Genomic DNA, 288358 nt, shown 5'->3' on the forward strand with positions numbered 1-288358 from the left:
TCAAAACTGTTATATCACCAGATAAAATTGTTGGGGCCATTACCACACAAGTGACAGGCTTAGTCAAGAAAGCGTTGACATCAAGACAGATGGTACAGTGGCGGAACAGTCATCTGGCATGCATTATACGAGAGGGGTTGCCGTATCATCAGAAGAGATTGTATTTACCAAAAAAGAGTTACAAGACAAGGCGCTATTCTGGTGTCATCAGTCTCCTTTAGCAGGACACGCAGGGTTGAGAAAGGTGCAGACCATGTTGGAAAAATATTTTTGGTGGCCTTCTCTGAAACAAGATATGGAGAAATATGTGGAATTATGTGAGAATTGTGCAAGGAATAAAGCAGAGCATGTTAAAAAGAAAGGGTTGCTACAGCCTTTACCTACACCTGAGCAACCATGGACACACGTTTCTATGGATTTTATTACTGATCTGCCACCGGATAAGCAATATGACACCATATGGGTAGTGGTAGATTTTCTGTCAAAACAAGCTCACTTCATTCCTTGTGAAGGAATACCTGGGGCAGGCAAATTGGCTGAGTTATTTCTACAACATGTGGTACGGCTGCATGGATTGCCAAAAAATATTGTCTCCGATAGAGGTTCGCAATTTACCTCCAGATTTTGGCAGACTTTTTGTCGAATCTTGGGAATCAACTGTGCTCTTTCCACCAGTTATCACCCACAGACTGATGGGCAAACAGAGAGAGTGAATCAAACACTTGAACAATATTTATGGGGCCATTTCAGTGATGGTTGGAACTCTAAGGTGCACGCTTTATGGTTATCGGAATTTACTTACAACAATACCTATCACACTTCCTTGGGCATGTCACTTAACGAATGCCTATATGGTCATGAACAAAATATGATACCAGAAGAATTGCCGGAAAATAGGAAATATGCCAGTTTTACAGGAGCGCAAACAGTTGATTCTTGAGGCCAGACGGAAGGCACGAGAAAATCTGGAGAGAGCCAAGAGACAATACAAAAGACAGGTTGATAAGCATCGACATGAAGGTCCTCAATATAAAGTGGGAGACAGAGTTTGGTTATCTACTCGCAACTTGTCTTTAATAGGGTCAGAAAAATGTCTGCCTCGATTCATTGGGCCATATGAGATTTGCAAATGTATATCTGCAACTGCCATGAAATTGAGTTTGCCTGCATCTTTACATATCCACCCAGTGTTCCATGTCTCTTTACTTAAACCTGCAGCTCCAGGCATGACTACGAAACAACCCCCAGCAATCATGAAAGATGGTCAAGAAGAATACGAAGTGCAGAGGATTCTGGGTGTAAAAAAAAGGAATCAACAATTTTGGTACCTCATTCAGTGGAAAGGGTATGGACCAGAAGATTGTTCTTGGGAACCCGCAGCGGAGGTACATGCTCCACAATTGGTCAGACAATTTAATCGGCAACATCCTGATAGACCGAGCCCTTGGAAGGGCCCTGAGAGAGGAGGTAATGTCAGGAATATGGGATGGTGCAGGCGAAAGAGGTGTTTAAAGCTGAAAAGAGCTTAGTATTGGTACTTGGACTGGGAAAACTACATTTCCCAGCAGTCCTTTGTCATATCGTAGTCCTTGCCGTGTGCGTTGACCAGCTGTCTGTAATATCAAGGGCCAACAGCGCACAGCAGGTGTGGCTTATTGTTTCCACGAGGCAAAGCCATGCCGGAGGTTCGTGCGGTCCAACGCACGCTTACCGCAGGATTCAGGAATCTTGGCAGCACATGGAGAACTATGCGGTCCTAGAAAGTATGCGCGGCTAAGCACATTAAACAAGAAGACTTGCGCTACTTCATTAAAGCTCTGCTCTTCTCCCAGTGCGGACATTGCGAGCGGGGTCGCTCTCATTTCCATCAAGGCGTCATCGTTTCTCGTCTGGGGCGGCTTGCGAGTCTCCCAGACGCACAGATAAGTGCTCAATTATTTTGTTGCTTATCGTGAATTAACGTAGGGCAATGTTTGCAGGACTTCTTTGAGCATATCATATGGGTCGAACTCTTGATTAGACCAGGTCTGGGAATTACTGAATGTTTGACACTAAGGAGCCAATCAGCGGTCACGCTGTACAACATACAGTTTATCATTAGGGGCCTGCTACCTCATTATATATATATATATGTGTTGGAGTTCATTCTATGGTGATGTAGAAAATCACAACTTTTGTCTTACATGTTTTATGAGTGTTTATGTTGCTTTTGCTTGCCCAAAAGGGGCCATGTGTCATGTTCTTCATGTTGGGCAGTCGTAGCCCCTGAGTTTGTTTCATTCACGCTTGCTTATATGTATTCCATGTCCTAGTAATAACTACATGTGCCTGTATCAAGAGGCTATCAGAGAGAACAATTACACTCTCTAAGGTCCTTATTCAGCCTGTATTAAGGGGGCATATTGGTGATCTATGTGTGTGTTATGTTTCATGGTTTATCATATTAGACAGTGTAGGGTTTTTCCCTGTCACTTCCCCCATCCTATCCACTGTAGGTTTTTTCCTAACCCTCTATCCGGTTTTCCTTAATCTCCCCATCCCCGTTCACAACCTCTCCCTAACCCTCTTCCCCCCCATTGGCTGCCACGTGGTATCCTGTGTTTTGAATATCAGGTATCTGTGCCAACCACGGGTGGAGGGTCGACTTCATTTGGCTTCTGGAGTTCGGGGGAGAGTGTCGATACTTTCCTCCCCTATGGTGTTTTTGACAGTTGACTTTGCAAAAGGGGCAAAATTGTACGGGGTTGCTGATTTGCGATTTAGAGCATTGTCATTGTGATTGCTCAAATGCTGTTTTAGTTGCCTTCCGCAATATTCCGCACCCTCCAACAGTTCAGCATCAGATAGGTCCCCCGGCAGAATGTCATTTGGGTGAAAAGCTTGCTTTGTCATGAAAAGTGACAGAGCTGTAGAACAAGGACAACGGTCTCTTGTGGGAATTTTGTGGTATACTTGTGGTTTGTGCGCCGTTTATGTTGTAGCCTCTGCAGAGTTTGTGGCATGAGAGCGTCTTGTGGACCCAAAACATGCAAATTGCTTTCCCAATTTGAATGTCGCAAAGATTTTTTTTGTTAAAGATTCCAGCCCCCCATTAATCCGCAATGCAGAACTTTGCATGTTTGCGATGATGCAATCCCTCGAAGCAATGTGCCGATTGTCAGTAGGCAGTGAGTCTGTTACCAAAGCTGAATCTGTCATGGGAAAGTTTATTTGATTTACGGACAGTTGTTCGGTTGAGGCAGCAAAGGGGGGCTGTTCAATCTCACGAGGCACATATATCAGCTGGAGACAGAGGTACGATGACATATTTTTCGGAATGCTCTTTATGTACTTGCGCGATTATTGATTGAACAGCAGCCGGCCCGGGAAGAGTCGCTTGCAGAGACAAAGTAGCTTAGGCACTTATAGTAGTAACTGCAGCAGAGTCCATACTCCCCCTTCCCCCACTTCTTCAAACCCATTTCTCTATTGGGAAACAGGGAGTTCATCAAGCTGCACTGTACATGAATGTACTTGGTCGCTCGGCCTCCCGACAGTCGCAGCATGCACGTATGTTACATTTTGACTATCAGAGGATGTTAGAATTTTGCTGCGCTGCCCAGGAGGAGCAACCCCCACCTGGATCGATTATGGGGTAAGGGTCTCACTCCCCCTGCCATCCCATCTCCGCGCATTTAAATCCACTAGTGAGTCAAAAACTATCCCATCTGCAGTTAGTAACAACTTGCAATGTGACGCGCTAGCAGTTTTAGTCATTGTCTTGTCTCGTAAGTGGTCATACAACACCATAGCAGGCGAAGAACACATCTCAGCATTGGAGTTACTGGTTTACGGGCGACCTTACCCGACTGTTTTTCAGAGAGCTCCCAAGACTCCACCGGGTCGGGTGGGAACGATATCCGTCCTGATCTTCCTGCTGGGGTCATCGAGGCAGCAGCTCCTTTTTTCCGGCTCCTAGCACTTCTTAAAATCTGACTTTCGTCCATGAGGCCCCCAACCGCCAGCCCACCTGACAACATACACTCTACTTCACTTCGCTCTTCCAGATGGCTTTTAAGGCGAGCGTGAGCAGGAGGAGGAGTGTCCAAGGATAGGCAGCAAAGAAAGACTCAGCGACTCGTATAGCAGCAGAAAGCAAGCTCCTTGGTAAATAGGAAATAATTCCAAGCACACCAAACACTCTATTTCACTCCGCTATGCTTCGCTCTTCCAGATGGCTTGGAAGGTGAGCGTGAGCAGGAGGAGGCGTGTCCAAGGATAGGCAGCAAAGAAAGACTCAGCAAGTCGTTTAGCAGAAGGCAGAAAGTTGCTTGGCAAATAGAGAATAATTCCAGGCACACCAGACACTCTACTTCACTCCGTTGGTTGACAGAACTTTCTTTTGACACAGTAAAGAAGCCAAGAACTGAATTTGAAACTTTATTATGAACCCGGATTTCCTTGTTTCTTTTTGTTGAACAATGGAACTATGACTAACTTGAAGCCTGAGGAAGGGGAGCACTAGCAGGTTATCACGAGAGATTGTGAATATAGTAGAAGTATAATTGTAAACATTGCCATATATTTTCTTGTATATTTTATGATTAATTGCAAAGGCCAGATATCCCTAGTTAGTGTTTCCTTTAGTGTGTGATAGGCAGGAAAATCCTCGTCAGAGGAGGGATAGTGAGGCATTTGTTGAAACCTATAATTTAATAAAATGGCACAAATTGAGAAATTATACAAAAAGGTGTCTGCCTCACATTTCTGACCGCTCACACCACCGAGACCAGACGGGGGGTTCATCCCTGGGAGGTCCACCACACTACACATACAGTGCCTTTTCAACAAATTAATGCAGATAGACCCGGGAACCCAAGCAGTGGCGGCTGCTCTTGATATTCAGAAAGCATTTGACTCCATCTCCTGGCATTTAATGTATGCAGTATTGGGAAAATGTGGGTTCGGCACAGGGTTCCTTTCATATTTAAGCCTGTTATATTCAGCCCCAACAGCCAGGGTCAACACTAATGGGACATGATGCCCTAATTTTGCGATAGCCAGAGGAGCCCACCAAGGCTGCCCTCTATCGCCCCTAATATTTGCCATTGCTATTGAGCCGCTAGCAGACCTCATACGATATAAGCACAGACATCGGGGGCTTAGAATTACTGGCTAGCCTGAAATCATTTCCCTCTATGCTGATGCTGCGTTTCTGTATATCATAGACCCCCATGCCCATTTGGAACCCATCATGATGGGTATCTTAGTTTTTGGGGACATATCGGCCTCAAAGTTAATTGCAACAAGTCTGAACTCTTTCCCCTAACAGATGCCACCACTGCACCTTGTGACTTGCAGGTGTTCACATGGTCCCCCTCCACCATCCGTTTTTGGGAGTTGTAGTAACCCAACACTGTGCCGTGCTATATGACTGCAATCATGCTGAGTGTTCAGCATAGCTGGCCGTTGAGTTTAAGAGCTGGACCAACTACCTGTTAATATTGCTGGTAAAATAGCACTCATTAAAATGACAGTGCTCCCCAAAATCCTCTACCTCTTTCTTAATGTTCCACTGTGGCCGGACCAGCCTTTCAAGGCCTGGATGCAGAAATGTGTACATTTGTGTGGCACTCTGGTGTGGTCCGATTAAAGTGGGCCAAACTGTTGCAGCCTTATGAGAGAGGAGGCTTTGTGGCCCCCAATTTATATCTGTATTGGATAGCGGAGCAGGCACAGTTTGCAGCCTCCTGGTTCTCAGAGGGCCCTCTTCTCTCTCATACTCGACTAGAAAGGCGCTCTGCTGTTGATAGGGACCTAAGGTCAATGATTTTCCTCGCTCGATTTGCTGATGGTTATGAATTTGATCTGGCTAGCATAACTGTAATGGCCTGGTGTAAATTGTGGAAGGAGACAGGTGTATCCTCCCCATATCACAGAGATCTCCCCCTTTGGAACCGAGTATGATATAGATATGATATAGCATTTATTATGCGACTGTACACAAGTATTTCTAGGTTTTTAAACAAATTACACCTTGTCAATGTAATCACAAATGGTGGATGCCCAACTCGGGGTCCCTATACTCACCATGTACATATCCCTTTTTAGGTCGAAATACGTGTCGGCACCACTTGTTAGACCATAAATGGATGGCTTCAGGAGAATAAACTTTGGAAAAAAATGAAAACCAGACGTTTTGTGGACCTGCATTCTTCATGCACCTAAAACGAAAAGCAAAGGAGTAAACCTTAGTATACTAAACAGCACACGCGCCGAATTAGTGGAAACTAAAACAAATCTCACATGCAGGCATCAGTTTGCAACGAATGTGCCAACAACACGGGCTTCATACATTTTATTTATTTATTTATTTGGCATTTTTTTCAGCGCACAAAACCCTAAGGCATCTAGGCGCTAGTTAGAGTAAGTGCTTGTTACATTTCAGGCATATACAATAGGGTTACAGTGTAGTGGTGTAGGTGCACTAACATGTCTCCTCTTGTTACAGGGACTACATCATGGCATGCGGACACCATAGGACAGATGGGTACAAGTATACAGACAGGCAAAGCCACATCTCATGTTACGAGGGGCTACAGCGGTCATGGAGACATCATACAGCAAAATAGGTACATGTATGCAGACTGGCAGAATCATTGGGGGCCATGGACGCGGAAGGTAACTTTATCCCTGCCAATGACATACCTGTGATCGTACAGCACAAATCCTCACTGTGGCTACAATATGCAGGCCTGCGTAAGGCATGCAAAGAACAATGGGATGGTTCCCCTGTAGAGCCAGAGAGAGACACAATACTGGGGTACATTTTAACAGCAAATGAAAGTCTCGGCCTGGTGTCCTCTATATATAACTTGGTTCAGAACAGCTTGATAGTGCAGTGACCCAATGTTCGCTTTGAATGGGCAAGGGACCTGCAGATAGATGTTACTAATGGCCATTGGGCAGACATGTGAGTTCGGACGTGTAAAGTGTCATACAACTCAAGGTTCCAATTAATAAAATTGAAAGTACTGCACTGTTATCATTACACGCCAGACAGGCTATGCTGGTTTTCCGGGGAGGGAATGGGTGCATGCCCCAAGTGTAACAGCGTTAATGCCATATACTTCCACCTGATATCTGACTATCCATCACTTATACCATTTTGGAATGCTAATGTCGGAAATGACAGGAAAAAGCATCAGCCCCTCCCCAATGCATAGCTTAATCCATGTTTTTGAACCTACCTTGCGCTGCATGAGCAAATTTGTAATTCTGTGCTTTCTCCTTGCTAAACATATTTTACTACAATGGATGAGCGTGAGAATTCCCAACAAAGATCACTGGCTAAGCGACGCAGTGTGGGCCAATGAGATGGAGGAACAATGGGTGTGTATGCAACCCGCCAAATCACACCCGAGAGACATATGGAGCCCACTCAAACTATATCTTCAGCGTACAGCGCCCCCACAGGATACTCTGCCCAGTCCGCAGCAGATCTAGCCCTTAACCCCAACTGGTTTTGAGCCTGAACTGTTGATAGTCATGACTCGCCCCCTCCTGCTATTGTAAGGCACCCCCCCATATGTACTACATTGTATGCCTTACCTTGATTATCTTTCTTATCTGTTGTGAATCATGTCATGCTGTGTTATGTCGTACTAATGCCACGTGTGTTAATAAAGAATGTTTTTTTAAAATAAAACTAAAATGATGCAATGCAAGAATACTATGTTGGAAGAAATACCAACAACAGTACAGGGTGTAGAAGCAAGTGCACTAAAAAAACAAAGGTGGCCAAGGCAAAGCTCTGAAAAGGAAACGGTGAGAGGAAATTAAGTAAGATACAAAAATCTTAAAAAAAATAAACCAACAGTGTCCTATCTGTAGCTTTATGGGTGCCTTTGGCGGATGAAAGCAAGATGAGAAGGAAAACATAAAACATAATGGTGAAATAAGTCGAGATAGAGGAATAAAGTAGCAGCAGTTCAGAAGAAGAAAAAAGCCAGTGAAAATACTGAGTGTTAAAGTCAAGAAAGGAAAAGATAGATAACGAAAAGGCGCAAACCATATTGCAATGTCAAAATAGATAAGAAACCCACATGCACGATGGTAGACTCTGGGTCGGATCTTGTGCTAATATCCAAGGAAATCCACAAAGCCTTGGAAAGAAGGAGAAAACAAATTGAAAATGACACAGGTGAACCCAGTAGCATATGGCGGTAAAGAGATAAAGCTGATTGGATACAAAAAAAGCAAGTATTCAATTCTAAGACAGGAAAGTGAGGCAAGGTGTTCATTACAGAAAAGAGTGACTACCTCCCAGAGTGGCAACATTAAGCCGATCTGGACATAAAAGTAGATACCAATATAGAGGAGAAAATCATGGCAGTGATGGTGGCAAGACCATGCCAAAGTATTCACTCTTTCGAAAGGAACCTTGAAGGGGTATATATATAAAATTAAGATAAGAGAAGGAGCACTACCGGTCCAACAAAAAGTCAGACGGCTCCCTCCCTCCTGGATCATACAATATTCATATTTAAATTGTATGAATAAAGACAAGTGCAATACACCATGGTGAAACCTGTTCATTGAATGCAGTGGAACATATCACACCACAATAGTTTGCGATTGTGTTTTTTCATTTATCAGAACGAGACGCACCACCTTTGGATCATGAGTGCGTTTTTTTAATGTATATTCTAAAAGATGGTCAGGGATCAGGTAGAAAGGTTTACATCATCCTTAAATTTGCACATGAAGCTTTTTAAAGGCTCTCATCCACATGCATATCCACAGTGAATATAGGCTGTATAATCCAAGAGAGAGATAGGAGCTGACTGTGACGTCTTTCAATTTGGGAGAGATCCACAAGAGTGTGTTATCTGTTGTTTGATTCATATAGTATACAACCTAGTGTCAGGGTTGGTTTTCTCCCCGGCACACCATTACCAATTTTATACACTAGTTAAATTCTAATGAATAACAGGAGTGCACGGGGATAGTTTAGCTAGAGATTTTCTTTCAATTCTATGTCAAGACCGGAGGCTCGGGTTATGCTTCTCTTTCAATTTTACTACTCGAGCAACAATGAAAACCAATAATTTGAACAGTAAGAAAGATCAAACTACAACTTCCAGTTAAGATAGAGTCTTTGGTAGTCCCAATATAATTGGTCTCTGAACTGACCATGTGACAACCATAGCCAATCTACACAATCCATGTCCTTAAACGCACTGAACATCCTCCATCACTTCCTCTTTCTTTGCTGCTCGGCAGCGAGTTAAGTACACATGTATTACCTTATAATTGTATGAGCTAAACTGTGTTTATAGTTGTGAAAAGCTTAGCACAAATGCAGCATGTGTACTGGCGGAGCATATCCGCAATTGTATGAGCAGAATTTGTGGTGGCTGCGACAGGGCTAGTGCTCCGCTGACCGAAACAACTCGGGACAGCCACAGAGGGCGGCACGGTCATGGAAGAAGGAGCACTATGGGACCGCCTAGTTCCGGTGCATACTTCACTTTGGTGACCGCGTCGACACTGCAAGGAGAACGTAGGAGTTGGATACATCCCTGTTTCATAACGAATATTTATAGTGGGCGAACGCTCGCGCTACAAAGAGCTCTGAGACTCAACAGCATGATCGCAGATTGCGCATGATGAGAAAAGCACCCCTGCAGGCCAAAAGAGCCACTGCAGCTCTTTTCTTTTGACAGGCACAGTCCCAGGTAAAACCTGCTACTTATATATATAATTAAGCCTGGCTGACTTGGAACAAGTCTATATTGCAAATTTGATGGGATTAACCCACTAAACCTCCTGGCAATATATATATAATCCCCAGTGTCTGTGCGAACGATGAGCTCCTCCAGTGATGAGGGTAAGGCTAGTATTAGCCAAAAGAGGAGCCACACGGAAATGACTCAGGTCCTGCAGAAAGCTCTGGGAGCCTTGTTGGGACAGGGACCTAAGCAAATAGCTCTGATGGAGGATTAGCTTAAATTCTCACAGGGGCTAGAACAGCTCAAAGGGATTAAAGCACAGGGGAGAGTGAAAGGGGGCAGAAAAACAGCCATAGGGCAGATGAGGTCCATACCCCACCTCCCCCAGGCACGCCAACAAAAAAGAAGGGTAGAAATAGAAGAAAGATGAGAACCGGAGCAAGGCCTAGCAGGTGGCAAAATGGATCATCCAATACCTCGGACGAGGAGGATGACAGTTGGGAGAATGATTACCCTGAAGAGGAGGTTTTTACAATATCATCCTCAGATCAAGAAGGCAGTAAAGCGCCAAAGAAAAACGAATGTGGATAACGGGGACGGGGCAGGTTAGGACCCTGAAGCATTGTTGCATCCCTGGTCTTCCGAATGGGATCCACCAGAAAAGATAGCAGCCTATCTTAAAAAACGCCTGAGGGTACCACTAGCGAAAGAATTCAGAAGGTAATTGAGTGCCGAATGCCCAAGACCACACCGTCCTGAAGGAGCCACTGAGACTCTCAAGATAGACGAGAAAATGGTCACATTTATGGGGAAATATGTGAAGGATGTGAGGAAAGGTCTGGATAGGTCCTGACGCTCATGCCAGGACAAGATGTTGGATATAGTAGGGCTGCTCACTAAAATATTGTAGATGGGTTGAAGAGGCCAGAGAAAAGAGCGAACCAGTGGACCCGATGGTATTGATGGGGTGGGCCCAGAGGGCCATTTGTATGTTGGCTAACGCAAATTATGCTATTACCACACAAAGGAGGAGATCACTACTGAATAGTATAGAATAGAATAGACCCCAAATTGAGCAAGTTAGCCTCTTCAGGGACAGCGTCCGCAATGAAGTGGAATCTCTTCGGGGATTCGTTCATCAAAGAACTAACAAAATTCACTAATTCCTATGCAGCGCTGGATAAGGCTCAAGCATCACATGAGGGAGTGTTCGGGAGACACATTTTTGGGAACACGAGCAGAGGAAGGGGGTCACTCTTCCAGCCGCTTCCCATACCTACATTGATAGATCACAGTGGAGAGATCAAGAGGAACGGAGACAGACCCCTTTCTTCCCCTCCAGGGGTAGAGGAAGGTGCAGTGGCTGGCGACATGGTGATCGTCAACAGAATTCCACAGGGGAGGGCAAGCGACCTGTGCATAATTACCCTGGCAATAGGGGCGAGACTAGCAAAGCATATATAAAATTGCCACGTTATATCCAAAGATACCTGGGTTCTAGTGACACTTTAGGGTTTCCATTTAGATTTTTACACAATACCACACCAGATGAACCCCCCAAGGCGCTTATGTCTAAGCAGGGAAGACCTACAGTTGTTAGAGGAAGAGCTGAGGGGCTGGAATGCAAAAAAGCTATAAAACAGGCGATGGACTCCTGGGCAGGTTTCATAAACAACATGTTCCTAGTGAGGGGAAAGCACAAAGTAATACCAATCATAAATCTGAGGGGTTTGAACGAATTTGTGATACACAGACATTTCAAAATGGATGGGATCCACCTGCTAAGGGATACTGTAATTCAAGGCAACTGGTTTGCAAGGATAGATTTGAAAGACACATATCTGACAGTGCCAATAGCAACAGAACACTGGACATTTCTCTGATTTATCTGTGGGGAATCAACATGGGGAATTCCAATCTCTACCTTTCAGGCTGACATCCGCACCATGGTGTTTCACCAAGGTAATGAAACCAGTGGTGACCCATCTGAGGGGCCAAGGGATCTGACTCATAATCTACCTCGACGATATATGCATAATGTGCCAAGGCAAAGAGATGCTCCAAATACAAGTGCAGACAACAGTAGATCTACTGCAGAATCTAGGCTTCCTGATAAAAATTGAATTTCTGGGTTTTCGTAGTAGACTCCATACAGGGATCTCCCATCTTGCCAATTACCAAAGTAAATGACATCAAGAAACATATAAGACATACTTTATTATGGAAAGAGATGTCGCTGAGAGACATTGCGAGGCTGGTAGGACGATTAGCGTCAATGATCCAAGCTTTAATCCCAGGGCCGCTACATTACAGAACCCTACAAAGATTACAGAATTGACACCTCAACGGGGGCACATCTTACGAATCAAGTGTTACAATCTCCGAGGAGGTAAGGCAGGAGTGGAATGGTGGCTGCATCACATGGATTCCTGGAACGGGAGAGCTATATTTGTCTCGTCCCTGGACCTGGTCATCGAATCTGATGGCAGCAGATGGGACTGGGGGCCCGATGTGGGAACCTGTCAACAGGGGCAGGTGGTTGGAACAAGAGGCATCAGAGCACATCAACTGTCTGGAACTGCTAGCAGGCTCCTTCGCAGTGAGATGCTGGACTCAGGAGAGAGCACAATGTTGTGTTCTTCTCAAGATGGAACATGCTTCAGCAGTCAGATATATAAACAGGCTGGGAAGGATGAGGTCCAGGTTGTTGGCAGAAATGGCAAAGCAATTCTGGGAACTTTGCCTTCATAGGCGGGTTTCGGTGACAGAACAATACTTACCGGGCCATCAGGTCAAACTGGCCAACTGGAACTCCAGATATCTTAGAGAAGCCAGCGATTGGAAGCTGGTGGAAGAGGTATTCTGAGACTTGATGGCTCAGTGGGGCCCATGCCAAATCAATCTCTTTGCATCGAGATTGAACAGCCAACTACCATGGTTCTTCTTGTAGATAAATTGCAACCTATAGGCAATCTAGAGGCAAGCTCTAAATGTAAGCTGTCTTGAATTTAAATGATTCCTGTGGCTGCAACAGAATGGTGATTAACACACTGATGCTGCCCAATGCAATGAAGAATTGTAACAATTTGAATCACCTTGTGTTGCCCCAAATTAGATCAATTATTCAGGTTTACTTTATCAATGTTTTAATTTTGCAATCTTTCACATGCTATGACTGTTTTGAAATCACTTGATCTTATATAGTCCTTTTTCGGAAAGTCTCTCTGTAATGTTGCTTCACATTAGTCTTGGTTTTCTTGAAGGACCCACTTGATACTTATGATGATGTTACTTCACATCAAAAATTGATTACTGTACGTATGATGGCTCTGGTTATTGCTGCTTTGTATTTCTGTTAGTCCCACTTGAATTGCTGTTATTTTCTTAATGTTACTTCACATTCATTCCTATAAGGCAATTTTTTGTTTGAACTGCCAATTTGCAGTGATGTCTCTTAATTATCCGTTTCATTCACATTGATGCCAGTTTTGGCAATTGGTAATTGGTTTGATTCCTTTGTTTCCGTTGCAATATTGCTTCACATTGTGACCAGTTTTGGCAATTATTAGTTGCTTTGATTCCTTACTTATTCTCAATGTTTCTTCACTTTAGTTGTTTGTTGCTTTGATTTCTCTAATTTTGCTATCAATTTAAAGTGGTGCTTCTTCATAGTCCCTCGACACGTGCTTCCTCAATTGTATCATTGGTTCTTTCAGGAGGGTATGTCAGGCGTCTGAGTATTTTAAGCATGGAACCCTGTAAAATGAATGAAAAGAGAGACATAATCAATTGAACTGTCTGTGTTAACCACTATTGTGAATTGCTGTGCGGTGAGTTTTTTTTAACTTGTGTTTAGAGAACTCCTCAATTTAGATATATGGCTGAACATGAGGACTTGATGTGTTTACATTCATTGCAGATCGATTCGCTAATTGTTGTATTTTCGCGTGAATTTGCACCTGAACAATGCATACATAGTGCTGTATCAATCATCATTTAAAGCTATGGAATGACTTAATTGTAAGGAAAGCTTTTTACTTACAACAAATATTTGTCTTTACTCTTCAAGACAATTCTGAAGTGAATTTGAAATTCGGAAGATTTCTGTGTAGGCTACTGAGTTCGCGCCCCCAATCTTTACAAGTTCTGTTGTGTGTTCTATGGATAAGGACATAACAGTTTATTCGGTCCGTTAAGAAGTATTAAATTTAAGGGATACTATAATAGTTGAAAGTGCCTGTGACTTACTTGATTCTTAGATAGGTGGTGTTGTACTTCTAATGGTGATTCCGTCAGCATGATAACCACGTTGTTGGTTGTTAATTTTAAGAGTCAATATGGCGGTGTATTAATAGTGACGTGATGACGCGTTACGTGCATTTGCAATGTTATCCCGTCTTCGCGTCCTCCGCCATTTTGAGTCGGGACCAGCTATATTCTGCAGGCGCGGACATAATGTGTATTTGAATGCAGGTTGGAGTATGATTTTGTCTTTGAATTGAGGTCCAATTTTCAATGACTCGTTAACGTTGCAAACGCACGTAATGCTTCATCACGTCACTATTAATACACCGCCATCTTGACTCTTAAAATCAACAACAAACAATGCAGTTATCATGCTGAGGGAATCGCCATCAGAAGTACAACTATCTAAGCATCAAGTAAGTCACAGGCACTTTCAACTATTATAGTATCCATTAAATGTAATACTTTTTAACAACCGAATAAACTGTAATGTCCTTATCCATAGGCCATCTATCTATCTATTCCTCCAATAGTCTCTCCACATCCCTATAAATCCGTCCACCATCTTGTCATCCTCCTCTTTCTTTGCTGCTCGGGCAGCCAGTTAGGTACCAAATTGTTTATTTACAATAAGTAATGTGAGAATGTATTATTTTTTCTAATGCAGAGCGAGTGTAGGAAGACGCAATGCGAGCGCAGCGTAACAGGACTCAGGCGGAGCATATCCACCGTGTAGGGAAACATTTAATAATTTAGCCGGTCAACTCAGTGACAGGAGTTCAGACTGGAATTAGGGGGCAGTGTAGACACGGCACCAGATAGGAGGCGCGTCGGAAACTTGTATTTCCGCCGTATCCTGCTCCGGTGAGCCGTGTCTACTTCAAGTGCCCTCATTACAAGTGTATTGTCAGGTTTAGCCTGAGACAGCACCAGCACTCATTCACTCTTAAGCGACCTGGAAACCCTCATTCGAACGTTTCTCAACGTGCAGTACCTCGCTTCAGCCGTCAGCACCTTGGCACTCACGCTGCCTTGTTACCATGGCGACTGTGGCGTCCTCTCCCGCAACGCTATCGCGTCCCACAGAGGAGGAGTCAAGCGAGGTTGCGGCCACCCGCTATAACGCTTCCGGGTTGCCGTACTTGCTGCTTCTGATTTTGAATAAAAGCTAGTGTTTGCCCGGTATCTCTTGCTCTTGTTCCTTGACCCCCTTTTGTCCATTCCACCTCTTGCTTATAATTTTGCCTCCCTTGTTACCGACCACTGCCTGCACTCTTGACCTGTCTAATCTGCTGATTGCCAAACCTTTTCCACTGCCCGCACACTGCTGACTCCAGAACGTTTACTGACCTGCCTTGTCTTTGGATTACGAAACCTTTCAATGCCCACACGCTACTGACTCTGGAACGTTTACGGACCTGCCTTGACTTCGGATTGCCTAACCTCTTTACTGCACACACGCATTGCAACCCTACATATAAAATTGGTCTGCAACTTGGGAGAACCACCTGAGACCTAAAGGAACATTCTACTCTCTCTGGACCAGCTTGGCATTGCACCTTGTGCTCGGGTCTGACTACATGCCCATACTACCTAGAGTGAACTTGCACTACCCAAACTCCAAAGCGCCCGAACTAGAGACTGTTATAATCGGCGCTCAGGTCGATAGGCGTCCTCGTTTCGTCGGGGTAGCATTGGACTAGAGACTGCTGGTTTTCTGCCTAGGCTTCCTCGTGCCGTTGGGTTTGAGTGTTAGGCTTGGTGGTGCATGAGTTCCTCGGTAGTACTTTTCTTATGACCCACAGTGGTAAGTCATATCCAACTTAGTTCATTACATCTTGTTGAAATGTCACTATCTTGTATTCCTTATTGTACCTTGTTCTGATTCTTGGGAGGATCTTTGTTCTGATATAAGGTATTTCCTTTTCTGCAGTCAACGGTGTCCGAGCCCTTCAACAGCGGATGCAGTGATTTCATCTTTTGGCTAATTGATTCCTTAGTAGTTTAATTAGAAATGCAAAGGGATACATTGGTAGGAAGGACTCTACAACTACGCTTCTAGTTCTTCTACTGCATTATCAGCTCAGGACCCGGCATTTCCTGACATGTATATACTTCTGATGTTTGAGTAATTTCCCCATCCCCATCCACTCTATAGAGTGTTACCTCATCTTAACATGCCTGCAACGGTTCACTTGGTAGCAGAAAGGGGATGGTTAGATAAAACCCATCGATAAGTAGGTCTCTGGGGCAGTCGGAACATCGGACATCCTCTGCCATACAGCCAGAGGAATGCACGGTTTCCTGTGGTGAGACCAATGATGCAGAAAACCTGTACAATAGAGAGAGTACCTGCAGTATGCGGGAAACTAGCGCAATGCGTAGAACACTGGCACGCTTTATCGTCAGACATCTGGGTCATGAATATAGTTCAAGGGTTTCAAGACAGTTGACCATTTTATCTGAAGTGGGTTGAAATGAAAACGTCTTGATACAGAGAGCAGCGGACAAGGATCTGTTAGACACAGAAATAGAAGCCTTAATAAAGAAAGAAGCCACAACACATGTTTCGGAGCAATCAGACAGCTTCGAAGCAATATGTTTTTGGTCAAGGGAAAACACAATCTGAGACCAATTATAAATGTAAAAGAACTGAACAGCTTCATACTGTACAGACACTTCAAGATGGAGGGTATTCACCTCCTGAGGGACTTATTACAACCAGATGATTGGTTGGTAAGAATAGATCTCAGGGATGCTTACCTGACAGTTCCAATAGCTACAGAACAGAGGAAATATCTGAGATTCAGATGGAGAAGATAAATGTGGGAATTCACATGTCTACCATTTAGACTAGCATCTGCCCCATGGTGTTTCACAAAGTTGAAGAAACCTATACTGACGTACCTAAGAGAACAAGGGATACGTATGATTGTGTATTTATCTGACATCTGCATAATGTGTCAGGAAGGAGAGACGATCAAGCAACGGGTGAACATTATACTGGAGCTTCTAGATCATCTGGGGTTTCTGATCAACTGGGAGAAGGCATTTCTGACTCCAGATCAATCCATGAAGTTTTTGGGATTCTTTGTAAACACCCCACAGGGTACCCTAAGTCTACTGGTTCACAAAGTAAACAACATAAAGACAGAGATCAAAAGGGCTCTAACAAAGGAAAGGTTGTCAGTTCGGGAAATAGCTAGACTAGTGGGAGGATTAGCATCATCAATACAAGGGATCTTCCCAGGCTGAGTCCATTACAGAACCCTCCAGAGATTGAAGATACAACATCTCAGGAGGGGGATCTTGACTAACAGAGAATACCTCTATCTCAAGAGGTCAAGGAGGAAATACATTGGTGTCTGCAGCATATGGAGGCATGGAATGGTAGAGTAATATTTGGCTCATCCCCAGATCTAATAATAGAGTCAGATGCCAGCAGATGGGGCTGGGGAGCCAGGTGCGGAAATATGACGACCGGAGGGAGATGGTAGAAAAAGGAACTTTACATGCTTATTAACTGCCTGGAGCTTCTAGCAGGCTTGTTCGCAGTAAAATGCTGGACACAGGAGAAGGCACAATATTTCATTCTCCTCAAGATGGACAATGTGTCTGCGGTGAAATATATAAACAGATTAGGAGGAACGAGATCCAAGATGCTGGTGGATCTAGCGAAAGAGTTCTGGCACTTATGCCTACAGAGAAGGATTTCAGTAATGGCAGTGTACCTGCCGAGCAGTCTGAATGAAGTAATAGACTGGAACTCCAGGTTCCTAAGGGATGCCCACGATTGGAAGCTGGACGACACAGTATTTCAGACACTGTGGACAAGATGGGGACCTTTTCGGAGGAACCTATTTGCATTGAAACTGAACAGTCAGATTGCTCGATTTTTCAGCTGGAAACCAGACCTCGAAGCAGAGGCGACAGATGCTTTCCTGCAAATATCGGACCAGAAATAGAATACGTCTTCCCACGATTCTGAATGATAGCGAGAACCCTGGCACAGGCGAGGAGACAAAGAGTATCGTTAATATTAGTGGCTCCAGCATGCAGTGGACAAGCATGGTTCCCAGATCTGCTGGAAATGTCATATGACAAACCGATCGCACTACCGACATTCGGATCGGTCATTCACCACCTAACAGGGAACAATCATCCTCTAGTGGAGTCCGGCAACCACAACCTCATTGCACGGCCGATATCAGGGGAGCCTGGTGTAGAGGAGGAGCCAAAAGCATCCACCAGAGGTCCTGCCCCTAAATTGCCTATATGTTGTGAACCGGAAATAGTGACAAGCAAAACACCTGTAATGATGCCTATAACACAAACAGCCTTTGAATCAAAGTATCCATTGAGAAGACCGTTCTTTACATACCCACGAAGAATCCCTGAGGAGCATGTGAAGATGGATGAAAGAAGAGATTGTTGATGTCACATGAAGTGGCACACCTTAGAAGAGATGACAAAAGGAAAGAAGAATAGACTATATAGAATGTGATGACGAAGTAAGAACTGAGTAAACATTTGAAGATCACACGGGTGAAAAACATGGAAGAAAATTACAATTGTTGGGGAGAAGCTGGACCCCCACCAGGGCTGTGGGGGGCCAGCAGCTATGGGAGACCCCAACACCTCCCATTTGGCCCACCGGAATGCAACAGAGACCCAAGCAGGCAGCCACATGTTCCAAACTGTGTTTATTCCTGGGCAGCAAAAAAGAAAAAACAAACACGCAGAGCTTCGTGCACATCGAAAGTCCAGGCGCCGTCTCCCCCGGGGCTGGCTTGCAAGCCAGCTTTGTAACACACTGCAGGCTGACCTCACAGAATTGGACCATCTCCCAGAAATCTCATCCTGCCATTGGCTGCTAGGTAATAGGTTACCTATGTAGCCCTTATAGAGAGCCTGATAATTGGACATTAGAGTTTTGTGTCAGTGGGTTGGTTTAGCTGTGCCACCCACCATTACCTAATTCTAACTTGTTGCATTATGAATCTGTTCCCATCAGTTTTTAGCAGAAACATGTTTTTTCGCCCTTGGGCTCTGTGTTCATTGGCTAGGGCTGAGCCATTCTTGTTACAATTATGTTTCAAATGGTGTGCGAGTCTTTGCGATAATGTCTTTTGTTCCCAGAAAGAAAAGAAAAAAACACACTGGGCTTTGGTGCTTTGCCGTGGCTTAGTCGCATTCGTGGAGAATTAAAAAATGTTCGTCTGCAGAAAGCAATCTTATCTGACTGCGCGACCTTGGTTGCTCGTGGGTTTGCGAGGAGTATTGGTGAAGGCATCTGCAGCTAGTGTTCAGTGAGAGAAATGAACTTGACTGTAATTTTCCTAAAACATGGCTTTACACTGTGCAATTAGACCATGTTAATTCATATAGGCATTTGAAAGCCTTTAAACAGGGATTCTTGTGTTTGTAGATTCTGATATTGCTGCATTGATTCTAATGTAGCATGGAAGTTGCACTGTTGGTGAAGTGGGTGTCTTTCAGCATATTTGTCACCCATGGGTGTGCTGGGGCCTGGTTCAAATGATAAGTGTGCTCCTTGTTCTTCCTGCTGTTCTTCTGTATATGCGCCTGGGGTGAGGGGGCAGGGGTTTGATCTCGATTTTCCCTCTTCACAATCATTTTATAATTGTACAGACGCAGTAACGCAAGTAAACAAAGTAATCAAAAGGCTGGCTATACATAGTGAATAGATGCGGCGATGCACCAAGGTATATATATGCAGAGGAATCTGGAGGTTCTACATCATATTTGAGCAAACTGGACCCTGAGAATTGAAAGGCTTGAAAAGTGTGGTGCAGCAAGATAAACTCAGCTGAGAATAGAAGGAGCATGAAAAGGCCTACGTGGCCCAGTGTCAAGGGGTGAAGCAGCCAAGAAACTAGTCAATTATAATGGAATGATACAAAGTACGAGAAGGTGAGAAGCCAAGCTCCTGATAAGGTGCAGTGGAAGGACATTGGATGCCAATTTCTATTCGTTTAATATCATTAACTACAGCGAGGAAGCTCAAACGCGATCTCCAGTCACATGGTCAGATGAAAATAGACTTTTGGTCAGCTACACCGAGACCAGAAGATAGTCATACCCACACTCCCTTTTATTCCCAGGAGCAGTGCTACTTCACAAGGCTGAGTACAAAGACTATTCTCATGGCAGACAGCTTTAGTGATGATGGATGATGGCTTAATTGGGTGGGGAGGCATGGGCCAGCCTGAACCACTGGCACCTGGGGTACCAGCATGCATTCTACTAACAAGTGGAATATTCCAGAAGGGCACACGCGTACCAACCAATTATAAGGGGCCACGTACCAATGAGCCCTATAGTTTAGAGACCCAATAAGACGTCATGTATTTTATGACACTCACAATGACTTGCACTAGGGGTGGGCAGAGTTGTCCACCTGACAGTAGAGATCCAATCACAACACCAACCCTCATAGAAAATATACCTAGATGTTTCCCATTACCCAACCACAACCCTACATAGGTTTCCTAGTTTTCCAAGTAGGATAATGTCACTGATGACGAATATTTACTATATAATCATGTTTTTTTATGAAATGAGGTTTCCTGTGGAGAATGGCCGTTATAGTCAAACTTGCAAGTAAAGAAGATACAGGTGGGACGGGCACCTCTTTCATGAAATCCCTCTTGGTTTCCAGAGGCGCTGAGCGGATCGAAGGTGATGGTGGCCAGTTGAGAAGGGGGCGATTCCGAGAATACGGAGCCGAAAGGCGAATGGTGAATGGATTGAGGAAACTGCCAAAATTGTGGGAGCGGGTTTGTGGTACCACACACACACACACACACATATGAGCAAGAAACAGAGGGTTGGTGTATATATAAGACAAAGAGCGTCGAGGGGTAAAGGTGTGTTGGACGAGGAGCGTCCCATGAAAGCCCAGAGTCCTGAATTCAAGGAATTCTAGAAGGAGTCGTCTTAAAACCCAAGGGGGTAAAACTAGGCCGCACACAGATAGATTTGTGAGAGAAGACAATTCAAACTCCTATCTGAGTATTTGTAGGGGCTAAGAGAAGAGGAGTATATACCATGGTGTGCATGTAAAGAGTTGACTAGTTTGTTTGTCTTTATAAATTTGTATTTAAAGAGTGTCGAAGAGCGACTGAGATAGAGAATGTTACTGTCGTGATTCCTGCCCCTCATGTCCCCAGCCCTCCAAGATGTCAGGCTGGAGCCAGGCCACGATCACCTACATGGCCCTCAAGGGCCTCTCTATCCCTCTAAAGACCCACTTGGAGTCAGACTTGGCGCTTGTGGCACCAGACTAACTCACTCCCATAGGATAACATTGGGGATTGGACTTGTAGTGCATTGATGGGGACAAGATGGATGCCCCCACATATTTCGGTTCCCAGAACTGCATGTGCAGTCTAGTCTTTTAGGTGTGGTTCAGCCCAGAGACACCTGGGATACCCTGAGACTATTTAAGCCACGCCCAGGCTGAGAAACATGCTTTGTGTTTTCTGCACCTGCAGCGTGACACTCACCGTGTTCGGATAGGTCTCCAGTAGGCCTGCATCTTTCTTCTGCGCTCAGCTCCTGCAAGAACAAGAACACCATTAGGAACAGCCTTACCTTGCGGCGCTTCTGCCCATCATTCATTGCGCCTTCTGTTCTGCGGGCATCTTCGGCGGTGTCATTCCCATCCCGGCACGCCGCTTCCTAAGGAAAAGGGAAAAGAACAGAAAAAAGGCATTAGTAAGCATTCAGCAAATCTTCGCTTATTTTTAAAGACTGTACGAGCTTCAAACGCTTACCTGAATCCCAGCTGCTCTGGGGGAACTCTGTCTCTGAAACTTCTCATCCATCTGCAAGAGGGAAAAGACACTCCAGGTTAGCGTGGAAACATCTAGAGGCGCTGCATACCGCGCTTACTCACCACATTTCTTCTTCGTAACCGGCATCCACACTGAAAAAGAACTCAGTTCAATACAAATACGAAAGGGTCGCATCGCGCATCGCGCTCTCACTCACCTTCAGCGCTACTCATCTGAGCAGCAGGTCGCCATTCCCGGACCCCGGCCATCATCCAAGGAAGGAAAGGAACGAAGTTAGAGAACTGTTCAAAAGACTCATTATACTTACCTGTCGGACTCTTGCCAGTGAAGTAACTAGGCAGCAACGAGCCTGCATCAATCAACGCGCCCCTGCGCTGAAAGCAGGACGGACAGCACACTTTCTAAGAAAACAAGGTGAGCTGTGGATCAAAGGGAAGGGTTGGACCCCGGGCAAGAAGGGGTTCAAGCACACAGAGACAGTAGGGAGTTAAACTCTACCAATCCTGAGTTTCAGGCCCAGTCTCCAGTCGAGTAGACTCCAGGGAAGGGTTTGAGGTCGTAAGAGGTCAGAACAGGCTGAGTGACCTCCCTGTGGATACCAGGTGAGCGTTACAGTTACCTAGAGAAAAAGGTTCATTATCTATCTTAGGTCATTGTCAGTGCTGACCATATAGATTGGGATTATTGAGAAGCAGAGGCTTTGAGCGGCGACTGTTGGTGCACACTCATATTTATTATTTTTCTAAAACGTATTTTGTGTAAAAACACTGGTAAGTATAGACAGTCTATTGAGACTTGTCATAATGGGAGAGGTTACACCACTGATGCACATGTGCAAGACTCTACCGAAACATATGCCCAAGATAAAACAGTATAGTGCAGAATGGGTAAAGGGAACAGCAGACAAAATGTTCATGCCGTGGCCACAAGGGGGATCACTGGCAAAGGCAGTATTGCAACACATGACTACATATGCATCGTACACATGAAAGGAATTAGAGAAGAGGTTAGCTATTTTAGAGTTTTGGAAGATGTACCAGGAGGAGCGAGAGAATCTTCCCCCTGAGGAATGGATGCTTAACCAGAGCAGGGAGGAAGGTGTTTAGCCTTCTGCTTCACTTACTCTGCTGGAAGTAAATGGCAATAGTACAGAAGATGCCGGACTGTATCCGTTAAAGGAGCTAAAAGCAGCAACAGGGTATAGTAACCCGATATATGAACCACCTGCTTATGGTAGGGATGACAGTCAAGAAGAGACCAGAAGAAAGGAAGAGATCTTTAAGGTCTTGCAGGGCAAGGAAGAGAAAAACGAATGACCGAACGTATCTTTAGATATATAACGAGAGATAACAAAATGGAAAGGAGAAAAGGAGAAATCTAACGAGATTACGCTCGTAAAAAACGAATGGATGGATGAACAGGTATTATTAAAGCTTGATGTGAAAAGCCTTGAGGAGGTTAGGCAAAGGGAAGACCAAGACGAGCAAGATTAAAAAAAAAGACGGGGAACGAGAAAGAAGATTAAAAGAAGATGAGAACTAGAGAAAAATAGGCAAAGATGAGAGCAGATGTATCAAGACGAGCAGCTAAGAAAGGGCATAGGAACAAAGAAGGCATGACAACAGGCAAAGAGCACTCAAAGAACAAGACAGGTTAGAAAAGAAGAGAGAAGAGGGAGAAGAACAGAAATTACCAGACAAAAGGATGCAAAAACAAAGAGATGAGGAAGTATGTAGAGCAAACGAAAGAAGGGAAGAGAAAAGTAAAGAGGAGGAAAGGGTTAGATGGGAAGCAAATAAACTAAGGGAATTAGATGAAGAAATGGAGCGAAAAAAGAGACAGAGCGCTCGCGACATTGATCACATTCAAAAAGAGCTAATGGAACCAAGTGTAAAAATATCATGGAGTCACATGGAGAAGTTCTTCCCGTCACATGGAGCAACAACAGAACCACTTTGAATAAATCTAGTGGAGTTTCTCCTGCCACAAAAGCCAATGCCAGCACCATCTAGGGTAAACCTAGATGAGAATTTTGAGAAATGAAGTATCGGAGATAGGCTCGATAAAGCCTATCAAGAGATGAGGGCGAAAGGTGAATCGGGAGATACAGGAAAAGGCGATCGATCTATAATTGCCCAATTGCAAGACAAAGAAGGAAGCCCATTTAGTCTCAAGCATAGAGCCATATCGTTAGACAGGCTGATGTTAAACAGAGATGATAGGGATGAGAGCCACACTAGTTGGGGACTGGATATGTCAGACGAAGACAGGGAAACCTTCTGAGGAGAGGAGGGAGAGAATGCATGTGGTCCTGAAGGATGCACGCTGTTAGACAGGGAAGTAAGATGGTCTGATCTGGAACAACCTAAGGATAGGATGCCAGATCCCATAGCATATCCCAAAGGCCCTGAAGCATGATCACATAGCGAATAAGGAGAATCCCCACCATATGTGAGAAGGTTAAGGTCATTGCCAGGTAGAAGGCAATGTGGAACCATTGACCGTACTATGGATAGGCAGACAATGGGAGCCGAGGGTGGAATTGGGTTTACGCAGTTCCCCCTATTGGAGAAAGGAGGGGCCAGACCGCAGTATATCCCATGGCCCCACATGGACAAGGACAATTTAAGATGTAAACTCCCCAGCTTAATGGTCGGTGCGGGAAAATGGATTTATGAACTAGCAAAAATGACACGAGGAAATACTCTAGCCATAGGGGACATTAAGGGTCTCCTAGCAGCCATTCTTGGGGAAAGGGCTGATGACATTTGTACATGAGCAGGTTACTCAAGTGTCACGGCACAGAATACAGCTCATGATGGAGTGCCATTCAATAATTGTAGACCAGACGTATGGAGAGCTCTTAGGGTACAGTATCCTTACATGTCAGATATGGGTGCAATTATGGCATGTAAGATGCAAGAAGGCGAAGATCCACTTGCTTACATTCAAAGTATTCTGGAATGCTGGACTTTGGAAACTCGTGATCCTTGGGGGAATTCAGTGGCAGTATTTTACCACATTTTATGTCAGGGACTACCAGAGCAAGTACAGAGACAACTTAAGAAATTAGTGGGAATGGAGGCAAGGCCATGGGCGGGGATGGAGTTGACCATAGTGCACCACTGTCGACCATTGCAAGAAAAAAACATGTCATAGAAGGTGCAGTATTGACAAGCAGAGAAGGGTTGGGAATGTAACAACAAGTAGCAGGTTCATCACAGGCAAATAATCAATGCCAGATGGACCAAGGAGGAAGTGGGTTTGTGCCGAGAGGCCGAGCAATGGGCTTCAGAGGGAGAGGTAACTTCCAAAATAATCAGAGTGGCTTTCAGAACATGCAGAATGATAACCAGAATATGCAAGGGGGGCAAGTTAGAAGACTACCTCCTGTATGTTGGACGTGTGGCATGACAGGGCATGTAGCGTGCATGTGTGGAAACTAAGGGTATGTACAAAATCGCCAATTCTCAAGAGCGGTGACAGCTTATCTTCCAGCCTACAGCCCACAGGCAAGGAATGGGTTTGCCCAAGATCAGACAGTGTATCAAGCACACGTTTCACAAATGCAACAAGCGCCACAGGTACAGCAAGCACAACATCCACAACAAGCATCATTGAATCTAACGCAAGGACAGTCAGAGCACGCACCCATGCAGATACAACAGAATGCAAACACAGGACAGTTATTAACGCCTAGAATAGGGGCTGTTTCTGTCATGGGAGGGAGTCCTTTCACGGATACAGGGATGAGCATATATCCACAATAGGAAATCTCACAGGGCGACTTGATGTGTTCAGTACTATCGATAACACCAGACTCTCAAGGGGAACCAAGGGTTGATGTATCGATAGGAGGCAAATCTTTTTCTTTTTTAGTACACACAGGTGCAACTCATTCATGTATACGGGAGGGAATGTTTCTGTTATCGGTATATGCCATGAATGCTCCAGGCTCCTCTGGAGCTACTAGCAGAGTTCCTTTTACTGATGAATTACCAGTCTCAATAGGAGAATGTGACATGTCTGTTTCATTATTGTATTCACGGCAGACACCAGTTAATATTCTGAGATAAGATTTTATGACGAAGCTTAACATGACTATTTCTTCACTGATGATGACATAGTGTGTTCTACTCCAGGAATACACTATTTAAATGTGGGCAAATTTATCATGGCATTTACAGGGCACATGGCTCTGCGGGGAGTGCCAATAGAACCTGAAGTCTTTCTTTATGGGATACGCATTGTGTTAACATGGTTGCCTGGTTTATTGGAAAAGACTATGAAAATACCTGATGAGTTTCCATTCAGGCCACAGATACCTATGGACGAAGAGGAGGGCAAATGGTTCCTTTAGAACTAGTGGCAGCTATAGTACGGAGGAACTGCCCATGCTCGAAGGATGGGACAGGGGCAGGCCATGGAGAACAGTGATTGCTATTGGGGAAGGGTAGAGATTGAATGATGTCACAGATGAGGATTCGTTTAAAGACGATCCAGCAGACGATTAAGTAATATTTGAAATTAATATTACCTATTGGATTAAAATAGTGAAAAGAGAGGTCGCACAGTGAATGATGATAGTGCGACAGCGTCCAGAATATTTTGACGAGGACTTACAAAAAGTACCAGCCTCGTTATGATATGATATGATATGATAGTTTATTTATATAGCGCCTGTACACAATGTGTTTCAAAGCGCTTCAAGGCAGGGAGGGAACAAGGGAAAATACAATGACATTCTTACAGGCCATGAACAGTAAGGATGTGAAATTAACTATCGTACTCGGCCTGACGACATTTCAGATAGTGCAAGAGGTAAGACATAGATAAGGAAGGGAGTGGGAGAGTGGGAAGGAAATGGAAACAGACAGGTGACTACCATACTAGGCCTGACAACATTTCTGGTAGAGCCGGAGCCAGAGAAAAACAAAAGATGAGGGAGAGGGGTGCAGAAAGGGAGGGTAGGAATAAACAAGCAACTATCGTACTAGGCCTGACAACGTTTCAGACAGTGCTGGAGGGAGGGGGGGAACAGTAACCGATGGGGGAGGGACAGGCGAGGTTGCTATCATACTAGGTCCAGGGACAATTCTGATAGAGTAAGTGCGTAGGAGGAGGGGAGGAGATAGAAAAAGGGAGAGGGGAGGAGAGAATATAGAGTAAGCAGTCAAAAAGAGTGGAGAAGCAAGAGGGGAGAGCGGATGCAACTGCAAAAGTCAGTAGTAACACATAATGTTGCAAGCCAGGATACAAGATGAAGATGGGAACAGCATGATTCAGGGTCACCATGAGTACAAGATGCAAAGGAATTCCAGCATGAGAGTTGAGAAAGGGTAACGCGCTGTGAATCAATGAAGTCCATAAAAGTAAAATCCAGCATTGGCCACAAGATGGTGATGGTGAAACCAGAATGTAGCAGGACAGACTCATGTGTGTGGGAAGGGGTGGGCACAAGGGAACAACACGGGTGGACCAGAGAGGGTGGGGAGGACCTGTGGGGACAGAGGGTGTAAGCACATATCGGTGCATGCTTACCTGATGTCTTAGCAGGGGTTTGGGTCCTGGATCCTCCTGGTCCGAACAGGTCCAAACAGGAATTGCCCTTTTCTTTGACTGCCCTTCACTTTGGACGCCCAGGCGAGAGACACCCTTGATCTAAGAGTTAAGAGCGGAAGGAAGAGGCAGGGCTAAGAAGGCGGGTGGTGCTTAGGCCAGGTGACCTAGATCCATTTACACCTGCTCCCCAGAGGCTGGTGTGCTCCTTAAATAGGGTAAAGAGTGGCAAGCAGGAAGGCACCAGGTGGGCAGGGCTTGCTAAGTGGTGAAAAAGAACGGCAAGCAGGAAGGCACTAGGTGGGCGGGGCTTGCTAAGTGGTGAAAAAGAGCGGCAACCAGGAAGGCACCAGGTGGGCGGGGCTTAGGCCAGGTGACCTAGATCCACTTACACCTGCTCCCCAGCTGCAAAGGAAAAGAGGCTGCAGGGCTCCTTAAGTAGGAAAAAGAGCGGCAAGCAGGAAGGCACCAGGTGGGGGGGGTTTGCTAAGTGGTGAAAAAGAGCACCAACCAGGAAGGCACCAGGTGGGTGGGGCTTAGGCCAGGTGACCTAGATCCATTTACACCTGCTCCCCAGCTGCTTATGGACTACAGGCCCCTATGACGTAGGCCTATTGAAGGGGTGGGAGAAGTTATCATTAAGCTGAAGCCAGGAGCAATTTTACCTCGAGCAAGACAGTATACCATTTCTCGAGAGGCAGATGAGGGTATTTTCTAAACTATTTCTGTGCTAATGGACTAGGGTATTTTAGTGAAGTCAGAGTCACTGTGCAATTCCGCAGTGCAGTGTATCCTGTGAAAAAATTGAAGGGAGGGTCATGGCGTTTAATCCAGGACATGAGGCCATTTAACCAGATTGTAGAGGTAGAATTTCCCATAGTTCCAAATCTGGCAACGATACTATGTAGTATCCCTGTCCAGGCACGCTATTTCACGTTGGTTGACTTGAAAAATGTGTTTTTCTCAATCCCGTTGCATAAAGACTCTCAAGAACTGAAGTCATTTACATTCTGTCAGACAAAGCTGAAAAGCACTTGCTTACGTCAAGGGTACTGTGAGCCTCCATCATTCTTTTATAGGGTCCTACAGATGGACATAGGCAATATTGAGTTGAAAGGGAAAAGCGTTGTGGTGCAGTACGTAGATGACCTTTCGGTTTGTAGCACAACAAAAGACCAATGCAGGCAAGACTCCGTTCAGTTAATGATTATCCTAGCAGACAAGAGACATAAGGTGGCCAAAGAAAAGTGACAGTATTGCCAAGAAGAGCTGTTGTATATAGACCAGTTAATTTCTCATGAGGGGAAAAAGGTCCCACCTGAAAGGGCTGAGGCAATTTTGAAAACAGCAAAACTGCAAACAATAAAGGAAATGCAGCAATTTTTGGGGCTATGCAACTATGTTACAGCATGGGTATTTGATTATAGTTCATACATGAGACCACTTTTGCAGGCATTAAAAAAGGCACAAGTGAATAATGAGAGAATAGAATGGACTGAGGAAATGTAGGAAGGGTTTGACGAATTATAGCAAGCGATTTGTTCAGCCCCAGCTTTAGGAATTCCCAATTCTGAGGAGTTCTACCCGTTTTTACACACAAATGGGACAGTTAAGACAGCAGTACTTACACAGAAGACCATACTGGGGTATAAACCTCTGGCATATTATAGTGGAATTCTAGATCCAGTTATGAGAGGACACTTTCCTTGTGAACAATCGCTGGCTGCAGTCGCGTTTGCCATTGAAAAGTTTATGGCCATAGTGATGAGCAGTTCCATGACATGGTTTGTTGAGCATGCTTTGTTTGCCATTTTGGAAAAACCTAAGGGTACATTAACATCTCAGAGAGCCTCTGCATATGAAGTCATATCGAATCCTACGATTAAGATAGTCGGGTGTAGAATAGTGAACCCTGGCACATTTGTTGATGAACCCGTGGCAGACGGTGAGCATGTGCATGACTGCGCCAGTTATGAGGAGTAATATGAAGACATACTGCGTGCAAAAGAAAATGCGCTATCAGAAGAGGAGATTCTCTTTATTGATGGGTTGTTGAAAATCAATCAAATACATGGAGAAAGATGACTGGGTCAGCTGTGGTGAGGCATAGAGAGAATGGGGAATTTGAAATTGTGACAAGCATAAGGCTGCCATCTCACTTTTCGGCACAAACAGCAGAATTGGTGGCGCTTATTATGTTATTATCTTGCTTGAGAAATATGAAGCAGAGAAAGTGACAGTGTACAGTGACTCCGCCTATGTGACTTCAACCGTCCACGCAGGGTTAGCACGTTACTCAGAGTGGACGGCACTCTTGTGCAGCATGCAGCATTATTGGACAGGCTTATTAAAACACTACAGCTCCCAGCAGCCATTGCAATAGTCAAATGCTCAGCTCACACTAAAAGAGCTGATTTTATTTCATGCAGAAACAAAGCCGTGGACGAAGAAGCCAAGCGGGTTGCAACTTCTTCAGACATTTCAAGTTTTGATACTCCATACAAAAGAAAGGGAGAAATTATGGCTGTAAGAATCCAGGAAGGTTTTAATCATTTGCCAAAAACACAGTTGATGGAAATTCAAGGCAATGCTCCACAAGATGAGAAGGAGTTATGGGAAAGGAGGGGATGTTCCTTATCCCCCTGCGAAGCATTATGGCTGCAAGATAGCACTGGGAAGTCGCTAATGCCAGTAGCATTATTAAGGGTAAGGCATGAACAGCTGCACTACCCCGGGCATGTAACTAGGGTAAGCCTTGCAGCAGCTATTGTGGAGGATTGGTTTGCACCAAACCTGTTAGAACACGTTGCATTTTATGTAGTAAGTTCCATCGTTGTCAAACGTTTACTGCTGGGCACACATTGCGAACAATCAGGGGAGTGGTCCCTAAACCTAATGGTCCTTTTAAGCATTTACCTATCGATTCTGTTGATATGCTGCAGTTATGTAGTGGATACAGGTATATAATAGTGGTGGTGTGTCCCTTTTCGAGATGGATTGAAGCCGGTCCATGTACACACCCGGATGCCTAGTACAAAGGGTATTTCCTAGATGGGGGAGTATGTGAGGTGCTGAGATCCGACAATGGTCCACATTTTGTTAATGAATTCTTTGAACAGATTAGCTTGTTACGAAGCATAAAATACAAATTTTCTTCTGCTTATCACCTGCAAGCGAACGGGATATGTGAAAGGCTCAATGGTTTTCTCAAAGAGAGATTTGTTAAATTAAAATTGTCATTGAAAAAGGGATGGCTCTATTGTCTACCCTTGGTATTATATGCATTAAGGAATCAGCCCTGGTCGGACCACCACCTCACGCCCCATGAACTAGTAACAGGGAGGCGAATGAGAACGCCTCTGACACCTCCATCGAGGATTAGAAGTGATGCCCAGAAGATGGCAGAAATGTTAGGAAATGGGTTACTTGCTTATCTGACATAGAGATACTAGCGGTCATACGTCATTTCAGACCAACGCAGAGGCAAGGGGTGTCAGTCTCAGGACACAGATGAAGACCATTCAGCAACCGGATTACAGAAATTATTACCTGTACCAAAACTATTTGTGGGAGACCCAATCCTAATTCGCAACTTCACTGGGAAGTGGCATGAGCCCCTTTTCGCTGGTCCCTACATCATTGAGAACATTACCCCCTCAGCAGTAAAAGTCCAAGAAAGGCGTGCCTGGATACACCTTAATGACGTGAAGCCATATGCTGGCGAGAGATACACCCTCACTTGTTGATTCAGAAGCAAGTCAACACAAAGTAGTTCAGCACGTGCAGACTCGATCGATGATGAGGGAGAAGGACGCAGAAAGTGCTGAGTAAATAAATGCAAGTGTGCATTTGGACTATGGCTTACCGTGGACACTCCTTATAGATTGCTTGAGCCACAGGAATCTCTGAACTGAACTAAAAGGGACGTGTTAGAACATTGCAAAATATGCCAAATCTGGATTTCCTGTTCAGTGACGAAGAGGGAACAGTTCCCTGATTCCTTCTTTACTAAATTTCTCTTTGGACATACAAATGGTCCTGTCTGATGTCGACATTCACTGGCTCCCGCTTACTGTCTTTGTTTTTATTCTTCTGACATATCCTGCACTTGTGGGGAGAAGTACTAACATGTATGTGTTCTTGCACGATCCTATAAATGGTCCAAAGATAAGGAAACTGCTCTCAGCAATCATTGAGCAGATTTTGCAACTACTGGAGCACTTGTCGAATTTGACTGATTAAAAAGGTTTTTTCCTTCCTTACAAAATAGTACACAGGCATCATGTGGGATCCTGAAAATGATACAGTGGTGGGAAATGAGTGAACTCGGCGATGTGTAAGGAATCACTGTTGGTGGGGACTAATGTATTGGTGCCTGATATATATCTGCACAGCATCTATTATTGTTTTATTGTTTTTACTAATGCATGCTGCTTATCTTGCTGGTCCAAAGCAAGCACCAATCCCCTTGTTTCTTCCCACACCAGTGACACTTACAGACATATCTGTTGCATGAAGGCCAAGACAATGTGTGATTATCCCTACACCAATGACACCTACAAAGTCACCTATTTCACTGACAAGTGTCCCTATGATTCCCCATGTAGGAAGGATGTATACTGATGTATTTCATGAGTTGCTTATAAAAGCTCACTTGGCAAGAAAGAGACCTAAGAGAGGTACAAGAGAATGATATGATATGGCATTTATAACGCGCCTGTACACAAGCGAAGATGATTATGAATTAAATAATTATCTAGACAGTACAGCACATGTGGGGAACAACATGTGGTATCGGCACATGAAAGAAGTAGGAATGAGTACCTCTGAGGAGAGCTGCTATGTTTGTGCTCTCCTAACCTATGCATTGGGGAATTCTAAAATATTTGTAGCTATAGAAATAGACGTCCAGGCGTCACATTGCCTAATGCACCTTGCATGTTGCCATACTTAGAGGTCAATTCCAGGGTTGAACTGCATCCTTGGTATGGGTAACAGAATGGACATCACCAGAAGAAGATCATGTTCAAGATTTGAAAACGAGAGCAAGGCCACACACAAAGGATCATCTGATAAGATACGAACAGCCTGGAATGAAGGGAGCAGGAAACAGATGGGAGATAAATAAAAAGCTCAATTGCCAAGGCAAAACTGAAGAAGAGGTACGAAGATGCAAGGAGAGAGGCCAAATTCAGATAGGGGGAACAGTACTTTCACGAGATGGATGGTAAGATTGCATAGACGTATGCAGCGCAGTGGCAGTAACTGGACATCTCAAATCAGTTATAGAATGGATGGAGACAGGAGGTAAACCGCTTTGGCCGGAGCTTGCCAAACTACTGACATGGGTTGAAGATAAAGGAGGCCCAGTGCAGATAGTGCCCCTAGCCGGTGCAGTACTATGCTTCAGAAACAATAGCACAATAAAAGTTGGAGAGAATCAAAATTGTGATTGAATCTTTGATGTACCAGGAATGAAGGATGGGACAGTAGTAATAATGGACCACTATTGGGCTTGTGGATCCAGAGCTCATATGAAGCTACCCAGAGATTGGGGGGGACTGTGTTCCATGGTGATTATTCATATTCCAGCATTAGTGATCCCAAGAAGTTGAACATTGGAGAATTTCCAAAAGCTGATGCTCAGCTGAGGAAGAAGATGTCACTTGGATTTCTCAATTGAACAAAGAGGGAGAACTACTTCTCAGCCAAATCAATAGAAGCTTTCAATGCTATTCTGTATGAGCACAGGTTGTTCAGCAAGACTGCATCAGTATTCACAACTATCTTTATGCCAGGGATCCAGATGATGGCAAATACCCATTGGTTACAGATAACCAGTTGGGAGCTCCTGCAGACGATCAACACCACCATAAAGGGATTCAACGCGAGTAAAGAAGAGCTGAGAGCCATAAGATTGATGACTCTACAGAACAGATATGTCTTGAACATGATTACAGCTATGGATGTAGGTGTTTGTGCCAAAATTGGAGAATCAATTTGCACATTCATACCTTCTCACGATGACGAGAATGTGACCTTGATATAGCCATAACGTTGTTGATGAACTTGCATACCAAGATGGAAGATGAAGTAGAAGATACAGCAGATGATAGCTGGTTTGCAGCAATCTTCTCATGGGTACCACAGTGGATGGCGAATATCTTTAAGTTCTTAGGAGCATTATTACGATAATGTTTGGATTTTGTGTGATCAAAATAAAAATCATACAATGCAAGAAGACAGCAAAGAAGGCAATAGGAATGAAGATCCTAATCGATGTTGAATCTGGATTTGAACCCAAACAGCTGACTTATGAAGAAATCAGAAACTGTATAAAGGCCAGCATCCATGCACCTGAAGGAACCAAGTTCTTGTATCCGAGAAACCACAAGAAGTATGTGGGAAGGTGGATCTACTGCAGCCCAAGTGGACAATGTAGGCTTATGACCTGGAGTGTTGATGACCATGTAAAATCTGCAGGATCTTTGAAAGGTGGGATGAGGATATCCACTCCTAAGAAGCACTTCTTCAAGAGAGGATGTCTAGATTCTGTGACTGGTGAGAGAGTTGTAGATGAATCAACCAGAGGGGGTAGTGTAGAGAAGGAGCCAAAAGCCTCGACCAGAAGTCCCACCCCTAAATTGCCTATATGTTTGGAACCGGAAATGGAGACAAGCAAGACACCTGTAATAATGCATATAACACGAGCAGCCTTTGAAGCAAAGTATCCATTGAGAAGACCTTTCTTTATGTAACCATGAAGAACGGACAGCCTTTTGGGAAAGATCCCTGAAGTGCATGTGAAGATGGATGAAAGAAGAGACTGGTGATGTCACATGAAGAAAGTGACACACCTTAGAAGAGATGACAAAAGAGGAGATGAATAGACTATATAGACTCTGATGACAAAGTAAGAACTGAGTTAACGTTTGCAGATGATACGTGTGAAAAGCACAGATGAAATTGACAATCATTTTATAATTGTACAGATGCAGTAACGCAAGTAGACGAAGTAATCATAAGGCTGACTATATGTAATAAATAGATGCGGCGATGCGCCAAGGTATATATAGGCATAGGAATCTGGAAGTTCTCCATCGTATTCGAGCAAACTGGACCCTGAGAATAGAAGGGCTGGAAAAGTGTGGCGCAGCAAGATAAACTCAGCTGAGAATAAAAGGCGCATCAAGAGGCCTACTTGGCCAAGTGCCAAGGGGTGAAGCAGTCAAGAAACTAGTCAATTATAATGGAATGATACAATGTACGAGAAGGCGAGAAGCTGAGCTCCTGTTAAGGTGCGGCGGAAGGACATTGGGTGCCAAGTTCTATTAGTTTAATATCATTAAATACAGCGAGGAAGCTCAAACATGGTCTCCAGTCACATGGTCAGATGAAAATAGACTTTTGGACAGCTACACAGAGAGCAGATGATAAAGTCATACCCAAACTCACTTTTATTCCCAGGAGCAGTGCTACTTCACAAGGCCGAGTACGAAGACTTTTCTCATGGCAGACAGCTTGAGTGATGATGGATAATGGGCTAATTGGGTGGGGTGGCATGCTCAAGCCGGACCCACTGGCACCTGTGGTACCAGCATGCATGCTGCTAACGAGTGGAATATTCCAGAAGGGCACATGCATGCCATCTGACTATAAGGGGCCACATACCAAAGAGCCCTATAGTTTAGAGACCCAATAAGACGTTGGGTATTTTATGACGCTCAAAATGATGCTCACAATGACTTGCACTCGTGATGGGCAGAGTTGTCCACCTGGCAGTAGAGATCCAATCACAACACCAGCCCTCATAGAAAATATAACTAGATGTTTCCATTACCCAACCACAACCCTCCATACGTTTCTTAGATTGCCACGTAAAATGACGTCAGTGATGACGAATATATACTATATAATCAAGTTTTTATGAAATACGAACAACAGACCGTACTGTCGGATGTTGGATGATGTCCATTGTACTCCCTGTTTTAGATAATTGATATTAAAACAGACAAAACTTTTGCCAACTTCCTGAGTCACTTTAATTATTGATGGTTGAGTAATTTCTCCATCCCCATCCAGCCTGTAGAGTGTTACCTCGTCTTAAAGAGCCTGAAACGGTTCACTGGGCTAGGCCAGGACTATCAAACAAGGCTGAGAACATCATTGAGGAATAATGGGCACCAGGGACCAGAAAGGCATACAAGTCTGCATGGTATAAGTGGCATAGCTTGTGTATGGAGAGGAGTGCTAATTCATGTAGAACAGATGTAGTACATGTATCAATTTATTTTGCACAAATGGCAGCGCAAGGTCAAGGACCATCAATACTGCTAGATCTGCGATATCAGAGGGACACATACATTTACAAGGACGAAAAAATGGGGCACCCCCTTGGTATGCAGATTACTGAAAGCTATCAGACTGATGAGACCCCTCAGGGTTAAATATGACCAGTTATGGGATGTAGACAGAGTATTAAAATTGTTTAAAACATGGCCAGATAACGAGGATCTATCCAGAAAGGAATTATCAGCTAAGATGACAATGTTATTATGCTTAATGTCATGCAAACGGTATCTGACATAAGGGCCTTAGAAGTTGATAGGAAGACATTTACACCCACAGTAGTGACATTCTATATAACTAGACGAACAAAACAACGAACTTGAGCACTATAGATTATGCATCATTCACGGAGCAACCTAAATTATGTGCAGTACGGTGCATTCAGAGGTATATAAATTTAAAAAATGAGATACGGCCTGCAGGGGTAACACAGGTGCTAATTGCGCTGTTGCGCTGAGGAGACCTTTTGGGGCAGTAGCGCCAGCCACTTTAGCAAGATGGATGAGATGTGTAATGAGCTAAGCAGGCATTGACATTTCACACTACGGCGCAAACTCAGCGAGAGGAGCGATGGATATAATAAAGGCAGCACATGTGACAAATGGGTCCACATTCAAAAATGTCTATTTCAAGCCAGTCCAAAAGGTAACATCGTTGGTGGTAAGTAAGCTTTAAACAAGCATAATCTGAGCCTCGGGGTCTTCACATAGAATTCAGATTTTCAACGTATTTGTTTAAGAAAGTCATAATTCTATTAAAGACACAAAGGCGAAGGATTATCCCACACATTCTAAACGTGAAAATGTATAATATAAAGCCATGATTATGATGCAATTATGCTATACGTTTTGTCATGCAACACGATTACCAAGCCCAGGTGACCAGAAACCTAAAATGTTCTTTAATTGCAGGTTCCATGGGAGATAGCAAGCAGACAGGAACATGGGAATAAGGCCGACATTAAATAAAGTTCAGCGTTTACCGGTTGGGATGGAAAGTTTGGATGATCAGCGAAAGAAAGAGGAGGCTAACAAGAGGCTGGACAGATTTATAGGGATGTTGAGAGACTATTGGAGGAATAGATAACATGTTTATTTGATGACTAATAACAAGAGAACTACTAAAGAATCTGTTTTACATGGAACCTGTACTTTTTTCACTTTATTGTTCTAATAAGATTGTAATACTGCACGAGTTGAATAAAGATAAGAGATGCATAATCTCTCTCCCCTTGGTCCTGTTTTCCCTACATGACATCCATCAGGCCACCTGTGTGCACTGGGTGTGTGGTGTCTCTGCAGTAGTACAAACTTAAAGAGGTATATTCAGATCTTTGCACATATTTATACTAGTATCACACAGAATGTATTAGCGCGGTGGCAGCTTTCTAATCTATGTTCAGCTTTGTGCGCAGCTTCCTTCTAATGCATCAGCTTCTACTAACTTGTATTGGATACCAAGCGATTGTGCAGGTGGGATAATACTGCACTTCAGTGTCTTTGATGGAATCATGACTTTCCTTAACATTAGTATGGAAAATCTGTGTGTTAAAGTTAATGTTAAAGGTATTTATACTGTGTACCGTCACCAACGGAATTGGTCCCCAGGTGCTCTGACAAGACTGGACGATTTTTTTATGCTTGTTCAAACCTTACTACCATCGAGGCTGTTGGTTTGATCGGCTTGAAATAAAAAATGTAAACACTGATTCATTCAAATATTCTGCGGCTTTGAGGATATCCTACAGGCAAACTTCTAGTTGAAAGGCTTTGTAAGCCATCGTTCACCAGACGGAATGCACTCTGAACAGGCTTCATCTATTCCCACCTGTTGCATACAGCTCTTAAACATACCTCGATACTTATACGATTGAATTAATTTGTTTACCCGCCAAGCCTCCTATCCATCCATTCAACTGCCCAAAACAAAATTTCCTTTTTTACCCGCCCTGTGCAATTAAAGTGTGGAGAGGTGCTTAACCCATCTATTCATGGACGACACTGCTTTAAAGGGTTTCCTTATGGCAATTAACAACTGCTTCTCTGGTGGCCTAAGCCGCTCCATCGCAGCCTCGTAAGCTGCAAGGCATTGGGTTGGGCAATGCTTGGGCTGGCCCAGAAAAGTTGGGTAAGAAGAGGATAGATAGTACTGAACATAAAAAATAGCAGAATAATAAAGACACGTGCAATACAGTTTACTTGCCTAGAGGCCTCCCAGGCCTCATGCTTTTGGTTTCTGCCCATTGGATTGGCCCCCAGGGCCGCTTGCATCCCTCTCACCCCCTCAATCAGCCCGCTCTCTCCTTCCTTCTTGTCCTTATCCTCCCGCCTCCCTGCCCGTCCACCGTCCCCGATTGGTTGCCCACAGCAGCAGCAACCGAGTCCAACGACCGCAGTGCTGGTAGCCGCCACATTTGTAGCCTACTGATCCCGGTGAGTCTAATGGCGTAAAGGCCTCCTGATTTTGGTTTCTGCCCATTGGGTTGCCCCCAGGGCTGCCTGCATCCCTCTCACCCTCTCACTCAGCCTGCTCTCCCCTTTCTTGTTGTCCTTATCCTCCCGCCTCCCTGCCCAGCCACCATCCCCAATTGGTTGCCCACAGCAGCAGCAACGGAGTCCAACGACCCGCAGTGCAGTAGCCGTCGCATTTCTAACCTGCTGATCCAGTGAGTCTAATGGCCTAGAGGCCTCCCAGGGCTCCTGCTTTTGGTTTCTGCCCATTGGGTTGCCCCCAGGGCCGCTTGCAACCCTTTCCCTCCTCCCTCAGCCAGCTCTCCCCTTTCTTGTTGTCTTTATCCTCCCTCCTCCCTGCCCGCCCTCCGTCCCTGATTGGTCATCCATCTAGGTCTTACCTGACCTTCCTTGGCAGCCCTCTGCCAGGCAGCACCTGTGGCTAAGGGCCCCAAGGTAAAGGGCGGCTTCCGCAGAGGCGGCTTCAGATCATGTCTGCAGGTGTCAGCAGGGGAAGCCAGTGGCCAGCCGTCAACCAGCAGCTACTAGGACCAGTACAGTAGAAGTGACCTAGAAGCCTGTCCATCTTCAAACTTACCTGCACCAGTACAATACTGCGATTAATTCCATCACCTCCCTTCTGCCTCGGTATAGGATTCTCAAATCTAGCTGTGCCCTATTTTCAAACCTGCATTGTCTGGCATCCAATTCACATTGTTAGCTGTAGGCCTCTCTCCCACTATACAGGACTCTCAAGTCTAGCTGTGCCCTATTTTCAAACTTCATTGTCTGGTATTCAATGTGCATTGTTAGCTGTGGGCAGGGTCGGACTGGGACGAGAAATAGGCCCGGTCATCCAAAAGAAAGTGGCCCACCCATCACCTCAAAAAAGTGGCCCACCCCTTGCCCCACAACCCTTGAACTCTGATGACATCACCAGAAGTGATGTCATTTGACCCCACCCCTAAGTGACATCCTGGGAAGCGATGAAACACAACCTTTCATCCCTTGACAAAACAGGAAGTGGCAACAAATACCATTGTTCTGAAGTACACTAAATTACTGTGAATCCAAACAGACATCCAAGGCCAAATGATAATATGTTATTGTATAGCACTTATGCTTAAGCTCTTTTTTATAGAACAAATATGCATACAATATCACCCAACCTGCGTTGGTACTCATTTATCGACCTAAGAAGGATGAAAGACTTTTTGAAACGAAAAAGAAAAATTAGAAAAAATAAATATTGTTTTTTCAATTTTTTTTTCTTCCAAAATGGCCCAGGCATGGCCAGAAACTGTGCCCTATTTTCAAACGGTATTGTCTGGTATTCAATTTGCATTGTTAGCTGTAGGCCTCTCTCCCACTATACAGGACTCTCAAGTCTAGCTGTGCCCTATTTTCAAACTGCATTGTCTGGCATTCAATTCGCATTGCCGAAAGGCTCCAAGTAGAGTTATCAGCTTGGCCGCAATTGTGAAGAAATATAGACAAGAATAACAACTACCTTTGAGATACGTGACAGAAAATAACTGTGTTCAAGCCTCAGAAGAAGAGCAGTGGCTCGAAACACGTGTCAGGCTGCCCGAGTACATGACTACATGCATGCAACTCAGCATTAAAACTTGCCCTGGATATACGCGCAATGTGAATGTATTACTGTAATTGATCGTTAGACTGAGCACTAACCTTGGAGATTGGCACACATTGACCAATTCACATATAGAGAGCATCGCTGTGGAGTGGTACTGTGATTATTGGCTTGTACCTCGTGAGGTGACACAGTGATTATCAAATTGCGCTCATCAGGGCAATTTTGTAGTTATGAGCTATACCCTTCCTCACACCACATAGTTTGTTTACTGCAGTAAGCCTCTTCCTGGGAGACCCACATTACAGAGAGCCACTGGAATAGCCCAGCGATATAACCCTAGTAATCCTCCCCTACCTAACTCGAGACATTGACTGAACCACCGAGCGATATCAACTGACTAGACCACCCAACAGACTGAGCCCAAACTTGTACCGGACAATCCCCCAGTCCAACACCAGAAGACACCCGGACCAAAAGCAAAAGACAAACTCGGTGTCAACAAACAGGAATAAAAACCAACAAAATACGCTCAAACTCAAAATGCTGCGCAAACGAATTGGACCAAAGGAAAGAAAAAAGAGCAGAAAGAACAAACACAACTGAACACCACCAAAGACTCACAACCGCAGAACACACTCCCACAGACAGGAACGACAACAGAACTAGCGCCGAGAGAAGAGAGAAATCTTCCACTCGACAGCCACAAAATTTAGAAGAGGAAACTGATGAAAAGAAAAAACCAATACTGAACCGAGATGAACTTTTCGACAACTAAGACACAACTGTACCAACACCTCAAAAAGAGATCCACCTGGATGGAAATCATAACACCAGTCAGAAGACAATGGCGACATTAAAACACAAACCAAACTATACCTTTAAAATCCACTGCAATCTAATAAATGTAAGATCCATGTCAAAACACTCAACAGAGATATTTGACCTTCTCTGCGACAAGGGCATTGACATCCTATTCATCACAGAAACATGGCTGGGTGACAACTACAAAATCACACTCCAAAGCTGCCTCCCCACCAACTTCAAATGCGTTCAGGTAAACAAGAAAAATAAAAAAAGAGGAGGCCTTGCAATAGCATTCAAAGGACATCTAAAAGCAAAAACAGACGAACCTCTTAACATCATCAACTGCGAAACCATGGTCGTACACCTATCAGCGAATCTAAAAACAAACATCACATTCATTCTGGTTTACAGACCACCGACATACGATGCAACCTTTGTCGACAACTTCGTAGAAGCCATCACCAACATAGCCATCGAGCATGAACATCTAATAATCCTGGGGGACATCAACATTTGGTTCGAAGAAAAGCACGTCAACTCTAAAAACTCACTAATTGGGCAGCTAACAACCATGAAATTACAACAGTTGGTCAAAGGGGCAACACATTCAGTAGGACACACCTTGATGCAATCGTTGCCAAGGAAAAACGAATCACCGCGGCACCACCGGTACAAATACTGTGGAGCGACCATCTCATCATCCCATTTGTGATCACACTACCAACTCAAGTCCACATCCAGCCCCCCAAGCTCACAACCATCACAAAAAGAAACTGGAAAACTGTCAAAGCAATCTACCTAATGGAACAACTGGAGATGACCAAACCTTTAATTACAGAACAGAAGCTGGCAGACCTAGACGGGAAAGCAGAGCTACTCCACAAATGGATTGCTGATACAATTGGAAATATCGCCCCGGAAAAACCATTTACCCCCTAAAAAAAAGAGCAATGGCAAAATGGTTCACCCCACTACTAAGCACCATGAAAAAGAACAAGAATACGCTAGAATTGGAATGGAGGAAAGAATACAACCAAGAGAAGAAAACACTTTTCCAGTAACAAATCTGCGCATACAAGAAGGAAATTCAAAAGGTGAAGAGAAGGCATTATGATGACAGAATCACCAATGCCACCACAACACAAAAAGAAATGTTCAACATCATAAAAGAAATGAGAAACCCACCTGGTTGCGACAACACTCCAACCCCCTCAGAGAAACTTTGCAACGACTTGGCAGACCATTTCAAAAACAAAATCAACATCGGACAAATGATACAAAGTAGACCAACCAACCCTAACACTCAACCAACCGGATCTAACGAAGAGCCAAAGCACAAACTCCAAAACTTTCCTGAAATATCAGCTGAGGCAATCGCCAAGCTGGTAAAACACAGCAAGAAAGTGGGATCACCCATGGATCCCTGCTCCCCTGACATCTACAAATCAATCCTCGGACAAGGAACGCCATCAGAATACTACAGAAACCTCCTAAATCTTTCACTCACAACAGGAACTGTACCAGGATCCTTCAAATCAGCATATATCGGACCGCTTTTAAAAAACACAAGCAGCAACGTGGAAGACCTCTGCAACTACAGACCAATTTCAAACATTCCCTACCCGGCAAAACTCCTAGAAACTTACGTATACAAATGAACCCTAGAACATGTGGAAAAACACCACCTACACAAGTCGGTTTCAGACCCGCAAGAGGAACAGAATCAGCACTACTATCCATCTGGGATGACCTAAAACAAATGCAGACTCCAACACAATCTCAGCTCTGATTCTGCTTGACCTATCCACAGCCTTCGACACAATAAGCCATGACACCCTAACCAAAACATTGGAAGATATAGGTATAACTGACATGCCACTACTCTGGATTAAATAATTCCTAGCAGACAGAACAGAACGCGTATGGATAAAACCCTTCAAATCTACTCCACGAGTTAATGACTGTGTAGTACAACAGGGATCTTCACTATCACCACTATACTTCAACATCTACCAGACTCCAGTAATCAGAATCTTCAAAAAATACAAAATGACATGCTACAACTACGCAGACGACACTCAAATCATCTCCAAAATCGAAGATACTTAAGCCGATGACTCTACCCTAATTGAGTGTCTAAAAGAAGTCTTTAACTAGGTGAACGCCAACAACTTGAAAATCAACCCAGGAAAGACAGAAAACATGATTATAACAAAAAAACAAGAAAACAACACCTACATTCCCTGGCCAACGGAAATGGGAACTGCGCCCACACCATGTAAGGTAGTAAAAAATCTGGGAGTCCTGATGGACAACACCCTAACCTCAGAACCACAAGTAAACACAATAATCAAGAAATGCTTCTTCCTCCTTCACACAACAAGAAGAATCTTACCTTTCCTCTCCTTCACCCACAAAACACTCAAAATCGTCGCCCTTATCATGTCAAGAATCGACTACGCAAACAGCCTCTACCTCGGGATGGCAGAATGCCTCCTGAAGAAACTACAACGCATCCAAAAGGCAGCAGCCAGACTCCTCTTGAAACTATCCAGAAGAGACCATATCACTCCAGTAATAAAAAGACTACATTGGCTCCCAGTCAAACATTGCATCACCTTCAAAACAATGTGCATAACACACAGGGCAATCAGCGGACATGGAGCTGAATTCCTACAAAAGAAAATAACGATCTACAAGCCAACGAGACTCCTCAGATCAAGCAATGAAATCTGCCTGGTACCAAAACCTTACGTCAAGAAAAACTAGGGGCCTCCTCTTTCTCCCACCTGGCCGAAAAAACCTGGAACAACATCCCGAAAGAAATAAGAAACACCAAAGACCACCTACAATTCAGAAAACTACTAAAAACCTGGCTCTTCAACACCGCAGAATCAAATTGAAACAACTAAAACAATCAAACAGGAAACACAAAGAACAGGTTGGCAGTATTTAGGATGACACAGACAACACCCAGAACTGACTAAGGGAAACTCCTACAATAACAAGAGAGACAACGCTAGGTGGAATAGGACACAAGCGACAACCCCATGAGGACAGAAATTAGCATCCCTGCCCAAATCCATCCAACAACCTCACCCACTCCATGAACGCTACCAAGTGCCATACTGAGATGGAATTGCGAATGTTAGCAGTTGCCACATTTGGACGGAGTTGTGGACGTTGGCATCCGCCGAGCCCGGACAGAGTTGTGAATGATGGCAGGTGCCGAGCCTGGACATAGTTGCGAGTGTTGGCATGTGCCACGCTTAGATGGAATTGTGAACGGTAACCTGCTTGAACAACTGGATAGGATTGTGAATGTAGACCATTGCCCCATCTGGAGAGAGTAGCGGTTGTTGACCGATGCTGCGTATGGACTGCATTGGGAATGCTATCGAGGCCAGATTTGGATGGAATCGCGAACACTAGCTTGCCTCACACATAGACAGGTTTTGAAAGGTGGGCTGGGGGGCGAATTTAGACACAGTTGTGAATATTGGTGGGCGTCATATATGGATGGATTGTGAATATCGTACGGTGCCGGATCTAGATAGAAATGCAGAGATATTCACGCGCCACACCTAGAAAGAATGGAAATTTAGCACATCACTTCTAGACTGCGATGCCAATAAGCAACCCACTAACAATTTCGCCCCTCTTGTATACACCTCTCAAACTCTAACCAAACACAACCACAACCCTGTAGCATAACAAACCGCACAAACTTCACTACACTACAACAACAAAACAAACCACACATACACTCGCACAACAGCACACAACGGCTACCGACTAGAAAACACCCCAAGCCCAGCTCACTGTGTTAACCGGGCTGAGGCTGCCAATGGCACATCACTGCTCTCTTGCACTTTTTCCCGCTTATTTCCACTAACTCACCCCCCTCCCCTTTTCAGAGCCGCCAGCGCGCCAGGGGACCACTCCAGTGGTGATAGTGTGCGGTACAAATATCCTTTAACATTGTAGGAGCTGTTTATTGAATGCAGTGTGGAACTCAACACAAAAGTTTTGGGTTGTGTTGTTCATAGATCCGAATGAAACCACTCCCTTCTCAAAACTGGTATTTTCACTGTGGATTAGTTCCTAGGGATCAGGTAGCAAGGTTTACGTCACCCTTAAAACTTCACCTCGTGCTTTTTAAAAGCTAGCATCAGCTTAGGCAGCTATAGGCCGTGCAATATTAATTAGAAAACAATTCTATTATTTTTTATGTTCAAAACTATCTACCACCTTACTGTCAACATTGTTGTATAGTGTTTTTTTCTGATTAGTAAAAATTACGCGTTTAGCTTGAAGTAACCGTTTTAGGCTTGGCCCACATATAAACTAACAGGACACGTTATACGGCCGCTGGAATTATCACAGTTTGGTTCTTGTTCGTTTGTGGTCTCTTTTCAGTGTCTAGAGTTAAAGCTTTCGACCAATAATTTACATCCAACAAGAGCGAGTACACGGTCTTCGACTACCCGTCTGTGTGTGATTGGTAAGATCTCTGATGGAACTGCAAGCGGACCAATCAGCCGCGGCCACGGGGTGAGAGTTGTGCCAGACGAGGGAGCGTTGCATGGGATTGTCATCCAGATAAACCTTCCTCATCCGGGTTTGCGGTAGTAAGACAGCTGAAGATATTCGCACTGCAGTGCACCGGAGCAGGCGTGTTCACTCTTCTTCGATATGGCGGCATCGCGACTCTTACTAAGTAAGATTGTATGGGTGTGTGGGGATTTGATAACTCATTTAGTATCCCGGTTTAGGGTGTCCAGATTTAAAAAATGAAAATCTTGGACAGGTTACCGTCCAGTGCGGGCGGAAACTGCATTTCACACATGCAGGGAAAGGAGCTCTTACGTTTTCTGAAAGTGGGGTCCCCGTGCCTAATACGTAATAATTGACACGCTACTGCAGGAATCCTCACGTTATTAGATGAGAATTTGATACTTCAGATGTTAACAAAAACACTTATTCGCGTAGACCATGCCCACAAAACCCTAGTTTGTCGAACCATGAATGGTAGCGGATTAACAGTCTTTATTTGATTGGTTGCTTTTCATATGTACATAGCTCTCAAACATTTGTGTTGCAAAGGCGGGTGAAATCACCCGATTTTGTTTTTGGCGGGTGAGACGCCCATTGGAATGAATGGGCGTGCAGGAGGCTTGGCGGGTGAGTCAGCCCTTTACAAGGCGGGTGACACTCGCCAAAAGCGTGTGAGTTGAGAGCTATGCATTATGTACGCCATCTGGTCCAGGAGTATTCACCCCCTCCCCCGCCGTGTCCCCGCTGTTAGGTTTTTGTGAGGACCGGGGCACAACATTGTGAGGATACCTCTCCTTGCACTGGCCCAGTGGCTGAACCAATAGGAGACGCGAGGACTCTTCCTTTTATTGTATGGCTGGAGGAACCTGAATTTTGTTTTTCATGACTGCAAATGAAAGAAAACCATACAATGCTTCTCTACAGATGCACGACCGAGTTTTGTACTATGTGTATATATATGCACATCTTCATATTAAAAGGGGCTTTTTCTAAGTAACCGTAGGTTAGAATTTCATGTACATAAATAATCTGTACAAGATTATTTTACAAATTGTGAGTCTCCTATTTATTTGCAGTTTTCGGTTTCGTGACGAGAAGGATGTAGGGCAGTACCTCCACAGCCCCCGTTATTCAACCCCTTTCTATCTGTTGGCCATGTAGACTTGGGAGAGCCAGGGAACTCTGAGGTAGGGCCTTGTCTGTGGGTCTGGTCATGCTCTAGGAGCCCAACGCGGGCCAACCCAAAGCCACGGGGTGGCTGGGCTGGGTGGTGGGGGCAACAGCCCAGGGAGTCTTCTCTTTGAGTTGGGGATTGTTGGTGCTTAGGGAATGGGGGCAGTGCTTCTGTTTTGGGAAAGCGATAGGGCTCTAGGGAAAAGAGGATGGTGGTGCTTATGGGTGAAGGTCCCAGACAACTGTTACTAGTAGGATTTTTGGTCCTGTCCTTCTGTCCGTGGTAGGTTAGCAGCGTTAAATATATCAAGATGTGCCAAGTAAAATGTTAATAGTTTTAGATAAAATTGAAGTACATGTCTAGGTATGCAGGGTCATATTTGTGCGCATGGTGACCCATGTTAGCAGACTTGGGTAAATCGATGTCAATTTTGGCTAGTTGTTCGAAGGCTATTGTACGGTGTGAGGAATGGTAAATGTATGTTACGTTGCGTGTTGTAGCCTTTAAAAGAGGGTCACAATTGAGGAAAGTAAGTTTAGTGCACTCCCTTATTTGGGGAATGTGGCAAAGTAGAAATCGTGCTTTGAGATAAAATTACTAGTGAGAAGGACACAGTGAGATATGGTGCCAAGCTTAAGAATGGAAGTATGAACTAAAGTATAGGTTTATGGTACAAGAGAGAAGAGGAAGTGGAGATTGAGCTCTAGAAAAATATGAAGTCAGTCCGGACTATAAAAGCGGCAGCTAAAAGCGACTATAAAGAATAAGAAATGTTAGAACTCTCATTGTGTCCCGCTCCAGGAGGTGCCGCATATTGGTGTGGCCCCCACCGCCAAAGGTGTGGGGTGGCGGATGTTTGTTATGTGTGCAGTAGGGGAGGGTGTGTGACTTATGGGGGATATTCTATGTATGTATTCAGGTGCGAAAAGCGAATGAATACCTGGACAGCGTTTATATAATGGAGTGAAATTTCAGGTTGCAGGTACAGTTGGATAGAACATGGTACTTTGTATTGTAGAGGAGCAGTTTGCTTAGTTTATCACTGCTATCCGTGGTGGGAAGTTGTTTGCCTTGTGGTTGTATGAGGGATAAGGGGAAGTTGATGATCTACGTGACACACTTTGTTGCACTGGATGAAATGTAACACCACTTGGCAGAATGAGAGATTTATTTGGACGTGTGTGGTCTGGATTGACACATAGGGGGGAGCATCCTAGTCCAGAAGGTTGACAACCTGTGATTTCCCCACCTGTGCGACCTTTTTTCAGTAAAACCTATGGCAACGTCTGCTGGCTGTTTGTAGGAAGGGGATGTTATGTAGTATGAATGTTGTCCTGCTGGCCATCTTGGAATGCTGATGAAATGTTGGTGCATGGAGTGATTTGACAGTTCAGGCGGATGTTGATGGGTGATTGAATGTGCCAGTTCGGGGCCTGCGCTGGAGTGCAAGAGGATGACCGGTTGGTGGTCTTGTAATGTACATTCTTAAGAGTAACTGGAACAATGCTACAACTGTACGTATGTATAATGAAGCATACCTGGTCTTTGTAACTAAGTTGCTCACAGCTGGTCTATGTCTAAACTGCCATCTATTCCAACCAGGAAACACCGCCACTACGGTTTTGGTGCTGACTGGGGGAGGGGCAGAGAAGGGGATGGCGCTTGTGTTTTGGGGATGGTAGGGGCCTGGGGAAAAGTAGTGGGGTAGGGGACAGGGACACCTCTGCTGTTTTGGTGATGGCAGATGAAAGGGTTGCAGAGAAGTGGATGGCGGTGGCTGGGGGGTAGGGTGGCAGTGACAGCGTGGGTATTTTTTTGGAAGGGTGGGGGAGCGAGCGCTGTAGGGGCAAGGTAGGCACTTGAGTGACTTACCTTTTTTACAGTCATCGTAACGGGAAGAGCTCCTGCCTGTTCTAGCTAATCCAGTACCTGGGGCGCACAGGAAGTCAGGTGCCGGCATTATTTATTTTAAACTATTTTTCTGTTATGGGCGAGTAGGTGGGCTTGTTGCCGGCCAGTGTTATGAGCAGGCACTGACCAGAGAAGATTGTCAGGACAGAGTCCCAGTTTAAGCCTGGGCTGGCAAGACCCCCAACGGGCTCGCAAAACCCTGTGGCCATGAACCACAAAATAGCAAGACAGAGTGGACGAATGGGATGACACATGGAGTCTTGGCTCAAATATACATTTTTTATATTTAATCAATACCAATTTCACATAATTTATGTATGATATAAAACCATAAAAACAAATAATTCATTCCATCAATTTAACATTCGTATCTCAAACAATCGCACTTAATCCCACTCTCACTTTCAAACAATCAACAATAAAACCAATTTGGCATGTCAAGGCAGTGTAAGCTACTGCTCTCAATACAATCTTTTTAGTTTTTGAAGTGTGCATCTGGACTAACAAACACCAGTTTTTTTGACACCTGATATTGTGGACCGGGTCATTCTTGTATGCAAAAACTAAGAAAGATTGTATTGAGAGCAGTAGCTTACACTGCCTTGACATGCCAAATTGGTTTTATTGTTGATTGTTCGAAAGTGAGAGTATGGGATTAAGTGTCATTGTTAGAGATACGAATGTGAAATTGATGGAATGAATTATTTGTTTTTATGGTTTTATATCACACATAGGTTAATTATGTGAAATTGGTATTGGTTAAATATTAAACATTTATATTTGAGCGAAGACTCCACGTGTCATCCCATTCCACTGGTCCACTCTGTCTTGATATAATGTACTTTACCTGAAGGACCAGGTATTCAAATAGCAGGTTTACCCCTTTTCTTATAACGTGAACCACAAAAGCCATACCTATAGCAAAAGTTAGATAGAAATGCACTGTATGGCGATAAACGATGCTTCAAAATATTGTTTGCACAGGGCCATACTAATGCCCCGACACACGTGTCCCCTCCCAAACTAAAAAATGAAGGCACCCAAAAATCAGTTTGACAACCTCCCTCATCTCAAACACAACACACAGCTTGGTGCCCTCCCCTAGCAGCGATCAAAATAAGCATGGGATAAAGTCCCCCAACGCCCTCTATCAGTGCTGGAATCAGAATGATAAAGCAAGAGGATTTTCAAGGGCAATGTTAGACGTCCACAACATGCGTAGCTGTTTTGGGCCACTGTGGAGCAAAAAGCTACTGTCGGAGTAGTGGTTGAATCCTGAAAGTTCGTTTTGAAGTTCTAGAGTGTATACTGTACTAGAAATGCTTGGACAATTGGGCAGTTTGGATATGTCCAGGAATCATGTTTGCATTAGATCTGTTTACCTGATATTGGCACATAAGCAGGGCCGTATAAGTAACCAGGTGTTGTAAAATCCCACCCCCAATCTAACCAGTTGATGCACTGCAGGTGGTTTGTTGTAAACGAGCCAAAAGCGCCTTTATTACTTGCAAGATTCAGGCCAGTGATGGTGCCAGCCCCAATTTCTGTTTGGAGCTAAAATGACAATTTTTAAGAAGAATCTGCCTCAAATGTATATCTACTGCCTCATATCGGCAACAGCTTCATATGCAACTTGCCATGCACAGACCCATATGCCCTCTCTCAAATTCAGATGCAGAAATAAGATAACATGCCCAGGTACTACCATAACTAGTTTGGTGCTCTTTTTGCTAGGCTAATTTGTACATCTCCCTCAGAAAATTGCCATGCCAGTTCCAGGCAACCCTGCACACCCATTGATCCGATGAAACGCAAGCAGTGGCAGTGCAGTCCCCTCTTTCCTGGCAGAAATGGCCCTGCACATATCACAGCAGTGCAAGATTCACATCCAAAAAATGGGCACAACACCAGAATCGGCAGTGAAAGTTTTCTCGTTTCAGTACATGTAGCAGAAGTGCAAGCTTCACTTGTGTGTTTCGGTCTGGTTCTCACTCTCGGAAAAGGTACAGCAGGGGTAGACGCAATGCAAGCATACCTCATCGGTATAATACAGATTATAATGGTGCAAACTTCACTTCAACAGTCGTTAACAGTGCCAGTTGCCAACTAACCCAACGGGTGCACAGCACTTTCAACAGGAGGGCAGGTTTCCCTCCAGCATACCTTCAACAACGCAAGTAGCAGCAATGCAGACTTACTAGTTACAGAACAGTTATATCACCTGTAGCAACAGTGCAGGCTTCTCACACTAGATGCCTGGCACATGCTGCTACACTAAAAGTTCCCATCCGCGCGTGCATTTACGGAGTACTTTTGGAGAGTGCTGTTTAGCTGTGAGGACTGCAGAGTGCTTCTCCGTTCATCTGAACTGAGCGGAACTGACTCCTATTCAGGAAACTTCTGGTATGCTATATATGAGATTAGGGATAAGGACTCTTGACTAATTTGTTAAGATTACTGCTTGGAATGCTAAAATATTAATAATTTCTTGTAGATCGTGATTAGTCTCTGCATCTTTTACCCAGCAATCTACAAATACAGAGGCGCGCATTGGCAGAGTGCTTTCGTAGTGAGCTGTTTAGCTGTTCAGCTTCTGCTGCAGCCACACGTCCTTACACAGCATACCCTATTTATATTAAATCTCTATAAATCTTAAAATCACAAGTCGATGCCTCTAAACACAGAAAACTATTTAAACACAGAAAACTATTTAAAGAGGCACCATCTGGTCCTCTAAGAAAAACGAGATGTTACTGAAAGGAAAACTCCCAGCGCTCTAGTCTATTGGTGCAGAAATTTGCTTATTCTGGCCCACGTGCTCGACTGCTCTACCGTTGAATCTGGTCGCAGCACAAGGAGTTAAAGAGAACACCTGTTTCAATTAACTCTAAAACAGCGCTTAATAAACAGATACGCTGCCCTGCAACTGAAACGCTTACTCTGAAGATCGCGACGTTAATGCAAAATGGTGCTGTTTCTACTGTATTTGTATGTAGCGAAGGTACAATTGCACAAATCCCGGTTCTGGGAAGCTCCTGATTTTTACACCCTGAAATCACTGTGCTATATCTGCGATACTGATTGCTTTAAAGGACTGCCCGGCTGTACAAATAACAGATGACTGTTTACTGGAAACCAAACTTGGAATGATTCCAGTTAGTATAACTAATGCAGCGGAGCTTGAGTTGATAACTGACAATCTAAATAAGAGTATTAAAAAAAAAAAAAACATGCATGTGCAAATACATAATGAGGAATGATTATTGGCACCAGCTGTACACCCTTCAATGTGAAATGAGGAATGATTATTGGCACCAGCTGTACACCCTTCAATGTGAGAATTGAATGTAAATGAGAATTTAAATGAAAGAATGCCAGAATTTAATTTGAATTAAATAATCACCTGGAATACTCCGATGGCACCAAACAGAATAATCAGTTAATCCAAGAGGGGGGAAAAAAGAATGTATTAATGGGAAAGATATGTACAAATTCTTATATCCTGTAGTACCTGAAACTCAAATGATTGCATGTAACATACACAACTGACTTGTCTCATTCACCTATTCTGTACCCCAATTCGATGTCTCCTTTTGAATTCCGTGGCTGCTTCTCTATGTGAGACCGAGACCATCGTTTGGCCTAAACCAATTGCCCATTCCTACCTATGAGATGACTTGGGCAGCGATAACGGATTGTTTTGTCTGACTACATTACACGAGAACTTAGAAAAGAAACATGAACAACAATCCATCATACTAAGTGCGATACTATACAAATTGCGTATATATTGCTGCTGATGTTAATCATCAACATTTAAAGATGCAGGAAATTGGATATAATGAAACAAATCTTTGGCTGTACACATGCAGAAACCATGTATGACTCAAGCGACCCTTGGGGCTGGTCTGCCTTCTATTACGATTGAGATAGATGAGACAACTCCGTCTACTACTGAGTGTAAATTAATAGACACCTCCAACATTGTAACTGTCGACGATTCTCAACAATGTCTGATGTAATTGGAATTGGTCCAGCGATAAATGAACCATTTTCTAAAAGTTAAATAAAAAGTCTTTAAAAAAAGTAAAATGACAGAGGAAAAGGAAAAAAGAAAAAATCTGATACCACAAAAAGGTATTCCTAAATCAAAAACAAGCAAATTCATTGGTGGACTAAAACCCCAAATAGTAAATTAACACAATATGTGGGGGAAGAAAATAAATGAGACCTCATTAAAAGAGCCAATGAATAACGAATCAGAAAAGAGAGGCGCCGAGATTCCAAACATTGAAAACAACTCTTTACCATCTGAGTCCAATAGAGGAAATGATGAAGATGAGAACGAGTTGATGAATCTTTCAACATATTCTGTATCTTCATTACCTATAGCTAGTACGTCCCAGTCCACCAAACATTGGCTAATAACTTATGATATAACTAGAGCCTTAATACATAATTGTCATGATGCCTGCCCCGGGGACCCAGACCAAGTCCAGCAACACCGGAAGCAGGCATCAAGTTATTCCAAGCAAGCCCAACAACCCCTTCTAACTGTTGAAGAAAGAAGATCTTGTGCTGTACAAAATGGAAAATCTAATAAAGATACAATTATTCCTGACGTGGCAACTAAAAGAAATCGCCAAGCACATAAAAAAGAAATCAAACACAGAACTGTATTTTAAAGAGAACCGATCTTCTCATGTTAACTATGAGAGACAGGAATCATAGAGACCCATATCCAAATAGATCAACCATGCTTACCTTGTGTACAACAATTCCAAAATGAATAAATATAGAACAGTCTGTCATTGAATCCATATACATTGAAAAAATTTAGTAATATGGACACCGCTTTAATAGCATCACTGAAACCGACGATATGGGATGAAAGAGAGGAAATCCACCAACATGGCTTTACTATTAAAAATAAAAGCTGGTAGAGAGGAAACGACAAAGAAGATCGGAAAAGGAGGAACTAAAGAACAGCACCCTCTCTTAATCCCAGACAATTAGTTATCAACTGTGAACGTGGGAAGGGTCATTTAAAACACAGGCCTTTTATGAATCTAATCCTCAATCGCCACCGATTGACAAATGGTCTTGGTTAAAACAAGCTATTAAGGAATATAATCATGTGAGAAAATAATAATGCTTAAATGATGATCATCAGCAAACCATGCAAATGGCAGTTTGGAATACCAGAGGCTAACCCATCTTTTGCAATCTATTAATAACCATTCTTTGCATGAATATGATCTAATTTTTCTGCAGGAAACTTGGGATCACAAATGAACCAACATGGCTAAATTTCGAGGTATGCTGGATTCCGGCAATCAAAAAAACCAAAGGCTGTCCTATGGCTGGCCTGCTTGCTGCCCTGAAGATTGACGCTATATAGCGGCATGGAAAACGCCTCATCCTTGCATACAATTGGTAAAACTAGAATTTGGAAATCCTTTGAGTCCTCTGGCTCCATTCTGTGCCATTCTCAATGTTTATTGGAATTCTGCTTTAATTTCGATGAGGAATTGCCACATAATCGACATGCTTGATCTTTCCAAACGAACCAAATATGTAATTAATGCTCTTATTGGGTGATCTAAATTTAAAATGTATACCATGTAATGCTAACTCCAAAAGCATCCAGATGGTTGAAACGAATGCATGAAAGAAATCTACACTTACTAAATGGCGCAATCTTGGGGAACCGTAGTGAAGTGGTCTGGTTGTTGTAATGATCCACAGCTGAGATGGACCTTTAAACATGTAAAGGCCTTTCAGGTCAGAATGAAGCAGCAGAAACGTGAGTCGCAGCTGTACACTGCTCTGCAGAGAACGTGGCACAGGTCAAAGTTCCTGGAAGATGTAGAGGATGCGCAACAGGAAGTATTGTTTAGTCCAGCCGTCTCAAGGGAGAGAGAAGCTCTCTGTGTCCTGCATCTTCCCCCGGTATGAGGTTTTCACCAGATTGTGTGTGGAGCAGTGAAAGCGCCATTGACAGACCGTGCAAGCAGCGATAGGCTAATTGGAGCTGTCAAAATACTGGGAAGTCTCAAGTGAAGAAGCAGTGAGTCAGTAGGAGACGCAAGGAAAGACTGCTGAGCTAACCTGATATAGGTGACCCCGTGGTGCTCTGAAGTAGACTGATGTACATTTTGAATACCAAACATTTGAATTCAAGCAAACTGGGATCAACTCTCCTATTAAGAGACGTTGAATAGGAGAATATTGTAACCAACATAGCCAAAGCCAAAAAGAGGCAATAATCAAGCAAATGGGATACAACTTGCCTAAAGAGGGATATCCAACAAGGGGACATTATAACCTGCATTGCCAAAGAAAGCAGAGAGTGACACCAAGGCCATTTAAATGTAGCAGTCCCAGAACAAAATACCTTGTGGGAGAAAGTTGTGAACTACATTGCTAGCAGCCAATAGGTTGTGTAGAAGGACTTGCAGGCGAAGGGCCCTCCTTGTAGAAAGGATCAAGGGGGAGACCAGTGTAACTTGCATTGCTTATGGCAAACAGCATGGCCCTTTTGTACAATATGCATGTAGACGTTGTTGTGAAGCAATCATGTTGAAAGTCAAGAGACTAAATCAAGAAGCTTCAGTTGATTCAACTTTGGAGGGCGACGACTACTACTGTGTTTTGATGAACTGTTGTACGACCATGAAGAAGAAATGTAATGTGATTTTAAAAAAGTGATTGGTCTTCACAGCAAAGTACATTTGCATTGACATTTGATTTCACGTATGAAGGGTCTTTTTGGTTTGCCAAGCAGAAGGTTGTGGTAGCTTTAATAATTCTCCAAGTCAGAAATCCTGTTGTAACTCTATATCGACCTGGAGTGGAAGTTGGCTAGTAAAAAGAACATTCCTGAAATTGAACTTTGGTTTGAAACATCCTGAATTGATCCAGGGGAAGGGAATCCAAACCTGGTCACAAGGAATCCCATTTAAAACATTTGTGTTTCAGTTTGTGTGAATCTTAAATCGCCAGTTAATTCCTGTATGCTTTTATTGTGTGTTTTGGTATGCGGGACACATACTTTTGGACATTGGGTCATTTTCCTTTGGCCTTAGTTTATTAGGTAGGGAAATCCTTGTTGGGCTAGGGAAAGAGAGGATTTCAGCTCACCCTTTATTATTTAACAAAATGGCGTGGCAGTCTCATATTTCTGACCCTGTGTGTGTGTGTGTGAGAGAGAGGGGGCAAACTTATAGGGGGGGTCCCAATTTCTTTTTTACCCCCATAGACTGAATGGGGAAATACTTTGCGCACGGCTGGACAGATTTTCACCAGTTGCGGCAGGAGCGGGGGCTTTGGTCAGAAAGTGTGCTTTTGGGTGTTTGGTGGAAATACGACCAGTACTTTGGTTGCAAAGAACTGAAATACACGTCGCAAAAAAATGAGTGATATCTGGGTCCGCTCCGCAGACCCATTTCCCTGTTCGCTCCGCAGACAGAAGTGTCATTGGCTCGCGGTACAGCGTGCTGTCGGTGAAGTTTGGAGGCGGCCGGTGGTTTGCTGGAGCGAAGCGTGCTGTGCGGCAAACATTTTTGGGAAAGATGCCATGGTGTATTGAAGGACAGTGCAGCGGCAGAAGGGTCTGGAAAATGTACCACAAGCAAATAGTTGGCGGCAATAAGGAGGGGGAACGGGTGTGGGAGTAAGTGGTTCATGTGACCTATCTACATAAGTGAAAGAAGAGTGCCTGCAGTATTCGTGAGTATTGCACCAATTTGCAGGTACCTAGACAGGCACTTTGTTTGGTGATTGGAGGCAGCTGTCGTAACAGCCCTAAAGCTTCTGCCGCGACCTGTTTGCAGCGACCTCTTTTCGTGGTGAGTGGTGGCAGGTCAATTGCAGAAGAGGGAGTGAATTGCTCATGATATAGATTGGGTGGGAGTGCGGGTGGCTGTGCGCTGCGGATGGAATGCACTAGTTGGGCACATGGTGGCATGCACGGGTGAAAGAAGTTGCAGTGCGTCGTGGAAGGATTAGACTAATGGGTGCATGGCTGTAGGGCATGCACTGAAGAGCATAGGGCTTCAACATACCCACCGCAGGAACGCATGTTTGACCCTACATCCGTTATAGGGTGGTGCTTGCGTAGTGTGGTGTGTGCAGATTGGTTGCAGTAAGGCCAATGTTGGAAACAGAATGCGGGTAGGTTGGCAGTGACACTGTACTTGGCTACGCCCATAGTATGTGATTGAATTTGTAGATGCATAGCTCCATGGCGGTGCGCTGGTAGGGTAGGAGTGCTGGTGGCAGTGGTGTGTTTGTGGATTGGCGTAGTTGGTGACATTATGTTGCTGTGGGTGTGTTCAAGGCCTATGCTGTGTGCAGATTTGTTGAAGTAGGCTCAATGTTGTGGATAGTGACACAATACTTTGTGAATGGGTGTGGGTAGGGGTGAAGGAGGCTGTGGTGGGTTTGTGGATTCTGCTAATTGCGACCTGTTTTTGTGAATGGGTGTTTTATGGTGTGGGGGAATTGGGGTGAAGTGCTGCTACCTACGTATGTTACGTTTGTTCATTGTTCATAATGTTGGCTACCCACAAGGGCGTTATGTTAACTGTTGCAATTTGTTGCTGCATAGCTCCATGGTGGTGCCCTGTGGTTGGAGATGCTGCAGTGAAAGGTCATGCAGTGTGGGCACTGGGTGCAGTGTTTGCAAACTGTCGGTATGGTAGAGGGTATGGTTGAAGGGCAGCTTATGTGCTTGGATAGTGTGCTGTGTGCAAAAAACATTTTGTGGTTAAGTTGGCAGTGACACAATACTTTTCTGAGTGGAAGTGGGTAAGACAATAGTATGTGAAGGAAAAGGCGTAGGGGTGCCGGAGACAGTGTAATGTTATATACATTATAGTAACTGTTGTATGTAACACTGTGTGTATACATTGCGGTGTGGAGGTTGGTTAGGAGTGCTGGTGCCAGTGGTGCGTATGTGCATAGTGGTAGTTGCTGACATGCATGGTTGCATTACGGTGCGGGGAATGAGTGCAAGGAGCGCACCCACTGCAGCAATGCAGGTTTGACAGTGCCATCAGGCACAGGGTGGTGATCTTTGGGGAATGGATGTGGAGCACATTGTCGACGTGCTACAGCACCACAAGTGAGTTGCAAAGCGTGTCTTGTGTCTTCCATGGTTGTGGTGATAGTTGCAACATGCTACATATTTGGTGTTTGGCAGGAGATGGTGCAGTGAGAAGTTGTGTAGGGTGGCCACAGGGTGCAGTGTGTACGTAATGAGGGTATGGTTGAAGTGCAACTTATATGTGGTTGGTTACTCTGCTGTGTGCAGATTTATTGAAGTAGGCGCGATGTTGTGAAGCTGTTGTGCATATGTTGCCAGTGACACAATACTTTGAATGGCAGTGCATAGGTGTGGTGCAGGCTGTGGTATGTGGATTCTGCTTAGTGTGACGCGTTTTCGTGAATGGGTGTCTTATGGTGTGGGGGGAGTTGGGGTAGAGGTGCTGCTACGTAGGTTACGTTTGTGCATAATGTTAGGTGCCCACATGGTCACTTGCTTAAATGTATAGTGTTATGGTGGGTGTGGAAAGGGCTGCACTTTTGTGTGCATGGCCAAAGCTGTGCTGGGTGCGTCTTCGGATCTTTGTGAATGCACGATTGCAGCATTCTTTAGCAGAGGTTTCTGGTGGAGGGGCTTTGCAATCAAACGGAACGTGTACTGAGAGTATTTAACGGTAAATATGGAGCAATGTACAGAAATGACAGTGTACAATGCAGAGATTTTGTATGTGATTGCTGCCTGCATATTTGAAAACTTAACAACACCCAATGGGGGAGTGCTGCAACAATGACCGTGCAAGGGGAAGTATTGTGTGTGCTTACTGGGCCGTGGCCCTTAGTGTAGATGGGAAAGCGCACATGCCACTACGAGCAGGGTGGAAATGGGCAATTGGGTGTTTAGGGTGTGGTTCACAGGAAGGGGCGGTACCATTTCGTCCCAATACTGTCGTGAGGTTGATCGAGAGACGCACAGTGCTCATCGTCGGTGATACCTTTTGTGTGCTATCTACACAGGTGTTGTGCGCACAGAGGTGTTGCTGGTAATTTCAGGTTGGAAGGAGTGGACGCTTTTTGGGCCTGTCCGGGTGACTGCAGTTTCGGCGGTATGGTTCGCCTTTGCAGATATATGGCATCCGTCACGAACATAGAATTTGCATGGTGCACTATGTAAGTCTACATCTGGGTTGTATGTCGTGTGGAAGATTAATCCGTCATCTAAAGAGGTTGCTGAGCGCAGTGATGCAGATTTTTCCTACTGCCAAGGTAGTTTTCTCATGCATAACACCAAGAGGAGTATGGGTCCATGACGGTGTAGTTTGTCCCCAGCCAGAGGTCGGAAGGTGTTAGGGAGAATTCTCTCTTTAGGCTGAATTTCCTAACTTAGTGAGTCCCCCAGCAGCTTTGCTGGATTTCTGGAGTTTGATTTTATTTCTCCTGCCAAGAGTGAGACTCTTTTTCTCCCACTCTTGGACATGATTTATGGTGTTCCTTTGACTGTTAATGTGTTTTATGGGCTATGGGGTCCTTTACTCCATAGGGTCTCATGTGTTTTTACTATGTGTGTTACACAGCACCCCCCGTGCAGTGACAGAGGGGTGTCATAGTGACACCCCACCATAGACTCCATACTCTGGGACTGACTACTGTCTCCCAGGGCATGTAAAGTCACCATTGGCTTTACTAGTCCCAAATTATGAACAGAAACCAGTACAAACCATCATATTGTGGACGTACTGGTCGGGGCATTTCGATTGCCCCGGGGTCTGTTAGTCGAGTGGGCACGTCTCCGTCCCCCCTGATCGAGTTTTGGCTGGTGGCAGTGGAAACTACTTTTTATATTCGACCGCAAATATATTCCTGTGGCATTTTCCCATTGTTCGAGTCTACCAACTTTAATTATTTAATTCTCATAGCCTCGAACTTGCCGCCGGTTTATTTATTTAATAGTAATTCCCCGGTTGGTATTTTTTGCCAGGACTCGAATCTAAAATGGCGTTTGTGTTCTCTTCTGTGACTCCAACCCAAGTCGAGCCCTTTGTTCCACTTTTTGGCGGGCTTCTCCACAGAAGCCTCCAAAAGTGGCGCCACTGTGTCTGGGTACCACAGTGGGTGTGGGAGGGGGGTTTAGGCACTCTGGACTGTAACTCAAGTCACACTCTTGTGTGATTGGCCCAGCTCACCACTTAGCATGTTTGATTGACAGCTAGGCTGAGTGAATGGGGGTGTGCTGCATAAAGGCAGGGCTTTGGGGACTGGAACTTCAGAAGTCGCCACAGGACCTGAGAATCCGACGAGGGAGAAGCTGAGCCGACCTACCACGACGACACCACCGGTGGAGCTCTGCGGAACCGACTCGCCACTTCCCGACGACAGAGAAGATCTCCCGGCTGGAGAGGCTTCTTCCCCTGACTGGTGGGCACAACCAGTTTTACTTTCTTCTCTTCACACCCCAGACCGGATTGTGGTCGAATTGCCCGTGCCAAGGACCCCGGCAACCGGATAGCCACTTACCACTGGACCGCGAATCAAAGGACCGCTCCTTTTTCCTGAGAAACTCCGCGGCTGGTTTCTTCCCTGGCAGTGCAACGGACTCCTGTCTTCCTCCCCGACGAGATCCTCTTTTCCCCCGGACGAAGCACCAACTTGCATGCGCTGCCAGGAACAACTGCCCCTGCTGGAGGATTCTCACCACTTTAAGGTACCGTGTCCGCCAGACCTCCCTTTCTAAAGATTGCTACAAGGTAATAATAACCCCTTAACCTTCTGGACTGGTCGCCTTGACCTTCTAACTGGTCCCTTTCTTTGGTCCAACTCTTTTTGAACCTTTTCAAGACTTTTGTGCACTGCAACCGTGTGACCTTGGACACATTTTGTTTGATCCTCTTAAAGTGGATCCAGCCTACTGAACTCTAACTTCACGGTGTTACTTTGCCTTTCTCTCTTGTTGTGTTCGTGAAAAAGTGTTGGGATCTGTTTCAATTTATTCTCTGCTTTTCTCTCCCTTTGTAAAACGAATTATTAGAGTGCCATCTACGTTAAGCGCTCACCGCTGTCCGAAAATAAGTGGGGCTTTCCTTAAGATTTGTCTAATATTCTTCTAAGGGAGTGTATATCTTTTAGTGACCGTGTTTTTGAATTGCTTACTGTTAGTGCCTGTGTGTTTTTCTAGATGTGGTTTTAAATAATTTTTACACCACGCCCTGGTCAGTGTTTACTTGTTCTACTGTGTCCTTTTGACCTATTATGAATACTCTGTAACTCTTCTTGAGGGAAGTCTGACTGCTCAGCCACAGCTACCAAGTGAATCTGTGTGGTACAGACTGCTACCAAGTGGGTTTACTGCCAAACACCTTTAGTCTTAAATCGTTTGCAGTGGCCCCAGAGGGAACTGCACAGGTTTCTGCCTAACAGAAGGTGTGCTATAAACAAAATTATGCATGAATTTATGCAGACTGCTGGCATGTTCTCCACCTACTATGAGATCATGAAACTATGCAGTGGTTGCGTACAATGGCATTTTATTACGTGTAACCCAATGAGGTAGAGCTGCAGAGAAGATTGTGCAAAGGGAAGGAGGACTGCTCCATCTTGACAGGGGTGCATCCTTCGCGCTACTTTGGAAGGCGCACGTGCCACAATCTGCCCTTTAATGCCCAATTGACATGGCAGTGTGGGGATTAGCCCATCAGGTAGTGTGGGTGTGGTTAACGAGAAGGGGAGGTGAAACTGTACATTATGGTCTGCGTACTGAGGGTGGCTGACATGGCGAAACTCATTATGTTGACTGTAGGTGATCCCTTTGTCATAGATCTGCACAACTATGCCCTGGAAAGGCACTTTGACAGCAATTTTGGTTAGGAAGGAGTGGACACATTGTGGAACGCTGTGTATGAGTGAAATTTCGCCGATATGCATGCACTTTCCAAAGACCTCGCCACTTTTACAGCAGTAGATGTTATTGTTATCCACTACGGCGGCATGCATATGGGTTACCTGGCTTGCTTAGATTTGCTCAATCCATAGACTGAGGAGAGTGCTGTATGTCTCCCACTGCCAAGGTGCTTTTCTCATCCATAATACCACAGCGAGTATGGGCCACTGCTCATGTATGTTGTTCCGAGCCAGACGAAGGAAGGTGTCTCAACAGAAGCATGTATACTTTTTTGTCCGCTCGTGGAATGTTCTTCTGCAACAATGACCTCATTAGATGTGGAAATAGAGTTTTTCCAAGAAAATGGCATTTTGTTTTCACCCATTATTTTGCCCGTCTACAGGATTCGGTGAAGAGATTACTGCACTAATGTGAGCACAAGCAAACACAAAAGCGAATTAAAAAAAAAAGGTTTTCTGTAGAAGCATCATAAAAATAAAATGTTTTTAAAAACTTAAGAGCCGCCCCGTACCACAAACTCCCCCACCTACCCTGGTTGCAAGTTGTTATTCCCCCATGCCTGCACGCAGCACGAAAGCCACATCCAGGGATTTTGCGGGTGGCTGCCACGGAATTGGAACTGTGGGGATTGTCCAATCAGATGCTTAGGATGTGCAGCAAAAGGAAGAGGGAATCCGGCTTCACTCGGGTCCGGCCCTCGACGTACTTGGGATCCGCATGTGCCGCATTCAGCACTTCTCACCATGCTGGCCTATGCAAATGGGACTGTAGCGATTCTCAGGTGGTGCTCAGTGTGTATGTCACAGGAAAGCGCACCAATAGGGAGGAGTCCTCCAGCTTCTCCGGGGTGCGGCCCTCGTGGTATTTTGGGGTGGGGGGAAGCTATGAAGTGACTGATTTTGGTTTGTCTGTGTGACACTTTGGTGGCACGCAATCATGCCGACATTATTATTGTTCATTGTCGAGGGAAAATTGCACATGTTACACGCGTTTCAGTGTATTTTGCGATGAAGGCGGCACTTGCACAGGTCATGCATTTGTTTTTGATCTTTTGCATAACTTTCTATTGCATTATGCAGACACTGTTGTGGCTGCGTCATTTTTTATTTGGTATGAAAAAAGAAATCGCGGTACATTACGAATAATTTTATTTGTGCCTTTGTACAACATGTGCTATTGGCGTACTTCACACATGGGGGTGTGGGGGGGAATGACATTTCACAGCACGGTCTTACTATGCCTGCCATCCCGATTTCTGCACATCCCATCCAAATTGCCTTGGTGACCTTCTTGAGTGTTGTGCACTTACACTATTTAAAATGCTGTGCAACACGTAAAGAAACCACTTTCTACAGCGACTCCCTTTCCAAAGGATTGAACTACAGTGTTTTGCACAGTGCAACACCGCCCGCCCTGCATCCGTTCATTGGCAATTCCATTGTTGAAAGGTGGTGTTTTTTAAAAAAAAAGTATTATTTTTTCCATTTTTATTTATTATGGTCTGCTGACACACATCACAGAAGGAACGGCAGGAAAGGCCCGGTACAGAAGGGCCAGCACCTGCATGGATACCATAGGGGATGTGCAGAGAGAAGGAATTATTGGGTGGCGCTCACCTACAAAGGCACCAGTCATTGTTATGCTCCCGGCCGCACCCTTCCCACGCACTTCCAAGTACCTTCCCTCTGTAGAGTAGCGTGTTGCAGTACATGCGCAATACAATGCCCTTTGTCGGGTAAGGGTCTGTAGAACGGCATATGGGCTGCAAGGATGTCTTGGAGCTCTGCTGCACTACAGCAGTGCTCCTTTTGTTGCCCACAGCAGATGTGGCAAATGCTGCACATGAAATTACCCTACGTAACTGTTGAAAGGCCGGTAGACTGCCCAATAGTCCCTTGTGCTTTCATTTCAGTTGTCCTTACACGCCGTACAAACACTTCATGCTACCCCATTACTCTTATTCACAGAGATGCATACATTCTGGAATACATGAATGTTTATGTATACAACAACGTGAAACAGCTTAATTACGTGGAGGAGGAAGGCATTTATTCTGTGTGACCCATGCAGGTACAGTACTTTTCTAAGCCCCACTAACATTGTTTGCGCGCTGCATATAGCCATGTTTGCTTACTTGCTTTTACATGCACTAGTATGTGCGTGAGCAAGCTGCACCAACTTTGCCATTTTGCAGACTTGACTACAAACTGTCCCACCTGTAGTTACATGTGTCTGTTTCACGGGTCATGAAAAGGCAAGCAGCACATCAATCAAGTTAACGCAATGAATCCGTTGGGCTGGCGACGGGGGCGTTGTTACCAGCACACAGTGGATGACCTATGCATGGGTATAGGTGTGGAACGGATACACATGCGTTTCCACAGCTATTTGAAAATGCATTAGAAGATGCGGACACTAATGGAGTCCTACGGTTACTTGCAGTGTGCTTGCACATATGCTGACCAGGTGCAGTCTCCCTAGGAAACGTCCATATTACTCATCTGTAGTCATCTTGGCCAGTACTGTGAGGCACAGATTCACCATGCAATGTTAACACAAAAAGAGAAACTACTGAAACACTCACCAACATTTACCATGTACATCTGTAATTGCTAAGATACACCAACACAAATCGGAAAAGGAGGAGGTAGCGCAAATGGATACATATACCACACAATTTGGCCTTCCAACGCGTTTTTCATGAGGGCAGTCAAGGAATCGATAACCAACTGTTGTTAACTGGACATTATGGTTCCATTGCAGTACCAAACAGTTATCTTCTTTACAGAAAATACTATGCTAAAGCAACGTTCTGATTACAGTGCCCTACTAAAAACCTATGAAATTCACGAACAAAAAACATTGTTAAAGGTATGTTCTGGTTAAGTTGCACTACTAAAAAACCTATGAAATCCCATGGAAAAATGTTACAGGGAAGTTCTGGTTACAGGTAAAACCGAAAAACCCCAGAAATTCGCCAGTTATGGTAAGGTACGCAACCGTAACTCGCGCTACCACTGTGCACTGCAAGGACGTAGACCCATGACCTCAGGCTCAACTATGCAAGATGCAGTTGCTAAATCGCTCCCAGCTCCCCTCAATTTCGAACCCTGCACAATGGGAAACCTTTAAAGTCTATCGGCGGGGGCACTGTATATTGCTGGAATATGGGGTCCTCAGGACAATCGGGGGGCGATTGGCGGGTCTCAAGGCAGAATTGAAGGTACTACAGACTACAGTCGGGGGAGGAGATGTGGTGGTGGGGGTAAGGGAAAAAAAAAGTGCGTGTTTGGCTGCAACAAGGGCAGCGATTGATAATTTTAGGATCGAGGTAGAGAGATGGGTATGGTTTCTGGCAGCTCCGCACTTGGCGCATCAGTAAGAGGAGGAAGGTTGGCCTAGGAAGGAAGGTAGGCCTGGGCAGTATTTGGTTCGACTGGTGCGAGAGGAAAGGGGCCAAACGGATATACCAGTACTGAGAGGGTCAGGCGCACGCTGATGTCAGAGACTTTGTATGCAGAGCGAGGGCGGGATGATTACTGAGGATGCCCAGTTGGCTAGTGTAGATGAGTCCACGAACGAGTTGCTGGGGTCTCTCGGACTGTCGACGACCTACATGTGATTAAAGTGCTGCCGACTTCCAAAGCCCCATGTTCCGACGGGATTACCTCTGAGTTTCATAAGGAATTTGGATCAAATGTGGCCAGAGATCTCCTTCAGATGTGGCAGGGAGGCATTACAGGTTGACGGTACTATCCCAGATGCTGCGGGAAGGCATTATTACTTTGCAATTAAAGCCGGCAAAGATCCGCTGGAATGTGCCAATTGCAGTCAGAATTTCTCGATCAACCTGGACACAAAGATATTTTTCAAAATTCTTTTGGTTAGGCTGCTCTCGCACCTTTCCTCGGGAGTACATCTGGATCAGTCTGGGTTTATTCCTGGGCACTGTACGGCATTACATTTGCAGTATTGGCTCATATTGATCAGGCTGTTGGGGCCCTCGTCGATACTGTACTGAGGAGGATTGAGCTTCCTTCCCACTATATTGAGTGCATCAAGGTCATGGATTCAGGAGTGATGGCGTGGATTAGTCTCGTTAGTATGCGCTCAGTGTCGTTTGTACTGGGTCATGGGACACGGCAGGGGCACCTGTGTTTGTGTTTTTTTTTTTTTGTTTTTGCGATCGCTATGGAGCCAATTGTGGCATGTCTAAGGTTGCAGAATAGGCACAGAGCTCTGGTGCTGGGCGGAGTCAAGGAGCCGATTTATATGCAGATGTTCTGCTCCTGTATGTGAAGGACCATGAGACAGCTGTTGGTAGAGGTTGAAGCTTTTGGGGACATTTTGATGCTGCGGGTCAAGTGGTCCGGATCTTTTTTGTTCCTGTTGAATGAGACTATAAGGCGCCTGCTATGGTTAGAGGGGGTTCGGTTGGGAGCAGCTGCATGCTAATATCTGGGTGCGCATTTTTGCAGGAGTCGGAAGCAGCTTTTGAAAGACGATCATGTGGCATACCTGGATGTACTGCGGAGCAAGAGTAAGCGATGGGCTGCGCTTCCCATCTCTCTCATGGGTAAGGTGGCTATGATCCTCCCTAAACTGTTGCATTTGTTTCTTAACATTCCAGTTTGGCCTGCGTCTCAGTTTTATACAGAATTGCGGTCGTCATTGGTTAAGTTGGTTTGAAGGAAGGTGCTTACCAGCACTTGGGAACAAGGTGTGCTAAACATACCCAATATGGAGCATTATTACTTCGCAGCACACGTTCGTTCGGGTCATATTTGATAACCGGTTCGCCACCATTTCCTCATGTGCCTTTCTAGAGGCAGTCGTTCAAGCCTTATATCCAGTGTCTATGAAGGTCTCTGACAAATGTCCTTTTGGCCCGGTCTTGTGTACTGTTGATGCATGGCGAAGGCTGTGCTTGAAACTGCACCCATACACTGCAGAGTTGACAGTCTGGGATATTCAGTGTATCGCCCCAACATGTGATGGGGTCATAAAGAGAGTGGGTGGGATTGGGTATCAATAATATGTTCGATTTCTATGTCGAGGGACCTTTGGGACCTGGAAGCAGGTGGAGCCCAAGCTGGGGAGGAGATTTGGACTTGCTTTTCAGTATTTTAGGATTCTTAAGGCATTTAATGGATGGGTCACCGGGATTCCCAGCCGAGCCGCAGGCATGTGCGGTTTTAAAGTATCTAGTTAACTCGGCAAATGCAGGCTGGCTGGTCTCTAATATTTATTAATGTTGCAGAATTTGGCTCCTAGGAGGAGCATTAGCATGTAGGTTGCAAGGGATGGAGATATTGGGTTGGATCGGGAGGACTCTAAATCGCGATATGTATGTACATACAGCAAGAGTGGCGATTAATGCTAGATTTAAAATTCTCCACCGTGCTTACATGTCCAATGGTGCAGAAGAAATTCGACACTACCAAGGATGGTAGATGTTCTCCATGTAAGAGGGCTAATGCAGGATTTCTCTGCGTCCTGTGGGATTGCCCCACAGTTTTTTTTTTTTTTTTTTTTGGAGGCAAGTAGCAGAGATGACGGAGGGCACAGTATTTCATGAAGTATCTCTAGATATTATGTGCCGTTTGTTTGGCTCACTCCCGGGACTCCCCAAGGGTGGGAGGATGCTGTTGTCAATCCGTATGATCCTAGCTAAAATATGCATTTTGAGGATGTGGTCTAGCTTAGTCATGCCAACAGGTGGGGAGGTGGCTGCGTGACCTGGCATGGTGTGGGGGTGTGAACCATGACTATTGTACTCCACTGCCAGCAAAGTCTAAACCCGTGGACATAGTAGAGACTGGTTAGCTTCAAACCAACTGCTACCAGGGGATACTGCCCCACTGGGAAGCCTATTGGCCAGGTGGAATCGGGGCTCAGATAACTAATAAGGCCTGGCGTCCACTTCTCAGGCCCTCTTGGGGCCAGTCCTGGCGCCAGGCTCATCAGCAAGGAAAGACATCTGCTTGGGGAACTACTTTATTTAGGCTTTCAGCCAACATGGAGGCATCCACATAGCTTTGTTCCTAGAACCAAGCTATGCTGTCTAGTGTTTTGGGTGTGGTGTGGTGGCCTAGGTACTACTTTACAGTGGCTATTTAAACCACACCCGAACAAGACAACACGCTTTGCGTTACTTTGCTTCTAGCAACGTGACGCTCACCGTGTCCAGCTTTCTCACGAGCCTGGTGAATTCTGGACCTGCAGAAAAACCAAGAACATCGTTAGCAGCAGAATCTTACCTGCATTCATCATCTTTCACTGCTTGCAGCTCCTGGGCAGCTCTGTTGGTGGAGTTCACCGCCCGGATCGAAGGACCTGAGAAAAGTAGAAAGACATCATTAAAGGAGGTAGTTGAGACATTACAACCACAAAGCGCTTAAAGACTTACCTGGTTGGTTGCTTTTCGGCCGGCATAGCTCCGGAACTCATCTGCGCTGGGGACTCGCTGCGACCTACGAAAAGAGAAAAGCTCAGGTCAGTGAGGACAAGACATCTCTGCGCTACGCAAAGCGCCTCCTTACCGCATCCTAGCGCTATAGCGCGCCATCATCTCCCGGTGAGAACCAGCAGATCCAGTTCTCCACGCTGACACTCCGCGCTCCTAGGGAGATGGGACATTTAGAACAGAGAAAAGGCATGCAAGAATTACGACGCCATCAATCGCAATAAGACCTACCTGAAAGACGCTACAAGGGCAGCAGTCAGTGATGTAACTGGACCGCCCCCGCCCACAAGACAACGCGTCCCTGCCCAGAGAGCAGGACTGAGAGTCCACCGGTTCCGACAACCAGGTGAGAAGAAAACCTGGAGGGGTTGGAAACACAAGGGAGGTGGGAGAAAACTTACCTTGGTCGCCCAGTCCTAATATAGTCTTAATTTCCAGGCGGAATCCCATCGAGACCACACCATTGAATCATTGGGAAGGGCACCAACGACCAACTGGCTGGGTGGCGCCCCCGTGGATCCCAGGTAAGCGTAACAATACTTTTGGCTCCTAGGGCTAATTGGTGACTTCCAAACATGTAAATATGACATTAACTTGAGTATTTGAGAATGTTAATAAAGAAGAATTAGAACACATCTATTACAAATTTAAACGTAATGGTTGATAAAAAAATTGACAAAGTTAAAGGAGCATCTCTCATCTCTGGTATCTCCTGGTTACCCTATGGTAGCACCTGCCGACAAGGTGATGCCGACACCCAGGAGCTGGTGTTAGCTCCTGCTCATTGAATCTTTATTTTGAACCCTGTACTGTCCTCACTGAGGACAATGAACCCTCATTAATAGCAAAAAAGCTTTTCCCGGGTAAACCACATCCAACGACCCAGGCCCTTGAAATGCCAGTGTGGTCTACTCATTTCTGACAGCCTTATCAGGGAATGGTCAGACAGCGTACTCTGGAGCATCAAGCAGCTGCTAGTACTATTAACCCTATCCTGGTCTGCCAGAATATAATCGATCCGTGACCTTGTGTCATGGACCAAGGAATAAAAGGAGAAATCCTTTTTGGCAGGATGCACCGTCTTCCATAGATTAAGCAAGCCCAGGTCTTCTAACCTCCATATTTAGCCCTGGCTGCCAGTGACGAAGTCTGCATCCTGTGTTGACCTATCTAACTTTGCATGCACTATTGTATTAAAATCCCCTGTCATGATCAGCTGTGTATGCAAATATGCCAGGCACCTAAACCAGAGGGAATCATGGAATCTAGGATCATCTATGTTGGGCCATACTCCTTGATGACCGTGACCAAACGCTGCACCAGTGTCCCAGAAATGATCACAAAATGCCCTTCAGGATCACTTTGCGAGTGCAGGGGTTGGAACCCAAGAGACTTTTGGGATCCCACGAGAGTATGAGGAATAGGAAACATTGGCAAACACCTTGTTCTTCCCCACCAAGTGAGTCCCCTGAAGCATAAGGATCTTGGCTCCATGCAGCTCCCATAAACCAATACCATTAGCATTTTAGCGTGGTTATTAAGACTGCGCACATTCCAACAAAGGGGGATGCACAACTCCTGTCTCACCTAACCAGTTGCCAACTTTGCTGCCCCCAGGGACAATCCTCCATACATCATGACTCACAAACCACATCCAGCAAGCCCAAAAGGGCGCAGAGCAATTTGAACCCCACCGCCCGCCCACACCAGTTCTCCCAACAATCCCGACACCACCAACCTGGGCACCTACCCGGGAACGTCTGGATACAGCAACTGACCTGTTTTGTTACATAACCATCAACAAGAACAGTGTGTGCTCCAGTGGTATAAAAACTTCCCTGCCCCACCCCCACCCAAGAATTCCACCAACACATGAACAGATGGCATAGAGGCAGTACTGGCCACAGTGCAATACACCCCTGTCGCCTTTCCACCTAACTCCAGGATCTTTTAATGGGAAGGTTAGGAGAAATCCTAACCTCTTGCTTGAATATGGAAGCTCAACTAGCATTGTGGTTGTTCTTACACCATCCATCATAGGGTTGATTGTCCAAGTCTTCACAACACCACTGATGTGCCTCATCGGTGGCCTGGGATTCTGGAATTGCTCAAGATGTGCAGGTAGGCCATACACCTTTGGTTTCGGGTACTCAAGAACAAAGTAGACGGTGACAGCTCCTCGGTCTCCTACGAGTAGGAGATGAACAGAGAAAAGGTGGAGCAGGTCTTTTGCTTGTGTTGGATTACACAGATTGACACGTTCACTTCAGTTCAAGCAAGAAGTACAAGTCCTTCTGCTATAGTGAACGTGAAGTTGCCTCCTGTGCTATTTACTAGTGATTCCTTCTGAATTTAACCTCCTCCGTGCGTTCTGCTAGTGTGGGTGGGTTTTTGTGTGCATGGGGAGGGAGTTGAAACAGTTATCTTATTGCTCCTGACTGGTTTCAGAGGACCTGATAACGCTGCAGGGCCTTGCCTTCCATGGAATATGTAATGCAGGATGCGTCAACTAATGTGAGGACAGTCTACATGCCTGGTTAAGGAGTGCTTGAGGTATAATGATTACACCAAGAACATCTTCAGAAAGATTGCAATGTTCTCCATTAAAAACACTCAAACACCAAGTCCTGTTCATAGGGCATGTTTGCACATAGGTTTTGTGATGAGGGTGTTCTCCTGCTATGCCCCACTGGCACAGTTCTTGAATTACTCCTGTCATTTTCCAATTCCTGTCTCAATATTGACACAGTTAAGTGATTTGGCAGCTCTCCACAACTTTTGAGAGCAGCCCTGAGAAAGGCTCTTTTTTCCTAGGTGATACTGTGGTTGCTCAACGGCTTGACTTAACGCATTTCGGTTAACCCTTCATGGTTCCCCATCAGACTTGGTGCTGTCCTACATGATGGTGGCTCTGCTTGAGCCTTTTACTGCAGTGGGTGGTGGGTTTGTCGTAAGCATGCATTGGAGTTCAGTGGACATGCGGCTGAAGCCAAAATGTAAGTGTTGGACATCTCTTGCATCATCAGAAATGTGGTGATCTATTGAAACACTAATTCACAAGAAGTGGCAAGAGTGAACCGGATTTTTCCTGCTTCCCGAATTGTTTTAAAGGAGCAGAGGTAATGCATGCAAGTCGTTTTTTTTTTTTTTTTTTTTTTATGAACCAAACATCTTATTGAGCATTTTTCACAGTTTAAATCTCAACATAACGCATAGACGCATACATATCACTCTCGGGGTCAGTCATTGCTCCAAGCATCGAGTTGGTGGTAGATCTTTCTTTGGCTGGGGCCTCCCTCTGGAACAGCCTCCCTGCCTCCCTGAAACTTGAGGAGGACCATCTCCGGTTCCGGGAGTACCTCAAAACCTTGCTCTTTGCTTCTGCTTTCTCTCCTCATCTTCCCTGCTGAACTCCTGGCTGAAACTGTACTGGTTACCTGGCCACCCTCTGATCTCGGGCCCAGATTCCCTCCCCTGCCGGTTACACACCTGCACTGCCTCCCTAGCAACCGCCGCATTTTGGGACTGTTTTCTGTATCCATACAGTCCCCCACCTGCACTTGACACCTGATGTCTGCACTTACCCTTGGCACCAGCTGGCCCTATCTCCTATCATTTTATTTACTCTATTACCCCATGTACTGCACTGTTCCCCCCCCTCCACCCCCCTTTCTGCTCTTTCCTCTTCCCTTGCACTTGCATAATCTGAATGACACTTGGCCTAGTAGGATCGTTGTCTCAGTCTTCCTCTGTCCCCCCTCCCTTGCTGCATTGCACCTTGAAACACTTGTGTATAGGCGTGTTATGAGTGCCATAGCATATCAGCGCACTAGTAGGATCAAGTCATCTACCTGGTTAGAGGGGGCTGGTTAGTCAGGCCTGAAAATGTGTACGAATAATCGAGGAAAGCGGGCCGGGTTCTATGGAATTTGTGCAGGTTTTACAGTCTGGTGGCTGTGATCTTCTCGGCTACAATTGAGTCACAGCACTTTGCGCACCCCATTGGGAGGGCCGGGCCCTCCGGTTTCTTACATAGACATGCTATTGTTATTTTGGCCGCTGTCCTCCCCCAATTCCGATCCCTCCCCCTCTGCTTTTCCCCAGGAAGTTGAGCCCCTGCACATTACATGTTAGGAACCAGAGTTCCCTGCTCGGTTGAGTTGAGGCAGACCCCTGCTCCTGCGCTGCCCGCTGAGGTTGATGTGATGTTGTGTCAGTTCGCCTTTTAATCCCCCCCCCCTCTTACAACTATTGGTGTCGAGTCCAGCCCTCCACCAACGGGGTGTCTGACTGCGACCTGCCACCGACCCTTGTTGGGGGCCAACGGGCCCCTGACTTAACAGCTGGCCATAATTAAAGGCAGTGTATTGGTGCTTCAACTGCGTGGATGGGGGGGCTTTGCAGTGTAGGGCCCAGCACCGTCAGAGTGCTCGGTGTCTGGCATTCAATCCACTGTGGATTGTTAGATTCCTGGTGGCTAGGGGGTGCAGTTCAGTCCTTATCTGGTTTCCTGGGCTGCCCGGGGGGCGCTGCAGTGTCTGTGCCTTTGTTCCACTAGCACCCAGCTTGTTTAGGGGGGGGGCACTAGCGGGCACCCGTTGCGCTGCTCCATTTTCGACTTCCTCGCCCTCCTCCACTGGGTTCTATATGTATTTTTATTTTATTTTTTTCAGCCTCCGTTAGGTTATGGACTTGCCATTGCTTGCCTTCCCAGGTGCGATGTCGGAATCCCCAGCGGTATAGGATCTTCTGTTCCCTTAGCCAGTCGATCATGCATTTCAAGGCTTTCCTTTTCATTAAGGTACTGTTTGTCAAATACTAGTAAAGTAGGATGGTTGCGTCTCTGAACTGAATGTGCTAGAGTTCCTCGTCTCCTGCATGATTTTCTCTTTGCCCTGTGGCTGAGAAGGCTTGGACCTGGTGCGGTGTACTCTGTCGATCTCTAATGGAGCACTGCCTGGGAGCGTTAAGATGAAACGGAACAGGTCCTTTGTGAAGTCTGCTAGGTCTGCGTCCGGGACCGAGGTGGGGATAGCCCACAGGTGGATGTTGTTCCGTCTCAAGCGATTTTCAGCGTCTTCTTGCTTCGTCTCCAGTGCTTCACACCGAGCTTTGAGGGCTATTAGTTTGCGCGCCCCCTCGTCTTCGAAAGCCTGCTTGCGGAAGTTGTTCTCTAGCTCTGCTGTCCTGTTTTCTACCTCCTCGTTGTGTCTATCCAGGGTGGATATTTTCTATCACTTCACCTGTACCTTTCTGGTACTCCCTGGTCATAGCCGTCAACAGCTCCTGGAGGTCTGATTTTGTTATTGCTTGGGAGGAGTTGCGGGCACCATCCCTTTAGCTCTTCTCCATTTGCTCGCCTTTTTTATTTATTTTCGGGGTGCAGATGGACCAACAGTGTGGCGATATAGGTCTGCTTTGTGCCTTTTGAGTTTTTTGCCATGGTTTCAACCCGGACCCCTGCTGAACAGAGTTGCCCCCCGGGCTCTCCCTGGTTTCCACAGCGGGGTGCAGTGGTTGCAGAAATTCTGATGGCCCTGGTGTGCCTCCCAGACGGCGCTGCTCTGATCTGGTTGCTTGACCAGCTCCCCTGGCCTGTGCCGGCAAAGGTGAGGCTGATTGCTAGGCGCTGCAGCCATGCTGCCGCTTTGTGTGCCTATGGGTCAGCTGGGGCTTTCTCCAGGGAGGATAGGGTCTTATCGGTGGTTCAGGATTGTTCAAAACCTGCTTGATGACTCTGGAACTGGTGACCTTGGCATCTCCATGGGTTGGGTTAGAGCTGTTGTATGAGTGCGCAAGCCCCTTGCGTCTTTGATGATGGGCACTGAGCTGTGCGGCTCCCTTATTGTGCCGGATTTAGTTGCAGCGTGCACGGAGGATGGCAGCAGAGTCTGACCTGTCTCCTTTGTTGTTGTGGGTGGCATACCCCCTGAATGTGCTCCTGTTATGCCGCATTTTCCTGCGTCTGAGGGGGGCCGTGAGTAGAGGTGAGTGTTGGAGATAGCTTGCCGGTACCTCCTGTGTCTCTTCAGGGAAGGCTTGGCTAGACTGTCGTGATGCAGGGGGGTGTGGAGAGCCGATGCTGCACGGGCCCATGCTCTCTGGCCTCAGGTCCATCCCAGTTGCTGGTCGGTGCCTGTGCGGTGGATCCCTCCATTTATTCCTCCCCGTCCCAGAATGCTGGGGGCTCAACAGTTTGTGCCGTTCCACTTGCTGCCCCAACATGCGCCTCTGCGCACGCTTCACAGGGCAGGTCTCTGTGCTCTTCCCGTGGCCCGAGTTTGAGCTGGCCACCAGCTCGCTACAATGCCGGAGTGTGATTCCGGCCATCCTCGGTCCTGGCTCCCAAATGCAGGGGCATGCAGCGTGTGTTCCTCACCGTTATTGCCTGCTTCCTTCGGACAAGGGGGGGGGTCCCCTCCAACACGATGTTCCACTCTGGTTGGGATGCAGCTTTTTCGATCCCGGTGTCAGACCTAGCCTGCAGCGGGGGGCCAGAGAATCCATGGGGCGAGACCTACCTACCTACCTACCTACCTACCTTCACCTTGCTTATCGAGGCTATTGCATCGGTGTATTCGGTGTGCCCGCCATTTTGGATTTGGATGCGTTACTCTGGGGTTGCCTTCCTGCGCCTTGTCCTCGGAATTGAATATGGTTAACTAAGAACCCCATCTGGCATCTGGGGGTGCTCCATCCCTTCTTTGCTTTACATTCCTCGTTCTTGCTGCTTTTTGTATTGCTGGTGTGTATGTGGCTGGTGGCGAGTCAACGCCAGGAGCTCTTACGGAACCATGCAGCTAGCTGCGGCTCCAAGCCATGCCCCGCAAATTAGGGATTGCGGTGAAGCGGACACTAGGCCTGCTGCGATTATTTGTGTGGTGAACACACTTTGAGGTTAAGACGGATCACAATCTATCGAAGGAGTTATTGCAAAAAAACATCCAATGTATTCTCATATATCAGGAAGTGGTTTGCAAGATCATGTTGCCCTAGTGCATGTGCTACTTTAAAAATGAAATGGCCCTGCAGACATTTTGTTTTTATTTGAAAAACAAATGTCGATTTCAATCAATAATGACTTGCAATAACACATTTACAGATGACAGAAGCATTCCCACGAAGGGTGTCTGTACAATAGTATAAAGATGAGAACAAGCAGTGAGCTGGTTTATGAAGGCGTACAAAATTAGGACATCTACCAGGGACAAAACAAACAAAATGTATATAGTAAGTGTGACTTACAAAGTTAACCTTAACCTAAGAGGCGAGTACTAATTAAATATACTAAATTACATTATTAAGCTTCACTGGAGGAGGCAGTGGTGGGGGTCAGGGAAGATTGGGTAGAGTGCAGGGTGATGGGTAGAGTGCAGGGTGAGCACACTCAAGGAAGTTCAAGTCTAGCTTTGAAGAGATCCATTTGGGATGGCTTTGATTGATTGTTATGGGCAGTGGGTTCCAGTGAAGCGGGTTCAGTAGGGAGGTGGAGCGGAAGCAAGAGGAGGCACAGGGAGTGTGTAGGCAGAGGAGGGTTGATGAGTAAACTGAGATGCATTCAGACGGGTACTGAGGAGCAAGACTATCAATAGCTTTGTAGAGCAATAAAAGGAACCTGAAGAGTGGTTGTGCATGAAGAGCCAACCAGCATATTGTCGGTAGGTAGAGTTGGGGCGAGGGGGAATCTGGGTAGCTAGTGGAGGGTGCAGGTGGCAAATTTGATGACTTTGTCCACACAAAAGAAGGAATAGAGAAGAGGGCCAATGCGCAGCTGTAGTCCATTTTTCTGAGCACAAAAGTGGAGAAAGAATACTTCTGTTTAGTTCAGCTTGAGGCAACGGGAGATTTATCCAGTAACTAATTCAATTGAGACAGTTGAGTGAAGGAGGAAAATTTGAAATATTTTTTAGTCCTAAGCAAAAATAAATCTCATCGTAAAAGCCAAAGAATGAAAAGTCATCCTAGGGTAGACCTATAAAGAGTGAAGAGCAGAGGTTCAAGGATTGGTCCTTAGGGTACACCGACAGGGAGAGGGGGGGGGTTCAACGGTTTGCAAATTCCAAGAGATTTGAAGGATTGACTTTGCAGGCAGGAGGTGATCCAGGCAAGCGCAGATTTGGTGAAACCCATGGTTCTTGAGAGTGAGGAGAGGCCAAACATGCCAACTGTTGCAAAAGGGCCCAAAAGGAAAAGCGTAGAAATGAGCATGTTTGGGACCCTCATGAGTGCATTCTCTGGAGTGTTTACTAGGCAAGCCAGATGGGAGTGGATCCCGAAGGCCGTTAAAAATATACTGCCTTTATAAAGTAGTTAAACACAAGTGTTTCAATGCGCGACATGGCAAGGGCAAATGGAGGGAGAACAAGATCTTACTAGGCCTAGTGACATTGAGATTGCGCAAGTGCAGGGGGGCGGGAAGGGGAGGGAGGGATTTTGGATAAGTGCAGGACTAGGAATAAAAACACAAATCGTGCAGACAATGGGTGGTTGAATTTTAGAGTACCAGTGGTGAGCAAAGTCATTCGCTGAAAGGGAGGAGGTGATGGATATTGGCTTGGGAGGTGTAAGCAAAGATTGGAGTTTAGATGAAAGGGTGCAGGTGATTGCAAAGGGAGGACATTTTTTGAAGGATTTGTCAGCGTGCCAGAGGTTAGGGCAGCAAGGGAATCTTTGTAGGCTAGGAGTAGGGAAGGTGTCCATAATTTGTGCCTCGGTCATATAGTAGGACTGTTTGGCGGGCTGCTGTTGAAAGCAAGGGAGTATGAGAAGCTGGTTTCATAGGGTGTTTTTACCGAACATGAGAAGGATGTGACAATGCAGCAGGATTATCCAGGTGTCTGTGTTTGTGTTTTTTTTCTTTTTCTTTTCTCCAGAGAAGTGCTATTATTAAGGGTACCCTGAAAAGTATAGGATATGGGGGGTGCATAGCTGATCAGAGACTAGATTGATGCAGAAGGTGAAGGGGTTCAAAGAGATGTCATTTTGCCTCCCAGGAAGGGTAGGTCGGTAGCAGGATCCTTATCAGTTTGTCAGGGAGGGGAACAGTGGCAAAACCAAGCCATACAAACAATGTGATTTATGGGGCCCCAAAATGGAAGTTCAAATTGAGTCGAAGGGGGTGTCAGTTGTTTGAGGAAAGAATGACTTGTGCTGTTTCAATCAATGAATACATTAAAAAAAAGTCTTCCCTTGGGAGAGAATTGTTTGATATAGTGGGGCCTGTAATGAGTGGAGCTACAGGAGAATGTATTATTTTGGCCTTAATTGATCACATCACTTGTCTGCATGTGTTGAGGTGATCCTGGTCAGAAATTGGACCCACGGTGTGGGATTTTTTTTTTTTTACAAATTATTTTCGGTTATTGCAGTCAAGTACAAGTACAGATGGGGAGGAAAGACATCTGACGAGGGATTCAGAGGAATGACATTTGAGATGGGACATATCACTTCTAGGTGTTTGGATCTGAGCCCACCCTTTTCCTGCCCATATCCATCCTAATACCTATGACCATTCTCTTCGATTTCTGCCTCTCCCTGCCCAAAACCCCTCCACGTGGGAACTCTTTGAGCTCTGAGCTCACTTTAATGAAGGCATTCGATTCTCTGCTCAGGGCAGGCACTTCTATTAAAATTACTTCTAAAAGTAATTAATTGCTAAGAATTACTGACGAAAGCAATTATGAGAATCTGACCCCTCACAGTGCACCCTCATGAACCTTCTTTCCTGGCCAAGCTAGAAACTATCTTTGTGTAAACGCTGTTCCTCCAATCGCCTGCTTCTCCTGTCACTGTTTTGAATCATGGCCATATCCCCTTTGTTCCTCCCTCCTCTTTAGCTGGGCTTCCAGCAAACGTCCCCCCTTTTTCCCCATGCTAGTGATGAGGCCCGCAATCAGAAGAGAGAATATTTTGCTTTCTGCGTATAATGCTTATTCACCTTGTATTTTGCCATCTTAAGTACCAGCAGCACGTCTGCCCTGGGATCCTTCTCATATTGTTGCCTTAAACCCTTCACCTTTCTCCAGACCCACCAGCCTATCCTTAACCTCCCTCTTCTTTTGGGCTCCCTTCTGCAGAATTACCCCACCCCGTGGCCCCAGAAATACACCTCCCCGCCACCCATAAGGGGCCCGCCAACTCCACTGAGCCCTCCTGAGTGTCTAGAAGCCCTCTATCATGTCCATCTTCTTATCACCCGGGTTCTTCAGCATGCTGATATTCAGCCATCCCCTTCAGGAACATTGGCCCTTCAGCGTCATATCTAAGGATATTCGAACAGCGTCGTCTTATATTCACCCTCGGAAACACCTCCCCGTAAATCTGCTTGGATGCCACTCTCCTCCATCCTTAACTGCATGCCTTGAAAACACAATGTGAAGGTGTACTCCCTGGCTGTTGGATTTGCTTCAAGCTGTCTTTCCCCCTCCTCAACCGGTCTGTGTCTGTCCAATTTATCTAGAATGTGGTCTATAGTTTGATTCCAATCCCCCCCCCCCCAGAACTATGCTGCTGTTGCGTATCTCATCCAGTGTCCTAGAAAGGAATGAGAAGGCGGCCTGTTAATATGCCGTGGGAGCATATATAATTGGACCACTATAATGTTGCTAACCACCTGCATTCTGATCGCTATCAATCTACCCTTGCCGTCTGCCCAGCCGTGAGCAACGTCCAGACGAGGATGGCTAATAACTACATCTGCTTCGTCGATTTTGTTTTAGTTTAATATAGTTGTTGAGGCCATTGATATTCAATGATATTATGCGCAGGGCTTTAGTCGTCCTATATGGCGCCACTGCTCGTGTTATTTATAGGGGTCTTTCTTTCTTGCTAACCACAAATCCCTGCTTTGATTCCCTACCATCCTTTGCACCCTCCTTTGGTCATGCCCCGTGGTGAGGGCTCATGTTAATCTTGGACCACTGCCCGCTTGCCGAGCAACCATAACCAGTAAACCAAAAACATGATGGAGCGGCCATGATATCCCTACTTCCCTCCTCCCCTCCAATCTGTGATGATGGCATGGGCCTCTCCTTGAAATAGCATAAAACTCCTCATTCCTCCCCTTACCACTGTGTACCTCTGGCCGTGATACGCCCCCGCCCCCCCCTGCTCCCCTCCAGGCCAACCACCCTTTCCTCTCTCACCCCCAGACCCCCAAGTACATACTTTCGTGTGCACTTCTAGACTGCGTGGTTCGTCCTTTGAACAACCCATAATTTTTCTTTTCTACTCCCGAAGTCTGTACAAGGTTGCTATTTTATTGGTGATCTGGATTTCTCTCTTGGCCTCTCTCTCCTCCTGGTCAGTTTTGAGCTGTGGGCCTGTCAGCCAGTAACTTCCTCCCACACGCTGGAAACCTGTCTGTGGTCCTCCCTTCTTGCAGTTCCCTGCAGGCGTTTTTATATTGCTCCTCGTTTCTCTGCTGCGCTTGGGTTGAAATGTGTCATTGTCACTGGCATCTACTCCTGTATAAAGTGCTGCAGTTTTGCTGAATTACAGCGTCCTTTGACCCTTTGTAATCAACATTTTAGCAGGGTCTAACAGTCCATACCTTATGTCCAGCTATTTCAATTGCGGTCTGAGCAGCAGGAGTTTTTTTCCTAGTCTCCATGATCTCCTTGGAGTAATCCGCTGATAAGTAGATTTTGTGGCCTTGCCAGATCATGGGGTTTCCTTTCTTGGCCCGCATCAAGATCTGCTGCACATGGGTATTTCAGAAGGCAGGCAGTGAGGGGGTCGCGCGCTCTTGCATTACTCTTCTGGCCCTATGGGCTCTGTGGATCTCCAGGGGCCTGGTCTACTCCAGGCTTCAAGACTGATGGTATCCATTTCTCCAAGAACGCCACTGAGTCACCTTCCTCCACTTTTCCAGAAAGCCTAAGAAGAAAACATTGCACCACCTACTCGTGTCCTCCAATTTATTTTGAGCCGCCTTTACCTCCTCGAGCTTTGCCTAGAGCAAGAAAATCTTGTATGCCACTTTCTTCACTCTGCCCACTCTCTCCTCCACCTTGGTCATCCTGTTCCTTAGTCTATTCACATCCGTCTTCACTGCTAACACACGGTGTGCGGTCCATTGGTGGCCTCATTTAGTTTGCGAATTGTTGCAGAACCGGGTCTAGCTTGGATGACTCCATCTCTGCCTGTGTGGTAGCCATGCGGGACCATCCTCGTTCTCTCGCCTGCCTGTGGCATTCTGCTACACGTCAGTTACTTGCTGCCCCCAGAGGGCACACATCCCTGCTGTGGTAAACCCCTAGTTTGTCCCTCTCAGTCTCATGCTACCTCATAGTGCCTCCGCCTAGGGTTCTGGGCTCACCAGCCAATGGGGCTGGACTGCTCTTCTGCTGGTTCTTCCGTTTTCCTCAGCAGGTAAAGTCTGCTCCAAGAGGTCTTCCCTTTTCATCTGAAAACCACATATTGGTATGAACGTAGACAGATCATGAATAAAGTTGAGTACCTGCCACAAATAGCCCTCCCACTGCGAGATGCTAGGACTCTATGCAATGGGAGCGTAATGTTTAGTCAGAAGTTGAACTTTCTTCTAAAGTCAAGGAGGCTAACCAAGGTGATGGAGACCTTTTGAGACGTGTACCGTTTCTCCTCACCCCTGGTGGGATACTTGGTGACAGAAGCCCCTTTAAGGACCCAGGATTTTCCCAGGTATATGCTGCACACTTGAAACTACAACTTTTATCCTTTTAGACCTTGGTGGTGGTGGTAACTGCAAAGGAATGTACATTTCCCTTCTGATTCAGGCCACTCTGCATCTATAGAGCGCTTGATGTCGTTTATTGACCTTTATTTTCCACAACAGGCTGGCCCATTCCTGACCCACTCCTGTGTTTCTCACACCGTCTCCTATCAATTGTCTGGTCAGCAGGCTGAAGGCCTTGATCCGGAACAAACTCCAACCTGTACTGTTAAGCCTTGTGCAGAATTTTGTTACGGTTTTTGTTTCATTGTTCAGGTTCTAGCTTTAAAGCTGTGCTCTTTGGGGCGCCGGCACCTCTACCCCTAGGGGGCTTTTGCTGCCCCACGACAGGCTCCTCCACTATTCCAATTCCGGCTGCCACAGCTGGGGTCCGTGGGGCCAGTCGCCCTGGCTCCTGGGATAATGTTCACAACTGCTCTCCCCAACCGCTGCTACAGCTCTTTTTATCGGTGCCGGCGCCACGCTGAATCACCTGCAGTCCCGCTGCTCGTCTCGTTCTCTGCCTCACACCATCTGCCATTTTCTGTCAGCCTGCGCTCGGAGGTCGTTGCTGTAAGTTTGCTGTGATCCAGACTCCTCGGCCGGCATCACCTTGCTCTGCAGTTGTTCCTGGTCTCATTTTTCCACTCATGAGTTTTAGGGAAGTAAAACCAATAGTTACTTTTTAGATTTACAGTAATATAGGGGTAGTAGACCCTAGCGATTGTACCGTGACGCGCAGCAAGAAATCACTAAGTAAACCAACTGGACAATATACTTTTTGTGAATAGTGGAACACTCATTCTAGCAACAGTAAAACACCTATAACTCTAATTCAGGATAACTGGTATTCTAGCTTGGGGTGTAATATTAAATTACAGATGCAATAAACAAACAGTTCTATTCAAGATAAGTAAAACCTATAGACTTTTTACAGGAGCTATCAGAAACTTAAAGGCAGGTATAAACCTAAAACTCTTTTGTGTCTGTATACAACAGACCAGGGAAAGCAAAACAGTGTTACACTTTATGAATGACTCAGTTATTCTAGGTAGGTAAAGCCTAATGCAGACTTATTCTGGACAGGCTAACAAGTCGGGGGATGCAAGACCCAGTTGGGGGACACTCCTACATTTATCCTAACAGGAATAGTGAAGTGAAACCAACAGCATTTCTTTTGGGAAGAGGCACAACCAAATCACAGGTGAGGAAATATAACCTTACATCTACTTTCTGTTAGAATGGTGAAACAAGGAAAGATGTTGCTTACTTTTCAGAATGGCAGAACATTTCTAAGGTAATACCTTTTGTAACTGTTAACTCTCAGAAGTTGGTTGCCAACCAACATCTTTTGCAAGTAAGTAACTTTTAACACATATTCCCTTTTCTAGGCAAAAGACCCAATCCTTGGAAGTCTTTGCCTTATTCTTGGAGCATGAGTGTTCAGTGGCAGAAGGCGGGGGGGGTCCCTAGGGTCTAGTGTCCAACAGCCAGGCCCAGGATATGTTCGTAAGTAGCAAAAGTCGGAGTTCCTAAGGAACACTGTTAGAACAAGTAAGTACTTTACTTGAGAATTGGTTGAGGGTCCAGGGGCTTTAGAGAAGACACTCTAGGAGGATTCCAGCAGGGGCCTGGGTGCACTGGACGAGAGGACTCCCAATCACAGAAAACACCCCAAAACTACACAGTAATCACAAGAGACATAAGGTAAGTAAATAGCCAACCCAGCACAGTACCGCCGCACAGAGGATTTTGCAGCAGGACGACTTCAGGATCTGCAGCCAACAACCCGGTTGTTGCATGCCTTCATCAAGAAGACAGAAGACGGCACACTGGAAGGGCTTTTGCAGCAAGAATCACGAGGAAGGCTCTAGACGGGGTTTTCCAAGCGACTGGATGCAGCTTTGTGAATTCGGCACCCTTTTCAGGAGCACAAAAGACAGAATATCGCTGGTCGGATTCTTGTCGTTTGCAAGGTCCAGCACTCTGGCGATGGTACTTTTCAGACTAGAATCGTGCCTCTGGAGATCCAGCAGGATGCCCACGAAGTTTCGGCCAGAGCCAGATTCGTAAGACCATGCACTGCACCATGGCTCGAGGTCCCAGGGTATTTGGGTATTGCAACCCTGCAGCACAACGTGGGATGGCTCCAAAATGCAGGTCTCCCCAGGCTCTGAGTCAGGGGGTGCGGGGGGGGTTTCGGGTCAAAGTTTTCGGAGTCCCCAGGACAATTGGAGGAAGGGCTACAGCAGGTTCTGGTTACACAGCAGGCTCTGCAGTCACTGGGGGGGATCAAATCCTTCAGGATAGCCAGCCTTTCAGTTAGAACTGGAATGACACACTCAGACTGGAAGACAAAGTGCTGCAGAGTTTTGCACTCCTCTCGCTTCCTGCCTTCACAGCCACTCTGGAGCCTGGGCGGGGAGTCCGCAGGACTCTCGCTGAAGATAAATCTCACACAAAGGAATTTCCCTCCCTGGATGTCGGGGGGGGGGGGGGGGGGGCAAGAAAGGACCTTTTTCTCACTCTCTTGTATTTTGCCCTGATTTTGGATTTCGTTTCCTCTGTTATTGACAAACTCCATAGGCATTTACTTTTTGTATGGTGACACACAGCACCTTCAGTGCAGTGTCCCAGAGAAATACTTTAGATTTCTCATGAGGTTTGTGTGAACTGCCGTTCCCAAGAAAAGTAAATTAAAATTGACTTTACCTTTTTTCTCTTTGTAGGTCCAGCACACACCTTATGTGGAGTGCTGGGGGGGTCGCCTAGTAGCCCCTGATCCTACATTTGCATGTAACATTGTTTAGGTTACCCTCACTACTTTAAATGGCTGGTGGCAGTGGTTTAATTTTTCTACCTTTTGTGCTTTTGTACCGCAGGCTAAATCCTCAGCTGCAGTATAGCACCCATGGGTGACCATGCTAGGCAGAAACCTGTGTAGTTCCCTTGGGGACCACTGCAAAAGATTTAAGACTACAGGTGTTTGGCAGTAAACCCACTTGGTAGCAGTCTGTACCACACAGATTCACTTGGTAGCTGTGGCTGAGCAGTCAGACTTCCCTCAAGAAGAGTTAGGCAGTATATAGAGTATACACAATAGGTACAGAGATACAGTAGCACAAGCAAACACTGACCAGAGCTTTGGTGTAAAAGTATATAATTATTTAAAGACACACTTGTAAATTACACTAGCAACAAAGGTAAGTATCTTCAGCACACAGTCACTTATATATATATCCCTAATTACTTATTAGACAAGTCTTAATGAGAAACACCACTTATTTTCAGACAGAGGTGAGCGCTTAACATAAGATGGCACTCTAATAAGTTATTAAAAAAGGGAGGGAAAAAGGCAGAGTTATGGAAGCACACAAATTTCAATACTTTTAAAAGAACCACAGTAAGGCAGGATGGGCAGAGCTCTACTGGAGAGCATGGAAGTCAATTGCAAGGCCAAATCTTGGAGAGTGCAAGCAGAAGGGGTCCAGGTTCACACAGTAGGGTTATGCCCAAAGAGTCTTGTAGATAGTTTGCACACAAAGAATGAAATTAAAGTCAGGAAAAGTTAGCTAGGTTGTCCCAGGCCAGCCCAGGTTAGAAAGTCGAGGCTTTACTGTCACCCTGAATGATCTGTCGCAAGGGAAGCCAGGCGGGACACAGTACCTTAAGTGTGAAGAAAGCTCCAGCGGGGGCAGTTGTTCCTGGCAGCGGGTGCAAGTCGGTGTTTCGTCCAGAGGAAGAGGAGGTCTCGCCGTGGAGGAAAGATGAAGGTCGTTGCACTGCCAGGGAAGAAACCAGCCGTGGAGTTCTTTGGTTAAAAGGTACTACCCTACTCTTCGCGGTAGTGGTAAGCCGTGGTATTTCCGTTGCCGGGGTGCTTGGCACGGGCAAGGCGGCCACGAGATGCTCCAGGAAGGTGAAAAGAAGGCAAAACTGGTTATCCCCACCAGTCAAAGGAAGAAGACTCTCCGGACTGGAGATCTCCTCTGTCGTCGGGGGAAAAGTGTGAGACGGTTCAGCAGGGCTCCACCGGTGGTGGTGTTGCAGGTCGGCTCAGCTTCTCCCTCCTCGGATTCTTAGGTCATGTGGCGACTTCTGCAGTTCCAGTCCCCAAAGCCCTGCTTTTATGCAGCAAACCACCATTCATTCAGCCTAGCTGTCAAACATTGGGCCAATCACACAAGAGTGCGACTTGAGTTGCCAAGGCAACTCAGACCAGGATGCCTAAACCCCCTCCCACACCCCCTGTGGTACCCAGACAGAGTGGCACCACTTTTGGAGGCTTCTGTGGAGAAGCCCGCCAAAAAGTGGAACAAAGGGCTTGACTTGGATTGGAGTCACAGAAGAGAACACAAACGCCATTTTAGAATAGAGTTCTGGCAAAAAATACCAACCGGTGAACTAATATTAAATAAATAAACCGGCGGTTTGTTCGAGGCTATAGGAATTAAATAATTAAAGTTGGTAGCCTCGAACAATGGGAAAATCCCATAGAGATATATTTGCGGTCGAATATAACAAGTAGTATCCACTGCCACCAGCCAAAACTCGATCGGGGGGACGAAGACGTGCCCCCTCGAACAGACCCCGGGGCAATCGAATTGCCCCGACCAGTACGTTCACATTATGATGGTTTGTACTGGTTTCTGTTCATAATTTCGGACTAGTAAAGCCAATGGTGACTTTACATACCCTGGGAGACAATGGTCAACCCCAGGGTATGGCATCTATGTTTGGGGGTCGCTACGACACCCCTGGGTTATGGCACAGAGGGTGCTGTGTAACCCACATCAAAAACACATGAGAGCCTATGGAGTAAAAGAGCCCATAAAACACATGGAAAGACAAAGGAACACCTCAAATCATGTCTAACAGTGGGAGTAAAAGAGTCTCACTCTTAGCAGGAGAAAAAAATAAACCCCAAAAAATCCAGCAAAGCTGCTGGGGGACTCGCTAGGTTTGGGAAATTAGCCTTTACAGAGAATTCTCCTTAACAGACCATTTTTGTCAAAATGTCCCGGTCTTCTTTTTTTGCCATCTTCTGTTTGGGTCTGGTGCACATTATCAATATTAAACAGAGGTATCAGGGCGCAGGCAAAAGTAAGAGGTCATACAGCTTAGTACACAGGTTACATTAGTTACATTAGAAACTGGTATGAAATGAACATCAAGTCTAGGAACCATTAGCTGAATATACCTACAGAAACGACGGTAGCGACTGTACAGAGATAAATAATATATCGACAATCAACATACAGAGAAATGTACAGTTTATTTACAGGTATGGACCATTTTAGCAAGTTTACTTATCGTCATTCTCTAAGAGCAATGTGATCAGATTTTTGCCTAAATTTGGTGAAAGTTTGGTCCATTCTGAGTGTGGTTGGTAGCGAGTTCCACGGTTGGGCTGCTTTGACTGGGAAGCTAGTTCCCCCAATGGTGGATAGTTTAAAGCGAGGCAGTTGAAGGCAGTTGGAATTCGCTAGTCTTGTAGGTCTAGTCGAATTTTTTTTCTAGGAAATCTTTCTTTTGGATATCGTGGGGCTTTATTGATTTGACATTTGTGGGTAAGGGATGCTGCCAAGTCTGATTTTCTCTTGGGTGGATAGCCACTTGTGCATCCTTCTTGTTTCAGAGATAGGTTCTCTTTTGGAGATACTGAGTGCCGCTCTGAAGGCATTATTTTGGAGTGTCTGTATTTTGTTAAGAATACGCTTAGTCGTTACGACATACAGGGCATTGCAGTAATCTAGTTTGGATAGTATGAGGCCCCTAGCTAAAATCATGCAACTGTAGGATGAGAGGAATTGTTTGCCAGCTCTGATTAGTTTACATGTGTGAGCTGTAGAGGAGGCTAAGGTATTTACCTTTGTTGTGAATGTCAAGGTAGCGTCTAAGTAAAATCCTAAAGTTTTAACTTCTTTGGCATCGATAATGAAGGAGTATTCCTTGCCTAGTCTGGTGAGAAGAGATGCGGTTCCTAGGATAAGCAGTTCTGTTTTGTCATTGTTCAGGCAGAGGCCGTGAGTGGCCATCCATGCCTGAACGATGCTGTAAATTCTATTCACCAATGCTAAATCCTTGCTGTAGTCCCCTGTGAGTGGTAGGAGGATCGGAGTATCGTCTTCATAATTAGTGTAGGTGATACCCAGATGGTCAAAATCATCAAACAGGGGCTGGGTGAAGATATTATACAGAGTTGGGGAGACACACGAACCCTGGGGCACACCGCAGGCGATGGGGATAGGGTCTGCAGCAGCAGATGACGAGAAAACCCTTATGGTTCGGTCACTGAGGAATGATGGTATCCACGCTACTGCCTCACTAGAGAAATGGGCAGCATCCACTAAGTCAAACGTTGCTGACAAGTCGAGTAGGAGGAGGAGTGCAGGGTTTCTATTATCTCTTAGTTTGTCTATTTGGGCCTCGAGGTCATTAAGTGCTGTTTCAGTGCCATGTAATGGTTGGAAACCAGATTGACGGGAGCCTAATAGTTTATTGAGTTCTAAGAAGTTCTAAATTTGAATATATGCAACCTTATCGAAGATTTTCAGCAGGAATGGTACAGTGGTGATAGGCCTGTAGTTAGCCGGTATAGCAGGGTCAAGTGTACCCACGATTCCTTCAGGTTGCTAGGTATCGTGCCAGATGTGAAGGAGGTATTGAGGAGTTTGGTAATGAATGGTGCTAGATCCCTAGCGGCGTCCTTAATCAGTTGTGCTGGGCATTGGTCACCCTTACAATTAGAAGGTTTAAGGCCTAGTATAACTTTCTCAACCTCTGTAATGGAGACCTTGGAGAAGTGGAATTGGGTGATGGGTTCAATTTTGGGTGTTGCTGGTGTTGCTCTTTTGTTAGATGCGGTGGTAGAGTTTAGTGACGCTTTTCTTTAAAGCTATTTTGTTTTGGAGGTTCAAAACTTTGTTAGATGGCGCATGTTGGATATCCGAGCACCAAGTTTTGTCTGACACAATTGGCTTGGGGAATAATGGGGTTTTCTAATTCTTTTAAGGTAGTAAAGCGCTCCTTCATGTTGGAGTTTGATTGCGTGATTCTATTGTTTGGCCAGAAGGATGTCCTTGTATTGAGATGAAATATTGATTAGCTTTAGCTTATTTTCTGCAGTGGGATAAAGTTTCCAGGCAGTTTCACATTTTCTGTTGGCTAGTCTTAGGTTTTTTTAAATGAGGGGGTAAACCAGTTGTTGAGGTGGCTTTTCGGTTTGCGATTTGTAAGTTTTAGCGGGGCGATGATATCCAGAGATTTGATCATGATTTTTTTATAAACTTCGGCTCGGATCCATGTTGTCAGGTAGGGAGTTGAGAGTAGGCAAGATACAGGGGAGTAGATTGTCTGCTGTGCTATTTTTCTTATTTCTAGTGAATGTGGGAAGGGCATGTGGTGGCTGTAGATTAGGGTTTTTACTGGCTAGTATAAAGGATATCCGGTAGTGATCCGTCCAAATTTAGGGTGAGATGGAGGAGATAGAGATCTTACAGTTATAGTCTGCAATCCAGTCAAGAGCTCTCCCTTTGTGAGTAGGTGTGTTCACTCTTTGAGTAAAGCAGAGTTCTGTCAAAGTGTTGGCTGCTCTGCTGCTGTGGCATGTTGGTCATTAATGTCATCAAAGCCTAAGTTAAGATCTCCTAGCAGTAAAGTTTGGGAGGTCTCCTTTTTTTTTCTGAGAGAATCATGGAAAGGTCTTCAATGAAGGTATTGATAGTACCAGGAGGTCTATACATCAGGTTGATATTTAGAGTTTGAGATTTGGCTGTAGGTATTTTAATTGACATTGCTTCACATGATTTTAGATTATGTGAGGATGATACTCATGCCTAGATTTGTTTTGGCAATAATAGCTAGTCCACCACCTCGAGCTTCACCTCTGTCAACTCTAAGGATAGTGTAGTCGGTCGGGACAGCTAAGGTCCGAGCAGGGCCTGCTGCCTTGTGAAGCCAAGATTCTGTGACCGCTATGAAGTACTAGTCTTCAGTTAGAATGACTTTGGCTATTTCTGTGGCATGAGCGACTAAGGATCTTGCGTTAATTAGTGCTCCTTTAAGGTTTTGTGTGGGTTTACCTAGAGGTGGGGGGATGGTAATGTCCGGAGATGCTTGGCAGGTATGAGTCTTAATTCTTTTAGTGTAGGAGGTGAGATGAGGTTGTTTAGAGTATCTACTCTCCCCATAGTTGAAGACGAAGTGTGGAGTATCATTAACATAAATAGGCCACCTAGATAGACTAGGTTGGAAGGTCTTGGGTACATATTGTGTTATTACAGTGTACGGAAGAGCTAGGTAAACATCAGGAACCAATGAGGCACAAATACAATTGCCTAGATTGAAAAGATAGCAGATGAACAGAATCTATGTGCAGTAAATGTAAGGCGCAAGTACAGTTGCCTAGATTCAAGAGCTAGCAGGTGGACAGAATCTGTATGCAGTAAATGTAGGCACAAATGCAGTTACCTAGATTAAAAAGATAGCAGAGGATATAATCTATGGGCAGTAGGCCAAGTGGAAAGCACAAAATACAGTTGCTGGACAAAATCTAAAGGTGGTAGGGCCAATTAGGGGGCACACAAATACAGTTGCCTAAATGTAAAGTTGGTCAGTAGGCAGAATCTGTGTGCAATAAGCTATTGCCAGTAGACAAATTAGGCGCACATGTGAATAGAAGTCTAGCTTTATGGCTTAGGAAATACAGCATGGTCTGAATATAGTAGGCAAAGAAGGTAAGCATCATACACAATTAACAGCGAGATGAGGCAGGCATAGTGGCAATGTGGGCATGAAGAGGAACAGCATTAATTTACATGACGTGAGCATTAGTAATAGGTACTCGGAGACTTGAGCTGTGGAATGCTGCCCAAACATAGAGGCTGGTGTTAGGTGTGAGGTCTTTACTCTGAGTCGATGCAGAGTGGAGCCCTTTGTTTGTTTAGCATTTGGCGGGCTTTAGTCCTGAAACCGGCCTCTGGCTCCAGTGTGTCTGGAAAGGCAGGATTTGAGGGAGCTTCCCGGATCTCCCCTGTCCTTGGTCTCTAGGAATGCCTGAATGCAACCAGTCCTGACCCTGCTGTGATTGACAACCTAGCTGTGTATGAATGAGAGAAACCTGCTTAAAAGGCGAGTCTAGGGGCAGAGTTGACCACTGGAAGAAATGCCCGACGAAACCTTGAATGAAGCTTGCTGCATCCTCTTGGACCTTTTGAACTGCCCGGTGAAGCCCTGCTGCTGTGCTGAAACTGCTTTTTCTGATCGACAAGAGAAGCTCCGGAAGGGACGACTTCTTCCCTTGGGTTAGTGAGACCAACTAACGCAGAGGAAACTCCACTGGTCCATCTTCCGCGACTGGTTGTACTTCTCCGCTGTTGCAGGAACTGGGTGCCAGGATCTGAGAAATCTGTAGTCTAATGCAACGCCTGCAATCCAGCCAGAAGCTCCAGGAGTCACCTAAGGACCCTCCACAAGCAGGACGACCAGAGCTAGATTCCTCTCACCAGAGTGCAGGACTCGGAGTGAAGGAAGCGCAACCGGTATCCGAGATCCGCAGTGGTGCTGTTTACTGCTCGCTGAAATCGCAAATTGCTGCTTATCTGAAAAGAACCTGTAGCTGTCGACGACTTCCAAATTGCTGCCGCAGGAGTCCTCCAGACATCTTCCCTTTTGTCCCCACGACTGAGGCTCAAGAACCCAGGATCTGCATCGCTTCAACAGGACACAATCCAGCTGGACCACTCTTCACACAAGAGGTACTGTTTAGACTTGGGGCGCTTACCTCAGTGTCTTTAGCTGTGCTCTTCGCAGTTGAGACTTGCATTGGCTACTTTGGAGTCGATTCCAACTCTGCTTTTCACAAGTGATTTCTGCTAAACTCTCCAACTTTGTGGAAGACTTTTATTCACTAAGAAGTGCCTCAACTCCATAGACTGTGCTCCAATTGACTTTGGCTGTCCTGGCTCCCTGCAGACTCTTCTAATCCATTGACTTTGATATTTCTGTCCCTCATAAGTGGTAATTTGTTTTAGACAGTTTATTGCTGGAACTTCATTGGAAGAAAGTATACTCTCATGCCCTGAGAACCTTTAACACTTTTCCTTCCTGTAACCTTTCCTTTCTGCAACCTCAGAATCTGCAAAGTAGAACTAGTGATATATAAATGCCATTACTGTCCTTGTGAATGAAGTCACCTCCGGGTGTAGGAAGTGTGTAAAAAACATATCCAAAGAGTATCCACTAACTTGTGCTGATTCTGGAAAAGTATTTTAAAGTATATTTGATTGTTAATATCTTGCCCTTTTTAAATAACGACCATTTAAAAATTGATGTTGAATTATTATTTATACTGAAACCTTGAGTGTGTTACTAGGTTACTTGTATCTGCGAATTTCATTGCTACAGCTCACATTTGCCCCTCTTCAGATAGGTCTGACTGCTCAGTCACACTAACAACTTGTGTAGTACAGACCTATACCAAAAAAGTGGGCTACCTAAACCAAGCAGATAAGTGTTGTGTAGTCTCTAACTGTGTTACTACATCAATTTCTATTGAACAGATACATTTACAGGAATGCTTATTGTGGTGGTGCTTACACTGATGGATTTTTTTTTTTTATTAACATGGGTAAATGGCTGTTCCTTTCCCCTACCGTTCTCGTTTGGGTTTCACCCTTCAAAGCGAGGCAGCTAATTAGAAATGGCTTTGTACTTCTGTACCACTACATGTTGTCACAGAACTGTGTGAATGAAGAGGCAGTGTAGCTACTCGCCAAACATGCAGGGCTTCAGCATATATTGCACTGCATTTTATGCATCGTTCATTGAATTTTCTGGTGTATCTCAACTGCTAGACATTACAACGCATTTATCATTCTGTGATCTGATTGAATAAAACCAGTATGTTCTTTATTTTTAGAATAAATCTGTGTAGTTTCTTCTGATGCTTGTTAATCTGCTTAGCATCACATGCTGTGCATATGGTCCGACATCCAGTGGTAACCGCGGCGTATTGCATCTTGTCTTTCGGGGACCGAAAGGGGACGTCGGCATAGGCGTGTCTGAAACACTATCCCTATCGTGACATGTGTAGTACCCAAAATACCTCACGCGTCGAGGTCCCTCAGATTGTATAACTGGTCGCCCTATAGCGGAGCTCTTTATGAGACATTGTTTATCTTACCGAATTGTCGGTTTTATTCCCCGTTAAGTCACTTCGCCCATCAAGAACATCTTCGAAGAATCGTCTATGGCTGTGGGTTCCGGCGGCTAAGATCCGGCGTTCGGACTTGCACTTGGTCGGGCCTTCTGGCCGGCCTACACAGTAGCGAGAGTGGGTTTGGGGTTTGCCATACTGTTATGTCTTTCCTCTTTTCCACTTTATTTCCTTTTTGGTCTGGTCACCCTTCCCTTCTGCTATGGAAAAGGACTCCATTTAGATTCTGCCCTGTTTGTAGGGTCAGATATCCGTGGAAAGACGAGCACACGTCGTGTAATGCTTGTCTCCCCCTAGAGCACGACGAAAAGCGGTGTTTGGCGTGTAAACTCCTTAAACCCTTAAGGAGCGCCGGTTGAAGCGGTGGGCTGCGTACGGTATGTCACGCGTGCCGCCTCCCTCCCCTGCCGCGACACCAGCCGAAAGTGACAGGGGTACATCGGATGAACAAACGTCCAACGCGGACGTTATAGACCTTGAGGCAGACTATTCTAGGGCCGCCACGCCCGTCCCCGATCCTTCCAGGCTCGACTCCGGTCTTGCTACAGGGACCACACCCAGTGACGGGGGCGTACAATTGCATCGCACAAAGCACACAATCCAAGCTCCCTCCTCGAGGAAAGTCGAAGAAGGTGAAAGCGCCAACAGGTCCGCCGGAAACTTCGGCGGTGCCCACGGATCGGTCTGATCCGAAGCCTTCCCCACATCCGCAGCAGCGCATGTCGACTGGGCATAGCAAACATAACAAGGGCGCTACTCCCCAAATTACACACGCCAAAGTTTCCGTACAAGAAACTTCGACGGTTACCAAGGCCCGTACAGGCCCGAAAACTACTAGTAGGCCTCTACCCGAGAAGCCATCCGCTGGCCCTTCTGGAGCCGCGGAAGACATTTTCACTGCCGACACATCATCGGAAGCCTTGTCTCTCGAAGATTCGGTGACTATCCGTAAGAGCAGCAATAGGATTGCTATGGTGGTGGGCCTAGTTCCGGTTCCGCCCACAGTTATCGGCCAATCCGCCAAAAAGTTTTCCACGGATTTGGAAGACGATCCTGAAGACTCTTATGAAAACCAGGTACCCCTCTCAAGCACCCTGAGGAGATCCTCTCAACGCCTTAGGGCGGAGAACACGGTTCCTACTCAGCTAGGTCCATTTGGGTCATCCAAGTGGACCACGGAGCAATTCGAGGGGTGTATGGATCGGCTGGAGCAGTTTCTCAGGGTTTCTGATCAACCTCCGCCGAAAAAAGCTCGGGTAGACCCTAACCCTCAAACACAAGATGTCCAACACCTAGATGTCCAACACCAAGTTGACTATCAAGAAGATGTCCAAGAGTCCTCTTTTATTGTTATTGTTGTTTTGCATTTGTATAGCGCCTTATATACCATTGGTATGGTCTGAAGGCGCTGGTAGGTTGAACGCCCTTGGGAACCGAAGTTCGGGTCAGTGGAAAGATTAGAGAGAGTCCAAAGGTGCGTGTGCGCACCGGTATGTGTGCAGCTGGTGCGGAATTCATGTGGTAGTTGCTTCTTAGCGGTAGGTGTGGTGGTTGAGAGATCAGGGATATGTGTTCGGTCTGGCTGGAATTATCCAGACCGAGTGTGGCGGCGTTAGGCCTGAGGATATACGCCTGGCTGGGGGTGTGAGACCAGCCATGTTTACTTAGAGTGATGGGGGGGTGAGCGGCAGATGTTGATATGAGAACAGTTATACCGAATGGTGTCATAGTATCTCTGTGTTCTAGTTGAATGGTGGTGTAAGGAGAGAGTAAGCGTGGGGTGTGATATGCAGTATGCTCTTTCAAAGAATTCTTTGCATTCCAAAACAAAATAAGCACGTCACGCAATTCTGAGCGGTTCTCGACACTCACCCGCTCTCGACACTCACCCGCTCTCGACACTCATCCGCTCTTTTCTGGACAACTATGGGGAAGATCAAGGAGCAACGGACAACTGGGAGGACACCCAGCAGGACGATCACAACTCTGATATTGTTTGCCTCGACTCTCCCCCATCCATCCCGATTCGACAAGCTTCCCCGGTGGATGATCAAATGGCTTTCAACAGGTTGAAAAAAGCAGCGGAATTCTTTAAAATTGCCACGCTTGAAGCCTTGCCCGAACAAGATTTTGCGGAGGACCTTATTAATGAAAAGTCTCCGGCAAGCCAGTCTAGCCCTCTCTTGAGCTCTGTAAAGAGACGGCTGGCCCCTTCCTTACAACCGCACAGACTAGGGCTGTGAACCCAAGGGTTGAAACTTTTCCGACCCTCCCCCACTGACCCACTTTATATCAAAGGACACGCAATCCCACACTCGCAAGAGAGCAGGGGTTCCCCTCACCATGGGAGAGTCGCACCCGGACAAGGAGTCCAAAAGGTTGTATGCCTTACGCAAACGGGTTACGTCGGCGGCGGCCTATAGCGTCCGGATTGCCAATAACACGACGTTACTAGCAAGCTACGTCGGCACCCAATGGAACCTACTCCAGGAAGGCCTTCAAGAGGTTCCGGAACCAACCAGAGTCAAGCTTCTCTCCATTGTCTCGGAGGGCAAACTTGCCAATCGGAATCTGGTAAAGAATACCCTGGACACCGCAGAGACAGCAGGCAGGTCTCTCGCACAGGGTACTCTCCTAAAGAGGCACGCGTGGCTGCGCACGTCAGGCTTCAGGCCTGACACCCAGGCATCCATTATCAACAAACCCATCGAAGAGGCCAACCTCTTTGGGAAGGCGGTAGACTATGCGTTGGAGACAGCCAAGAAGGAGCACAAGACTATTAAGTCGCTGCACCAAATTTCCCAGAAACCCTCTTCACAGAGGGGCAGTAATTCTCGCCGGTCCTTTCGAGGACAAGCCCGCGCCGCTCAAAACAATTTCGGCACGGGCAACTTCAACTCACCGGCTGCAAGCCCCACTTACTACCCCCAGAGGGGTCAGAAGCGCAGAAAGAATAGAGGCAGAGGCTCCAATTCCAGAGGAGCGTCAACTTCAGGTCAGAAATGACCACCAAGTCTAGGTCCCCTCCCATGTCTCCCCGGTCGGGGGGCGATTTAACATCTTTCCTCAAGGCATGGGAGGGGATAACTTCAGACCAGTGGGTCCTTAAGACAGTCGCCCACGGTTACCGCGTGGATTTCGCCTGACCTCCACAGTTCAGACCGCCGAAACATCAACGCCTTTCACCGGAACATCTGCAGATCCTGATCCAAGAGGTGGAAGCGCTGCTGGTAAAGGACGCCATAGAAGCTGCCCCGATTCTTCAGGTAAACAAGGTTATCTATTGTACTCAAAAAGGATTTCACCATGCGTCCTGTTCTAGACCTGCGCCCAGCGAACAAGTTCATAAAGCCCCAGAAGTTTCTCATGGTAACACTGCAAGAGGTGATCCCATTGCTAAAACAGGGGGACTTCATGACAACATTGGATATGAAAGATGCATACTTTCATATTTCAATGCTGCCAGCGCACAGAAAATTCCTAAGGTTCGTGATTCAGGACAAACACTACCAGTTCAAGGTACTCCCCTTCAGCATAGCCTCGGTGCCAAGGGTGTTTACCAAGGTCGTGGCAGCGGCACACCTGCGCAGACTTTCAGTTCCAGTTTACCCTTACCTCGACGATTGGCTCATCACGGGGGACTCGTTCGACGTTTGTTTTTCGAACACCCAAAAAAACAGTAGACCTACTGTTCAGCCTGGGATTTTCTATCAACGAAAAGAAATCCAGCTTAGTCCCCAGCCAAGTAAAACAGTTCCTGAGGGCTCTAATTCGTACGGAAGACGGTCTAGCCTTCCCTTCCAGCGAGAGGGTTCAGAAGATGCTCTCCCAGGTTCCTCAGTATGTAGCCAGTCGAGAGGTGACGGTACGCAAAGCTATGCGTTTGCTAGGAATGATGGCGTCATGCATATACTTGGTTTCCCCACGCGGGGATGCGCATGCGTCCCATGCAAGAGTGGCTCAACAGCCAGTGGTGTCAGGCCAGCGGACAATGGGAAGATCTGTTAGTTGTCTCGCCAGCCCTCGTTCTCTCTCTGCAGTGGTGGTCGAGGGAGAACCTCTTGAAGGGGAAAACCTTCACCACCCCTGCAGTGGAAGCCACTCTCACGACAGACGCATCTCTCACGCCCCCCCCCCGCCACCCCGCCAATCCCCCCCCCCCCCCCCCCCCCCCCCCCCACCACCTCACCTGCTTCAACAGACAGCGCACGGAGTGTGGTCCCCTCAGGTAGCTTCCAACCATATAAATCTACTGGAGCTACTAGCAGTGTTCAAAGCATTGAAAGCCTTTCAGGAGCAACTGCAAGGGAAGACAGTGCTGGTCCTAACTGACAGCACAACAGAAATGTATTACCTGAACAAACAGGGGGGCACTCGCTCTCCAGGGCTATCCAAGCCGACTGCACGAAGACATTGTACCCAACGTCTTCCCAGAATGGGGGTTTCCAGAGATCGACCTGTTCGCTACTCAGGAGAACGCCCAATGCCAAGATTACGCCTCCAGGTACCCCAAGAACCGATCCAAGGGGAACGGTCTCTGGATAACTTGGTCGGGGAAATTTGTCTACGCTTTTCCCCTGACTCCCCTTCTGAGCAAGATAGTACACACGATGCACCAGGAACCAGTCACCATGATTCTGGTGGCTCCCATGTATGCCCGCCAACCTTGGTTTGCGCACCTGATGGAAATGTCCCTCTCCCCACCAGTCAAGCTGCCCTGCCCGTACACATCAGGGAGACTCTGCACCCATGCCCACAAACTCTGAACTTAGCAGCCTGGCTCCTGAGGTCATACAGTTTGGACATCTGCAACTCCCTCAAAGATGCATGCACATACTGAGGGAGGTAGGAAAGCCTAACGCACGTTATTGCTATGCCAGCAAATGGAAACGTTTTGTCATCTGGTGCAGATCCAAAGGCGTCAATCCCACCGATTGCTCGCTGTCACACATTGTGTTATATCTAACCCATCTGTCACAGCAGAAGGTGTTGTGGTGGAAAATACCTGTGATTAAAGCCTTTATGGAAGGGGTTAAAAGAATTTATCCCCCATCATTCACCCAGCCCCTGGTTGGGATCTAAATGTGGTTTTAACTAGGCTCATGGGACCGCCTTTTGAGCCTATGCATAAAGCTAGTCAGAAAGACCTGACTTACAAGACAGCCTTTCTAGTAGCTATCTCTTCTATCAGAAGAGTTAGCGAACTACAGGCCCTCTCTGTTTTGGACCCCTTTGTTACAGTCCACAAAGATAAGGTAGTTCTGCGCACACATCCCAGATTTGCGCTGAAATTTATTTCGAAGTTCCATGTGAACCAGTCAATCAAACTACCCATGTTCTTCCAGAGACCTACTAACATGGCCGAAAGAAGCCTTCACACACTAGATGTGCGCAGGGCAGTCATGTTCTACATACCACTGAGGAAAACTAAACAATTATTTGTTTCAGTGGCAGCTGGTAGAGAAGGGGACCCTGTCTCTAAATCAGCAATATCAATGTGGATTGTGAAATGCATCACACTATGTTGCACTCTTGCAAAGAGAAAACTGCCCTTCAAGCCTAGAGCACATTCTACTTGAGGCACTGGGGCATCCATAGCATTCATTGCAAATGTTCCCCTAGAGTCCATTTGCAAAGCGGCAACCTGGAGTTCTGTACACACCTTTACAAAACACTATTGCCTAGACACTCATTCTAGGTCTGATACTCGGGTGGGACAAGCAGTACTAAGACCTCTTTTTTTTTTCTACTGTTCCTTCTCACAACCCACCTCCAACTCCGGGTACTGCTCGCTAGTCTATGCAAAGCATGTGATTCTAAGCAGATTAACAAGCATCAAAGACATGCATTACTTACAATCATCAGAAATGCTTTTACGGTATCTGCTTGGATTCACATGCGCCTTCCCTGCCTCCCCGCTCGGGGTGGAAGGAACATAGACTTCTTACTACTTTCTCTCTTCATGTACTCACTCACTATAGCCTTGGGCTCCCTCATGGCAGAAAAAATACAATCGGAGGGACCTCGGCGCGTGAGGGATTTTGGGTACTACACACATCACGATAGGGATAGTGTTTCAGACACGCCTATGCCGACGTCCCCTTTCGGTCCCCGAAAGACAAGATGCAATACTCTGCGATTACCACTGGATGTCGGACCATATGCACAGCATGTGAATCTAAGCAGATACAATCATCAGAAATGCTTTTACGGTAAGTAATGCATGTCATATTTTAATTTTATTTATTTTTTTGTTGGAAGAAACCTACCACTAAAGGATTTGAATAGGCTGTGAACATTGTAGCTCCTGTTTGCATTGTTGAAGAGCTTGGTTTGCACCAGCATCGAAAGAGCTACATTTTGTTCACAGGACACTGGTGCCATACAAACCTATACCTATGGGAAATTAACTTGCTGTGTTTGGGAGTATGCATTAAAGAGCATTAGGACATATTCATAAGTCGTACTTGAGGGACAAACGTTTGTATCTAATGAGGATGTTATGTGCTAGATCCTCTTAACTCTGAAGTAGCTCCTGCTTGGTGTGTGGTGGGTGACACCAGCAGCTGCTCATCAAATTTTAACTTTGAACCCTACATTAACAGTCGGCATAGGGTCAAACATGCCTGAACTTTGTCTTCAGTGCTGAACCACCCCTGCAGAGTCTCATCTGAAAGGCTAGGTCCGAGGATTTTAAATGGTTGATGTAGTTGACAGATCATTTATGTGGAATTGCGTTTTCTTGTGGGGGCGGGATATAGTGCAAACTAGCATACAGTGGAAGGAGAAGGGAGAATAGGAAATATCCTATAATTTTAGTAGATTGAAGCCTGCTATATAGGGAAACTGGATTGCAGATTCCTTTAGTTGCTTATTGTGCCTTGAGGCGTTGGCCTTGAGATCGAGGGGAACACTTTGTGTACTGTTCAGTACGGCCATGTTCTTAACCAAGAACACCGAGTTGATGCCTTTGATTTTGCCTACACATTAATGCAATGCCAAAACCCTGTTTTCAATAACATGTTGTCAATGTCCATTTTTTTTCTTCTTTTTCTCCAGGTATCGTATGTAGTACTTTGGTCTTTTCTGTGTACGGTCTATATTCTGCAAGTGATGATGTTGTAGAATTGACACCAACAAATTTCCACAAGGAAGTAATTCAGAGTGACAGTTTATGGCTTGTGGAATTCTACGCCCCGTGGTAAGTATTAGTTCTGGGCAATGAGAATAAACTGCAAAGCTATGAATTTGAGCTACCTAGCCTCTCCTCACCCTCCATACTCTGTTGGTCGATATGCCTGGTGTAGGTTAGTGGCTGGGTGGGCAGGTCATGGTAGCCCATATAGGTAAGAAACCAGCATGTTTATTAATTTCTGGTTTTCCTTCCCATCCTGCCGCATTTGAACGGGCTGTAGTGCATTTGGGCAATGAGAGAGCGTAGATGGGAAGATCTTTGCCAAAAGCTTTGCTTTTGAATTACTTGTGCAATCTCAATAATTGCGGCCGATTTCTGTTCGTAACCCTATGAAATATTATGTAGTTTGCTTGTAATGATTGCTCTAACAAATTTTGTGCCTATACCTTTTTAAATAAAGCAACAGTTAAAACGTTTCTGCCGAATATAAACATTTTAAAAATGTTAAAGAAAAATTCACATATTTGGATTGCTAGAATTGCGCCTAGTCCTGCAGGAAAATATAAATTCAATAACTTGTTAACCATGAGTTACCTCAAGATTACTACTCTCATTAGAGTTGAATGCACTTATTGTGAAAATGATCATACTTGTTCTCCTATGTCAGGCCAGGCCGAGGAGAAAAGACTGCAAGACTAGGCATGGGTTTAGAAATGTCAAGATGTACATTTCTCTTGTAATGTTCTAGAAAGATCAAGCAAAGACACTCGCTTTCTTTGGATTTGGCCTACGACATTGTTGGAGATGGGTTTTGTTTTCGTTTGTTTTTTATTCTAGGCAATTACATGGAAGTGTTCGTTTCAAAATATTAATTGTCAGTATTTTTAACATTTTAAAGGTGCGGACATTGTCAACGATTAACATCAGACTGGAAAAAGGCTGCCTCTGCATTAAAAGTAAGTTCTATCAATAGTGAATCGGGGGTGGGGTAGTGGTGGTTTGTGTGTATTTTTTTTGTTTTTTGGTGTGGCAGTTCTGCAGCTTACATTGGTGAGGGATCAATCCTTTCTGAGGAGAAATAAATGGTGTACTGTGGTCACGTGAAGTACTGGTATTCATGCCAGGGGGCAGTGACCTTTATGCCTGGCTACTAGCTTGCTATGTGATATATCACCCTGTATGATGCATTTGACTTAGAATAACATCTAGCACCCACATATGGGATTGGGATAACCTCCAACAAGTGGGTACTGAGTGCAGATAAAGGAAGGTTACTCCGTAGAGTTATTAGCCAAGCCGTTTGCCCTTCCACCATGAAACAGGAAGATATCTGAGGAACATCTGGCACTTTTCAATGAAGGAATAGAAGCATTCATTCTAAAGGGAGCATTAGAACAAGTACCACTGATACCGGCAATCAAGGGAATGTACTGTTTTTATGCTTTCTTTCGGGCGCTGCACATCTGAACCTCAAGGCCATCCCAGTTTATCCTCATCTGGACACTGTGCTGATAACTGGGGAAAGTGTGAAAGAGTGTCTTATGACCTGCACAGGAGACAGTCCACCTGCTCTACAATGAAGGCATTTTTCTGGTTGCGTGAGAAATCCAGCCTTGTTCCAAATTTAAACAAAAAATGTTTGTGGGAGAGGCAGTGGCTTACTCATCTCTAGAAAGTGCAAGTGTTGCAAGCCCAAATCCCATGTTACTCAGCGGGTCATCAGATAAAGGTAGTGAAACCCCTTGACATGATGGCATCATGCATCTTTTATCATCTTGCCTGCTCTTCTCAAAACGTGACTGGTACAACAGTGGCTGGCAGAACAATCTCCTCAGTAAGGAGGCAAGTGGGACAATCTAGTGATTAGTCTTGCAAGAAGTAGTAAAAAGCCTGTAGTGGTGGCTGGAAAAAGAAATGTTTAAATGCTCTTTTGTAATGCCACCAGTACAAATAACGGTTACATCAGTTGCATCACTGCGTGGGAGGCACATTGCCAACACCTCACTGCTCATGGAAAGTGGACAAGCCAACCAGTCAAACGGCACGTGAATTGATTGGAGCTGCTAGCAATTGAAATGGTGCTTTGCTCTTGCCAAAATCTATATTTTCACTCTCTCGCTCAGGATGCTGGAAAAAGAACACAATTGGGAACTCAACACCAGCACGCTCCAGGATTTTGCAACATAGGGCTACTACTTGTTGGTGTATCAGTTTGGAGCAGCAGAAAACCGTGCCTAAATTCTGCATCCAGGTACCCGGAACGAAATTCTGCATCCAGGTACCCAGAACAGGGGCCCTAAGAAATGCATTATGGATGTGCTGGTCAGGGATTGTTAGGCAAAGTTTGTATGCAGTACCCTTTGGGATCACTACACACAACTAGGACTACAGGTGTAAGCAAAAAAACCTTTGGTATAAGTCTGTACTACACAGTTTTTGGTAGCGGAGCTGAGCAGCCAGGCTTGTCTCAAGAGGGAATGTGAACTGTAAGGATGTTACACAGAGGCCTCTAATCACAGGTGCTCAAATAAACTCTTACAAGGTTTCTTGGTTAAACACTTATTAATTTATTCAACAGTCCGTTATAAAACACTCACTAGAAGGACGCAGTTAAATATCATACATCAATACACTTCAGTACTATACTCGTTAAGTTTCTGAGGCATTCAGAATACTTTGAAGGAGGAGCAAAAAGGGAATAGGTTCAGAACATAAAATCGCTGTTCCTGAGCCTCGGTCGTGGGGACAAGAGGGAGGACGTCGGGGGACTTGTGCACTGTCCTGGGACTGGTCGAAAAGCTGGTACTTGACAAATCTTCAATACCAGTAGCTGAAGTAAAGCACACAAACTGCTGTCCCTCTCCCTGGTTATTAAGTTTCCTGTAGCACTCTGAGGAAAATACAACCAGCTCCGAGAATGGTATCCAGGTGGCTTACGGGTTGAGTTGATTGGTCCTTGCAGGGCTTCTCTTTTGATATGAACTTAGCGATTCGGACCTGCAGGAGGGCTTCGCCAGGAAAACCATCGGTCCAGGAGTTGCAGCAGCCATGCTCTTCAAGCTCGTCCTCAGTTCTTTCGTTCCAGTGGTTGACTCTGCCTTCCAAGCCAAGAGACTCACCTTTTTATCCAGTTTCCTCCAGCCTATCTGCCACTCACTCAGTCGGGTGGCTGTTCTTGCCGGACAGTCAGCCAGCCAATCACGCCAGAGTGCATTTGGGTCTCCTAGGAGACTAAGCACAGGGAGTTTTGGGCACCTCCCTCACTTCCTGCCCACCCCCAGACACTCGAGCGCCAGAAGCGGTCTTCAGTCCTGAAGCCCACCAAAGGCGATGGAACAAAGGGACCAAACCTGGTTTGGCGCGCAGAGCAAAACTGACCTTTCCACAAAGAAATGGCAAAAAAATACCGGGACCTGTTTTTACAGAGGGGGCTCAGATGCCATCTTGAAAAACCTGGCTCCCGCAATTTAACGCTACCAGTGTTCGCGGTTGGGAAAAATGGTAGTTCGTTGTAAAACCACTGCCACCAGCCATTTCGATAGGAAAGGATAGCATGTGACTGCTACATGAGTATCTTGAAACATGGGATACTAAGTAACCCATCCAGCACTCTATTGTAAGATCTGGTGTGCTGGGTCTAGAAATTTAAAAAGACTGGTAAAGTCAATTTCATTTTTACATACTCTGGGAAACGGTAGTTTATCCCAGAGAAGGTATTTAAACCTTGGGAAAGCCTGAAATCGTTTCCCTGTGCCACTGCACTGCAGGTGTTGTGTGACACAAGATTATGCCTATGGAGTTGTCTAAAACTCCATAACCAAAGAAAATACAAACCGAATTAAAAGTTCAAAGTTCAGCAAAAGAGCTAGAGGGCTCTAAGGTGGGAGGAATTGGCACATTTATGAGAATTCTCCCTAACAGGGATATTTGCTTATGCTTACCTCGCCACACCACTGCACTGCAAATTACTCCACAAACTACACCAAGAACACCAAACTACATTTACACCCATTTCTTCTATGTGAGTGAGATAATTGTGGTATTCACATACTGAGCATGTCTCTATGCCCACCAGTCTGGTTTATCCTTTCTGTATCCTGCTTACTCCCCACTAGCAGATAACCCACAAACCATCAATTTAACAGCCTGACTCCAGAGATCATATAATTCCGACATTTACGGTTTCCCAAACATTGCAAGGAGATCTTGCATGAAGTAAGGAAACCCAACGCCTGATAATCAATGGAAAAGGTGTGTGAGCTGGTGTAACCAGAAGGTGTAATCTGCCCCATTAATTGCTCACCGCCAGACATTGCCACCTCCCTACTTCATCTAATTGACTCAGGCCTGGTATACAACTTATTCAAAGATTTTTTGCGGCATTAGCAGCATACATAACCTCTCCATACATAATCTTCTGCTAGTTCAAACATTTGTAGGAGCAAAATGCATATTTCCCCTGGTGCCACATCCTCCACCCTGTTGGGATCTCAATACAGTGCACTGTAAATTAATGGGTCCGCTTTATGAGCCTATGCATAAAGCGCCTTTAAAGGAACTATCATCCAAGGCTGCTTTTCTCATTGCTGTCTCCTCCATCCGATGAATAAGTAAATTACTGGCTTTGTCAGTTTCAGAACATTTTGTCTCGGTAGATTGTTTGAGAAACCATCCAAGGTGCTTTCCAAAAATAAATATTCTTGTTAATCCGTTGAGTTGCCAGCTTTCTTCCAGCATCCACAAAAACAGTAGAAAAATGGCATTTCACGCGCTCAACGTCCATCTAGCAGTCATGCAATACCACAATGGAACCAAAGAATCCAGGTAAAAGTACAGATTTGTGTCAATGGCAACCCGAAGAGAAGGCGATCCAGTTGCAAGATGGATTGTTGGGTGTATACAATTTGGGTATACTATGGTAAAGAAAATTCTGACCTTTTCCCCAAGAGCACATTTGAAATGTAGTACAGGAGTAATGCTACCTTCCATCACTATTGCACCTCTAGAAGCGATTTGTAAAGCAGCAACATGGTGGTTTACGCTTTCACACAGCGCTATTGTGCAGAAAAATTAGCAAGAACAGATTCTCAGGTGGGACAGGCGGTCTTGAAGCATTTATTCACACCTGTTCTTTCAGCTAACCCCCAGTCATCAGGTACTGATTGCTAATATACGACCAGCATACAAATCTAAGCAGATTCATGACCTCCGAATGTACCCTACTTTCAAGCTACAGAAAGGCAATGACTAGAATTTGCTTAGAAACACATGTGCCCTCACGGCATGGGAAGCGAAGGAAGAAAAATACATCAGTTCTCTACACATATCTTGTCAGAAAAACAATCTGAGGATGTTCAAGCATGAGGCATACACATATACAATATATTTACCAAGCCCCACTTTGACCTTCTGTACTCAATCGGCGTATCTTACACCAACTATGCTGATGAATCCCAAATCCTTCAACAACCAATACGCTTCCTTTACATTGACGACCTACAGATCCCAGTCTCCACTTTGTGTCCACCTAGATGCCGCCCTCTCACTCACATGCCTAGTGAACTCCATTGCATTTTCTGCCACATACACAACGAAATTGATTTTATTTCATTTATAAAGCGCACAGAGCCTTGATGCCTACAGGTTGCTGTTAGTGAACCATTTACTTGCAGAAAAGATAACAAACATACTGATTGGTGAAGCAGAGTGAAATGAATATCATTGGGAGTGATGGCGAACAAAAAAGGTTTTGCAGGATCTCCAGAATTCCCATGAATGAGGGTTCGGCTCTCAGGGTGGGAGGAAGAGTCCCATTGTTTGGCTGCAATGGATGGGAAACTTCATCCTGCCGCTTTTGCACGTCTGACTTGTTGACGGAGGCGATGTGCATATTATGTCCTTGTTACTTTTGTGATTTTTCTGAGTGGAGTCGGGGGGGGGGAGGGGTATGGGGGGTGCAGTGTTGGACATGCATCTGTGAGTAATGTACATGATCCGTTCGCCGATAGGCAGCCAGTGCGCTGCTTTCCTGGCAGCAGAGACCTGTGCCGTTTAGGAATGTTGAGAGCTGCTCCGAGTGCGTTATTCTGAATGAATTGGAGCTTTTGGATGTTTTGCGACGAGGTCTCAGCGAATAGGACATTGCAATAATCAAGCCTGATGCTAGTGACAGCCTGTGCTATGGCAAGGCAGCTGATAATGGATAGGAAGGGTCTTTTTTTTTTTTTTTTTTATTCACTTGGCGGGTCTTTGAGAGGGTGGCATTTAGATGGACACCTAGTGTTGTCTTGTGGAGATCACGATGCAGTCAATTTTGAATGCGGTGTATTAGCTTATTGAGCACTGCAAGGTCCAATTAAGTCTTATCTCCATTAAGGCAGAGGTGGTTGTGTAGGTGGAATCAAGGGTATTCGAGTCATCTATGTAGTTGCCAGAGAGGTAGTGGGAGAATTTGCGGGTTTTTGGCATAGTTGGTATATGCTATGTCGAGGGAGTCAAGAATGTCAAAGGAGTGTAGGCGAAATGCAAGAGCTTTGTGGTACCCTGCAAAGGATGGGGGCTGGTGGGGCGCTAGCGTTGTCAGTAAACACTTTCATGACTCTCCCCTCTAGAAAGAAGGTGACGCACGCTGTGACTTCAGTGGAGAAGTTGGCTGAGGTGGTAAGGTGGTGTCAGGATTTTGGGATCTAGCAAGTCAAACTCTGCTGACAAGTCCAGGAGGATAGGAGAGGTGGCTTCCCCATGTCGAGCAGCTCTGATTCTGTACCATGGCCTGGGCGCAAACCAGATTGGCACATTCTTAAGATGTGGTTAGTTTCCAGGTACCATTGCATTTGTAGGTAGGCTGCTCTCTACCATTTTAAGAAGCAACGGGACGGTTGTAATGGCCAGTAATTATTGGGGGCTGTTGTGTCAAGGGACTGTTTTTTTTAGAAGCGGGAGAACCCAGGCTTCTTTGAGACCAATGGGCACTATACCTGTGGCAAAGGAGGCATTGAGGAAGGTGGTCATTAGGCGTGCTAGGGCCTCGGAGCAGTCCTTGATACTGGTTGCTGGGCATAACTCAGTTTGGAGGAGTCTGAGGTTTTTTACAGCATTATTCTGCTAATCGTTTTTTGTCTGATCTTTTAGGTTGGGGGTGTACCAGGAGTTCAGTTGTCTTACAGGTTTGTCTCTTCATTAGGTCAGGGGGGGGGCGGGGCTGGGGCAACAGTGTCTACTGCAGATGTTATGATCTATAGATTAATGCTGCCAGACAGTTCCTAACGCCAACCAGCTGCCTCACCATTGCCCGAGCGTTCATTGGCTCAAGGATCGAATTGCAACGGTCTCTGCCTGCATCTCAGGTGATCCTGAACAATGCTTTCCGCTTAGTCCTCATCCCGAAACGAGATTACGTTTTGGCAGCAAAAGGGAGGACCATTGGCTCCCCATTCAAGAAACGATTATCTTTAAAACCGTTTCATTACACACAGATGCCTTTCCTACTCTGCACCCCTTACCTGTCACAAAAGACGTTGAAAGCCAACCCTACTAGACCATCCAGTGCAGCCTATGCACACTGGCTTGTACAACCGAAATTCAAACGAGCAACAAGAGGAGGCTTAAGTGACTTAAATTGTATTGCTAATTAACCTTAAGCACACCACCCTTGACTGCAGCTTTGACCATTGTATGTCACAGCAATTACCCCTCATTAATTAGAAGTCTGTTTATATGTTGGTTGGCAAATTAAATATATAATGTAAGGTTGTCTTTGGAGGCCTTGCTCAGAACAGTAGATCGAATGATGGGAGCTGGAATTGTGTATTTTTTTCTATCTTCTTTCTATTTAATTCCATTATTGATCAATGTATGGTGACCGTCTAACGCTGAATGAGCAAGTGGGGGTGGATTTGGAATAATTTGCTGTTCCTATGTTGAATACAGTAGTATACCATCACTTTGCTATTGTATTCTTAAGTCTCCATAATTGATTTCTCATAGGGAGTAGTAAAAATTGGTGCAGTAGATGCAGATAAACATCAGTCTCTTGGTGGACAGTACGGTGTCAAAGGATTTCCCACAATCAAGATTTTTAGTTCCAATAAGAATAAGCCAGAAGACTACCAAGGTAACGTGTTTTACGATCCAATTTTTTTTAAAAGGCGTTTCTGTGAAATTTCCATGCCATATTTGTGTATGGGCACATTTCCCAGTTATTTGGCCTGCAGAATTTGGAATGTTTAGCATTGTCATATCAGTCTATGCCAGCAGTTTTCTCCTCCCTTGTTTAGCCACCTGTTGCGTTGCATGTTATGAATTGTATATCTATATGTTCTGTGAGTTTGTATATTACCTTCTTAGGTTTATAAAAGTACTGCCTTTTTACACCCTGTTGCATTTATAATAATGCGTGCTCTCACTGGATATAAATGAGGGTTTATCTGTTTGTGCATGTTAAATGTCACACTGCAGCACCATGCTGAAGATGCCTCGAGGTGCCAAGTTCTATCAAATGGCTTTAACATAACGTACAATAGTAGCAAGGCTCACTCAACAGTATTTCTAGCATGGGGACACTTGAGTAAGTTGGTCCCATGGTGTTTGTAGCAATGGATCTTACAAGAGCAAGACGCCTCTCTACATTTATTATGCAGAAAACAACTTCAATGGTGTGGTTTGCAGTGTGATGAAGGCCACACTCTGCACTGCACAGATTAGGGCTCTTAGAATATGTATGGTGTACAAGTTTGTACTTGCTGGAAAATTAGGATCTTTCTTTGTGTTAAGAGTGGAAACCCCATTCAAATCTGCTACTCTACGGCAGCCAACTTGAGCATTCAAAGACAAATGCCCATAGGACACCATCTATTCAAAATACTAAATAGCAGCTGTAGTTGGATGATATTTGTATCCAATTGAAGTAGATGGTTAGAGCAACTATCAAATAATTTAGAGGCAAAGCTGCATAGAATTAAAATATTAACATTTGGATTATACTAGTGTTATTTTAGTAACTCTGGGTGTATTAAGCTTGTGCAGAGGTGCATTCCTTTTTGTTTGTGTTCTAAAGTTGTTCGCTTTGAGCATGCTTCATCGGGGCAATGTGAGAAAATTGTTAGTGGGATGATTCAACCATGACAGAGGCCACAGTGCGTCTGAAATAGATTTCATAGATGAGGAATCCTCCATACATCGGACAGAACATTGCTTCTCTTCAGTGTTATATTGCCTTAAATATGTCTCGACTATGTCCCAGCCAGAAATATTTCCAAGGTGGCAATAACAATGACTACATAGGACTAGTCCCTGAATGGTGTTTGGATTCAAAGATGACTCCACCGCTGCAAAATATAATGTGGGGGCCACCACCAAATGTCGTCAAAATGTTTGACCGTCAAAAGCTAAACAAAAATGGATCCATAAACGAACATGGAATGTTCTCCTTTCATTGACTAGAACTGTGCACTTAGCTTCAGAAAGGTCTAAAATGTATTGACTAAATCTGTGTGCACATCATATTTATAGAAAATAACATGTTAGCCTATGTTCTTGTCCTGCCCTCTCCCTTCCAGACAGCTGGTCCTTGATAGCTTGACTACTGCAACCAGCTGGCATGCCCATGGAAACTGTCCTGCCAGTAGCAGTAATCTTCTTTGGCTAGCCATTGCCCTCCGAGGAAAGCTTCTGGCACTGCTGTTCCCTGAAACTACTTTTTAAAAGAAATATATTTTTAAAATATAATGTTGCACTGCGCAGTGGTTGGAAGTCTTATTTTAAATTCGCTTTTGAAATTCCGTTTTGAGGGAGTTGTCATTTAGTAAAATGTCCCCCATTTTACATTGTTTCTGATACTTTTTTCCATATGCAGGTGGAAGGACTGGTGAAGCTATCGTGGATAGTGCTTTGAGTGCGCTCAGATCACTTGTCAAGGATCGATTGGGTGGAAGAAGCAGTGGTGGATATGAATCTGGACGACGGGTATTTTTATTCACCCTTTTTTAGGACAGTTATTTCTTTCCCTGAGGTCAAATGAAAGTGACTTACTTGAAGGAAGGCAGAAGGGCTTCTTGCATGCTTTTCCAGGCTCATTCATGCAATCTGATGGTTCAGATACAATGAAACACAAACATCAATAAGGGAACATTCACACAAAAAGATTGATAGTATTTTATCTTCTGTGAAGTAAGTAATGTTCAGATTTGTCAGGAACCTTCCAGTTGCTCTCTGGGATGTGTCCAAAGGCTTGCAGATACTCCATGTATCAGATCCAGTGTCCAATATCCTGGGAACACCTTTGGAAATGGCCACTTCACTGGGCACCCATTGTAACCGAATTGGTAGGAAAGACTGACTAGCTTTTGTCAGCAGGGATATACTCCTGACGATGCAGCTCACCCCTGAGTGCTAATCATTCAGCCAGTACTGGAAATTTGACTGAATCAAATAGGTCGGTACTGCAGAAGGTAATCAATGCCCCGCTTTGACTACCAAAACTGTGGACATTTATGTCAGTTCACCAGTGGCTGCCCGGTTTTCTAGTTCTACAGTGATGCTTCTGTTGGTGACTAATGAGGACCCACTAGGGACTGTGCTGGATAGGGGACAGGATGAACTGTTGAAGCTAGGGTATGAAGAAGCTCTGCTGTTCACAATTTGTGTAGTTCTGGTACCAGAAGTTGCAGTCTGTACCCTGCAATCCCAGTTCAGCTAAGAAGTGGACTCCTGTGTGTTAGGGAGAATTCTAATAAATGTGCTAATTCACTTCACCTTAGGGGCCCCCAGCAACTTTTCTGGATTTTGAGGACTTGATTTTTTTTACCTGGCGAGAGTGTGAGCCTTGTTTCCCAATCTAATGTATTTTGATGTGTGTTTTACTCTTGTGTTCTTTGATTATGGGTATTTAGACCAATCCATAGGCATCATCTTTTCATGTGTGTTACACAGCACCCTCCGTGCAGTGACGCAGGGAAACCTTTCAGGCTATCCCAAGGTTTAGATCCTTTTCTGGGATAAACTACTGTTTCCTAGAGAAAGTAAAGTTAAATTGACTTTACTAGTCTTTTTAAATTCCTAGACCCAGTACACCCTATCTTACAATAGATTTCTGGAGGGGTTACCTAGTATCCCCTATGTCTAGAAACTCACGTAGTAGTCCAATGCTACCCTTTCCTCTCGCAATGGCTAGTGGCAGTGGTTTTACAACAAACTACCATTATTTTTCCCCGACAGCGAACACCGGTGGTGTTAAATCGTGGGAGCCATGTTTTTCAAGATGGCGTCTGAGCCTCCTTTGTTTAGACTGGTCCCGGTCTTCTTTTTTCGCTGTTTCTTTTTGGAAAGGCCCTTGTAGAGTTTGTCCCTGCATACCAAACCTAGTTTGGCCTGTTTGTTCCTATGCCTTTGGTGGGCTTCAGGACTGAAGACCGCCTCTGGCGCCTGACTGTCTGGGGTGGGCAGGAAGTGAGGGAGGTGCCTGAAACCACCTGTGCTTAGTCTCCTAAGAGACCCAAATGCACTCTGGGGTGATTGGATGGCTGATTGTCCGGCAAGGACAGCCACCCTGCTGGGTGAGTGGCAGCTAGGCTGGATTGAATGGGAGGAAACTGGACAAAAGGCGAGTCTCTTGGCTTGGAAGGCAGTTGACCACTGGAACGAAAGAACCGAAGACGAGCTGGAAGAAGACTGCTGCAACTCATGGACCATTGGTTTGCCCGGTGAAGCCATGCTGCAGGTCCGAATCGCCAAGTTCATCTCGACAGAGAAGCCCTTCAAGGACGACTTGTTCCTTTGAGTTGTTGGGACCAATCAACTCGTAAGCCACATGGATGCCATTCTCAGAGCTGGTTGTATTTTCCTCAGAGTGCTGCAAGAAACCGAATAGCCAGGGAAAAGGACACCAGTTTGTGTGCTTGATGACCGCTACCGGAATCGAAGATTTGACAGTTTGCCAGCTTTGTGACCAGTCCCCGTGCGGTGATGATGTAAAGACCATCTAAACTAAAGGCAAAGCAGTGCTCATTTAAGCAGTAGCTAGAAAAGCAGTCAGCTAGCACATGAACTAGTCCCAGCAATTCCTCACACCTCTAGTAACAAATGTACACCATATAGCTATGTGTAGTACCCATAGGGAAAACCAGCTCACAATACCAGACCCATAAGTCTCTTTCTATGCCTAGACATTATATGCAGAAGTAACCAGCAGTTATACAGAGTAACTTAGTACATTACAATTGTTGTGGTTAAGTGATTTAAAAAGGTACAGTAAATCAGTGATTATGATTTCAGTCTCTTGTAGAAAACTCCAGGGACCGGCTGGTGACCCCCCTAAAAAAAAGTGTTCAAGAAAGCATCCATAAAGGTCACAGTGGAGGAGTTTTCAGAGTTGGTAAAAGTTCCCCACTGGAAATTAGACCAATCCAATAACCAGAGCCTTAGTTATATTGGTGTCTGTTCACAGTAGTGGAGAAAGATGTACCCATCACCGTAGGGCATCAGTGGAGTCTTCCTGGAAGACCTCCAGTTCTAGGTTTCGCGACATCGAAGTCCCAGCAAAGGAGAATTTGGGCCAGTATAAGTTTATGGCAAAAAGTAGCAAAGGAGGACCTGCAGAACCGGAGTAGTACTTGTCCCATGGACTCTGAAGGTTAACCTGATGAATAACCCACCATCTCATGTCTGAGGGTGTGGAGGTAAGTACTCCCTGTGCCAGTCTGAAAATGTCTCTCCTGAAATGGGGCAACATCTCAGTAAGTACAAAGCTTCCTCCACATGTTCGAATAGTTTCCAGAAGACAGGGACTCATACCCCTGATCAATGCTGATCCAAAGAAACATAATCATCCTTCCCGGGAGAGGAGGATGACCACCATATAGGAGCAGAAGCAACAACTGTCGCATTAGATTAAGCCAATCAAGTGCATCTGGAAGTCTCAAGGAGAAAAACTGAGCCGTCAGTGGACAGGAAAGTCTCATGATTGGGACAACAGTGGAGGTGACCAGAAACTGTTGGAGTTTTCCTAAAGTCGTACTGGCAGTAAGGCCTTAGTAAGCTATCCCAGTGGTTTGTAGATCTCCTTCCCCTTCCTCCCCCACCCCCCACCCAACTGTCTGTACTAACTCTGGACCTTGGTAGAGTGGCAGAGCAGTTAGGCTTATTTTAAGCGGAAGATGTGAAAAAAACCTTTACAAGTTTTTACAAATTTACATTGATTTGAAGTTTTGTTAATAGATGGACATAAAATCCAATTAATTGTTTTACAATTTTTCCAATGATATAAAAGACTTGTTTCTTAAATATAGATGAACAGTATTAATCAACGATAATCGTGTTCATTCATGAGAAAAAGAAACATTACATAAAACAAAGTATCTACGAACAGACCTAAAATTCATTTCCTTTAGATAAAACGATAAAATGCATTTATTAACTATATAAAACATAGTGAACCATTTCTATCCTTGCTTTAAACAGCTTATACAGCATTAATTAAAAGCTAATTTTCTATATGTTTCAGTAATCTGACTAGTGGAAATATTAGTGGACGATGGTTTCCCAACAACATTCTATCCCAGAGTACCGTCAAACAATCCTCAAAACCGATGTTTACAAATTTTAGTAAAAGATTTGTACGTGTTTTACAATGTGCACATTCTAGTACAAGATGTATAAAGAGTTTCAATCTTAAAGGAATGTTTCGTCAAAAAAATGTTATTTCAAAGATAGATGGGCAATATAAAAAAAAACGATTGGCATTTTTTTTTTTTTCGAAGTCCCTATGTAAAATTTCGAGCAATTCAAGCTCAAAGATAGCACATGGGGGGCATCCATTTTGTGAAATGGATGCCCGCCGCTGTGCTCGCTTTGGCTTTTGTGTGGCACCAATGAAGGAAAAGCCAGCCAGCTGTAGTAAACAAAAGCTACCACTGGGTGGCTTTTCCTTCATTGGTGCTGTACGCGGAGGACGGGGACCGGAGACTACAGGCAGAAAAGCTGCAGCTGCATCTCGGTAAGTGTTATATTTTTTAATTAAAATAAACACTAACTGCGTTTTTTTTTCTAAGTTTCCCGGGCTGGAGGAGCCCAGAAAACCTAGAAATAAAACCGCAGCTTTAAAAACGTTGTATTTATGGTTGTGGTAGGAAGCGACCGCAAACATAAATGCAACGTTATTGTGTTTGAAAACGCTGCGGTTTTTCTTTCTAAGTTTCTCGGGCTCCTCCGGCTCGGAGGAGCCTGAGAAACTCAGAAAGAAAAACCGCAGCGTTTTCAAACACAACCGCATTGTGTTTCTGCCTGCCGTGGCTATCACTTTGGGTCTCCGGGGCGCCCCCAGGAGAGCACCGGAGACCCAAAGTGAAAGCAAAGGCAGGCAGAAACACAACAATGTTGTGTTTACATGCCGTAGTGTTTTTGCCTAAATCTGCTTTCCCATTTGGGGCTCTGGGGCTCTAGGGCTCCGGTGGAGCCCTAGAGCCCCAAATGGGAAAGCAGATTTAAGCAAAAACACTACGTGGTTTGCAGCATTTAGCATTGCGGAAAACCACGTGGTGTTTCTGCCTAAATCTGCTTTCCTATTTGGGGCTCTAAAGCACCGAATGGGAAAGCATATTTAGGCAGAAACGCAACGCGGTTGTGTTTGAAAACGCTGCGGTTTTTCTTTCAAAGCTTCTCAGGCTCGGAGAAAACCGCAGGGTTTTCAAACACAATAACGTTGTATTTGTTTGCGGTCGCTCAAAAGCGACCGCAAACATAAATACAACGTTTTTAAAGCTGCGGTTATATTTCTAAGTTTTCCGGGCTAAATAAATAGCACTTACCGAGATGCAGCTTTTCTGCCTGTAGTTTCCGGTCCGCGCCCTCCGAGTCCCGGCACCAATGAAGGAAAAGCCACCCAGTGGTAGCTTTTGTTTACTACAGCTGGCTGGCTTTTCCTTCATTAGTGCCGCAAAAGCCAGCACAGGCGGGCATCCATTTCACAAAATGGATGCGCCCATGTGCTTGCTTATGCACATTTTTGAGCTTGAATTGCTCAATTTTACACAGGGACTATGTAAAAAAAAAAAAAAGCCAATCGCTTTTTTTGAAATAAACATTTTTGAGCAAACCATTCCTTTAACACTACAAGAGAAAAAAATCGTCATTTAAACTCTTCAAACAGGTTATCTGTACGTTGCCAATGCAATATGCAATCAACACTTACTTTATAATACACTTCAAAGGGCACTTTCACTTTTGTGTTTTGTTCGTGGTTTTGTTCTGCCTTTTGTCCCCATACCAAGGAATCCGGAGATCTGGTCCAGAGCTGGCCACATCGCCTAGGAGCCAACTCTGAACACTTTCTAAGGTCTTGCTTACCGGATTCCAAGAAGTCGGAGTGCACATACATGTATCCAGGGCAACCCTCTCTTATCTCTGACCCAAGCTGCTGCTTGTGTCCCCTTATCAAGTCTGTATTTAGGTTTCCTTTTAGTTGCTAACTGGCTGCTTCAATAACTTAGAAACTGGAAGGAATCTGCAGGAATTCTTCATTATTTGCTGTTTGTCAAGACTTCAAGCCCTCTCCGAACTGTCATTAGTTGGGTTTGCGTTTTTGGACTTAAGACTTGCCAGCCGAAGAAACGGTCTCTAGAACCTTGAAGCAAGCTCATTTTGCACTAACCACTTAATTTCCTCCCTTGAAGTTACTTTCTTAGGTGTTTTCAGAGTAAATGCATTGACGTATGACCTGTTGAAAACCGCATGAATGCGCAATTACCAATAATACCATAACCTTGTCTTTTCCCTTTCTAACGTTGCTACAAATGTAATTGCGAACAAACACAAAAGTGAAATTGCCCTTTTTGAAGTGTTCTAAGTATTTAAAGTGATTCTGGTGTAAATATAATAAATATTTCTTTCATATAACTATGTGCAAGTGATTCTTTGCTGTGCCTGTCTAAGATTCAGAGTACTTACCTACAGCTCGCATCTTCCTCTTAAAATAAGACTGACTGCTCTACTACACTATCAAGGTCTTGTCCTGAGCCAGTACAGATTGATACTAAGAGTTGGGATCTACAAACTACTGGGATGGCTTACTAAAGTCTTACTGCCAGTAGTCTGACTTGAGGGAAACTCCCCTAACACATTACCACTACTTTGAGTAGTAGAGCCTCATACTCGAAGTTGGGGGTTCTGTATACCAAGGGATATTTTTATAAAGTCTTACCCTAAGTGGACTTTGCTAGGCAAGATTGGATGCAGTAACCCTGTGGGAGACTACGCCAGCCTTGTCCTCTTGGTAATAGGTAACCCACCTATTGGTATAGGTCTGTACAACACAAGTTGGTAGAGTGACTGAGCAGCCAGACTTGCATCAAGAGGGGTAAATGTGAGCTGTAGAGATGCAACATCGAGATTCACAATTACAAGTGTCCAAATGGCACTTGCACTGAACGTTCTCTAGTAAAATAATTATTTGTCCGTTTTAAATAAGCCTTTTTTTTTAAAAAAGGGCAATATGCAACAATAAAAGTAAACTACACAAATCTTCCTCGGGTTTAAGATTAGCAAGTAGATACCCCTTTTGGGAACACAAACACACACACACCTTTTTTAATCTCCCAATGAAGTCTAGGTTAGGTCCTTCCCAGCAATACAAGTTAAACTTTGAGGGACAGTTAGAACCAAAGACACTGGGTTAGACGAGTCTGCAGGGAGCCAGTGCAGGCAAAGTCCATTGAGCTGAGGCACTTCTTTAGATAGCATGAAAGTCTTGCACAAAGTTTACAGTTTGTAGTAAAAAGAATCGCTGTTGGGCCACAAGCTGTGAGGCTTGTGAAGGGCAAAGCTGAAATCGACTCTGCAAAGGCAGCTTCTGCAAGCTACAGACCAAACCTAAAAGGTACTGTCTTGGCCAGGGGGTACATACCTCTTTGAAGAGGATCCATCTGGCTTCTGTTCTGGTTGCAGTCCTGCAGATTCTGGGTTCCTGGGACTCAGTCGTGGGGATAAGAGGGAGGACATCTGGAGGACTCCTGCACTGCAGTTTGAAGGTCGTCGGAGGCTACGGGCTCTTTCAAATTCAGCGGCACTTTGCGGTTTCAGCTACTGGCAAATGGCACCACTGCGGTTCTTGTACACCTTGTGGGTTTCCCTTGCTTCTGGCATCCAGCACTCTGATGAGGTGGCTCAGGCTGGGCTCGTCCTGCTTCGGGAGGGTCCTTAGGATCTTCCTGGAGCTTGGGTCCGGCTTGGACGATGCACTAATTTCTGGTGTTCCTGACCCCTGCCACTCTGTTTCAGCAGCAAGGAAGTACAGCCAGCAGGGAGAGGGTTCCAGCTAAACTCATTTTTCGGTTGGTTTGTCCCACCAACTCAAGGGGAAGAAGTCATCCGTTCAGGCTTCTCCAGTCTATACGAAATTCTGGCTTCAGCACTGCAGCAGGGCTTCACTGGGCAAACCAATGTTCCAGGAGAGTGCTGCAAGCTTCTCTTCCAGCTTCTTTCTTCGGACGTTTCGTCCAGTAGTAGACTCTGCCTTCTGTTCAAAAGACCTCGACTTTTATGCAGGTTTCTCCCATTCAGGCACAGCCTAGCGGTCACTCAAACAGCAGAGTGGCTGTCCTCCAAGCCAGCCAGCCAATCACCTTTTGGGTGGATTCAGGTAACCTATGCGACTAAGGACGGGGAGTTTCGGGCACCTCCCTCGCTTCCTGCCCTGCCAGACACTGGAGCCAGAGGTGGGCTTCAGCTGAAGCCTGCCAAAGGCAAAATGAACAAACTGGTTAAATCTGGTTTGGCGCATAGAGTAAAACCCAAGAAAGACCTCCAAGCAAGAAATGCTGAAAAAAAAGAACGGGCCATTTTGACAAAATGGGCACCCATGGGTGAAATACTGCAGCTGAGGATTCAACCTGCGGTAAAAAGGCACAATGGAAGGAAACTTAAACCACTGCCACCAGCCATTAAATGTCGTGAGGGTAACATACATTTTTTTTACTTGAGTAGGTAGGAAAAGGGGCTACTAATTAACCCCCCCAGTACTTTCACAGAAGATGCGTTGTGCTGAACCTACATAGGAAAACCAGTAAGTAAAGTCAATTTCACTACTACTCTTGGGAACAGTAGTTTACCCAAGAGAAGGTATTTAAACCTTAAGAGAAATCCAAAGGACTTTGCTGGGACCCTTCTCTGAACGTGCTGTGTCACAATATAAAAGGTGCTGCCTATGGAGTTTGTCAGACTCCAAAATCACAGAAACTGAGTCAAAAAGCAGATCAAAAATCCATGAGAGAGTTAGAAAAAGATCGTGCTCATTCCAGTATAGAAATCAAAGTCCTAAAGTCCAGCAAAAGAGCTGAGGGTCTCTAAGGTTGAAGGGAATTAGCATAGAACTGAAAATTCTCCCTTGCACCCATGGCTACACTAATCCTACTGACGGCATGGGAAAAAATGGAGGTGGGGTGGCAGTCATCCATAAGATCAATTGTCCCTGCCCAGTAATTGTGTCCCCACTCATCCCCCTATGCCACCCCTACACCCACAGCTCCATCATATCCCTCATGCCGGTCCACATCTCAAGCACAGACTCCACTACATTCCATCTTATTTACATGCCACCTCAAGGGAGTGGTAACCTCACTGATAGTCTTCTCAGCTTTCCTTCTAGAAGCCCTGCATCCACCAATAAAATGTACATTGGCAATCAACTGATTTCTGAAGATGATGAAATGTGCATTATTAATTTGCAATAATCCATATTGCTGCTTGTTTCTTTGACTTAAAAATAAGCTTTCATTGTTCCTGTTTCAGAGTGGAGGAGGTGGCAGTAAGAAGGATGTTGTTGAACTAAATGATGACAACTTCGATGCAACTGTGCTTAACAGTGAAGACATTTGGCTTGTAGAGTTTTTTGCTCCATGGTGTGGACATTGCAAAACGTAAGAACATTTTCTAGTGGTGTATATATCATGAATAACAGTTGCTTTTTCAAATATTGATGTCTAGTTATAGATATATGAATTGAAAGTGTCTTCTGTAGCAATCAGATGTTTCCAGCTCACCCACGATGGACACTGCTTTCGCAGTCCTAGGTTTTACGTGATGGTATCCTCCTGTATGATGGGGGAGGTAGTGCTGCTCCTATAATGTACAGTATTTCCAACTCTTATTCTTTTTATTGGTATGGAAGTTTCTCATGAATAGTTACTTATTTTCTGTATGATGTCTTCAAAAAGGTTTAGGCATTCTGGCATTGAGGCCGTAAGTTATCACATTTAAAAATGGTCAACTTTAGTCTTTTGTAAAGCACATTTCAAAGGAAACTTTTTTTTTCAAATCCACACTTAATGTCAAGTTAGTTATAAACTTAATGAAGTATACATTGTTGCTCTGTTTTCCTTGATCTCATACTCCCTAGCTGTTGTCAATACCCCATTTTCCCATGTCCCGTTGTACCACCCCTGTCCCAAGGCTGCTGCTGCACTAGACTCCTCTGCTCCGTGCAAAGGCACCCTTTGCCTTTGGTCCACGGGTCATCTAGATTAGGCTAAATCCCCCCCCCCCCCCCCCCCCCCACCAACCCTCCTCCCCTATTGACTTTTGACTGGATCCTCGATTATTCCACAGATCAAAAATAAGCCACTGACAAGGCTGTTGGGGCTAAAGAATCAATTTCCTAGGCTCCTGATTGCAGCCCCTCTTCCCACAACATTGTGTTTTTTACTTTTTAAGTTTAATACCTGAAAATGATATTGCTACTGGCTAGATGCCAAACAAATAAGTTTCCTTGTTCCATTAGCAAAACAATCATTAACATAATACTTTCTTTTAATAATGAATCCTTCTCTTCATAGCTTGGAGCCAGAATGGGCAGCTGCGGCAACGGAAGTTAAGGAACAAACTAAAGGAAAGGTTAAACTGGCAGCTGTAGATGCTACTGTGAGCCAGGTCTTAGCCAGCCGATATGGGGTTAGTACTGCAACTAAATTGGTCTTAAGTTCATTGCATGCTTTTTACGTTTCAATGTTACTTTTTCTGTAAAATGCAAGTTCTGAGGTTGTTAAAGATTTTAAAACAAGAAAGCAAAAACCTTGTATTTTAGTAAGGGTCATAACTGCGTATTGTTAAATCTGTTCACTTTAAATGTTTGTGTTGTAAGCAGTTGATTGCTTTTCACTGTGTCAAGGATTTGTCTGCTTTAGATGTACAGCTTAGAGACCACAGCAAAGAATATACTGTATTTGAGAATCTGCTTTGAATCTGGCTTGCCATATCTTTTTGTAACTGCCTGTTAATTTACCTGCCCACTTCCCATGTTGAAGATTTTTTTTTTTTAATCATTTGGACTCTTTCTCAATCTCTGTGTGTGGGGCGTGTGCAAGCTCTTTATTGGGGAGAGATCTGTGCAGGGCCTGTGTGTACGCGCACCTCTCTGTGGCTGCCTGTGCTCTGTGGATGTGTGTGCATGTTGGGAAAGACTTTATTTTTTTTTTTATTTTATTTTTTTATTTGTGTTTAATCAAAGATATTTTACAAAAAATCACATGAAAGCAAATTCTCAAAAAGAAAAAATGCTAATCATGTCAAGAAGCGGTGCAAAGTTCAACGTCTGTAGATAGTTTTGCTAGCGTGCTAACTAACGAGGCGGGTCCTGTGAAAGTAGAGCCGTATTTATATAATTCAAGATGTTAGAAGTTGCCAATTGCCAGCTTGTTCTGTCCCCGCCTATTAGTTTAGCCCAACAGTTGTCTTGGTCACTTAATACAAAGTCACTCATAATATCTGGTAAGTACTGCGCTCTTGGGCCTCGAGTGCCCGAGCATTCCAGAATCAAATGCCGAATTGTCTCTATTGCAGCTTCATCAGTACAGAAACGGCATTTTTTTGTTGGTGAATTACCTCTAATAGCCAGGATTTCGTTTTGTTAATAAGCGGTTCAGTCTTGCTCTCATGAGCAAATCACGAGCCCGTCTTGACGGAAACATTTTAATATAAGGTTGTACTTCATTGAATCTCCTTGTGTTGAGAGGCAAGTGTTGAGTCAATTTGTTATTTGATGCTATTTCTCTTGTTCTGATCCAGTCTAGTTCTTTCAATTTTTTCTGGATTTTAGTTGGATTTGCGAACAAGGTTTCCTCATCACTTTCAACTGATGCTAAAGTATCTTGATTCGAAGAGAACCAGGCAGTTAATGTTTTGTTGGTGCCTTTCTCTGCTTCTTTCAATATCAGGTTGTATATTGAGTGGCCTTCTGCCATTTTGCATTTCCTGAATAGCATCAGAGAATTGATTTTTTTTACTATGCCTCCCAAAGACAGCAAGCTTAGTTCTTGTCTAATCACTGCCACCGATGTAGAGTTTGGAAGTCCTAATATTGATCTCCAGAATAAAGCTTCTATTTTTGGCCACAGGGTGGCTGGTAGAGTTGGCATTGCATCAGCGCCATATGTCAAAGATGGGACGACCTTTTTCTTGTAAAACTCGAGGACTGGTAGCAACGAAAATTTGCCAAATTTCCTATTAATGGCCTTCTCTTGACAATCAGTTTTTTTGTTTTCAATTATAAATGAGTCTGCATCACTTTTTCAGAACTCGAACTATCCAGGATTACGCCTAGATATCTGAACTCAGTCACCTTTTCAATTGGTTCTTTTGCTAGGTGGAGCGTAACCTTTTCAGATCTTCTGGTTTTTGCCGGAAAAATCATAAATTTGGTCTTTTTTTCATTTATGTCCAGATTATTTATCCTCCTGTACTCCTCAAGGCCGCTCAGCTGACGTTGCAGCCCAATAGGCATATGATCCATCAATATTAGATCGTCAGCATATAACAGTCTATGTATGTGGTCACTCCCCAATTTGGGGGGGAAACATCGAACTGCTGAATTTACTGCCTGTAAATCGCCCAAAAAAGCCAAAAACAGCGCAGGGGCCAGAGGGCACCCTTGTTTAACTCCTCTGGCTGTTGGAATGGATTTGGAGAATAGCCCTTGCTGGTCTAACTTCACTTTCATGCTGGTATCAGTGTACAGGGCCTTTATAGGATCCAAAATCTCTTGTGGACAGGCCCAGTCTTCAAGTTTAGCCCACAAAAGTGCTCGATCTACGCGGTGAAAGGCCTGAGTAAGATCAATGAAGATTACAAAAATGCGTGGGCCTCCGTCAAGTACTCTGCTCTTTAGAGCACTTAGTAGCAGAATGTTGGCCGTGGTGCCCAAGTTTCTTTTAAATCCTGTTTGGAGGTGGTCTCTGCATGGCGCAGTTTTTACCCATACGTTAAATTCCTCCAGTAGCAACGAGCCAAAGACCTTCCCTATACAATCAAATAGGGCTATTGGCCTGTAACTTCTCGGGTCTGCTTTATCCCCCTTCTTATAGATTGGTACTACATTAGAAGATTTCCAAGATGGCAGGATTGATTTTAATTTTGCACATCTTCTGAAAATTTCACTCAAGAGTCTGGCCCATTCTGATGGAAAAGCCTTAAGGTCTATATTTGTTATGCCGTCTGGGCCAGGAGCTCTCGAGTTTTTCAATTTCATTATCATTCTTGTTATTTCTTTTTCATTGTCTAAGCAGATCCAATCTGTTGTATCAACTTTGTTCGATGGCCTTAACGTAGTTTGTCTCTTCTCAAATAAAATCAGGAAAAAATTCACCCAAGTACTTTCTCCGATGTTAGAGATAAATGCTGGTTCAGATTGAGAGGAAGCCGAGTTTAAGAGAGACCAAACTCTCGGCTGTTGTTAGATATTAATGCTTTTATGTTTTCAGCGTCTTGTTGATACAGATTTGCTCTGTGATGGTGGACCCAAGTTTTGTATTGGCGTTGGCTCTCTTTCGCTACTTTTAGTGCCACTGGGGTTGCTATTTTGATTGCTTGCCGTTTTAATCTTTGCATTTCCTTTTTTTTTTTTTCCACCAGTTTTGGATCGTATCTGTGGATATGCGCTTTTTTAGGGGCGCCTTTTCCCATTTGGCGGCTGTAAGTAGTTAATAAAGGGAGGTAGTCAATCTGTCTTTCAGGTGTCCCATGTGACTGCAGATGGTATTTTGACTTAAGGTCACAGATCGCTGCTGCCGATAATTTCAGTCTTGCACGCTGCGTGTTAACTCCTAGTGAGAGCTGTTCCATTTTTGCTTCAGCCCTTTTCCTGGGCCAGGTAGCACAAAGAAGGTTGTGATCACTAGCTGGTGTTTCAATCACTTCAAATGTCGTCAAGACCGATAATAGGGAAGCCGATGTGAATATGTGGTCTATGGTGGCCATCAACGCATCTCGTTTCCAGGTCGGAGGCCGGAGAGGGTCAGGAAACCCGCTGTCTAAGTTGTACATCTCTCTTGACTTCATCAGTTTGAGCCAAGCCAATCCTCATCTAGACCTTTCCGACTCATGGGAAATTGATGGATTAGAGGCCTGCGTACAGGTGGCATTTAGATCCCCACAGATCAAAAAGTAGGGTGCCAGATGGTCTCCTATTGCTTCATCAATTGCACTTTCCACCATTTCCAAATAGACCGAGTCAGTCAATGATGCTGGATTCCAGTAGGTATTTGCTATAATGATGACTGGTGCCTTTCCCTTGTTTTCATTCGAGATGCCATCTGACCGTGTAGCCTTAACCAGTAATAAAGAAGTGTTGCAAACCAGGATTTCTTCCAAGGCGCATCCGGAGCCCTGCCTGCAGGCTATTAGGAGACCAGGAGATGGTCGACCCATTGGTCCTTACTTGGCCGGAGAAAAAGCTATTGCATAGCCATCTAATGTTGGTTCTTGTGTGAGCCATGTTTCTTGGAGACATAATATGTCATAGTCAGCCAGTTTTATGGCTCCCTGTGCAGTCAGGTGGGAGTGCCCTCTGGTGTTCTATGAGCCTATTGGAAAGAGTGGTCGATGTTTCGCCTCTTCATTGTAGTTGTCGCTCGCATCGTTTTTAGCATTGCATTGCTATCTCTTAGTCTCCGTCTGGAGGGCTTTTGGTAGCCATGCCCATATGCTATGAGATGTTTTCGTCTCTGAAACTGATCCATGGTTTACCTTTGCTGCTGGTTTCTCTATGGTTCTTGTTATCGTGATGGCCGTTTTTTTTATCACTCGTGCTTCTAGCACTTTTGTAATCATCAATCTCTTGGTTATTTGCCGTCAGGGTTTTTCCTTTCCCTTCTTTAGGTTGAGCCAAGTAATGATCCGTGGCCTTCCCCCGGTATGTGGCTTTTTTTCTATCTTTTTCGTACTGTTTCTCTTTTTCTTGTTCATCTCCTTCTAGAGATGGCTTTCTTTCAGATCGGCTTGAACGGAGTCCCATGTTAAACTCCCTTTCTTCAGGTTTGAATGCCTTGTCACACCTGGTCATTGACCTCGGGGCTATCGATCTTGACGATTTAGTGATGTCGTAGCCCATTCGTAATAGGGACTTGGTCTCTTCTATTAGAAGGTCGTGTACTTTTTTTAGACGATAGGTATAGAGAAATGGCTTTTCGGTTTATCTGACTTGGATCAACAATCAGCAGCTCCTCTGATTTGATGCCTCCAAGCTTTGGAATGAAGGAAAATAGTCTTAATACAGAGCCTCGATTCAATGTCACGTCGTCTTCATTTCCTGGAATTTGTTCTAATTTGAGCACCCATCTCTTCTTTGGAGGGTCCGTCTCCTTATAATGATGGTAGTCATTTTTTATTGATGTAGAAGCGCTGCTCAAGTACTTCTTATAGCTCTTTTTTTCAGGTATTGTTTTGTACAATGACGTGTCATGGTAGATGAGCCAATTTTTTGCCTTTTCGGTGTGTGTTCCTTATGGTAAGTCTCCCCGGACTTCCTCTTAGTTTCACTCAAATGTGTGTTTTTTTTACTCTTTTCTTGAGTACCAGTTGAATTTATTGTAGGCTCATGAGTCCATCCTGTCGGTTTGGACTTCGACTTACGTTGCTCCTCCAAGGTTAAGGGAATACCCATTTTTGCCTTTTTTGCTAGATCTTTTGTCTTATGTGAGTTTGTTCCAGTGGATGAAGGAGAATTCTCTTCACTTTTTTCATCTATCATGTGCTGGCTTAAATTCATCATTTCTTTATCAGCCAGAAAGTCTTCTATCGACTTTGGGGAGCCCACTGCTCCATAAGTGACCCCAGTACTTGCGTTAGGGGGTACAATCTCTTCCTTCTCAGCCAGGACCAGTACGAGGTCTTTTGTGTTGGAACTGGGCACGACGATCTTCGACATGAGGGCTTTTTTAAACACTGGAGCCAGTAAAGTTTTTTTATTTGTCGGTTGATAGGCGCTTATGTTTTTCTTTGTTGCGGTTTGTTTTTCAGTAGTGTTTTGATCACCATTTCCAGAAGCTCCTCTTTCCAATATGATGTTGCCTGTTTTAGTGTTTGCTGGCTCTGGTGTGATGTGATCTATTACATTGCTAATACACAGCCCATGGTTAGTAGAACTTTTTGGCCCAACGTTGTAGTTTTCTTCTGTCAGGTCAATTCTTAGTTCAGTTTGCGTACTGGTCGATATTTTTTATTTTTTTTCTCATTTCCGTGTTCAAGCAAGTAGGTGTAACAGAAACCAAAGAAGAGTTTGTAATTACCTTTCCCAGAAGCACTTCAGCCTCTAGTTTCTCTCGGGCCATGATGTAAGCTTCCAGTTATGTCAATTTATTAATCATTGTTGCTTGAATATTTGTGTGATTTTTCAAGTTTTCGCTTATTGTTTCGTATAGCTTCATGAATGGGTTTAAAGCTATTATCATCGCCGACATTGTAGTGAACATGTCCCCTTTCTTCGTTGGTGTTTCTAAGGGTGAAAGATTTGATAAGTTGATGGGTCTTACTTTGTCTTGTAAGTCTTGAATCCTAGACTTTCTCATAGGTTGATTGTTCATTGTACACCCCACGGACCCTATCGAATGTCTGCAGGATTCATGCAGGCGTGGATTTTCGTTAATGTCTGGTAATCCAATCGATGGTAAGTTTATGGACTCTGTGCCATGCTTTTGAAGTTTTTGCTGAAAAATTTCTAAAGGTGAGGGCTCTCTTGATCTCCCTGGGGTTAAAGGTACTTTATCAGACACGGGCCTTGTCAAAAGGGAAGTGGATCTTCCCGTCGATCCGTTTTCCTTGTCAATCGAAGTATCCAACTGCGCTGCTGAAGGAGTTACTGTGGTTAGACAACCACTTTGTCTCTAAAATTAGCAGCTCCTTCTCTAATTCTAGCCTTGTCAAAGGTGGAGTAGTTAGGCCAATAGATCAATTTTTCTCGCCAAGTCGGTCTTCAATATGGCCCACTAAAGAGAGTTTATCTGCTGCGGCTCTGAGCTCATTAGAAACCTTCCCCAAAAACACTGGCTCTGACAAAGGTAAAGGACGTGGGCCACTTGTTCCATTTTCCTCCCCCGTTCGAACCTTAGTGAGGGCAGCGGGAGAGGGTTTTCCCCCCCCCCCGAGATACCTCAGGCTTGTTGGATATTTTCCCCAAGACCACTGACTCTGTCTCGGTTTGGTCAGGGGTGACCTTTTTTGCAGAAGTTTGATCTTTGATGGATATGCATAGGGGAGTGCTTGGTGTGGGGCTTTGGATTTCTCTTAATGGCAAGTTTGTGTCCTTTGAACCTATGAGGCCCTCATTTTCCCCTTCTATTACCTCTAAGGACTCTTCCGGGAAAGAACGGTCAGACTGGTATGCCGGCTCAGCCAATCTTCGCTGTTTGGCTAGTGGCCAAAAGTCCTTGACTGCCTGCAAAATTTCGGCGTCCGAGAGTTCATCTGATTGCGGTCTGTGAGGTTTTTTCTGGAAATACTTTTTTAGGTTGTTCCCTTCTTTCAAACTTGCATTTTGGGCTTTGAGTAAGTTGTCACTTTGGCACTCTCTTCTGATTTTCACTAATTTTGAGGCTTTTTTGGTGACGGGCTTCAGCGTTGTCTCGCTTTCTCCGCACCGCCCCGTATCTTCTGTGTTGGTGTTACTTCTTTTTCTCTTTAAGCCTTTGTTTATAACCGGGCTTTGAACGTCCCGGGATCCTGTCTCCGGCTCCTGATCTAGCAAACCACTCAGGCGAGATGTTGGTTCGCGGGAACCATATGGAAGGTGAACCATAGCTTGAACCGAGACTGTTTGACCAGCACATTGCTGGTTAATGTGGGGGGGCGGTGCCTCCAAAGCCGGCGAGCCTCCGACTTCCTGGTCCGTCACCAACGTTGCTCCCCCTCTGCTCGACACCTCGGTCAGCGCCATCCCCCTCCTTGTGGCGATAGACTCCTGCTCTCCCCGTGCCCCGCACGGCGTCCGGGCCACGTTCTCCATGCAGGTCGGGACCGAGGGGGGCCGTGCCACGCCATCCCGCCCTTCCCTCTCAACAACGTCCCGGTCAGCACCACTCAGTCCCTCTCCCTCCCGTTCATCCACCCGCGCCAGTCTCAAGGCAGGCGGCCCGGGAACGACAGCCAAACCTGGGAGGGGAGGTGCGGGGCCACAAGAGACCGGCAGAGGTAAGAGTTCTGAGGGAATTTGGGGCTGCAGTGATGCAAGTTGGTGTTGATCCTCATTAAGTTGCATGTGGACAGATTTATGCAAGTGTTGTGATCGCTCACCTTTTTTAATGGTGCCTGTTATTGTTTTAACAGTCAGTCTCTGAACCCACACGCGGGCGGAAGCTGCGCAATTTTCTTGTGTCATCCTCGTCTTCCGCCGAAGTTATGGAGCCCATTCCTTCATGCCTGACACGCATGACAGCAGGACTGCTCCTACTCGACTCCTGCTCCGCTCTGCTTCAGAATGGAGTTTTTGTCTATTTGCTCCGCCCACAGTGAAAGCAATAGACACTGTGTACACACACTACTCCAGTAGCACAGAGTGGACTGCAGGACTGCTCCTACTCGACTCCTACTCCGCTCCGCTTCAGAATGGAGTTTTTGTCTATTTGCTCCGCCCACAGTGCTATTTTCTTCTCGTACTTCTGTGGGGCACGCTTTCTTTTTCTTTTTTGCTTTTGTTTTGACTGCTAACCTTTTGGATGCAAGTAAAGCCTTTTGCTTTACTCCCCTTGCTTTGTGCTCCTATGTATTCGGCAACTGAGCAGTCTATAAAACATGTATGTACTGAGACTGTCTACTTTTGTGGTTTTCTTGGATATTTATAATTGCACACTTCACTGCAGTAACTTCACTGCAGTAAAGTTTAGTTAGGATACAAAGTAGCCTTAACTTTTTCTTTGACTTTGTGGTTACAAATGCTGTGTGTCGAGAATGGGCTGATGGCAGCAAATGTTTGACTTTTTACTTGTGCACTTTTGCATTTTACCACGTAATCCCATAAAGAGTACTATTATTTAAAATGGCCAAGCCACAAGATTTTTGCTATGCTCCGTCGCTATGGCATATCTGGGGGAAATGTTTTTGCCCCTCCACTTAGATTTACAAGCCAACACTGGCCCTGGGAATGTGATGGGAGCAGGGTCGGGAGAGCCCAGGGGCTAAGCTGAAGTGGGATGAGGGAGGCCCAGAGACTGATGGGAGAAGGTGGGGAGCCCAGGGACTGTTGGGACAGTTTTTCTGAAGTCCAACTAAGGGCTTAGTAAAACCATACAATTGAGACTGCAAGAGTCCAGTCTTAGTAGAAGGCTGTACCATCTGTGTTCAGGGTAGCGTAGACCGAGCAGCCAGGCTTATATTGGGAGGGAGAGAGCGCTGTAGAATCAGTACAAAGAAATAGTAATGCAAATATGGTCCAACGGAACACTGACAAATTATGTATTGTAAAAATAAATGTTTTATTTAAATACATGTAGACCAAGGTAAATCTTGGCTAAATAAGTATTATTACAGATCATATAAACACATTATAAAAAACACTATGCTTGCAGGTACATAGACGAAAGCAAATAGCCTAATTTGGAACATCTAACAGTAGTTCTAGGGAAGTTTAAAAGTTGGTTTTAATACAAGGGTACTAGACCCTAACAGTTGTACCGTGACGCTCAGCAAGAAATCACATAGTAAGTCAACTGGGGAATATACTTGTCAGAATAGTGGAATATTTATTCCAGGAACAGTGTACACCTATAACTCTGATTCAGGATAACGGTTATTCTAGGGGAGTTCGTCCTTGGGGTGTAATATTCAGTCACAGTTCTTTTTCAGTTCACAGGCTAAGGGAAGCAATAACACTAACTCAGTTTAGGATAACTGTTTTCTACTTCGTAGGTAAAACCCATTTACTTTTGTCAGGAACTACAAGCAACCTAAAAGGCAAGTATGACCTAGGCAGACTTATTCTGGGCAGGCAACAGCAAGTCGGGGGAAGCAAGAACCAATTGGGGACACTCGTACCTTTTATCCTAACAGGAATAATAAAGTGAAACAGCGTTCCTTTTGGGAAGAGGGGAGACCCAATTCACAGGTGAGTAAGTTAACGTAACTACTTTCTGTTAGAATGGCGAGACAGTTTCTGAGGAAAGTAAGACTTTGAGATTAGAAGGCACAACTTATTGAAGGCAAGTAAATCCTATATTTACTTTTCATGCTGGCAGAACGTATCGCAGGTAAGTAATAACTTTTTGTAACTATTCACTCTGGGAGTTTAAAGCTACCAACTAACCTATTTACAAGTGAGTAAACGTTTCAACACCTAGTTTTCCTTTATTTTTTATTGCCTTTTTGCAACATCGAATAAACCTTGACCCCCAACCCCCGCTCCACCTCCCTTCCCGTCTCCCTCTATTCCCTCCTCTCCCCCACCCCCATTTCCCCAAGCTGCTTCTCTTTCGAGATACAAGATTGTACAATTATTCCTTAAAGGCCTCAGACAATGTCAATTTGTATGTTCTGCGGACACAATTGAATTAGATAATTATCCCTTAGGTATCCCAACAATAAGCCCCAGTCTTTCCTGAATTTTTGGTTGTCCCCCTATATATTATAGGTGGCCCACTCCATAGCCAATATATGCCAGATCTTATTTAGCCATTCATGGTTGGTAGGGGCAACATCCTTCCAATTCCGGGCAAACACTAGTAATGCCAAGAATGTCTAAGCTATACATGCCATGAAGCGTGCCCTGCCTTGTCCAAAGGCCCAAAAGACATTCCCCTATCCCCATGGGTGTATGAACCCCTACCGCCTCTTTCACCGTCGAGCACATTTGACCCCAAACAGACTGCAAAGTTGGACAAGACCACCAAATATGCACCCCCCTCCCCCCGCCCCTTACATCCTCGCCAGCAATCCAGGGATATCTACGGGCACATAGATCTAAGCCTCTCCAGGGTATAATGCCATTGGGTGAGGGTTTCATACCACATTTCGCTTAATTGGATGGACTGAGTGAGATTTGGGTTTTTACCCCATAAAACCTCCTATTTCCTCCTCTGATATTTGATGATTCAGGATGCTTTCCCACTTGGCCATGTATGTCCACTTCTCCAGGATGCCCCCTTTGGATATTAATGCTTAGAATTCTGAGACCCCTGAGTGAGATGTGATGTATTTTTCAAATTAAGTGAGTTGTCTGCCTGCGGCTAGTCTATTGAGGGGGGTGTATTGCCCAGTGCCTCAACTGATGGTAGCAGAGCCCATCCACTTCTGTAAGGCCAAACGACTGTTTAGTATCTCCGATTTGTATGTATTTATTGTTCGACCCGACACATCTCCAAACAATGCGAACTCCCAAGGCGATTTCCCTAAGGGACGCCGCAGGCTTTGAGTGAGCCAACAGCATATCCTCGGCAAATGCCATTGTTTTATGCTCGCTCCCCCCAAAATGAATACATTTCACTCCTGGTGTTTCTCATAGACGATGGGGTTCCAAAGATATTGCATAGAACAGGGGAGACGACTAACACCCCTGCTTGGTCCCTCTCTCCAAATGGATGGGACCAGAAAGCTGTCCATTAATGGATTGGTGCAAATTGGGGTTTGATAATTGGCTTGCATTCTCCGGAGGTAATGTTCCTCAAACCCCATGCATACCATAGTCTAAAAAAGAAACTACCACTACACCTGGTTGAATGCTTTTTCAGCATCTTGGGCGAGGAGAACCGCTGGGATCCCACGCCTCTCGACCTTCTCTACTAAATGACAGACCATTCTTGTATTATCAAATGTTTGACGTGGTTTTGATGAATCCCGCATGATCAGGGCCCTTTAGAGTTTGGAGTCTATCCTCCAGTCTAGAAAGCAAAATCTTGGTATATATTTTAGCGTCAATATTAATTACTGCTACTGGGCGATATGACCCACACCGCATCAGGTCTTTGCCTAGTTTCAGGAATACCACCAATTTGGCCCTATCCATCGAGACTTTAATGTTTCCGTTTTTGCTAAGGAGTCTGGTTAAATGGGGGATATGGGTCGTCCGATATTTTTTATAAAAAGTAGCCATAAAGCCGTCGGGATCCGGAGCCTTGTGCAAGGGGAGTTTCCTAATAGCCACTCTTAACTTCCTCCTTCGTGATATCCTCCTCCAAGTCTTCCCCATCTTCTCTAGACTGCGTCGGAAGAGTTACAGCTTCCAAATAAATGTTCTGTGGCTCGTCCCAAGGCTTGGTGGAAGAATACAAAGCCCCATAGAAGCGTTCAAAACTCCCTATTATACCCTCTGTGTCTGCCACATCCTCTCCTTCCCCCTCCCTAATTGTTAAGATAGTTTGGTCTGCACCCCTCTGCCTCAATTGTCGCGCTAGGAGCCTCCCTGCTCTATTCCCCTGCACATAATAATGCTGTCTAGCTCTAAGAAGTTTAATCTCCACCTTCTGGCCCTAGTAACTCGAGCTTCCCTCAAATTGCTCTATGGGTTTTCATTGTGTCCCTCGTTGGATAGTTGCATATCTTCGGCATGAGTGCCTCTAAGTCCCCCTCTAGCTTCCTACTGTGTTTTTCCCTTGAGGCCTTAAGTGCAATCAATTCCCCCCACCCCCTCTTATAACCGCTTTAAAGGCATCCCACCATATACCGGAGGTATCCGACATATTCTCTCTAAGATCTGAATCCTCTCCTATACCTCTGCTGACAAGACCGTATCCGCTAGGATCCATTCCGGTAATGCCCACTGCCAAAGCCCCCTCCGTTGATATGTCATGTCCAACGTCGCGCCCAGGGGTGCGTGTAATCGGAAAGCACAGGATACCTCTTGGATGCCCTTCTGGAGGACACCGAGGTATAGTTTCTGCACGACTGTGTTCTGTGGACATGCAAATGGAACGTAAATCCTGCTTCCATACCCCTGCAAGTGCACCAGACGTCGACTAACCACAATTGCTTAAACATCTCTTTAAGTCGCAGCGACTGTGTGCCCTGGGGCGCATATCCCACTCTACTTCTATCTGTCTCTGGATCGCCTTTTGGTATAACATACCCCTCCACCATATTTTCAAGTGCCGCCAGGGTAGCCCTGAGATCCATCCTGTCAAGAGTTGGGTGTGTACACCGTCTCTACAGTAAATAAGTCTGTCTTAATGCGAAGTGTAACAAAAAGGTATCTTCCTTGCTTATCCTCCGTTGAGCCCAGAGCTACCATATCAGGATTGTTTTTAAGTGCTATCAGGAGGCTTGCTTTCAGATCTTTTGCATTAGCCTAAAAGATCTGAGGGGACGCCCGCAATCTAATTTGCAATTTATCCTTCTTGCATATGTGGGTTATTTTGGAGCGTGAGAAAGTCTGGTTTCTCACGCCTCAAAACATGATCCAGCTTGCATCGTGTTACCAGCGAGTTTAACCCTCCTAATAAAAGTCGTGATTTTAAAACCCATGATTAGTCCCTACCCTTCCAATTTTCATCCACCTCCTTTGGCCTCTTATCATAGCCCCTTGTGGGGTCCCCCCGTGTTAGCCAAGCCTTCACCTCTATGGGTGTGAGTGACCCATTTTTGGATTTTTGTCCCTCTTTCTGTCTTGCCCACTCCAACTCGCATGCCTAGCAGCTCCCAATCCCCCTCCCCCCAAACCCCTTGCAATGACCCAGGCCGGTCGATGGGTCCTAGAGACCTCTACGGGGAAATCCCTGACCATTTACCGGTAAACTACCTGGATCCAACCAACTGCGGAGAGGTGAACCTAACCTCCTCCCTAAGATTCCAGTCAGGCCGCCTAACCTACCACCCCCGCCTCCCACCTCGACCTGCCCCCATTACAGCCACCCTTGTTCGGCCCACGGTGTCTGATATCACTGCACTCACAGGTGGGCCAGACCCCCGCCACATCCACCCCTCTGTACGTGGCGTGTCCGCTGGTTTTTCACCAGCCTCTCTGGGCACGTGTTTCTATTTTCTCACATCACTGTGGACCACTCCCATTGCCGCCTCTGCTGGCTGGTTCGGCCCCCATCATCCTGTGTCATGGTCCTATTGCTGTTTTCGGGTGCCACCACATTAAGGCCTTCGCAAGTTGTCACACTGCACTGATTGCCTTTCCAGAAGAATAGCAAGCCACACGGGGAAAGTCCACTTTTATCAGACATCCTCCAGTTTAAGAAGTCTAGTGACAGGCCCCATCTGTCTCCCTCTAGCCGGCCTGTCTTCTTCCTGCTCCCACCTGTGAGGCTAAAAACCTCGGGTATCTTCGACTCCACAGTCTCTTTCTCTCCTCCCATCTCTGACGTCTCTAAGACGTCGCACTACCAGCTGCACCTCCTCAGAGGTATTCTTCCTTTCTTATCCTTCCCCAGCAATGTCTCCAGAGCGCTGGTTCTCTCTAGGCTGGACTACTGCACCAGCCTCTTTCTAAATTTGCCTGCTTCAACTCTCTGCCCTCTGCAACTCATCCAGAACAGGACTGCAAGATTTGCCCTTGGCCTCGAGCCCAGGGATCGTATCTCTCCAGGACTGAAATCTCTCCATTGGCTCCCAGTGGCTGCGAGGATTAAGTTCAAAACTCTCTGCATTGTCCACAAGGCCTTCTGGGGCCTCCATACCTTCAACTCTCTTCCTAAATATCTTCTTCTCAGGGTCAGTCGCTTCTTCAAGCAACAAGTTAGTGGTAGATCTTTCTTCGGCTGGGGTCTCTCTTTGGAACAGCCTCCTGGGCTCCCTGAAACTTGAGGAGAATCATCTCTGCTTCCGGAAGCACCTCAAAACCTTTCTCTTTGCTTCTGCTTTTTCTCCTCCTCTTCCCCTGCTGACCTGGCTGAGACTGAAACTGCACTGGTTACCTGGCCACCTTCTGATCTCGGGGCCAGGTCCCCTCCCCTGCCAGTTGCACACCTGCACTGCCTTCCTGGCAACCCCAGCACTCGGGGACTGTTTCTGTATCCCTACGGTCCCACTACCAACACTTGACACCCGATGTCTGCACTTAGCTTTTACTTATTGGTTATTTAGTCTACTATCCCTTGTACTGCACTGCCCCCTTCCCTTCAACTCCCCCCCGCCCCCGCACTTTGCCACTCCCCCCTTCCCATGCACTTGCGCGATCTGAATGACACCTGGCCTAGTAGGATCGTTGTCTGTCTTCCCTCTGCCCCGACCCCCTCTGCCCCCCGCTTCATTGTGCCTTGAAACATTTGTGTATAGGAGCGTTATAAATGCCTTATATCAACCTCCTTTTGAGTAGAGTGAAGTATGCCAAGTCCTGGAAGAACTGTACGTCCGAGCCATTGATGGGCAATGAGGTGCCTGCTTGTGCGGCCCTCAAAACATGTTCTTTCTGCCCATACAAAGGAAATGCTGCCAGAATGTCCCTTGGTCGGGCCCCCGGCTCTTTTCTTGTTGGACCCACTCTATGAATTCTGTCTAGAAGGATCTTGTCCGAGTGGATCTCCAGGAGGAGGTCCGCACAAAAAGTCTGGATTGATTGCTTATGCTCTTTGTCCACAATCTGTTACGGAACATTCTTAAAGCGAATGTTCGAGCGCCTTGATCTATTCTCAAGATCCTAGCACTGGAATGCTAGATTGTACGACATTTGTGCTAGCCGTTCCAGGGCTTCCTCCTTTTTCCGAGTCTTCAGCCAGTTCCTGCAAGGCACACTTGCTTGTCAATACTCGCTCTTCTAGTTTTGAGAGTTCTCCTTTGATTTTCTGTACTGCACCTTTTTGTCAGGTTTCAGAGAGATCTGCTCTTGAAAGGATTCTTGAAGAGATTCCGTGAGGGGTTGCCGATGATCCGCTAGGCACTCCATCAGTTCTTTCTTGGTGATTGCCATGGTGTCCCAAAGCAATGGCGTCTCCTCGTCTCGAGCTACTGTTGGTGGAGATTGGGCGATTTTTGGAGCGCTCTGCGCATCTGCCTACCAGCACCTACGGATCGTGCCCTGTGCCCCCACACCCCTCCCGAGTGTTCGCCGTGTGGTGTGCTGGGATGCCCTTATTCTGTCGGCTTCCTATGGTTTTTGACATATGCCCCCCCACCCCCATAGGGTGGTCTTCCTGATGATCCCCAGCTCACCGTCACCTAGGATCTGTGTACCTTTGGTGTACGAGTCCAGCTCTCCCAGGACCGGAGTGGGCCAGTCCCTGTCACCATTGACTTGCTGCTTCCAGTTGGCCCCAGTCTGCGTCCTGGTTAAATTAGTCGTGCCTGCGGCCCCAGAGTAAATGGTGTCCTCCAGTTGAGCTTAGGGAGTTCTTTTATGGATGAGGACTGGACTCCCCATCTTGGCCCCTTTCACACTTCACCTAGCAGGGCTGTTCTCCGTTTGTGGCGTAGCGCCACGTGTCCCTTGGAAGGCGCCTCCTCACCACAGTGTGCCAGGTATGTCTCAGCCTCTGCAAGTTCTCACTGTGGTAAGGGCCTTCCCCCTTGCTGCTGATCCCTGAATGTTCTGCCGGCACTGGAATAGGCCCCACCCCTGTGTTACTCTTCTTTTATCAAGGTGGCGTGATAGCCGGAGCCCCCTCACTCCTCTTCCTCCTGCCTTCCCCTGCGTTGCTTTGGGCAGCGTGTATTAAATGGGGAAAGGGTGGCCGACTCACTTGTTAGGGAGAATTCTCATTTCTGTGTTAATTCCCTTCAAACTTAGAGACCCCCAGCTCTTTTGCTGGACATTTTAATTTTAAACCTGGAGTGGGTGAGTCCTTTTTCTCACTCTCCTGTTTTGACCTGATGCATCTACATTTTGTATGGTGTCACACAGAATCTTCAGTGCAGTGTCACAGAAAAATCCTTTATATTTCTCATGAGGTTTAAATATTTTTTCTTGTGAGAACTACTGTTCCCAAGAATAGTAAAGTGAAATTGAATTAACTTTTTCTCTTTGTAGGTACAGCACACACCATCTTATGTGGAGTGCTGGGGGCAGGGGGTTACTCGGTAACCTCTCTTCCTACCTACTCATGTAACATTTTTTTTGTTACCATCACTACTTTGAATGGCTGGTGGCATGGCTGGTGGCAGTGGTTTAATGTTCCTACCATTGTGCTTTTCTGTTGCAGGCTGAATCCTCGGCTGCAGTACAGCACCCGTGGGTGACCATTTTGTCAAAGTGGCCCCGGTCTTTTTTTTTTTTTTCTTAATTTACTGTTTGTGAGGTCTTTTTTGGGTTTTAAACTGCACGCCAAGCCACGTTTGAGTCCTTTGTTTGTTTTGCTTTTGGCAGGCTTCAGTTCTGAGACCCGTCTGTCTCCAGTGTCTGGAAGGGCAGGAAGGGATGGAGGGTCCCGAAACTCCCCTGTCCTTTGTCTTTAGGAATGTCTGAATGCACCCAGACCTGATTGGCTGGATGGCTGTCCTTTCAGGAAAACCACTCTGCTGTTTGAGTGACAGCTAGGCTGTGCAAAGGCAAGGGTTTTAGGACTGAAGACAGTCGCCCACTGGGAATAACAACCCGACGAAGAAACCGTGAATTAAGCTTGCTGCATCCTCCTGGACCTTTGAATTGCCTGGTGAAGCCCTGCTGCTGTGCTTGAACTCCTTTTTTCTGACCGACAAGTGAAGCTACGAAAGGGACAACTTCTTCCCTTGTGTTAGTGAGACCAACTAACCCCGAGACTAACTTCACTGGACCATCTTCCCTGACTGACTGTACTTCTTGGCTGCTGCAGGAAACAAGTGCCAGGGGTCCAGAAATCCATAGTCTAGTGCAACGTCTGTGATCCCGCCAGAAGCTGCAGGAGTCTCCCAGTACCCTCCAGAAGCAAGACCAGAGCTAGAGTCCCCTCACCAGAGTGCAGGACTCGGAAGTGAAGGAAGCCCAACCGGTATCCAGGATCGGCAGTGGTGCTGTTTACCGAGCGCTGAAACTGTGAAGTGCCGCTGATCGGAAAAGTACCCGTATCTGCTGCTGACCTCCGAATTGCTGCCGCAGGAGCCCTCCAGACGTCCTCCCTCTTGTCCCCACGACTAAGGCCCAGGAACCCAGGATCTGCATCACTGCAACCAGACAGAAGCCAGCTGGACCACTCTTCTAACAAAAGGTACTGTTCTGACTTGGGGTACTTACCTCAGTGTCTTTAGCTTTGCGCTTTTCAGTTGAAACTTGCAGTAGCTACTTTGCTAGAGTTCATCAGCTCTACCTTTCACAAGTAAACAACTTTTGACCACAGTGATTTTTCTTCAACAACTTCTAACTTTGCAAGTCTTATCGAAGGGCCTCAGCTCCATAGACTGTGCTCCAATTGACATTGGCTCTCTTGGCTCCCTGCAGACTCTTCTAGTCCATTTGACTTTGATACTTGCTGTCCCTCATATGTGATAACTTGATTTTGAACTATTATGGCTGGGAACGGTTTTTATCTAGACTTCATTGGAAGATTTAAGTGCTCAAATGCTGAGAACCTGTTTAACCTTTTTCCTTCCCTTAACCTTTCCTTTCTACGAACCTCCGAATCTACAAAGTGTACTAGTGCTGTATAAATGCCATTATGGTCCTATTGGTGAAGTCCCCTCAGGGTGTAAGAAGCGTCTTTAAAGAATATCTACTAGCTTTGTGTTGATTCTGGAAAAGTATTTTAAAGTATTTGTTACATATATTACCCTCTTTAAAGAATGCTTATTTAAAAACTAGTGTTAAATAAAACATTTACAACAAAAACCTTAAGTGCTTGGCTACGTGTATTGGTGGATTTCATTGCTACCGAACTGCAGCTCACATTTACCTGTCTTGAGAAGCCTGGCTGCTCCATCATATTACCAACTTGTGTAGTACAGGCCTATACCAAAAGATGGGTTACCTAATACCAAGAGCAAAAGTGTTGTGTAGTCTACCCACAGGGTTATTACAGCAATTCTTGCCTAACAATGTGTCTGCTAAGACAGATCAAGCCTTTTCTCTCTGAGGGAAATAGTGCCTTGCTTGCCTCGCCCTGCGTGAATTCCAGACTGGATTACTACGATAGTCTGTTGGCAGGTACTTCCCAGAATAACCTGCACGCACTACAGGTCATCCAGAATGGAGCAGTGTAGCTAGACAAGATCATGTCGCTGCTTCTGGACACTCCCTGCATTGGCTTTCGGTGAAGCATTGGATTGCACACAAAATCCTTATGCTGACCTTCAAATGCCAAACCGGCAAGGCTCCTGTCTATCTGAGAAATCATTGGCAGCCTGCTCCTTTCACGAGGCATCTCTGCTCAAATACTGACCATAAGATCACACAGCTGCGCTTAAAGCTACCAACGTCTGGGGGCATAGTTTTGATGTCTTCGCCCCAGTTCAAGAAAGATGTTAAGACCCACTTCTTATTTCTCAGGTTTGGGTAACTTGGGTTTTTCGTCTGCGTTCTTGCTGTCTTTCTGTTTCACTGTCTGATGTGCGCCCTGAGGCCCATGGGCATGTGGCACAGTATAAAAAATAAACAATAATGCTTTACAGCTCTTTATTTTTCAACTTTCTCTCCCTCATTTTGTTCTTTACTTTTCATTTTTCTTCTTGTGTTTTGTTTTACAGTTTTCACTTCACTGGGGACTTTACCTAGTGGGGGTGACATTGCATGACATGAAGGTTTGTTGGTTGTTTCCAATGTAGGGGCACTGCTTAGTTGGAGAAGGGCGAGCCACGGTTGAATGTTCAATGTGGGCTGATTGGGGCTGTGGTGTTATGTCAACGTGCCATTTAAATATTCGACGAGGGAGGTGGCTGTAGGGCCAGACTTGTAAAAGTAGATTTTTCTGTTTAACCTCAAAGCATTCTAATCTCAACAGTGAGTACCTGCAGATTTTGTTTTCATTTCAAGCCCTTAACTACTGCATCAAATATATTGTCTTGTACTTTAGCAATTATGATTTGTTCTTTTATCATAGATCAGAGGATTTCCCACGATCAAAGTCTTCCAGAAAGGTGAAAGCCCTGTTGACTATGACGGAGGAAGAACAAAAGCAGATATTGTTGCTCGAGCCTTGGATATGTTTTCAGAGAATGCCCCAGCACCGGAACTGAGAGAGGTATGGTACAGCCTTTAATTCTTCAAGCAGCACCACAGTTCTTGTCCTGATTATGATTTAACTTTAATACATTGGTCTGAGTTGTGTATGCAATGGGAGGGGCATTCACATTAACACTGTTATTACTTTGCTCAACCCAAACAAATGTTCAATAAAGGGTAGGGTTCAGGGAGACCAATCCCCACCCAGGTTAAAGGTTTTTTGCTTAAATACCGGTCTCTCCCAGGAGTAAATGTGGAGGAGCTTGCTTTGGCAGAGGGGGAATAGGAGGGTGGGGGAAGTGGGGGAAATAGCAGAGGGCTGCACTCTTACAAGGGACCACATTAGTAAAAATGTAACTTAGTATTGCATCTTTTTTCGAAGATCGAAAAGGGCGTGACTGTAATACTATCCATGACGTGTAGTGTACCCAAAATCCTGGGGTCCCACCAAATAGTTTTCTTCCACCCAACTAGTCGTTCACGCATAATGCAGAGCTCATAAGAGTTTATATTGCTGATCCTAATCTTTGGCGGTTCACTTGCCTTTCGACGACTACTTTGACGGCTGTTCGACACCTGATCCAGCCCACCGACACTTCTTCCTTGACTGCTCGGCGACTGATCTCCACGTGGCCTTGGCCCTCCGGCCTGGCCTTTATAGTAGGGAGTGATGCCCTGTTATTGGCTTTCTTTCCTTTTCTTTGGTCTGACTGCAGCTTCCCTTTGCTATGGATCACGCAATGCCGACTGAGTCGCTTGCCCTACCCCCCCAACCACCCCTCCTCGACAGTGTCGCCTCGGACGAGGAGTTTGTCGGCAGTTGCGGCTCTGATTCGGAGGCCTTTGACCTAACTGTGCAACCCTCGCATTTGTCTCTCTCTGGCAAGCTTGCAGCCGGCAGTACCATGGGGAAGTCGCACCCCGGCGACAAGGACCCATGCGCACCACGTGCTCATTAGCACACAGCACACAGCATGTAAACCCAGCGGATCTGTTGAGAAAAGCTGCATGCCCGTCAGACTTTAGTGGGGCCTTCTGAACCTCACGGTTCGGCACTATCGCGGCTTATGCACAGTGATTATATTTTCTACTGGGGGAGGGGGGGTGCTGCCTCTAAATCCATGGCCTCCTGTGTGGTAGCGCCGAAAGACGCGCTGAACGGATTACACGTCAAATGCTCCTGATCTTTCTAAAGCCTGTTTACACGTTACGGACCCCAAGAAGGCCTCCCCTTTGCCTGAGGACTATCCTCTGGCCTCTCCTCCTCTTTCCAGGACCCTGCAGCAGGACCCAGCACCACCTGTCTGGCCCTTTCCGCCTCCTCCTGATGCTCTTTTGAGTGAACCAGGTGTTAGGCAATAATTGATGTAGTAACCCTGTCGGAGACTACACAACCCTTGTCCTCTTGGTATTGGCTAACCCACCTATTGGTATGGGCCTATACTACACAAGTTAGTAGTGTGACTGAGCAACCAGGCTCATCTCAAGAGGGCTAAATGTGAACTGTAGAGCTGCAGCAATGAAATCCACAAATACTAGTAGCCAAGTAACACTACACACAAGGTTTATGTAATAAATAATTATTTAACACTAGTTTTTAAATAAGCATTCTTTAAAAAGTGCAATATATGTAGCAATCAAATGCACTTTAAAATGCTGGTTCAGAATTATCACAAAGCTAGTAGATACACTTTAGAGATGCGTCTTACACAATTACTAAACCCTCCCTACACCCGGAGGTGACTTCACTAGGACAGTAATTGCATTTATATATCACTAGTACACTTTGTAAATTCTGAGGTTTGCAGAAAGGAAAGGTTAAAGTTAAAGGAAGGAAACAGGTTCTCGGAGCATGTGAGCACTTTAAATCTTCCAAATAATGTGTTAAAGACAAGAGAGGACATCTGGGGACTCCTTCAGCAGCAATTCGGAGGTTGGCGGTAGCTATGGGCTCTTTTTTTCAGATCAGCAGCACTTCGCGGTTTCAGTGCTCTTGGATACCGGTTGGGCTTCCTTCACTCCTTGAATCCTGCACTCTGGTGAGGGGACTCGAGCTCTGGTCGCCCTGCTTCTGGAGGGTCCTGGGAAGACTCCTGGAGCTTCTGGTGGGATCACAGAAGTTGCACTTGACTACAGATTTCTTGACCCCTGGCACTCTGTTCCTGCAGCAGCCTAGAAGTACAGCCAGTTTGGGAAGGTGGTCCAGTGGAGTTCGTCTCGGGGTTAGTTGATCCCACTAACACAAGGGAAGAAGTCTCCCCTTCCGGAGCTTCTCTCGTCAATCAGAAAAAACAGCAGCATGGCTTCACTGGGCAGTTCAGCGGTCCAGGAGGATGCAGCAAGCATCGTTCACGGTTTCTTCGTTGTGGTGTCCTTCCTAGTGGTCAACTCTGTCTTCAGTTCCAAAACCCTTGCCTTTTAAGCAGGTTTATCCCATTCATACACAGCCTAGCTGTCACTCAAACAGCAGAGTGGCTGTGCCAGCCAGCCAATCCGGACTGGGTGCATTCAGGCATTTCTAAAGACTAAAGACGACAGATTCGGGAACCTCCCTCACGTCATGCCCTTTCAGACACTCTGGAGCCAGAGGCGGGTTGCAGTACTGAAGCCTGCCAAAGGCAAAATGAACAAAGGGCTCAAATCAGGTTGGCGCGCTGAGTAAAACCCAAGAAAGTTCTCCCAAACATAATGGCGAAAAAAGCCTGGGGCCATTTTGATACAATGGTCACCCAGGGGTGCTATACTGCAGCTGAGGATCAGCCTGCAGTACAAAAGCACAATGGTAGGAAAATTAAACCACTGCCACCAGCCATTTAAAGTAGTGAGGGCAACATATACAAATATTACATTAGTAGGTAGGAAAAGGGGCTGCTTAAAAGGCAAGGGTTTTGGGACTAGATGCAGAGTCAACCACGGGGAGAATCACCCGACGAATAAACCAGGAACGAAGCTTGTTGCATCCTCCTGGAACATTGAACTGCCCGGTGAAGCTTTGCTGCTGTGCTGAAACTCCTTTTTCTGGTTGAAAAGCAAAGCTCCGGAAAGGACTTTCTTCCCTTGGGTTAGTGGGACCAACTAACCCTGAGACGAAATACACTGGACCATCTTCCCTGATGGGCTGTACTTCACTGCTGCAAGAACCGAGTGCCAGGGGTCTTGAAATCCGTAGTCTAGTGCAACATCTGCAATTCTGTCAGAAGCTCCAGGAGTCTCCTAAGGACCCTCCAGAATCAGGACGACCAGAGCTAGTCCTCTCACCAGACTGCAGGACCCAAGGAGTGAAGGAAGCCCAACCAGTATCCGAAATCCACGGTGGTTCTGTTTACCGAGCGCTGTGCTGCTGATAAGAAAGGAGCCCGTAGCTGCTGATGACCCCCAAATTGCTGCCGCAGGAGACCTCCAGACGTCATCCCTCTTGTCCCCACGACTCAGGAACCCAGGGTCTGCACCGCTGCAACAGGACAGAATCCAGCTGGACCACTCTTAAGCAGAGGTACTATTTAGACTTGGGGTGCTTACCTCAGTGTCTTTTTGAGCTGTGCTTTTCTCAGTTGAGACTTGTAGTGGCTTACCTTAGAGTTGATTCCAACTCTGCTTCTACCAGCTTGTGACCCTACAAGTGATTTCTACAAACTCTGCAACTTCTGTAAACTGGCCAAAAGCTCCAGTAGTCTGCTGAGGACCCTCCCGAAGCAGGAAGAACCAAGCTCGAGTCACCTCAGGAAGCCCAACCAGTGTCCAAGATCTGCAGTGGTGGGATTTATTGAGCGCTGAAACCGTGAAGTGCTGCTGATCCGAAGAACGCCCGTAGCTGCTGACCTTTGAATTGCTGTGCAGGAGTCCTCCAGACATCCTCCCTCTTGTCCCCACGACTGAGGCCCAGGAACACAGGATCTGCATCACTGCAACCAGACAAGCCAGCTGGATCCTCTTATAACCAAAGGTACTGTTCTGACTTTGGGGTACTTGCCTCAACATCTGTAGCTTGCTCTTCTAAGTGGAGATTTGTCGTAGCTGTTTTTCTTGAGTTGATTGTTGCCTTTCACAAGTCTAATGGCTTGTGGCCCAACAGAGATTTTCTTCAACAAACGCTCTAATTTTGTGCAAACCTTTTGCTATCTAAGAAGTGCCTCTGCTCCATAGACTTTGCTCCAATTGACTTTGGCTGTCTGGGCTCCCTGCAGACTCTTATAATCCATTGACTTTGATTCTTACTGTGCCTCATAGGTGATACATTGTTTTTTAACTAATATTGCTGGGAAAGGTTTTTATCTAGACTTCATTGGAGGATAGTGCTCACCTGCTCCGAGAACCTGTTATCCTAGTTAGTGAAGTTACCTCGGGGTGTAGGAAGTGTGTAAAGCATCTCTAAAGAGTATTTACTTGCTTGACTTGATTGTGAGAGTATTTTGAAGTGTATTTTTCTTGTTGCACATTGCCCTTTTTAAAGAATGCTTAGTCAAAACTGGCGGTTGAATAATTATTTTACTAGAAAATCTTGAGTGAAAGTGTTATTTGTATACTTGTATTTGTGAATTTCGATGCCACAGCTCACATTTATCCAGCCTGGCTGCCCAGTCACACTACCAACTTGTGTAGTACAGACCTATACCAGTAGGTGGGTTACCTAATACCAAGAGGACAAGGGTTGTGTAGTCTCCCACAGGGATACTTCATCAAGTCTTGCTGCACAAGGATCTGCAACCAAAAATCTGGTCCTTTAAATCCATTATCAAGAAGACGGGACACTGGAAGGACTTTTGCAGCAAGAATCACTGGAAGTCTCTAGGCAAGGTTTTCCTTGCGGCTGGATGCGGCTCTGTGGATTTGACACCTTTTCAGGAGCACAGAAGAAACAGAATACCGCTGTTCGGATTCTGGTTGTTTTCAAGGTCCAGCATTCTGGTGAGGGGACTTTTGGAGATCCAGCAGGATGCCCACAAAGTTTGAGATTCCGAATTAGGCAGACTGCACTGCACAATGGCTCGAGGTCCCAGGGTATTTGGGTATTGCAGCCCTGCAAGGTCACAGCATGGCGTGGGGTGGCTCAACATGCAGGTCTTATTGAGTCTAGTGGGTCTCACCAGGCTGTCGGTCAGGCCGTTGTTTTTGGACTCCCCAGGTCGATTAGAAGGAAGGGTAACAGCAGGCTCTGGTTAAACAGCAGGTTCTCTGTTTGCTGGAAATAGTTTCAGCTGCAAATTCTTTATCTTCCTCTTCGGTTTTGATTCCAGTGGTTGACTACCTCTTCAGCTTCCAGGATCGGACTATTATGCAGGTACCCAGCCATCAAACAGCCTTGCAACATTAAAACTTGGGGTTTTGGGGGTTGGCAATTCTTTCAGGATAGCCAGCCTGCCAGATTGAACGGGATTCTCACACTTAGGCTGGATGACAAAGGACTGCAGCGTTCTGGACTCCTCCCTCGCTTCCTACTTTCACAGACACTCTGGAGTCTGGGCAGGGCTGAAGATAAAAATCGCATAAAGGAATTTCCTGCTCTGGATGTCAGGGGAAGGAACAGGAAAGAACAAAGAACACTGTCAAAAAAAGAAGACTGGCTCATTTTAGTAAAATGAGAACTCATGGATGCCTTTTCCAGGGGCTGTGGAAACGACCCGTGGTAAAGATGCACCGAATTAATAACAAGGGTCACTGCCACCAGCCATTAAAGGTAAGTTTGTCATGAACATAAATGTTACTTTTAAAATGAGAAAGGGGATACTCGTATATCCTCAGCACTCCACATAAGGTGGGGGTTGCTGGTCTCACCTAATAATAAAATGTAAAAGGGATCCAAAGATTGATTCTACCCTTGAGAACTGTAGTTCTCACAAGGTTAACCAGAGAAAGCTAAAAGGGCAACCCCTAGGGCAACCAAGCAACAATGGGCACTAATTGCCAAAAAGTTGTCAGAGGATAACTTTTAAAAGACGCTATGGAGAGTCTTAAATGACACTCCATAAAAAGATTAAAGCATTCTGGAAAACGGTTCCCACTCAGGGGTATACAGAAAAATAATCCACCAGGAAAAAGCAAAATGTTCTGGGGTTGACACAGGTCAGGAAGATTATTGCTATGAAAATCTTACCTAACGCAATCTATGGTTTTACTTCCCCTGAATAGGTGTGTTCTATTCTAAATGGGTATAATTGGGACTGGCTTACCTAGAATTACTGTTCGTTATTCTGAACAAGGTGGTCTTTGCTTTGGTCTGTGTACCTTAAGCATTGTGTTATACTTTGTTTAGGATTCTATAACTTTGGTCTGCTTGTATGTATAACAAGGCTTTATTTTTTTTAGAATACTTTTGGGTGTATGTATTTGTATTTCTTTATTTGTAAAGCGCACCTGGCCCTGGGGCATCTGGGCACATATCTTAGGTTGGGTTACATATAGATGAGTAGAAAGTAGATGTGCAAATAAAAAGCGCAAGTATAGGCAACAATAATTAGTTACAATAGTGGGTATATACAGTTCAATACAATCACATTTACAAAGCAAGTATATACAGAAGTGAGCCTGATTACAATTGGGGGTGGCCAAAGTGACGCCTCTGTAGCGGGTAAGACCGCTACTTGGTGGGGTTGTCGCAATCAAGTAACCATAGTTTAGTTTTGCATTTGAAGGCGTGGAAGGAGGGTTCAAGCCAAAGTGGGTTAGGGGGTGAGTTCCAAAGTTTGGTAGCTAGCACCGGGAAACTTCTAGCACCCGCTTTCTGCAGTTTGAACCTGGGGAGGGTGAGACAGTTGATTTGGGCAGTTCTCTGCGGTCGACTGGAAGTGCGGAGCAAAAAACGTGTAGCAAGGGTGGTGGGAGCCTGGTTAGAAAGGCACTTATGGGTGAGTGTAAGAGTTTTCAATGAGATTCTCTTGGCTACTGAGAGCCAACCCAGATTACGTGTGCTGTCTGATATGTGGTTATTTCTTGGTATGTTAAGGGCTGCCATGAGGAGTTATTCTGGGTGACCTGCAATTTGTTGAGGTTCCGTTGGCTGGTCCCCAGATAGAGGGCATTGCAATAATTGATCTTGGACATAAGTGTTCTGGCTAAAATGATGCAATTAGCTGTGGAGAGAAAGGGGCGGCATGCAGTGATGAGTTTTCACGTGTAGGCTGCGGCTGAAGTAACTGAATTAGTTTGTCTAGCAAGTGACAGGGTGGCATCAAGGTAGATACCAAGGGTTTTGGTATCGTTGGAGACTTTAATGGTGTTGCCGTCGATGATGAAAGACTTAAATGCCGGTTCAATTTGTTAAGTTGCGAACCAAGGATGAGGAGCTCTGTTTTGTCTTAAGACAAAGCTCATGTTCAGCCATCCCGGCCTGGATAACCAGGTTTCTGATGTGTGGATAACCAGGTATACGTCATTTAATGATTTGGTGTCCACAAAATGGTCTCGAGTGATAGGGATGAGTATCTGGGTGTCGTCGGCATAATTTGTGTAAGTGACACCCAGATAGTCAAGAATATCAAAGACGTTTGGTGAACACACAATATAGTGTGGGTGATACGCAGGAACCCTGGGGGACACCGCAGCGAACAGGAGATGGCTCGGCAGATGCAGAAGGAGAGAAGACCTGCATAGATCTGTTAAGGAAAGATCTAATCCAGGATGTGGCAGAGTCAGAAAAATTGGCCGCTGAAGTGAGTTGTTGGCAGAGGATGCAGTGGTTGACCAGATCAAAGGCTGCTGAGAGGTCCAATAGGAGCAGCAGAGCTAGTTTCCCATTGTCTTTCAAATCCACAATTTGTGTTTTCAAATCAATGAGGGCAGTTTCCGTGCCTAGGCCAGAAGCCTCATTGGTTGAGACCAAGGAGTTTATTAGTTTCCAGGTACTCCTGTATCTGAAGGTACGCAGCGCGATCCAGAATTTTAAGAAGGAACAGGACCGTGGGAATAGGCCTGTAGTTGGTTGGTATACTAGGGTCGAGGGATGGCTTCTTGAGCAAGGGGATGACCCACGCATCTTTTGTTGTCAGGGACAAGGATGTATTGATGAGGGAGGTGATAAAAGGGGCTAATTCAGGTGCCGCATCCGTGATAGTGAGTGCAGGGCACAGGTCGCCTTGGCAGTTTTTATGGTTTGAGCTTGGTAATGATGATCTCGACCTCTATGGTCCTAAGAGGCGTGAAGCTGAAAGGCTTGTAGGTGGGGAGGGCGGAAGTAGAGGTGCGAGTGGGAGGAGGTGTCTTGTCGTCGGTCCGGATACAGGTTTGTTTAGCATTTTATTTTGGCCTGGAGTGTAGCGATTTTGCCCAGGAGAGTGGATTGTATGTTTGTGCACCAGATGCTGTTTTGCTGCAGGTATCAGGGTGGGGTTACAGGAGACTCAAGCTCTTTGAGAATCTTGAAGAGCTCTCTTTGGTATTGGATTTGGGTTCCATAATGCGATTGTAACTTTCTTTTATTTTTTTTATTTTATTTTTTTATTTGCCTGAATAATCACCTCTTTGTAGTTGCGGGACGCATTGAGCAAGGAGTCTGTTAGTGTCAGAGTGAAGGCTTTTCCAGCAGGATTCAGCCATATGTTTTAATTTAGAGTTCTCTTAGTTGAGTGTTGAACCAAGAGTTAAGGTGAGCCCAGGGTTTGGGTTTTCTAAGTTTGAGAGGAGCAATGGTGTTCAGTGCTTTGAGCATGGACTGGTTAAAGGTATCAACTAGTACTGTGGGATCCGTGCAATGTGATGCGACTTTGTTTAATAATGGGAGAATGAGGGAGCAGCTTTTCCTTAGTAATGTCTATTTTGTTTCTGGTTTGAATGGCAGGGGCAATGTCTGGTTTGAGGCATTGGTTTGTGGCTTCAAGTTAAAAGTAATTGTGTGATGGTCAGACCATGCACAAGATGGGTTGGCTTGTAAATTGATTCCGCAGTTGATGTCAGCTAGCCAATCGAGGATTCTCCCTTTGGAGTGGGTGGGTTCTGTGATATGGTGAACGAAGCCTAGGTCCGTTAAGGTATTAGCCAGATCAAGAGCCTCAGGATTGTTAGGGTCTTGGAAACCAAGATTGAAGTCGCCGAGTAAAATGATTTGTGATTTTAGTTTTGGCTTTGTCGGCTAGGATGGACATGTCATCTGGGAAGGTGGATACGGGTCCGAGTGGACGGTAAATTAGATGAAGGGTGGCAGTTTGATTAGGTGAAATGGGAAGTTTGATCGATAGTATTTCTGCTGATGGGATTTGTTGGTTACTAATACTTCTAATGCCAATGGAGATTTTGTGGATGAAGGCGATGCCCCTTCTGTTTCTTTTGAACCATTTGTATGCTACAGGTTCTTTGTACTTTCCTCCAGTCCTCTCTCACTCCTTAAGATAAGCCTGGCTGCTCTGTTTATGCTACCAAATACTCAAGTGGTACAGCCTTATACTAAAATTGGAGTTATGTACTGTCCCAGTTGTATGGTTTTATGAAGACCTTAGTTGGACTTCAGAATAACTGCCCGAACAGTTCCTGTCAGACGAGGTGAAAATGGCTGCAGAGTTTTGGACTCTTCCCTCCCTGCCTTCTCAGACACTCCGGAGCCTAGGCAGGGAATACAAAGGTTTCTGCCAAAGACAAAACTTCCACTGAGGTCGTTTCCACCTAGAATGGCAGGGGAAGACCTCGGAAACAGCAAGCACACAAGAAATGGGGGGGGGGGGGGGTGGGGAGAAAGGGAGCCCACCATTTTAGTAAAATGGTGGCCCTTCTGTTCATTACCGAGGCATAATTAACATCAGTAATGCTGCCACCAGCCGTTCAAGTAAACTCAATTGTAACCAAAATGTTACCAGGTAAGAACGGGGATACATTGTATCCCCCCAGCACTCCACATAAGGTGGGGTGTGCTGGCTAACTTATAGAAAATGTAAAGGGGATGAAACTCCCTCTTTACTACTTGGAACAGTAGTTCACCCGAGTACGTGAAAGAGACATGAACAGGGGAGCCCCCAGGGGCAACCCGGCCTAAGCCCAAAAGTTATAGTGAACTCCAGCCATACACTATGAAAAGACATAAAAAGGTCACCCATAAAAAGAGTAAGATTAGGTGAGAGGGGAAAAAGATTCCCACTCACATAGGGACAAGGTAAAATAATTACCAAGTCCAAGCAAAAAGGTCTGGGTTTGACACAGGTCAGGAAGATTTACATTAATGTGAAAATCTTATCTAACACACTCTGCAGTGCTGAATCCATTGTTTGCTGCTCATAATATTTGGAATGAGGCACTAGAATGAGGCACTCAAGTTACTATCCACACATGAAGATGATTAAACGCTGTTCAATATGTTTTTTTAGGGAATTTTATCAGTGTGATTAATATTTTAATTTGTGTCATCACTTAAGGTCTTTTTTTTTTTCTTTTGCTTTGTTGTTCATAAATGTTAGGCAAGATTTTATGCATTACCCTTTGAGCGCACTACAACAACCCTGACCTCATGGGAATAGAAACCCAACCTTTGATATAAGTCTGTACTACACAGGTTGGTAGCGTGTTGAGCAGCCAGGCTTATCTCAAGAGGGGTCAATGTGAGCTATATGGGAGTTACATAGAGCTTGACAGTAGCATTCAACTGAACTCTTACACACAAGGCTTCTTGATTAAACAATTAATTTATTGAACAGTCAGTTTAAGTAGGCCAGCTTCAGAAGAGGCAATATAGTAACATGCAAATGTACTCCAAAAATACACTCTTAATATTTCTAAATCAGTAAGTACCCTTTTGGGATGGCACACACACTTCCTACACCCTCAGGTGATTTTAGTAACTAGGACACTGTGGACATTAAACTACCACTGTTTGCCTTTAGAATCGGACTTTGGAGTATGTCAAAGAAAACGGGTTATTACAGAACAAGAGATCACACAACTATTTTGAAGCAGGTAAGTACTTTTGGTAACCCCCAATGCAAAGTTAGTTAACCCCTTCCTGGAAGGCAGACAAAACACAATGTCGGAGGGAAGAAGTCATTCAGGGAGCCAGACTAGGCCAAAGTCAATAGGGCAAAAGTCAAGGTGAGCTGAAGCACTTCTTGCAGGTAAGTAAGTCTTGCACAATGTTTCAGAAATCTTTGTAGAAACGAAGAAATCAAAGCAGGGCCACCAGCTGATTAGGCTTCTGAAGTAAAGAAGCTGTTGGCAATAAAAAGGCACCAAAACCGCAGACTGACCTGAGTCCGAACAATTTCTTGCTGCGGGTCCTTTTCTCGTGACTGTTGCTGCAACATCCCTTATTCCCTAGACCAAGGAAACTGGAGTGGTATTCTTTCACTGCTTCACAGGAGAGAATTCAGCTGCATTGTCTTCAAACTGTGGGCCTCAAAGTAATACTTGCCTCAAGCCGAAATTTCAGTTTTGTGTCGTTGGATTGCTATAGCCGGAGGTTGTGTGTTCACCCATACCCTTGTCCAGGTCCAAAAGCTTATGCACGCAAATGACTTTTGCATCTCCCTTCAACTGACTTTGAAGAACTCTTAACTAGTTAGGCAATGGACTGCTAACATATTGGACTCATTAAAAAGTATTACAAAGTAGTAGATTGCTGTTGCTAGTGCTAAATAACTATTTTCCCCTACAACAGAACATTGTCTGAGTGATTTATAAGTTTATTTATTTGGGAATTTGTATAGCGTGGCAAACCCGGAGGCATCAAGTTGAACTGTTATGGAACTGTGCTCATTGCTGGTACAAGCAACTATTATTGAAGCAATTACCTGAAAAGCTAATGGTTTCCATTTGTGTTGGTTAGTCTTAATACTATTCACTTAACTTTGCCTGTGTATATAAAATAAATGTATATTTTAATATAACTACAAGTGTGTGAGTTTCATTGGGCTAATGTATTTACTGGGTTCATTGTACTGACTTACAGCTCACATACTCCTCATAAGATAAGCCTGGCTGCTTTGCCATTCTACCAAACCTTTGGGTAGTACCGACTTAACTAAGAGTTGGGGCTATGTACCAAGGAATAGTTTTATGGATTTTCACCTGCAGGTAGACTTTAGGAAAACTCCCCTAACTGGGGAAAAGCAAAACATTGAGGGGGCTGCAAAAAGTGGCCCTAAAATCTCAAAGATGAGAATTGTGGCTTATTAGTTCTTTGTTTTTGTTTCACAGATCATTAATGAAGATGTTGTGAAGAAGACATGTGAAGAGCACCAGCTCTGTATTGTAGGTGTATTGCCACACATACTTGACACAGGTGAGGGCAACATCATACTATTGTCTTTCTTTTTGGTGTTGAAGCCATGTGACATTATGTTTGACCATTGAATAATTATCTTAACAGGAGCGGCAGGAAGAAATGATTATTTGGCAGTCATGTTGAAAATGGCAGACAAATATAAGAAGAAAATGTGGGGGTAAGTGGTAGAGTTACAACATTTACCAAAAAGCTGAATAAAAATTGCCTCTGCACTTTGTTGTGAACCTCCTCAGTTATGTCAATGTTGCAAAACTCCTAAATGAACAGGTCCTCATTATGGCGGCTGTTGGGAACATGCTGTTTTGAACCTGGCATTTGTTGGGAAATAAAGCCTTTTTGCTTGCTAAGTACCTGTGGCTACAATGCATAGGGACTCTGTCCTCCATTCTGAAATTCCCTGTTTGTTTTGCACTGCACCCGTCACCGTACAGTGAATAGTGGTGGGAATTCTTTGTATGCTTCTTTTTTTAACTTACTTTTTGGTAACTTGCATGTATCCGGGGCTGGCTGGTGTCAGTGGATGGTTTCCTTTTGTGTTGTTCTTTGCACCCTCACCTCCAGATATGCATTTTACGACATGCCTTTAAGTGTACCATATACTCTTAACTGGCTGCGGAAGGAGATTTCGTCCTGTCTTTTTCTTTTGGACTCTCTCGCCCTTACACAGCCAGATTTGCCATATATAGTAGGCTCTTTTCCCTGCAAAGTAGCAGGGTGTATTTGTGGCCGGATGTGGGGGCTGGCACTGTCTGGCCCCAGTCCACATCCTGGCCAAGTGTCTGTTGCTGGGCACATGTGGTGGCCAGAGGCTGTCCAGCATTGGACTGACCCTGCAAGTTTGAATTGTGCAGATCCTTACCATTGGTGGGCTCTGGGGTGAATAGCTCGAATTTAGGATGAAAGGAGGGCTCCTGCAGCCATTCCTCAACTGGTTCTTGGAAAGCCCTGCTCAGACGGTCTGCTGAGTCCTCCAACAAAACCATGAATAGGGACATAAACGCATCCATACTCAAACAAGTCTTCAGCATGGGGGGTTGGGAGGTTCACCGACAGTGGATCTATTTGGAGCGACACAAAACAACAAAATGCCATAAGAGTTCAGCTATCTGCAGTTACTTCCACGATGTATGGAGATTCTTAAGGAGGCACGAAAACCAAATGGAAGACACTTTTATTATAACAAATTGAAAGGTTTTGTGATATGATGAAAACAAAATGGCATACATACAATTAAATATACATTTTAGCCTACCTACTAGATTCTGGCCTAGTACAGGGACTGAAATTGAGGGGAGCTGGGAGCTATTGATCTCCTGCTTATAGCCTTGACTGGCCTGGTTAGTTTTAAACCAACAGTTACCAGGAGCTACTTTTGACTCTCCAACTGATGCTGAACAAACACATTTATGTGAATGTAACTCTGTGCATTTCGGACAATTATATAAATAAACATTATGACTGATCTATGACGATGGATATAATTATATGCTTGCATTTTATGCGGAAGTTATATTTGCGTAACGCTATGTACTAGCTCCTCATTCCCCAGTGGTAGCGCCTGTTGACTGGGTTACTGCTGGATACCCAGGAGCTCCTTGTAGCTGCTTATCCAATCATCATTTTAAGCCCTGTAGTGTGCAATTCAATAAAGGTTCACCTAGCAGCATCAGCAGCTTATCCTACATACCATAAAAAGATATCCTGGTGGAGAGTACTAGTGGTTAAAGCCTTCATGGTGGGAGTTGTTGGGGAGATTATCAGTTTTATGCTTCGTCCCCTCTCCTAGTGAGACCCCAAGCACTTTTTGCTGAACTTCTGGAAAACCTTCTTTCTCTCCTCAATAAGGGGAGCCTCCCCCCCCCCCCCCCCCCCCACCCTCATTCATTCTGATTTGCTCTGACTTTTGTGAACTCTGTTCTCCAGCATGGGGTCTGGCATGGATTCACATACCCATGACTATTCCCCGTCGCAGGCCTGGAATCCTCAGTAAGAGAGAAAGTTTCAATTTCACGTACAAACTATTTCTCCAATTGCTGAACTCTGGGGTCATACTGCCACCAGCCAATGACTGCCCTCTCACTAAGCCCCTCTGGCAGCCATCTTCACATTTTTACCCCACGTTCAAGTTTTGGGAGTCCTCCTGTTGTGCGCCGTGATCTGTTCTACGTTTTCGCGCTTCATAAAAAGTTCTATTTTTGTCAGTCTGAGCCCGTGTGCTCTTTCACTCCTTCGACCGACAAGCAGGGACATGTTTGTTGGAGAATTTCTATGCCCCTCAAGGGCAAGAATCGCCAAAATTTAATCGAAGATTCCAGAAGGCCATCGGGCCTACTCCTCACTCTGGACAATGCTCCCTCTTCAAGCTCTGCTCCAGCTGCGGTCTCCTCTGTCTCCATCCGGATCAGAGAAACGGATTGTGAAATCTGCCTCAGGTCTCCCAGCGAAGTGTGAAGGATTTCCACAGTAGGTTGATGGCGTGGCTCAAAGCCAAGGCCTCTGCCCCGTGCGGCAAGTGGGCTTCTAAGTCCTTTGAGGGCGCTCCATCCGTGGGGGGCCAAGACAAGGCCAAGCATTGCAAGTCAGTTTCCGGCGCGTTCATCTTAATCTGCCTCTGTTGGGACAGTTTTCCTGAAGTTCAACTAAGGGCTTAGGAAAACCATTCAACTGAGGCAGTACAAGACTACACTCTTAGTATAAGGCTGTACCACCGGAGATCAGGGTAGAATAGACGGAGCAGCCAGGCTCATCCTAGGAGGGAGAGAAGGCTGTAGAATTAGTACAAATGAAATTGTAATACAAATGGTCCAAAGAAACACTGAAATGCTATGTATGTAAAAAATAAATGATTTATTTAAATACAATTCGGCCCGGATAAATCTAGGGCTGGGCTAAGTACTATCACACATTATATGTAATCACAATTCTCCAGCATGGGGTCTGGCATGGATTCACATGCTCATGAATATTCCCCGTCGTCAGGCTGGGAATCCTCGGTAAAGAAAAAACCAGTATCAGTTTCGTTTCTGATCTGTCTTTCGTAGTAATAACCAATCACTGGTCTCTGCGTCATACTGACCACAGCCAATGACTGCCCTCTACCTAAGCACCGCCTCTGGCAGCCATCTTCAGATTTTTACCGCACGTTCATGTGTTGGGATCCTCGTGCTATTGCTCTCGAGCGTTAGTGCTATTTTTCGCGCTTTTTTCACAAAAAACTTTGATTCTTTCGGTCAAAAGAGCCTCAAGCTCCACCGATCCTACATCCGATCAACCGGGACCCGTGTCGGATTCATCTGTGCCCCTCAAGGGTGAAGATTTCGTCGAGCTACACTTCGGAGGAATCCAGAAGCTTCTCAGGCCCGGTCTCGGAGATGGCCCAGGAGAAGGGAAGCTCGACGCCCGGAAAGCTGTTCAGGGTCTGCCCTGGATGCCAGCTGCAGAACGTCTTCAAGGAGGACGAACACTCTTTCTGCCTTTACTGCCTTCATGAGGACAAGACGCACGTGGAGAAGGACTGTGCGTTTTGCGGCAACATGTCGGAACGGACCATGAAGGACCGCCATCAACGTCTCGCCAACTGGCTGGAGGGTAAGAGCCCGTCTGGCGAGAAGAAGAAGAAATCCGAGCGGTCTTCTAAGACCTTTGAGGGCGCCCCGGCGACGGGGGCCCAACATAAGGCCAAGCACCGCGAGTCCGCTGGCACCGGGAGCGCCGAACGGTCGGGCTCTACGGGCGCCAGGCAGGGCGCACCCTCCCCGGCACCATCAACCACGAGCCAACGCTCTGGGTCGGGTAAGAGGAAGGCCGAGCACCCGGCGAAGCTCCTGGAGAGGCCCCGGTCGAGCTCTAAGGCAGAGGAGGAGCGTGGCAGTGCCCCCTCCCTCAAGGATAAGGCGGTGAGCGCACCTAAGGTGGTGAAGGCCTTGATCCATCCGACCAAGCCCTCTATCGAAAAGGTCGCGGCGGCCCTGGCTCAGCCTGTGGTGGCTGCACCAGTGGTGGCGACCTCAGGGCCCAGAATCTCCCTGCCTCCTCGGAGGGAGTCTTCCTTTGTGCCCATCGATAGGACCCCCGTGAAACCCTCCGTGGGGAAGAAGGGGGGGCAGGGCGTCGTCGGAGATTCAGCCTCAACCTCAGAAGAGGAGCTGATCGAGGTCTTAAGCCACGGCCTAGGCGTGGAAGAAGGCCAGCCCGTCGGAATGGACCCCGACGCAGGTGACGACGACGACATCGTCGAGGATACCGACGGGGCCCCTGCTCGCCCGTCGGATTCCCCTCTGCCAGCGCCGCAAGACAACTCGGCGGCCATTTTGTTGGCCATACAGTCCTTATGCTCCGAGATAAGGACGAGGCTACCGTTACCGACGGAGGAACCTCTCCCGTCGGGGGATCCAGAACCGGGACCTTCTGGTGTTCCCCCTACCAAGAAAAGAAGGATCCATCCACCACCTCCTTTTCAACCGTCGCGCCCCTTCCAGCCCTCCTCCCCGTCCACCCGAGGGGATGATACGGGGACTGACACGGCAGCGACGGGTACGGACGACGAGGCATACGACGAGGATTTTCCGTCGTCGCCTCCCACCAGGGCTTCTCCGCCCGACGAGATCGGATCTTTCCACTCCATGATCTCCAGGGCTTCCGAGCTTTTCCAACTCTGCCCTGAGGAGAAGAAAAAGGAAGGCTTCCTTTATCAGCGGCGCGAGGCCAAGAGGAAGACGGTCCTCGCAGTGCCTCTGTTGGACGACATTTGGGACATTTCCCTCCTCAAGAACCCTTCCACGACGCCAGCTAGAAGAGACCGGTACGAGAAAAAGTACACGGCCCCCCTATGCCTCCGGGCGCAGCCTACCCCGGACTCCGTCGTCTCCGCGGCAGCCAGGAAGAAAGCGGGGGGGGGGGTGCGGCCTCCACATCGACTTCCCCGCCGGACGGCGAGGGAAAGAAATTGGATGCTATGGGACGTAGAGTCATCTCGTCGGCATTTTCTGCCGGACGACAAGAGGGCGGAGGCCCTTGAGATCCTGCAGGAAGGTGAGGTGGCCTCGGACCACGCCATCACCGTGGCGACGGACATCGCCGACACCGGGTTCCGCCAGCTGGGCAACGGCGTTTGCCTTAGACGTCGTGGATGGCTCAAAGCTACGGACTTCCGGCAGGACGTCCAGACCAGAGTCCTGGACATGCCCTTCGACGGGAACAACCTGTTTGGGAAGACAGTGGACGATTCCCTTCAGGCCATCAAGGCGGATACTGAGACGGCCCGGGCCCTTGGAGTCCTTCAACGACGGACGCCCTTTCGGAGCGGCGGAGGCAAGGGCGCCTCCAAAGGTTCCGGCGGCGGTTTCGCTTCCTACCGTCAAGCGGCCCGCTCGTCGTCGCAAGAGGCCTACAGAGGACGAGGCAAGTCTAGCGGACCCCGCCGTCGTCGCCAAGGAGGTCAAGGCGGCAAGGCCGCGTCCAAGCAGGATTGAACCGGCCATGCACCCCGGTGGGAGGCCGGCTGGCGGGCTTCGTCAGCGTGTGGGAGTCCATCTCCACCGACCGTTGGGTGCTGGACGCCCTGGCCCGGGGCCACGCGCTCGAGTTTCAAAGAAGGTGCCCGCGCGTCCCCCCCCGTGGCCAGGAAAGAACTTCACGTCCCTCAACTTCTCCTGGAGGTAAAGGCGATGCTCAGAAAGGGCGCCATCGAACTCGTCCCAAAGAGGCTTCGGGGCTCCGGAGTCTACTCGAGATACTTCCTCGTGAAGAAGAAGACGGGAGGATGGCGCCCCATCCTAGACCTGCGACGTCTGAACAAGTTCATCAAGGCGCAGAAGTTCCGGATGGTCACCCTCCAGCACGTCCTGGGTCAGCTGGAGGAAGGAGACTTCCTATCGTCGTTGGATTTGGAGGATGCCTACTTCCACATTCCCATCCTAAAGGGGCACCGCAAATTCCTCAGATTCGTGGTCCAAGGGCGTCATTACCAGTTCAAAGCCCTTCCCTTCGGACTACGGTCGGCACCCAGGGTATTCACCAAGTGCCTCGCACCGGTGGCGGCGCAGCTGCGCCGCGAGGGGATTCACGTCTACCCCTACCTGGACGACTGGCTCATCCGCGCCAAGACGAGGGAGCTCGCCGTGGTCCACACGGCAAGGACCGTCCAACTCCTCACGGACCTGGGATTCTCCGTGAACTACGCCAAATCCCACCTGGTGCCCGCGCAAGTCGCACTGTTTCTGGGAGCCAGGCTCGACACAGTGTCCCTTCTGGCCTCCCCGTCGGAGGAGAGGACCAGGACCATCTTGGGCAAGGTGCAACGGATGTTGGTGGCCGACGCGGCCAAAGTGAGGTCCATCAAGTCCCTCCTCGGGATGATGTCTTCCTGCATCTACCTCATTCCCATGTGCAGGCTCCGGATGCGCCCGTTGCAAGAATTCCTGGATGCGCGCTGGATCCAGACGACGGGCAGCTTCGAGGAAAGGATCAAGCTCGACGAGAGTTTCCGACGAGTGATACGGTGGTGGGGCACCCGCGCGCATCTGACGGCGGGCATGGACTTCCAGACCCAAGCCCACCAGGAGACTGTGACCACGGATGCCTCCCTGGAAGGGTGGGGAGCGCACACCGAAAATCTGCACGCAAGGGGACTCTGGCTCCCGACGGAGAAGTCCCTGCATATCAACGTCCTGGAGCTCCGTGCAGTGTTTTGGGCCCTCAGGTCCTTCCTTCCGTCCCTCAAGGGCAAGGTGGTGAGGATCTTCACCGACAACACCACCACCATGTTTTACATCAGGAAACAGGGCGGAACCAGGTCCCCAGCGCTGTCCAAGGAGGCGCAGGACCTGTGGCATTGGGCCGTTGCCCAAGGGATTTTTCTGGTGCCGTTTCATCTGGCAGGGATAAAAAACACCATCGCCGACTCACTCAGCAGGGAGCTGCGCTCGTGCCACGAGTGGGAACTACGGCAGGATCTGGTGGATCGCCTCTTCCGACGGTGGGGCACACCCCAGATCGACCTGTTCGCGACGGCGACGAACACCAAGTGCCGGAGGTTCGCCAGCAGGTTTCCCCAGACGAGGAGCATGGGCGATGCTTTCTCGTTCCCCTGGGAGGGCCTGTTCCTCTACGCGTTCCCTCCTTTGCCTCTGCTAATCCGGCTCGTCAACCAGCTCAAGAGGTCACGGTGCAGGATGATCCTCGTCGCACCTGCGTGGCCGAGGCAGATATGGTTCCCGGACCTTCTGGACTTGTCAGCGTCCCCGCCGATCAAGCTGCCGGCGGACGCGGATCTACTCTCCAGGGAAGGAGGCGCCATCCTCCACCACGACCCGAAGTCGCTGAACTTGCAGGCCTGGCTCCTGCAGCGCTAGAGTTTGGAGGATACGACATACCGGCCGATTGCAGAGAGGTTCTTGCAAAGGCCAGGGCGTCCTCGACTCTTAAATGCTACGGACACAAATGGAAGAGGTTCTCTGTCTGGTGCCACGCACAGAAGATTAACCCTCTACGGATTACGGCCCCCCAAGTACTGCCGTACCTGCTGACTCTGGCCAAAGCTGGTCTGGCACACGCGTCCATCAAGATTCATCTTGCTGCGATCTCCCGATACACCAGAACCACGGGGCGGACGTCCTTGTGGTCTCATCGTCTGGTGAAAGAGTTCATGAAGGGACTGTTCAGATCGTTCCCGCCGGTGAAGGCTCCGGCCCCGGCGTGGGAGCTCAACGTGGTGCTGACCAAGCTCATGGGACCTCCGTTCGAGCCTCTGCACTCGGCCCCGTTGAAGTTTCTATCGTGGAAAACAGCTTTTCTTGTGGCCATCACCTCCGCACGACGAGTGGGAGAGATCCAGGCCCTTTCCTGCAAGGCCCCGTACTTGACTTTCCACGACACGAGGGTAGTGCTCAGGACACACCCCTCCTTCATGCCCAAGGTACCGTCGGACTTCCATCTCAACGAACCCTTGGTGTTACCTGTGTTCTTCCCGTCGCCTTCGTCGCCGGCTGAGAGGACTTTGCACTCGCTGGATGTAGCTAGAGCGCTGAAGTTCTACGTGGACCGCACGAAGGGTTTTCGGAAGACGTCACAACTCTTTGTGAACTTTGGACCTGTCAATCAGGGGAAGGCTCTCTCGAAGGCTTCCATCCCCAGATGGCTCTCCGGCTGTATCATGTGCTGTCACCGGTTGGCAAACCGACCGCTGTCTGGCCGTCCGAGAGCCCATTCCACCAGAGCGATCGCAGCTACCACGGCGTTCCTATCTGGTGTGCCCCTGCTGGACATATGCAGGGCTGCTACGTGGAGGTCGACGCACACCTTCACGAAATTCTACTGCGTCGACCGGGATTCCAGGGAGGAGTCCAGGGTCGGCCAAGCAGTGCTGCGCAACCTGTTCGCCTGAGGTGAGCCTGGTGAGGAGGTAAGATGCTTAATGTTGAGTTGATGTGATGCTTAATGTTGAGCCTTTGCCACCTCCCGTGGTTGTGCATGTGTGTACTGCTATGTATTCTTTATTCATGAGCATGTGAATCCATGCCAGACCCCATGCTGGAGAAGGAACAAGTTACTTACCTGTAACTGTTGTTCTCCAGCATGGGTCTGGCATGGATTCACATGCGAACCCTCCCGCCTACCCCTCTGCGGCTCTTCACTTGGTCATACTGCCACTTCACGTGCTTCCAAATCTGAAGATGGCTGCCAGAGGCGGTGCTTAGGTAGAGGGCAGTCATTGGCTGTGGTCAGTATGACGCAGAGACCAGTGATTGGTTATTACTACGAAAGACAGATCAGAAACGAAACTGATACTGGTTTTTTCTTTACCGAGGATTCCCAGCCTGACGACGGGGAATATTCATGAGCATGTGAATCCATGCCAGACCCATGCTGGAGAACAACAGTTACAGGTAAGTAACTTGTTCCTTATAAAAACCCAACACTGTACTTGAAGGTACACAGACCAAGTATAAACCTTATTTGGAACAACTAACAGTAGTGCTAGGGAAGGCAAAACCTTTTCATACACATTCAGTATAGGTCACACCTATTCTTGGGGTAAAAACCAATGGTTACTTTCACAATTACCTTCAGTGATGCAAGATCAGCAGACCCTACCAGTTGTACAGTGACTCTCAGTACAAATCACATAATCGGTCAACTCGACAATATACATTGTGGATAGTGGAACACTTATTCCAGGTACAGTGAAAACCTATATCTACTTTTGTGATAAATTATACCAGGTGAGTAAAACCTAAGGATCTAATATTCAATTACAGGTGCTTTTGAGATTAGTGAAACACAGAATGAGATGAGCAGTAACTCTGGTAACTTATTCTTGGATGGCACACAGCTAACTTAAGGTAATTAAACCCATATACTTTAATCTCCCAAGCAAGGAGTCCAGGTTAGATAATTCCCGACTATACAAGTGACTGATGTAGGACGTTAAAGGGACAGTTAGAACCCCCAGACTCTGGGTTAGATAGCAGAGGGAAAGTAAATCCTAATGTTACACTTTACTGAATGACTCATTAGGCAACAACCTAATACACACTTATTCTGGACAGGCTAACAGCAAGTTGGAGGAACCAAGACCCAGTTGGGAGACTCCTATAATTACCCTGCAGGAATAATCTGGTGAAACCAACACATTGCTTATGGGAAGGGGCACAACCTAATCGGAGGTGTGTAATCTACCTTCACGTCTACTTTCTATTAGAATGGCAATACAGTTTCTAAGGAAAGAAAGATGTTAACCATACGTTTAAGAATAGTGCATCACACATCCAAGGTAAGTGAGAACTTTTGAAACTCTTAACTCTTGGAGTTAATTACCAACCAACTCTTTTACAAGTAAGTACATTTTAAAACACATTTTCTTTTCTAGGCAAAAGACCCAATCCCTTAAAAGTATTTCCCTTAGTCTTGGAGCATGTTTCAGTGGCAGAAGGGGATGGGGGGGGAGTCACTTGGATCTAGTGTCCAACAGGCAGTGTCAGGATAGGTTCTTAAGTAGAAAAAGTCAGAGTTCCTTAGGAAGACTGGGCAAACGGGTGAGTACTTTACTTCTGAGTTAGAAGAGGGTCAAGGGGTTTCACAGAAGACACCCTAGCAGGATTCTAGCAGTGGGACTGGGCGCACTGGATGAGAGGCCTCCCCATCACAGAAAACACCCCACAGCTACACAGAATTCCTAAGGCGGCTTAAGGTAAGTAAATACTAGCCAACAGAGTACCTCAGCATTGAAGATTTTGCAGCAGGAGGACTTCAGGGTCTGCAGCCAAATACCCGGTGAGTGGATTCCTTGTCGTGGTAACTGAAAACAAGACCTCAGAAGGAACTTTGCAGCAGCGATCGATGAAGAAGGCTCTAGGCAAGGATTTCCTCACGGCTGAATGCGGTTCTGCGGATTTGGCGCTGTTTCAAGGAGCACAGAAGAAGACAGAAAATCGCACTTGAATTATTGTTAAAAAGGTCCAGCACACTGTTGAGGGGACTTTTCAGACTCTATTTGTGTCAGTTTCAGCGAGATTCAGAAGACCGTTCAGCGCACAGTGGCTTGAGGTCGCAGGGTATTGCAGCAACGGTCCAGCAACGCGTGGAATGGCTCAAAATGCAGGTCCTCTTGAGTCTAGTGGGTGGAAGGAAGGGCTACTGCAGGCTTTGGTTACATAGCAGGCTCTCCGGTCGCTGGAAATCATTTCATCTGTTTTTCCTTCATCATCCTCTTCGGTTTCGGTTCCAGTGGTCACTGTCTTAAGCGTCCAGGCGTGCAGCATTTCACAGGAACTACAGCACAACTGCTGCATTCTCTTCCTGCATTTTACAAGAAGGGGCAGTCTGGTAGTCCAGTTGGGACTGCCAGCACCCCACTGGGGTTTATCCCCTTTCAGTCAAGGAGGAAGACAAAAGGCTGTGGAGTTTTGGACTCCTCCCTCCCTTCTTGCGCTCAGACTGGAGCCTGGGTGGGGAGTCCAGGGGACTCCTGCCAAAGATAAAATCACACAAAGGAATTTCCTGCCCTGGATGTCAGGGGAAGGAACAAGAAAAAACAAACACTAAAATGGCGAACAAAGAAGACAAGGGACATTTAGCTAAAATGAGCACCCTTAGGTGCCTGTACTGCAGCTGTGAACACAGCCCGTGGTAAAGGTGCACCAAATTAATACTGCCACCAGCCATTGAAGGTAAGCTTTTCCCTGTAACAAAATTGTTACAATGTATCCCCTTTCACACTAAAACTGTATCTCCTCAGCACTCCACATAAGGTCGGGTGTGCTGGTTTCACAAAATAAAATGTAAAAGGGATCCAAAGGTCCTTTCTTCCCTTGGCAACTGTAGTTCTCTCAAGGTTGGCAAAAGGAAGTTAAAAGGGGAGCCCTTAGGGCAACCCAGCAACATACAGGCATTTATTGACAATAAGTTGTTAAAGAGGATAACTTTAAAAAGACACTATGGAGTGTCAAGACACCCATAAAGAGTAAAAGATTAGAGTGTGGAAAAAGGTTCCCACTCACGGAGGTATGAAGGAAAAATATCCCACTAGTAAAGCAAAATGTTCTGGGGTTGACCCAGGTCAGGAAGATTTACCATTTCTATGACCATCTTACCTAACAGCCTCTCTCTCCAGCTCCTCCTTGAAGAGGGAATAGGCTAACCCGCGAAGCTGCGGGAAAAGCCTGAGAAGACTAAGGTGCCGGAAAAGGCGACCGAGCTGCCCTAGAAGGCCGAAGCGGCCCAGGTGAAGTCGACGATCAAGTTGGTGGGAGCTGCCCCCTCGAAGGCCAAGGAGGCTGACCCCAGCAGTGCCCAGAGTATCCCTGCACCGAGGTGGGAGGCCTCTGACTAGCTGGTGGAGAGGACACTGGAGAAGAGGATGCCGGCCCCAAGCCTGGATCCGTCCCCCCAGAATCCAAAAAGGGGAGGCGGAGGCCTCAACTGTACTCCAGGGTACAGATATTACGCTTGCGTCCCGTCCTCCATACTGCATGGTCGTCCCTCACGGGAGACGGAACCTTTTTCACCAGAAAAAACCTACTTGCCCTTTAAATTTAGAGGCATGTGGGGGCGTGGCCCTGGGAGCATGTGCTCCCCTGACTCCGCCCACCAGCGGCACTCATCAGTGCTCTTTTCCACATCATCGGGAGCAGGCCGATTTCCCCAGCGCTCCTGGATTTGGCTTCACCATGTAATACTTTGTGCTCTTCCCCGTATTCTTATCTTTTTGTCTTCTTTTTGTCATTCAGGTACTTTGTCCTCCAGCGTCACGCTCCTCCCCGGCACACGTTGACTTCAGCGGGCTTCAGCAGGTGCCCAGCCTGTGAGGGGCTCTTCCCTATGTCTGACCCCCACGCTCTTTGCCTCCGCTGACTTAGCCTCGACCACGGCTGGGAAGATTTACTGCATGCAACGCACTGACTCCACATGCACTGAAAAACAGGCTAGCAAGGTGGAGGGGGCTCTTTGAAAGGTCGTCTCCAGAGGACTTGAAGAACTTCGTCAGACAGAGATCGAGGCCCAAGGGAGGGCCTCTATTTTCCATTGCACCCTGTAAGGGCGACTCCTTCCAGAGGAAACACTCGAGCGCGAGGAACCTCTTAGTTTCTTGCACCAGCACACGTACCGAGTCTAATCCAGCTACCAGCTTCACAGCCGAGGAGTCATCAGATTCTTCTGGAAGCAGTGCGCAGGGGGTCACAAGGTTCTTTTACCGGGGTACACCTGAGGGGCAACGCCCTAGTACCAGCCTAATGTCCGATGGGGCACCTGCACGCAGCACTACCGGCCAGTGCCGAGGACAATATGCCTTCCAGGCCCCGGCCTGAGGTGCAGGGTCGGTCTCATGCTCCACCGCCAAAAGTCTTGGTGGAGGCTGGGCCCAGGGAGCCAAACACCATGACTTCGGGCATGTTGCACGCAGCTCGACAAAATGGCCGCAGCACCAGACAGCATGGCAGCTTGTCCCATGCCGAGGCGGAAGGACGACTTTCAGGTGTAGGCCACGTACGTGGCCTAGAGTTTATCCATCAGCAGTGCAGGGCAGGTTCCCCCTGCAACTGGGACAGGGTGCGCTCTGGCCCCAGCAGCCTCCAGCCACTCTGTCAAAATCACATGTAACCTTCAGCCTCCGAAGACCGGTTCATCGAAAGGCTCCTGGCGCTGATGCAAACTCCTCCGATGGGGGCCATCCTACGGGATGCAGTCAGGGACTTGCTCCCTCAGGTCACTCCACCGGCAACCATAGTCATTCCCCCTCTGGCGCCACAGGCCCCAGCGCAGACGCTGCCGGCTCTTTCAATTCTGACCCACCTACCTCCCACTGTCCAGGCGGTTCCACACTAGCCTCCTCAGCAGCCTCCGGCTCCGGTCTCCACATGCAGCCCATGGCGCCCAGCACTTTGATTAATTTATCAATAGAGCGCTTTACACCAATCAAACCCCTCCACCCGCTCCAGACCAGCCGAACACTCTGGTGGACACAGACGAGATGAGGACCCTGACACGCTGTCGTCAGCCAAGCCCTTCCACGAACAGCTTGCAGGTTTGCTGGGATATTTGGGCCTTCCTCAACCAGAGGTTGAGCAGCCCGAGGAAGGAGTCTTGGCAGAAGTCCTCACCCTATGACCCCCCCCCCACCAGAACGAGTATCTCGATGCAGAAGGATGTTCTTGCCTTGGCCAAGAGGGGGTAGGTCAAACCACACCTGCCCAGGGCATACACCCAGTCGCATCAACGCTCCTATAAGGGGTGGCCGTTGGGTGGGTTCCAGGGCCTCCAGGAACAGAGGTCCAGACAGCCTGACCGTTCTCAGAGTCAGCACTGGCGCAAACATTAAAGGGGGGGCAAGGGATTTTTCCACTCCCGCCCCCCTTCCTCCGCAGCAGCCTCAGAGGGAAAGAAGGCCGGACACGTCCTATCGGGCCCACGTGTCTCTGGTGGGGGCCAGGCTTTTCATGTGCAGTTTAGGCGCCAGAACATTTTGGACCCCTGGATCCTCCCAGTAGTTTCCTCAGAGTATCACCTACCGGTCCCTCCATCTCCTCCCTCCTCTCCTCCCCCCTGACAGACTGGGACAGCAACTCTGTTGGTGGAAGAGGGGCGTGGCTAAAAAGCCATGGAGTAGGACGTGCCGGGAAGAGCTGCTCCTGAGGATCCGACATGGATCCAGAAAATCACGCCAAGAAAACGACTCGCGTTCTTTGGAAATTAAAGCATGTACGTGGGAACAGATGCCGTGCACTCACTGAAAAAGGCAAACTGATCAGATGAAGGAACGAGCAGGAAAGAGGCTTTTTAGTTTGTAGCCGGACCGAAATGTATCACAAAATGGCGGACAACAAAGGGAATGAGTCTGCGATCGTGCAATAAACAACATATACCCGGGCGGCGGAGGCTGGAGAAGAGGACCAGCGTTTGGAGACTGAGCGGGGCTGGTTTGCCGGCCTGTGAAGGTGTGGATGGTTTTCGCTCCGCCGAGCCCATTCCAGGACTTGGGGCGACGGAGCGCTCTGCAGCGTGGACATGCCGGCTACATTCGGCGAGCCCTAGCAGCTGACGGGGGCGGAGCGCCTCAAGTGAGCGGATTCACCGGCCGGCAACATTAGTAGCGCGCTGGTGCCAGCAGCGCTGCAACATTATTACAAAGGTTGGTGGGGGATCTGCGCTGCGCGAGTAAAGCCAGCACGGTTCGCATCACATAGTGCGACTGTTGCACAGACGGCTTCGAGTCTGTGCCGGCGAAGCAGAAACATTGTTTCCATGACCCAAGGGCGGTGAAAGAGCCACGCTGGGAGTGGGGAGCCAGCGCAGATTGTGGGACACATCTCTGCTGCAATTTACATATGGGAATTGACACGGGAAGGCATATACAGCTTCCCTGCAACCATATCGGAGGAATTATTGCCTCACAGGAGACAAGTGCCATACTGGTGCCTGAGTGATACGGTGCATGTCACCAGCAACTTGCTGAGGTGGAAAGAGGAGCGCCTCCCTGATCTGCTTGGAGACAAGTGCCCAGGCTGTTAAGTTAGCTTTGGGCACCTTACGAAGGAAATGTCAGTCTGTCATGCAGGAACTATGGGCTGTGTAAACATGGGTATGCTGGCCTCTGGAAAGAGCAATATCTAGCTTGTTTTGAGCAAGCGCTGGACTACTGCATACGCAGAGCAAGGTGCCGGACAAGGGAAATGCTGATATTGTAAGAGGACCCTTGCTGAGGAGACTGCATGGCACCAGGTACCATATAATTCCGAGGAGCAGAGAGGAACTGTAGGGGGTAAAAGGAACACACCTATTGCTCCAGGGAACAAAAGTGCAGGTGATTGGCCACTGTGGCTGACGGGTAAGTGCCCTGTACGAACCAAACCCTACCATAGTGTCCAAAGAACATGGATATCGGATGCCAGGGAAGGAGCAACGGTCGTAGACGTGGGAGAATACAATCCACTTGAAACCACAATTTAACGCATATGAACATACACTGCGGCCCTTTGAGGGTGTCTCCCCCCAGGCCTGGACTGTCCTTGTGGTGGCACGACAGAATGAAGAGCCTGACCTGACACACCAAGAATAAGCTAACACTAGACATACAGACAGGATTGCAGGATGTCGGTGTAAGGAGCTAAGGCTAAGTGTAAGCAGCCCACGATGGAAACCTTTGCCAAGACGCAGCAGACTCCTACTGCATCGGCACGAAGGTGCCGCAACTGTAGAAGAAGCTCCGGCAACAGAAAGCCACTTGATCCTAACGGCTATAACGGAGTTGAAAGTCTCATGGGGGGGGATAACAATGGCGGACCTACGAACTTCCCTGGAGGCCAAAATAGATGCAGTAGGAATAGAGGTCACCCTGCTGCGACAAGATGTCGGAGCGCTGGCAGACAGAATGAGTAGTCTTGAAAGTGCGGTGAAAACTAACACAAACCAGCACCAGTAACGCAAAGGAGGTCCACACATTAAAGCAGCAGGTGGCTAACCTTGAGAACCGGGCGGAGGAAGCTGAAGGAAGGGCGAGACGGAACAACATCCGCGTGGTCGGCCTGCCAGATGGGCAAGAAGGCCAGGATCCCACGGACTATGTGGAGAATATGATTCAGCAAGAAATAGGGGCCGACAAACACTCGCAAGGATTTACAGTAGAGCGAGCACATAGGGCCCTGATGAGGAAACTGCGGCCCAGGGCCCCCCCCCCCCCCTCGAGCAAAATTGCAAAGATTCTGGACTACAAATACAGGGAGAAGATCTTGGAGTACTTCCATAAAGGTGGAACGATGGAGAGAGCATCAGCAACCGTCACAGCGTTTCCGGACTATACAATGCTAGTGCAGAGACAGCGTTGCAACTATGTGGCGATCAAGAGAAGACTACGCACGGCTGGAATCAAATATATGCTTCTGTATCCTGTGAAGTTAAAAGTCATGCATAAAAGCAAAGTATTCTTCTTTGACACCCCAGAGGAAGCGGCGGAATGGTTGGACTTTCAGGGATGCCCGCAACGAGAGGAGGAGCAGGCCCACAAGAAGCACAATAAGTTATGGGGATGTTTTATGCATAATGATGCGCTACATGGGGGGGGGGGGGATATCCCGGTAGAGACTATGGTACTATTGCCAGAAAGGGCTAGATGCAGGGGTGCCTGAGATCCAGGGATGGAGCTGGGCAACAGTCGGGGGGGGGGGGGGGGGTTGTGGGGGGTGTTTTGTTAAGGGGGGGCAAGGGAGGAGGGGGAGGGCAACGGGAAATTGGTGAATGTGATGGGGCTGGGAAGGGAGGAGGGTGGGAAGTTGGGGTTGAGTTAGCAGTTGGGAGACGTTTGTATTGGGGAACAAGCCTACATAAAATGAGGGAATATCTGAGATCCAATGAAACTGGAGGGACCCTGGAGAAGGAAGGGAGAGACCCAAATATGCTATGGGAGACCTTAAAGTAGTCCCCTGGAATGTGAGAGGGCGCAATAGCTACTTAAAAAGAAATAAGGTTATGATGTATTTGCGCAGGCAGAAAGTAGATATTGCCCTGTTGCAAGAGATGCACCTGATGAAAGAAAAACTGGAGGTGGTCTGGAAGAAGTGGAGAGGGACTGTGGTGGGGGCAACATACTCGGCGTATGCTAGGGGGGTAATCACCTGGGTGGCACTGCATGTACCGTTTCAACTATTGCAATCTATGGTGGAGGCAGATGGGAGGATGGTAATATTAAAGGGATTGGTGGAAAACAAGGTGATGTGTGATATAACACCTATGCCCCGAACCAAGATACGGCGGCATACTTCAGAACCCTATATAGTAAACTTGGCACAAACCTGGGAGAGGCGGTGATTTGGGAAGGAGATTTTAATTGCATAATAGACCCAAGGATAGATAGATCAGACTCCAAAATAGATAGACCAACCCCAGCAGCTAGGATACTGAAGTCCTTGATAACAGACTTCGGGTTGGAGGATGCATGGAGAAAACACTATCCGCAAGATCGCCAATATTCACATTATTCAGCCCCCCAGAGTCTACACACTAGATTAGATTGTTTTTGTCACGCATGCGCTGCCGACAGAGATAGCACAAATAGAATATAAGGCGAAGGTCCTATCGGACCATTCGCCGCTTATACTGACATGGCAGTATCGACTCCGAAAGCGAAAATACCGACATGGTGTCTCCGAGAGGAAGCACTAAAGGACAACATCTTCAGAGAAGACATGAGAGAGGAAATAAGCTACTTTGAGATCAATGCAGGTAGTATGAAGTCGGCAGGTTTTTTGTGGGAAGACTTTAAAGTAGTGGTGAGAGGGATAGCAATAGCCAAGTCCAAAGGGCTACAAGGAGGGATCGTAGCGGAAAGGGAGTTAGAAGAGGCGTTGAAAAGGGGAGGTAGCGGAAAGGGAGTTAGAAGAGGCGTTGAAAAGGGGAGGTGGCACCAAAGATAATGAAGCAATACTTAGGTTACAACAGAAATGCGTGGGCTATCGGGAAAGGTTGTGCATCTAAACTATAAAAATACATAGAGAGACAGCATGCGGGGGGAGATAAACCTGGGAGAGTTCTGGCATGGTTGTACAAAAATGAGACTCCCAGACCAGTGATCAGGACGATAGTGAAAGAAAACTGGAGTATAGCAGATACCCAGGAGGACGTGAACCTAGAATTTGCAAATTACCATGTCCTGTATGGGGACACGGAGGAAAGTGATAATAATGCAATAAGCGAAATCTTGGAGGATATAGGATTGTCACAGATTAGCGCTGAAGAATGGGAGGAGCTTGACGCGCCAATCACGCTAGAGGAATTGAAAGGAGTGGTGAGGCAGCTACCCACTTGTAAGACCCCGGGGGCCGATGGTCTCCCCAGCAAATTTTACAAGATGTATAAAAATGAGGTGCTCCTACCACTCCTGGAAACGCTCAACGAATCATACGAAGTCAGAAAGCTGCCAGAATCCTTGAGAAGCGATAATCGTACCGCTTCTGAAACCCAATAAGCCTGGGGGGTGAGTGCGGATCCTATAGACCCCTGTCGATGCTGAATCAGGACAGCAAAATATTGACGCTGTCCTGGCAAACAGAATGAGGAGTCATTACTAAATTAATCCATCCCGATCAAACTGATTATGTCCCTGATAGGAACATATCCAACAATCTTAGGCGACTCCATCGAGCCATTGAATATGCTAACGAAGAGACAACTGAAATGGCAATTGTCGCTGGATGCAATTAAAGCCTTTGACTCGGTCAAATGGCCATGGTTGATTGCTGCTCTGACAAACTATGGAATATGGCCAGGGTATCTGAGATGGGCCAAATTGCTATATAGTGAAACGCTGGCCAGAGTGAAAACGGGGTCAGTTATATCAGAGAGGTCGAGGCTTGGTAGGGGCACCAGACAGGGTTGTCCTTGGTCCCCCATGCTGTATATCCTGGCCTTGGAGCCTTCGGCGATATATTTGAGGCAGCAATATGACAGAATAGGCATCGTCATTAAAGGAGAGTCGCATCTAATTTCCTTATATGCTGATGACATGTTGCTGTATCTGTGCTACCCAGAAGAAAATCTACAGTATGTCCTGGAAGTGATGGACCGATTTGCAGGGCTCTCAGGCATAGCAGTGAACCCCAAAAAGTCTTGCGTGTTTCCATTGGGGAGGTATAAAGGGATCCCACTAGAGCTTATATATACTTATATAGCAAGCCAACTCCAGTACGTAGCTAAATAGCTTTCTGATGAGCCGACCTCTGAGATCAGGTTGTTCCAACAAGATATTGCCCCATTATTCCTTAAAGAGATGATGTGGTTACCTAAAGTAGACATGGAGGTGCGCCTGAGGAGGATGGTACCTGGGTGGGAGTTTGCGAAGAGCTTCTAAAATGATGGAGGACACTTACCCATGCTCCCTACAGGTGCCATTGGTAGCTCTGGCAGGAAAAGAAATACAACTTAGATTAATGATCAGGAGGCAGTGGGAGTCTGTGGGGATAGCGACTCTGGGAGATATATGGCAAGAAGGGAAAATAAGGGATTTCGAGGGGATGCTGGAAGAAGCAGGGGTACATGCAGGACAGTATATTACATATCACAGGGTGGTGCAGTGGATCAAAGAGACGTGGTCGGAAGACAAACTATCGAGTGAACCTGATACCGCCATAAACACAATATACGACATAGCAGAAGGGGCCACGAAAATCAAGACTATATGAGCTGGTGATGACCAAGGTGGGAAAGGAAGTGGTACAACTTAGACAAGATTGGGAAGAAGTGGGGACCCCAATGAGTGATGGGATGTGGGAGCATGCCCAACGGTATCACAAAAAAGTGTTGAGGAACGGTCGGCCACAGCAGATACAGTTGTATGTCACCCACTAGGGCGTATATGATGCCACAAAGGACAACTAAATTTAAAAATGCAGGGCGACAAGCATGCCCCAAATGTAATGAAGAAAATGCTGGAATGGTGCACATGTTCTGGTCATGCCCAGAAATAGAATGTTTTTGGGGCGAAGTGGCACACAGGATGGAAGATAAAGGGATCACAGTATAGAGATAGATACAGCATGGGCATGCCTACTAGGTGAGTTCACTAGACCATGCAAGCAAAAGCACGTGAGCAAATTGAAAGACTTGGTGTATGCACTAGCGAAGAGGAAAATTACAATGAAATGGAAAGCATGTCACAGACCAAGAATAGAAATGTGGTGGAAGGATTTACAAAAATGGGCAGAAGCGAAACAGTATGGCAAGAGGCGAGTAATGTTGGAGGGGAGGAGGAAGCAGGAACCTTTATGGCCTGGAAACAACTCATTGCAGAGTTATTTGGGCCTACAAATGACAGGGATAGTGACCAGGACCCACCAGTAGTAATCGATGCAGAAACCTCACCACATGATGAAGAAACGGAATAGGAAGGAACGTAGGCTTGTGGGGAGGGGTGAAACGCAGTGGACAAGATAAAATGATGTGTATTAATATTTTTATGAACGCAGTAAGTTTGGTTTGTGTTGGTTGTTGAAATAAAATCAATACAAATTGTTTTAAAACCCTGTTTGTGGAAATTTGGTGGCTCGTCGAGAGCCAGGCAGTGGAAAAAGTCCCAGCCTCCCAGAGAGGATTAGGCTTCTTTTCCAGGATTTTCAACATGCAAAAGAACCAGGCTGGCTGGAGAGTTGTTGTACCGCTCCACCCTCAACCTCTCCTTCCCTCTGCAAAAATTCAAGATGGCTACTCCAGCACTCATTGCAGACACTGGACAATGGAGACTGGATTTGCTCCCTGGATCTGAAGGACGCTTATCTACACGTCCCGATAGCCCCATCGTGCCATTCTGCGCTTCGAGATTCTCGACTGCCATTTCCAAGATAGGGTGCTACCCTTGGCCTCACCTTAGCCCCCAGGGTATTCTCTGGACTTGTGAAGGTGGCGGCAGCCCTTCTCGGGGCCCAGGGCCACCACCTCTACCCGTACCTGGAGGACCGGCTCGTTAGGGTGAGATCTCCAGAGGCGGTACACCACTCTTCCTCCACACTTATGAACACACTCCACGACCTCAAACCTTACCTCTGCTTTTTGCTGACCCTAGGACGAGGTTGAGTGTCTTGCACCGCCTGGAGGTCCGAAGCGCTCTGAAATTCTATCTGGACAGGGCCATGGGCTTCCGCAATCCGGACGCACTGTTTGTGACCTTCAGGGGGGGCGGAGGTGGTATCGGGCATCCAAGGCCTCTATTGCACAGTGGATGGTCTCTACCATCCTGGAGGCCTACGAGGGCCAGCACAGGCCATTGTCAGCTAACCTGCACGCCCACACTGACAAAGCTATCGCCATTGCATTCCAACGGCAGGTACCATGGCGGGTCATCAGCGGGGTGGCCTCCGGGCAACTGTCGGCTTTTTGTAAGCTTTATTGTTTGTACGCTGGCTCTAAGTCAGACCCGGCTGTCGGGCAGACAGTTCTAAGAATATTTTTTCTTAAGGAGGGTCTCCTCTCCACCCTGGGGCTACATTCAGTTGTAATAGCCAATGCAGTATGAAGAAAAGGGGACGGGACATAAGATTAATGAATAGTTACTCACTGTAGTGACTAACGTACTGTTAGTCCATAGTCCCCTTTCTGCCATACGTCCCACCATCTCTTCCCTGCCCCACCCCCCCTGAATAATACTGGTGTCATTAGGCAATGGTAAATATTGCCGACTCGTCAATGGGGACTGAGTGGCGCTGGTCGGTGGAGTCAAGGGAGCGCATGCTCCCAGGGCTGCGCCCCAGCGTGCCTGTAAATTTAAAGGGGAAATAGGTTTATTGTGGTGAAAGGGGTACCGTCTCCCGTCCCTAGCGAGGGACGCCCATGCAGTACGAAGGAAAGGGGACTATGGACTAAGTATGTTAGTAACTATCAAGTTCTTCCTCTGACAAGGAGAACCAGGTGTCTATGCGCACGATCCAGAAGGATGTAGGGTCACAATGCCGATGGCGGAAACGCTGAGGGGGGACGACACAGACGGCGGAAATGCTGCTGGCGGCGCGGGCCCAGTAGGCCTACCACTCGTACCACTCTGAGGGATTTATCGCTGGGCATCCTTTCAACCCTACACATCCTGGTGTTGGAGATTCTGAAAAGGATGCCGACGATGTTAGGCAAAGTTTGAATGCAGTACTCTCTGGCAACACTGCAAGAAACTATGACTACAGGTGTAAGCAAACCAACTTTTGGTATAAGTCTATACTACAGTTTTGGTAGTGTTGACCAGCCAGGCTTATCTCAAGAGGGGAAATGTGAGCAGTAATGTTACACAGAGGTCTACAATCACAGGTGTTCAAATAAACTCTTACACACAAGGGTTCTTGGTTAAATACTTATAATTTATTAACCATTCAATAGAAGGAGGCAATTATATAATCGTACACAAATCTACTTCAATACTGTATGCGCTAAGTTTCTTAATCGGATAAGACCCTTTTGGGATGGCTCACACACAATCTACAATCGCGCCTTGAAGCACTTGTGCATAGGCGCGTTATAAATGCCCTATCATATCATCATAAGTAACTTTAGTAACAACGGTGCTGGGGACATGAATATCTTACTGTGACATTCAGAATACTTTTCAAAGAGGAGTAAAAGGCAAAGGTATTAGAACAGAAAAGGTTACAATTATTCTTAAACAGTGTAGATATTGAGTTAACCAGAAGAGTCGGTTCAATTCAATAGGCTAGACCAAAGTCAATGGACTAAAGTCTTAGATGGGACAAAGCAGTTCTTGTAAGTAGACAGAAAAGTCTCTGCACAAGTTCTTAGAAGTAGTTTGTAGAAGAATCGTCATATGTTGGGTCACAAGCTGATTAGGCCTGTGAGTTGCAAAGGTTTCAAGTACTTTCACTGCGAGAGGTAAGTACCCTGTCTGATTTTACAGTACCTTACAAATTAAGAAAAAGAAGCAGCTGAGGACTTCTGTTCCTGGCAGTTCCTGCAGATCTAGGGGGCTTCAGCCTTGGGGGCAAGAGGAGGACATCTGGGGACTCCTGCCCTGCACGAACAGTCAAAAGCTCGCAACTGGCAAACTTAGATTCCGGTAGCTGTAAGTTAAGCACACAAACTGGCGTCCCTCTCCCTGGTTATGCGGTTTCCTGCAGCACTCTGATGAAAATGCAACCAGCTCTGAGATTGGTATCCAGGTGGCTTACTGTTGAGTTGATTGGTCCCACCAACTCAAAGGGAGAAGTCGTCCTTGCAGGGGCTTCTTGATAGAGGTGAACTTGGCGATTCGGACCTGCAGCAGGGCTTCACCGGGCTTCACCGGGCAAACCAACGGTCCAGGAGTTGCAGCAGCCGTCCCCTTCAAGCTCGTCTTCGGTTCTTTCGTTCCAGTGGTCTACTCTGCCTTCCAAGCCAAAAGACTCTCCTTTTATTCAGTTCTCTCCCATTTATGCCAGCCAATCACCACAGAGTGAATTTGGGTCTCCTAGGAGACTAAGCACAGGGAGTTTCGAGCACCTACCTCACTTCCTGCCCACCCCAGACACTCTGCTGCCAGAGGCGGTCTTCACTCATTCACTCTGGTTCATGCCAAAGGCGAAGGAATAAATGGACCATATCTAGTTTGGCGTGCAGAGACAAACTTTAGGACTTTTCCAAAAAGAAATGGTGAAAAAAGACCGGTACTTGTTTAAACAAAGGGGGCTCAGACGCCATCTTGAAAAACATGGCTCCCACGGTTTAACGCTATTGGAGCTAAAAATAGTTTGCGGTCAGCAAAAATCATGGGAGTTTGTTGTAAAACCACTGCCACCAGCCATTCTGAGAGGAAAATGTAGCATGTGACTGCTACATGAGTATCAAGGCATAGGGGATACTAATTAACCCCTCCAGCACTCTATTGTAAAAGATGTGCTGGGTCTAGGAATTTAAAGACTAGTAAAGCCAATTTCGCTTTACTTACTCTGGGGAAACAGTAGTTTATCCCAGAGAAGGTATCTATCCCTTGGGAAAGCCTGAAAAGGTTTCCCTGTGCCATTGCACTGAGGGTGCTGTGTGACATAATGAAAAGATGCCTATGGAGTGGTTTACACTCCATAACCAAAGAACATACAGAGGTAAAACACATATCAAAATACATGAGTGGGGAAAAAGGCTCACACTCTCTCCAGGTTAAAAAATCGAGTCCTCAAAATCCAGCAAAGTTGCTGGGGAGGGGGGCTCTCTAAGGTGAAGGGAATTAGCACATTCTTGAGAATTCTCCCAACAGATGACACCGGTGGCCCCGAACCAGCTGCTGCCAAATAAGAGGAAGTGGCACAGGGACGGACACAGCGACTACGGACACGGATGACGACTCGGCCACGGTGTACAGTCCGCCGCAGCCAAGGGCTTCTCCCCCAGATGAGGTGGGGTTGTTCCATGCCAGTGTCCAAACTCTTCCAACTGGCCAGAAGAAACCAAGAAGGGAGGTTTCCTATACCAACGGCACAAGGCCAAGAGGAAGACCATCTTGGCAGTGCCTCTCCTGGACAACTATTGGGAGGAGGACCTAGCTTTGAGAAATCCAGCCATGCCCCGGGCCGAGAGGGATAGGCTGGAGAAAAAAAAACCATGTGCTGAAGTCCACACCCAAGTGCCTACGTTTGCAGCCTTCCACAGACTCGGTGGTGTCGGCGGCAGCGGGAATGTCGTCCAACCCCTCCTCTTTATCCTCCGTCCCTCCTGATAGCGAGGGGAAGAAGTTGGATCCAATGGGAAGAAAGGTAATCTACTTGGTGGCATCAACAGTACGCGGCCAATGCGCTTGCAATCCTGGCCAAGTACGACAGGGAGCTTTGGTATAAAATGGCCCCGCTGCTGGTGTTCCTATGCGACGACAAGCGGGCCGAGGCACTTTACGTCCTCCTGGAGGGGGAGCTGGCATCGGACCATGCCATCAGTGGCCCTGGACGTCGCAGACGCAGGGTTCTGGCAGATGGGGAACGGCTACCAACTTCTGTCGGGAGGTCCAGTCGAGGGTGCTGGACATGCCCTTTGACATGGACAACCTCTTTGTGAAGGCTGTCGACGAGTCGTTGCAGGCCATTAACGGACAGGGAAACGGCCCGTGCATGGGCACTCTTCAACACCGCCCTTCCTTTCGTGCCTCCGGTGGGAAATCTGGCAGATCGTCGAAAGGTTTCGGCAGAGGGTCCTCTTCATACCGTCAACCCTCCCAGTCCACGACCCAGGTGGCCTACAGAGGCCATTCCAAGGCTTTCAGTGGCCAATGTCGCTCCCAAGGTGGCATGCAGGCCCAAAGCATGATTGTAGCGGCCTGGATGTCACTGCCCCACCCATGCACCCCGGCGAGTGGAAGATCTCCACCGACCGATGGGTGCTGGACGCTCTCGCCCACAGACACACTCCAGCAAAAGTGTCCCTTTATACCTCCGGTGGCCCGGCAAGAGCAGCACATTCCTCAGCTCTTGCAGGAAGTTACGGGCCATGATAAGAAAAGGGGCTAGAGCCGGTTCCAAAGCGACTCGAGGGTTCTGGAGTCTACTCCAGATACTTCTTGGTAAAGAAGACCAGGGCTGGAGGCCCATTCTAGACCTGCGCCCTCAATGAATACCTCAAGTCCCAGAAATTCAGGATGGTCCCGTTGCAGCACGTGCTCGGCCAACTGGAACAAGGAGACTTCTTGACTTCACTGTATCTGGAGGACGCATACTTCCACATCCCCATTCACGAGAAGCATCGCAAGTTCCTGCAGTCATGGTACAGGGAAGGCACTATCAATTCAAGGCCCTCCCCTTCAGTTGGAAGTCGGCGTCCAGGGCGGCCCATCCGCATCTACAGGGGATACACGTGTACCCATACCTCGACGGCTGCCTCATCCAGGCCAAGTCAAGGGAACTGGCCATCGAACACACAGAGAAGACCGTCCGGCTGCTGACTGATTCGGGGTTCTCTGTCAACTATCCAAAGTCCTGCTTGATAACATTGCAGAACGCACTGTTCCTGCGTGCCACACTTAACACGGTCTCCTGCCTGGTGGCACCCTCGGAAGAACAGATAGCGGCCCTGCTGGGCAAGGTGCAATGGCTGTTGACACTGAAGAGCGCCGCGGTGCGGACCATTAAGTCGCTGCTCGCCATGATGTGGATCTACCTGAGCTGGCTCTGCAGGTTATGGATGCGTCCCCTTCAGGAGTTCTTGGACGCTCGCTGGATACAGGAGTCCGGAAGCTTCGCAGACAAGACAAGATTGTTCTCGACGAGGAGTTGCGTCGAGCGATGAGGTGGTGGGGCTTATGCGCCAACATCGCCGGGGGCACAGGCTTTCAGAGCGCCCCGTATAAGTTGACGGTCACCACAGACGCTTCCCTGGAGGCCTGTGGCTGCCGCAGGAGAGGGATCTCCACATCAATGTCCTAGAGCTGCGGTCAGTGTTCTGGGCCCTCAAGTCGTTCCTTCCGTCCCTCAAGGGCAAAGTGGTGAGTATCTTCACAGACAACACCATCACACGGTTCTAAATCCGGAAGCAGGGGGGCACCCGATCTCCAGTGCTCTCCAGAAAGGCGCAGGACTTGTCGCACTGGGCCGTCGACCAAGGTATGTTCCTCATCCCCTTTGACCGGGCGGGAGTCAAGAACACCATCGTGGACTCCCTCAGCGGGGAGCTGCGCTCCTGCCACATGTAGGAACTACATCGGGATTGGATGGAGTGCATCTTCCGCAAGTGGGGGCAGACCCCAGATAGATTGGTTTACGACTGTGACAAACTCCAAATGCCAGCAATTCACCAGCAGGTTCCACCAGCCTAGGAGTATGGGGGACGCATTATCTCTGTGGGAAGGCCTGTTCCTATATACGTTCCCTCCATTGGCTCTTGCTGCGAGTCATCAATCAACTCAAAAGGTGCCGATGCAAGTTGATCCGCATTGCCCTGGCGTGGCTGAGGCAGATTTGGTACCTGGACCTTCTCAACCTGTCAATGTCCCCGCCGGTCAAGCTGCCATTGGTCGCGGATGTACTCACCAGAGAAGGAGGCGCAATCCTGCACCACAAACCAGGATCGCTGAACCTGAGGGCTTGGCTCCTGCAGCCCTAGAGTTCGGAGGGTATGAGTTGTCGGACTGCAGGGAGGTCCTTGCAGGGCCAGAGCGTCATCGACTCTTAAGTGCTACGGGCACAAGTCGAAGCGCTTTGCTATGTGGTGCCGGACGCAGAAGATCAACCCTCTGAGGGTCACCACCCCGCAGGTTCTTCCGTACTAGTTGTCCTTGGCCAAGGCGGGGCTGGCTCACGCCTCTATCAAAGTGCATCTGGTGGCCATCTCCCACTACACCAGGTCTCTAGGACGAGCTTCTCTTTGGTCCCATCGTCTCATCAAAGAGTTCCTCAAAGGACTCGTATTGATCATTCCCTGCCGGTGAAGGCTCCTGCCCCGGCTTGGGAACTCAACTTGGTGCTGACAAGGCTCATGGGGGTTGGTGTGTGGGGGGGGGGCCCTCAAGTTCCTCTCATGGAAAACTACTTTCCTCGTGGCCATCACCTCTGCCAGGAGATTAGGTGAGATCCAGTCCCTTTCCTGCAAACCGCCATAACAAGCCTTTGCTGTTGCTTGTGATTTTTCTGAAACCTTAGTCGCCGGCGGAAAGGACTTTCTGATGCTTAGAATCACATGCTGTACATATGGTCCGACATCCAGTGGTAACCATAGAGTATTGCATCTTGTCTTTCGGGGACCGAAAGGGGACATCAGCATAGGCGTGTCTGTAACACTATACCTATCGTGTAGTGTACCCAAAATCACACACGCGCTGAGGTCCCTCAGATTGTTTTTTTCCGCCCAGATAACTGGTCGCCCTATAGCGGAGCTCTTACATAAGAGACATTGTTTAACTTAAACCGACTTGTCGGTTATTCTCCCTGAAGTAATTTCGACGCCAAGAACAACTTTGACGAAGACTGCGGGGACTTGTCTACGGCGGTGGATTTCGGCGCCTCAGATCCGGCGGCTGAAGTATCCACGTGGCTGGGCCTTCTGGCCAGCCTTTAAAGTAGGGAGAGTGGGGTCGGGGTGGCCATATTTCCGTTATGTCTTTCCTCTTTCCCCCTCTTTACCCTCTAGGTCTGGTCATCTTTCCCTTTTGCTATGGAAAGGACTCCTTTTAGGTTCTGCCCTAAGTGTAGAGTCAGATACCACTGGAAGGACTAACACGTGACGTGTAACTCCTGTCTCCCCTTAGATCACGATGAGAAGTGGTGGGCCGCGTATGGTATGTTGCGGGTGGAACCAACTTCCCCCACTGCCACACCCGCTGAAAGTGACTGGTGCACCTCCGATGACCAAACCTCTGTTGCGGATGTGATAGACCTCGAGGGAGACACTTCTAGGTCTGCCACGCCCATCCCCGACCCTTTAAGGCCTGACTCTGGTCTACTTTACTCTGCACTCGCTGAATGTGGCGCGTGCTTTGAAGTTCTACGTGGCACGCACAAAAGTTTCTGTAAGACGTCTCTACTATTCGTGAACTTTGGTCCTGTGAACCATGGGAAGGCCTTGTCCAAGGCTTGCATCTTGAGGTGGCTCTCCAGCTGTATCACACACTGTCACTGGTTGGCAAACCGACCACTGACCGGCCGTCTAGCCCATTCCACTAGAGCGATCGCTGCAACAATGGTGTTCCTGTATGGTGTGCCCCTGTTGGACATTTGCAAGGCTGCTACATGTTTGCTCGGAGGTAAGAGTAATTGAATCTGAGCCTTGCCACCTCCTGTGGATGTGTAATGTTGTACTGCTATTTCTGATGTTTGTTAATCTGCTTAGAATCACATGCTGTGCATAGTCCGACATCCAGTGGTCACTGCGGGCTATTGCATTTTGTTTTTCGTAGTCGAAAAGGGGACGTCGACAAGGCGTGTCTGTTTCACTATCCCTATAGTGACGTGCAGTGTACACACAATCCCTCACGCATCAAGGTCCCTCCGATTGTTTTTTCCACCCAGATATTGGTCGCCTATACGTGGAGCTCCTCGAGACATTGCAAAAAACTTCATTCGACCTTTGACCGCCCTTAACTTATATTATTACTTGCATCCCTCCTTTGGCGTTGTAGCTGCAAAGCTGTTCACCGCCGATCAAGATCTCCAACGGCGGTGCCTTCGACGGAAGAGGTTGTTCGGCGTTCGCCGAACACGTGGCCTGGCCTCGACGGCCAAATACAGTAGGGAGAGTGGGGTCGTGGGACATTTTATTGTTTCTCTTTGAGAATACCTTTCCCTTTCCCCTCACTTTCCTTCGGGGTTGTTGTCACATGCAATCTTCATCAGCTATGGAGAGGACACCCTTTAGGTTTTGCCGGATTTGCAAACACAATTACCTGGAAAGACAAGCATAAACGGTGTAACCGTTGCTTGCCCCTTGACCACAAAGAAGACGGCTGTGCGGCCTGTCAGCTCCTTAAGCCGAAGACTTTGAAAGACTGTAGGGTCAAGAGTTGGGCAGCCTATGCCATGTCTAGGTCTGATTCATCACCCGCCGCCGCCAAAAGTGACGAGGAATGTGACGACTCGACGTCCGTTTCGGAAGTCGTAGACCTCTAAGGAGCGTTCACGCTGTCCCCGGCCCCGACAAGCTCGGCTCACGCCATGCTTATGGGGATGAACATCCCGGCGACAAGGACGCACACAGAAAACACTCCCATAAACACACAACCCACGGCTCTTCCTCGTCGAAGACGAAGAGAGCATTGGCGCCAACGGAGACGCAGGTCCTACCGGCGGCCTCCTCAGACCGTAAGAGTCTGAAGCCCCCCCCTCACAACCGCGACTAGTGACTGGGCTACCCCCAGATAAGGGCGCTATCACTAAACTGCCAGACGACGCGCACCGGCAGAGAGTGCCTGTTGGCGTAGAGCAAGCAACGCCTGTAACGTCGATGCCGGAGGTACCCTCGACAGACAGTTTAGTTGTCGAGAGCCTGGCGTGGATTATTTCCACCGATCGCCAGAGACGGACGGCGAAAGAGACGTCGGTTACCGCTCATAAGGCCCGGGAGACGCCGAAAAGGTCAGAAGGAACTCTGGAACCACCCGCTCCGTCGAGAGGGACTCCTAGCCTACCAGAAGGCTTTTCAGAAGGTGAGGGGAACCTCTCTTAGACATTATGGGATAGGTCGAAGCGTTTTCTAACGGAAGGCCCTCTCTTTTCTCCCCCTGACCGCTCAAGAAACCCTAGAGAGACTCCAGTTCTGTATGGACAAAATGGAGAGGTTTATGGAGACTCTGAACCTTCCAACACCCAAGAGATCAAGAGCGGGACCTCAGGAGGATCCCAGGGCCAAGTACCCCAGGCTGTTTGATTCCCCCCCCCCCCCCCAAGAGGATGTAGATTTATGACCTCACTGGAGAGGACCCCCTCTTTCAGGAGGATGCCTTTCTTAGGCAATGAAGCGGAACAAAACCTAGAGGAGGAAGGTTTTGAAGACCACCTGGATATGGGTGATGGGGGTGCTTTGGAGAAGACCCAGAAGAAGGCGCTTCACAGCCTTGGCAGTTCCCATCAGCGTTTTCAGACCCTGAAGCCATAAACCTGTCCCCACCCAAAGACTCACCTATTAGGAATACATCTTCTATAGACGATCAACCTACCTTTAATGCACTCCTACGCCAAGCAGCAGCGCATTTCATGATCGAGACCGGGGAAACTTCTGCTGACATCAAATTTGCAGAAAAGATCATTAAGGAGAAACCCCCGTCAGCCAAACCATTCCCCTCCCCTCCTCGCCTCAGTAAAGAGACAAATGATTCCTTCATTATCTACTCCCGCGTTGATCAGAGGGGTCAACTCGAGGATAGAAAAATGTAGTCCTTATACATCTGACCCGTTATACATCAGGGGCCACTCTGTACCAGACTCCTTAGTGGTGACAAATACCAGGAAGAGAGCAGGGGTCCCGCTGTCAACTAGCGAGGCACCACCAGATAAAGAGGGTAAAAAATTGTATGGCGTGGGAAAGAGGATTACAGCCTCAGCTGCCTTTTCCGCAAGAATTGCCGACAACTCTTTGCTGGCAAGTTACGCAGATGCACAATGGAGCAAACTACGTAAGGACATTGAGGAGGTAACGGAACCCCTACGTACCCTCCTTCTAGCCACGATGACTGAAGGGACCTTAGTCAACCAAAGCATCATTAAAAATACTCTGGATGCTGCAGAGACGGCTGGGCGTTCCCTAGTCCAAGGGGTCCTTCTCAAAGGCCATGTATGGCTACGTAATTCAAGTTTTAAATCTGAAACACAAGCATCTCTTATTAACAAACCTATAGAAGATGCAAACCTCTTTGGTAAGGTGGTGGATGAGGCACTAGAGACCGCAAAGAAGGAATTTGACACAATCAAGACACTAGATCAAATTTCAAGGCCTCCCAACAAACGTGGTTATGGCAAGAAACGTTTTTTTTGAGGCCAACGCTAGCAGCAACAACGGCAATCCCCCTGCAGGTAACTGGTCCTCTAACCAAGGCACCAGTGGACAATATAACGAAAGAGGACAACGCCGTGGCAAGGGAAGAGGTCGGGGTCCCACCCCTAGAGGTTCCCAAGCCACCAACACCAAATGACTCAGAGTCGGTTCCCCTCCCATGCTTCGCCGGTCGGGGGCAGTTTAAGATCCTTTCTTCCAGCATGGGAGGGTATAACATCAGACCGCTGGGTACTATCAACCATAGCCCGCGGCTACTGTATAGAATTCAACAGTTCCCCTACGTACGGACCCCCAAGGGGACGACGCATGTCGCCAGAACACCTTGCCATCCTTCTTCAAGAAGTGGACCAACTACTAGAAAAAGGAGCTATAGAGGTTGTGCCTCTATCCCAGGTAATGGAAGGTATTTATTCAGTGTACTTCCTTGTACCCAAAAAGGACTTGACCATGCGCCCTGTACTAGATTTGCGCCCAGCGAACAAATTTGTCAAACCTCAAAAGTTTCGTATGGTGACTCTACAGGAGGTAATCCCCCTGCTTTCACAGGGAGATTACATGACAACACTGGACATGAAAGATGCATACTTTCATATTTTAATGTTGCAAGCGCACAGGAAATACCTCAGGTTCATGATAGAGGGCAAACACTACCAGTTCAGAGTGCTACCCTTCGGCATAGCATCAGCGCCAAGAGTATTTACAAAGGTACTGGCAGTGGCAGCGGCTCACCTGCGCAGGTCGTCCATCCCAGTATACCCTTATCTCGACGATTGGCTCATAACAGGGGATTCTTACGAAACATGCTTCTCAAATACCCAAAAGACTGTAGACCTTTTGTTTCAACTGGGCTTCTCCATCAACGAGAGGTCGTCCAGCTTAGACCCCAGCCAGATCAAAAAATTCCTAGGAGCTCTAATTCGAACAAAGGATGGCCTCGTCTTCCCCTCCCAGAGGGTCCAAAACATGCTGTTTCAAATCCTTCAAATGTGGCCGGTCGAGAGGTGACGGTACGCAAAGCAATGCGCTTACTAGGAATGATGGCGTCATGTATTTATTTGGTACCTCACGCGTGCCTGCGCATGCACCCAATGCAAGAGTGGCTCAACAGCCAGTGGTGTCAGGCCAGCGAACAATGGGACGATCTAGTGGTGGTCTCGCAGGCCTCGGTTCTCTCGCTACGGTGGTGGTCGAAGGAAAACCTGGTAATAGGGAAACCATTCGCCACCCCCGCAGTGGAAGCCACTCTAACCACAGATGCATCCCTCACAGGATGGGGGGGGGGGAGCTCACCTATCCAATCAGACTGCTCACGGAGTCTGGACTCCGAGCGTAGCATCCAAGCACATAAACCTATTGGAGCTACTAGCTGTGTTCAAGGCACTGAAAGCCTTCCAGGCACACCTACAAGGGAAGACAGTGATGGTCCTCATGGACAGCACCACGGACATGTACTACCTCAACAAGCAGGGGGGGCACTCACTCTCCAGGACTGTCCAAGCTGTCCCAGAACATCTGGAAGTGGGCTCTCAGACGCAACATGTTCCTACTGTCACAACATGTACCAGGGGAACTCAGTCTGTTAGCAGACAAACTCAGCAGAGACTTCCCTCTGCCCTTAGAGTACGAATGGCGGTTAGACGAAGACCTCGTCTTTGACGTCTTCACACAATGGGGATTCCCAGAAATAGATCTGTTCGCAACTCTGGAGAACTCGAAATGCCAAGATTACGCCTCCAGGTACCCCCAGAACCAATCCAAGGGGAACGATCTATCGATACCATGGTCAGGGAAATTTGTTTACGCTTTCCCCCCCCGACTCCCCTTCTCAACAAGATGGTGCACAAGATGCACCAGGAATAAGTTACCATGATACTGGTGGCCCCTATGTGGGCCAGACAACCTTGGTTCGCTCACTTGATGGAAATGTCCCTATCTCCTCCAGTGAAACTTCCCTGCCCGTACAACATGCTGTCATAGGACAAGGGCAGGACACTACATCCATGCCCTCAGACCATGAACTTAGCAGCCTGGCTCCTGAGATCATAGAATTTGGACATTTACAACTCCCGCAGAGATGCATGGACATTCTCAGGAAGGCTAGAAAGCCCAACACTTGTCACTGTTATTCTAGCAAATGGAAGATATTTGTCATCTGGTGTAGGGGAAGGAGCATCAACCCAGTTGACTGCTCTCCCACACAAATTGTTCTGTACCTGACTCACCTACTAGACTCAGGCTTGGTCATTTAGCTGCACTTTCCGCATACACCACTTCCCAACTTAAAGTGTCATGGTGGAAAGTCCCAGTTATTAAAGCCTTCATGGAAGGAGTGAAGAGGATCCACCCTCCCATAGCTGACCCCGCTCCCGGATGGGACCTAAATGTGGTACTAACCAGGCTCATGGGGTCACCCTTTGAACCCATGCACAAAGCAACACTTAAAGACCTCACTCTTAAGACTGATTTTCTAATGCCTATCACCTCCATTAGGAGAGTAGGTGAACTACAAGCGCTCTCTGTACTAGACCCCTTTGTAACAGTTCACAAGGATAAGGTGGTTCTATGCACAGATCCTAGGTTTGCACCAAAATGTATCTCTAAATTCCATGTCAACCAGTCAATAGAACTACCAACGTTCTTTCAAAATCCTTCAAACTTAGGTGAGAAGAGCCTGCATACACTGGATGTTCGCAGAGCAGTGATGTTTTATATGGAAAGAACTAGACCATTGAGAAAGACTAAACAGTTCTTTTTCTCGGTGGCAGCAGGAAGAGAAGGAGATGCAGTTTCGAAATCCACCATTTCTAGATGGATTGTACAATGCATCACTCTGTTACACTTTTGCTAAGAGGGAACTACCCTTCAAGCCAAGAGCACACTCCACTCGAGGCACTGGGGCTTCAATAGCTTTCATTGCAAATGTCCCTCTTGAGTCCATTTGCAAAGCGGCTACCTGGAGTTCTGTTCACACCTTTACAAAACACTACTGTCTAGATGCCCACTCTAGATCTGATTCCCAGGTGGGATAAGCAGTATCAAGACCTCTTTTCTCTGTTCCTTCTCACAACCCACCTCCAACTCCGAGTACTGCTCGCTAGTCTATGCACAGCATGTGATTCTAAGCAAATTAACAAACATCAGAAGACGATGCATTACTTACCGTAAAAGCATTTCTGATGGTTGTATCTGCTTAGATTCACATGCGCCCAGCCTTCCTCCCCGCTCGGATGGAAGGAACATAGACTTTCTTCTATATCTCTTTTCTGTACTCACTTGCATCTAATAGGCTCCCTCAGGGCAGAAAAAATACAGAGGGACCTCGACGCGTGAGGGATTGTGGGTACACTGCACGTCACTATAGGGATAGTGTTACAGACACGCCTTGTCGATGTCCCCTTTTCGACTACGAAAAACAAAATGCAATACTCCGCAGTGACCACTGGATGTCGGACTATGCACAGCATGTGAATCTAAGCAGATACAACCATCCGAAATGCTTTTACGGTAAGTAATGCATTGTCATATTCTTTATTCATGAGCATGTGAATCCATGCCAGACCACATGCTGGAGAAGGAACAAGTTACCTGTAACTATTGTTTTCCAGCATGGGTCTGGCATGGATTCACATGCGAACCCACCTTCCTGCCCCGCTGCGACTTTTATTGGTCATACTTCCACTTTACGTGCTACCGAATCTGACAATGGCTGCCAGAGGAGAGGCTTGGGGAGAGGCAGTCATTGGCTGGGGGGCAGTATGACACACAGCGGTCAGTGATTGGTTTAGAGGAGAAATACAGTTTTTAAGTGAAACATTTTTATTTTACTGAGGATTCCCGGCCTGACAGGGAATATTCATGAGCTTGTGAATAGCTTTATTCAGTTGCATTAGAAGCCCAATGCTATGGGTCGAATGTCTGTAGTGGAGTGCAACAAATCCAGCTAGAAGCTCAGGAGTCTCCTAAGGACCCTCCAGAAGTAGGACCTCCAGATCCAGAGTCCCCTCAACAGAGGGAAGGACTGAGGGATTGGATAGTCCAACCCGTGTCAAAGATCTGCAATGGTGCTGTTTGCAGAGTGCCACCGAACCAAAAAGAGCCCGTAGCTGCCGATGACCTCTCGTACTGCCGCAGGACCCTTCCAGACGTCCTCCCTCTTGTCCCCACGACTGAGGCTCAGGAACAAGGGTCTGCACCGCTGTAGCAAGACGGCATCCAGCTGGACTACTCTTTTTGAAACCAGAGGTACTATTTAGGCATGGGGTACTTACCTTATCGCCTTTTAGCCACGCTCTTCTCAGTGACGAATTGCATTGGCTAATCTTTTTGAGTTGATTTCAACTCTCGTCTCACAGCTTGTGACCCTACAAGTGATTTTTCTAACAAACCCTAACTTTGTGCAAGACTGGAGTGCATCAGATCCATAGACTGTGTCCCAAATGACTTTGGCACTCCTGGCTCCCTGAAGACTCTGCTAGTCCATTGACTTTGATACTGTTTGTCCCTCATAGGTGGTAGCTTGTTGTATACTGTTACTGCTGGGAAAGGCTTCTCTAGATTTCATTCATGGAATTAGTTGTCCTCACATATCCCGAGAAACTGTCTAACCTTTTTCCTTCCCTAACCTTTCCTTTCTGCAACCTCAGAATCTGCAAAGTATACTAGTGAGATATATAAATGCCATTACTGTCCTTGTGCATGAAGTCACCTCAGGGTGTAGGAATTGTACAAGAAGCATATCCAAAGATTATCCACTAACTTGTTTCGATTCTGAAAAGTGATTTTAAAGTTTATTGGTTACAACGAATTGCTTTTTTAAAGAATGCTTATTTAAACATTGATGTTAATTAAGTAACTTAAGTGTTACTTGTATTTACGGATTTCATTTGTACCGCTCTACAGCTCACATTTACCCCTCTTAAGATAGGCCTGGATGCTCAGTTTCACTACCAACTTGTGTAGTACAGACCTATACCAAAAGATGGGTTACCCAATACCAAGCAGATATGTGTTGTGTAGTCTCACAGTGTGACTGCACCAATTCTTATGTAACACAGCATTTTACAGAAAGGGGCGTTTGGCTGTCCAATTCTTCTTTATGGTGTGGAGCTTTGCTTATGTGATCTGGGACCTCTTCTGGATCGCCTACAGGGCACTCTATGGAAACATACTTTGGGGCTGCCATCATACCTACCAAACGCAGTTGTGAGGCACGAATTAGGACTGAACTCATTATCAGCACTATCAGAAGTGGCGTTTACTCAAAAATGCTATTTTCTCCCAAGAACTGGATTTATATAGAATTCAACAAGACGCTATTAAATAACCATCCAATATCTGTTGCACACTTTAAAGACAGAAGGGACACTTTGCTAGAAAAGATCAATATGTTACCTTACGATCTTCAACTGCACATGAATAAGGTAAAAAAAAGCTTTTTCAAAATGATTGGGCAGAATGTGTAGATCAGCTTCACTCCTATACCTCATTCGCTGAATATGTATTCATACTAAAACACCTCGTTTGTCTTATCTGATCTTATGTCCCTGCAAAGAGGTGCGAAAGACATGTTATTTAAACTAGATCTGCTCCATACAAAAAATGCGGACTAAGTATTGGGATATGAATGTAGATCACCCCAATGATAACATTTGTAGATTTTGTAATCCTACTCAAGAATCATTGAAACACCTTCCTTCACCTAAAATACGAGTCAGAACGATGAAAGAATTTACACAAGCAAATACCACCTTTGCTAGAAACTGTATATGGTTGAATTGTATGTGGGGAAACAAACAATACAACAATTCTTGCAACTGTACGGTTAGTAAACCACATAGTAACAGATAGAACATAATCTAATGTAAACTTTGAAACACACACTCAAGGAACTATGGTATTCTTGCTTTTTATGTGAAAATATGTGATGTTAAGCACTTCTACCTCTGTTTATTATCTGTTAGAAGTAAATACTTATTTTATTGTCTATTTTGTAGTGATTAAGTTATTGGAATGAATGTAATAATGCGTTCAAATTTGTAAAGGTGCCTTGAACTAAAAACACAGTTTTAATAGAAAATATTTAAACCATTTTAAAAAAGCCAGGTACCCTGTGGGAGCTAGACCTATTCAGGCATTCTGGCAGACAAAGGATGGGGATGGAGAACCCATCCCCACTTCCTGCCTGCCTAGACACTCCGGAGCCTAGGCAGGGATACCCAAGGGTTCCTGCCAGAGGCAAAACGCACACAGGCCTCCCCCTCCCAGAATGGTAGAAGAAGGGCTAACAAAGAACAACCACACTAGTAATGCCGAAAAAAGAATGGAGGCCCCAAGTTGGTACTTGGGCACCCCTATTCAGCATTACCGAGGCTCTGGACATAGCCTGCTGTTAGGTAAGAATTGGTGCAGTCCAACTGATGTGGGATTTCACAAGACGTATCTCTTGGTATTAGGTAAACCACCTTTTAATGTAGGACTGTACTACACACGTTGGTAGTGTGACTGAGCAGCCAGGCTTACCTTTAGAGAGGTAATGAGAGCTGTAGAGTGAAATCAGTAAATACAAGTATCCAATTAAACACTTGCACACAACTTTCAGTGCTACGCGGATGACACTCTGCTCATCTTCAGGCTACCCTCGGCCTCCTCCTCTACTTCCCTCATCTCTGACTGTCTGCTATCCAGGAGTGGTATGCCGCCAATGACCTCTGCCTTAATGCCAGTAAGACTTGGATTCTCCTCATCGGCACACCCAATCCCTCCTTTCCTGTAGCTCTCTGTCCGGACACCTTTGGCCCCCTCCCTGCTCCCACCTGCAAGGCTAAAAATCTTGGTCATCTTCAACTCTACTCTCTCGTTCTCTCCTGACGTCTCTAAGAAGTCACGCTACCAGCTGCACCTCCTCAGAGGTATTATTCCTTTCTTCTTCCACCAGAAGCTAACTGTCTCCAGAGCTCTGGTTCTCTCCAGGCTGGACTATTGCAAAAGTCTCTTCCTAAATCTGCCTGCTTCTACTCTCCGCCCTCTGCAACTCATCCAAAACAGACTGCGAGACTTGTTCTTGGCCTCAAGCCCAGGGATTATATCCCTCCAGTACTGAAACCTCTGCACTGGCTCCCAGTGGTTGCGAGGATCAAGTTCAAAACCCTCTGCATCGTCCACAAGGCCTTCTGAGGCCTCAATACCTTCGACTCTCTTCCTAAATACCTTACTTCTCGAGCTCTTCACTCATCTGCCTCCAATTCCCTCAGGGTCAGTCGCTTCTCCAAGCTACGAGTTGCTGCTAGATCTCTCTCTTCGGCTGGGGCCTCCCTCTGGAACAACCTCCCAGCCTCCCTGAAACTTATCTTCGGTTCCGGAAGCACCTCAACACCTTTCTCTTGGCATCTGCTTTTTCTCCTCCTCTCCCTTGCTGATTTCCTGGCTGACACTAAAACTGCACTGGGTACCTGGCCACCCTCTGACCTCGGCCCAGGTCCACTCCCCCGCCAGTCGCACTGCCTTCCTGGCAACCCCTGCACTTGGTGACTGTTTACTGTATCCCTATGGTCCCACTTCCACTTGACACTGGACGTCTGCACTTACCCTTTCACTTTCCACCTGCTGGCCGTACTTTTTACTTATTGTTTGTTTATTGACTTCTCCCATGTACTGCACTGTCCTCGCACCCCCCGCACTTCTCCTCCTTCCCCTTACCATGCACTTGCATGATCTGAATGACACCTGGCCTAGTAGGATCGTTGTCCGTCTCCCCTCTGTTCCCCCTTCTTTGCCTCGTCGCGCCTTGAAACACTATGTGTAGCTTTCTTTAAAAAGCATTAATTAGCTGTAACATTCAAAAAAGTGAACAATAAAGCAGGTGAGTAACATGTTCCAGCACCCGTCATTTGAGGTTAGTCTAAGATTTATATAGTATCTTTGCAATATTGAGTTTTTCAAGGAAGGAAAGGTTAGGGTTAGTTCAGAACAGACTAATCGGTTATAAGAACAGTTAGATTCTCCCAAAGGGATGCAGGCAGTCTATCACAGCATTAAAATGTTCAACATTTAAAACCTGTAAGGGAACAAGCGCTGAAAAAGCCAATAGGTTCAGAAGGGGGCCTTTAGGGAGCCAAGACAGCCAAAGTCGATGGACAAAGTCAAAGTTCTGATGCTGTTCTTCTTAGAAAATTGTTCTTTAATAGCCAGTGTTCAAAATGGAAATCCCAGCAACTGAAGAGGAGTCCCCTTTTGGCAAGCACAAGCTGGAAGGCCAATGCAGGTAAGTTGAGGTCAATTCAGTGTAGGTTAAATCGCACTGCGAAAGATAGAAATAATAACCAAATGGAAAAAGGATAAAGCACCCCAAGCCCCACAGTACCTTTTTGAAAATTAAGTTGTACCAGCTGGTTGCCTTCATGATGTAATTCAGTAGACCCTTGTTCCTGGTCATTGGTCGTGGTGACGAAAGGGAGGATGTCTGGGGTTCTCCTGAGGCGGGGGGGAGGGAGGAGAGAGAGACACACACCCCCCCGACCTCCCCCTTCGGTCATGGACTGTGGTGAGGGGACTCTGGATTTCTTTCGCCTGTAGCATCCTGGAAGACCACAAACATCTGGCCAGATTCGGACTTTGGAAGACCATGCACTCGCAGGTGCTCTAGGTACCCTGGGTATTGGGCTTCTGCAGCCTTGAAATGTTGCAGCAAGTCAGGGGTTACGCCAAAATAGTTTTTACCGAGGCTAGTTGGTCCAACCAGCCTAAGGGAGGAGTCGTTGTCTTTTATGGGACTTCCTTGTCGAATCGGGACCCGCACAGCTGCAGGGCTTCACCCGGCACTTCGCGGTCCAGGAGGGTGCTGCTGGTGTCTTCTGCTTTGGATGTTCTCCTCCAGGGGTTGACTCTGCTTTTAGCCCTCACTCTGTATGCAAGTTCCCATTCATTCACAGCCCTAGGCCGTCAATCCCACAGCAGGATGGCCAAGCCGGCCAATTGGAACTGGTTTCACTCGGGCATGCCAAGAGACAAAGGACAGGGACGTTTTGGGACCCTCCCTCACTTGCTGCGTTTCCAGACACACTGGAGCCTGGGTGGGCTTCACACAATGACTCAAACCTGATGAAAACAGAGTAAAAGCCCAGAAGAAACTAACAAGAAATGGTGAAAAGAGAAGACTGGGACCATTTTGACACTGATCACCCATGGGTGCTATACTTTATCTGAGGATTCAGTCTGCGGTAGAAAAGCACAATGGTAGGATAATTAAACAACTGCCACCAGCCATTTTAAAGTAGTGAGGCTAACATACAAAAATGTACATGAGTAAGTAGGAAAAGGGGCTACTTAGTAAACCCTCCCCCAGCACTCCCCATAAGATGGGGTGTGCTGGACCTACGAAGAGAAAAGGTAAGTAAAGTCAGTTTCACTTTACTATTCTTGGGAACAGTATTTCTCACAAGAAACAGTATTTAAACCTTATGAGAAATGGATTTCTCTGACACTGCACTGAAGGTGCTGTCTCACCATACAAAAAGTAGATGCCTCTGGAGTTTCAGACTCCAAAAAAAGAAACACATAACCCAAATCAGATCAAAATACATAAGTGCAGTGAGAAAAAGGGCTCACTCACTCCAGGTCTAAAATTAAAAAGTCCTAAAGTCCAGCACAAGAGCTGGGGGTCTCTAAGGTTGAAGGGAATTAGCACAGAAATTAGAATTTTCCCTAACGATCCCTCTGGGAGAAACTAACTATTGAACCATTTTCCCTCCTCAACCCAATTTTGGAATGGTGAACAAAAATAAGTGCTAATACTGACCTTGATTGATGTCACTCCGTGTGCTGGAACATGTTTAGCATAGAAACAAATTACTCACCTGCATTATTGGCTCTGGTTTAAATGAATTATTCCATTGAATGTTACTATTAGTTGCTGCTTTTTAAAGAGTGCTTAATTTACCTTGTGTGTATATATAAATGTAATACATACAAGTGTTTACTTGGTGCGTTGCGTTTACTGACTTCATTGTGCTACTCTACAGCTCACATTACCCCTCCTAAAATGAGCCTGACTGCTCAGCCACTCTACCGACTTGTGTAGTACAGGCCTATATTAAGAGTTGGGTCTGCTTAATACCAGGAGATAAGTCTTGTGAAGTCCTACACCAGTTGAATGCTGCAGATCCTTCTGGATATCTGGATTAAGGGCCGTCCAATCCTGCACATTTACCTACCCCATATCTGCTGGGAGAAGTGTGGACTGTGACTAGACAGTCAAATATAACAATATAACATTATTCCATGTAGATTGAATCAGTAGTGATTGATTGGTTTGTTTTCATTTTAGACTGAGATGCACTTTTAGTAAATAGTTGCTATGTCTAAAGTGTTGTTGACTTAACTTTTTGTGTTGCAAGGTGGCTGTGGACTGAAGCTGGAGCTCAGCTGGACCTAGAATCTTCCCTGGGAATCGGAGGCTTTGGGTATCCGGCAATGGCAGCTGTCAATGCTCGTAAAATGAAATTTGCTCTTCTTAAAGGCTCTTTCAGTGAACAAGGAATCAACGAGTTTCTCAGGTAATGCAAAAGCTTTGCTATAAAAAAATATCTGTTTTTGAAAACGTAGTCTTCTATTTAACCAAAGACTCCACATTTGAGGAGCATCTTGTTAAGCAGTTTGCTTGTAGACCTGCTTAATTTCATGACCTCGGGTTTCTTACTTTTTGCAGCATTTGTAACAGCACATTTTACCATTCTTGTGTGTTAACGTTTTCAGTTTGTTAGAGAATTTTCAGTTTCTGTGCTAGTTCCCTTTAACCTGAGGACCCCAGTCCGGTTTGCTGGACTCTGGAAAACCACATCCCTCAGCTACTGCTGGAAGTTCAGGCCATGCTAAGGAAAGGGGTGATGGAGCTAGTTACAAAGCGGCTCTTGAGTTTCTAAGGTACTTCCTTGTATGAAAAAAGACCGGAGGCTGGAGGCCCAGTCTCGATTTCTGACGACTAAACAAATGCATAGTCCCAGAAGTTCTGAATGGTCACTCTTCAACACGTGCTCGGACAACTGGAGGAGGGAGACTTTCTGTTGTTGGATCTGGAGGATGCGTACTTCCATATCCCCATCCAAAAGGACAGCGCAAGTTTCTGCGGTTCGTCGTTCATGGGAAGCATTACCAATTCAAGGCCATTCCCTTCGGCTGAAGTCTGCACCCAGAGTCTACACCAGTGCCTGGCGCCAGTAGGGACCCATCTACGACTACAAGGGATCCAAGTCTACCCGTACTTGGACGACTGGCTCATCCAGGCCAGTTCAAGAGACATTACCATCGACCACAAGGCGAAGACCGTCCGCCTACCGACTGATCTGGGGTTCTCAGTGAACTATGCAAAGTCATGCGTGACTCCATCGCAGGACGTGCTGTTCCTGGGATCCCGGCTCAACACTGTGTTATGCCTTGCGTCACCGTCGGAAGAGAGGGTAGCGGCCATCCTGGTCATTCTGCAACAGCTGCTAGCTCTGAAGATTGCCACGGTGAGGGCCATCAAGTCTCTGCTCGACATGATGTCATGTATTTACCTCATTCGACTCTGCAGGTTATGGATGCGCCCACTGCAGGAGTTCCTCGATGCCCTTTGGATTGAGGTGTCCGGAAGCTTCCAGGACAGGATCACGCTCGACCAAGGGTTCCGTTGGGCAATAAGGTGGTGGGGCGTGCGCTCTCACCTGACCGGAGGTGTGGATTTCCAGGCTTCGCCGCAGCAGGCGATAGTCACGACGGACGCTTCCCTGGAAGGATGGGGAGCCCACACCTTCACGCCAGAGGCCTGTGGCTGCCAGAGGAGAAAACTTAGCACATCAACATTCTGGAGCTACGGGCAGTTTTTTGGGCCCTCAAATCGTTCCTGCTGTTCCTCAAGGGCAAGGTGGTGTAGGTCTTCACAGATCATACCACCACGATGTTTTACATTAGGAAACGGGAGGGGGGGCACCAGACCCCCCCCCCCCTCCTCCCCAGCACTCTGCAAAGAGGCGCAGGACTTATGGCACTGGGCAGTTGCCATGGGGATGTTCCTCATTCAGTTTCATCTGGCAGGAGTAAAGAACAGTCGCCGAGTCTCTGAGCAGGGAGCTTCGCTCTTGCCACAAGTGTGAACTTCGGCTGGACCTGGTGGAGAACTCTTTTCCTCAAATGGGGCAATCCCCAGATCGACTTGTTTGCGATGGCGACAAACATCAAGTGCCGGAGGTTTGCCTGCAGGTTCCCCCAGCAGGGGAGGATGGGGGACGCATTCTCGTTCCCGTGGGAAGGCCTCTTTCTGTATGCGCGCCCTCCGTTGCCGTTGTTACTTTCAGTCAACTCAGATGGTGCCGGATGATCCTCATCGCACTGGCGTAGCCGAGGCAGATCTGGTACCCGAACCTTCTCAGCATGTCAGCGTCCCCTCCAGTCAAGCTGCCATGGTCGTGGATCTTTTCGCCAGGGAAGGAGGTGCAATTCTGCACCGGGATCGCTGAACCTGAAGGCCTGGCTCCTGTGGCATTAGAATTCGGGGGTTACGATCTTCCAGCAGACTACAAGGAAATACTCGCCAAGGCCAGGGCGTCATCTACTTTGAAATGCTACAGACTCAAATGGAAGAGATTTGCAATTTGGTGGCGTTCCCAGAAGATCGACCCTCTGAGGGTCACGGCCTCTCAAGTACTTCTGTATTTGCTGTCGTTGGCTAAATCGGGGCTGGCTCAAGCTGCCATCAAGGTTCATCTGGCGGCTATCTCCTGCTACACCAGATCCCCAGGACGACCCTCCTTGTAGTCACACCAGTTAGTCAAGGAATTAAACAAGGGACTATTCTGCTCGTTCCCGGCGGTGTGGGCTACGGCCCCGGCGTGGGAGCTCTATGTGGTACTTGAAAGGCTCATGGGAGCCCCGTTCGAGCCTATGCATTCTCCCGGTCGGGTTTCTGTCATGGAAGACAGATCTTTGTGGCCATCACCTCTACACAACTAGTGGGTGAGATCCAAGCTCTGTCCTGTAAGCCACCTTACTTGACTTTCCACGAGCCGAGGGTGGTGCTGCGTACGCACCCCTCCTGCATGCCCATGGTGCCGTCAGACTTTCATCTAAACAAGCCCTTGGTGTTACCTGTTTTTTTTCCAACGCCTTTGTCGCCGGCTGAGAGGACTTTGCACTCGCTGGATGTGGCTAGAGCGCTGAAGTTTTATGTGGCCCGCACATAGTTTCCAGAAAACGTCTCTGCTTTTTGTGAACTTTGGTCCTGTGAACCATGGGAAGGCCCTGTCCAAGGCTTTTCCAAGTGGCTCTCCGGCTGTATCACTCACTGTCACCGGTTGGCAAACTGACAGTTGCCTGGCTGTCTGAGTCCTTTCTACCAGAGCGATCGCTGCTACTACAGCGTTCCTGTCTGGTGTACCCCTGCTGGACATCTGCAGGGCTGCTACTTGGAGGTCGATGCACATCTTCATGAGATTCTACTGCGTCGACAGGGATTCCAGTAGGGGTCCCTAGTTGGCGAAGCGGTGCTGCGCAACCTGTTCGCTTGAAGGTGAGCCTGGTGAGGAGCTAAGAGATTGCTTCTGTGGAGCCTTGCCACCTCCCGTGATTGTGCATGTGTGAACTGCTATGTATTCTTTATTCATGAGCATCCGAATCCATGCCAGACCCTATGCTAGAGAAGGAACAAGTTACTGTTGTTCTCCAGCATGGGTCTGGCATGGATTCACATTGAAACCCTCCCGCCTGCCCCTCTGCGGCTCTTCTCTTGGTCCTACTGCCAATTCATGTGCTACCAAATTTGAAGATGGCTGCCAGAGGAGGGTCTTAGGTAGAGGGCAGTCATTGGCTGGGGGCAGTATGACCCAGATCTCGGTGATTTTTCTTTTACCGAGGATTCCCAGCCTGACAACAGGGAATATTCCTGAGCATGTGAATCCATGCCAGCCCCATGCTGGAGAACAACAGTTACAGGAAAGTAACTTGTTCCAACCTATAACTACATTTATGATGACAAACACAGTTACACTGTTGGTGTAATATTCAATTACAATTGCTTTTCAGCTCAGTGGTGGAAAAGAGACTAAGATGAGCAAGACCTTTTTTCCACTAAGTTAGGATGCACCAGGCAGACCAAGGTCAGCTACACCCAGCAACACTTAAGAATGGCACAGCGCTATTCTAGGCAGGTAAAACCTCACGTAATTACAATTGCTTTTCAGATCACTGGGACACAGACTGGGGTAAGCAAGAACTATTTAACTTATTTTAGGATGGCACACAGCTAACGCAAGGTGGGTAAAATCTTTATAAAGGAGCTAACAGCAACTTAGTTATGTATAGACGTAACACTGTTTTAGCATCTGTATAAAACAGACCAGGAAAAGCAAAACCCAATGTTACACTTTATGAATGACTCAGTTATTCTAGGTGGGTAGAACCCAAGGCAGACCTATTCTAAACAGGCTATACAGCAAGTTAGGGGAAGCAAGACCCAGTTGGGGAAACCTATACCCCTTTTCTCTGACAGAAATAGTTAGTGAGGCCATCAGCATTACTTTTGGAAAAGAGGCATAACCAATTCACAGGTGAGTCAAATAACCTTATATACTTGGCGCAACACACATTCAAGGGAAGTAAGAACTTTTGTAACTGCTCACAGTTACCAACCAATTCTTTCACAAGTACTTTTCAACACTTGTTATACTTTTCAAGACTCCTTTACTTACCCAGTCCTTCCCCATTCCATGCACGAGTTCTCTCAGGGGCAGAACAGGGACCCTAGTGGTATATGTGCTAGCTGTAGGCAGGGTGATATGGTGTTCTGTTGTAGGCAAAAGTCAAATTCCTGTGGAAGACTGTTCAACAAGTAAATAGCTCACTTTAAAGTTAATTAGGTTCCAGGGACTTCAGAGAAGACGCCATAGAAGGATTCCAGCAGTCGGCCTGGTTGAACTGGATGAGTGGCCTTCCAATCACAGGAAACGCCCCCAAAGCTACACAGGAATCACAATGGATTAAGGTAAGTAAATACTCCAGCCAACACAGTGCCTCAGCACGGAAGAAGAGTTTCAGCAGAGGAGACTTCAGGATCTGTAGCCAAAAACCCAGTCGATGGATTCCTTTGTCGTGAAGATAGAAGATCCTGGAAGGGCTTTTGCTATCGGGGATGAATGGAGAAGGCAGCAGGCAAGAGTTTCTTCATGGCTGGATGTGGTTCTGTGGATGTGGTGCCCTTTTCAGGAGCCAGGAGCCAGAAGACTGAATACTTCTGTGTGCAAGGTCCAGCACTCTGATGAGGGGACTCAAATCATGTCTCTGGAATTCCAGCAGGATGCTATCAGTTTCAGCTCAATTCGGAATTCTGAAGGCTATATGGCTTGATGTCCCAGGGTATTAAGGTTTTGCAGCCCCACAAGGTCGCAGCATGGCGTGGGATGGCTCAAAATGCAGGTCTTCCTGAATATGGTGGATCTCACCAGACTCTGGGTCCCGAGGTAGCTTGGAAGGAAGGGGTACAGCAGGCTCTGGGTACAAAGCAGGCTCTGATTGCTGGAAATCGTCTCTACATCATTTCCTTCCATCTTCCTCATTGGGTTTGGTTCCAATGATCGGCTTGTCAGCAGCTTCAAGGTTCAGAGTTTTTATCAGGAATTACAGAACAACTTCTGCATTCTCTCCCTGCGTTTTACAGCAAGGGGCAGGCTTGCTGTAACAATCGGGACAGACAGCCCCCACTGGGAGTTGTTTCCTTTCAGGCAATGTGGACGGCAAAGATCTGCAGAGTTTTGAACTCCTCCCTTGCCTTTCCAGACACTCTGGGGCCTGGGCGTGGAATCTACAGGATTCCCCCCCCCCCCCCTTCTCCGAAGACCAAACGGCCACTGAGGTCGTTCCCGCCTAGAAGGGCATGGTTAGATCTCAGAAACAGCAAGCATGCAAGAAATGGCGAAAAAAGGAACCCACCATTTGAGCAAAATGATGGGCATTATGTTCTTTACCGAGGCTGAATTAAAAAGCTAAAACCACTGCCATCAGCCATTCATGTAATACTAGCAATTGTAAAAAATGTTTTACCAGGCATATAAGAAAGGGGATACATTGTATTCCCCCCCCCCCCCAGCGTTCTACATAAGGTGGGGTATGTTGGCTCACTAAAATAAATTGGGGCTGGGAATCCCACTGTACTTATTGGGAACAGTAGTTCACCCAAGAGGTAATAGGATAAATTAAGACGGGAAGCCCAAAGGGACGACTCAGCCTATGCCCAAAAAATATATCGGGAACTATAAATCTAAACACACTCTAGGGAGACTAATGCCAAGGTCACCCATAAAAAACAGTGAAAGACTAGGTGAGAGGGGAAAAAGATTGCCCCCATCCTCCTCATCTAGGATTAATTGAAAAATAATCACGAAGTCCAGCAAAATGTCCTGTGGTTGACTCTGGTCAGGAAGATTTGTCACTGAAAAGAAAATCTTAACCCAACACTGTTCAGCCTTCCCAGCTGTACTTCCTCGAATGATGTGTCTGCATATGCAATTTGGGCAATTTTTAAAATGTATATCTATTGTTAATAATTTACTTTCGCACTGCTGTCTTACATTTGTCACTCCCATTGAGATGAGCTTTTCCTTCAGTTCTCTGTAGCATTTTTTTTATAACTAGTATCATAAAATATGAGCATCTTTTATTAAAATTGTGGAAACAAATGTAATTGTAGACCCAGCATTTTGCATGCACATTAATTTAAAACATCTATTTATTTCAGGGAATTATCCTTTGGTCGTGGATCTACTGCACCAGTTGGTGGCGGGGCTATCCCTAAAATCAACACCATAGAGGCTTGGGATGGCAAAGATGGCGAGGTAATGTACTAAGGTTTAAAATTACAGAACCTCACTACTTTTCACAATGCATTCTAACTGCACACCAGTGTGCATAAATATACACAACGCATTGCCTGTATGGCTTTTCTGTTAAATATTATCCTTGTGTACTAGGTGACTTAAATATTCAAACATTGTAGGTAGTGATTATTTAAGTTCGAGGTCTACTATACAGAATGGTTTCCTCCTAGAGAGGTTGTTTGTCTTTGCACTGTTGGTACTGCTCTTTGGCTGGGTCCAAGTAGGTACCAAGTATACTGTACCCAAGAAAGAAGAATTGTGATTTGGAATCTAGAACTAGATGCCTGGTCCACCCTTTTGATCTGATTAAATCCTGCTGCTCATTATCAAGTTATTGTTTTTGCAACTTTAGTCATTTCAGCAGAATTCCCCCAGCATATCTGCTTTCTGTCTGGATTCTGACAGATTTTGGGGAAGGTCGGGGCAACCCTTTTTCCTCACTCACCTACTCAGTGTTTTATTTTGGGTTGTCCTTGTGAGTCCCCACGACTTCCAGCCAGGGAATGGACCACCCTTTTTGTTTTTCACCTTTATTTTTCAGTGTAGCACAATCCACCTTCAGTGGAGTGCTGTTGGGACCCTTTGTACCTGTTCTTTTACTTTAAGTAACATCCAGTTACTTTAGTGATGTGCACAGATTTTGTTTTGATGGCAGTGAACCGTTTACCTTTTTCACGCTGTGCACTATTGTTTTGTTACCACCCTAACTCTGTACTTAGTATACACTAAAATTGGCTGTTACTCCACAAATTGTTTGTTGTACTATCTTTGTTGGCCATCTTCCTTCCTTTTCAGGTAGAAATAGGTGAAATAAAGCATGCACTTTTGTGACAATGCATTCCTAGACTGCCAGTCAATTGTCTGTGTAAACTGGTATTTGGAATTTGGATCCCAATGGGACCCATTGTCTGGTCCTAATCAACTTGAGCCAAGGTATGTCCTGTTGCAGGACAGAAGGCGATGTGGCGGGCGGTCCCCGATTGAAAATGCAGTTTCTTTCAATAGGTGGACTGGAGCAGCCCCCAGTCTGAAATATGGTAAAATCAGTGTGGGGAGCTTGGGAGACGAGGCAGGGGCGTTGAGGACAATCTGACCTGCTGTTTTGTCAAGCATTTGCCAATCCACCCACCATGTTGTGGACCCTCTGCCTTGCGCTAGCTTTCCTCTGGATTGGTGGGACCAGCTGTTGGGCCGCGAGGGGGGCGTTCTGCTTTTCTCCCATAGATTTGTATGGGACATCTTTATTTTTTGTTTGTTTGGACTACTGACCTGACATTGTGGAGGGAAGTCGAGAGCCTTCTGCTTTACTTGCCTTGTCTTTTTGCTCATTCTTATGTTGAGTGGATTTGTACCGCGCACTGCTGCAATTTCCATGGTTTCCAGGCGCTCTCCTGGCTATGTAATATAAAGTGGGGTGGTCTGTTTAGTGTGGGACAGGGGGATATGATTAGTCCATAAGAATATCACTACTGAGAAACTAGGTATCTTAGTGAATTTCTTGTATTGTTAAAATTGCGCACATCACTCTAAAGTGAAGTCTGGTAATGCTACTTTGTATCCTTATAACTCTCTGTAATGGCTTTTTGGTTACTTTTTCAATGTGCCTAGGATGAGCTGGTGGCAGCAGATATTGTTCTACTGTGTTTTGTACATTTTAATCATGCACTTTTACATTTTCCACAAAGGGCTACTAAACGTGGCTTGTCCTGTAAGATGGCCGTGCCACGAGGTTTTCACTTGTCGTTTGGCCATATAGTTCTTTGGCCTTCTTCCTGCCTTCTCAGGTCAGGAAATGTTATAAATGGTATGCGCTTTTCCAGGGAAAGCTGCTGCTTTCACGGGCAAAGGGGCGGTTTGTGTGTGAGCCTGGGACTGTCTGGTATCAGTACACACTGTGGTGCCTTAATGTCTTGCTGGGTTGGATAGCCACTGCCTGTTTGAATGATGCAGAGCCTTAGTATTTGTGAACCTGGGTGAGCTGCAAATCCAGATCTTGGATAAAAGGATTCTGCCAGCTGCCATTATTCAGATCATTGGAGCCATGAAGCCCTGCCCCTCTACCTGATCTCAAGAAGACCCTCTCCAGTGCTTTGACCCCTAGACCAGTGCTCAAGGATCTGTCTTCTGAGTCCTCAGAATTATCCCTTGACCAACCGGTGGACTAACCAGCTCTCTCCCTGCACTACCTCCCTGCACTAGTTAACATTCTGGGTGCATCCTTGGAACTTGGAGGATCTTGAACTTGTGCAAGACGCCTGCTCCTGCATTTACAGCCTTCTTGAATCGACTGAAGCTGTGTGGAACTTGCTCCTTTCGTCCCTGGAAGATCAAATGTCGCTGGCTGAGTTTTGTGACTCTTTGCATCCCATAGGTGTCCTGAGGTCCCCTGCATTGCATAAGTCTTCTACTTCGAATGGATTGTGTCCTCCCACGTATTCCTCATTTTAGATATTGTCTGGCAGCCTTGCTGCATCTTCAGAATTTTTTTTTGCCAGAGGGTGCCGTACTCGAGGCCGCAGAGTGGTAGTCCCTCGAGGGCCGCCGTCGAATGTCGATGTCCTCTGTCGTATAAAGGACTTGTGACGCTCCCGTTGGTCTCAATTCTGTTTTTACCGAGCTTCTGCTTTGTGTTTCGAAATGGCGCATCAGTTATTTCATTAAAGAAATGTCTTAATTTTCAACTCCTACCACACCCAAGACAGGTTTTAAGAAATGTCTGCAGTGTGGAAGGAAGATGTCTATTACTGATCCTCACCGCAACTGCCTTTGGTGCCTCAGCCCTGGCCATCGGGTCGAGGAGTACGGTTCCTGTCAGGTGATGTCGAATAAGGCTCTTAAGGAACGCCACGGTAAGCTAGCGGTGGGAGAGGGGTCTTATGTCTTCAAAAAGACGAAAGGACTCGAGTGGAGTAAAAAATCTGACTCGAGGCGGTCGAGGTCGAAGAGTCGCTCGAGGAAATCCTCCTCCTCTTCATCTAAAAAAAAATCAAAAGCGACGCCACAGATTTCGTCCTCTTGCTCCTCGCCTGAGAGAAGTTTTATTTCATGTCCTCCTAAGCATGATTCCCCTAAAAAAAATGGGAGGCCTTTAGGGCTTCGATGGTGAACATTTTTGAGAAGGTGGCCCTGACCCCCTCAAGTCGCGTGAAGAGCATGCCCCTGGCCACTCCAAGAGACAGCGGGAAATCTAAAACTAAACACGCAAAATCCAACAAAGTCGAGGGCGTCCTCGGAGGAAGATTCTCCAGCGCCTCATGAAAGAAAACAAAAACCTCAAGTGCATAAATCGAGGTTGACGGAGGACAAAATGGTGTTTAAGTCGAACAATCGACTCGACGCGTCCTTCGACTACTTCGAAGCCATTACCCAAAATGGCATTGTTACCTTCGGCCACAGTGTCGAAGCCTTCCTCGATGACCTTGAGGATTCCTTCGAATATATCGAAGCCAGCGTCTATTCCATCAACGCCTTTGATGCCTTTGTCGAAGAAATCTTTAATACCAATACCCACAGCGACACCTATGGCTAAATCTAGATCAATGCCACCAGCTTTACCAGATAAAATCTTCTATCCTCAGCCCAGGCAGGAATTCTTTAGATCCATGTCCTCTATCTTTGAGGAACACTCTTCTGATGAGGATATTACATCAACTGGTGTTACATTTGGGACAAGATTAGTTCCCTAATACCAAAATAGCTGACCTTTTATGACTGACTTCAATCGGCCAGTGGCCTAGATACCTCCCCTGAGGTAGAATTTGAAAGACCAGGCCCTGCAAAACCTGGGTATAGGAACCTCATGGGAAGGGTCATCGACTTCATGGGGTGGAAGACGGTGTCCCCGAGTTACGACCAGGATGACATGACCCATATTCTGGATGAAGGGCCACAGAAGGACCTGATCCTTAAAGCTCTGCAAAAAAGAGTAATGGTGAATTGGGAAAATCCAGAATCTTTACCAGCTGTCAATAAAAGAAAATTGTGGGAAAGTACAAACCTTCATCTTCAGATCCAGAATCTGTCTAAGCATTCCTCACCTGAGTGCTTGGCGATTCAAGCTGCGACTGCAAATAGGCAATCAGCGTACCCTTCCATGCCACCGGACAGGTACGACAAGAAGATTTATGCTTGGGCGAGGAAAGTCTTTACTTCGGGCAGTAGGGCCCTTAAATCTACTGATGTAACTTGTACTTTAGCTAGATTTACATACACCTTGTGGGACTGTTTGAACATAGCGACTGAACACATCCCGAAGGGTGAGGAACGGGATGGTTTCCTGGAGATAGTAAGAGATGGAAAGGAGGCTATGGACGAGTGCCTCAAGTCAGGACTGTACACTGCTGATGGTGTGAGCAGGTCCATGGCGTCTAGCATGGTTCTACGCAGATTTGATTGGCTGAGGAAATCTGGTTTTGCGTCTGATGTACAGTCCAGGTTACTGAATATGCCCTTTGATGGCTTGAGGCTGTTCAGCAGCAAGGCGGACGAGAGTTTGGAGAAGCTGCAGACCTCGAAAGTGGCAGCTAAATCACTTGGCGCCGCTATAACAGCCTCAGCAACATTCATACACAGGCTAGTCTTCCTCGAGAAACCTTCCCTTTCGTTTCTACTCTTCTTTTGGAAGAGGGAAGGGGCAGGCCAATCGGAGGTCAACTGAGAAGACCCCCTCATGGTGGAAAGGGAAAAGGTGCTAGATCAGCCCCAGCAGCAGCTACTTCCTCCTCAACCGCTTCTGTAGCTGCTGTAAAGCCACTCTGAGGTCTTTATCCACAAAACCCCGGTGGGAGGCAGGATCACTCTGTATCTGAACGAATGGCAGGGGCATTACGTCGGATGCATGGGCGCTAGAGATAGTGACCCATGGTTACTGCCTTCCTTTTCATCAAAGACCCCAAGATCATCCCCCGGGAGCCAGCTCTGTCAAAATTCCAGACCCGCTCCTTGTGCAGGAGATTTCAACCCTGCTAGAGAAAGGTGCAATAGAACATGTACCTGTAGCGGAGAGGAACAAGGGTTGGTACTCCACTTATTTTCTCATCCCCAAGAAGGACGGAGGATTAGGTCCCATAACAAATTTGAACAAATTCCTCAGGAAGGACAAATTCATGATGGTGACACTTTCTCAGATCCTTCAGGCTCTTCAACTCCAGGACTGGCTGGCATCATTGGACCTTCAGGAGGCTTACTTCCATGTGCCAATCCATCTCAAACACAAAGTACCTGAGGTTAGCGGATCTGGCTATCAGTTTCGAGTTCTGCCATTTGGGCTGACCTCCGCCCCCATGGTTTTCACCAAGCTGATGGCGGTAGTGGCAGCGAGTTTCAAGAGAGGGGGAATTACATCTACCCTTACCTGGCCGATTGGCTAATCAGGGCAAGTTCACCCGAATGAGCCTGGGAACATCTAACCGTGACCTGTCACTTCCTGCACAAGCTGGGCTTCTCCCTCAATTACAAGAAGTCACAAATTATTCCAAGCCAAAGACTCCAGGGTGGGGAGCCCATACCAACGATCTGACAATCAGCGTTTGTTGGTCTCCATCAGAGTCCAAGCTTTTGGAGCTGAGGGCAGTCAGACTAGCGCTGAAGGCCTTTCTGCCCTCTGTACGGGGAAAGAATGTCCTGATAATGACGGACAACACAGTGGCTATGTACTACCTCCACAAAAGAGGAGGCGTAGGATCACTCCTGCTGTGCAGAGAGGCAATGCAGCTCTGGTTTTGGGCAATGCAAGAAGGAATCTCTCTATCTGCAGTTCACTTAGCTGGAGAGAAAAACATGGCAGCAGATGCTCTGAGCAAGCAGAGCAGTCTCCCACGAGTGGGAGCTAGCTCAGGAAGTCCTTCTAGAGATCTTTGCCCTTTTGGGGAACCCCTCAAGTGGATCTGTTCGCACTGCCGGTTGGTTTTGGTCGCGAACAGTACTGCACAAGGGAATTTCCCCCAAGAGGAGCTCTAGGGGACGCGTTCGTAGTGGACTGGGTTTTCCCACTCCTACATGCGTTCCCTCCAGTCACTGTGATTCCTCAAGTAATCAGGAGGTTGAGAAAGTTCAGGAAAAACATGATCCTAATTGCCCTGGATTGGGCCAGGAGAACGTGGTACCCGGACCTTCTGGACATGTCCATCTGCCCTCCAATTCGTCTTCCACAAAGAGAGGATCTCTTCTCGCAAAAGGAAGGTCAAGTTCTCCATCCAGAGGTTAAAGCTCTCAGCCTTCACGCATGGCTTCTGAGAGGGTGAGGTATAAGGATTGGGACCTTCCAGACGACGTTATGGAGATTTTGCTTTCGGCCAGGAGGCCAGCAACAAAATCCTTGTACTGATGTCGTTGGAAGAAATTCAGTAACTGGTGAAGGGATAAGGATGTGGACCCTTTTCAATGTAGCACTCCCATGGTGCTTTCTTTTCTTTTGCACCTGGCCAACTTGGGGCTCCATGTTGGCACTATTAAAGGATATTTAGCAGCGCTATCTATCTTCAAGCACTCCTCCGAAGAAGTTTCTTATTTTAAAATGCCTTTTATTTGTCCAATTTCTTAAAGGGCTAACTCATGTGTTCCCTCCAACACCTTTTCAAGTTCCTATCTGGGACTTAAATTTAGTTTTAAAATTTCTTGTGTGCCCCATTTGAGCCTTTACTTTCTTCTCTGTTAAGGCTCCTTACTTTAAAAAATGTTTTACTAGTGGCTTTAACATCAGCCCGCAGGGTGAGTAAGTTGCAGGTGCTCTCTTGCAAGCCTCCTCACACCATTTTCCACAAGGATAAGGTCATTTTGAAGGCAAACCTTTCTTCTTACCTAAAATGAAAGATCGCTTTACCCTCAATTTACCCTCCTCTGCACGCTAGTAAAGAGGAGGAAAGGTTCCACAGGCTGGACCCTAAAAGGGCTCTCGGCTTCTATATCTCTAGACTAGAGAGATTTAGACAAACCAACCAGTTGTTTGTCGGTACACTGGACACAAATTGGGCCTTGGAGTGTCCAAACAAACTTTATCCAAATGGATAATTCTGGCAATATCTGAGTGTTACAAATTGGCTAGGAAAGAGCCTCCAGATGGACTAAGGGCTCATTCAACCAGGGGTATAGCAACTTCTACGGCTCTTCAGAGGGGTGTTCCGGTGCAGGACATTTGTGAGGCGGCCACTTGGTCATCCATGCACACCTTTGTAAAACATTACTCTTTAGACTCCACTTCTTACCAAGGAGGCCTTTTTGCAAAAGCCATCCTTCATTCAGTACATAATTAAAAACTCTGGTACTTCCTCCTCCAAATTACAACTGATGTGTGAGTCTATCTAAGATAAGGAATACGTGGGAGGACACAATCCATTTGAAGAACAAGTTACCAACTGTAATGTTCTTTCGACTGGATGTTCCTCCCACGTATTCCTCATTGACCCTCCCAACCTACGTCTCCGTACAGCTTTTATGCTTTTTGCACTTGTACTTCCTTAAGAGCCTGACATCCTTCGATGCCTGATGCAACTTATGCGACCATTAACACCAAAAGAACAGAACTGAGACCAACGGGCGCGGCTCGAGTCCTTTATACAACGGTTGACATTGACGGTGGCCCCCGAGGGACTAGGACTCTGCGGCCTCGAGCACAGCACCCTCTGGCAAAACATTTTCTGAAGAAGCAGCAAGGCTGGCAGACAATATCTAAGATGAGGAATATGTGGGAGGAACATCCAGTCTAAAGAACGTTACAGTTGGTAAGTAACTTGTTCTTCTCTTTGGGTGCTCAGCTGGTAGGTGTCTGAAACAGATTCCTTAACACTATAACTGACTGACTAAACCCTTTATTAGAAAGTGAACATTCTCCATCATGGGATCTTACATAGATTCACATGCTCATGAATATTCCCCTTAGTCAAGCTGGGAATCCTCAATAATAAAAGCAGTTTCACTGTCATTTTGTGTCATACTGCCCAAGCCAATGGCATTTGTCCTCCCCAGCTTCACCGCCAGTGTCCAGCTTCAGATTACTACTACACGTTTTAGTGTTGGGAGTCCTCGGATTTCGTTCCTCCTAACTTTGTTCTAATTTTGGGAAATGTCTCCTTAATTACCTTCAACCTAAGAGACCGCCAGCTCTTTTTCTGGACTTTAGGACTTTTAAATTTTTATCCTGGAGTGAGACCTTTTTCCTCACTATCTCGTTTTTTGATCTAATTTGGACTAGTTACTCTGTTTTTGGAGTCTGACAAACTCCATAGCCATTTACCTTTTGTATTGTGACTCACAGCACCTTCAGTCCAGTGTCAGAGAACTTCTTTGGATTTCTCATAAGGTTTAAATACCTTCTCTTGGGTAAACTACTATTCCCAAGAGTAGTGAAGTGAAATTGACTTTACTTACCTTTTCCCTATGTAGGTCCAGCACATCCCATCTTATGTGGCATGCTGGGGGGGGTACTTAGTAGCCCCTTTTCCTACTTGCTCATTTAGCATCTTTTGTGTTACCCTCATGACTTTAAATGGCTGGTGGCAGTGGTTTAATTTTCCTACTATTTGCTTTTCTACTGCAGGCTGAATCTTCAGCTGTATTATAGCACCCATGGGTGACCATTGTGTCAAAATGGCCTGGTCTTCTTTTTATGCCATTTCTGGTTTGTCAGTGCTTTCTTGGGTTTTACTCTGCGTGCCAAACCAGGTTGAGCCCTTTTGTCAGTTTTGCCTCTCGCAGGCATAAGTGTTGAAACCCCCCCTCTGGCTCCTGTGTGTCTGGCAGGGCAGGAAGCGAGGGTGGTGGGCGAAACTCCATTTCCTTAGTCTCCTCAGTTACCTGAATGCACCTAGTGCTGATTGGCTGTTCTTGCAGGACAGACAGCCAGCCTGCTGTGAGAGTGACAGCTAGGCTGTGCATGAATGGGAGAAACCTGCATGAGGCTTCTTGAACTGAAGACCGAGTCAACAACTGGACGAAACATCCGACAAAGGAATCGTTAAGAGGAGCATGCTGCATCCTCCCGGACCGTTGAACTGCCTGGTGAAGCCCTGCTGCTGTGCTGAAACGGCTTTTCCAAATCGACTAGAGACGCTCTGAAGAGGACGACTTATTCCCTTGGGTTAGTGGGACCAACTAACCCTAAGACTAACTTTGCTGGAGGACCTTCCCCACCTGACTGTACTTCCTTGCTGCTGCTGGAACAGAGTGCCAGAGGTCAAGAAATCCGTAGTGGTGTGCAACATCTTTAAGCCGAACTGAAGCTCCAGGAAGATACTACGGACCCTCCCGAAGCAGGACAACCAAGCTAAAGTCAAAGCACCAGAGTGCTGGATTCAAGTCCAAGTGACCAACAGCCGCAGTGGTGCTGTTTGCCGGTAGCTGAAACCGCGAAGTGCAGCTGAACTGAAAAGAGCTTGTAGCTGCTGCCGACCTTCAAACTGCAGTGCAGGAGTCCTCCAGACGTCCTTCCTCTGTCCCCACAACTGAGGCTCAGGAACCCAGGATCTGCAACCCTGCAACCAGAACAGAAGCCAGCTGGATCCTTTTCTTCAAACCTAAGGTACTTTGCTGACTAAGGGGTACTTACCTCTTTTGTCTGTAGCTTGCATTCTCACTTGAGACTTGCAGTAGCTGCTTTTTGCAGAGTTTCACAGCTTGTGGCCCAATACTGATTTATTTTCTCTAACTTTGTGCAAGACCTTTGTGCCATCTAAGAAGTGTCTGCTCCATAGGCATTTTTCAAATTGACTTTGGCTGTCCTGGCTCCCTGCAGACTCTTCTGACCCATTGACTTTGATTCTATCAGTCCCTCGTAGGTGGCAACTTGTTTGAAACTGTTATTGTTGGGACAGATTCTATCTAGACTTCATTGGGAGATTTAAAAGGGCTCTCATGCTCTGAGTACCTGTCATTCCCTTAACCTTTCCTTTCCACAACCTCAGAATTTTACCAAGTGCATAAAAAAAGTGATATATAAATGCCAATACTGTCCTAGTAGTTGAAGTCCCCTCAGGGTTTTGGAAGTGTGTATGAAGCATCTCTTAACAAGTATCTACTGTTTATCTTGATTCTGAGAATGTGTTATGAAGTGTATTTTTATTGTTGCACATTACCCTTTTTAAAAAGAATGCTTAGTTAAAACTAATACCTTGCGTATAAGTGTTATTGGATACTTGTATGTGTGAGTTTCGTTGCTACAGCTCACATTTACCCTTCTTGAGATGTCTGGCTGCTCGGTCATTCTACCAACTTGTGTAGTACAGACCTATACCAATAAGTGGGGTTACCTAATACCAAGAAGATAAGACTGGTGTAGTCTCCCACAGGGTTACTGCATACAATCTTGCCTAACACTGGTGGCAGAAGTGGGATTTGTGTAGAGTGGTTACATTGACTATTTGCTGTACTTGTGCCCAACTAAACCAGCCACAGGGCTAGGGAATTGTAACATGCCAAATATGGCTAACTTCAGTGAGGCAGCCCTGATTGTTCTGACAGTAGATCAACTGAAAGATATGTGCTAAGCCAGGGGTCTGCCTGTAAAAAGAAAGAAATGTGAATTGATGAAAATGTTGTTGAGTCACCAACGTTTGGGTAGTAGGCCTGTAACACCTACTATCCCAAGTAATATGGATAATGATGAGAACAACAGTTTAGAGTCTTAACTCCAATCTGCAAGAGGAGTCAGAGGAGTTTCAGGAAGACAGTCCCTCTTTTCCACAGCCTGCCCTTTTGTCTGTCTATTTCCATTGGGACGCCACAAGGTCCAACATTAAGCCCAGAATGTTTTTCTTGAAACCATGAGATTAGAGCAGGGGGTCTCCAACCTTTTTGTCAACAAGAGCTACTTGTAGTTAATCCCCACTAGGCTGGAGCTACTGGGGTGATGTTCATAAGCATGAGGATTTCTACTGAGTTTCTTGGGTGGTTTATTTACTCTTTATATAATGCATTTACCATTATATTAACTTTAAAAAATCTAATTATTTTTTATTAGTAGCGATCATAAAATGTCAAGCATATCAGAATGTAGGAAACCAATCAGGACATACAGAATAAAGGCTGATACTGCATGCTATCCACCAGTGCCCTGTAATCTGATGGGTAGCTTGAAACAAACTCAGATGAAAACGCTCTGATGCTGTTAGATGTGTTGAAAGTTAGTTTTGTTTTCTGGATGTTTGTCTAAAAAAGGGTAGATTCACACAGCTAGGTAAGCTTAGATGGTTGGTTTAAGGGTTAGAGTGAACACCTTAGACAGACTGAGAAATCTGTTATTGTTAAACTATTTTTGATGCCTGCTCTCCTGAGCTGAGAGATTGACCCCAAAAAGTTAACACAGGCTGCTGACTTGTGGGTAGCCAACCAGGCCACTCAGAAAGACTCTGGGGCAACTCACAAGAAGAATGAGGGGAAGCAGCACAAGAAAGGGGAAAAGAGAATTCTAATTCCAACCATCCAAAAGAGGTCCACAAACATAGTAAGGGTATGTTCCATGGGAAACTTGGAAAGTCTAGTGAAACCTCTGGTGCCAAACCAGAGGGAGGTCAGCAGAAACCCCCATTCCAGAGAACCTTTGGGAAATGCTTTGTATGTGGGTCTATTGATCATGTGAAAGGATATCCCAGATGTAAGGGTAAACCTTCAGGGGTCCACACTGCCGCCTTAGCCTTCATCCCTGAGAGATAAGTTCGTATGGCAAGTGGTAACTTTCAATTACTGGCTGAACTCTCTGTTGGAGTTCAAGCTAGTTTCTTTAGTACCCCTGGGTCTGTGGGAACAAGAGAATATAGATGTGTATAATACCATACCTAACGACAACACAAAAGAGTATTCTAAGGACAGTGTACTTGTAAATGGTCAGGAGACCAATCCAAATGGTTCCAATTCTGCCAGCTCTCACCCAGTGTAATAATACCTTTCAGTGTACAGAGTGAGAGAGACCTTTTGGCGATTGATTTGAAAACTCTTGGAGTTGTATCTAGTACCCTCAGGGCTCCCAGTAAAAAGAAGCCGGAGCAAACTAGGGGTGTCACGGTATTAGTTTTAGGACGGTACAATAACCTTCTTGCCAAATGACGGTATCTCATGGTTATCGCGGTATAGCAGGTGGAGTTAACTAATCTTAACAAATATTTTCTAAAAGGTCATAAATTGTCAGATTTATCATCACAAACAAAACTAGGAACCCAAGGCCAGAATTGGGCTTTTCAACATACTTTCCACTGAAATGCCACCCCTTGCTTCCACCAAACACAAAAACACGTGTGGAGAGGAGGAGGGGCAGGGGGGGGAGCCCTGCTGCGACTGGCAAAGCAAACTGAATAGCTTTTCTTAAGTGGTCATTTCGGCTTTTAGCCCCCCAACTGGCTACTGGTGAAGATGAACATGTTGCCATGTTGATAACCTGCATGCCACAGATCAATGGAGTCTGATGGTAGTATACGCTTGTGCGCACACACACGCACGCACGCACGCACGCACGCACTCTCTTTACGTTGCAGCCTTTAATTTACTTGTGGGCCAAAAGGTGTTCAGTAATCACGGACATTTTACACTTTGGTATGGCTGTCATGATCTCTGCTTCCAAAAGGTCAGGGTTTTCCCAACTCCCTTGGAAGCAGATCCATAACCCAGGTTCCGAGGGCCAACCAGTCCCAATTGGGACCTTTTGGACCCAGTCCTGGCGCCAGTGGCACCAGGCTCATAAATGTGCCCAGTCCCAGCGCTGGAAGCGCCGGGCTCATGATGCTTGGGTGGACTTACCTGCAGCAGACCATGCTGCTTACTTGCCTGCCAGCTGAGCCTCTGATCCTCTTCTGTTTGGAACTACTTTTCCTGTTGGGCGGGGCAGGAGCCACTCCCTAGATTCAGAACACTGGAACTCTTCTGGAAAGCAGGAACTCTTTTCTTACCTAGGCGTGGCTGTGGAAGGAGACACCTAAGCACTACAGGAGGCTATTTAAACCACACCCGGTGGATGAATCTTGCTTTGCGTTATTCTGCATCCTCTGCAGCAGAACGCTCATCGTGTCTTCTGCATCGGATCCTGGGCCTAAGGAAAAAGGCTTACCATCCTGAATCCAGTCTTCAGCAACACCTATAAAGACAAGAAAGAACAGGTTAGCATTCCGGCATCTGAAAGACAAAGGCTTACCTACTCTTCGTGCGCTCCGGAGGTCTTCACACTGCATTCCGGCATCTGAAAGACAAAAGCTTACCGACTCTTCGCACGCTCCGGAGGCCTTCGGCGCTGCATCCTGCATCTGAAAGACAAAACAAGGTGCGTTTAAAGACATTGGGGAACTTTGATACTCACGTGCCAGTGGGTATTCCGATACCCTGCAGCCGCTCCGAACTCGTACCTGCAAAATAAAAGACAGTTAGAGCGCATCGTGAAGCAGGCAACAAGCGCTTACTTACGTGCTTCCAAGCGCTTCTATTCATCATACGGACTCCATCTTCAACTCACTTCAGCCCGTCATCCGCCATCGCCGGAACCTGCAAAACAAGAGACATCATTGCTAAAGACTTTAAAGACAATAGAATTACTCGAAACTTACCGTTCGTGCAGTAAACAACGGACAGCAGTCCTCTGAAGTCAAGAGGCCTGCGCTACCGATCCAGTGAAGAAACTGGTTACAGCACCCTGCCCCGAGGCAGATGGAGAGCTCGGCATTCACTTACCTAAGGTGAGAGCGTTAACCTTTGGGGGTCTACAGGAGAGCAAAAAAGGGAAGAGATAGGGACACCCCAATAACCCCAGTTCATTAATCCCATATTTTCTGTCTGCAGACATCTTACTCTTGAAGTCAGGCATACAGTGCACAGAGGTCCAGCCCAAAGAGCCAACCGGGTGCTACACATCACCTTTGAAGATACGGTAGTCGCCCAGTCAAGACCGGCGCCTCTGCGAGAATCAGGTGAGCGTTACAATGGCAGCAGGGAATACCCACAGAGATGAGTAAATTTCACACTGTGACTTATTATATGTAAAATCAATGATGGAACCAGGGAAATCCCCCATTGTCATATGTTTAGAAAACATTATCCATTATAAATATATAAACCCCAAACCGCCAACCCAAAGTAAACCCTTTTCCTTCTTGGCACTGTATTTATTCTTCCTATTGCTAACATATTGATTTTGTGTCAGGCACGTGTGGTTTATGGAATGGCATTAAAAACTGCTCCAACTGAAACTACTTGGCAGACGGCACATCCAACAGTGCAAGACCAAGACTGCGCAGCACTTGCTTACTGCAGCCTTTCCAAATCAGATTGAAAAGCACACTTTACGGTATGAACGGTATACCGGTATAAACAATGTGACGGTTATTATTGTTCAATTAAGTGGTTCACGGTATCTTTAACGTTATACCGTAACATCCCTAGAGCAAACTAGATTGACCATACAGGCACCGTTAGGAGACTCAGTGGGAGGTTGAGGAGATTCCTCTTACCCCCAGTCCACAGGAAGGTCACCCTTCTATTTCAAAGCTAAAGCAAGAGGCAAAGGGGAAACCCAAGATCTTTGGGAGAAAGAAAGGTATTATACCTAAGCCTGTTCACAGGACAAGGACCTCCCAGAGACAGTCCCAGGTCACCCCAGTGACCCCTTGCCCAGCTGAGGCTGAGTGGGAGGATCAACCAAACTCTGAAGAGTCAGTTACTGATCAAACAGTGCTAGAAGAAAACCTGCCCTATGTTGAGATCTGAACCCTAAAGACCATCCTGAGTTGCAAACTTTACTTGCAGAAGGTGGACCCTCTCTGGCAGACTTCAGCAGAGGTCAGAGAGAGTGTCCCTCTCTAGAAAGTCTTTGACAGACAGCTTCCCAGCTGGAAGGGCAAGAGCCAGATAGCATAGGATTTACTGGGAGGATGGCCTCCTCTACAGTGAACCTACTGAGTCTACCCCAGGAGGCTTGTAGTGCTCAAGGAGGTAAGACCAGTTCTTACAGTTAACCCATGAGATCCTTCTGGCTGGCCACTTGAGTTTCAAGAGAACCAAAGGGAGGCTATCTCTGTATTTCTACTGGCCCAAGATGGGGGTGGTGGGGGGGGTGTAGAAAAATTCTGTAAGAGCTGCCACACTTGTCAGACTTCTAGCAAGAGTGGAGCCAAGAATGTGGCACCTTTTAGTGCCCCTCCCAGTGGTGGGAGTTTCTTTTGAGAGGGTGGGGATTGCCATTGTTGGTCCCCTAGACCCTCCAACTTCTTCAAGCATCTGATTTATATTGGTTGTGGTAGACCATAATACCATGTATCCTGAAGCCATACCTATGAGAACTGTTACTGCTCAGGCAGTGGCTGAGGCCCTCCTTGGTATCTTTACCACGGTAGGTTTTCCTAAGGTGGTCATCTCTGACAGGGGGGTCACATTTTATGTTCCACTACATGCAGACCATGTGGAAAAACTGTAGAGTGACCTACAAGTTCTCAACAGCCTACCATCACCAAACCAATAGGTTGGTGGAGAGGTTTAATAGAACTATGAAGAGCATGATAGGTGCTTTAGAGGAACCCCTTAGAAGAAAGGGGGACCTTCTACTGCCATGCCTTCTCTTTGCTTAAGTCCCTCAAGCAGGGGTTGGGTTCAGCCCCTTGGAACTAGTCTATGGTCATCCGGTTAGAGGCCCTTTGGCCCTGATCAAGGAAGGGTTGGAGAGTGCACCTTCCCTCAAGCCATTGAGTCACTGACTGTGTACTAGGCCTCAGGAAGAGGATGGCACTCATGATGATAAAGCTTCTAATAACTTGAAAGCAATTCAAGCTCTGGTCAAACATTGACATGACCAGAAGACCAATATGGTGGAGTTTACTCCACCCAGTTTGTACTGGTTATGGTACCTTCAAGGCAGAGGGCCTTATAGGACGAAGGGATTGTACCCTTCAAGGTTGTGGGTAAACTTGGAGAGGTCTATTATTCAGTGCACCTGGGCAATCCCAAGGAGGCCCCTAGGGTCCGTCACACTAACCTTCTGAAGGCTTATGTTTACAGACCAGAAATAGATTTGCGTCTAGCCTCTGATCAAGAGGAGGAGGATTCTCCCTGATCTCCTCAGAGGACAACCCTCAGATGACAAAATCGGAGGAGTAAACCTCTCTTCAGATCTGACACTGCAACAACAGCAGGAGTGTAAATCTCTGTTAAATAAGTTTGCTTCCCTGTTTTCATTGATATCGGGCCTTCTCTCTGGTGACTGTCTCCCTATCAAAAGCAGGGGTTACAGAATATCAGACCATGTAAGATCCCACATAATGGAAGAGGTCAAGAAGATGCTTGATCTTTGGGTATTAGAGCCATCTACAAGTCCATGAGCTAGTCCAGTTGTACTAGTGCCAAAAGCAGGAAACAAGGAATTGAGATTCTGTGTGGATTATAGAGCTGTTAATGCAGTCACCACAACTGATGCCCATCCATTAACCAGGACAGATGAGCTGGTGGACAAACCTGGTTTAGCCAACTTCCTCAGTACATTTGATCTGACCTCAGGCTATTGGCAAATGGCTCTGACAGACTATGCCAAGGAGAAAAATGCATTTTCTACCCTTGAAGGCCTCTGCCAGTTTAAGGTTATGCCTTTTTGGATTAAAAAATGCACCTGCTACATTCAGGAGGATGGTGAACCAAGTTCTGAATGGGTTGGAGGACTTCTGCATTGCATACCTGGATGAAATTGTAGTGTTCAGCCCCACTTGGGAAGAGCATCTTCACCACCTAGGATGTGTTTTGCAGTATCTTGAACAGGCACATCTGATCATAAAGGCTAGTAAACATCAAATTGGTCAGATTAAAGTGGTCTACCTTGGACATGAGGTAGGAGCAGGTGAAATAAGGCCATTGCCTAGCAAAGTACAAGGTGTAAAAGTCTGGGCCACCCCTACTACTCAGACCCAAGTGAGAACCGTTCTAGGTCTCACTGGGTACTACAGGAAATTCATAGAGAACTATGGGACCATAGCTTCTCCCTTGATTGTGATTTCCCCCTCACCCAAATTCCCCAAGATGGTCAGGTGGAATGAGTGCAATAAGGCTTTTGAAGGACTGAAGGAAAGCCCTTTGTCAAGCTCCAGTCTTGAGAGCACCTGACTACAACCAATCCTTCATTGTATAGACAGATGCTTCTAATACAGGGATAGGGGCATTTTATAGTCAGCTGGATGAGAAAGGCAGGGAACACCCCATCTGCTTCATCAGTAGGAAACGGAAAAACCATGAGACAAAGTGGGCAACTATTGAACGTGAGATTTTTGCCATTGTGTGGTCTCTGCAGACGTTTAGACCACATTTTATGGTTCTGCTGGTCTACTTTTGTTATTTGGACAGACCACCAACCCTTGAGATGGTTAATGCAGATTAAGGGGGAGAATTCTAATTTCTGTGCTAATTCCCTTCAACCTTAGAAACCCCCAGCTCTTTTGCTGGACTTAAGAACTTCTTCATTTTTATCCTAGTGAGTGACACCCTTTTCTCACTTTGTCATGTATTTTGATCTGATTTGGACTCTGTGTTTTTCTTTGTTTTTTGAGTCTGACAAACTCCATAGGCATCTACTTTTTGTATTGTGACACACAGCACTGTCGGTGCAGTGTCGCAGAGAATTCCTTTGGATTTCACGTAAGGTTTAAATAACTTCTCTTAGGTAAACTACTGTTTCCAAGAGTAGTGAAATTGACTTTACTTTTTTCCTGTGTAGGTCCAGCACACCCCATCTTATGTGTAGTGCTGGGGGGGGTTACTTAGCCCCTTTTCCTACGTGCTCATTGAACATCTTTTGTGTTACCCTCACAACTTTAAATGGCCGGTGGCAGTGGTTTAATTTTCCTACCATTGTGCTTTTCTAGCACAGGCTGAATCCTCAGCTGCAGTATAGCACCCATGGGTGACCATTGCATCAAAATGGCCCTTGTCGTCTTTTTTCGCCATTTCTTGTTTGTGAGTTCTTTCTTGGGTTTTACTCTGCATGCCAAACCAGGTTTAACCCCTTTGTTCGTTTTGCCTTTTGCTTTCTTCAGTGCTGAAACCCGCCTCTGACTCCAGTGTGTCTGGCAGGGCAGGAAGCGAGGAAGATGGCTGAAACTCCCTGTGCTTGGTCTCCTTGGTTACCTGAATGCACCCAGTGCTGATTGGCTGGCTGTCCTTGGAGGACAGCCACCCTGCTGTGTGAGTGACAGCTAGGCTGTGCACGAATGGGAGAAACCTGAATAAAGGGCGAGGCTTCTTGAACTGAAGACAGTCGACCACTGGACGAAAAAACCGACAAAGTAATCGTGAAGAGAAGCTTGCTGCATCCACCTGGACTGTTGAACTGCCTGGTGAAGCCCTGCTGCTGTGCTGAAACTGCTTTTCTGAATCGACTAGAAAAGCTCTGAAGAGGACAAACTTTGATGGACGACCTTCCCTTACCACCCCCCTCCCCGACCCCCCCCCCCCACCTCCCCCTACCAACTGGCTGTACTACTTTGCTTCTGCTGGAACCCAGTGCCAGGGGTCGCGAACGCTGTAGTCTAGAGCAACGTCTATAAGCTAGACCAAAGCTCCAGGAAGATCCTGAGGACCCTCCCGAAGCAGGAGGACCTAAACTCGAGTCACTGCACCAGAGTGCTTTTCTCAAGGAGTAAAGAAGTCCAAGTGTCAGATCTGCACTGGTGCCATTTGGTAATAGCTGAAACCGCGAAGTGCTGCTGAACTGATAAGAGCCCGTAGCTGCTGCCGACCTTCAAACTTCAATACAGGAGTCCTCCAGACGTACTCCCTCGTGTCCCCACAACTGAGGCCCAGGATCTGCAATCAGGTTTGGAGAAGAGGATCCAGCTGGCTTCTGTTCTAAGGTACTGTACTGACTAAGGTGTAGTTACCTCTTTTGTCTGTAGCTGCTTTTTACAGAGTTAATCTCAACTCTACCTTTCACAAGCTTCACAGCTTTTGGCCCAACAGTGATTTTCTACAAACTCTAACTTTGCAATACTTTTTTGCTATCTAAGTGGTGCCTCCGCTCCATAGACATTGTTCAAATTGACTTTGGCTGTCCTGGCTTTCTGCGGACTCTTTTGACCCATTGACCTCGATTCTAACTGCTCCTCATAGGTAGTAACTTGCTTGAAACTGTTATTGCTGGGAAAGGTTCTATCTAGACTTAATTGGCAGATTTAAAAGTGCTCACATGCTCTGAGAACCTGTTAACCTTGTTCCTTCCCTTAACCTTTCCTTTCCACAACCTCAGAATTTTACCAAGTGGAAAAAGTAAAATATAAATGCCAATCCTGTCCTAGTAATTGAAGTCACCTCAGGGTGTAGGAAGTGTGTATGAAGCATCTCTAAAGAGTATCTACTTGCTTATCTTGATTCTGAGAACGTGCTAAGTGTATTTTTATTGTTGCACATTGTCAATTTTAAATAAGCATTCTTTAAAAAGGGCAGTTAGTAAAATCATTATTTTACTAGAAAACCTTGTGTGTTATTTGGATACCTGTATGTGTGGATTTCGATGCTACAGTTCCTATTTGCCGCTCTTGAGAGAGGTCTGACTGCTCAGTCACTCTACCAACTTGTGAAGTACAGACCCATACAATAGATGGGTTACATAATACCAAGAGCACAAGACTGGTGTAGTCTCCCACAGGGTTAGTGCATACAATCTTACCTAACATCGGTGGGGACCCGCTGCTGGTTAAAATCCATTCCATCGTCTGATCTTTTTTCTTCGTGTGAGGCCGTCTCCTTGTACTTGTGCCTGTTCAAAGTGCGACCTGAACATCTTCGTGGATGACCGGTATGATAAATGCCTCTACTGCTTGCCATGGAAGCAGTAGAGGCCAATGATGGGGGGGTTGGGGGGAAGGGGACAACTCTGCAAGCCCACTCCCCAAAACTCAGCAAAATCATCACAGAAGGTTGGTGACTTGGCTAGAGGAGGGTGCCAAGGCCTCAGTGTGAAGTCATGCCTCTGCCCGGACCAGCAGATCCATTGAGCGTACTCCTTCTACTAAGAGGTTGAGGTCTGTTGAGGACACAACCTAAAAAGGACAAGAAGGCCTACGCTCCAACTTTCTTTGTCGACCGCTCTCAAGGCTCAGTCTACGATGGCAGGGTCCACTGTCACAACTCTGGTGGCCTCATTGTCAGAAAAACATTGCACATCGAAGACCTTTTAATCGACAAGTTATGCACCATCGACCGGTGGAGTGTTGGGACAGTTTTTCTGAAGTCTAACTAAGAGTTTAGTAAAACCATTCAACTGAGCCAGTACAAGACTCCACTCTTAGTATAAGGCTGTACCACTTGAGTATATGGTAGAGTTGACCGTGCAGCCAGGCTTATCTTAGGAGGGAGAGAGGGCTGTAGAATGGGTACAAAAAAATTGCAGTACACATTTGGTCCAAAGAAACATTATATATTGTACAAATAGAGTTTATTTAAATACAAGTGGGCCAAGAGGAATCTTGGGTAAATAAGTACTATCACATTATATACAACCACAAATCTAAAAACACAACTGTAACCCATCACAGTATTCTGGGTTTAGTGAAGATAGTTGTATATGTAATATGAGAAAAATAAATAACATGATTCAATGAAAATGTGTGCTGACTGGAAATGGAAACTATGCCTTTGTACAATGCGTGTATTTATTATTGTGGCAGGATTGTGTGTTTTATTGGTTATGCTATGCCATCTGGGTCAAGTAGCATGTGTGCTTGTTTATCTAACAATGGTGGGACTTCTTTAGGCCCATTTCTATCTTGGTAGAAACAAAAATGTATAACCTTGTTTTCACAGGGACACCTTTTTGCCTGATAGTTATGAAATGGAGTGTATTGGTACTGTCCCTCAGCAGGGGGGGGGGGGGGGCTGTACCCTATGAGGAGATTGAGAATTCTGACAGCTTTTTTCCCTTTGGGGGAAGAGGACTTAGTATGGGCTGCTAGAGAAGTGAGCCTGCGTTGGTTCTTTATCAAGGTGAGCTGTTGAGGGGAATCCAAGGGGGAATGATGAAGAGCCTGCTCCTCCATGGGGCCTGTTGGCGCATACAAGGATTGTCCTAGGCCTTACAGTAGCTATGATAATTCAGTCACCCCCTCCCTTGTGGGTGGTACTATGAGTGAAGAAAAGAGCCTGCTGGCAGAAAGACAGCGCATATCTCCAGTCAAGTGGTGACTGCTTCATGGGCTACTGTTGTGTCTGTGTGGACAGCCACTGCCTGACGGGAAAAGTAAACCGAACCTGTGATAAGCCCTGAGCGAGACAGTTTAGCTTCTCCAGGTGAAGGTAAGAGAAGCTGTGGGTTCCGTCACTACATCTCCTGAAAATATGAGCCGCATAATGCGGTTAATGGTTGCCCATACAACTTTCCCAGGCCTAATGCTGGAACACATATAGGGAGCCTTCTCGGAGGTCCCTGAACACTTAACTAACTCTGAATACTTACTTGTTTAAGAGGATCTCCTATGGAACTTTGTTTTTCTTGACTCTGAACCCTATCGCAACCTGCCACAGCTGGCACTTAGACCACTAGGGGTCCCTCTTCTGCCTCGGAAAGATCATGCATTAAACTAGGGAAGGACTGGATGGGAAGGGGGAAGGACTGGATTTTTCCTTGAAAGTATATCAAGTGTGAAAGTATTTACTTGCTAAAGAAGTTGGTTTGAGAACTGTAGCTCTGTGGGAGAAGTTACGAAGGGTCATTCAGTTTATGCTTACCGTTGTGTAGCTCCCAACCCCTCTAAAAAAAAAAAAAAAAAATTACTAACTTTGAATGCTGTTTTCCCCCTTCCCCCCTTCTCCCTTCTAAAAGGTGTTGGTACTGTTTTATCATTGCTTAACTGAAAGGGTATGAAAGCTTACCAATAGGGTGTACCTGCCTTGAATAACATTGTGTCAATCTGAAAGTTTAACATTGGGTGTTGCTTTCCCTGGTCTGTTTTTATACCGATCTAAAACCGTCTTAGGGTTTATACCTACCTTTTAAGTACCCGGAGGCTCCTTTGCAAAGTATGTAGGCCATACCTTGATAATCTGCTGCTCATCAAAACTTGTAACCCTGGGTTGTGCTTCCCTGAATTGCTTTGCTGCTGTTCTTAAATAGTTTCATTACAAACTATATTATACACTTCTTATATACTGGGCATAACTAGCTATTGGATAACGGATAGTTATGTACTAAAAGATCCATTACTTACCTTGAAATACATTGCGTCTTAAAGTGTAATTGGTATTTACTTTCTTTGAATTGCTTAGTGCATTCTAAAATATTTGAGTGTTCATACTTATCCTTGAGTAGCTTAAGGCCCCTCCAGAAAGTATGAGTTGATTTACTAGCTCTGAACTGAGTTATAAAAGGTAATGTTGCAAGGACTATACTTTTAACCGGTTTGTTTTCTTTCATGTGATTTCATGAGTGTCACTGCATGACGACAGTGTCGACTACCATTTGAAATACTGATTGTATTCTAAAAGTATATTGAACGTCTTATTCCTCAAGAATAGTATGTTACTATCCTGAATGTATGACCTTAGGTTTGACTCACCTTGACTTGCTTCCTGCTCCTCTAAATAAGGTTATACTTTGGTTTTCATACCATAGGTATTGAGTTGGTTTTTATGATTGTGTGTGTATGATGGTATAGTACTTACTTACCCAAGAATTATTTTGGTGTAATTATATTTAAATACATCTTTATTTTTACAATACATAGTGTTTCTTTGGGCCATATGTATCCTACAATTTCTTTGTACTAAGCAACGGCCCTCTCTCCCACCTAAGATAAGCCTGGCTGCTCTGGCCATGCTACCCCCCCATCATCCTCAGGTGGTACAGCCTTAAATGAAGAATGGAGCTTATGTACTGCCTCAGATATGGTTTTTCCGAAGTCTGGTAGGGCTTGAAAAACTGTCCTAACGCTCAACTCCACAGAGTATTTTTCTTGAGGGGCTAAACCACTTTCCTTTCCCGTCTAATGGTTCTAACGCTTGAGCAGGTATAGATTTAAATAACAGGGGTTGCTGAGATCGACCTGCCATTGCGCCCTTCTGCTGGTCTTTAATCGCAAACGGGGCTCGATTAGTCGGTTTTGGTGGTACCTTTACTTCAGATACAGGACCCCATCTATTTTACAGATTTGCCTTATACTGTTACCACGGAAGCAGACAGCTGGGACACACCCAGTTTCTGTTAAAGGAAAGAATGTTTACTTTCCATTGCCCATCATTTTCTTAGTGTTTTACATTGATTATTCTTTTTCTGGGGTCGACTGTCATAGCCTGGAGGAATACAAGATTCAATTACAATCGCTTATCCCAGTGTGGATTGTGTTATTTAAAGCAAAATTTGGTTATACCGAGGGCTAACTTCCTGAGAGGTAGATCTCTTATTGAAGATATTGGCTACCACGTAGAAATGAAAAGCGGGCCACTGGAGAAGAGGAGCCAATTCATGAACGACTTGCAAATCACAATGCCAGCAGACTAGGCATGGCTTAATCGCACCATAGTGCATTCCACTACTGCAAACAGTTTCCTAACTGCATTCTGCACACTCTACTTCTGCATTTTTCTGCAGCCCCTTGAACATTGACATGGGTTTGAAGAATGGTTTATGTGCCATAATGCCTTGAGTGCCAGTCCACACATGTACTTTTCCCCACCTTAAAGGAATAGTGCCATCAAAAATGTTATTGGATCAAAAGATGGGTCATTATAAAAAAAATATTTATTAAGCAAGTTCCTATGTAAACTTTTGAGCTGAGGCTCAGTCACACATTTCAAGCACTAGGAGGCAGGCATCCAATTTGTGAAAAGGATGAGCCTCCTGTGCTTGTGTTAATTTCTGCCCTTGCGGCACTAATGAAGCAAAAGCCAGCCAGCTGTAATAAACAAAAGCTACCAGCAGGTCGCTTCATTATTGCCGGAGTGTTGAGATTAACACAAGCTGCTTCTGGTAAGTGCTTTAAATTTCATTCTTTTTTCAAAGCACTGCAAAATAAATGCTGCAGTTTTCTTTCTAACTTAGAAAGAAAACTGCAGCATTTATAACGTTGTATTTGCTGTGGCTTCAGCTTTGAGTCTCCTGGGCTCCCCGTCTCGGGAGTCCAGGAGACTCAAAGCTGAAGCCACAGCAAACATAAATAGAAAGTTGTTGTATTTATAAATGCTGTGGTTTTCTTTCTAAGTTTCCCGTGCTCCTCTGAGCCAGAGGAGCCCAGGAAACGTATATGGAAAACCACAGTATTTTCAAATGCAACAACGTATTTGACTGCGCCGGCTTTCGCTTCAAGTCTCCTGGGCTCCCCCGGGTTGGGGGAAGCCCAGGAGACTCTAAGCGAAAACCGCAGCAGTCAGAAATACGTTGTTGTATTTGATTTCTGTGGTTTTCTAACCACAACAATCATAAATACAACGTTGTATTTAGAATTGCTGCGCCTTTGCTTTTTGCAGTTCATTTTAAATTTCTGTGCTTCCCTGGGCTTGGGGAGCACCGAAAATGTAAAATGAAAGTGAAGGCAGCCTCCTTCATGTACAGCTCTGCTCTGGCTGCAGTAAGCAAAAGCTCCCACTAAGGGGCTTTTGCTGCTTGTTTACTGCCGCCAGGGCAGAGCTTAACATGAGCTGAGGAGCTGCCTGAAATGGCAAAATGGATGCTCCCAGGTACATGCTTTGAGCCTCGTTTGCTCAAAGGTTTACATAGGAACTTTCTTTAAAATTATGTTTAATGCATGTTTTTGATTATTGCCCATCTTTTGGGACAGTAACATTACTTAAGTACTCTGCACAGTTCTTTTACAGTGAGGGGGGGGTATGCAGATGTCAACTTAAGCAGCCCAGTCCAAAGGTTTTATTAATGCAACATCAAACCCTGGCCCATGCCCAACACCACATGGTCTACGCTTTGCCGGCTTAGCATTGGCTTTTATTTCTCTTCCAGTTGCTATTTGCCCTTCCAATATCTCGCTTCTTCAGTTCCAGAGTTATGCCTCTAAGCACAGGAACGGTTAAAGCTTTATTCTATGGATTCTCTGCCTTTCCGGCAGGGAAAGGAAGAAGAAAGCCAGGACTTACCTTGCAGATGTGTCCGTGTACTCATGTGTCCATTCAGCCAGTCATGACTGGTTAGGCACAGAGTTTTGCATTTGAATGTTCATACCATTTGAAAAAGGAAGACAGTTTAAAAAGCCAGCACTGTTATGGATCAGGCCTTTATAGGCAAAAATAAAAACATCTTTTCCACATGCCAATTAACATAACATCGCATTGCCCAGTCCTCTGCCTAACAAACAATTTTGCATGAGAGTGTATTCGAGGTGTCCACTTGATATATATTTTCTTTGACGGTTCAGTTCAACAGGAAAGTTTCCATATTGCTAAAGCAAGTTTGTTGGTTTATTTAGTATTTCCATTTTAAATCTTCTGATTGTATTCATTATGGCAACTTAATGGGTGGGATGTAGTAACCAATGAACAGACCAATATTGAGATTTAGAATATCCAGTTTGAAACGCCTCCAAGGGTATATTGATTGTCTTAATTGTGTCCGCTCTACTTGGTGTCCTATGGCCCAAATTGCATGTACGATTCCATCATCAGTCTTTGTTTGATTCTTTTTGGCGTGCGTATGGTGAGTTGCAGACGAAAGGGATGGAAATGGGCTGAGAAAGGTGGAGTACCAACAACCAGTTAAGATGGCTTTTGAAAGTTCCAGTAGTAACAAATGCTGTAACCTCCTATAATTTGTTCACTGCTCCATGTACAGGCTAAATTGACCTCAATGCTTGTGATTAAATGGACTATGCTTAGGGATGTCATGTTTACAATTCCTGTCTTCCATTTAATGACTTCTAATATCATACAGTTATTGGAATGTTATTCACTTATATAGCATTCTCACATAAGGTATTAGAGCAAATTCTCAATTTTGCTGCTTTGGAAAATATTCTGTTTATAGCCTGTTTGGAAGCAGGCCCTTTTGAAGCTTTTGTGTTTACTTTTTTGCCACATGTTCAAGCTAAAGTAATCCCATTGTTAACATGTTCATAAATACATTTTTACAGTTGCCAGCTGAAGAGGACATTGATCTCAGTGATGTGGATCTTGATGACTTTGACAAAGATGAACTGTGAGAGCTTCTGTTGAAACTTGAGAATTGTTCTTTTCTTGGGAGAGCATAACCACAGTAGGACAACAAGTTCTGCTCAGCAAAAGGAGTGACTGGTGGCCTTTTTAAAAAAGCAGCATTTGGGGAAGTGGATTTACATTTCTAACAATGAACTGTGTGCCTCTCAAGAACACTGAGAAATTCTGTGAATTGTCGTAAGTGAATGATTGTATGCTACAAAACGGATCAGTTTGGACACGACAACTTGCCAGTTTGGACAAGAACACCACCACCTCTACTATTCATTGTGAAACTTAAGTGGGTGGGTTTTGTTTAGTTTGTTTTTTGTTTTATATAATGTGTTTTGAAGGTTTTGCGGGCTGTTACTGTAACCTATTTTTAAATCAAATTTGTTCATCAAAGGTCGACCAGATTTTGTCAATTGAAGAATAAAATATTTTTGACATACAATGTCCTTCCCTTTATAGGAAAGAACATTGCTGGTGTTTTATTTGACATGCTCTATCAATGTGTTCTCCTTCGGTGATTGATTTTGTTGTAGTTCTATGTCCAACCTAGAGTTGGTCCCCGTCATTCCTGTGCTCTGAATGCTGCATGACAACATCAGAACACTACTAATATCCTTCGAACAATATTGGGTAGGGACGGCTCCCATTCCATTTTCACGGGCTGTCGTGACCAATGCAACAGGCCATCATGCTCTCCATCTTGTATGTCCCAGCCTTGGTTGCCCAATCCCGCTCATTGTGCAAGAACTTGATTTTCCATTGGATTGTCAAACATACTCTAGCCACAAAAAGTGAGCCGTATGTGGTAGCAATCGCCACGCTTCTCCAATCCAAAAAGAAACCGCATTGGGTCCACCTCCCTTTGGTCAATTTCCATGCCCTTTATCCAACCCAACACCTTCCAAAAGCACTGGACTTCCCTGCAGGGCCACCCACGTGTTCCAGTAATTGGCTTTTTCCCTGCATTTCCTCCAAAAAATAGGGGCTCAACCCAGCGACAATATTCAAAAGCTTCCCTGGGTCGTACTGCCATCAATGCACATGTTTGATTCCATGTAACTTGTACTAACAAGCTATCGAAGTTGTAAACGCCCTAAAACCACTTTTCACATACCTCCTTCAATTTACATGGCCAGGTCCCTTTCCCATTTACTCCTCAACCTTCCTGACCCCTTGAGCCAAGCCAGAAACAAAGCGGCATAAATAAGTGCAATCATGCCCTTAGAGCTATCCTGTGATATCACTATCCAATCTGAGTTGGTTAGCTACTGAGGACCATGGCCCACTCCTCCACAGTCACTGACCCTTTTAGCTGCAAGTAAAGGAATGTAGACAGCTTGCTATATTTGCAGCTGTTGTGTGGAGACTAATCCCCCCCCCCGCCCCCATTACTGACCTACCCTTTCTAAACCAGCCTCAAATCGCCCCCTGAAATCTCAAGGGTTCATAGAAGTCATGTCTAATCAGTGGGGCACATGTATGACTAGGCAGAGGGGGCCAGGTCATAAGTCCTTGCATCTCTGTTCTCCAGAGAGCCCATATCCCCAATATGGGGTGCTCCCATACCCTCTTGGTCAGGGACTTCTACCTGTGGAACCCAGTACCATTCCCTCACCGGTCTCAACCAGTAGTTCTCTGTATATACCCACTGTTTCTCTCCATCGCACTTAATAGGAGACACAAAAGCCCTCATTTGAGAGGGCCTGTGGTATTCCTCCAGATCCAGTAAGCCTGTTCCCACCCTGATTTTTCAGAAGGATCAATATTTCATAGGCAATCGATTGCTTCTTGTCTTGCTATAAGAATCACACAAACCTAGCCTTGATGCTTGCAAAAAACAATTCTGGAACTTAAACTGGGAAAACCTATAGAATCCTCTGCATGATAGTCATTTTGAGCGCATTGAGTCTAACCATCCATGACAAAGTAAGGAACACCCCATCTTTCAGGTCCTCAGATATTTTAAGCCATAATGGTGGACAGTTGGCCTCAAGCAAGCCCCAGGGTGACCCAGTAACCCAAATCACAAGATATCGAAGGCTTGTCCTATGAATCGTCGGATGCATTGACTCATTTTTTGTACCCTCTTCTGACCCCCAATGGATCGGGAAAAGAGCTGATTTTTCCCAGATTCACTTTGAAACCCGAGAGTGACCCATATCTTTCAATAACAATGAATGCAACATTATATCATCCCCATAAATCCCCCGATTTAAACTTGCTGCCCATCATTCTACCCTTGACCCCACCATTCTGCCGCACCAGCAGTTCCAAGGATGGCGCAAAGAGCAGGGGGATAAGGGACATCCTAATCTGGTGCCCTCTGCAGTCCAAATTGCATCAACCTTCTCCCGTTCACTGCCACCCACTCCCGCAAGTCATAGTAGAGTGCCATTATTCCATTGAGAATCATTTCCAAATCCATATTGCACTAAAACCTTGCATAGAAAATCCCAGTACACCTGGCCAAAAGCCTTTTCGGCATCCAGAGCCAGAAGATCCGGGTCCCCACTATTAACCTGAGCACCTTCCATCAAATTAGGTGTCTTCTGTAATGTGTCTGCACCCTGCCTCCCTGGAATGAAGCTCACTTGATCCACATGCACTAGCTTTGGCATCAAGATCTCAAATCTGGACGCCATCATCTTAGCAAAGACCTTATCTACATTCATTAGTCCCGAGGGCCCCTCGCAAACTTGTGGAGCAGGGAGATCAATGCATGAGTGAACGAGGTGATGCCACTCCACTATCCAGAATACCATTTAATAATTTGACCAGAAACATTGCAACTAATCCAATCTAAAATGTGTATTGGACCCCACTGTGAAACAATCTTACCCAGGGGCCTTGCCTGTCGAAATCTTAACAATCGCTGCTCTGCCCTATTTTGTAATCTGCGATTCCAGTCCAGCCCTTTCTTCAAATGTTAGACTATGGAGCAACAGCCCCTGCCTTCGGCCTGTAGGGTGATGGGTAAAATTGAGCAAAGTAGTAGTAGTTATCGCTGTTCACTCATGTAGACTGGCTTTGTGCCCTGACCTGTGCGGCCAGCATTTAGTCCGACTGGTTGCCCTTCTCATCCAATTTTAGCTTGAGGGACCTCAATTTCTTTACTGTTTTTCCCCCCAAGTCAATGACCGTAATTCCTGCCGCTTCTGTTTCAGCCAGGGAAGGGGCGCCTGTGCGTCTTGCCTGTCCACACCGGCCCTGTGTCTCTAGTAACACTATATTCCCCCCCCCGCCCTTTCCCCCTGAAAGTCCTTTGCAAAGACCTGGTGCTTCCACAGATTATCATTATGCCGCAAGAGGGATCCCTCTGGCGTCACTCTCTACGTCCACTTCCATAAACACGAGGTCTTGGTCCGTCCACCCCACTGGTTGCATCTCACCATGCAGACTCCACCTTCAGAGCCCCGCTCCACCAGGTGGTAGTCAATCCGAATATACATTTTATTTATTGGTTATTTGTAATACGCCTAACCAGTAAAACAGTGTTTTAAGACTCATCAAGGCAAGGAGGGGGAAAACTGGAAGGAAGAACAAAACCCTTCTTACTAGGCCTTCAGAACGTGCAAGTGCTAAAACAAGAAATTAAGAAATGAAGGAGAGAAGGGAGCTGGGGGAGGGGAGAAATTAGGGTAGGGGGTGCACATGGATGAGGGAAAAAAAAGACCAAAACAAAGCAATTTTGCCAGGCCTTGCAACAATTTGGATTGTGAAAGTGCTAGAACATGAATGGGGAGGTGGGGGAGAGGGGAAAGAAAAAACACAGGGCTGGAAGGAAAGGACAGTTGGAGAGGGTGTAGGGGGCTACAACCGTGCATTTAATGGTAAGGCAAGCGGCATCAACATCAAGGGTTACATTTATTTTGGGGTAAAGCCCACCATTAGGTGCAGGGCCCACGTCAGTTATACAGCAGTAAGTAGGCAACAGTGAAAGTGGTAGGGCTGAGCGAGTGAATGCCAGCCATGCAACACAAGATGTTACAGTGAAACAGTCAAACTAAGGATAAAACTGAGGGACATCAGATCAAGGACCACAATAGGAGGGGTTGAAAGTGGCAGACACCATCCATACATTGGAGGAGACTCATTAGGCCTTGGCAGCAGAGTAAAGTTAATTGGCCAGTAGGTGGCTGCAGGTAGCATTGCAGAACAGAGCCTGAGTTGGTGATGAGGTTTCCAGACAAGTCCGAACTATGAAAGTCTCATCAAAACAGGTCCACCCCTGTTCCTCCAAAACTATCAAGGACCACATTGACTCCCTGGCTCCTGCCCTGTCTGACTTCTGCAATCACTCCTTCGCCTCCGGAGTCTTCCCATCCCCCCTTAAGCACTCCCTTCTGCACCCTCTTCCGACCCCTCCTGCCTGGCTAACTATCGCCCAATCTCCATCATACTCTTCCTGGGCAAGCTCCTGGAGAAACTGGCCATCTCCCAGCTTAATCTCCATGCTGAATCTGTTGGTAGTCTTCATGACCATCAGTCTGGCTTCAGAGCTGCCAGAAGCACGGAAACTGCTCTTCTGAACATCCACAAGGACCTGCTCTTGAACCTTGACTCTAACACTCCGTGTGTTCTCATTTTACTCGATCTCTCTTCTGCCTTTTGATGCTGTCAACCATGCCATCCTGCTCAACCGTCTCCGTGATTACCTGGGTATCACTGGTCAGGCTCTGGCCTGGCTGACCTTCCTCCCCAATCGACCCTCCCAGGTCCAACTGGGGTCCTTCCCATTTGACATCTTTTTCTCTACCTGTGGTGTCCCCCAGGGATCTAACCTCTCTCCCTGGCTGTTCAACCAGTATCTGGCACTCCTTGCCCACCGCATCGCCGCTCTCTGCCCCATCTTTCAGTGCTATGCGGATGATACCCAGCTCATTTTCAGGATCCCCTCAGCCTCCTCTTCTCCTTCCCTCATCTCTGACTGTCTCTCTGCTATCCAGGAATGGTGTGCCGCCAATGACCTCTGCCTTAATGCCAGTAAGACTGAGATTCTACTCATCGGCACACCCACTCCCTCCTTCCCTGCAGCTCTCTGGCCGTCCTCTCTTGGCCCTCTTCCTGCTCCTACCTGCAAGGCAAAAAACCTCTGGGTCATCTTCGATTCCACACTCTCTTTCTCTCCTCACATATCCGACGTCGCCAAGAAGTCACATTACCAGCTGCACCTCCTCAGAGGAATCCTTCCATTCCTCTCCTTCCCCCAGAAGCTCACTGTCTCCAGAGCCCCGGTTCTCTCGAAGCTTGACTCGTGTAAGAGCCTCTATCTAAATCTGCCTTCTTCTACTCTCCGCCCTTTGCAACTCATCCAGAACAGGACTGCGAGACTTGTCCTTGGCCTCAAGCCCAGGGACCGTATCTCTCCAGGACTGAAATTGCTACATTGGCTCCCAGTGGCTGCGAGGATTACGTTCAAAACCCTCTGCATTGTCCATAAGGCCTTCTGGGGCCAAAATGCCTTCAACTCTCTTCCTTCTCGAACACTTCGCTCATCCACCTCCCTCAGGGTCAGCCACTTCTCCAAGCAACGAGTAAGGGGGTAGATCTCTCTCCGCAGCAGGGGCCTCCCTGAAACTTGAGGAGAACCATCTCAGGAAGTACCTAAAAACCTTCCTCTTTGCTTCTGCTTTCTCTCCCCCTCTCCCCTGCTAATTACTGAAACTGCACTGAATCTGCAACCGGGTTACTCACCGTCTCGGTCCTTGGCCCAGCCACTCTCCCCTGTACTGCCTCCCTGGCAACCCTGCACTGCGGGACTGTCTCTGTATACCTACAGCCCCCCTTCCCAGCACTTGCCTGCACTTGCCACCAGCGGGCCCTTATTTTTGTATCTTGTATTCTACAAACCGTGTACTGCACTTCCCCTCTCCCTTGCACTTTTCCCTTCCCCCTCCCCCTTGCACTTGCGTGAACTGAATGACACCTGGCCTAGTAGGATCGTTGTCTGTCTCCCCTTGTTCCCCCCTCCCTGCCTCGTCGCGCTTTGAAACACTTGTGTATAGGCGTGTTACAAATGCATTTATGTAGAAGTCATCAAAGAAGCCAGGATGTTATAGTCATGGTAAGAAGTTGTTGTGGGGGAGCTAGGAGAACACAATGATGGATCATCAGCCTGTGGGACTGTGCACCTGTGCACAATGATCCCAAGGCCATAGGCATTGGATCCACAGCAGAGGCTAGACAGGCAAGGGGAAGAGTGCGGGGCATACAGCCAACGTGGGTGCAAGGCAGTTGCGCTTACCTTCCAAGTCGAAGAATCTGATGCAGCGAGCAGCCAATGAGGTGGGACTTGAGGCACAACAAGCAGGTGGTCGGAGAAAGGCAGGGGGCGGAGGAAGGAAGGGGTGGGCGGCACAGCCTTACAGGCCAGGCAGAAGAGCACAAGGGTCGTGGTCCTTGGGCAGGGGCTGGCTTATCCTGCCGGCTCCAGGGATTGGCTTTTAGAAAGAATGAGGCAGCCAATCGATGTTGCATGGGGCAGGCTCCCTGTGAGCGCACACAAGGCCTGCCAGAGCTGTATGTTAGAAGGCATCCGGAGTAACCATTTCAGCCCAACTTGCCTTCCCTGATAAGAGTGGTTTGTGGCAGTACTCGTGTGTCTTCAAGGCCAGGCAGTAGAAGATGAAGGGCAGCCATGTGACCTCAGGCCTGCTCGGATGGTAAAGAGGCCAGACTGGGGTGAAAAAAGAAAAACCTCTAATCTCCAGATACTTTAAACACCACTACCAGGTGACATGAAAGTGGTGTCCCTTTCCTGCAGTGAATGCCCATCCATCCCAGGGTCCGCCCACATGTTGGAAGTTCTCACCCTTTACCAGAAGGCCAACCGTAGCCCCTAGTATCAGATTCAGTGCTTGTAGACAAAAAGCAGCCTGGCCTTGGATTGGACAGTACAAAGTCAACACTGTGACCACAACCTCTCCCACAGCCCCTTGCACCAACACCACTCTGCCCTCTATGGCCCTGATGACCTTCAACACTGTAATCGGCAAGGCTTTGTGAGAAACTATCCCCAACCCACTTTTTTATTTTTACCTATCCAGAGGACCAAACTGTCTGCCCCACTTGGGCACCCTGTAGTCTCTGTTCCTCCAAGGCTTTCAGTCTGGTGGCCAGGGAATAGAAAAATAAGGGTCAGGACATATTGTGCCTAAAGGAGACCAAAGACTTCTTTGTTGGTTTAACCCCTTAACATTCAGAGTAGCTTTTAGGCAGAATTACATGCAGTACTCTTTGGGAACACTACACACAATTAAGACTACAGGTGTAAGCACAATCTCACCTTTGGTACAAGCTGGTACTACACAGGTATGTGGCAGCAGTGGCTGAGCAGCCAGACTTATCTCAAAAGGGAGGTGAGCAGTACAAGATGTTACACAAAGGACTTGCAATCACAGTAGTTCAAACACTCAAGGTTTCTTGGTAAAATGATATACATTTAGAAAACATTCCACTAGTAGGAAGCAGCTCAATATCACACTATAGTACACAACCAATACGTTTCTGAACAAGTTAGGCTCCCCAGAAGGGGGAGCAAAATGGCACTTCAGTAACTTTCAAAGCGGTAGAAAGACAAAGGTTAAAAGAATTAAAGCACAATTATTTTCATAGGCAGGGCAAATAGTTTCAGTTCACTACAACAGGCAATTCAATTCAATAGGCCTGGGCCAAAGTCAGTTCAGTGTCTTGGATAGGAAAGCACAGTTCTGGTAGTAGTCTTTGCCAATGTTCTTAGAAGTAGTTTGCCAGAAAGAGTTATGTCGGTTTAGGAGCGAACAAGACTCTAAAGTTGGGAAAGTTTCACAAACTTCCACCACGGCAGAAAGGATTTCCACATCGCGTTTGCACAGTACCTTATTGATGAAGAAAAGTTGCATCTGAGGCAGTTCCTTCTGATCTCGTTGTTCCTGAGCTTCAGTCGTGGTGCTAGGCCGTAAAGACTGCATATGGAAACTAAGGCACAATAACCATAGACACAATAACCACGACAGACACGAGGTTCGATTTCCAAACAAGTCTGGTTTATTTCAAAGTATTCGCAGTCGGTCGACTGGGGTTTCAACGTCTCGCAACGTGTGTACCCAGACCTCGTGAGATGCAAGAGAGCGAGCAACGCTCAAGCAACATTATATATATATATATATATATATACACATATATATACACGCACACATAACATGCAATCTTTTGAAGGCAATTCAATCTGCCCACAAATGTATCGTTCAGGCTAGGGTTCGGTGATTGACAATCGTGACAATTATGACATGTTATGACCAGTCTCTATTCAGTCTAAATACAGTTATTCTAGCAATAGTAGCGGAGACAGCTTTCTGTTATGGGGAACATAAAGTTCTTAGTTCAGCAAGGATATCATGTTCGTAGGAGAGAAACATTCCTTGGCACGTTATGTATGTGATTTGATTCATGAAACTAAGGGTCAGACAGTTCTGAATCAGAAAATGCCAGTTTCCGCGAAAGAGTACCGCTAAAAGAATATAATTCATGCTTTAACTGCCTTTTACTACAGCGTTTGCAAGACAGGCCGGCACCTGGTCTGCTGATTGGATGCGGTTTCTGCTCTCCTTCAAGGACTTCATGAGGGAGGAAAACAATGTATTTCTGTATTGTTTGACATTCCTGTCTGTGTTAGTCTTTCAGCATTCAGGCTATGGCCTTGCACCGTGTGTGAGTTTGAAGCATAGAATACATTTTGCAAAGCTTTTAGACGGAAGGGAAAAAAGCAAATGGCTTTTTTTTCCCTTGCAAAATGGACGCCCTGTGGTTACATTGACGATTCTGCGATTGCAATGTTTGTCACATGATGCGATTGGTTTCTGGCCAACATAATATACCTACTATAGGGTAGTTTCTGGTCTAACAGTGGGGACAAGAAGGTGGATGTCTGGAGGTTCCTGCACAGCCTAGGGAAGAAGCCATGAGCTTGGCTAAACGTTGGTTTTGCGGTGTGAGTGCCTTAAAGTCGACAAACTAGTATCCTTCTCACTGGCTATCCGGTTTTCAACAGCACTCTGAACGTTTCGACCAGTATGGAGACTGTGTCCAGGTGTCTTGCGAGTTGGTTGTTCCCACCAGCTAAAGGGAAGAAGTCGTCCTTGGAGGGCTTCTCTGTCTAGGGAGTTTCAGGCAATTCGGACCTGCAGCAGGGCCTCACCAGGCAAACCAACGGTCCAGGAGTTGCAGCAGTCGTCTTCCTTCAGCTCGTCTTCGGTTCTTTGGTTCCAGTGGTCGACTCTGCCTTCCAAGTCCCAGACACCTGCTTTTAAACCGTTTTCTCCCATTCATTCCAACCTAGCTGTCACTCACCCAGTAGGGTGGCTTTCCTTGCCGGACAGTTAGCCAGCCAATCACGCCAGAGTGTATTCAGGTCTGCTAGGAGACTAAGCACAGGGAGTTTGGGGCACCTCCCTCACATCCTGTCCACCCCAGGCACTCGGGCGCCAGAGGAGGGCTTCAACACTGAAGCCCGCCAAAGGGCATCGAACAAAGGGACCAAACCTGGTTTGGTGCGCAGAGTTAAACACAAGACGGACCTTTCCTAAAAGAAACGGCAAAAAAAGATGACCAGAGACTGTTTCTACAGAGGGGTCTTAGGCGCCATATTGAAAAACATGGCTGGCCCGATTTTTGTTCGCGGTCAGGAAAAATCATTGTAGTTTGTTCTAAAACCACTACCACCAGCCATTTCAAGAGGAAAGGGTAACATTTGACTGTTACATGAGTGTTTAGACATAGGGGATGCTAGGCAACCCCTCCGGCACCCTATAGGAAGATAGTGTGTGCTGGGTCTATGAATTTAAAAAAACTAGCAAAGTCAATTTAACTTTACATGCACGGTAGTCGGTCCCAGAGAAGGTATTTAAACCTTGGGAAGTCTGAAAGACATCCCTGTGCCTGTGACGCACAAGAAAAAGATGATGCCTATGGAGTTTAAAAACTCCATATCCACAGAACACAAAAGTAAAACCCACATCAAAATACATGAGAGTGGGGAAAAAAGGCTTGCACTCTTTCCAGGTAAAAATTGAAATCCTAGAAATCCAGCAAAGTTTGCTGGGGGTCTCAAAAGGTAAGGGAAATTAGCCCATTCTTGAGTATTCTCCCTAACAGTAGCCACCCTGACATATCCCTGCCCTGCACCACTCTTAACCACCTCACCACATCACACCCTGTTTCACCAGCCTCAACCACTCATCTTCCACAGCGAAAAAACCCAAACCATTGCACAAACCCCACCACCTTGTGTCCCAGTACCCACCTTCTTGCCCTCCCTCTCTACCCCCCAAATTAAACAAAGCAACAAATAACATAAGAAACTTGAGGTGCCTATTCGTGAATGGGCCACTAAGTCCAGTCCTCATTGCCCTGCAGGATGCCTGTTGAAAAACATCTCCCACAGAGTGCCGTCCAGCACACACAACAAAGTGGACCCCACCCTAACACCCCCAGGAGAGCATCTCTGAGATCAAACCAGTCTTTAAGCAGCAGCGCCATTGGTAGCCAGGCAATTCCTCCTCAATCCTCGACTTCTTGGGGGACAGCGTCCCCAGCCTGGGTAATTTCCTGCCCCCCCCTCTTCCTCAGCATGGGGAAACGAGGGTGGGGTGGTGAAGGAACCCTCTTTTTAACCATGACTTTGCTGCAAACCCAACACCTTTCCTCTTCTTGCTGATCAAGTGTTAAAGCATGTTGGCAGCCTCCTCCCCCAACGAGCCCAAGATCAAAGCAAAGAGGAATGCCGAACGATATCGGATCCCTTTTGGACGTTGGCTGTAGCGTAAATTGGCAACAGTCCCTCTGTCATGGTAATGTGAGGCTAGACTAGTCCTGATACATCTTCAGGGAGTCTGCATCATGCAGCAAGTCCTTCAGTACCTTGGCCTTAGCTAACAACTCGGACTGCCCCCCCTAGAAGTGGACTCACCATGACTGGCCTTGGCCTCCCCCCATGGCCTGCTTTTCCTCTGTTCGCCCTGTCAATTGAAACGGTCTTCTATGAGGGGTCAGAAATGAGAGGCAGACAGTTTTATTTTTCTCATTGTCTGATCTCTTTATTAAAACGAAATTAGTTGGATAAATTCTGCTCTATCCCTATAGTAAGGAGTTTCCCTACCTAGGAAATTAAAACTAGATATCAGTCTGTTCCAAGTCGTTAAAAGTATAAACTGTCCTTGTGTCAAACATTCTAATCTGGCCCTCACAGTAGAAATGAGCAACGAAGGGTGCAAGGAAATGTGCCTGACTTATGGGTGGCAAAAAGTGTTCAAAATCAAAGGAAATGCATACATCTAATGGGAAAGGTTTTTCCAAGGATAAACCCTCGGATCCAGATGGTGGTTCCCTTCCCCTGGATATTTAGTTAGAATAGCAAGTGTCTCTTTCAAACAACAGTTTCGAAGGGATTGTGTCCTCCGATGTATTCCTTATCTTGATAGATTACATTCCAGCTTGCTGGCCTCAGAAATGTTTTCAGTAGAGGGCGCTGCACGTCGACGCCCCTCGAGCTGGTGTTCCTCGACAGCCTCTGTCTCTGCCCCAACGTCATTGTGCGTATAAATAGACTCGCGCAGCGTCCGTTGCTCAGTTTAGTTTTTCTGCGATTCGTGGGCCTTGGAATCGTGTTGCTCAGTTCTTTCTTGAAGAAGATTCAACTTATTCTTCGAAGATATCATCTTTATTCGATGGCTTCCTCATCCGAACCGTCGACCCCACGGTCCGGCTTCAAAAAGTGTTGTGATCGTGGGAAGGAAAATGACGTTGACGGATCCTCACAGGATCTATTTGTGGTGCCTGGGATCGGAGCATCACTGTTCGGAATGCGAGGACTGTATATCCATGACGGTGAAAGCCTTGAAGGAGCTCAAGGGGAAGCTTGAAAGAGGTAAGACTCTTAAAACTTCTACTCCCTCGAAAGTTTCTTCGGCAGAGTCGAGACATTCGTCTCCTCGCCGTCACAGGAAACATTTCCGTTCAAGGTCTCAAAGCGGTTCCCATCAGTCTTCGAGATCGAAACACTCTAAGAAGAGGCGTCGTAGATCTCCCTCTTCTTTGTCTTCTTCTGTCTCCCTGGAAAGGGTCACCTGCCCCACGAAACACAGCTCTCCAGCTAAGTGGGAGGAATTCTGTAAGAAAATGCTTAGCGTCTTTGAGAAAGCGGCCTCAACCCCCTCGGAGACGGCTAAAGGTGATACCCTGGGTGAAAGACCCGAAAAATCAAAACGCCGCGAGTCGTTGCACCCGGTGAAAGAAACTACCCAAGAGCGTCATGAACCCTTGAGTAAAGGCAGTAAATCTGTGTCATTGACACTGTCGTCGAAGGTTTCTTCGACTCATAAATCTGCATCATCGACGCCTTTGTTGAAGGGTCCGTTGACGCATAAATCGGTTGCATCGACAGTCTTCGACGCCTATGTCGACGCCGATAAAAGACAGACCTACAGATGTCACTACATCTCAGACAGTAGAGGTGTCGAGGACCTTGACCATTACCTCGAGGATGCCGTCGACAACCTCGATGACTCCGAGCAGGATTCCGAACCTCTTGAGTACTTCAAGACCTCTTCTAACTTTTTTGATGCTTTTTTCGGGTTTGTCGAAGCCTTTGACTTCCACGTCGACAACTTCGATGTTTTCTCAACTGGTGACAACCAATTTGGCCCCCTCTGCTCTAGAAATGGGTTTTAAACCATACCCTAGGTCTGATTACTTAGAGCTTTGTCCTCTATACATGAGGAAGTGGAGGATTCCGACCATGAGAGACCTTTTGGTTTACAAAGGACCACAAAACGTATACGAGAGGAATTTATCTCTGAAGAGAACAGGTTAAAAGATCTTCAAGATTCTTTACATGAAGTGGTTTAGATACTTCTCCAGAAGTAGTTTGCTAAACCAGACCCTGGGGAGCATGCTGAGATCCCTTATATGGTTCTGATGGCTAGAATAATAGAATTCATGGGGTGGTCTACACCTTCTTTTGAGCAGGATGACCTTACTGACATTTTAGTTAAAGGTCCACAGGAAGATCCTGTTGTTCCTTTACATACTGCTCTGCAAAGAAAGATCTCTCCCAATTGGGAAATAGTATAGTATCAGCAGGGCCATGGAGGCAAGTACCACAATCCACAGATTTGCGTGGTTGCAGAAGTCTGGTTTTGTTCCAGATGTACAAGCCAGACTTTTGAACATGCCCTTTGACCGCACTTCTTTATTTGGTAAGAAGGCTGATGACAGCCTGGAGAAGTTACAAACATCCAAGGCAGCACCGAAATCTCTTGGGGCTGCAATCTGACAGACACCTAATTGCCCCTCAGGAACCTCCTGGAGGGGTAGGTCCTTTCGCTTTTACTCCGCATTCGGAAAAGGCAAGGGGCCAGGGGCCAGAAACGATTCACCCGTGGTGGACGGGGAAAAGGTACAAAACTGCAGCAGCAGGTGCCGCTTTACCCTCAGCATCTGCATCCGCCACTTCTAAACCCCTATGAGGTCTCCCCTCATAAGACACGAGTAGGGGGCAGGCTAACGCAAGCTCTGGCAGAATGGCAGGCTATTACGTCAGATGCTTGGGCATTGGAACAGTTGCCCAAGGTTACTGCCTGCCCTTCCTACATATCCCTCAGAGTCATCCACCGGGGAACAACTCTTTGAAGTTTCCAGACCCGCTCCTTATGCAGGAGATTGTAGAACTGCTAGAGAAAGGTGCCATAGAACCGGTACCTGTAGCAGAGAGGAACAAGAGTTGGTATTCTCCCTACTTCCTAGTACCAAAGAAGGACGGAGGCCTGAGACCCATCTTGGACTTGAGGGAATTGAACAAATTCCTCAGGAAAGACAAGTTCAAGATGGTAACCCTTTCTCAGATCCTCCAGGCCCTCCAGCTTCAGGACGCTTATTTCCATGTGCCAATCCATCTCAAACACAGGAAATACCTGAGGTTCACAATTGGCAACTCTCACTATCAATTTCGAGTTCTGCCATTTGGGCTGACCTCCGCCCGAGGGTCTTCACCAAGCTAATGTCTATAGTGGCTGCAAGTCTAAGGAGGGAATGGATCCACGTCTACCCCTACCTAGACGATTGGTTGATCAGAGCAGTATCTTCGGAACAAGCTCAGATCCAGCTACATTATGTCTGCCACTTCCTTCACAAACTGGGCTTCTCCCTCAACTTAAAGAAGTCTCAGATGATAGCATCACAGAGACTCCAGTTCATTGGAGCAGTCCTGGACACTTCCCTAGGGAGAGCCTCGCCACCAGAGGTGAGGGCTCAAGATATTCTACAGATGGTCACCAATTTTCAAAATGCCCAACGTCTACCAGCCTTCAACTTTTTGAGGTTACTAGGCCTCATGGCATCCTGCATCTTCCTGGTGCCAGAGGCTCGCCTGAGAATGAGATCCCTACAGTGGGCACTAAGAACCCAATGGTCGCAATTCTCAGGAAGAATGTCAGATCTCCTTCAAGTCCCGGACAGAGTGGCTCGAGACCTTCAGTGGTGGGCCTGTCGGGAGAACATCTTGAAAGGAAAACACTTTTGGGAACCATGGCCGGAGATAACAGTAGTCACGGATGCCTCACTAACAGGGTGGGGAGCCCATGCCAACGATTTGACCATCAGCGGTCGTTGTCTCCATCGGAGTCTAGACTACACATCAACCTGTTGGAGCTGAGAGCAATCAGACTAGCGCTGAAGGCTTTTCTGCCATCTGTTCAGGGGAAGAATGTCCTAATAATGACAGACAACACAGTGGCCAAGCACTACCTCAACAAAAGAGGAGGCGTAGGATCACTGCCACTGTGCAGAGAGGCGATGCAGCTGTGGTTTTGGGCAATTCAAGAAGCAATCTCTCTATCAGCAGTTCACTTAGCCGGAGAGAAGAACTTGACAGCGGACGCTCTGAGCAGGCAGAGCACAGTCTCCCATGAGTGGGAGCTAGCTCAGGAAGTCCTTCAAGAGATCTTCGACCTTTGGGAACCCCTTAAGTGGATCTGTTCGCCACCAGTATCAACAGGAAGTGCGATCAGTTTTGTTCAAGGGAATTTCCCCCGAGAGGAGCTCTAGGAGACGCGTTCGTAGTAGACCGGGAGTTTCCACTTCTATACGCATTTCCTCCAGTCCCTGTCATTCCTCAGATGATCAGGAAGTTGAGAAGGTTCTGGAAGACTATGATCCTAATTGCCTCGGATTGGGCCAGGAGAACGTGTTACTCGGACCTTCTGGACATGTCCATCTGCCCTCCGATTCGTCTTCCGCAAAGAGGATCTTCTCTCACAGAAGGGAAGTCAGGTTCTCCATCCAGACATCAGAACCCTCAACCTTCACGCTTGGTTTCTGAAAGGTTGAGATACAAGGATTGGGACCTCCCAGATGACGTCATGGAGGTGTTGCTTTCAGCTAGAAGGCCAGCAACAAAGACTTTATACTGCTGCCGTTGGAACAGATTTTGCAGCTGGTGTAGAGAAAAGAATATCGAACCCTTTTCATGCAGTACACCAATGGTGTTATCTTTTTTGCTCTTTTTGGCAAATTCAGGTCTTCAAGTTGGTACGATCAAGGGCTACCTCACAGCGCTGTCAATCTTTAAGTGCACTGCGGAGGAGCCATCATATTTCAAATTACCCCTAGTAATCCAATTTCTGAAAGGGTTAACTAATTTCTATCCCCCAAGGCCGTTCCCTTGTGGGAATTAAATCTAGTCTTAAATTATCTGATGGGTACTCCTTTTGAACCACTCCATTCTTGTTCATTAAGATTTCTCACCCTTAAAGCAGTCTTCCTAGTGGCTCTAACATCTGCCAGAAGAGTGAGCGAGTTACAAGCTCTATCTTGCAAAACTCCTCATACAATTTTTCACAAAGACAAAGTTGTTTTACAAGTGAAGCCTAATTTCCTCCCAAAGGTCGTCTCTGAGTTCCACATCACTCAGAAAATAACCTTACCTTCATTCTATCCTCCCCATCCAGGGAAAGAGGAAGAGAGGCTACGTAGGCTGGATCCAAGGCGTGCCTTGAGTTTTTATTTCAACAGACTTGCTAGAATAAGGTAAGCTGACCAACTGTTTGTGGGTTATGCAGGACACAAATTAGGATTGCCAATCACAAAACAGACCATTTCAAGATGGATTATTTTAGCCGTTCTAGAATGCTACAGATTGGCACGGAAAGAACCCCCTCTACATCTTAGAGCTCATTCAACCAGGGGTATCGCAGCCACTTCAGCTCTCCAAAGAGGGGTACCGATTCGAGACATATGTGCGGCTGCCACATGGTTGTCCGCACATACCTTTACAAGATTCTATAGTCTGGATTCCTCCTCTAGCCAGGAGACAAGATTTGGCAAAGCTGTGTTACACTCTGTTCATTCTTAAAGGGGAATATTCCAATTTTACTCCCACCTCTTTCACACCACTGCTATGGGAGTCTATCAAGATAAGGAATACGTCGGAGGACACAATCCCTTCGAAGAACAAGTTACTTCTTACCTTGTAAGATTCTTTCGATGGGATGTTCCTCCGATGTATTCCTTATCGCCCCTCCCAGCCATCCCCGCAGTAAAACTTCCCTTGTAGTTGCAGCTTACGCTCCTTCAAGGTCAATAACCAATTCATGCACAGCTAATTTCAAGCTTCAAAACGGAACTGAGCAATGGCCGCTGCGCGAGTCTATTTATACGCACGATGACGTTGGCGCCGAGACGGAGGCTGTTGAGGGACACCAGCTCGAGGGATGTCGACGTGCAGCGCCTTCTACTGAAAAAACTTCCGAGGCCAGCAAGCTGGAATGTAATCTATCAAGATAAGGAATACGTCGGAGGAACATCCCATCGAAAGAACGTTACAAGCTAAGCAGTAACTTGTTCTTCTTGATGTTAGTTTTAGAAAGTTTGTATGCAGACAATCAGTTCCATATAATCCAACTCTTCCTTGGTTTGTTTGTACTGGTTTTTCAAAAGTTCTTTTTCAAAATGAGAAATTCCACAAGGTTTTCATGGCGGATTACCTGATGTTTTTTTTTTCCTCAGGAATACTCTTGTGAACTCTTCATATTTCCTGGTGTACTCCCATACCAGGTATCTTGTCACTATCAAGATGTCTTTGTTCAACCTTACAACTACAAATGCCTGGTGCATCTACACACCTTCTCTGCTCAATGTTTTGCAACATGTGTACATTTCTTTTTATAACTTGAATGGATTTCCTGGTATACTCCCCTGCCAGGAATCCTTTGATGGGTTCTTCAGACCCCTTGTGTACTCTCTTGCCAGATATTTTCCCACAATTTTAAAGCTTACATTACATTTCAAAGTTCCCGGACTATTTGACTGTCAGGGCTTCCTGGTGTACTCCCCTGCCAGGTATCTTGTCACAATGTCTTACAGCCTTATGTGCTTTTTGTGGATTGCCTGGTGTATTCCCCTGCCAGGAATCCTTCTTTGGGGTCCTACAGATCCCCTGGTGTACTTCTCTGCTAGGTATTCCCACCCCCCTCACCACCAATGTCAACTGCCTGGTGTACTCCTTTCACCAGGACTTCATTTCACTGGCCTTTTAATATGCCACAGTTGTATCACTTCGCCGTATTTCTATTTTCTTGCTTAAGGTAATACTTGTTCCAACTTTACCCAAATTGACATATCATACATAGAGACTTGTTGCGGTCTTTAACTTATTGGTATTTATTTGCTTAGGTTAACACCAGCTCCAACATTTCACCACATTGACATCTCACACATAGGGACTTGTGCAAGTTTTGTGGTTGCACTTTTGTCTTGTCGGTATTCACAAATTCTTAATTAATGTACTTGTTTACATGCCTGTCTGTACGCCCCAGGGTCTGCAATGGTTCTGGGCAAACTCACCAGTGATTTGCTGTGTCCCAGACCCGTGGCGTGTCTCTGCGATGAAGTGCTCTCTCTCTGGGACAGCCTCTGTCTTGCTGCAGGCATTCCTCCAGCGTTTCTTTCAGCTCCGCCCTCACCAGTCGGCTTCACTCTCTGGCCTGGACCGGCGAATGCTGCCTTCTAGCACAACAGTATCCTCAGGGGCTCTGCTGCTCCCGGTGCTCCAACGGTCCTCCAAAGATGCTTGCAATGTCTCTCCTTCTTTCGCGCCAAGCTGGTATGTGACTCTCGTGTTTGCAAGCTGCTGCATGGATGTGCCTGTTCTTTCAACTTCCTCCAGCACGGTTCTCTCCAATTCTGTCTGCTTTTTGAGTGTGGATCCCATTTTTAAATGTCCCGAGCGCTCGTGATTCAACCAAAAAACTAGTCTGCACATTCAGTTTTGGGTTTCTTTCAATCCGCATCAACTCTGTCATTGTCTCAGTACTGGAAGCTTTGTGAGTTGAAGTCCCTAGAAATCCTGTGATTTCTAAATTGATGTTTAGAAGTCTTACTTAAAAAACATCAGAAACAGGAAATGTTGTAGGTGTGTTGTGTATGCTTTGATGTGTGAATGGAACTAGAGTGACTTAAAGCATTGGGTTTCTGGGTTCTACAAGAAGGATTTGTGGGGTGACAACCAGCCATCAAGGACATGGATATTATAAGATCTTCAGTGGGACGGAGAGAATAACTACTCTCTTCCAATGGAGTCCTCCTGTATGATCCGCTTTCATATTACCACTCCCATGGCCAGGATCGGGTAACGGCTGCTGTCCCCTGGCCACATGAGAGGAGATCACAGCTGGGAAATCACTGATGACTCCACAGGATAAATCACGCTTCCCACCTTCTTTAAACATGGCCTGTAAAATCTTTCACCTTCCCCGCCACCTCCTTGGGCATTTCTCCCGCCAATTCTTTCAGGCCCATTATCTGCAGGTTGTGCCTTTATTTTCCAATTCATCCACCTTCAGCAACACCTCCGCCTCTCTAGTTTCACGATTCATCAGTCTCGCATCATATTGCATCGCCAACATTTTCCCGTGTAGCTGGTTGTTTTCCAGGCCCTCCAATTTAGTCTCCAAGGCATCAACTCTACCTCTCAGATCCACAGTCGAAGTCTGAATGTTACCCATGAGTGCTTTTATTTCCAGCATAATGCCCAATATGTCTGTCTTGGTAGCGAGAGGAGTCTGGCCAGATGTGCTTATGTCTTGAATACCTGGCTTGCTCACTTCTTCTAAACCTCTGCAGGGACTAAATTCCGTGCTGATGTCCCCGTTACCCCCACTCCTCTGGGCTCCAGTTCAGGTCTGGAAAAACTATGCTCGCTTTCCTTCAAATGGGCCTTTGATCAATATGGGGCTCACAGCCCCACTACACAGACCAGCCAGCACAAATCCACCTTCCTCACAATCTGCCTCTTTTCCTGTGGAACCAACAGTTCTCTCCCTCCCTGGACTGCAGACCAAGAACACCACTTCCTCTCACCCACCTATTCGAGGACCTTTGCACACGTACCTCATATCTACCGACTCCACATCCTGCCGGGGCATATCTCGCCGGAATGGAGTTGCTCTCTGAGGCTTCCTCTTGGGACAGGCCCTCGCTCTGTCCCCAGGACCGCTTCACTGTCCTCGAGCCACAGCTCCTCCTGGCGGGGGCTCCTAACTTGCACGGGCGCTCCATAAATCAAAAACATGGGTTGCTCCTGCGCTCTAGCGCCATGCACCACAGGGCACACGGGGCCTGATCTGCCTCAGGAGCGAGGGATCTCAGCAGCTCGTGACACTAGAGCGAGGCCAGGGGCAATCCGGTGACCCTACCAGGGGTCCCCAACCTTTTGTGCGCACTGAGCAAAATTGGCATATCAAATTAAATGGTGAGCAACATCCATTTTTCGGCACACAGTTGGCGGACAAATGATTGCAACACAAATTACAAATGTAACAAAGTTAAAACTGCATATAAAACATTTAGAATTTGCAGTACTTAATAGTTCTCTACACCACGTGTTGTTCTAGTCAAGGAAATGTGCAAGGCCTTTAACTTCATTAAGTGGTTGTTTACAAGAGATGTTGAGGAAATTGAGTGGTCAGTAGTACATTTTTAGACATATAGGACCAGTCCAGCTTTTCAAAAATAGAGTAGGAGTAAATAAACATTACCAGGGGTTTCAGGTTCCGAAGCAAAATATTAGTGCAAATGTATGGACAGTAAAAGTGCCAACAAACGGAGCACTGATTTGTCAGGTCTACTGAGATTCTGCCTAGGATTTTATGGGATCTTTAATGGCAAATGGTGCATTCATAAGCATGCAAGATCGGCAATACTAGTCCAAAGTCATTGATGACTGTATTGTGGATGGTTTTTTTCTTCAGGAATGTTACGAAAAGTTACATTTCTTATTGATCAAAGAGTAAACACAGTCCTCTTGAGTTCCATTTTCCAATGGCCAGGGTAGGCACCACGAAGAAGATATCTGACAGCCAGAGGGGCTGGTTGGCAATTCCTACGCTCAAAGAGTAGGCATTGGAAAGAATTACTAATTCACAAGAAATTAAGATATTCTCTTAAAACTGTTGAACCGTTCAGAGGCCACAAAGGAAAGCGTCAGTTTGTTTGGGTCTTTAGGAGAAACTATCCAGGACAGAGCTATTGGCAAACGGTGCCCCCAAGTTCAGGAGTTCCAGGTCATAGAAAGGGATGCACAATGGTTCGATGCAGAATGTAGAATCTCAAAAAGAAAACTGAACCATGATTTCATGAGGGGTGTGTACACTGCTGGTCAGATTTATAGTTTTAAAATGGCATAAAAAATTGCCTTAAGACAAAAAAAGAATTTGAGAAACAATGGGAGCTTTTTTGAAGGACGCCAAATCGTTTTATGTTTATTGCTGTTGTCAAGAAAGGCATTATGGGGGGGGCGTGGCCAACGGACGGACGATGCAGACGTGATCTTGCATCGCTCCGGGGCCGCCAGCAAGATCCTGCTGAAATCCTGCCGTAATCACTGACCTGTGAGGACCAAAATCGCTCTGGTGAAGCAAGAACCGCTGCGGAGCAAAACCGCCTGATCCCGAACCGAAAACGGTGCGGGAAACCCTGGCTGAGACGCGCGGAAGAAGCGAGGCCTGCAACGCGCGAGACCGACAAAATGGCCGCCATACGCAGCAACTGACCTGGGGCGCCGTGCGGCAACGGTGAAGTCAACCTGGGAGGAGGCCCCGTGCGGGGGCTGAGATAGTGTGAAAGAGACTGCCACTACGAGCGCTGAATTGCCGTGCACTGGGGGACAGTGAGCTTGGTCGAGGTCGCTGCCCGCTCCCCATCGGTGGGGTGGCAGCAGGCCCCAGGGAACGAGCGACCTCACCCGAAACACAATCCTCTGCGGGCCGGACTGCTCGGCTGTCACTGCTGCCGACGCGTTGCATGGAGGGCTGCCTATCATAGCCCGCCCCCGCGACAGGAGCCACGACACTACTGATCCACAGTGCGGAGACTGCAACCCCAACGGCCCATAAGAGACCCGGTGTGCACGGAGGCGGAGGGGGACGAGGAGATCGCTACCCGGAGGACAAACAGCCCAGCGGATGCCGCCGCCGAGATACGGGGGCCTTCCCGCCATCACCCGCCCCGGGCCCGAAGCTGAACTGCGGGCGCTCCGCTCCACGTAGAGCGCCCGCCAAACCCGCATCAAACATAGCGGTAAGGAGGGGGTGATTGGTTGGAGTGGGCGAGCTGCATTTCTCAAAGTGCAGGGGGAAAGCACCCTAAAATATTTAACTGGAAGCGGCGGGGGACATAAGTACCAATTAAGGCAGCACAACTAAGGGAACACATGATCCTGCAGCGACGACCACACACATAAACGCAGAGCTGCCCTCAGAATCGTGCTGGTACTACCAAGACTGTGAAAGTAACAGGGATACCGAGACTGTCACACCGCTGCACCAGCCTGTGGCCGACACATAGGGAAAGGGCGAAACCAAGAACTTGCCTGAGAATATAACCTCCTGACCAAGCAACACCAGACGAAATACCCCGAAAAAACGACCCAGAAACTACGCACTATATAACGACAGCTAACCAGCAGATAGCTGCTGCAATGGGCAAAGATAAGGCACTAACCACGAAAAAGGGAGCCAGTCAGAGCACCATGGAACAATACACGACCACCACTCTGCCCCCGCCAACAAACTCAGATAGACCTGAAGACCCACAAAACCCTGGAGAATCAATATCCCTGAGGGATGTGATGAATGCCATTGCCAACTCACGATCCTCAATGGAAGTCAAAATGGATGGCATCACCACAGAAGTCTCTCTGCTGCGACATGATCTCCAGAAACTCTCCTCCCGCACTGGTGAGGCCGAGACCCGTATATCTGTTGCAGAGGATGACTTGAGAAGTATGGGTCAGCAAATGAACAGAGCGCTAGAACGCATCAAAGTGCTAGAGTCCAGGGTGGAGGAGGGGGAGGGCAGATCAAGGAGGAATAATATACGTATACTTGGGCTGCCGGAAAAGACTGAAGGGGACTCCATGGAGCTCTTCCTGGAGAAATGGCTCACCGACCTATTTGCCCCCAAGACCCTGTCGACACTCTTCTCAATAGAGAGAGCGCATCGAGTCCCAACGGGCACACCGATACCTGGGAAGCAACCGAGAACGGTAGTAGCGAAAATCCTTAATTACAGAGATCGTGATGCTATATTACAAATGGCCAGACAAAAAGGAGAGATAACATACAACGGCTCCAGAATAGGCCTCTTTCCAGACTTCACTAGGGAGGTACAGAAAATGAGACAATCCTTTGACCCCCTCAAGAAACGCCTACAGGCACTAGATGTAAAATATGGCCTCCTGTTCCCTGCGCAATTGAAGATATACCACAATGGCACCACAGTACATTTCACTGACCCCAGAGAGGCATGGGCCTGGGCTGAGGGACATCTGAAGGGGGAATGGAACCCACGCAAACGACTAGAACCAAGGAGGAATAGACCACGTCTGAATGAGCCCCCAAATGAGATACTCCATCAAGAAATGGAGGCGAGACCCTAGAGAGGAAACGATTAATTACAAACACGACTGAGAGATGAATGAACTCATGACACCTGAGGCACAGGCAAAAGCAATGAATCGAGAAGAAATAGACCAAAGCTAAACGAACCCCCACAAACTACCTCACCAAGATATGGAAGCGATATCACGAAACTGAGACGAATAAATGTAAAAGCGGACAAAAGATGAAATTATCATAATGTGAAATTAAACAAGGACCACCCAACAAAAATAGCAACTAGTGAAATCAATGCTGGCGGCCCCAAAACCTGGCGCGGCACTACCCCCCCGGACAATTACGACGAGCGCACGGAGGTATTCCTAATACCGAAGAGACTATAAGTAGATAGATGTTTTGTTTAATAGGCGACAGATGCTTCAGTTGGGGAAGGAGTATAGGGAGGGGGGATCGGGAGTTACACAGGTATACAAATGACAAATGGCCCATCAGGACCACAACGAATCAGACAAACTCGAAAATGGCAAGAACCAAACACCCACATACGGCCAAGAACTCAGTGAGCAATGACTACGGCTGGACTTAAGGAAAAAAAGCTTGCCTTCATGACATGGAATGTGAACGGCCTGGGGAACAGCATAAAGAGAAGACTAGTAATGCAATATATTACTCGACATGATCCGGATATAGTGATGTTAACTGAAACACACCTGGCGGGCACGAACTGCCAATTCTTCAAAAGAACCAAATACAAAACAGCAATACATGCAGGCTTCTCCATGGGCTCGAGAGGTGTGCTAATACTAATAAACAAAAGAACCCCGATAGATGTAACACGAATAGTCCAAGATCCGGGAGGCAGATTTGTGTTTATGCAAGGCACACTATGGAACCAAACCATAGCTACAATGGTGATCTACTCGCCCCCAGCATTGTTGGCCCCCCTACTAGAAGAAATCACACCGATAATAGTAAATAACCCAGCGGATACACTAGTGATGGGCGGAGACTTCAATGAGGTGATGAACACCGTGGAAGACCGCACACATCAGAGGGGGGGAAATCCGGCAAGACCGACCAAACTGGCTAACTTCGCATCAGCACTGGGCCTTAAAGATGCATGGAGGGATCTCCACCCAGGTGAGAAACAATTCTCTTTCCACTCCGGTGCACATGGATCGATGTCCAGGATAGACTATTTCTTCCTCCCTGGGGTAAATATGCACAAAGTGATTGAGTCAACCCTGCAGCCCCGAGGAATATCAGATCACTCCCCACTCACGATGACGCTCGAGACACAAAGACCCCAGGCCCCACCGAAGTGGCGACTAAATGCATACTACCTGGGATTCCCAGAACTAACGGAGAAAATCCAAGAAACAACCGAAATGTACTTTGAACTAAATCAGAACTCCGTGGATGACGCTGGAATAATATGGGAAGCATACAAAGCAACTTTAAGGGGCGAAATATTAAGCTGGACATCAGCACACAAAAAATTACACCAGCAAAAAGTAAGAGAAGCAGAAGCAGACGTGAAACGAGCTGAGGAGAACCTCATAAGGTCAGGAATGACAGACGACAACACACCCCTAAAGATGGCACAGAAGAAACTACACAATGTAGCGCTGACATGCGCAGAACAAGCGCACAGAACTACACGAGCAAGAATATATGAAACGGGAGACAAAGCCAGCAGAATGCTGGCATGGTTGGAAAGGAGAGAGGATAGACACCTCCTGGTACGACGAATAGGCACCACAGACACGGAATGGACCTCAACAGACTCAGACATAGCGGAGGCCTTTGCAACCTACTATGAGAAGCTATATGAACCACCGACAACTCCGCTGGATGCCACCACATTGGACTCAGTGACCATTCCAATACTAAACGAAACCCAGAAGCTGAATCTTGAGGCTCCAATAACAGAAGAAGAACTGACGACAGCCATCTCCCAGCTACAGAATGGAAAAACCCCAGGACCAAATGGCCTTCCAGTAGAAATATGGAAAAAAATTGGCACCCGAGAAGTGGCGCCGCACATGCTCAAAATGTTCCTGCAGGCAAAAGAGAAAGGCATCCTACCACCGGACCTAAGACAAGCCAGCATAGTGGTAATACACAAAGAAGGCAAACCTCCAGATGCATGTAGCTCATACCGCCCAATCTCTCTCATTAACACGGAAGCTAAAATATTGGCCAAAATACTGGCCAACAGACTGCAAACAGTAATAACCTCCCTGGTCCACCCGGACCAATGCGGCTTCATGCCACAAAGATCCACACGAATGAATATACGCAGACTTTACTCCGCCATTGAAAGATCGGCCACTCTACAGGACCCATTGGCACTGCTAACTATTGACTTTGAGAAGGCCTTCGACTCAATACACTGGGAGGCCCTGTGGTGCATTATGGGTAGAATGGGATTTGGAGAGCAATTCACAGACTGGGTTAAGCTCCTATATAATGCCCCGATGGCTGAGGTTAGAGTCAATGGCTGGTCCTCACGAACCATTAAACTTGGGAAGGGCACCAGGCAGGGATGTCCCCTCTCGGCAATGTTGTTTGCACTCGCAATAGAACCACTGGCGATAATGCTAAGGGAATCTATGGATTGGAGGGGATTCCACTGGGCGCAAGATTGGGAGGACAGGGTGTCCCTATACGCAGATGATCTACTAATCTACCTTAGTGACCCAGCGATATCCAGCCCCATTGTGACTAACCTACTAACTACATATGGAGCCTTTAGTGGGTTGAAGGTAAACTATGATAAATCCCTGATCTTTCCAATAAAAGGATTAGATGCAGCGACCCTAGCAAATAACCCATTTAGGATCGAGAAAGAGCAATTCCGATACCTGGGGATACAAATCTCAACGGACCTAAGTCAGTATATAAGGAGGAACCTGCACCCAGTAAGGGATAGATTTGTAAATGACGTTAAACAGTGGATGGCCCTCCCGCTCACCCTACTGGGAAGAGCTGCTTTATTCAAGATGTTGGCCCTCCCCCGGTTCTTATATGCCCTGCAGAACGCACCGCTATATATACCCCGAACAGAATTTTATAAAATAGATGAATCACTTAGGAAACTACTCTGGGGAGGGGGTCACCCACGAATTGCTCTCAGAACCCTTCAGCGCTCAGTGTGGGAGGGAGGAATCGGGCTGCCACACCTACAGACGTATTATTGGGCTGCCCAAATGTCGGTAGTGGATGATAGTCTGCATGCTGATCCAATGATACCACATAACAGAGCAGATGCACAAGCGAACCATGGAGTCACCCCGCTAGAAAGCTTATATCAAAAGAAAACCCGACAAGCTACACCCACAATGATAACTCAGAGAACACAGATCTGGATGGATGCGCATAAACACCTAGGATGGGAGGGGAAAGTCACTCTGAAACAACCCCTGTGGTGGAATAAACACCTCCCGGAACTTAAAGACATTCCCAAATGGGCGGTCTGGGAGGAGGCGGGTATACAGACACTAGAAGACCTGGTACAGGATGGCGAAATCAAGACATTCCAGGTCCTGCGGGACGAGTTCGACCTCCCCATCACAGAGCACTTCCACTATTTACAAATAAGGCATGCACTCACTGCAAGCGAAATAGACCTCCCGAATATACCGGAATGCACCCCGATCGAGAGGAATATAGTGATGGAACGGATTGGGCATAAAGTAACCTCCACAATGTACAATGCCATCAATTCGTTTGCCACGAAAGAACTCACAGGACTTAAAGAGAAATGGGAAAGGGATGTGGGTCAAGTACAAGCGGAAGACTGGACAGTAGCACTCATGCACCCCCGGGAATCAGCAATCTCAGCCAGAATCAGGCTGGTACAGTTAAAAATCCTACATAGGGTCTACTATCCCAGAGAGGCCCTGCACCAATGGGGAAGAGCGACAGACCCCAATTGCTTGAGATGTCACCAGATGAGGGGTACCTTTTTCCACACCTTATGGGAATGCCCGCAGATACAAGACTTTTGGCAACAATGCTGCGATAAGCTCTCAGCAGTACTTGACCGTGAAATACCGATGGATCCAAAACTCCTGATATTGGGAATAGTTGCGGATATAGAGTTATCCAGATTTGAAAAACTCATGTTTGCAACGACTACAAGTCTTGCCAAAAGAAACATAGCCCAACTATGGGGCTCGCCCGCACCGCCGCAATACACCAAATGGGTAGCAGACGTAGACATGTGTATCCCAATGGAGGTGAGAGTGTACACTACAAGAGGATGCCCGGAGAAAGCGGCCAAGATATGGCAAAAATGGGAGGACAGCTGAAGGCAAGTAAAGAACAGACACGGGGACACTGAGCGCCGAACAGTGAATCGATATAAGCCATCGGAACGATGTTGAGAAACTCTAGAAGCAACAACTTTACAATATATGCAAATAGAAACCAGATGCCAGGAGGAAATGTATACCTGTGTGTTTAAATGTTCCAAATGTTTTAAATGTTATTAAAGTGTAAAAGGTTATGTGTGGTGACCAAATGTCAACCACATATTGTTGTTGTGTTTGATGATGTCCACAAAACAATAAAAAATGTTATATCAAAAAAAGAAAGGCATTATGCCATCCCCTTAGACAAGTATTTCTTGGACCACCAGCCCCTCACGGTTACAGGCCAATTCCCTTACTGGACATTGGGGCTCATTACGAGTTTGGTGGCATCTCAATGGTACCGTTACTGCCACTTGGTCCAGCGGTATGACTGCCAGATTCCAATTGGTGGTTTGGCGGTGTTAGTCCTCAATTATGGAGTTCGTAGCACTCCACGTTGGATTTCGTCGGTATTTGATTGATAGAAACATAATGTGGCATCATTTACATTTTATTGGAGACTGTGACAAAACTGGATGCTGTCCCTTCTCCTCTATGGGGGAGACCATTCCCATGGGGCCAGGGAGGTACGTCTTCGGTACAATAGTTCCCCTGAGGGTGGTGCACAGGGAGAGGATCATATGCGAGAGGAAACCCCTCATGGGACTAGGAATGACCTTACCCTGAGAACACACTATCCTCGCCAATCACCAGACCCTAGACCCCCCTTCATATAACCCAAAAAACAACCCTTTCCCTAATAGACTCATGAGCTATAGTCACCCTGCCATTTCCCTAGATAAGTACTGGGACTATGAAGAGCACAACCGACCCAAGGGAGATCAAGGGTAGAAATACAGAGACGAGGAAGAATGGGAAAGAGTTGAAAGATATGCTATTGACAACCACTGAGACAAAGAAGATGCATGGAGGAATGTAAAGTGTTCCGCATAACCAACATGAGCATTCTAGACAACTTGGAATAAGTACTGGGATGAAGAGGAGGAGCGGGGGCATGAAGAGTTCTAAGAACCACAATGAGCAGTCTAGTTGTTGCTGGCTGCTGATTGGCCAATGCAGAGTAGAAAAGGAAGAGGGACTCGGGAAGAAGTTGTCTAGTCCTCCATGAAGGAGCTGCAGGAGTCAGCACGGTGCAGGAAGGTGCAAGGAAGCACACCAGGATGCCAAGAGAAGAGCTGGAAGGACAAGGGCCAGTCCATAGTGGAAGTACCAGAAGGCGACCTGGCAGAGAGAAGCTCCCGGTGTTCCTGCAGATAAGAACCCACTACAAAGGGGGAGCACTCAGGCTGGCTGGTGGGAAACTAAGACGGTGCAGTCAGCATATTAATAGTCACAGTACCAGGCAGGCATGTGAACCATGTCTGTCCCCCAACAAGAGAAACTTAAGAGTCTGGGACTCACCAAACGAAAGCAACATGAATCTTCTTCCTTGTGGCGGTACTTGGGAGGAAAGGGCTCCAAGTACCCACACACAAAGAAGAGGTGTCTGGGACCCACTACACGAGAACCACACAAGTCATCTTCCTCGTGGTGGTACATGGGCGAAGGGAGATCAAAGTACCCTCATGCAAAGAAGGGGGGTTTGGGACCCACTACACGAGAAACACACAAGTCCTCTTCCTTGTGGTAGTACTTAGGAGAAGAGGGCTCCCAGTTCCCAAACATAAAGAGGGGCCTGGGGCCCAATCCCATGAGAAGAAGGGAAACCACAGAGTAATTTACTAAGGACCATACTTGGCAGGGACGTGAACCAAGTTGGCCCAAGCAGAGAGAGAGAGAAGTAGAGATCTGGGACCTACAAGAGAAGGAACCAGGACAAGGGAGTTGTTGCCCCTGGTTGTTGCGAAGTTTGTGCAACAGAGAAATATCTAAGAACTTTATGGAACTTTGGGTTTGGAACCTTATTTACTTGGAATTCTTTGATTGGATCGACAACCTATTCTTCTGAATTAAGAAGACCTTTTGTTTTTATAGGTTAGTCAATAGTGTGAGGGATGAAAATAGGCTTCGGACTTGTGATAGTGGACTATTTACTTTAAACAAGACATCCTGACAGTTTCCTTAGTTCTGGTTGAGGAAGACAAACCCCTCTTAGCTTTAGCGAAAGGCAGGAGTTTCCCTAGTACCCCACCCTTTTACTTTCAATAAAAGTATATGTCAATCAACATGGGCCCACTGTGTCCGAGTCCTACTTCTACATTCTTGCAGGTCACTAATGGTTTTTTAAGTCTTATCCAACGTAATACGGAGACATCTCAGCATCTGTCCAATATACAAGATTGTGGAATTATACATTGTTTTCCAACACCAATAAAGGTGACATGCAGGGATGTCGGTTGGACCCAATGTATTCCTTTTGGGTGTTGATTCTAGTACTTCTCTTAGGAAAGTTAATCCACCCTCCACCTGAAGGGTTCATTTTATAGCATTCTTCCTTATGCAGAAAACACAGCTATTTTGCACTTGCCCCCAGCAGGTCTCCAACAGGGCCTGCTAAACACAAGTTACTATTTTGGGAATTACAGTTTGAAATGAAATATAATAAAAACAAAAATGATGGTGTTCAGGCAAAGAGTGAAACCTTGTAGCTAGTTTTTAAATTAATGTAGAGATGAGGGGGCAGTCTCCTTTTTATTTGAGCCTACTCTTCTGAAAGAGCACTGCTTGCGTCAGTCATTTTAACAAGATAGCTGAAAAGGCATCATTAATGATTAAATGTCTTTTTACAGTGTTATTTCAAGTTTGCTGCGTTCTGCTAGGAGAAGTGTCTGGCAGTATATAAGACAAAGGTCTGCTCCATGATTTTAAGTCCGCAAAATCTAGGGTGGTTAGAACTTTCATTTTCTGGAGGGGTTGCAAAATAAATTCCTGTGCCGAATAGCAGGTCTCTCTGCAGATACACCCGCTAGCGCCTTGTGAGCTGAATTGGGGGTCTTCAATTTGAAAGTGTCATGCCAGCTAAGAATGTTCCTTATTTTTTAAAAGCACATCTGGGATTTTCTACTAATCATAAAGTGAATTTCAGTGCAAGTGCGATTGTAGCCTTCCCTAGGGAAGAAAAATACTTGTGGTGGTTGTAAGGCACTGTCCATTTGGATAGGGATGGGATATAACTAAATTTGGTGCATTAAGCAACCTCAAAATAGCTCCAAAATCAAGAGCTTGTCTGATGGAAAAAGAGTCAGATGTCCAAAATATACATAGGCTGCCCACTTTAGCCTTATATACAGACTTAAGTACACATATAAGATGGCAAGGAGAAATCTGTGAAATAAGATACCCAGAATGCAGGAGGCTGGTGGTAATGATACGTTTAAATGTACCCACTCCTTAATAAATTAAGAAAGTGTGCAGGAGGAAGCACAAAGTGTGCTTGCAAAATAGGAGTCCAAGATTTGGTTCATTTTCTGTTAATTTGCCGTTGTTTCTCTTTTTTGCTAAAGCGTGGAATGCATGGGAGCTATGTTATATATAATTATTTGTAATGATCAGACTTTTATATATAGCAAGTTTGAATATGTTAAAGTTGTTTTTTTATTTTGGGCTTGTTCTGTGTGAATTGTATGAAAAATAGGAAATGTTTTTAAATGTTGCTGACTTAATGGAGAAATACGATTAAATATTAATTAGTACTTCAGGTCATTACATGGTAGGCTTTAAAGATCACTTCATTGGGCCTTTGGAGGTTACCTCCTGAGAATTATTTGCGAATGTTATGGCAAATCCTGAGTTTTAAAGCTCCAGAAGGCTGTTGTATTGGTGAAAAAATGGAATAAAAATAATACTTTTCTCAATTATTTGGAGCCTATTTTCTCTGCCCATAGGGAATTTTACACAACACTTATAGGCAAACATTGGTCAAACCTTTGAGCATTTGATGACCGCTTCATAGAGGGGTGTGGTGGTGTTAACGAAGTATTTTAATCAATTAATTGGCTTCTTCGTTTAAACCTCTTAATAATAACTTAATTGGATTGGAATACAGGACAAATTAATTATGAAAAATGTAGCATGCATTTACCGTATCTGCCCATTTAACAGGTGCCAGATGGGCAGAGTATCAAACGATGACAATTTTTCCGCTACGACACTATGTAATAATAAATACAGGTGACACCAAAATGAATATTGTCGATAAATATGAATGGTGGCATCAAAAACAAACCTCACTTGGACAGAAAGTGTGGATGCACAATATTTAATAAAGGAAAGTTGGGTATGCATACCACCTCCTTGTCCATTATGCTCATACTAGCTGTACCAAGGAACAGAATATGCCAATTTTCTCCAAAACACAAACATGGTTCAAATATTGTACTCATTAATACATTTGTCAGCTGGGCAAAGTAACTGGATATGACAGGGTTTTTAGCAATGACACTACCATAACAAGTAAGGACATTTACTGAAAAATTATGTGCATGGTGGCACCAAACACAAATCTTGCATGTATAGAAAGAAGCCAGCTGGAAACACAGCGGCTCATTGCCAACATTCTTAAACAGTCCAAGACTCTGTCCTGACTACAGTGCTACTGAGGTCTCATCCATTCAGAACCTTCTTCTAGGCCTCCATAACATGGCCCACAGCAACTGGCGAGCAACAAGTTAGGGTGCCGCGAGCAACATGTTGCTCCCGAGCTACACGTTGGGGATCCCTGCTTAGCCCATTCCACGGGCAACAACCAACATCCGCTCACTGTCACCTCAAACTCCCTTCTACCGTGTGTCTCTCCAAAGGCATCCGCCGCAATTCGTTCAACTTGTTGGGCTGGTGTTCAGGTGGCCATCTTCGTCCACACTCCCTAGAGGTCTCCCATTGGGCCTTTTTAAACTGTTCACCACAGCCCAATTGCACAAGAGAACATTCTAAGAAAGTAAAGCTTTGTAGCAAAAGTGAAAATCACATCAGAATGTGAGGCTAAGGTGGTGGGTTTTGTTTTGTGGTTAAAAATAAAAAGCACAGCAGTGCCAGTAGAGTTGAGATTTTGCTGCTAAGCCGATAGTTTCTGGTCTTCCTTCTCCTATTCTTCCTCCTGGAAAGCAGGTGCTCTGCAAGGCCACTGCTACCACTAGGCAAGATTATGTGCTTGACTATAATGTGAAAATGTTGGTGGCAAATGCTGCCAAAGCCAATAACCACATACATTTTTGGTATACATTTAATATTTTCTCTCCAAGTGTGAAGTGGGTGGCCCTCTCGGCACTGTCTGCAGAAAATGGCGAAGTAGGCATCCTGAGGTTCGGGTCGGGACACCGGTGTGTGCGTGGTACGCTGTGCTGTGTACAAGGCCTCAGGCCATAGCTGTGCATTAACACTGCTTGTGACTGATGCTCATGGGAATGTACTTCTCATCTGGACCAGTCGTCTAGTCTGAACTGTCTGTGGCTGGCCCTGCACACTAGCTGCATCCTGCCACAATGGGTGACATCACTGCCTGCTGAGAGAGACTGGCACAAGGACAGCACAGGCAGGTGTGGCGTGCCCTATTGTAATTGTTCTGCCTCATGGTCTCGGAGGGGGCAATAGCTGAACTAGGTGGGATAGAGAGTAGATGTATTGAAGCAGAAAGGAGAATGAGTGTCTTAATGTGTGTGTATATTATTGTGGCCATGTGCCATAATAGCTGGGGTCCGCTGGACCATGTTGCAGGGAGAGGGGCAGGGTGATGTTTAGAACTGCGTGCATTGCATATAGCTGCCAATACTGCTTTCCTGTTCAATAACCTCCTAGGAAAGCAGAAACTGAGTGACACGGACACAATGACTTAACAATTCCATCTCTTTACCTGTCGACATGCGCTCATTGCCTCCACAGGCTCCTTATCTTCCATTTTTTTTTGTGCCTCGAAACCTGGAGCCTGTGGGTGCTAAACAAACATAATTACAGTTGTGTTTGTATTTTTGGCACTGAGATTTCGGTGGCCATCTGACCTTGAGGAAACTGTTCTGCCGTTTGCCGCCAGCTTTGCCTTTGACCCCAGCACAGGTTCTGACAGCCAGCCTGCTGCAATGTGCCTTGTAATGCTAAGCATGAAAGACGGACACAGAGCTCAAGTTATCTCTGCCCTTTTATGTGCAGCCCATAAAGCTGCTGCTTTCATATGCTTTCCTTTAGTCCTAGGTTTATTGCAGTTTACCGAAAGTTTGAGGTGGCACTGCAGCTCAAACCATGCATCAGAAAGCAGGGCTGTACTGTACATTGATGTTATTTAATTTTGTACTGTCCCTGGGGAGTGCGAAATTAGGCTTTCTGTGTTTTCTTTGCCCCACTCCCATATTCCTTAGTCCTTTAGTTTTATGGCCTTGTTTGTCCAGTGCTAGTGCCTTTGTCTTTTATCATGCAGACCTAATACATTATCACTCCCATTTAAATAAACTTTTTCACAAGGAAGTTGCTATGTGGTGTGTTGCTCTGCCCAAACTAAGATTTAAAGGCACAGAGAGTGGGCTTAGGTGGGAATACTGTAAATCGCACTGTGGAAGTGAAACCATGAGCCGGGTCTTGCAAGGGCTAATTTAACTAAGGGGGAGGGGGCTTGAAAGGAGACAGAGGTGCAGAGGAGCATCCTGCCTTAAACCTCAAAGGTATTGTATCTGCAGAAGCAATTTCTTTCTATGCTGCTACTCAAGTGTTGGAAGACGGATATTTTATTATAGAATAAAAAAAAGCCCTTTTGCAAGCTTCGTGGTAGGAATGGTGATCAGTAACTACTCCCTTATAATGAGTGTGTCACTGTTCCTAGTTGCTGAATTTGCAGACTGTCCTGTTTGTCATTGTCTATAGCTGAGCCTAAATACTCACCTTTTCTGTCTGTTCACAACAACCCTATAACTGTGGCCAGGCACAGGCGGCGTGTTGCGAGGTACTTGACAATACAGGTGACAGTCACCCATTTCACCAGCATTGTATGAATGTGTTTTTCTTTTTCTCAACTGAGATGAGACGTAGGCAGATGCATTGCAGATTTACAATGCAGTCTATAGTATGTCAGCTTTTATTGGACCCAGGATTTTGTCGGGACAGTTCCAAGATTTGATTTCTGCCACAATTTCACTCTGCCTTGGTCTAAGGTTTGAGTTAGGTCAATAAAAGCAAGGAAAACTCGAGCCCCCCCTGTCTGTGATCTTGCTCTTTAGGACACTCAGTAGCATGATGTTTGCGCTTGTTCCCATGTTTTTCTTAAAGCCCGTTTGCAGAGGATCTGCACACAGGGCCTGAGTTGCCCATGTTTGAAATTTGCTTAGCAGTAGCGATCCGTAAACCTTCCCAATTACATAGATCGGGACTACTGTTGACAAGGTCCAGGATATTGGTATTTCCTTGGCTTCCGTGCATCTTTTGAGGACAAGGCTGATGAAAGTTGCCCATTCCTCTGGCAGGGTCTTCAAATCGATGTTAGTGATCCCGTCCGGGCCTGGCGCTCTAGAGTTTTTCAACTTGCAGATGGTCTCCCTGATGGTTTCTTTGTTGTGTAGATCAACCCATGGGGTATTATGCTCTTCCTGCGCCAAAGGCCTGGCTATAGATGGAGATTGGAATAGATACATATAGAACTTCACCCAGGTGCCTTCTGAGATGGTGTTAATTGGTGTGTCATTGGTTGGCCTATCCGTAGATCTAATTAAGGACCAGAATTCACACGCGTTGTGACCGCTCACATGTTTCAACATTTCCTCCGAGTCTCGTCGGTATAGTAATAGTTGGTGTTCTTTTAACCAGGTCTTGTATTTGTTTGTTGCTTCCAAGGGGGCATCTGTTATCTTTAGTGTTTTTGTGCGTTGCCAAGGGCTGCATCAAATTTGTGGGGTTTTTGTGCAAATGCAGGCCCTTTTATTTATTTATTTATTTATTTATTAACTTCACCCTGTAGTTCACAAGCAGAGGCCGATTGTCAACTAGAACTCCAGTTCTGTAGACAGAGTTTGCTTTTTTAGACAGGTTGAGGACCATGTTATGGTCAACCGGTTGTTGTCACTCGATGTTGTTTTTATAACTTTAAATGATGTTAGCTCAAGAATCAGTGAGCGCGATGCAAAGATGTAGTCAATTTTGGCGGTTATGTTTCCTCTTTCCCAAGTTGGTATTTGATCTGGATGATTAAATGCGGTGGCCGTGTCAAAGAGGTGTCTTGAGTCCATTAGATTTGACCAGGCGCTGCCTCGTTCGTCGGTTGGCTGCCTGTGAGGCACAGATGGCTTTGTTTGGCCTTGGTTTTTGCAAGTTGCATTTAGGTCGCCACAAATGAGGAGGTGTGCTCCTTGGTGTTCTAAGTATTTATTGTCAATTTTGTTTTCTATCATCTTTAGGAAGTCTTTGTTCGAAATCCCCTGAGGGTTCCAGTATATGTTCATGATAACTGGCGTAGTAAGATGTTTCCTTGTTTAAGTGGTTCCAAGATGCTAAGACTACCAAGAGTAGTAAATTTGTTGTCAGGACACTTTCTACCTGTATTCTGCTGATAGAGCAAAATGCCATCATAAGACCAGAAGATGATAGTCCTTTTCCCCCCATTTCGGGTGGGTGAAATGACCAAGTCGAAGCTGTCCAGATGACCAAGTCGAAGCTGTCCAGACTTGGTATTTCAACCAGCCACGTCTCTTGGAGGCAGAGGATGTCAAACAACCCCAGGTCAACGTCGCCTGGGACCGTCAGGTGTTGGAAACCCAGCGTGTTCCAAGAAACCAGCCTCAAAGTTGTAGAGAGTAGCATTTGTTCTTGATGATTTGTGCTGGCGAATTGCTACTTTCTTAGTCGAGCCGATATGGCCTTGGGAATTCATGCCCAAAGTTGGTGCTTTGCGTCCGGTTTGTCCTTGTCCTGAACAGTTATGCTTTGTAGGTGGGTATCCTGGGTAATTGTGCTTTTTTATTTTTATCAGAGGGCCACTTGGTCATCTGCCTGTCTCGAGGGGGTCCTTAGAGGTTGGAGAGCTTATTGTTTTGAGGCTAGAACTGAGTTTCACTGGGAATCCCAAGGATCTGTTGTTCAGATCTCTTTTCATTATGCCTTTTGTTATTCATACCTCTTTTTTTCCCCGAGGTGCCACTTGCTCTGGAATAGCGTCTTGATCCACATTGTTCGAAGCCCTCTGCTGGCTTATCTGGGCAAATTTCTTTGCCTTTAGGAGTTTTTAGCTCTGAGCATATCGGAGAGTCGGGGTTTGCTTTTATTTCTGTCAAGTCATAGCCTAGCCTTAGAGGTTTGTCAGATGAATCTCTTAGCATATTTTCCACGGTTTGTGAGGCTGTGTATAGATGGGTAATTGCTTTCTTCCCTTCGTGGCCAGGCTCTACGATCTTTAGGTCTTCTGACTTTAATGGGCACAGGTTTGAGACTCCATGTAATAGCTTTAAGACCGTTCGTCTATTCAGGACAATATATTCTCTGTTATCAGTTCGATGTCCCAGCTTGAAAGTTGGTTTGTTTTTTTCCTCTGTTCGGCGCCCCATACTGTTCTTTAACGTCTCTATCTCTTTGGTCGAACTCTAATCTCAGATTTTCATGGGACTTTTAATTACTGATGAGTCACAGTAGTTTCTTGGGGTCCGTGATGCTCCTTTGATGTGATCTTGGTCAGTCGTTCTGACTCCCTTCGGTGGACTCCCGCGCCTGGAAAAGTCTCTCGCCATGGATCGATAGTGGTTGGAGGATGGTTTGTCTTTCTTGGTCAGGTAATAGTGCAGCCTTTGGGCACCAGTTTGGTGTTCAGTTTGTTCCTTCGAAGTGGGAAGATCCATCAGCTCTTTCACCTCCAAGAACTCTTCCACTTTTTTTGGTGATGTAGAGTGATTTGAAGTATTTTTAGAGTGGTTTTCCGTATTGGGAGTTATTGTCTCTTTTGCTTAAGACGATTGATTTAGTGGTATGGTTCTCAGAGCCGGTGTTGGTTTCTGCGTTTCTTTATCGCCAACCACCACTACCTGTGTCTCTTCCAAAGGATCTAGGCGGAAAACAAGTTTTTTGTTATGTTTTCTTTTGGTTTAGTCTTTGTTCAAAGATTGCAAAGTCTTTGTTAAGAGGCTCCTTATTAAGATTCTGTCATTTTACTGTTTTCAACGTCTTCCACAAGTATAGTTTCGTCCTCTGAATATGTACAGTTGTTCCGTATTCTTCATTTGTTAGGTCCAGATGCACCCATTTCTTTTAGTTTTTTACGTAGTTTTTGGTATTTTGAGCTTGTCCTTTTCGTTGTTTGAGTCGTGGCTGATTTGGGTAGGTGTTCGAAGCTTGTGTGTTTGGTGGTTTGTATTTTCCTTTTCAGAGGTTTCTGTGGCCACTTTAGGCGTCTGTGTGCTCCTCTCAACTAAGCTTGGAGGTAATGACGTCGGCGCTGTGGAGATTTTGTCGGTTTGTGTATAGGAAGTGCCGGCCGGCTCCAAGTTGGTTTGGGCTTTAAGTTTGCATTCCATGACGTTGATATACCCTTCAAGGTATATTAGTTTCGAGTGCACCATCGCATAAATCGAGCTGTAATCTTTGAGCGTATCGTTTATCGTTTATCGACTCAGAGTTTACAGAAAGGAGCCAGGGCTATGGTAACTGCTGACATTACTGAAAAAATGTTAAGGTGTATCTTTTGAATAGATGTGTGGGAGTTCACTCTGTCTTCTGTTTCTAGTGGACGAAAAAGGTAATGGTGGCAGTGAAGCCCTTCGTGAAGTCATTGATTTTGGCGGTTTACTATCTGTTGGCTTAGTCAGGTCGAAGATTTCAGGTTGGTTGATTTTGTTCCTTTTTAGGGAAGCTATTTGTACTGCATTCGTCTTTTCTCTGTTTGTGGCGTCTGGAGAAGGTATCAGCCCGCTTTCCCAGTTTGACTCTTGGACCGCGGCGAGGCAGGGCCGAGCCGAGGGTTTTACAGTCAATGGATTTTTGTTTGTGTTTTCTTTACATTGCTGTAGGTCTTCCAGCTGATTAATTTTGGCTGTGTCGTCTAGTGCTGATGCGTCATAATGCAGTGTTTTGCTTGCCGGCGTTTGCCCCTCTCCGCTGCTCTGTATGGCTTTCTTAGCTGAATTTTGACTTTCCTGAATCACGTTTCGACCGGGAATATTAGGTGATTCCTCTGGCTTTCCAAAATGCCATCTGCCATAGGAGAGAACACAGGTGGTGCAAGACTCGCACCGTCATCTGTTTTTCGAAGTTTGGTTCATGTCTGGGGATCTTGGACCATCTCTAATATGACTCTAACATTTCAGCATCTGAAACTTCTCCTATTTTGTCAAACTTAGGTTTGCATTGTTTTTTGAAAAAGTCTTTCAAAGGTTTATATACTGAGGTTTTCCAGAACTAAGATTAAGAGGATCATTGGTTTTTGCTGGTGACTTTGTTTGAGTTTGGCAAGGCCTTATGTGACTAGTGGATGGTGTAGCTGAAGTGTCTGCTTTTTTCTTTAAGGCACTCTTTGTTTGTAAGCTGAACAGGTCTTTTGGTTTGCACGGCCACTCACAAGCGGCCTGCTTGGAAGCACCAACTCCTGCGTCCCACCCACGGAGGAAGCGGCCACGTCCTCCCAGCCAGCCTCCAGCTCTTGCTACGCCCACGCACCGTTCGGAGGGCGACGAGTCTCCACGCCACAACCCGTCCGCTCGGAGGGATGGTCAGCCACCTTCTCTTGGCAAGAACCCTCGGCAACCACTGCCATAACTGCAGTGTGGGGCTTCCTCCGGGTAAGCTCCACCCCTGACTCACCTGCGGTGGCGGACACAGTCTCTCCTCCAACAAGCCGAGCCACCTCTCCGATTCCAGGTGAGAAGCTAGGGCAGGGCGGGTCCTGGAGTCCAAGGGCGGTGGGAGAAAGATCCACTTGCATGGGAGCAAGCCTCCGACTGTGTTGTCAAGTTTGGAGGTGAGAGGCACTTTGTAACAGCCCTAAGTCGTTTTTGTCCAGTTTTTCTTCTCGCCGCAAGCGCGAGCTGCGGAGGCAGCAGCCTTCCTCCTCCAGCATCGCACAGTGAGGAGCGGAGTCAGTAGCATCCCAGGCAGCCATAGAATGCCTGAGACTGCTACGCTGCTGCTACTCCGCGGATGCTCCGTGGATTCAAGGGGTTTTTATACAGTGCTCCTCCTCTAGCACTGGTAGGCTGATAGACACAGGAACTGACGGCAGACTAGGAACAGGTAGAGAGTAACTGCCTGAGACTCCTACTCTGCCGAGCCACTGCAGCTGCTAACCGAACCTGTTGTGTGGGGCCTGGTGAAAGGTCTTTAGCTTCTGATGGTTGAATGTGGTCTGTTTGAAGTATGTGGGCTGTATCAGCATCAGTCCATAGTGCCCAGATCTACCAGGACAAAAGGATCCTCCTTGTATCCTTATAGCCAATCTCAGCAGAGTGGTTTCTGCCATAATAGACTTGTTGAAGAACCAATGTGGGGAGGTTTGAGCAGCTCCTCACTTTTCTGTGCCATGTGGTCAACACTGAGATTTCTTTTTCCAGAGCACCTTAGTCCAGCAACTGTTTCTCAATACCTTTCACTAGTAGAGGAGGGTACATGCATGTGTCAATGCCTGGGTAGCATGTTCGAGGTACACATTGATCCTTTGTCAGGGCAGGATGCTTCGGGTAGTCGCAGCATCGCTAGGGCAAGTTGCCAGAGTGACTTGGTGCAGCCAGGCTGAACATGCTTTCTTACAGTGACATGGAATTTTTTTTTTACTGTCAAATCCAACAGGAGTAAGTTATTGTATGGTACATGTGCGGGTGCAGCCAGCATGTGCTGGCATATATTTTTTCACCACTTGGAATTTAGGAAAATTACAAGTCCCAGAATTCCATGCACAGATAGGACTGGGTGGCTTTCTCGGACATAACCTTTAGAACTCTTCTCTGTAAGGCGATATTAATGTGGGCATTTGTACCAAGTGCAGCATGAAAGGTATGTGTTCAAGTGACTAAGGGGGTGGGTGTGCGCCAATCTGTCACTTTACCAAGGGCGGCAACATTCCTTGCACCTTGGTGCTCTGCCACCTAATGGCCCAAACTAAAAATGGGATTTAGGAGCACTATGACACCTGCTGCCAGAAGCAGGTTCAAAGGCAGGGGTCATTTTCGAGGAAGACAGACGCACTCCCAACACATGCATGAACTCCAACCTACATACTGTGGAATCTGCAGACAGACATGCATTGACAGGGGGAATTGTTTTTGAACCACATGTGGATAAAACCCTTGAAACGATCCAACAAGAACAGATATAAAAACAAGATCAGTTGGAGCCATCTGCCGCAGGCTTTACAATAGGAAGTGGAGCCTAGCATGCAGGTCGCTACAGAGCCTAACCAAGGTAACCTGCCACATGGTAGAAAATGTAGTGACTTTTATACCATGCCAAATCTGTGTCGTAGTCTCAATGTGCCAAGCATTGCCCAGCTGAGTGTGTCCAGACCATGGTCTTTGTAGGGAAAAGTGGGTTTATCTAGGATGAACTGGGAGATTGAGCAGATGATCAGGGAAAAGGGAAAGTGACAGTGTTTTTTTTTTTGGTAGCATGGATGTGTTTTGGACCCAACAAAGGCAGATCATAAATGAAGAGTGCAGAATTTGTTAAACTATTTTTTCTAGGGATCGGTGAAAGTAGGAAACATTGTGAGCCAAGATACAGGGTAAAAGAAAGATATATGAATAGTGGTGTGCGGCTGTGTATTGGACTCTGTGCTCAAGCGGACAACTGGACGCAGGAGAGCTTATTTGCCATGAAATGCATTTGTCTCAGAAGCAAGCCTACAAAATAGTTATCCCGCAGAACAAATATGGCCAAGTCTCAGTTGGACTGTAAAATCAGATTTGTGGCTGAAACGGTTAGAGACCGCAGAGAATAGTTGGACAGGTGTCCTTCTGGCAGAGTGACGTGTGATATTTGTCTTATGTGCAACCGATTCTAGTGAGGGAAGACTGGTGCCGCCAAGTTATGGCTTTAGTACAGCTCTGGTAGCCATGCCCTTCTTTTATTATTATTATTTTTTTTACATATGATAATCCCCTTTACTCTGCTCTTCCTCCTCTCAATCATAACTATTTAAAAGTATTGGTTTGAGAGACCTACCCAAGTATCCCTTGGATACTTATTAATTTTTGTGGTGGAGCCTGCAGGAGACTTCTCCCTACCTCTGTGCATATCAGGAGTGCGTAGAGAGTGTGCATGGGAAGCTATCGGCAACTCTTGACTGCCGTCTATGTTTTGGACTTGGAGCAGCATTAGCAGTCAGAGAGCATTGTTACTCCATTGACCAGGGCTGCAGAGATCGCCCTGCGCTCTGCACTGTGACCTGCAGCTGAAGAGACATTGGACTTAAAACCCCATTGAATGCGCGTCCGCCTTGGGCAATTGGAATTGCTAAGCACAACTGTATTTTGAAAAGCGTGACTTCAAGACTCCAGTAAGGTTTCAATATTGTATTGCCATGCCTGGCAAGGTGAATAAAAAAGTGAACACTGAGAAATGGTGGCCAAGTGGTTGCTAATTCTGGAAGTAAAGGAACAACTACGATGGTATCTGACCAGTTAAGCAAACAGCTGTCACATGATCCTGCAGATAAACCAGGGACAATCACCAAGTACTTTAAGGTTAGTACAGTGCGAGCAGTTGAAGCCCATCCAATACCACAGTTGAGTTTGATAACAACTTGCGTTTGAATCTCTGCTATTTTATATAAGCAGAGTATTTACAAATGGACTTACCAACTGTCGGAAGCCCGATGGGAACTAATGTGACTGAAAAAAGAACATTGCCTGAGGCTGGGCATGTGGAGGATTGTTCGCTAAAACTATCAGCATCCCCTGTTTAACAGGTTTAATGGAAGAACCTCCCTTAAGTCCAACTACTTCACTGACAATTACAGATTGAGGAAGAAGTTGGAAATTATCATATGTCAATGGATAGTTTAAATGAGAGCTGCTTTACATTAGATGTGCATAATATAGCAATGAGTTTTGCTTTAAAACTTTTGTTGAAAATAACTTAATATCCACTACCTGGTGAAAAACATTCCTTGATTCTGTAAAACAATTGATGATAGTGGTGATAATTTAACTATCTCAGTTCTGCACACAACGGTACATTATCTATCTGCCTGCCCTGGGGATTCTATCTATGTAATGAACTTTTGGAGTCTACAAAAGTAGAAATATTGGGTAGTGATGATGAAGAGTCTGTGGTTCCACTTTCTAGGAGAGCAAGAAAATTTAAAAAAAGCAAAGTCATTAAGCTTCTCATCTGAAGTGGCATCTATAATTGTCAAAGATTATCCTTGCCTAAGTAATAATGAAATAACATTGCCAATTTGTTTTTAAAGCACAGAGAAAGGTTGTATGGAAAGATAAGACGGCCTCCAAAGAGGGGGTAATTTGACAAGTTGGCTACTGACTAATGGAGAGATAAAGAGATGTGTGGATTGGCATCAAGCAGTTGCAAATGACGTATTGCACTCAACAAAACAGGACAGTTTCCAGGAAGATACAGTATCTAGAATAGATCAAATAAAGGTGGGTAATAAACCGGGTAATGTTTAAATACATGCCACTGAAGTTCCTAAAGCAACTACTGACACTGGTATTGTGCAATTAGTAAACCCGATTCAGAAAAAGGGAGTAAAGACTATCCCCCACACAATTTACAATATCCAGTCTCTTTGCTATTTCTGACTAGCCCATTAATCGTAGTCGTCTGCTTTCCATCTTTGGTAATGTGCCCGCCTTGAGGATAACAAGCAAGGACTTTGTGTATGTGGAACAAGCTAAGTCTTGTGAGGCTAACATATCAAGAGTACATTGTAATACCTGTGAGGTTGTCTCGTTGATCAGAGCCATTTCTGAATCTCTGCTAAAGTGGGGTTATGATTTAGATTGTGCCTTTCCCCAGAAAATATCTAATAACATGGAGAGTAGGGTTGTGTCGGGAAAGGTGATCATGGAAGAGGTTCTGTATGTGACCCCCTCGGTGAAAGCTCACTGGGAATGGCTTTGCTCTTTTCTCCCTCCAGTGTTTACCAAACCATGATTTTATAATTCAATCATATGGAACACTAGGGGCAATAACCATTTATCTAGTCAGCATGGCTCCATTGGTCTCCCATGCCTGTGGATATATTCTTGCTGCAGAAGTCTTGGTTTCAGGAGGCTCCCATATTGGATGGGTACTCCTGCTATAATCAGCAAAAAAAGGGGTATCAATTTGGGGGGTTGAGCACAATGGTATCTAATGACATGAAATCAAAGGTGATTCCCTTAAAAGATGATAGCAACACTGTTAGTGGTTAAGTTAATCTCCTGCTTAAAGAACAGTAGTGAATATATATCATCCTCCAAGAGGTATGGTTATTCAAAATATTCAGTATTGCATTTATGAAATGCTGTGTGATCAGTTGTCACTGCATTGGAATGTTAATGTTAATTCTGCGGCAATCTAAACACTGGTTGCTGTCAGAGGTTGATCCTATGATGGGCTCAAAGAAAATATCACGTCTATGCAATTCATTGACAATGAAGTCACTTGAATGGACCAAGTTCTTGGAACATGTAGAGGTCTATCGGTTGAATGGGCACCTGAGCATGGAGTAATGGCAAGATGTTCCCTGCCATTGACTTTGTGAGTGAAAGTGTAATGCAGTTGGTAACGGACCTCAACGTGGTGATGAATATAGTGATCATGCTATATGTACCCTTTGTTGCAATCTCCTTGAGGTGAGTGGAAAAATATACGATAAAGTGGCTGCTATCAAGGTCTATTCAGGTGGGAATTGACTAGACTGGACAGGTAGGAATCTGGAAAGAATGAAGTCCTTCAAGTAAAAATTGAATATAAACATCTAGCTACTGCCAATGATATGGTAGATGGATAACATCTATTGCCATCTATTGCCTACAGCTTTCTACCTATGGGAAATGGTATATGTATGAATGCAAATGTTTGCCCAGGGAGAGTGTATGTTAAAACATAGCTATTGCCAAAAGAGATAGGAGACGAGAAATCAGAGGCATTGAGAGGGCTAATGATGCAGAAGAACATAAGAGCGTTCTTAAAAAATAAATTAAAAATGAATATAGACATTGGTTTAAGCGCTATAAAGCATCATCTGTTAATGTGGCCTGGCAAACGATGAAAGTCTTCTGACGTGATAGATTTGTAAGATGTTCCATTTTTTACTATCACCCAAAAAATACAAATGGATTTGGTGTGTTGTATCAGTGGACCAACTTGGATGAAGTTTGCAGGGAATTGTGAAATTATTGTAAAAAAAAAGGTAGGATTGGGATTGTTTTTGGTCATTACTCTATTGTGGAGATAATAAAGAACCTAAAACACTCTAGAGCTCCGGGCCCAGATGGGATGTGTAATATCCTTAAATCGAATCCCTTGTTTTGGGCAGACATTTTGTATGTCCTATTTAACAAGGTAGTGGTTTTTGGTTTGGTCCTGAACTCATGAAGGATGTCCCGTTTGGTTCCAGTTTACAAAAAAGGTAATTGTAATAAACCTGTAAATTACAGGTTGTTAGCTCCTACGTGGGCAGTAATATCTTTTAAATTTTTATACTGAAATAAATTAACATGTGGATTGAGAAAAATTACATACTGAACTGTTGCCAGACTGGCGTTAGGAGGGGGCTCTCCACTAATATAGATATTTTTGCTATTAACACCTTGACGGAGAAAAGTAAAGTAAAAGATGCCCTACCTCTGTTTTATTTGTGGACTTTACATCTGCATTTGATACTATAGATTGTAGTAAGATATGGTTAAAACTGGAGAAAATGGGCATCACCCAATGACTTATTGTATGCTTGCCAGCTGTTGTACTGTGACAATAAGGATAGAGTGCGATTAAATGGTTTGGGGGAATAGTCTGATACTGTTCCTACCGGGAGGGGAGTAGGACAAGGTTGTGTTCTGGCTCCCCTTCTGTTCACTCTCTATGTAGCAGACATTGGTAGTGTTTTGACATTAGTTAAGAATGCAACCCCTCCCAAGGTTGGGTACTAGGAAAGTTGGTTGGCTAGGTTATGCTGATGACTTTGTAATCCTAGGTAGTACTATATTGGCCTATGTCACAGTGCACAAGCTGTTTTGGAGTATGCAGATGAAATGGGAATTTGAATAAACCCCAATATACGGTATTTGGCAAAAAATGCTCTAGACCTACAAGAATTGGTCTTAATTTGGCTGCTGTGTGCAGTTATACTTGCCTCGTTTACGAAATTGAGATTAGCCTGTGCTTCGATCTATTATTAAAGAAAAGATCAAAGATTATTTCGCTTTTGGCTGCTATAATGGTCTCCAAAAGTACAGCTGTGGTTACACCCTCTTAGGGCTATTAAGTCTATAAGTAGAAGCTTGTACCATCACTTCTATATGCATTGGAAACATTGTATAGTGACTACACCATATGGGCTGATAAAATAGAAGGTACTCTTTGGAGGAAGATCGTGGGGTTACCGGAATCAACAATAGAAGCAGTTAGACTGGAGTTTGGGCTCATTTCTAAAGCTAGCCTGATAAAGATAAATCGGGGAAAGCTATATATTAAGTTAATGCATGCCCTGGATGGACCCCTGTTCAATAGTGTGATGCTGGCCATGACCAATCATAAAAGTGCTACCTTAGAAAAATGTAAAAAAACTGAATGAGGACTTTTTTGTATTAATTGGGTGGACCCCAAGATAGGAGCAAGGCATTGGATATGTATTGAAATCTTTTTTTTTTTTTTTTTTGTATCTTGATGGGACTAGGTTAAAAGTAATGACCAAGTCGGTAAAATGAAATCACGTATAACTTTTGGCAAGATGTTCTTTATTTATAAAAAGCCTCAATACTATAAGGCTTTCTCCCTCACCAAGCTTAAGAAGAACATGTATGTTCCTCCAGATTAAATAAGCTTGAGGTTCTGGATATTAAAGGTGCTTGGCTTCATATTCCAAAAGACGAATGCACCTGTTGATTATGTCTTGATAGCCAACAAAGCATATATTAACCTCATGCAGTGCTATGACAAGGACATATGTGCAATATTACAGTAAACATGCGGAAGAAATGGGCAGTATCCAGATCTGTCAATTTTGGTTGAGATGTCTATCTGGGCGTAGTAATTGCTGTTGTACAGGTGTGGAGCATTTCTGCTAAATAACCTCCTACTAAGTAATTTGAAATGGTGAGGAATTTGAGTCTTGGGTGAATGTTTTTATTGAATATCTGTTATGTTTTGTGTATGTATAGGTAAATAGTTGATTTTAGTATGAATTTATTTGATATGTGGTTGATACATATACATGTGAATTTTAGTGGCTGATACGCTTAGGTATATGAAATATCTTGCATTGTTTTATTGATAATTGATGAATGCACAATAATAAAAAAGGCTCGTCTTCCAACTGCTTTTCCTGTTACTATCCAAGTTCTTGGAACAGGAGCGGCTGATTTGTATTAATGTGGGTGAGTGGGAGGGCATTAAGAATGTGACGAGGGAGAGTATTAGGATTACTACACCTGATCGGGTCCTTATCTACTTGTCCCCTACTTAACTCTTGGAAAGTATACCAAAGTAATTCAAACGAGATATGATGCAACTAAATAGTCCTAAATCTTTGGTGCTGCAAAAATACATTAATGTTACAGAAATTCAAGGAAATATGAGTACATTTGATCAAGCGGTTGCTGCTGATAACAGATCACAAGTAGGAGTCGATATAACCATCTTGGATTGGTGGGGGAGGGGGTAGTCCAAATGGCTGCTCTGTATACACCTGATAATGTAATACCCTTTGCTTCAGCCCCTGATGCTGCCATCACAGTAGTGGATATCCCTTTACTAGGGTGTAGCAAAGAGACTGTTTTTTTTAGCATAAGCATCAATGATTGCGGTCCTCACCCACTTGCTCAGAGTAGCTGCTGAAAGGTGATCTCCCTGCTGTGCAGCATTAAAGGTAATGAGCAGTGAATCACATTTCCAAAGGCTATAAACATTCCATAGAGATTGTCACCTTTCTTCTGTCCAACAGATGCAATTCTGCTCCGTTCCCAAAAGATGGAGACCGGCAAAATGCTGGGAGGCATATATCCTGGTAGATCTGGAAAGGAGGCAGGATTTTTGTGTGAAAGGAGAAGTCTCTCCTAATCAATCTGGTAGAATGTTTAAATAAGTCTGGCAAGCCATCTGAAAGAAGCTTGCCCAAGCATCTTGTGGAAGCAATTGCTTTTAAAGTCAAATCCTAACCACCCATTGTGGCAAATTCAGAGGAACCTCTTCAAGTGGCTTTTAGGGCTTTCACTGTAAGGATTTGAAGACAAAAGTAAGGTCTCAGCAGGAAGAATTGTCCTTACTGTTTCACTAACCAGCTTGTGGAGGTAGAGAACATAGGGATAGGGGGGGCTAAGAGGAGATATGAGTGATCATCCTAGAGTTCTTGAAAAGCCTGGCTGGCAGCCCATGCGCTACAATGAAACTCCATGACCAACAAAAAACCCTTGCAGAGAAATGCCAGAAAATGTAAGGGATGGTAAGGGATGGTGATCCTTTCAGTGAAGTATGATGATGTATTGGGCATTGGGGCGTTGTAGATGATGAAAGCTTGAAGGGATTCCCAGTGTAAATCCTTGAGTGGGTGAAATCTGATTGAATTTCTTCTGTCCTTTAGTGAGGTGTGCTGGACAGATTTCAGAGGGGCTGTGTGCTGGATAGATTTCAGAGGGGCCCGAGTTGGCGTTTAGAAAGCTGCCACCATCCAGCTAGAGAGCCCCAGTGCCTGGACGATAGATCTCGAGTCTGAGGTGGGGATGAAGGGTTTGATGGGTGCAGGAGTGAGAGCTGGTAACATGGTGGCTTGTCTTGGCAATGTGTGCTCTGAAGGAGAGATCTCAATCAGTGGGAATATCAAGTGACTGAAATCGCATTGAACCGAAATTCAACGGCTTCCGTCCCAAGCTCGCCACTAGCTCAATTATTGAAGGCTGCATTCTAAAAAGACCAATTTACTTTTTAATTTTATTCATTTGTTTGGCCGATTTGGTGCAGCCCTCATTCTTTAATATTACTTCAGGGTGGTTTTCTTCCCACATACCCACCCACCCAGATCATGTTATCCGCCCGCCCTCACCCTTTAAGTCTTGGGGCTAGGGGACTCTCCCCCAAACCCACTTTTCTTCCCCTACCCCCTCCCTCCCTGCCTTAAACTTTACTCTCTAAACCCCCAGTTCTCCCTGCACAAGTAGACACATTTACACATTCACACTTAGTCGCCCACCTTCCCCCTTAACTCGCTGCTCCCCACCCTTTCCTCCCCATGCTACAAACATTCCTCCCCAACATATACACTTACACTTAACTTCCTGACCTGCAGCTTCCATCTTTCAGGGGCGTGCCACTTCAATTTGTGAAGACCACTCTGAGCGGTTTGGGAGCGGTTTGTCTAAATCGATCCTCTTTTTTCATTCGGAAAAAATAAAATGTCATTTCAATCCACACCTGAATGTCACCTGCCAGTTTTGAACTTGTGTGTGTGTATGGTGGGGGCTACGAGGTGGATGACCGCTGTATGGGTGGGGTTACTTGAGATAGGCACTTGATGTCCAGGCGTGAATGGTTGTAATCACGAGTGTGCCTTGGATGAGTTTGATAGTGTCCTTCATTGGCACCTTACGTAAATGATAGGATCCGTGATGATTGCCCCACTCCTGAAGCTCTTCCTGTCCCATTCTCACTTCAAACAGTCTCTCAAGAACATCCGTCCTCCAGCATTTTCTTGGAATGTTGGCACACGCTACTCTTTCATTCCATCCCTCTATTCTGCTCACTATTACACATACACCTCAATAGTGATGAGGCATTATTTCAGTTGGTAAATGTGATTGAGGCAGTTGACCATGTATAGCTGCGTCATTAACACACTGGTGGACTTGGATGTTGAATTTGGCTAAGAGGCCCTCAAGGGGCTCCATGTGGAGGTTGAAGATGGATAGAGAATATAACCCTGTGGGACCCGAAAGATCAATCCATAGTGTTGAGAACTGCAGATCCTAATTTGGTTGAATTGATGTCCATTGGAAAGGTAGGAGTTGTGCCATCTAATCCCATATGAGAGAGTAGGGCGTTGAATAGTGCTTTGTGGTCGACTGTCAAATGGGACAGGCAGGTTTAGCATGAACGTTAATGACCTGGATGGTGGTGGTCTTGGGGCTGAATCTTGGTTGGAAACCTGGTTGGTACTCTTGAACTGAATTAGTTGGACTGTCTTTTTGTGTAGTTGCAGCATGACTGTCTCCTCAATTGTCTTAATAGCGAAGGGTAGATGGGTGTTGGGGCATTAATTTACAAGGCTGTCCAGTTAAAATATTATAGGATCCGGCCACTTTTCAGTGTTTGGAAGAAGATGCCTTGCATGAATGAGGCGTTCGTAGTGTGGAGGAGACGAGTCAAACCATTACCTGTGATGTTATTCAGGAGGGTGGCTGGTATGACATTTTTTTGTAGGAGGGTGACCTCGAGTGATGCAAGGATTTTTGTAAGGTAGGTTCTTGATGTCTGACTATCTTGGAACATGGTGTGGTGGTAGGGCTGGGTTGTGTCTGGTGGGTAAGGAGTTGCAAATGTGGATTTGGGTCTGGTTAATTTTGTCTGGGAAAAATATGTTGATGGCACTACAACTCTTTGTGGACTCTGGCACTGCAGGGGTTGATGCAGTACTTTATGGTCTTGAAGAGGGCTCGGCTCTTGTTGGAACCCTTCAGGCCAAGCAGAGGCTTTTCAAGGTGGTGAGCTTGTGTTTGTTTCTCTCCAGGTCTTTTCTTGTTTCTGGATGACACTCTTACTCTCGTGAGTTATTGCATTTTAGAAAAGATTTTTTTAGACAACTTTCCCTTCATATTCTATGGAATTTCCCCCACCCCCCCCAAACCCCCCCCCGCACAAACATTTTTCTTTTGTTTTTGAACCTGTCCTGACGTTTTTAAAGGAAGTATTCAGCTTCAGTTAATTCCCTGGCCTTTTGTTCATTTAGTCATGGGGAAACTGAACAGTCCTTCAGCCTATCAGTACTGGGAAACGGTTTGCCTTTTGCCTTTTTACCTGTTTTGGTAATTTATTTAACAGTAAACCCAACATTTTATGATGCACTGCAGTGGGGATACTTTTGTATCAACACAATCTTTTACACTGGGAATTTCTGGTTACTTTCATATGTGCCCAAAGAAGGCTGGAGGCAGCAGTTACATTTTTTACAATTTCTGCAATACTTTTAGTGTGCACATTCATGTTTAGTATGTCTGGCTACTAAAAACGGCTAGTGCCCTAAAATTGCTGCGCCACTAGACTCTGGCCTTTTCTTTGGCCATATTGTTTCTTGGCCAACTTCCTGCCTTCTCAGGTCAGGAAATACCTAGTATGGGCATGCATTCACCTGAGAAAGCTGCTGTTTTCGTGGTGGTAGTGCATGCCATTTGTGTGTGAACCAAGGAAGTGGGCGGCACTGTGTGATCCAATTCCACATCTATGGTGCCAGAGAGTCTGGAGAGCATGCATGAGTGACACCCACAATGGACCCTGATTTGACATCTGCTGGCTGTTTGAATGGTGCAGATCTTTACCATTGGTGGGCTTGGACTTGCTTCCAGGCAGGATCTGGGAGAAGAGGACTCCTGCAGCCATTTCTTCAAATCGGCATTGGAGCCAAGTGTCTTGTGTTGAAGAGCAGATAACTGAAGATACATCGTCACCCGAAAAGGCCTGGTGACCCTTCCTGCATTTGTCCCAGGGAAGCCCTGCTGTATTGCCTGATATGAGAAAGCCCTCTGGCTGCTTCAACCCTTGGACTGGTGGGACCAACAAGTCTCAATGCCTTCTTGAGTTCAGGCCATCCTAAGCCCTCTGATTCATCCCTGGACCAACCAACTCTCTAGTGGGCTACCGCAACAGAAGCAGTCCCTGTTCAGTGTTTTTGTATGGAACTTCATGGGCCACCAGCTTGTGCTACAAGTCTCCTTCCTGCCAAGTTTCAGCTTCCCAGCATCGAGGGATCCTGCACGCGAAGGACATCTTTGACCGCGGCTGGAGAGAAAACTGCTGTCGCCTGTGTGCTGTGGCTGTTGCTCGATCCTGCTTTCCTCTGTCTGGTAGAGTTTCCTGAAGAGGCCTGCATCAGTGCCTGCTGCATTTCTTCATCGGAAAGGGTTGCACTCAGCCCCTGGTCCACAAACAGAATCTGCTTTGCACCTGCAGCTCATGGGCCTCTTCTACTGGATTCAACAGCGGGTAAACCTATCTCCAGCGACTCCCAGTTGACCTTCCTAGTCACTTGGGAAAATCTGAGTTAGGAGGGTGAGTAATCGCAATACTTCCAGTCGCCCAGTCTCCCCTATAATAAACCTTAGAATAAACTTTGCTTTACTTTATTCTATCGCTTTTTCAACGTTTGTTCTAAAGGATAGGAAAATAATTTGACTTGCCTGTAATATTGTTGACAATTCTTCTGGAACATTTTTCATCACAAGAACCTTTCCTAACTTTGCCCCATCTCCTGAGAATAAGCTTCTGTGACTTTTGGACACAAGACCCCATTCAACATATGGATTGGACTTATAAAGCTATGGTATTTACTCTTGTGAATCTGTTTTCCTTACTGTCGACTGTGTGTGGAGGGACTTGACTGGCTTGAAAATATCCTTTAAGGTGAGTGTCGGTACATGCTTGTCAATGCACTTCTAGCTTCTTCCTTGGTCTTGTGTCGTCCTTTAAGGCGGACGCCCAAATATGGGGATTGTGTTGCAGGCAGCTGCCTTGTCCTTAGTTTTGGGTTCAGAGAGACTCTGGCACATCCCACATAGTAAGCTTGCTGCAGCGCCTAGCAGGGCACCCTGTGTGCTGGCTGGATACTGATTTTGGAGCTGCTGGAGAGTCCCCTGGATTCGGCATCTACCTCTGTTCCCTGGGAGATGTTTAGGGAAGGGATCTTGCTTCTCTCTTGGAGGTCCTGGCCTTCCTTTACTGGTGGAAGATGTAAGATGTACCTTCAGCCAGGGTCTATGATGAGTTATTCCTTCTGCTGAAGCTTTCAGATGATCTCCCAAAAGAGGGGATTGGTCCTCTTTTAAAGCCAAATGGCCCACAGGGATTGGTGTAGGCGAAGCATACCTTTATGAACCAATTCTGGGTCCCCACCAACAAGCTTCTGTTTGTGTGAGGTCATAGCCAGAGTGATTTGCAACAGAAAAGGTAAAGGGGTGAAAACATGTAATATTAAGCCCCACCTATCTTACTGTCGTGGATCAAAGGGTCTCTCTGGTTAATGGAGCTTGAAGCTGTGGCGGGACCAGACACTCGGGCTCCTGCAAATCACATTTGTCTACCTTATGAATGGGGTCCCACTACGGGGTGGATTACTGTAAACACACAGCCCCAGACTCGATAGGTCACTGTTAATTGATACTGAGCTGGAGTCAGGTTGACACAGTGCATATGAAAGGTTTTTGGGGGTTCCGGTCTGCTTTGTTAGCCTCTGCAGCCAGGCCCCATGTGGACATGTTTGTAGTACACTCTAGTATGTTAATTGCTGTCCCCAGCTGCAGGGCCCAACAAAAGAGCAGGACACATCCATGGAGCCTTTGTTAGTTAATCAGGCTGGCCATGGCAGGGGAAGGTTTGCTCCTCCTACTTCTGGAGATGCCCTCTGTACTTCTCCTGTCATATGCCAACTAAATATGACAGGGGGCCTGCGCCAGTAGGCTGTGTCCACATAGAGTACACAGGTGTATGCGTACGTCATGCACTGAGCATTGGAAAATGTGTGCGGCTTAGCACCACACATTTTCCAGAGGTTAATCTGCCATCATTCCATTTCATTTAAAAATGTCAAAGTCAAGGCGTGTGCCCACCCACCACGTGGATGGTCCAATTCCTCACACCTAAGTTGACTGTATATATGTTTAAAAACAGTATTATGTGATATTACCAGCTTGTTTAATTTTTCTAGTGTGTATTGGGCCTCAAAGAGAGTTTCTTTGTACTGAATTATTGGTTGATTCACTGTGTGGACTCATTGTGGATGCCTGCCTAGTCCTGAGACTAAGCCTTGGCCACTCTCCACGCACCTTGATTGGGTTTGGCTAACCTCTGAGTTCCCTTGTTCACTAGCACTAGGGTGTCCTCCTGAAATATGTCCACCAGGCCAAATTTTTCAAATCCATCCTAACGTGTTGAAGGTGCAGATGGCTTGGTTATCTTGATTCGTAGTTCCAGTGGTGCATGGATGTTCTCTAGTACATAGACTATCACTAGGTCTGTTTAAATCTGTCCCTGATGAGCTGGAGATCCTGTGATAGAAATAGTATTGAGTTCTTTCATTTCAGAAGGATCTGAAAAGTCTCAAGGATTAACACAACTGTCTTGAAATTGTATGCTGTTTAGATGTTGAAGTGGGAGTGAGTCAACCAGTTTTACAGACGAAGGTGACACAATATGCCTGTGGCATGGATTTGTGCCAAGATGTTTGAATAGTGAGTATTTAAGATAGAACTTTAGGACTTTGCTGTTCCAGGGACAACATTTCAGTTCAAAGCACAGTTGTCAACAGTGTTGAGGCCAGATGTGAACCTGCTGATAGGCATTTTGCATATCCAATGGAAAGAGAAAATCCCCTTCTCTCACAAGGAATATTCTGTTGAAGTAACTGATATCCTTAGCCCATCTTCTCATGCTGTTCAGATCCAAAATGGACGGCCTTTATTGTGTTTATTTTTGCACCACCAATGAGAGGAAAAGAAGCTGTCAATCTGATTTGAAGTTGGGATTGCTTCTATTCTTTCTCAAAAGAGCATCCATACCAATCAGCATTGGATCTTGTTTATTTGGGGTTTCTGGTTAGAGAAGTCTGTGTCTTGAGATGGTTGAGAGGTAACTGACTCTATCCAGTAACCTTCTTGGACAACTCGGAGAGCCCATCATTTGTTGATGTCTGACTGCCCAAGCTCTTTGGTATGAGATAGGTGACACCCACCTCGCCCCCATCTTTTAGACTTGCAGTGGTGGACAGTCTGGAATGGGAAATAGGAACTGGCGCGGTAGTGGAGGACTTTGATGATCTGACCTGGGTTGATGAAAAAGGGTGCTAAACTAATGCCAATGCAATAACCTGATTGATATTATGAAAAGGGCCTTATGCTTGCTCTTTGTTGACCTTCATAGGCCTGCTTATTAACCCCATTGTTCTTCCATAAGTTTACATGGTTGCATATTCCTACTCATCAGGTTGGGCATCCTCCATAGCATTAAAGCTTAAATTTGAAATATAGAACTGCAACCATTTTAGTGTTTTGGGTCATTTATACCTCAGTCATTAGGCAGTAACTCCCATAGCTCCTCCCATAAGAGGCCATCTTCAGATTTGCATACCTTACAAGAATGTGTCAAAACCAGTCAAGAGGAGCACATGTGGGGGTAAGTAGGAGGGTTGCATGTGAATCCTAAGGATACCAATGTTGGATAATAGAAGTTAGTTCCATCTCCGGCATTGGATCTTCAATCGATTCAAATGCTGTTTGAATAGATTACACAGAAGTATATAAATACAATGCCAAATAATTAGGAGGAAAGAAAGGCTTGCCATCGGGATAAATCTCACCTTAGGTGAACAGATGGAGACCATCTTCAGATTCTTACCAGATATTCAAGTGTTGGGAGTGATCTTCAAGTATTCTAATCTCATTTGACTATTCTGTGCAAATTTTGCAACCCTGAAGACTTGATTTTCTTATTGTAAGAAAGCCGAGAGAAGTATATTTTTGAAGTCCTGCACCCATTTTGCACTCCCCTGCTGGGCCCAGACCTCTGTGTTTAAATTCCTCCCTGGTTGAGTCCGATGGAGTGTTTTCTTCCTGCTGCACAATTGCTTACTCAAAGGCTAAGAAAAGTCTTTTTTAAGGCATGTGCCATCTTAAAACAAATCTATGGTGAGGATCAGGATGAGGAGTGTCGGTATTGTCTGTACCAAGACCACCCTATTAATGCCTGCTCCTTTCGCCACTCTTTCGTTAAATACAACTTTAAAAGACAGAAGGCTAGTAACCTCGCTGGATGAGAGGATTGTGGCCTCAGACTTGGAATCAGTGAGGAGTCATGCTTCACTTTGCTACAGCTGGCCCCAAGAGTGTGTGCAGCCTCTTGCAAGAGGTTGAGCTCCCACAAAGTGGCTTCCTGTGCGGTATAAAGTGAGTAAATGAGATGCCACCCATGCTTTTTCTGCCCTGGATAAGGCTGTCCGACTACAACAATCCTGGTTGCATAAACCGCCAGCTTTGTCAACAGTTGTCCACAATGGCATCCTCACTACTCCATTGGCTGCGCAGTCAACATCTACCGCCCTGGGGGGACGCTGTTGTGCATGACTCTGAATGCAGCCTCGTGCGTGACCTCTGAAGGAGACCTGTGGTCACGGTCAAGAATTTAGCGAAATAATGCCCGGTTTTCAACCATAATGTGCAAGCAGGCGTGAGAAGGGTTGGTGTATGCAGTGGCAAAAAAATCACCAAGATTGGCTGAAGGGAACTCGAGATATGTGCAAATATCTACACAGCGTGAGACGGCTGCGGTGAACAACGCACCGAACCCACGTAGGCTCCTCTTGTCAGGATGCCTCACATGAACTGCCTGCGCGGCTGCTCAGAAACGCCATCAAGGCCCTCCATCTAGCCAATAAATGTGGAATTCCTCGTTGGACACGGCAAGTTCCCATTGCCGTAAGGCAGAGCAGAGGTGACGTGCAGCTGCCAGACAATCACCGTTTAACCATGCAGAGCGAAGAGCCCTACGAATCAATACCACGGAACGACCGGAATGTGGGCAGCTCTCCGGCCCCACAACTGAAGGAGGGCATATGAATATGCAGCTGTCTTGAGGCCGTATGCAGGAGAGGCGGGAAGAGTGAACAGGATCCGCGGGAGTACTGACCCATAAAGAAACCAGCACTGCCCCTCCGTGACATATGTGGGCAAGAACCCTGGTCCTTGTGACATTATCATTAGTGAAACTGGGCCACTAATAGTCGCCAACACATGGCACTCTGCAGAAGCTTACCGACTCCGGGGCAGTCCGGGGACACGAACTGCTCAATACGTTTGGAAGGTAGCAGCACCACCCTTTATGTGCACAGGCCAGACCATAAGCATCCCCACTTACCCACCCCCCCTCGCACTCTTTAAACATCGATGCTGGGCACCACACTGGCCGCTCAAAGAAAGTGAAAGTGCCTACCTGACAACGAGCCTCTGAGGTGAGAGGAGAACAGTAGGTTAACACAAACGGGACAAAAACCCCACATTATGCACTCGCACTGAGAATCATCACAATAGTTAAATTTTCACAGCAGGCCACACGTGAAAGATACTTGTGCAGCTACACTACAACTAACAGAACAACTGAAAGCGGCACAAATGGTCTGCAGCATACCTTGCAGTTAGAAACAGACTCCCAGCCCGCTAACCACTCTGAACACGTGTCCCCCGGGCACAGACCACACAGCTTGAATACCGTTGACATAAAGAGGAAGATGCTGCACTCCTGAAACCAGCAGTCATACACTGACCACATCAACGGTATACATAGAATGCCTAGAGGAGTCCACTCTAAAAAAAAGTGGGGCCATAGATAAATTCAAGAAATCAACCCCCAAGGGGACCACAACAGGACGGAAAGGTGCCACCGGCCCTGAAGAACCCCACATGCCGACGACATCAACAGTAATGGATTTACAAGGGGTTTTTAACTTAATGCAACAAGGCTTTGCAGCCATCAACAACAAACTTGATGGCATCACCACCAACGTCGCAACAATCCGCAACCAACTGGAGAAAGCTACGAAGTGGATAACAAAAGCAGAGACAAGATTCGGCACGACTGAGGACACCCTCGAAGCCCTATAGACCACTGTCACCAATATGGCCAAGGATCTAGGCACGGTCAAACTTAAGTGCAAGGATTTGGAAGCAACGTCGCGCCGCAACAACATACGAATAACGGGTGTGCCCGAGGACGCACTAAAGGGACCGAAGGAACTAGCAGTGGAAGGGCTGTTGAGGGAACTGCTGGGCAACCCAGGCTGGTCTACAATGTTTGCGGTCGAGCGAGTGCACAGATCACTGGCACCACGGCCCAACCCTGGTGCATATCGCAGACCAATTATTACGAGACTCATGAACTATAGAGACATGGACCTGGTGTTAAGAGCTGCAAGAGACAAACAAGAGTTAAAGAAGGGATCCAGCATAATACATATATTCCTTCACTACATCATGGCAGTACAGCAGGAGGGAAGAACATTCACAGGAGTCAAAAAGATACTAAGAGAATGGAACATTCCCTACGCTATGCTCTACCAAGCCAAACTACGGAGGCAATATAAAAAGACGTACTTTTTCATCTTCCCGGAGGAGGCAACCACTTTTGTCGAAACAAACGTACCACTACCGGACAAACAGACACCAGGAAGCGATGAGGGTACTGAATGACGCCCCGCGCATTCCACCACGCACAAATCTATATTGATGTATATGGCGACTGCCCCCACATCAGGTGGAGGGGAAAATGAACACTGGACATTACCACCAACAAATTGACAACTCATGAAGAACGACGTGAGCATAGTGTACTGGTGGAATTCATCGTATACACTGGCAACGTAAAGAAAGGCGACCAGACACCGGGATTGATGAGCTGCTGACTTGCTGCCCGGACCCTGGTCTCCACAGAGGCGATCACCCCCCAAATGTGAGTGCATAGTTTAGTTGTATGGGGTGGGGAAGGGGGGGGGGAGAGAGGGTGATGCTGGGGTGAACCTAGTTGAAGTTAGGGGAACTATGAGGGGGGAGATGGGAGGAGTGCAGGGGGAAATGTTACTGCTTTAATGATATGGGGAAATGGTATGTAGAATGGATGTGTGCGCCCGATAAAGGATGGCTGATGGGAGGGTCACAGAGATCAAATTATTAAGCTGAAATGTAAGAGGGCTTAGCATGCCTGTGAAGATGAGGAAAATGATGGCATATGTGAACAGGCTGAACAGGCAAGGGGCAAAGATCCTATATCTACAGGAAACACACTTATTGGAACAACAAGCCTGCAAGTTCGCGCCAGGGTGGGGGGCAAACCGTTATCACACATCCTACTCCACCAGAGCACGTGGAGCCATGATACTGATACATAGATGATTACAGTTTACTCACTATTACACAGAGTGGTCCAGGTGGCAGGTATGTGGTAGTACATGGTAGGCTGGGTAAAACGGAAGTATTACTGCTGAATATATATGGCCCTAATGTGGACAACCCAGGAGGTTTTCCAGAAGTGCGCCAGAAACCCGACTGCACAAGTCATATGGGGGGGCCACATAAACACTATATTGGACGCTGATCTGGACAGGACGTCTGTCAACCCCAGAACCCTAACGGGAGCTGCGCGCACAATACATTAATACATTGTGGACCTGGGACTGAGGGATGCCTGGTGCGCGCTGCATGGAACACAGAAAGCATACACCTACTATTTCACAGTAAATGATATGCACTCCAGAATAGACCTCTAGCTGATCTCTCGGAGGGCGTTAGGATGGGCCATAAAGATCACTGTACTCCCCAGAACCCTATCTAATCATTCACCAATAACACTGACCCTGGAGGTCCCAGAAAGCACCCCGCTGAAAGCCCCATGGCGTTTCAAAGCAACCGCCCTGGCAGACCCATTGTCTAAAAATCGCATGACTAAACATAGAACCAAATTCTTTGAGAATAATGATGGATCAGTGTCAAAACTAGCAACGTTATGGTAGGCATTCAAGGTTTCTATCTGGGGGGTAGCTATGTCCACAGAAATGGGGGTATTCCGGGATATTCAAAATTAAATTAAGAGGAAGGAGGTAGCAATAACAAGCCTTCAGGCGCAATATGCAACCAATCCCACAGCGCAGATGGTGTCAGACATTAAAACGCACTTAGATGCATTCCGGGAAGCAGCAGACTGGGAAATACGCTACTTTGACAGGCTAGCTGGAGCAACGAGATTAGCACAGTGTTTTATGATTTTTATGCTAAATTGTACTCCTCCCCGACCCCCCCTCCAAAGCAACGCCACAGACGAGGAGATCAAGAACTACCTGAAAAAGATTCCCACCACTCTTTTATCTGGGGAAGCTTGCGATGCCTTAGATACACCATTGACGATAGATGAAATAAAAGCAGCCATAAAGGCCTTACCAAGAGGCAAGGCACCGGGCTCGGATGGCCTGGGCGCAGAGTTCTATAAAGAGTTTGTAGAAATACTAGCCCCCCCGTCTCCACTCAATTTGAACCAAGACATTGGAGACTGGCGGGTTACCAAGCACCACACGCAAAGCGATCCTAACATTACTCCTCAAACCAGGGAAATCAGCCGAAGATTGTGGCTCTTTCTGCCCTCCATAGCTCATAAACACTGACGCAAAAATATTTGCAAAAATGCTAGCCAACCGACTAAACCTCTTAATGCCCTATATGGTACATGAGGACCAGGCAGAGGTTGTACTGGACAGATCCACGGCATCCAATATTAGGCGATGTTATAACATACTAGCAAAAATCACAGGTGTAACCAAGAGAGCAGCATTGGCCCTCGATATGCAAAAGGTGTTCGACACCATGTACTGGCCTTTTCTATTCCGAGTACTGCACAATTATGGATTCGCCCGAACTTCATCAAATGGGTACGCATACTCTACACCCAGCCCTATGCAAGGGTATGTGTTAACAGGATTTTATCACAGGTCCTAGAACTGGCAGGGGGTACAAGACAGGGTTGTCCTCTGTCCCAACAACTATTTGCTCTGGTAATAGAGCCATTGCCGGACCTACTAAGGGCGAGACATAGCCGGGCCGGAATAGTTATAGTGGGCAGAACGGAACTGATCACCCTTTATGCAGATATTATGTCATATATTAGAGATCCCGGAAGACACCTACAGAAGGTACTGGGCGCTGTGCATGCATTCAGCGATATCTCGGGCCTTCAGCTTAACACGGCCAAATCCAAGATTTTCCTGCTGACAGCGGCAACCGAAAAACTCAAAGAGCTGCTCGGACTTCAGTGGGTGCCTAATAAGGTCAGATAACTGGGGGTGGAAATAGCACACACAGCACAGCAGGCACATGCGCGCAACTATGGGGAACTAATAGAAGCACTTTGCGTCAAACTGAACTGATGGAACCATCTCCCTATCTCTCTAATGGGCCGTCTAGCGCTGGTAAAAATGATAATACTCCCCAAGCTGTTTTACCTGTTCAGCTCTGTACCAGTCTGGCCATCAAGAGGCAATTTCACAAAGATACAAGGGGCATGCTCAGCATTCATATGGAAGGGCTAAGCGCGGGCTAGTTGGAAACGCCTCGCCATGCCGTATGAGAAGGTTGTACTATCCATCAGCACAGGCCTACTATGCCACATACTGGGCAGACGAGGCCCCTGCAGCTGCAGATGTGACACTAGAAACTCAAGGAGAGAGCCCAGCGAGTCTCCTACACAGACTAGCGCAAGGGAAAGTCGGTGGCGATAATCACATTGTTTGCTTTATTAATTTATAAAGCGCACTACACCCTGGGTATCTGGGCGCATTAAAAGACTGCTTAGGTGCAAATTGGATACATACAATAAAGTCCTAGCAAAACAAATGTAGGGTATAAACATTGACAGGTCAAACATCTTTGGTCACGTGCAGAGCGTGGACGAGATTATTAGGCCAACCCAGAAACACAGTAATATATGACCCAAACATGCCAATATGGGATGCACCGCTCCTACCCCCGACGCAGGATGTAGCCCTAGCAACGCACTGGCGGGACAGGGGAATACACCAGTTCAGGAACTTATTCTATGAACACAACTTTGTAAAATGGGAGGATATCCAAGAAATCATAGGTGACACTCCATTACAGAAATTGCAGTACCTAAGACTGTGCTCAGCAATATCAGCAGTGGTGGACGGACTCCCCGAGGAACACCATGTGCATCAATTTTTGGGATACATACTTTTACATAGCAGAAATAAGAAGTCAGCCTCAACATTGAACAAAATTACATTAGCCACAGGGAACCCCAAACACCTGATGTGAGAAAGGAATGGGAGGAGGACCTGGGGGAACCTTTCACAGACGTACACTGGACACAAATATGTAGGCTATCGAAACAGATATCCTGTAACTCGAGATATCACTTAATTCACTACAAAATATTAAACCGGGTACACCTCACACCAGACCGTCTCAAAAATATGTACATTACGGCAACGGGGAGATGCCCCAGATGTAATTGTGAAGAGGCAGGATTACTGCACATGTTATGGTCATGCCGACGATTAAGTGAATATTGGATGGATGTGTGCTCGACTTTGGAAGAAATGATAGGACAAACAAAAGATTGGGGCCCTGGGATATGTATGTTAGGCTATATGAGCAAAATCAACCCGAGTATGCGAAAACTGTTAAATATCGGCCTACTCCTAGCTAAGAGAACACTATTGCTGCACTGGAAGAGCAGGGATCCTCCCGCAAAGGCAGAATGGATGCGAGCTATGACATGGGCCAATGCTAATGAGAAGTGTATTCCAGCCTGCTACCACAGGCATGTAGATCTAGGGACATCTGGGGGCTGCTTCAGACAATACCTAATTGACAAGAGTGTGGATGAGAATGACCAAGAAGAAGTGTTGTGAAGTATATATGAAGAACAAGAAAACACACCCACTTGTATAACTGTATTATTAAGCAATGTAACAAGATGGGTACTACCTGTGCAAGTTAAAATAAAAGTAAAAAAAAAAACATCTACCGCCCTGTTGTCCATGGCTTGTCATTCGTCCACAAAACTCCATCCACCCTGTCAACACCTTCACCATTGATGATTAAGAAACCCATCAAATTCACATTATCCACGACTCTGGCGACATCCACGTTTAGAAAAATAAAATTCTGTCGGACATCCTCGTCAACAACTGTGTCTTTGACCACCATCTCGATGATGACATGCAGTCTTGTCCACAAGCATTGCCTGCTGTGCTTGGCTCTCCTAAGAGACAGAAGGAGCCACACTTAGCTCTGAAGCCCTATGTTCCTTCTGCTTTGCCCAGACTGTTGGGAAAAATGCTTCTTCCTGCAACATTTCATCCATAGTTTCCTATGTAACCCCATACTTTTTGCTCTGTTTTTGATCCTGTCCTGACTTTTTTTAAAGGAAGTAAAGCCTTCAGCTTCACTTGCCTGGTCTTTGATCATTTATTATGGGGGAAATTGACTAGTTCTTCAGACTATCAGTACTGGTAAAGTTTGGTTCCCTTTTTGAATTCTTGTATTTGTACATTGGACTGCATTTTAAGGTGCTGTGTCCAATGGGGATACATTTGTATCACCTTAGCTTTTTAAACATGGGGAATTTTGACTACTTCTATATGTACCTAAAGACAAGCTTGCGGCAGCAGTTACATGCTTACCTTATTTGGTGTTCACATGTGCGTTGGCTGTGTATTGACTACTAAACATGGCTAGTGCTCTAAAATGACTGCCATGAGATTTCGCTTGTTCTTTGGCCGTATTGCAGTTTGGCCTTCTTCCTGCCTTCTCAGGTCAGACAAGTCCTTATAAGGTAATGTACTTGGCCGGGAAAGCTTATGCTTTTGCAGGCTAGTGAGCCTTTGTGTGTGGCCCAGAGAGGGGGATGGGACTGTCTAGTCCCAGTCCACATCACTAGTGCCAGAAAGTCCGCTACTGGGGATGTGAATCCAGTAGTTGTCCCTGATTGGAAAACTACTAGCTATTTGGTGAAGAGCCTTACTGTTGGTGGGTTTGGACTTCGGATTTTAGGTAAGAAGAGAACTCCTGCAGTCATTCCTCGGATCTAGACTGGAGCCAAGAATCCTTCAAAGAAGATCAGCCCCTTGATGACCAGAGGGCAACTTTTGCAGTGGCCCAGCAACCTCTCCAGTGACTGGCCTGGTGAAGTCTGTGCTGCAGCCCTTGGACTAGTGGGACCAACTACTCTTGATGCCTTGGATCCATCCCCTCAGAGCCTTTGAAAGTGTCCCTGGACTGCCCAGTGGACTGTAAAGCTCCCTTATTTGCTACCTTTCCAGAACTGTTACTGTACCGTATTTAAGCCCAGAACTTTAGTGTTCGCAAGCTTCTGCCAAAAGTCCCATTTCCCCCCGAATTTCAGCTTCCTATCTTCAAGGGGACCTATCCTGGAGTAGCTTCTGGAAGAACGCCTGCAAACGGTGATTGTTGTTGGAACTCTCCCCACTCCATCCTGTGAAGTGCCCTGAAGCGGTCTGCTTCATTGGAATCCGCATGGCATCGACCGGCATTGTATCTTGTGGTTGCACCTGACCGGAAGAATCCTTGAACCTGCAACCCCTGGGTACCTCTCGCTGGAACAGAGGACTGAAGGCTGTGCTCCCAGTGCCCCAGCTTACCCCTTGACCCAGCACACCTCACCCCCAGTTGACCCATCGTGATCCCAGGGAAGATCGGAGTCAGGTGTCTGTCCCCTGCCCCCTCTCTGCCCCCTGTCCTCAATAGGATAGCTTTGGGGCAAAATCCCTTTGTCTCCTAGCTCC

The 288358-nt window shown here is 46.3% G+C and overlaps 1 protein-coding gene across 1 annotated transcript; it reads left to right on the forward strand.

Annotated features, from left to right (window-relative positions):
* Positions 1 to 44994: 44994 nt before the first annotated feature.
* Positions 44995 to 224937, forward strand: PDIA6 (protein disulfide isomerase family A member 6). The gene is made up of 13 exons (XM_069605971.1): positions 44995 to 45257; positions 98557 to 98698; positions 99531 to 99588; positions 106619 to 106745; positions 108486 to 108595; positions 117410 to 117537; positions 118453 to 118567; positions 137752 to 137892; positions 149979 to 150063; positions 150151 to 150223; positions 191871 to 192029; positions 198236 to 198332; positions 224378 to 224937. Exons 1-13 carry the CDS (start codon positions 45233 to 45235, stop codon positions 224444 to 224446), a joined length of 1329 nt encoding a protein of 442 aa, XP_069462072.1. The 5' UTR covers positions 44995 to 45232; the 3' UTR covers positions 224447 to 224937.
* Positions 224938 to 288358: the final 63421 nt, after the last annotated feature.

The sequence above is a fragment of the Ambystoma mexicanum genome, chromosome 4p, assembly GCF_040938575.1.
Source record: "Ambystoma mexicanum isolate Mex_15411 chromosome 4p, UKY_AmexF1_1, whole genome shotgun sequence".
NCBI lineage: Eukaryota > Metazoa > Chordata > Amphibia > Caudata > Ambystomatidae > Ambystoma > Ambystoma mexicanum.

Excerpts from the sequence above, each read along its gene's own strand:
- PDIA6 (XM_069605971.1), top strand. The coding sequence starts at position 45,233 with ATGGCGGCATCGCGACTCTTACTAA. Across the intron at positions 99,589-106,618 it reads AGGCTGCCTCTGCATTAAAA|GGAGTAGTAAAAATTGGTGC; the intron begins GTAAGTTCTATC and ends GATTTCTCATAG. Across the intron at positions 117,538-118,452 it reads TGGTGTGGACATTGCAAAAC|CTTGGAGCCAGAATGGGCAG; the intron begins GTAAGAACATTT and ends TTCTCTTCATAG.